Raw genomic sequence first — 287769 nt, forward strand, 5'->3', positions numbered from 1 at the left:
TAACGTCTGCAGTGAATAGGTAGCACAGCAAGTTAGCAACATTCTTGTCTGGTGCGGAGCCGAGATGGGAACCTCCGCGGTACATTGACGGACTTTGCCATCTGGGATCGGCACTGCGTAGGAGTGGATGCTATCTTCCTGCTCGCTGTGGGGTCATTTTCTCACAAGCCCAATTCTTAACAAGCCCGTTGGCTTTTGGACTACAATGCATCAGATATGTTCGAACTTGTACATAACAATTTCTTCTTTCTCTTTCCTTTATTTACCCATCTCCCAAAAAGCCAGGTAGCGACTTGCCCCTGACTGGAGGCCCACATATCTCCTGGCTCCCCCCTTTCTCTTCACCCCAAAATAAACAACAAACAACAACAAACATACATGCGTCGCCTCTCATTGGTCCTATTTTTCTGGGGTGCAACAGACAGAAATCTCACACGAACCGTTCTCTAGTACGCACTAGAGGTGCCTCCTATAATTATTTTCAGACCGCTACGGGAAGTCCAGATGTCTTAGTATTTCCGCATTTGTGTAAATAGACTTGACAGGGTCGTTTTCGCTATAGATTTATTTTCAATGGGTTCAACCAGATGGCGACACTAGTACCAAATGCCCCAAGCCAGAGCATTTGTTGTTGCTGCTGCTTTCGCGAGCTTGCACGTACGGCAAAGGACTCGTGGCACGAGTCCTTTACTTGACAGCGCCGAGATAAGTTTTTCCGTTTCGCCGGCCGCAAAACGGAAAAACTGATCTCGGCGGTGTCCAGCAAAGGACTCGTGCCACGAGCCCTTTGCCGTACGTGCGAGCTCGCGAAAGCAGCAGCAAGAACAAATGTTCTGGCTTGGGGCATTTGGTACTAGTGTCGCCATCTGGTTGAACCCATTGAAAATAAATCTATAGCGAAAACGACCCTGTCAAATTTATTTACACAAATGCGGAAATACTAAGATATCCGGGCTTCCCGTAGGGGTCTGAAAATTAATATAGGAGACACCTCTAGTGCGTACTACCATTCGTTCTGTCACTTTTGTCATCTTACTGACATAATTTAAAAATTGCCTCAAAAAACGCTCAAAACAGTAAAAATTATTATATTTTTTTGATTTTATTAAAAATCTCCAGCACTCTCAGGGGAAAATCCAAGGATCGTCCTTCATTACATCTTTATAATGAACCTCAAAATTAATCAATACATTCTAGACACGAATGTTTCGGTGACTTATACGGAACGTAAGAAAACGGTGCCGTGTGAACCATCCTTTAGTCTGCGGGGCGACTCATGTCTTTGTTGTAAAAGCGGCACAACATGACCGCCTCAGTACTTTTGAATTACACTAAACAAAGCTGTCAAGATGCCACTTTATCCTTACAGCATTGTGCTGGAGGCCAATCCTTCCAAACCTTGCCGAGAAAAACAAATTCGATTGTACATATGATGTCACAATTAAACGAGACGTCATCACACGACGCAGGTGGTAATTTCTACTTGTTTTCGCCGCAAATAACAAATTTGCTGCTACGAACTGTAGTCGATCGCAAGCAGGGCCTCTGGCCTCCGCCATGTTTGTGCTCGAGCTGGCAAATGCGTGCATTTACAAGCCTGCCAATGCTACGTTCACGCGCACGCTGCACGTGCTTGCACACATGGGACACCAGTGAGGTGCCACGATTGCTGCACGAGATACGTGCTCAGCAGTCTTAGGCAAGAACAAGTATAAATTATCACCATCATGATGCGATGAAGTAACGTGTGGTGCAATAAGTGCTTAAAAACCACACTGAGCACCCGTGTCCTTCTTTTAATCACATACCGGTATATGAATGGGGTACCGAGACTTTGCAGCGGGCAGCTTTCCACAGTTGCATACGTACAACACGATGCAATTGCCTAGATTTGAATGTCTCCATGAGCTACTCCAGGAGACATACGTTTCGCTTTATTATTAACATGTACGCAGTACAACATAAATAACACGGAGCTGGCAGCAACCTGCTGCCGCCGCTACCAACACCATTGACTTTCGCGTTTCACCTGACCCAGAAGGGACAGCTGGTATCTGGGTTCATCCCGGAGCCCCTACGACAGGTGAAGGTGTCATGAAATGCCGGGTCGTTGGACAGAGGTATGACAATGCGTTCTCGAAGCCGACCCTCAAGCGTGGTCGTGGCTAGCCGGGAGTTGGACTTCATGGAACTGCCTTCTGGGCACTGCGCTTGTGCGTACGCGACGTAGAAGAGGTGCGACCACGTGAGGCCACCCAATTTCAGACCGGACCAGAGAGTGCTGGACGATGGCTGCTCGGTTAATTTGGAAGCGTACGCGTCGAAGACTTTCTTGGCTGGGGACAGGGCGCCATTTTCGGCGAGGTATAGCGTGTCTTCCAGCGTCCTCTCGGAGACGGGACTCTCTTCTGCTCTAGAGGACGGCGTGTACTGTCGTTTTAGGCAGGAACTGACGTTCTTCAGAGAATTTAGAGAACTGGAAGATGGAGCTCCAGATTCAGGCTGTGGTGTGACCTGCAGAAGAACCCGGAGGAGGCAGTGGGTCAGCCGTGTTCCGAAGGTGGGCGTTTGGAAGAGCGTCCAGAAGGCACTGCCAGAGTCTCGGATGTCGACTAACGAAGTTTTCAGTAGCAGCGTCTGCATGGTTGAAAGGGTTATGATTATATGGAGGATATATATCGCGATATAATTTATGATACTCCACACTCAGTGCGACTATAGTCGCTGGCAGGCTATGGACCCAGTAGGAGCTCCTCACCTAGCACGCTTCCGTTGCCTTCCGGCGGACTTAAGGCTGAACTCCATGGGACGAATTAGGTGACGAATAACTGGCGAACGCCGCCCGATGGCACGCTCGCTTTGCGCGCGACGTAGCAGCCACTGTGTTGATTATTCCACGCGCAGGGCAAAAGCCGCCGGGCAAAATTCGTCGGTTATTCGCAGCATATTCGTCCCATAGATTTCAGCCTTGAGGCAGAAAGCCCGGCTCAAAGCGTAGCATGTACTGGGTTCTTAAAGGGCTCATGAAACGATGAAACGATGAAACGTAACGTAACGTAAGGAGTTGAGCTCGGTTAAACTTTTCACACAGCACCGTTTTCTTACGCTACGACCAAGTCACCGAAACATTCGCATCTCGAATGTCGCGTGGTAGGCTATCTCCTTGAATTGGTAGCCACGCTGAATGCGAAGCACAGATTTTCTGGTAACTTTTCGTCACATAACGTAAATAAACGGGTCTGTGTGAACGAGCGTTTAAACTGTCACCGATCATAAAGCATTTCCCAAGAACGTGGCGCACTATTACATTAAAATGGTCGTTTTATTTTATAAATGGCGCTGGTGTGCTTTGTCGGTGCGCATGAAACAAAGCTTAGGTAGGTAAATATGATCATAATTAAGTTTGCAAATATTTGCCTTTTAGTGTTAGCACAGAAGTGTTAGCACAGAAGTGTCTATGGGCTGGATTTATGGAAAAGTGTAACGCCCGGCGTGGGACGAAAAAGCGCTGCACGCAGGCCAAGGCAACTTAAAGGGAAGCTACGGAGCTTCTTGGAAAAAATGAGTTAGAAGTGAATTCTAGTGTATTTTTACCCCGTGAACCCGAATACCCAAACCATTTGCTGCGTAAGTATTGTTAAACGCGAGAAAAACGCGAAAGACAGCCGCTGTCCATGACGTCATCGACGGCTCTTTTGGCTGCCCAAGGCTAGGGGGGCGGGGCTTCAGCCCTATTTTGAAATTGCTCTTGTGGCTCTCCGGCGCGTCGCATTGAAATATAATTTTGATATCTGTTATTCTAAAGGCCAAATGAACGCAATTCAAACGTTTTTTCTCAAATGTAGAAGTGCCCCATCTTCCCTTTAAAGATGCATAGCCCGTATCAGTCAATGCATACGTATACCCAACGCATTTTGAAGATAAAATTAGTCGAAACAATTCATGCATGATTATGACTAGACACACACAATCGAAACAAGAGATATTCACCAAAAAGCTCAGCGGGTACAAAACCCCGAAACCCACAGTCTGACATCTTTGCTCTGCGCCACAAGTAGAAGATGAACGAGAGGTCAAGCAACTTAACTAAGTATGACTTGACGCCGACGGTCGCCTGCAGTAAAGACACATTCACACACTTGCCACGGAGTAGCACCGACTGTGGTTTAAAGACCGGTCTTGTCTCAGTCGGTCCTATTCCGTTGCAAGTGTGTGAACGGGCCTAAATCCGCGACTGTCCGCCGCGAGTGATGCTTCCTCCAGCATACTTAGTCCGTAGGCGACAGCCGGCGGCAAATCTTGTATCTATAGACGTTTGCGAGTGCGGCCTCTGGGTGCCGCCATCTTGCTGCTGGTGTGGGTAGATCGTCTGATAGTCAAGCATTGCTGAGGCCGTGGGAACGCTTCAGCTAAGCTTCACTATCAGACAATCCACCCACACAAGAAGCAAGATGGCGGCGCTAAGAGGTCGCGTACTTGCAAACGTCTATAGTCCAACATATTCGGTCCCAAGGCGACCGTTGGCATTGAGTCGTTCTTAGTTTATGATACTCAATTTGCAGGTGATCGCCAGCGACGGTTGGTGCTTAGTTCAACATAAGCATAGTTAAATGCGCGCAGGCAAAACGCTCGTTTTCTTTGTCGGTTTGCCACATGGAGGTAGGAATCTTCCGTAGGCAACAAGACGACACCATAGGTGAAGCCGGGGGAGACTTCCGGTTTGGAGGGACAAGTTCGTCTGCTCCTTGCGCGCTTCGTGCATTTATTTACCCCCTAAACGCACCCGCGTTCCGTTGTTTACCCCCGACCTCAACCAATCACGGTGCGCGCTTGAGTGCCTTGTCATCGCGTGTTCCTTGCACCTTCTCTGCTTTGCCCTTTGGTTGGCCTGCTTCTCATTTCATTCCGACGCACCAAGGGCACATGTTGGAACACTTGCTCGCCGTATTGGACGAATGGGACAACTGGTTTGGCGCCAACGGCTGTTTTGGTCACCCTCGGGGGCACCGAGCGCAACTTCTACTTCCGGCTTCACTTTGGATTGTCTCGTTCGACTGGATTGAGTCGGTATGTCGCCTCCTCTTCTTTCTTCTACCTCCATGGTTTGCCATCACCGGCTAAATTAGGGATTGGCAACCATTTACTGCAGTTGGCTAAATCGCCGCAAAGTGAAGACGGAGCAGGCCAGACGGAGAACCCCAAGGGGGGAGAAGAGGAAGACTAGTCCGTACAAATAAAATATTAAACGAATGTCCCGTGCAAAAAGTGCTATGGAAATATTTTGTCTTGAAACAGGGAACGGTAAAGTAAAATTACTCTAGTCCGTCTCTATAAACTTTGGATCTTTAAAACTTCTTGCAAAGATTGACACTCGTAAAACATTTTGGAGGTGCTCATCTTTCATTTATAAGATCCACGTTTGACTTCACGGTTTTCATCTCGAGGAAGTATATTCACAAATATATGCGTGCCAATAGCAAACGCTTCGACTAAGGCCGATATGAGATTGCATAGATTTGTAACCTTTAATTAATCCAAATATATACGTGCCGATAGCAAACGCTTCGACTAAAGCCGATATGAGATTGCATAGATTTGTAACCTTTAATGTTTGTTCCGCTAGCTATTCTGCACTTCAAGATGAGTAGTTTTGTGCTTTGAAGAGTTGGAAATGAGTAGCGAGTGCCCGTTGTGACTTCCCGTAATCGGCTCCGAAAAGAATATCACCAAGACGTTGCGTGAAGAGCTGCCTTCCTCAGGTTCTGAATCCCAAAGTGGCATTGTGCGGCAGAGTCTGCACAAGTTTCCAAAAGATCAACGGGTTCGGGACCAATGGCTGGCTGCGATTCCTGTAGAACATTTACAGGCACTTCGGAAAGCGGACGCTACCCGATTTATATGCTCCTTACATATTGAGGAAAGTGACTACATTGGAGTTCGCAAGTGTCAAAAAGGAAATTTCATACCAGCGACGTTTCGTCCACATTTGTCTTTTTCTGTGATAATTGTAAAAAAAAAAAAAAAAAAAAAAAGTAAATATCGCAAAATATTTGACACAGATAAAACCAACAAAAAACGATACGCTTACGTTGGGGATTGAACCTGGGTCCGCTGCGTGTGAAGCGGACATCTTTCCGCTGAGCTACTGGGGGAACTCTCGTAGTAATGCAGCCGGTCGACTGTAGGTTGGAAGGTTTGCTGCCGATTTCTCTCCAGCACAAACACTCCCGGGTCGAAGTCGGGCAGCACCACGCCGCATTGGCCACATTCGCACCTATAGTAAAGGAATCGTACGCGTGAATATGCAACTCGAAGTACGCACTTCGTGCTTGACTTTTGCGCGAGCGATGTCTTCAGCCACGAGAAGGGGGCAACGGGTCGGCGACGTCTTCGTGCTTATCGGATTGTTTGTCGGGCGTCTCCTACAGGATGAATACCAATTCTTTTAATCGGTCCAAGATTTCTCTTTCAAAGGAAGACAGAATTCGCCGGTACCTCGAAACGACAGTTCTGATGTAGAGGTTCCACTCCCGTCGCCCGCTGCTATCGCTGTACAGCCCGCGAGTCCCACGATACGCGAAACGACGCCATGTTGAGAATTACGCAGTGACCGCACAGAATGCTTTCGGTTCTCTGTGCAACTTTTTTTTTTCAATCAACTTATTTGCAGCATTTTAGAAGCCACAAAAAATGGGTTTCATATTTTTTTCTATTTTTAATATTGTGTGTGTGCCTTCAATGACCCACGACTTCGATTAAATTTGGTGGTTGTGTCTGCACCCTAGAAAACGGCCCGTGACCACGGAGAAGAGAATGAGCGCGACTCAAACCGGCTAGTTCTCGACCGGTGGTTTTCGGGCGGAAAGAAAGCGAATTTCGAGCCGCAAATGTTGTTCTGGGTAGTTGGGCTCTCATATATCACCTACAACTAAAAACCTCGGCGAGCAATATTACCCCGTCAGTGTCCCTTTAAAAGAACTCTGCAACCACCGAGCCAAACATGAAGGTGCAATGAAAGTCGCATAAAACACACAAATACACTACTGTCGAGACCGGTTATAACGAAGTCAACAGAAATCGGAAATCGCTTCGCTATATCCGCTTTTTTGTTATACATGAACTCATACACATAACACACACACAAAAAAAATAATAACAGCACGAGCTGTCACAGGCACATGTTTATCCAGCCTGCAGAAAGCGGTGGAGGCTTCCCTGCACGCGTTGCCTACTAGGTCGGAGCCGCTTTTCGCCAACTGCGAGAAGCTCCGACCGATAAAAGATCCTGCTACGTACGCTGCGGAGGACGTCGGTGGTGGACGGCATGCTTAATGTTTATGCGCACTCCGTCGAGGATGGCACGCTTTTGATTCAAGGAGATTGCCTTCGTATACCTTAGCGTCCCACCTCATCTGCTCCATATCAGTTAGACTTTGGTCAAACTTTACTTGATGCCTCTCTGCTCTCAAAGGATGCCCAGCCAATATGCCCCTGTTCCCCTTTATTTGGTGTGCTACCGTGTGCCCCCAAAGATAACCTGCCTTCAGTCCTTTGCCTGACCTCTAGGCTTGACTGTACTTCAGATTTCATACACAAGGCTGCATTACCGAAATATCAACTTAACGTTGATATTAAATTTTTTTAGCGAAAACAGGTTTTATGTTTTTTTTTAAACCTAAATGCAACATGCAATGCATATTGACACAGTTATTACTAAATAAGGTGGTGTCATGTTTTGTGTGTTTACTGACAATTTTACAGTGACTTCTTGAAGAAGTGGCGTGACAAGGAAGTTGGGTATACCCAACTTCGTGACTGCGACCGCTATAGCGGTCGCAGTCACGAATCACGCTACGACAGTTTCGGTTTTGAGGCCCCATCAGCGCAAGCCTGCAAGTGTGTGTACATTGTTAAAATAAAGGTAATAACACTGCTTTCTTACTTCCTCAGGGAGTCACCGTTTCGTGCGCGAAAACGAATGCAACGGTTGCTGAGCTTTCACCAGAAGAGATAACAATATTATTGTAAATCTGCATGTTTGACTTGAGTCACTTGATTTCAGCTTTGCATAAAAGCGTGCGGCCCATATTAGCAACATCTCGTTTTTAACCTTCGAAATGCCGGTCTTTGGTGTAAGGACACACACGGACGTTTAGGAAAATGGGAAGAGTTAGCAACGTCGGATGTGCAACGTCGAGCATGATAGTTCTGTGTTTGGTTTTATGCAGATACATGAAAATCGCGAAATAATGCCAATTAAAATACAATATTATTTTGCTTTAGTATAAACTACTTGTGAGCCGAAAAGAGGACTGTTGTGATTGCGAGGAGGGCTTTAGAGTAACTGTCAGTCAATGTTTCAACTACCTCGTTGCATCACTGGAATGGTGAAACGAAAATCGCGTCATCCAGAATGTACCGCATCATTTGTCAGTTGCGCAGTTGACTGCGTAAATTACTGGTCGAGCTTCTGTTTTTGAGGCAGAAAATATTGCAGAAAAACACACCCGCAGAGGCTCACAAACGCTCAGCTACCGTGTTGCCTACTCCACACCTCGCCGTAACCGCTAGTTGTACTACACTGTATGGTGGTAAGGTAATTGAACGACCGCAAGGCATCCATTTGCGACCCACGGCCCCGTCGCGTTCTTGCGCGTGCGCAAAGACCGCCCGAATATTTTACGAATCTTTGCCGAACTTTCCTTCCAAATTTCGCTATGCGCCGAACTTTGCTGAATCTGAAGTTTGCCAGATTCGGTCCATCACTAGTTATAGGTAAGGATAATATGAGCGATATGCGCATACGTGGCAGAGCCGATTCATAATTTATTTCTGTAAAGTTGCGACGTCCTAGCGCTCGGGTTGCCAATAAACGATATCTTATCGGGTTGATTGTCAGGCTTTTGCGCATGCACAGACGACCATGCAATTTCTACGCTTTATGTTAATTTAGAACAGCTGTGTTACCATTTGAAATTCCGAAGTAACGAAAGACGATGATGCCAACGGATACTACATGGATACATGGATACGATACTATCGCATCCATGGAAACACAACCAGAGTAACAAATAACGTTCTGCATGATTGCAGATACTTTCATAACAGCGCGAGGGACGAGTGGTATGCTTTTTCTTACCTTCTGTGTCGCGTCGAGGGAACAGTGCTCGTGAGCTGTGCTGCTGCGGTGATACAGAGCTGCATCCTCTCCCCCATCTTGGAGACGCATCCGGTAGCGAAGTTCCCTCAACTTTTGGTACGTGATCAGACCTTGTGCTGGTAGTGCCGCCGGTGTTCTTGCCTGAACCGCGTTGTTACTTTCCATGTAACGTTCGAAGAAGAAACGCACCTTGAGTTCCTTAAGCCGTGCCAGAGCCTTCTTGCGGGTGGCTTTGTCCAACCACTTAAGGGTGCTGATTTGCGACGCCAGGACCCGTTTGATGTCTGTTGTTATGACTCGCAGGGTATCGAAGTTGACGCTACCCTTCAACGCCGTGTAACGAACATACTCCGCGGCATCTACGGTGAGAGCCTGGTTAAGAATGAGCTGCACGCACTGGTACTCCCTCGAGGCTACGGAAAGCTGGAGGTCATTGTGTCCCTTGGTTGGTGTGAAAAGCTGCACGTGGCGGACAACGCAGAAGCCGAGGTAATTGAGAACCAGGTTAGGTATTGTAGAACGTACGAGAGAGACAAGGGGATCAAGGGACATCGTGGCGGCGGAAGGCTGCTGGAGAATTTCGTCAGTCTTCAAAGCTGGCCATGGAACATCACGCAGTGCGGCACTCAGAAAGGGACGAACCTCGTTCATAGCGTGCTCGCTAGTCTTATCTAGGGTCCTCCAGAGGCTGCGCAACTTGAGCGCAAAAGTGCCTACTTGTGCAGCGAGTTTTCGCTGCCATGATGTGTTTCCCCGAAACCGTAGCATCTCACTGAAGACAGCAGAGGTGGCGTTGCTCGGGACGACTGGGCAGTCGTCTCCACGAGTTGGAGTTAGAATTACAGCTTCTGGGAGTATCTCCAGCTTGAGGAGCGGAGAAAGATAGAGGTGCCGTTGTATGTTTCCCGAAATTTTCCAGACGTCAGCGACTGTGTAAAGGGGATAGACTCCATAAGGCCAGCCAAACAGGCCAGTCAGATTTAGCAGGGCTTCTAAAGGGGAATTTCCCAGCATGTTCGTAGTGCCCACGTCAACACAGTCCTTCCAAAGTCGCCGGGAATCGGTGGCTATCGAAAGTGTCGTGTCTGATCGGCCGATCTCTTTGAACAAGGTAACAACCTGTTTGTTAACGTCACTTTTTGTCGCCATGATCATCCCGGACTTCTGATTCCGTCCCTTAGAGCACACGTAACTGTAGAAATCTTCGCACGGATCAGTGGTCTCATCTAGGAGAGCCTTGAGTCGCTGCGCTTGAGGACTGCATGCAAGACTCAAACACAAAAGACTGCTTTCCCTGGGGGACACAACGTCTTCCTTGAACCATGGTCCGAACATCCAGTGTGGTACATTTTCGCTATCGAGGTCAGTGTCCACTGCTTGCACAGTGTTAGTTTTTAGCTTAAAATAAATAATAATGGACACCATTAAACCAACTAATAAACATAGCGCGAGAGACCCGTAGATCAAAATTTTACTCTTGTTGGGCATTTGTTTCGTCAGACTACCATAGAAGCGCCTGTTTCCAGAGAACATAAGGTCGGTGGATTTGGTCGGAACAGGCTCGGCCTGCCACTCGTCTAAGTACTTTCCGCGCCAAAAAGCGCTTGACAGAAATCGGGAAGCACTCGAGGAAGGTCCATTCGAGTCGGAGTCGGTGTTGCTCGTGCTGTCTTGAATGTGCACCAACGTCGGTGGCTGCCGCACGTCTTCATTCAGGACCAAGAAGTTTTCCATAGCGGTGTCTGTCGCCATGGAAGTAGGCGCAGGAGCTGCGGTAGGAAGTGCGGCAGTGGGACAGGACGTCGTCAGATTGCTTTTCGAAGACAGGGAGCCTTGCGGGAAAGTAGAACTCATCGGTTTCGCGGACAGTACGGAGGGAGACAACGAACTCCTACGTTGCATGGCTTCGTCGAAGTCACGTCGCTGTGCGTACGTGAACGAGGGCGCGTGGCCATCAAACGCCGGAGCAGGCTCAAAGTATCGCTGCAAGAATGCCCCTTGTGGATCCTGTCTAAACTGCGGCCGATGATAGATCAGTCTCCGACGCATCCTGGGCCACCGCGAGTACCAGGGCGGTGGTATGCTCTGGTATCGAAAGCTCTGTACATCGTTGAAAGGTACATGTTGGTTCTGTACTTGCTGCTGGCAACGATGTCCAAAGCTGCGCTGAAATCTCTGTGGTACTTTTAGGGTGGGTATTGCTTTATGCGAACCGTAGAAACGCGATGATGGCAATGTCGAGCATGATGCATACACCTGGGCACCGATAGGCGGCGAATCAGCGGGAAAGACACCAAAGTCCTCAGCTGCAGTTTGCGTTTGTAATGATTGTGCAGGAAATTGCTCTTGGGTGGGGACCATCGGCGACCGGTGTTCCTGAAAGACGCTTGCAGTTGGAACGGTGGAAACGCTGCTTAACGCTCGCCGGGAGTCCGTCGATTGAGACGCTCGTGACTGATGAGGTTCATGCGGCCTGAATGTGGCATTCCTAACCTCTGGCACGTCACTAGTTTCGACGTCAGAGCTCAGCCGTGGCACGTCAATTAGTAACAGAGTTTTCTTTGGAGACTGAACTGAGCTGCCGGGGTCTACTTCTACTTGATGATTCCGACACCTCCTGTCCGTTGATTGTAAGTCTTTAATTTCGCGTATGATGATTGAATTAGATTGAAGGACATGGTGTCTGCTTGGTGGCTTGACATCTAAAACTCGTCGCGAAGCGAAGTGCCGAGAGTGGCGAGCGCACAAAGGCCTGGATACTGAGTCGCCCTTGCCAGAACTAGATGATATTGCATCGATAATGACCTTGCTGTCGCGTGGAGCCGTTTTCTTCAGGACGATATGGTTGACGCCTGAAGAACTTGAGTCTGAGGCGATGTTTCGCGAATCTCCGGCAATGTGACACACATTGGTCAATTGTGTATCACAGGCAGTTTCTTGAACGTCTCCTTCAAGTGTGACCTCCACGTCTGAATCACGGCCGATTTTGCGATTCATTTGAGATCGGCCGTGTAGGAACTCTTCAGTTGCATCTTCCAGTTTTAACCGTGTGTTTCGACCGAGCTTCCATTGAAACACAAGGGGTTCTTCATCAGGGATTTCTACTTCTTCCGTGTCAACAAGAGAGCTTTCATCGTCGTAAACCGATGAGGATAACTCCTCCTTAAACACCATTTTCTGTCCATCCTTACTGATAGATACTTTGCTTTCGTAGCTCATGATTTTTTCATTTTGCCTTTTGTCGGCACTTTCGGAATCGCCATTGGTGTCGCTTTCTTCGTCCAACTCGTTTTTATGTCTAGTTTTTTTTGACCGACGTATCGGAGTTCTCGTCAGAGTCTCGTCTTCCTCGTCCTGGTAATCTTGATCGTCCTCCTGGAGTTCGTTCCTCGTTTGAAAGGGATCAACTGGAATCAATTCCTCTTTAGAGGCAGACCAGATCAACTCGTCTTCAATGTATTCCGAATTCGTGGAGCTTTCCAAACTTCCAGGTCTCTTGGGGAAAAAAACCAAGCTAGTGAAAAATCTAACTTTGCGAGGCTTCTCTGCCTCGCCAGATATATCTGTTGATATCTCTTCTGTCTCAAAGCCCCTCACATCTTTTTTTCTGGTGGCTTTAGTCTTTGAACTTGATTTAAATGCACCTTTCAGTGTGCTGGAAGTTTTATTTCTAGGGGCTTGATAAGAGTTACCCTTCAATTTTGTATAGTTCTCGCTATAATAGCCTTTCTGACTTTTTTTGAGCTTTCTTGACCCGTCGGTATCGCTGTTTTGACGCCTTTCGAATTGATCCATTTCTTCACTATCTTCTTGACACTTGTCGTACTGCCTTGACTGCTGGGCGTCATTTCGACGTCTCGCGGGTTTTTTAAGCTCCTCACTATCCCATTGCTCGCTGTCGTCTGAAAATGTGTTGTACTTATACCCAGTCCTTAAGTTACCTTTGACACTGACTGCAGCCTTCGTTTTAGGCTTCTCTTTGATATTAGACTTGGATTTAATTTTTGCCTTACTCTTCTTGGTTGTTAACCTTTTTGTTTCCGATGTGGACCTCCTCCGAGACTCAGGAGTCACAAAATCCTTGTCGTCGTCGGTCATTTCGTTTCCGACTTGCACGGAAGAAGTCTCGTATTCATTGTCCTGTGGCCGGAATGTCGGGGACTCTATTGTGGGATCATGAAGCTTCGCTTCCGTCGCCAGATCGCCTGTAATACTTTCGAGGAGCGAACAGACGGTCCAGACTTTCTCCAGGTCCTCTTTTTGGGGTCCTTCCCTGCTCGAAGACAGGCTATCTCTGAAATCTGAAGAACTGCTCCTTCTCGTCTTGGAGACTCGTCGCCGAGAGCCGCCTCCCCTGCGTCGCGGACCGCGATCTCGGTTTTCTGATCTAGGTCTCCTGCCTTCCGAAGGGTAGGCGTCGGGTAGAGTAGACCTACTTCGACTGGACGTACCAGATGACTTAAACGTGAACCCTCGTGGCGGTAATGGAGACGGCGGTCCAATGTCACCAGGAGATATCAGACGTCTGCGGGTCGGCACCCTAAACTGGACGACAGGTCGAGCGTCGAACTCCTCGATCAGGTCGTCCATGACCTCATTCACGAAAATCGCGACAGGCTTCTCTCTTCCCCGTTCGTCTCTCGCGTTGGGTGGGGACCGCACTTTCTCACCGTTTGTCCTGTACCTAAGGTCCGTTGACCCTCGATTTCCGCCTTTCGGAGTCTCAGACTTCAGATCTCTGTAGCGATTTCGGTGCGTCTCAATATGAGAGTCACCGCGCCGCCCCTTCCGCCCACGTCGTAATTTATTTTCTGAGCCATCACTATCGAAGCCTGTACGGCCTCTTTTCGGCCGTTGCTCGTAAAGGAAGGTGAGCTGCTTGCGAGGTGAGCCGGTTCGTGTCTTTTTCTGACTAAGAGTTTGGCGCAGTGGTCGAGGCCCGGTGTCCGCATTCTGTAGGTCAAGCGGCAATGAGCTTCGCAATCTGCTCGTTGGGGTCAGTAGTTCTTGGCTGCTACGCTTCTCGGCAAAGAGGTCCAGCCTTCGAATGACGTCACGGCCTTTGTCCGCGTCGTAGTCGGGATTCGTCTCATATACGGGATACGCCAAGATCACCTCTCGACCAGGTGTTTCTCCCCAGCCTCCGATAGTCTGCATTTTCTCTTCCTTCTCAAGTAGCTTTTGCTTTGAACCCACCGTTGCCTCTTTCTGTTCTTTTTCGATGGTGTGGTTTTCGTCACCGCACCAGTCCTTGGAAACACCGTCTCGGAAACATTTGTTGCTTCCGCCATCCCTTCGACTTAAATCTGTCAAAACAACGGAACTATCCGAGCTCCCGGAACTCCAAAATTGAACACTGGCCTTCTGAGTAGAATCACTGTAGCTACCTCGGTACTGAAGAGCTGCCGCAGCTGTTGCTGTTTTTGCTTGAGCTCTTGGAACGTCCAGCACACTTAACCTACTGTAACTGACCATCCCTGCCAGTGTTTGTACTCGAGTCTGGATTGGCAGCTGATTTGGAGTCTCAACCGGTGTCCCAGGAGGGGCAGGTGGAGGCGACCTCCTGCTATAAGGGCTGTTCACTTTTAAAGAGTCCTCTGTGGTGGACATTGAGTATTGTAACTCGTCGGAGAACCCAGAGGGCTGGGACGGCGTGTCCACGACGGAATTATGAACAGCAGCGCATCCTCGCTGTCCCTTGTCTCGCTGTACGTCTGGGTTGGGCTCCTGGATGTCGGTAGAGCCTTCGATGCTGGGATCGCGGTAAGCACACTTGACATTTGTCTCTGGCTGTGGACTAAACCCCAGTACCGAAGGCGGCGCAGGGGCTGCCGAGTCCCCGGTATGTCCAAGGGCCTCGGGCTGGTCAGCCATGCGTTTCTCGTTGGTTTCACAACATGACGTCCAGCAAGTGGCCCTGATGGGACTTGCGCTTATTTCAAGGTGCCAAGAGCCATTCCGGTGCTCGCCGGGGATGCGGAACACACGTTCCCTTGACCTTCTTCTTTTTCCATTTTGATCGGCGCTGTTGTGTTTCGTTTTTTCGCGCGAAGATATAAATCTGTTTGCGGCTGTCTTGCAAGTTAACGTTAGTAGATAAAAAGAAAACAGTTGAAAGACTTTTTACAACGCCTGGCGCCTTTTCGTGACGCGTCCGCTCGGTGGCGCTAAGCTCCCAGAGAGCAGAGCCGTTTATACTGAGAGATCCAAGCCAGAGCCTTCTTAAGAAAATTTTCACAGCCTGGCAACCACAACGGCGTAGTCTGACAACCGGGTAATGAGTATACTTTCGTCCGCCATTTTGTGGCTCCGACTCATAGGAACTCTATGCGATTTCCCAGGAATATGCAAGACAAAGAAGTAACGCCATTTTATGATATCACGAAATTCGCTGGTTCTAGCGAACAACAAGCTCCGCCCATTGGTCAAACTGTCTCAGTATAAACGGCTCCGGCAGGGAGCGGAGTTAGGGGAGTTGCGTGTTCATCCATTTCGAAATCTATGTTATACGAGAAAGCCACTCTTCACGCGTCCAAAAACCATATTAACGGTAGGACGATATAGGCCTTGTCTCCTCGAGTTGGCATGCCGTGGTACACTCATGTTGCCATGGTTCCGCCAGTGTTCACCTTCAGCCTCTGATGTCATACGCGTGATGTCTACGTTTTAGGTTGACAGCATGGTAAAAAATGTACCCAAATGGGCCGCAAACGAGTAAAATCTAGGCCAGAGCCGTTTATAGAGAGAGTTTGGTCAATGGGAGGAGTGGGCAAAGCCAGGGGGTGCACCACGTAGACGCAGAAAGAGGGCTTGACATGCTCTCTTGGCTAATCAGAAGCCAGAAATAATCTCCTAATCTCCTAGTGGTGGTAGCAAGAAACAATTTTAATAAGTGCGTAAGAGTTAAATGTAGTAACTCTTCATGGTTTAAAATATGGTGCACGTGATATTTTATTATGATCGTGCAAAAACATGTAAGAAACGAGTGTGCCGCTCGAGCTCTATTTTTCTCGGACAAAGTCTGACCCCTCGGGTGGCAAATTCCCGGTCCTCGGCACCTCGCGTAGGAATTACGTCGATCGTTCTGTTAGTCGCTCACTCATTTTATATCGTGTATACCTTTACATATCTTCCATGATAATTTTTCATGAGCATAATCGAAACATGACATGCACAATATTTTTAGTCACCAAGAGTCATTCCGATGCACTTAATAATTTTAAATTTCGCGACCACCGCCAGAGTATTCGCGGCTCTGGTTAGTCGCATTCGAATTTCTGAAGACGCCCTGGAATACACCCACCTCGTTTTCGACCAATGGTGCTTTGGCCAAACTCTATCTGATCTAGGCGGATGGTGGACCATTGCCTGTCTTCGTCATTCCTAGATTGGCTCCCCTATGGGGAGTCTATCAAGCCGCCCTATTGACCTCGTAAGTGATGACGTCACAACATGGCGTGTGGGTCCAAACAAACCGTTGCTAGGGGCGTTGCTATGGACTAATGCATGGAGACTCCACATGAGGCTAGATTTTTGCTTACAAGTAAGTAAATAATTTTTTTTGTAAGCAACCTAACTTCTTGATATCTAATTATGAAGATGTTCTTGTCGTTTAGTGTCGTATTGCAACGATAAAAGCTATTTCTGAAGTATCACACCCCGCTTTGCTTTGGTACAGACGACACGATAGATTTGCTGGCCTCTGCTGCAGCGGGCGTCTTCATTGAATTGCGTCGGTAAACAAGCGACAAAAACAAGTGCATTGCCGTGGCCGTAGAGGCCTCCGCAATGTGCGTTTTTTTTTATTATTGTGAAGAACCCAGCTTAGTTCATAGGGGCGAAAATGCCGTAAAATCAAATTACGTCATGCAGATCATTTACGACGACGACCTGAAGTGCATTACCGGCGTAGTGCAGGCCAGTATGAGAAACAAATCGTACGCCGTCAAGGTAATTTGTTTATTATTATTATTGAGGTTGTCAGGTTATTAAAGAATTGCGTGTCTATCGCGATTTTTCAGTAACCATTGCAGCGATGGTTACAACCAGGTACGACGCACCCTCACATAGCGCGAGTCCACAAACAAAATTTGGGATCTCGACCGATCGCCTAAAGTGCTTTCCTCACGGGTCCAATGCGATCTTTTAGTAGACGATGATCTCGATCGACGCCCGGGCTTTCGATAAACCATATTTTGCATCGCACTCCACTATGAATTTGAAACTCATTATATTTCATACAACTGCAATATTAGAATATCGTCCTTATTCACAAGACTCAAACGACGTTGCCGACTTGGCCTGCCGGCGTGTGGCAGACGGCATACTTCTTATATTCGTCGTCTGCTGCAGGCGCATCTTGAGGACCGGAAGTTGCAGTCGTAAATATTTCAGAAACAAGCGATTACTGGCACACTTCTGTCGAAAGATATATGACATTCAAGCTTTCTATATCTGTGATTTTCGGAAGTTTAAATCCTACTCCTGATTTTTGAACGGTCGGGTTTTCGTAGCGAAACCTAGCCACGTGTATTTGTCCATAACAACGACCCTAGCAACGGTTTGTTTGGGCCCATAACGTCACACTTACGGAGTCAATAAAGAGAAGCGGCGAAACCGGTGCAGTGTTGGATGCACATTGCCTCCAGTGTAAAGTGATTCAATTGTGGTTTTTATAATAAACATCAAATTCGCGCAAGATTTTTCTCAAAAATATTGCTCGAAAACGGGTCTTCTTATTGCCCGTGAAGGTGTTGCATGCTGGTGGAGCTGGTATCGCTATCCGCCCGTACCTGCTTACGTGCAGCCGAAAGAGAAGAACCGTTTTGGAACGACGCTTTTTCGCGGAGCTTGTCAACTGATAGGTTTAGGTAGCGCCACTAAATGAGCTACGCTGGGAGTGTCGAAAATAGTGTCACTAAACAGCAAAAACAAAAATATTGGTGTGTGTATGTTTATACAGCCTGAACTTAGTCTGCCTCAACTGACGACTTGTCTCTCAGCTGTAGATGAGCAATTTAGCCAGTGCGGTACAACCACTAGCCTGGGGTCTTTAACGTGCCCCACGCAGTAGTGCGCCACGATGCTCATCCAGATCGAAACCTGCAGGGCTGGAGATTGAGCCCAAGATCCCTGGGTTCTGCAGGGCGAGTTTTCGCTCCACGTGCTCCCAGCTGGCGTGCGCTAGCCCAGTCGGCCACCGATCTCCCCTTTGCCGACAGCAGCCTCACTCTAGCCGCGTATGTTCTGATTTCCTGTGGCAACACTGGACCAACGTTACTGGAGCTTGCTCCAGTAACGTTGCACTGGACGGCAGCAGTCACGTGAGACATGTGCCGTCACCACGACCTAGCCTAATCTTAACCTGTCCACAAAATAGCTCCATATGTGAGATGCTCTCGGCGATGAAGTGCCTCGGTTGGCCGCTGGGGGCGTTCGGCAGAGGCTTTTCTTAAAGCCGTTTATACTGAGAACGTTTGGCCAATTGGCGGAGCTTGTTACCAGCAAGAATCAGCAGATTCGCGAAGACACAAAATGGCGTTATTTCTTTGTCTTGTTTATTCCTGGGAAATCGCATAGAGTTCTTATTAGTCAGAGCCACAAAATGGCGGACGGAAGTAGTCATCCCCCGGTTGTCAGACTGCGCTGCTGTGTTTGTCGCGCTGTCAAAATCTCCTTGAGAAGGCCAAACTCTCAGTATAAACGGCTCTGGCTTTTCTGCGACCCAAACGCGGTTCTAGCGCACGGTCCGCACGGCGCGCGGCTAGTGATATCTATTTCTCAGGAACACCTACTACCTACAGTTGCGTGGTGCTATACTCTGTTTCACCTTATGATGTACCGCAGGAAAGGCTACAAGCGCGAGCTCCTTACTCTGGGGCACATCTCGGAGTCACACGCTCTCGTGAATTTAGAGCAGCTGCCAACGCTATGAGCTCGCGCTTCTAGCCTTCGCTGCGGTACAACATAAGGTGAAACGGAGTATAACAGGCTGCAGTAGCTAAAGCCCCTCGACGTGTTTGCGTTTGTCTTTCAAGTAGCGTCACATGCGCCAGTGCACGAGGCCCGTGTTTCGAGCGGCCCTTAGAAGCAAATGGCGGCGCAGCACTGAAATGTGCGGCCCTTGGAAACGGATGGAGACGGAGCACCCGCTCGTGGCACGTGTCTTGCACGTTTCCATACAAATGGTTGGCAGTACTTGTAGGCGTGAATTTTGTTTAAGAAGTCATGAAACGATTTCTTAAGTTCTTCCTTCTTAGCTTTAATCCTCAACTAAAAGAGCGAGTTGAGAAATCCCGTCGTTGTGATGTGCTTGGGCACGGGTGCGATGACTCCAAGCTACCACCGTCCTTATAGGCACCCCATAGAACATGGAATTCGCGAGTGATGGTAAGTTCCGTCAGGGCACCCAATGGCCACGAAAGCTGATCCAAATAATTGTCTCCAGATTGACTGTTGACGAAAGCAGACATCCGAGGAACGCAGTTCTCTTGTCCATTGCGTAAGTTGGGGTCGGCTGACGTGTTTTGGTTACCGCCAATGTATCATAGTGAAAGGGTGGAGAGGTTTCGAAGAAAAGGAGATACAAAATAGTCCGCTATATTTTGAAATGTTCGTACTGAAATGCTGGCTTTGGACTTCCTGCTCTTTTTTTCCTCCATTAAACGATATGCGGTTAGTAAAGTGGCAATCTAAAATTATTTATCCCAGGACAAAATCCATTCCATGGCCCCTTTAGGGAACTTTAGCTGGAGCTAAATCGCTGGATATCCTGACTTATCCAAGCACCGCCATCGTTCGATCGTGCAGCGGGTGCTCCTATTGGATGCCGGTGACGCGTCGCCATTTTTGGCTGCACGGCGAATGTCACATCCAGACACGCACGCTCCTAGTTTGCTGTGGCTGCCGGTGACGCGCTCCTGTCGGTTTACTGTAGATGCCGTCGCCGCGCCGCCGCGACAAACTAGGTTGGCGGTGACGCTCCGTCATTTTTGACTCAAGTGCGTCCCAGCACGCAGCAGCTTGGCGGTATACTTTGAAACTTTATAAAATTCATCCAGCGCTTTAGCAGTAGCACCGCTGGGAGCCAGGCGTCTCTTCGGCTTGGCACAAAGTTTGGCATCTTCTCCTTGGCCACCAAACACGAGACTAAATAGATGGCTACAGTGCAGGATCAAGTGAGGGCTCTCGAGAGGGACCGCTCGATTATACTGGCATGCGGCCACATACAACCTTGCGTCTTACGCATCGCTGACCATACCGACGCAAGTACGACTCTGGTGTGACGGACACGGCGTGTGGAGCAGACGAAGAAACTATTGAACACTGGCCGCTCGCATGCAAGGCGCTGTTTCCACTGCCTGTTGGGGACTGCGGCATGGAGCGGGTGCTTGGTTTTACTAAAGAACAACCTCATATAGCATGCTCTAAGCAAGGGGTCTTAAACACGCGGCCGGCGGGCCTTATGCGGCTCGCGACTCCCTGGCATGCAGCCCACAAGTATCTCTTGGCTGCGATGTTTCGCTCCTATGCCTCGAGGGCTGCATGTGCCATATGTACATATTGACCTAGCTCTTTTCGTCCATCCACTTAATAATAATAAGCTTTATTTACCACATAAGTGTGGTGGGAGCTGAGGAAAAAAGCTGTTCAAGCAGCTTGACAGGTCCTCAACCCCAATACAGTCGCACAGCAGTTGCAAAGATTACATATACAGGAAATTATATAATACTTAAAATAACGCAATATACATTAAAAAAAATTCAAGAGCGGTAATACAAGTTACCTACCAGTAATGAAGTAATATAGTGATGCATGTACAGAACAAAGAGCAGCTTTATGACTTTATTTTGAAAGAATATAATTCCGAAGTTAACGAGTGCTACATGATCTTATATATCTGAATGCACAAGTGGGTTTAATAAACTTGACAAGGGCCGTTTAATCATTCGAATTTCATACCCTGAACGCGAGGTTTCTACCACCCGGAAGTCTAGGTGACGGTTGGAATATGTTGGAACTTTTGCTCTGCCTGATGCATGTGAACAAAAATCTATTTGTCTCGTGTTGCTGTTTACATAATATACTAAGTCTATGACCATAATGTTCATATATATTTTAATACCTCTAGTTGTTCAAAACGTTTATCGGTATGATAATCATAGGGCATGTTACACGCGATGCTTAGCACTCTTTTCTGTAGTCAAAATATTATGTGATTAGTTTTTATAGTAGCTCCCCAGACTAATTCCTTTGGAAACGTAATTTTACTTTTATGACCAAAGATATTTGGCGGTAATTTGTTTTCTTTTAGTTGGAGAATTATTTCGCTTAACGTACCGTAAACTTATAGGTATTTTCTAATAGTTCTCCTATAAAATCGTCAGGAAAGCAAAAACTACCATATATAAAATATTTTTTTCGAGACCTATTAAACTCGGATAATTCCCGAGTGAATTGAGCGACATAGCAACGATTGTGCTCTCGGTTTCTAATTCTATTAAAAAAATATCAGCCTTTTGGCGGAAGGGGGGTATATTAATAACCCCACCCGGTACAAACCCAAAGTTTAGTTGAGTAGAGATGCTAGGTTGTTATGGTCCCGGACCTGGATTGGTACATTGGAGGGTGTCTACCGTCGGCGACCTGGATGTGAACGTGGAAGATAGGTCCGGATGCTGGCTGGAGTTGAAGAAGACTTATTGCTTCTTCTTGTTGTATCCGACGGCGAAAAAATAACGGACTTGGAGGCGAAGTTGTAATGGATATGGAAAACAAAACTAAACTGTGCTGCTGCGTAAAGCAAGTATACACGAAGACGGCACATTTATTAAAAACTGTAACTAAGTGCCTCACACGGCTTACGTAGTTAAGCAGTAACAAAACGAACGCATCGGCGTCAAGCGTTCCTCCCGCGCATGGTGAGGACGGTGGCTACGCCGCACAGCAGATGCTGTCGCGTACGACAGAAGAACGCGGCGAACCGCGGTAGCCCACTCGGTCCCGTTCAAACTCGACGATTTTCCGTCCGGTCGGGGGTTATGACAGTGCGCCGAAACCTGTCCCATCTAGCCAGGGCCTAGTTAGAATCTTATTGGCTATATACTAATGCCGACGCACTCTCAGCCACTCGGACGGGCAAAATGATCCTCGCCAGGAGGCCAAAAGGTCAGCTCCCAAGGACAGGTCTCACGGCTGGAGCCCAAACTTTGAGACACGAGCTCTGGTTTATTTATGGTCGGAGAAAATAAACTGATTCCGATGATTCCGGCAACAATCCCAAGGACGTGCCTCACGGGGTAGTAGCCGTAGTAAGCGTTGTAAGGGAGTAGAGGCCCTAGGGAAATGTCTCACGGGGGAAGCCGTCCGATGGAGTGCAAGCTTTAGGTACGTTAAAACCACGAGATAAGCGGAGCAGTTGCCAGACACAACATGAGTCTCGCGAACACAAGCGCAGCGAAAGATCACACTGGATTCCAAGAATACGGTGGTGACCACCCCCGGGGAAGAAGGGGGGGGGGGGGGGGGGGGGAGGGGTCATTCGATGCTTTGTCTACGTCTGTGCGTAAACCTCTGTAGCACTCCGGACCCTCGCAGCCAGCCCCCCACAACCACTGGAACGATATCCGGGGAAACGGAACAAATTGTCCCGAAACCAATGGCCCCGGAATAAATGGTCCCGGAACAAATGGTCCCGGAACTAATGGTCCCAAGTACAAGCTAGGAAAAAATTGTCCCAGATAAATATCGCCAATGTGGCTTCTGCGTTTTCGGATAAATCCGATAAAGTCCTATAACACTCGCCGAATTTTGAGGCTGCCGGTTGCGCGAACTCGACCAGTTTTCATACATTTCTGAGCTCAGAAATGTTTTGCGCTATGGAAAACTCACGCACTTATAAAGGCATCGAGATCCGCTTGTTATGTGTGCTATCACCACGCGTCATGACGAGATGGGAGTAATTCGGGTTTCATGGCTTCAACAGGTATGACTGGGGGGGAGGCACTTACTTGATCGAATGACGTTTTAGCGAACGCCCACGTTTCACCGAATGACACTTTAGCGAATAGTCGGCTGCCGCAAAGCGGCGTTTACGGGTGGGCCAAGTGGGTTCATATTTTTGTAAGCGCAGCGCGGCGAATGGGTTAACGCGCGGCCCCGTTATTCGCTAAAACGTCGATTCGCTCAAATTTCGCTGTTCGCTAAAACGTCATTCGCTCTTGTGGTATGAACCCGACTAGGGGTACTCATTTTGCGTTTCAGAAAGCCTACTGATATCATAAATATTCTAAAGCCTCTTGTATAAAAATAGTAATAACTCCTATATTATCGTGTGAGGTAAGTAAATTAACAGTTAGGAGATAACTGTTGGACAGTATTCATTTCGGAAATATTCTGACGATTCTGAATAAAATTAAGTTCAATACCCGACCACTTTCTTTGAAGTACCCGGCCTCAAAATATAGACGAAATCCTTCATTCCACCAGGAAATCACCGATTGCATAACGGATGAAGGATATTGCATGGTATATCTTAGTTTCAAAACAATCTTCTTAAGGGACCATTTTTTCCTACCTTGAACTTGGGACCATTAGTTCCGGAACCAGTCTTTCAGGGACCATTTGTTCCTTTATCCCATGATCCGCGGTCTCCGCCGGTGTGGCCTGCGCTCGAGACTCGCGTCCACGGTACTTCGTCTAGTTTGCGAAACGGCCTGCCCGTTGACAACTAATGCTGGCTGTGTAGGTTTGTGTGTCTGAATACAACAGCTCTCGGATAAACACATCAAAGCTAGAGATGTCACTGGCAAAACGACGATTTTAGAACAAAACAAATAGCATGATATCCTCTCTTTAGGGAGTCTCTGGGTGTTGCTGAAAGAGTCTGCTGCTTTGCAACGTGAAACGCCAGCGCTGTTGTTTTTACACAAAAACTAATATGAGTTGGAGACCCCTGATCTAAGGAAGGTAAGGGAAGGGAGAGCGTACGTAGTTGATCACGTGATCCCTGTTGTCACGTGACTGCGCCCTGACGACGTGCAAAAAGGCGTCCCGGTATGGGTACAGTTATCGTAGAGTGTACTATGCAAGGCTTCGCAATGGCGGCACGAATATGGATGAATTTGTGCGCCGCGGCGCGGAGCTTAGGAGTCTCGATACTCTGGAAACCTGTTCAGTGGCTCTAGTCCGATCTCTGTTCCTCGAATTTCTTGTGGGCGCCTCCTTCTTGCTGCTTAGTGCAAAGCAGACGCCACTATCGATCGTCACAATGAAAGAAAAAAAAAATTCGGGATGAGAACGGCAGAGCATCTTTTTCAGACTCCCGTCCTCCGGATCGCGCGCGTCGCCTTCGACCGTGCGTATTGATGGCTGGATTGGCACGATCGAAGCTCGCGAGACGCTAGCGCTGGAGGTGGGACAACCCACACATCTTCCTGCGAGCCGTTCTAATCCTGTCAGTGAAGCTGCTGTGGACCTGAACGTCGAGACGGACCAAATATGAACGCACGTTCTAGGATGCGTGCAAGCATTTCTGTCGCCATACAAGAAAATCGATTTTTTTTTTTCTGTTCACTTTTTTTTTTTGTGTCATCCACATAGATCAATTAACTCGACATCAGCTCGGAATCTTCTAAGCACATGTAGGTAAACATGCCATTAAAACAAACAAAAAACAACTATCGACTAAAAAAAAAAAACGAGAAAAACACGCAGTAGAACGAAACCAAGTACAATGCGAATACCACGAAATCGCCGTCGCCGCCCGCTCCCGCCGCGGCAGCGGAAATTGGCCTCTTCTCCTTTTTTCGCACTTTCGACTTGGGCGCCGCACTCGTCCGCGCACCTTTATGTTATTTTTTCCTGTACCACAACGTTTTTATTTGTACCTTTAGCAGTGGACGCCGCCGTGAGTGCTGCTGTACCCCGTCTCGCGTTACGACGCTACCGCCAGCCGATGCTACGGGCCATCCCAGCCAATACACTGTAGTGTGAGTGTCACGTGACCTAGAGGAATGGCGCAGAGACGGGCTCAGGCGATGGAGGGGAAGCAGCCGATTGGTTCGGCGAACGCGTAGCTTCCACCCCACTGTCAGCTTATAGAGCAAAACGGAGTCAGGTGCTTTCGTCCGGCGCGTTATTTCTTTGTTCTTTCCCTCCTCGTCTCTCTGACTTTGTCGGCACGTTTGTAAAATCACCACCCAAATACCCCGCGGCTGCATGTCTCCCCGCCTGTCGGTACGCTTTTTTTTCCCCCGAGCGTTCGGGTGGCCCAGCGGCACCGCCGACGCCGCCGCCGAGCCGCTGAGGCACACGCGACGAGGTAGTACGTGTTCATAGGGACGCGCACTCATACCTCCGTTTTTGGGCTGTCATAAACCCCCGTTCGCCTTTGTTCCGGCCAAATGTGTTTTTCCTTCGCGGGACCACCGCCGTCGCGCTTATTTTGTTTTATTTATTTTTTTCTCCCGCAAGTGCGGTCGACGCCCCCAGCGACACGAAGATGGTAGACCTTGTCGTCTGCTCGTCGGCGGCCCGACCGTCTGCGTAGATCAGCGTTGGGTCCGATCACCTGCCCAGCAACGGCGACGACAGCCGTGTTTGTTGTTGGTCGGACGACCATTCATTTGCTGGGCCGACCATTCATCTTCGTTTTGGAAGCTGAGGCTTTTAGTCGTGGCTCCTTTCGAAACGCACAATGCCTCTGCTTGCTTGCTGCTCTTTTGTTGTTTACCTTCAGTTTTATTTTCTTGCCTCAGCGCACACGTAGCAGGTACTATGACAAATATCGAGAGGCTGTTCTTGAAGGTCGCGCCTATAACTAGACTCACATGTCCTCCACAAAGATCTTTGGAAGTCATAATGGGGGCCATCGAAGCTTCCTTACTTTCTCTTTTTGTATTTCTCTTTCACTTTCTCTTTGTCTCTCTCTTTCTACTTTATTTATAAATCCATTACACCAACATTTCCTAGATAACAAGGCCTGAGTGCTCAATGGACCTTTTCCACATACTGACGGCGCCAGGCGGTGGCTGCACGAACTAAAAATCGAGAAAGTGACCTACCTGCGCTACCAATCGATAATGGGAGATACACTACCAGTTTCTTCGCACTCTGAGATGCGGCGCGTGCCCAACGTGACTTTAAAGGGGGCATCCGTGGCGTCCACCCAAACGTCGTGTTTTTCCTTCCGGCCACTTTTTTTTTTTTTTTTTTTTTGTGTAACACAGTTATATATATGCTGCAATTACGTGTTCTACTCGCTGATCCACAGCCTCCTTCCGAATTTCCTCGATTTTTCGTTCCGACTTCCGCCGCTTGGCATCGGGTGCTCGCGCGTGCGCAGAACGCTTCTCGGAAAAGGTTCATTCTCTCCGTCACCTAAAGAAGGCCAACGTGGTGTGTAGTAAGGTGGCGATGCAGCGAGTTGGTTCATGACTTCGGAAATTGGAAACAGCGCGCAAAAAGAGGAAGACGACGAGAGAAGAGCACAGGACAAGCGCTGACTATCAACTGAAGTTTTATTAAAAACGGCTCAAACAAGAAAACACCACGCAGCCAACCAGCGCCGAAACAACCAATGGCGTGTCGCTTACCATGCACCTTGCTGCTCTGGGTGTGTAGGTAGGACACGATGGCTGGCCGTCAGCGTTTAGCTCAAACTTGTACCCACTTTAGTCAGTAGGAACACGAGTCTCAGCTGAACTCCCACACAACACTCGTGTCCAATGTGTGCCTCGCGTTGAACTTCTTTAAATGACGTAGAAAATTGAGCACTAAGGCCCCGTTTTCTAGGAGGTGTTGGATAAACATCCAGTCTCCACAGTACTTTTCTTTTTTTAACGAACTTTGTTGAAAAGATTTCCTGACCGCTTGGTCAAAACATATACGTTGCTACGAGCGCAACTGTTAGCTAGCAGTCTTAGCAGTCATAGAGATCGATCGGCTTTGAGTATATGGCCGAACCGTAATACGAACGCTGGCGGTGGGTAGCGGAGTCATGCGTGTCTGCTTCGAAAGGTTACGTCACTGTGACGTCATTGTGAAGTGTCTGTGACGCGTCCAGGGACCAGCGGAGACTATTAACGGCACCATGTTTTTTGGAGCCTGAACGCACTACTCGACCCAGAGCAGCAAGGTGACCTTTCTCCGAGGCCACGCGTGCACCTGCCTTCGTTGTGCTAAACCGTTTAACGCCCTATACCACATATAGCGCCTTCCCATGCCGTCTCATCGTCACGTTTTTTTCAGATATGGACGAGTATCAGAAGCTTCATTTACGCAATCGGTTCGCATAACGATTAGGCGAATACATGGTAGCGCTCGAAGACAAGGACTTGACGCCGGCAATTCTACTCCTATCTCAGTCTTGGCGGAGCGTATCAAGACATTTTTGCTACGTACACGCATTCAGCACTAACAAGATACATGTCTCGTCTCTTCCAATGCGCAGCATCGCAGAGCTAAATAATAGGAGGTTTTACGTATTTATTTTTATTTATTTGACAAAGGACTTAGAGGGACGCCAGAAGTAACAGAAGATACTGAAGAATTGAAGTTATTTACATGAAAAAACTGAGAGCGATTAGTAAGAAAACACTCAATCCAAGTTAGTATCTGAGGGTCAAGGTTGAGCTCGCTAAGCTTGAAGAGTACTAGTTGGTGAAAAACTTTATCAAATGCTTTGCAGAAATCAAGAAAAATACAGTCAACCTGGGATCCATGATCGAGTAATGAAAATAAATCGTTAGTAAATACGAGAAATTGTGTTTCACAAGAAAGAAATTTACGAAAGCCATGCTGTGAGGACGAGAAAAAAGAGTTGGATTCGAGATATCTAACAAGATGTGAATAAATAATATGCTCTAACATTTTACAAGGAGTACTGGTTATGGTGGTTATGGAAATGGGTTTATAATTGTCAGGGCAGTGTTTGTCGCCTGATTTATGAAGTAGAACCACTTTGCCAGTTTTTCAATCTTCAGGAAGGAAACCAGTAAGAATAGATTGCTCAAAAATCTTAGTAAGAAAAATTGCACTGTACATTTTAGTATTCTTTAGACACTTAGTGTTAATATTATCAATACCACATGATGAAGACACTTTGAGGTTGTCGATCAGCTTAACAATCCCATCAAAATCAAACACAAGCGGGTCCATGGGAAAAAAATCATAATTAGGGTAAGTAACAAGGGAACAGCTTACATCCCTAGAAGACTATTGTACAAACACCTCATTGAGAACTTTTGCAGGGTCATCATTAGACATAACAATGCCATCAAAGTAATAAAGCAAAATAATTTTGTCTTTCTTGCCATTAATAACGCTCCAAAACATTTTGACACTAGTTGATAACAGACGGGGCAAGGTTTGGCTGAAGAAAGTTTGTTTAGCGTCCTCAATTGCATTTCTGTATAAATTTTCTGCGTTGTGGTTGAGCTCGCTAAGCTTGAAGAGTACTAGTTGGTGAAAAACTTTATCAAATGCTTTGCAGAAATCAAGAAAAATACAGTCAACCTGGGATCCATGATCGAGTAATGAAAATAAATCGTTAGTAAATACGAGAAATTGTGTTTCACAAGAAAGAAATTTACGAAAGCCATGCTGTGAGGACGAGAAAAAAGAGTTGGATTCGAGATATTTAACAAGATGTGAATAAATAATATGCTCTAACATTTTACAAGGAGTACTGGTTATGGTGGTTATGGAAATGGGTTTATAATTTTCAGGGCAGTGTTTGTCGCCTGATTTATGAAGTAGAACCACTTTGCCAGTTTTTCAATCTTCAGGAAGGACACCAGTAAGAATAGATTGCTCAAAAATCTTAGTAAGAAAAATTGCACTGTACATTTTAGTATTCTTTAGAAACTTAGTGTTAATATTATCAATACCACATGATGAAGACACTTTGAGGTTGTCGATCAGCTTAACAATCCCATCAAAATCAAACACAAGCGGGTCCATGGGAAAAAAATCATAATTAGGGTAAGTAACAAGGGAACAGCTTACATCCCTAGAAGACGATTGTACAAACACCTCATTGAGAACTTTTGCAGGGTCATCATTAGATATAACAATGCCATCAAAGTAATAAAGCAAAATAACCTTGTCTTTCTTGCCATTAATAACGCTCCAAAACATTTTGACACTAGTTGATAACAGACGGGGCAAGGTTTGGCTGAAGAAAGTTTGTTTAGCGTCCTTAATTGCATTTCTGTATAAATTTTCTGCGTTGTGGTAAACCACCCAGCGCTCAACAGTGTCTGCAGGCTTAGCAGTGCGGAACAGGCGTTGCTTTTTATTTGAAAGTCTTATAAGGCACTATTAAACCATGGGGACGTGGAGCTATTAGTAAGAAAGCGACGTAGGACGTAAGAATCGATAAGGGAATTGACTTTATTTTTGAACATTGCCCAATTAACCTCGACAGAGCGTTCAAAAAAATTGGATAGGAAAAAGTCAAGGAAGAGCGCCAAATCGATGTTTATAGCCTCAAAATCAGCTCTGCCATAATCAAGAAAAGAGTTATTCTTCGCTTTTGTGAAGACAAATACAGGAGCGCTTAGGTGAAAGTGAAGTAAACAGTGATCGCTGATGGCAGGTAAATACGTAAGAGAGGATGCAAGGTCAGGTGCAGTAGAAAGAATAAGGTCCAGTACGTTCTCAGAAGTTGCCGTAACACGAGTCGGCCTAGTAACTATCTGCGTTAACGAAAAATCGGAGCAGAGACTCAAAAACTTGGAACACGCAGCAGAATTTGATGATATGGTAGGATATAGACCAGACCAGTCAATGCCGGGGAGATAAAAATCGCCCAAAGGAAGCAAAGGCAAGGAAGGAAACCTTGTACGAATTGTATTCAGAGCATCGTGTAAATCTATAAAAAAGTTTGCTGCGGCATTGGGAGGACGATAGCACGCGCCCAAAATAACGTGTTTATGGCTAAAACGCAAACGCACGCCAATAAACTCAAGAGATGTAACAATGTTGACAAGACAAGACTCAATGCTATCATTTACCGCGATTATGACACCACCACCACGCCTAGATAGCCTATCGCATCGATAAAAAGAGAAACGTTTCTCGCAACAAAAAATTTCGCTGTCACGTACAACACTAGATAGCCAAGTTTCAGTGAGTACAACAATGTCGAGTGAAGAATCGACGGCTGAAGACAAGTCATCACGATTGCGAAGAACACTTCGAATGTTGGTGAAAAGCACTGAAAGATAAGGACTAGAGTTGTTCCGTATCGCGGACCTCACAAATGGCATCGCTGGCCGCGCAGTAAAAAAAACATTTGTCGTCAAAAATCACTTTGTTGTAGCGTAGACTAAAAGACTGTGTATGAGCCTTAGCGAATTCGAGCAGCTTTCTTCTAGCAAGACGAGTGGCAGGGGAAAAATACTCTGCGACGGAAGTGGCACTACCGCGCAGTTTGTCTCTCGAGGAAAAAAAGCATGGTCTTTCGTTTTTAATAATGAGAATTTCACTAAAACTGGCCGACATTTATTGGGGTAAAAAACACGATCGAGTTTATGTGCACGAATGATACCCTCAGGGGGAACGATGATTTTCATTTCGTTTGCAATGCCGTCACGCACTTTGCTTTCAGATACAGCCCAGGTCTCAGAGTTTGAGTCGGGAACACCGTAAAATATTAGATTATCTCTTCGAGACCTGTCCTCAAATTCATCAAGACGTGATCGCAGACTGGCGTTCTCGCGTGACAGGAAGGTTACAGTTTCTTTCACATCTGTCAACTCACGCTCCAAAATGTCCAAACTGGCTATCTTTTCTTCCACAGTACTAAGTCTCCCTTGAATATCGGTTACCATTAGTTCAATTGACTCTTGTCCAGTCTTAATAGCTTGAATATCCTCCATGATTCGGGTCTGTCCAGCTTCAAAATTTGCCTGACGAGCGTTTAAGCCTCTCAGCAAAACAAGCATCTCACTCATCTCTTTTGTCTGAACTTCTTTCTTATCTGGGCCAGGATTAAGTTCAATATCACCAGACAGGAGAAGCTTCAGATTCTAAATGCATTTGCAAGAACATGAAAACAGCACTTGTGGGCATGGGAACACCAGTAGACGGAGGTTGTTAGACTTTTTACAATGTAAAGAGGGAAACGGACCAACCTTGAGAATAGGGCCCGAACAATTGGGGTCCCCCGAGCAGCTTGGGGCTTCGTACAGAGCGTGCGCAGAACGTCTGCGCTTGCTCTGTGCCACGCCCCAAGCTGCTTGGGGACAGATGGTGCCTCCTTTTCTAAAATTCTCTATTATGCGTAGCTTTCAGTTTCAAACGTGCGTTACCGACGCGATCAGTGTTCTTTCTCGTGACAGCAACTACAGCAACATGGGGCGTGATAATGCTGCTGGACAGTTTCATTTCCTATTTTGAGCAGGTTTCGCGTGAAAGATATTTCCCACCCAGTGGCGTCACTAAAAGGTGTTAGTCTTTAAAGTACTTCCAACATTGCATTCTCTACACTTCGTAGTATCGAGCCATGTGTTGAAGGGGATATTTTGTTGAGTTTTTTTTTTTTCCTTGTTCTTCTTTCAAACAAGGACAGGTGAGTTTTAATTATCTTGTGAACAATTCTACTGACTGAGAAAATTACCAGATATTTGAAATAGGCACCAAAAGCTGAACAAGCTTGTACAGCATGACCCTGGCTTTAAGCCGAGGTCACACTTCGTCTTATACATAATACAAAGGACAGTCTGCAGACAGATTCGAACGCGAGTCACCGAGAAATCCTTCCTTCGAATGCCGCGCAGCAACGACTCCAAGGAGGAAACTTGGGAACGCGGCATTCGAACCCCGAATATTGCGGTGGCTCGCGTTTGTAGACTGTCTTTTGTATGATGGTGTGAGCAGTGTGATACCGGTTTAAGGGTTCGAAAGTTGCGTGACACGTATGTGGCAACCCGGCTATAGGACGGCCGGGGAAGCGGGACTTAGGCACAGGTTCGCCACTAGAGAGAGGGAGAGGTGTTGAAATGAAAGATAGTGTTGAAAATGAAAAGCCGGCGGCGTCAGCATTCGCGTGGGAGTCGTGTGCAATCGGTGAAAACACGAGCCGCAGCCGAACGCTGACGCGGAGTAAATTGGTGTTCCACGTCGACCTCTTTTGGGTGACGCCGAATGTTCGACACCACGACCGTGGACGTGTTGCCAACGGTCGAACCCCTTGCTGTGTTCTCCTGATATCTCTGGATGCCGGGGAAGCTTTTGCTTGCGCACCGATATCTCAATGCGCAGGTTAAGGATGAACGCGAGGCAGCGGTCAATAAGTGAGCGGCGTTTGGCAACTTCCGGTTCCTTAGGACATTTTGTTTAGCTGTTGGAAAACGACGACTTGGATCTATAAACATGTCTAAGCATGGTTGTGAAAACTACAGTGTGGAGGTTTCAGAACCATGCTTGCACGGGCTTGCAGCTCATTGTCGTCGTTTGTCAACAATGTTTGTCAACTCGCGGGTACGTATAGTCGAGTCTTCGGCGTTCGTAATAGTCGCGCCTCGTCTTTTACGACGCCTGGATATTAAAAATGGGCCTTATAACCCCGTGAATGTTATCAGTCACTGACAATGTGAGAAACGCAGGGCGTTCCGAGTCGCGAATATTTGATTATCGCTTCGCACCCCATCAGATTACCGCATTAGCCGATCCCCAAAGACGAATGACGAAGAAACAAGCGCAAACTCAATGGCTCCCCGCCGAAGTTGAATAGGCGCGGGAAAGAGAAGGGGAATTCGACAGGCCGAATTCGACAGGGCTTCGGCCGAATTCGACAGGGCTCGCGCGCGCACGCAGCTTTCCGCGGAGCGGCGCTGAATTTTAAGTTCAGAGTGACGTAACGGTGATCGTTTTTTTTTTTTAATATTGTTTTGTTGTATATTTAGCAAAAAAATTGGTGCTTGCCAGAACATGGTTGACATATAGACAATAAAATAGACGCTAGAATTTCGTTGCAGTATCCATTTTAGCTGTAAGTAACCATATACGTGACAGGAACGATAGCGACTGGGGTATATGATGAGCTTGGTGGCGGATTTATTTTCTGGTTTTCACGCAACGAAGTATATTATAGCAACGACAAAATTTTGTCCTGCAGGAGTGTAAAAATATAAAAAGAGTAAACATACGAGTATCTTTAGGATTGCGAAACAAGTGGTAATCATAGGGTTGTATTGTCAACATATCAAGCCTCACAACATTTAACCTGAATACCGTATCTTATGGATAATGGCCCGCCGTCGATGCACCTTTTAATAAAAAAAATTTACGCGGTGCGGTCTATCTACAAGTGAGGACAGCAATGGGATATTATTTTTTTTCCTAGCTGGTTTATTTCTACGAGACGTGATATACTTTGTGAATGGCAGAGTATGTTAATAACGATGTATATGTCGTAAAAGCTTCTCTGTGAGCTAAAAAAGCAGGCCTTTACTAAAGTATGCAAAGTATCAACAATTGTTTACGTGGCTCCAAGTGGCCTGGCTCCAAGTGCAGAATATCCACATGATGCAAACTATCTGAGGAAAACCTGCTATATTTTTCTATACAACCAAAATTCGCTTTTGTGGACAGCCGATGAGGACTATAGTTGATTAAATACGGTAATGTTGTCTCCCTTTTACATCGACGTCCTTTCATTCCAATCAGATTCCTTGCCCTCGCTGGACGTAGGCTTCGACCAGACTGCTCGGTAGTCCCTCTGGAGTTTCGAAGATGAGGTCCCTGTGCGTGTCCGGGTTCTGAGACGCTCTTTGCTGGAGGCACTGCTTCGTCCAGGAGCCTATCATCGGCCAAAGCGATTACACCCTGTGTGGGGTGGTGTCCCAGAAGGCTGTGAGACTGTCCTGTACCCACACGCTCTGCTCGGTATGTCACGAAAAGTGCGTCAAGAGAGACAGCACCTGTCCGCTTGTTGGGGAGTCTTTTGCCGACAACAGTTTTGTGCGGCTGGATATTTCGGATAGCTACCTAGGAAGGCGCACGGTGAGTGTAACTCAAAATTAAACGTTTAAGTAATTATTAAAAAAGACAAATATAAAAAAATTAAAAAAATATATTGTGGGAAGCTTGGCAGCGTTAGAAGCAAGATATAGTTGAATGACCTTGCATATAAACCCTCTACTACTACAATCATGTTCAACTTAAAGCGCTGGATATCCGGATTTGCCCAAGTACCGCCATCGTTTGATCGTGCCGCGGTTGCTCCTATTTGATGCCGGCGACGCGTCGCCATTTTCGGCTCACGGAGCATTCAACATCCAGACGCGCACGTTCTATGTTGGCCTGCTGTGGCAGCCGGTGACGCGCCGCCGTTTGCGAGCACGCTTCAATGCGGAGAGCAAGTCGTCTGCTTCTAGCGCAAGGGTTGCGGTGACGTCAGAACGACGCTGAGCTGTGATTAGCTTTGATTGGAAGGATAGTGGGTAGACCTCAATGCTAGATGCCTTGAGGTCTACTCGCTATTTCTTTCGATCAGCCAATGAGAGCTCGGTTTTCTGACATCATCGCAACCCCTGTGCAGGTAGCAGACGAGCTTGCGCTGCGCATTGGTCTCTTTGTAGATGCCGGCGCCGCGCCGCCGCGACAAACTAGATTGTCGGCGACGCTCGGCCATTTTTGACTCAAGTGCACCCTAGCATGCATGGCGGTAAGTTGTTTATAAAATTCATCCAGTGCTTTAGTTCAACCTGCTCTGAGCACAATCCTGCTTCAAATAAAAAAAACCATACATGTTCAATATTTGACTCATTTTTCAGTATAAAGACTATGCTAGATGTCTCATTCTTCACTCTCGTAAGATGTTCTGGCCAGGGTGCCATTCTAAATGTATAGTTATATGATTTTCCATGTCCTCCAATATATCAATGATGTTTAAGCAACTGTGAATAGGACCTTCTCTGCCTCAATAAAATTGCAATGGTTGTTATACTACGTGTTGCACTTTTCTTTGGTAATTTGTTGTAGTAACGCTTAAGGCCTGTTCCCGCACTTCCGACCGCTTACGACCGGATAGGCTGAAAACCGGTTTTTATGCCTTCCGTGGCTGCCTATGACCGGCTCCGCAGAAGCGCAGCAGGTAGTAAGCCGTCACGAGAGGCTTAAAAACCGACCTTGTCGCAGTCGATCGTAGTCAAACGCAAGTTGGTCAGCGAGACAGCGGAAAGCTAGTAGGCTGCACCAAAAGACGTCTTGTGTCTCCTCTGCTAATTAGAAATTGAGATAGAGCGGAACGAGTGCTAGCCTTGGGTCTTTCTTGAACATTTACCACGCAGTACTGAACCACGAACATACGCCGACACGAACTAACCTAGTTGGAAAACGGTCAAGGGCGGGGATTAAGCCCGGTATCCCTGGGTTTTGAAGCACGAGTTTTCCCTCTACGTGCTCCGAGCTCTTACAACACTAGGACACCAGGGCCGGCTTGCTCGAAGCAGAGTCTCAGTTGAGACTGCTCAGAGAAAGCGCTGTCTAGGCTAGCGCTCGAGCTTAAGCCGAGTCTCAGACGCTCGCGCGCCCGAGCCTTGGCAGCGCTTTCTTTGAGCAGTCTCAACTGAGACACTTCTTCTAGCAAGCCGGCCCAGGCCCCTTACTTTTTTCTCTGGAACTGATAAATTATACATGACTGGCGCGTGGCGTCGTCGCAGCGTGCTAGTGGTCAGTCCTTCCTGTCCGTGAACCAAATTCGGTTTTGCAATATGTATGTTACAGAAGGTACGGGCTCAGAAGCAAGGGCATCACAATGGCAGCTTATGTGACGTCAGTGCAAGCCATGTGTATGTATCAAAGTATTCCCAAAGCAACCTGCCTCGTCTTACTTTCCAAAAATAGCCTCTTGTTGCTTTACTTCTTGGCTCAACTTATTTGGACATCTTTGGTCGTTTTCTTTCTCAAGGTGGCATGCTGGAATGCAACCAGTGGTTGCGACTTCATCGGTCCGACGTCCAGTCTCCTGGACCACTAGCGGCAATGCGCCTTCCACGTCGTCCCTTGTCCCAGGAGCAAGTCATGCGTGCTGAGGAGCGAAATTGTTGCTCACTACAAAGACAGCTGCAGCGTTTCACCCACTACACCCGCACCTGATAAGGGCCCTGCCAACCGGAATTATGGCCACAGAAAAGACAAGTAAAAAACTACGCGAAGCAATGCTCCAGATCTCTGAAGATGTTTACTGCTTGCACACAAGCCTTAACCAGCGCCGCGAGGATGCCAGAGCTGCGGACCGGAGGATCAAACAGAATTTTGAAGCGCAGTCTTCAACGCTACCGGAGGAGTTTGCAGAGCCAAGCACATGGTTCTCTGAAGGTTTCCAAGTAGCGGGGAGCGGGTTGAGCGAGGTCGCGTTCGACATCGGCAACAAGGTGAAGGCGCACATGACCAAGGAGTTGTATTCACAAAGCGAAAAACTGACGAATGTCACAAAGAGCGTATTTGAAAGCGCGCTTCTCAGACCTGAGGAGCTTCACTGGTACCTTGAAGACTGGGAATTCCGGAAGATAAAAGTATTAGAGACAGGGCTGGTGTCTTTAGGTAGCACCCTTCGCTATGCCTTGTGGGTACAGGGTGACCCAACAGATAGAACTCATTAAGAAAGGCGAGCAGTTGAACCTTGACTGTTTTTTAGTAGTCTTTGACGGGGACAAAGATTCACAGCTTGAAAGGCCCTTTAGCAATACCTTCACGGTCGATGGCATTTATTTGAAAACAAATTTCGAACTATTCACAATCTAGATGCTAGTAATCATGCTGACGACCCGTGCTTTCACAAGCCAAATGGAGAGACCAGACGCCGTGGCAATGGATTTGTTTTAGAGCAACCAACTTACCAGCTCGAAAGCTATGGATATATTAAAGACGACGCAATCCACTTGTTCTTTCAGGATGAGCCATAGTTGACTTCGCGGCACTGTGTTATCAAAAGCATACGAGTAGAAAGAAACAACGACATCTATGTACCGTGCCATCAATTATGCAATTAAAAAAAGAACATTCTTCTTTTTTTCGTATCTCATCAAAGACCAGGTTCTATGAACGCTTTTTCGTTAAGCGTTGCGGGATGTATTTCAGAGCACAGGGATACTACAACGAAATTTCGGCGCTTATTTTTCGGTCTATATGGTGTTCAAAGGAGCAGTATCACATCGAACACACCAATATCTCGTAAAAAATGTCACGAAAAGGAATTTTAAAACGAATTAAACGATTAGCAAAGAGCACCTGGTGGATGCCGCTAACGTCTCGTTTGTAATACCCGTCTAGGAACCTTGAGAGGTAGTGACGGTAACTGTCTCGTTTCCGGCCACGATAAGAGAAGAGGGGAAGGAGGAACTCCCCTCTTCCCAAGAATCCCTTTTGTATGTCCCAGAAGTCGCTATTGTCCCTCTACAAGATTATAGAAGATTAACACTTCACTCAAAATTTGTACAAAAGCAGCCACTTCGGTGGCTGGAACGACTAGGCCATCCCCTCGACGTCAGTCTCGCCGTAACTTTGCTCGTCCCGAGACGAACTACGTCAAGGTTGCGTTGGATGTCACGTGTCCTCCGCTGGCTGTTCTCCGAACGCCTGCCAGAGTGGGCCGTTTATAACGAAAAATACAGCAGGCTCAAAATACAAACGTGCGATTGTCATTTACGGATATTGTGGCTCATATTCAACCTATTTTTAAACACGACAGGTATATTTCAAATTTCGTTGAAGTATCCCTTTGGGGAGCATTCAGACCGGCAATAAAAGCAGTCGCGCGATGCGACTAGTTCGCGTCGCAAAAAAAAAATAGATGGTCACACCTGCGTGCGCGATGAGCGAGTACAACGCCTTTGTTGGCTAGTCGTTTCTCGAAAACTGTCGTTCCGAACGCCGTTGATTGGCTCAGCCACTCCGCAACTAGATGACATTGCAAAAAGTCGGGTCAGCAAGCCGACTGCTCAAATCGCGTCGCTTTTTGCCCATGAGGTCGCTTTTGCGATAGAAGTCATTGCGCGACTAGATCGCATGACCGGTGTGAACGCGCCTTTAGGCGCCCGTTTTTAGGTTGAGCGGTGTCGGCGTCGCTGTCGCCGTTGTCGTCGGCGTCGACGTAACCACGCTAAATTTAGCGGGGAAATTAACGCCACGTGACCTCAGCACCAATTCGATTCCCCACTTAGCGGGGAAATGAATTGGTTTTGAGGTCACGTGACGTCAATTTTCCCGCTAAATCTAGCGGAGGAACCGAAGTTGTCCATAGGTAACGTGACACCCAGTCATGTGACGTCATTTTCCCCGCTAAATTGAGCGGGGAAACTAAATTGGAGAAGGAGGGGAGAGTAAGGAATGGAGGAGGAGGAGGTGAGGAGGAGGGGCATACCCTCTCTTCCGTTCTCTTCCCTGATCCTCTTCAAGATCTGGGCTCTAATTTCGCATTACAGAAAATTGTAAACGTCTTTCAGTTTTTTTTTTTTTTTTAAACTTTGCGTTATGGACAATACAAAATATTTAACATTAAATGGAACATTTTTCTTTTTTAGTGGGAGGGTTAGATTAGGTCTGTCTTGACCACGTATTTATCCGACTCGGCGGAAATTAGATGACGCGATATTCGTCATGCTAAGTTGACTCATTATAAAAATCCATTGTCCCTGCGCTAATTTTACCTAGATGTATAGCCAACTAGTCCACCACATGAAGAATTTTTTAATTAAATTTTAATTATTGGTTTTAGGGGTCATATTGAAATAGGTCTATTGATGACAGATACTATCAGAGGTCAGACCAATCTTTTTTTTTTTTTTAACTGCCAGAAGGCGAGGTATTTTTAGATCTTAATCAATCAAATTTTGCGTTTTTTCACCCGGTTTAAAAAGTGCGCTCTAAAATAGCATTGCAAGCCCTGCCCCCTGTGAGGCCTATGAAAGTGACATAGTCGTTTCAGTCCCGTCATCACTTCTGTCGTCCGTGCATCCACCAGGGACACGCTGTGGAAACAGTGACGACATGATTGAAACGACTAGTCACTCTTTCAAGCGTCATAGTGGGCAGGGTTTACGACACTTCTTTTAAGTGCAGTCTTTAAGTAGAGCGATAAACGCAAAAATGTGTCGATGAATATCTCAAAATCCCTTAGCTCTTCGCAGATTATTCTAATCGGTCAAGCCCCCAATAGTGATTGTCGTCGATACTACAATTGCAACATGACCCTTAGAACCAATAATTAAATAAATTACGCAACGATTACACGACGTGATGCGCTGAGACAGCGACAGGTGTTCTGCTTATTCGACGATATGACGATGACGATCGATTGACATTACGCCGATTGTGCGTCATACGGTGATCTGATATTGAATTGACGTTGCGTTGATCTAGCGTCGATACACTCTTGATGAATAAAGGATTTTAAAGTCGTGATGTGTTTTCCCGCTAAACTTAGCGTGGAAACTGAATTAGTACATAGGTCACGTGACATCCATATTTTTGCTAAATCTACCGGGAACCTCAATTTTTCTCTAGGTCCCATGACGTCAGGTCAGGTTACATCGATTTTCCCGCCAAATTTAGCGAGGAAACTAAATTGATGTTTTAAATGTCACGTGGCGTCAATTTTGCCGCAAACGTTCGCGGAGAAACTGACAGCATTTACGTTCACGCCGTCACGAAATCGGGGAAGAGGCCCTTAACAGCTGTTGCTGTCAAAGTGAACATATTTTAGCTAATTAGTGAACGTACCGTGATCATTATCATTTAGTTTAATGACCGCCGAGCCTAATGAATACATGGTGAAGACAAAACTGGTCTAAGCCTCATCCCGAATTTAAAAAAAAGAAAAAATATTATTAGTTTTAATTAAAATTAAACACCTTGTACATATATTTTAGGTTAGGCTTAGGAGCAGAACTTCTGTAACAAATGTACCACATACGTTATAAACGCAGCTTTTTTAAAAGTTAGCTCCAAGCTCCATTTTACACTTATGGAGATGACTAATTTAAGAAAGTTTAGTAATACTTTTTTTTCTAAGGAAGTAAATGATCCTTAGGTATAATTTTTATAACCTTAACTCTCATATAATTCAGGTTCTTTTTTTTTTTTTTGTAATTAAGGTTTATTTTTACTGACGTACGGAACTTTCGGCCCTTGGAACGCTTAAAGTAGGATACTGTAATGGGAGTATGGGAGTCATGTCTAAATGTTTGAAATTTTCTCACTAAGCGGCATAAACGTTTCAGAGTTGAGCAATCGTGAAAACGATGAAGGTTACCACAGCCGCCCTCATTGTGTATTTCATTTACTAATACCGCACGCTTCATCGAGCTTGAAGTGGGAAAGATACACGCGTAGGGCACAAGAAAAATTAAGAAGTGTTATCCCTCAAAACTAAATATTTAAACAGCGTTCTGCTACATCGAAGCAGACAAACTAATTTGAGTGTAGTCAGGATGCAGGGTCATCAATTAACGATCAAAGCAAACAAAATCAGTCATAACATCGACATAAAAAAAATTGAACACACAATAAAACTTTCTATTTTGTCATGTACGGTGAAAAGCCCCAAGACGTCGTGGTTCAGCGCATGAAGAGCAAGAAGGTTACGCTTAGGGAGGCGATTATTCACTGAAGTGGGAATAAAGGGGCAAAGCCCTTCGAGTCAGGCAACAAGACACAGCACGTGTTATACTTTCATATAGCTATAATAAACTCACAAATACATGAATCACCCGTGCCACAGCCGCAATTTCCAGACGTACCCAGTTCGAATTCATTTATATACGAACGTAAGCACGAGTGATTCCCTGTGAAAAGTGACATTAACTGAAATACTTACATCGGGAGGGAAATATGGGAAAGACTCAAACCACTTTGAATGTCCAGCGCACTTTAGATTCATCGAGAAGTTGTGCATTAAGACAAGGTGTAGGTAACTATTAAATTAGTTTTCGATGTACTCAATTGTATATATCAAAAGACAGAAATTGTGACTAGTCACTAGTGAGTGACTTCAGGGTTTTCCTGGAACTCAACGTTATTTTGCACTGACTCTATTGACCAAACACTCCATTAGCCGAATGACCTTGGGTCTCCCGAACGACTTTCAGTTCCAGCAAACTTCTTCTTGTCCATTGCGTGCACTCTCGCCACAACGCTCCGACTCACAGTTTTGCCAGAGAACTTCCGAGAGCTTCAAATTCGCTGTTTTTTATCCTAAAAAAAAAAAAAAGGAGCGAGTGAGAAGACACTTAACGAGGACTTTTGAAGAAGATTGTTTTGTAAGGTGGATAACGAACATTTCCACTTTCAAGGTTTGTGCGCATCTTGTCAGGTTCTATTGCTTTACAAAGTTATTACTGTGTACAAGGAGCTGTGCAGATTGCACGCTAAAACAGTGCATTTTAGAAGCAGCGAATAATGCGGTGTTTGTAGATGCCTTACTGCACCCGACAAAGCAGCGAATATGCAACTCGTCCCTGTGCAATCAACCGACAACGTAAACTGATCTTGCACTAAAGTCAATGACGTGAACAAAAAGAACAGCCAAAGTGCAGGCGGGAATATAAAAGTTCATCCTGATGGTAAGACCTCAGACTAAAAAGAAAAGTACTAAGTGGAAGACACAAGAAGGGAGACAATTTGCGTCGATAAGACAATGGCTTATTGAGACATTTTCCTGTTTTTTTTCCTGTGTGTGCTGTGCTTATGTGCGTGTTTTCATGTTTTTGTTTGTCAGTGCGTGCCTGCGTGCGTGTGCGCGTGCGTATGTGCGTGTGTGCGTGCCTGCGCGTGTGTGTGTGCGTGTGTGTGTGCGTGTGTGTGTGCGTGTGTGCGCCTTAATTGGGTTAACTTCAATCGTTAGTTGATGATCACGATCCATCCAGTCCCCACATAGAATACTTTTGAAGCATAATAACCCGTTGAACCGAACAGAACGACTAATGGAGCGAAGCACGCGTCCCTGCATTCTTGCCCTTTCGTAGAAGTCAGCCGTCGGCCGTACATGCGTAAAATACAGTTCGCTGACTCAACTGTTCCCCTCCGAACGACTGACCGAGTGAAAGGGCGGAGGCTGGTGGAAGGGTCTCGGATGGTCCCTCACTGCCGGAAACCCGCGCGGAGCTTGGCCTCGACACGCCGTTCCATGTCGACCGGAAGCGCGTGTGCGTGTGTGAGTGCCTCGCACCGAGCACACGTGGGCGTGTCCCGATCTTCCCTTTAATGCAAGAAACTGCTCCTTCACACTGGCGTCACAAAGAGGAGAAGGCAAGTGCGACGGTACATAATGACGATGAAGAGCACGATAATAGTAGGGGACGCCGGTCAGCTGCATACTGCCAAACACCCTCTACGCACGCGCCTGCTATATTCGCAGTGTTCTATAACAACAGAAACAATTGAAAAATTAAAAAAAAGAGATCGAAAGGCACGTGAGTGTCTGCGTTTGGTGACTCAAACCAAAGTCAAAGACATCAAGACAGCTGCCGGACATACGCGCGTCTCCTATGATTAATATATGCTCTAACATTAAATAACCCCTCCCCCACCAAAAAAAAAGATTTAAAAAATGATATCACAGTTATTTGTAGGCAGTTAGCCTTGGTCATCAAGCCGCTCACTCAGACAAGTATATACTTATTTATTTTAATAAGGTAAGACAGTGCGCGAAGTTCGTTAGCCTTGAAATGACGCACGGCGCCTCAGGAGCAATTTATCCAGTGTGGAGCGACTACGAACCTGAGGCCTTAAACCTCTGTCACACTTCTAATACCGTCGTACAAAAGACAGTCTGGATACACCGTCTGAGGTGTGTTTGTTTTGTCTTTTTAGACTTAGGCTAGGTGGCGCAAGCTACTGCCCTTTACAAAGGGCATAGCCATTAACATTCATCCATCTACCTTTCTTTTATGATGGTCCTGTTACTGGTCATACAGAATGACATGTTCGAAGGATACGCATGTACGAAACAAACATGTCGCGGTCATGCTCGAGCCGCAGCAACAGTACGAGCAGTGTTAGAGTGCGGCTTAAAGATGTATCGCAAAGTTTGTGCGTGGTTACACGACTGCCACGGTGGTGTACGATACTCCCACAGACTGGGAAGGGCAGCAGCGATGGAAAGCCCTCGTACCCTCATCCAGCGGGGGTCATGCAAGCAGCGCGGACGAGGTTGCATGCTTTGCTACTAGAATAAATGGCGACCAGTCTATGGGATAAGCAGCAGTCAAAGTTCGTCAGCAGGACGAGGTTTCGCACGACACGATATATGAACACACAAAGCGTGAGGCTAAGACATATAAATATTTTGGGAGTAATGCTGCAATACGGTGAGCTGGTGCACATCTAAACACTAATTTTGGGGCGAACACGGACAAAAAAAAAGTGGAGAAACACTGAACATTAGTTGAGACGTTTAAGCTACTGCTTTGCTCACGAACATGGCGACTATCAATCGCATGCTTTTGCACCGCTTCCCCTGCCACTCGGTAGTCTCAGTGTTGCTAGAAATCTCTGCTGTATATTATAATCTGCTATTAGCCAGTTTGCTGTCTTTTCCGTCGTCCATCTGTGATGCGAACAAATCTATTAATATTTTTGTACGGTTTATTATCGTGTTTATCCTGGCACACAAAAGCGAAGACAAACTAAATTTTCGCAGTTGACAAATGCCCGAATGTCAAAGAAGTCTTGCTCGTACCCAGTTTAATCTTCAAAGGATGAATGATTTGTTGGACCGTCTTTATCGACTTGTATGTAGTACTTAAGTACACAGTCATTTCTCATGGTGAAAATCAAACAGATAAGGCAACAAAAAAACATCGACAAAAAGGCCACTGTGTTTTCAGAAAAAAAGAAAAGAGAAAAAAAGAAACGGTTTCTTTCTTTCGGTTCGAAGCAGAGAGGCCACCATTGACAAAAGCAACGTTCCAGCTCCGCGGAACGGGTTTAGTTTCGGTTCGACTCCAACGCGACAATCCCCGCTATGGTTCCCTTCACCCCTAAGCTGACAGTGCGGTGGAAGCTTTGGCCCTCGTTGAATCAGTCTCTGTCTTTCGCCACGTGATGACGCCCACCCCGTCGCCCAGACAGCCAAGGCAGGTGACGAAAGGGAGGCGGTTGATTGGGCCAGCGAGGGCGTAGTTTCCACCACACTGTCAGCTCAAGAGTGATCGGAACATAGCTCTGTCCCCCTCCAGTCAAAGCGACCATAAGCCTTTCTTCTGACAAGCCAAGGCGGCAGCCAAAGCGTCGCCGCCGCGGCAGAAGGTCAGCGGAAGCTCGGCGTTGAACCACCTTTGGCGAATCCACGGCCCCGCGAAACCGCGGCATGCGTGCGACTACTCCCCTTGTACAAACATGTACCGACGTCTTGCTCGCAGCTAACTTCATACTCGCAGCCACAGCGCCTGCAGTCATTCCTTGGGCGCCATCGCCTCTCCATTTCTTGTTTTGTGTTATGGAAGGATATCGCTGCTTTTTGCTCGCTATACTACCGCCGCTGTCACGAACCACGGTTAAAAGCGCTAAAAAGACAAACACAAGAGAGAAGACAGCTTGTGTTCGTCTTTTTAGCGCTTTTAACCATGGTTCAAAACAGTGATCACCGACTAGCCCAACAACAAGTACTTTTACAGTTATACTACCGCCACTTCTGTCATGCAGGATGAGTGCACCATAAGAACAACACTCGAAGGCTGTTCCTCCGACCCTCTCATTCGTATGCGCCTTACAGAGATTCTGACTCCCCGCGTTATAACAAATGAGATTTTATTTTTATCGAAAGACAGCTTCAGTTGAAGTCAGAGTTATAACTCCGTTTGCTCTCAATAAACTAAAAAGCATTTTTTTGTAATAATAAAAAAAAGAAACTGACACGTATTTTTATATTTTACCGACAAAAACAGGTCCTCCCGAATTCCCAGATGTATATCAATTTAGTCATAACGCAGTTATGCAATCTTTTCTAAAAAAATGTATAGAACGACTAAAACGTTGGGTGTAATGAGACTGATACGTCTTCCATTGACGTCACGTCAGCTGCCATAGCGGTCGTTTTGCTGCTGAGCACGTACCTCCTGCGACATACATTTCGCACCTCCAAATGTGCTTTTGTCATAAAAAAAAACTAACGGGAATGAACACTAGCTCGGTGCAATGACGGCACGTGCAAGCCGTGTTTTAGACACAACTCAAAAATATGCGCAGTTCATATTCTTCCGCATCTTTCATCTCGAAACAGCCGAGACAGTCTGGTAAAAGACAACCAACGAGAACCGCGGAGAAATCACGCATCTCGGCAACGTAGCGGCATATAAGGCCAAAACTCCGCCCAGCAGCGGAAGAAGCAGCGAGCCGGCGGCAGCCGACGCCCCGCCGATCTCGCTAAACTTTATAAGCTGCTGCTCTCTCTTGGTTCCTGCGCCGAAGATTCACCAGGAGCCAGCAGAGGAGAGGAAGCCGTCAAGAGAGGGGGGAAATCCGCGTAGCGAAGACCCAATGGCATCCTTCCAACGGGGCGGTGCCGGCCCGTCCTCAAAGTGCACCAGGGCCTATGCTCGATGCACGCGCTATTCTCCGTTCACCTTTACGCTGGCGGTGCGGTGGAGAGCTACGCGCTCGCCGGATCAATCAGCCGCCCCCCCCTTTCATCACCTGACCACGCTCCCTGCAAGGGGGAAGGGGTGGGAGCCTGGTCACGTGGCGAAAGGCAGACCTATGACTGGTCCGACGAGCATGTAGCTTGCACCGCAATGTGCGCTAAGGGGCGAACTGAGTACAGAAAAGACCGCAGCATCGTTCGTACGTGTGTGCTCCTCGCGCCTCCGAGGCGGCAAGGAACACCGGCGGGCCCGACCACCCACGGCCTGCAAATTAGCCTTTCCTCCTCCCACACCGCTTTACGTCCCTCAGGTTTGCTTGGGGAGTGAGAAAGAAAAAAGTGGAGAGAGAACCGTTACCCCCCCCCCCCCCCCCCCCTTCTCGTTTACGACACCTTTGCTGGTCGCCTCGTTTAGTTTGGCTGGTGGCAAAAGGTGCAAGTGCCACGTCTTTTCGCCTACCAGGTCAGGATATCTCCTGGTGTCCATGGTTTTGGCCGCGTGTCTGAGGATACTGTTCATCCAGACACGTCAGAGAACGCACCCTGTCGAGAGGAAGGTCCGGCGGGATTATATCCTCAGCATCGCGTGGTCCTGTTGGGGCATGTGTTGTCTCCAGCATGTCGTCCGGAGACATTCGACTTCTCAAAGTGCGTCCTCCTTAGTGTCCTCTTGAAGTTCTTTGAGATAGATTTCCGGATGTGGTACTAACTGTAACACGCGCCGTTTTTCAATATTTTAGCGTACTTTATTGTAACTTGAGGGCAAGTTATTTCGTTTATATCATCCCGACTTTTTTTTTTCAATTTGTGTGTTGGAGTGGGCACATAGATGATCAATCTGGAGAATTGTACGACACACGTCTAGGAAAATCACCAGGACACGTTTGACCCGGAAGACTGCAAGTCCATCAGGGTACGAGAAGTAAAGAAAGTATAGTGACTTCAAGAACTTCGTGTGACCGCCCGTGAAGTGCAGTTTTCAGTAACCTTAACGCCTTGAGGTACACCGATCTCAAGCCCGTGGTGCAGGAACTCATAAAAACGGTAAGGGTTTCCGATTATATATGCTGCGCATGATCTTTATCATTTTCTTTTATTGATATGACAACGCGACCTTGTAATACATTGTGATACTTTTGTGCTGCTGTCGATGCCGTGAAGTTTAGAGTTCGGCATCTAGTGGATTATATTATCGCGAGGCAAAATGACAATACTTCGACTTGAAATGTTTGCGAGCAAGTGTATATGGGTGATTTCATCTCAACTCAAACACAAACTTGGGGTCGAATTTTTAATTTTGACGAAAAAATATTTATGTTTTGGGGCGATTCCTATTATAAACGGAGACGCAAACAGCAATTTTTGTCGGATTTTTTGTTCTCAAGTTATGGACCGTTGAAGCGGCCAAGGTGGAAACTGACGCTTTTCCAGCTTATCGGAGGTGCCATATTTAACTCCACCCCTTTTCCTTACTTTTTACGCTACATAAATATAACATTTTGAGAACACTCTAGACATAGGCTTTTTTGTGCTAATTGAGCTTCTAGGTCATAACATTCTTAATGTTTTTTTTTTTTTCATTTGTCAAATTACCTTTCTGCGACGATATTTTACGAAGTTCAGCAAGCTGTGCTGTGTGACCTAATCAACATATCTTTATGATATTTATATCACCGTAAAGCTCTAATTACGTTCTTTCTTTTGAATATGAATTCAATATTTTCCAATAAGTATATAATGCGCTACACGTGCCTCAAAAACGACAATATCGAAGAACTGGCAAGTTTGGAGTTGATTTTCTGAAAAACCCCACTTTTTATTCCTTTTATTTTTTATTCACAGTTAGTTAATATAGTAGTCTATCAAAAAATACCAACAGAAGTTGTAATATTTTTTTTTTTTTTTGTATGGCCGCTATTAAGACTCGAACCTCGTGCTATGAGCGTTTTGAACGGGACTTCGCACAGGCGCTCTGCTGGGCAGAATTTTGGCCTATGTAAGGTTTTCGATTTATCGTTAGCAGTTACCTCAATATCCAACCATAAACATTAATAAAATTTGGAGTAGTGTACTTAAAAAAAATTTACTTCGAAATCAGTATTCACAAGTGCGGGCACCGGCGCTTCCTCTCAATACGGGGGAAATGCAGATCGTTAGAGAACTCCTCTGGGGCCTTTTGCTTTCGGCTTTGAGTTTGAAATACCGAACTTGACATGTAATTGTCATATTTTCTTATTTCAAACAGATATGCAGTGCATATACATATGTACGATTTAGTACCAGACGCTTAGGAAGTACGGTTTATTTCGTGAGCGTACAGACTCTTTCGTAAAACAACAAGCATTTCGTAGCTTGTAAGGCTTCCAACGTGTTAGTCATGTGTTTAGGTTTCATATCTATTTTCAGTGATTCATGCCGGGTTACTTAGACTTTTTCCTCTTGACTAAAGTTTGTCCGGGAGTCTAGGTGTTACGTATCTTCTCCGTCAATACACAGGGCGAAGCTCACACACCTTGCAAATCACGCCAGTGCCAAGTAAATAAGTATTCTTCGGATAAATATTGTTGGCTCACTGGCTTTTACGCTCAGATATTGAGGTAAGTACCAACATTAAATAGAAAACCTTACATAGGTCAAAATTCTGCTAAGCTGAGCGTCTATGCCAAGTCCCGTTCAAAACTCTCACAGCACGAGATTCGAGTCCTAAAAGCCGCCATACAAACAATATATTACAATTTCTGTTGGTAGGTCCTGACAGATAACTATATTACCTAACTGTAATTAAAAAATGAAAGAAATAAAAGGCGTTTTGTTTTAGAAAATCGACTTCAAACTTGCATGTTTTTCTAAAGAAGGGCTTGCAAGTTTGAAGTCCGATTTTGTAAAAAAAAAAAATCTCAGAAGACCTGCAGCTTGCCTGATCTCTGCGTGTTATCCGGTGGCCTTGATTCTACTACCGTTTGGTTGTGTTCATTGGCAGCCATATAGTTGTCCCTGTTGCGCAATGGAGCGCGGGCTGGCAGTGAGCTCACGCTTGATACCCTTATAGCTCTTGAGAGAATGTAAGAGCTCACGCTAGCTTACTTTTACAAGCTGCGTGCAGCGCTCTAGCAAAGACGCGTGTAAAAAGAAAGTGTCCGTACAAGATTAAAAAAAAAAAAAGACATTGTCTAAAGCTATGGCATCGTGCCTCTCTTAACTTTTTTTGCGCTGTAGAAAACTGTTTGAAACCCGATATATGTGTACGTGCTTTATACCCCTGTTTTACGTGCACGTTAATGACCTTTAGAGCGAACTCCTTTCAGGAATCGGTGAACCTGCGCACTTCGATAAGCACACAAAGCTTACAAGCGTGCTTCGAACTTGAGTTAGGTTCGTTCGAGAGCGACGAGCTTGATGTTCTGGAGGCCATCGTGAAATATCTTTTTTCACGTGTAGAACAAAATTCCCTCAGAGAAAACAAAACGGCCTACGGGAGTCGCGAACAGAAAATATTTTGGACTCCGTGTAAGCTTGGGGATCAGTATTTCCCTCGGTAAATGCAAGCGGTTCCAACGTCCTTTCAAGCGAAGTGCTCAAGTTCGCTCGTGACGCGCTCACGCTCAGTTCCTGCCAAGACCTCCCGAACCGCTGACAAGACAAGAAGTGCAGAGCACCTCCTTTGGATGCCGAGCATCCGGCGCCCCAAACTCGTCAAACACAAAATTCAACCCAAAGGTTCGCGCAGTGCGCCGATTGGACGTCGGTGAAAAAAGCGCGAAGTCATCGTCATGATAAACCAATCGGCGCCCTCCGTCAACTTCGGCCCCAACTTCGTGCTTGACGAGTTGCCTACTGTCGCGCTTTGAATGCGCGTGCATGTTGGAAGCTCAGAAGACGCGGAAGTGCTATCGATTTGGTAGAAAGCTCGCGCTGGAGGCGGGAGAACTGAGATACCTCCCAGTCGTTTTAGGGGCTAATCTCCTTAGGGTCTTGCCTTGTCCGTCCGGTGTCCGTGCTCACATCAACTGCCATCCCATCTGTCTTCTTAAAGGAAGAAACAAAAATGTTTGCGCAGTCGACAGGATGCGAACCTGTGCGGGGAGACTCCAATGGATTTCTAGTCCATCGCCTTAACCACTCGGCCACGACTGCGGGACGAGTAGGGGGCTCTGAGATGTGGCAGTAACTGAAGGGCTAGGGATGTCATGGATGAAACGTTGCATGCATGAAAGCGTTGCTGAAAAAAATCAGCACCATGATCACTACCTATGAACAAAATCGGTATCATCAGCACCACCAGAGCTTCGCCAAAATCAACATCATTCACCACGTGGAGATGCGGTCATTTTTTTTATGCTGTCAGTGATTCGCATCCCAATACGTGTAGAAAGTAAACAGATAGATTGATAGAGCGTTGCGAAAATGGAGGGTCTTGAATCGTTAAAACCAAAGAAGAAAGATAAGCTGGAACATGTTAGAATGAAGAAAGCACTGCCGTTTTATTACGATAATTGTTTTTCCCTTTCTTCCTTATGCCAATAAAGGAGTCTATGCTCAAGCACGAGCCTTGCACGCGAGGGTATCTTCGGCAGGCTCGCAATCACTCCAACGAACGACTAAACGCCTGCCAGAGGTACCATCGCGAGCGTGCTGCATGGGTTTGAGGTTTGTCGCCGTCGTTTTTGTTTCTGTTTGTCGCTCTAGTGGGACACAGGCATTGACAAATATAAGATGTCCAAGTCCACCATGGATAGTCGACTAGTACAATCGCGACCATACTTAAATGGAAGAAATGCAAAGCCTGCTCTTTTACGTTTTGGTCTGTTTCTATGCGTTGGAACGAGAATTTCGCGTTGTAGTCACTGACAAGCCGAGAACGGTAGGGAGAAGCTTCAATTGTCCCGCGTCTCCAGCGCGGGCTTCCTACTTTCGACAACGTTTCGGCGTCTAGTGCACGGTGGAAGGCACGGAGCACGGTGGAAGGCATGGAACGCGTGTTGGAGGCCGGACTATCGACAGATACGCCCTGCCATTCTCATCATGTCAGTGATTACACTGGCGAGTTATTTGGCTTTATGTCCCCGTGCATCTTTCTGTTTTATCTTCAATTCGCATAAATATGTTCAAATACTAATATAGGCTCCCATTTTATTAAATTAGAGCTCGCTCCGGTATTCCAGTTAGGTCAGGGGCTGTATACACCGTGCGTGTGCCCCTAAAGGAACCTTTGTACGGAACGTCATCGTACCTAAACGTCCAGTCACATCTAAACAACGTGTCGGACAATCAAGAGTTGTCCTTGACAACAGTAGCATTTCTGGCACAACAAAAGAAGCGAACTTGAGCTGCCTGTCAACTTCTGGAGAGGAGTACCTTAGCCGGATGCTGGTAAACCAGAGAACTGTGTTTGTTTGTTGTTGTATAGTTACTCGCATATGCACTCGAGTTTAAACATAGATCACTTACTATAAAGCAGAAAGTTCCTTTCTATGCTATGTACAAATTGATAACGGAATATTTAGGGCGATCTATACATACGTCTTTCGCAATGTTTATTTTCTTTTCTTTTTTTTTTAGTTTCTGTTTCAATTTGAGGATTCATGCTTGTCAATTGATTAATGATTTGGATTGCGTTGTGCTTGAACATCTGTAGTAACTGACGGCTTAAACGCAGGCTGCGGCTCATAATGTTCACGCTCATTGATTCATGAATTGTGCTTGGGCGCTCTTCTTGGTAAATGTCGCAACTAAATTAACTGCGGACCGATAAGAAGATACTTGATATACTTCTGACGCGCTGCGTTTCCTAAACTGTAAGCCACCATATCTGCGCCATTGTCCAGGTCAAAAGACCTGAACAATGGCTCGTCGATCACCGACTGCTACAAAGGGAACATGCAGTCAGTAGCCACCGTCGTGTAGCGAACGTCATTTTCAGGTCATTTCGCTATATATCCCCGCCTGGAATAGAACGCGCCAGTGACATTCGGGGCGAATCTCATTGGTCGAAAATGACATTAACTGATTTTTTTTTTTAACAGAGTGTTAAACTAAACATTGCGATGACGTCACCCCAGGTAATAAAACTTCCCATGCACGTCACACCAACGTTAAGTGTGTTAACTTCAGTTCAGCATATTTATGCCAATTAATTCGTTAATAGTATAGGGGCAAAGTGCAAAAACAGAAAGCAAATATACATCGACTTTTTGAAAAACGTCTGCCGCTCTAACTACTATAATGCACGATGTAAACAGTTCAAGAACTGCCAGCTATCACTGCACTCAACCAATAATGAACTTAACGTGGTGTTTGCGCTCTCACAAATGCTGTAGTACAAATAGGTCTACCGTGTTTATATCTACTACTATGCAATATAGGGTGTTTCGAAGAAAAGCGAACCCTGTTTCTACGAACGCAAAAAATAAACTTCGCACCGTCGAACAGCAAAGTTTCCGCCCAACTGTACAGTTCTAGCGGCGTGGCTAGATGCCAAAGTTTCGGGACTTGCCCTTATCGAACTAAAAAGTTGTATAAGAGATTTCTGAGAATTTTCAGTTAGCAAAGCAGCTCCTTCCCTGATCAGAAACCTTCACCTATATGTATACGGCGACTTCGTTGGCTGCCATTTTCTCGTTAAATATTTACTGAAAATCGCTCATATCCTTTGAGTCAGACAACGGTAGAAGTCCTAAACTTCTGCTCATGAAACTTCGTTTCATTTATAGCCTAGACGCAGCCGACGCAACGAGCCAATCAGAGAGCGTCAAAAGAGCACCATCATGGTGTTCCTTATGTTTCTGTAGGTGTTCTATCACCCCTGAACCAATTACACAAAAAAAATGAAACAGAGAGGCCTAGTGATTCGTGCTTTTGACGTTGCTTGATTGGCCGCAGTTTATTCTCGAGGTAAGAAAAGCACGATTGTCTTTTTGCTCTCAAATTCTTGGTATATTAACGACCTCCCATTGCGTATCACCTCTGTTATTCGCCTATTTGCTGACGATTGCGTTGTTTACCGTAAGATGACTACTCAAGATGACCTTCTAATTTTGCAAGCTGACCTTCTCAAAATAACCGACTGGTGCCAGAATTGGAAAATGTCTCTCAATACTAACAAATGTAAGTGCATGCGTTTTTCTAATTCATTAGCAGAAACTAATCCTACGCTACTTTTGGATGGGACTATACTCGAATATACAGACCACTATAAATACCTCGGCGTGCATCTTTCACCTAACCTCTCTTGGAATACTCATATTAACAACATTGTACAATCTGCTAATCGAAGTTTAGGCTACATCCGTCGAAATTTTAGATCTGTTCCCAATAGCCTTAAGCGCCTCCTGTACGTTGTTCTTGTCCGTCCCAAATTAGAATATGCGTCATCAATTTGGCATCCTCATCAATCAACGCTAACTGATTTAATTGAATCTGTTCAGAGCCGTGCTGCACGCTTCATTTTTTTCTGATTATTCCCGTTTTTCGAGTGTCTCGTTAATGAAAGCTCACCTTGACCTTCAGCTATTATCTTCACGTCGTAGGATCTCTCGCCTTTGTCTTCTTCACAAGGTATTTTATACGCCCATCCTTAGACGATCTCTCTTCAACCCCCCATCATACATCTCGGCTAGAATTGACCATCCTTGTAAGATCGCCCGCCCACAAGGCTTCACCCTCGCACACCAGAAGGCGCTCTTACCATCTGCGATTGTGGACTGGAATGACCTCCCCGAGAACCTCATCGGCATCACCGACAGTGGAAGATTTCGGGACGCCATCACCAACTACTTCATGTAAACCCACTCCCCTCTGTAACGCCGCGTGTGGCCCTGAGGGTATTATAAATAAATAAATGAAGAAATAAATATTATGCCTTCACGTTGATATCTACTACCTGATCTCTCCCAGGTCCAACCCGTGCCCCGGACTTCCCGGAGACGACGATGGCGCCTCAGCACCGATCGACGCAACGTTGAAGGCGCCAGCGAGGCTGAGAGGTTGCTCTCAGCTTGACACTCATGGGTCGCTGTATGTGGAGGGCCCTAGCCGCCTTCTTCGCATTTCTGCTGGTTCGACAAGCCCGTGGCATCGAGTGGCTGTGAGTAGAGCGTGTCGAATACCATCTTTGTTATTGACGAGGAGATGGAACTATAGAGGGCGCAGTTTCATTATCATCATCATCACAAGCAATCGCTGGGTGGCAAACAACTCCGACGCCAGCATTCGCTTAGCGCATGCATCGTTTCCGTGATCGCTGGTTATTTGTTTGTAGCGATATGGTGCGCACTCACAGCGTACCATAGTGCTCGAAGCATCCTTTTAAGCCGGGTATATGCCACGCGGAGGGCCCACTCGAGTATTCGGGGAAACGAATGGGCCCATGCGAGACGCGTGCAGCACTAAGCAAACCTTCCGCGCCAATCGTACCCACCAGCTACAGCGGGCCCCATTTCGATCCTTCGCAACCTCGACGAGGCGACGACACTCAACCGGACCTCACTGAAAGAGCCGCGCTCGCCAAGTTTGAGCGAAAGAAAATACTCCACAACGTGAGGACTGCGGCCTTTCTTTTCAACAGGCTCAATAGAATGATGCCCTCTATGCCAGCAGGAGTGAGCCAGAAGCCCCAGACTCTCGTCCGCCGTACCGCCACTAACACCCTTAAAGGAGCTGTGCAACGATATTCAGCTGGAATGTTTTTCACTATACACGAGCTTATACTGGCACTAGTGGGCGTAGAGGATACTCGCACGCAACTCCGCTGGCCAAGAAACTCCTTTGTTGCGGTGTAATTTCAAGGACAAAAGCGATCATTTACATTCAATCTCTCCTTTGCCAAATTTCATGACGTAACGTGGGGATCGCAGTACACCCATATGACGATATTTGAATGCTGTTCATGGATTGGACCCGAGCATGGCGTGGGCCCTCGATTTGGGCTCGTGATAATTACTAGCTCGAGAAGTATTCGGGTAGTGGCCCGTGTCCAATCGCTGCAACGACGACAATAGCCGAGCCATAACAATGTCTGGAACTCAGCGCGTGCCCTGTGCTTTGCCAACCTCAGCGCGTGGCTATGATCTACGTTGGCGACATATAATCGGCTTCAGTTCACGTGGCCGCTTGTTCTGGCTGCGAGTTGAGGGGGTGAACGCCGCTCGTTTTTCTTTAATTTTTTCCTGGGACTTCTATTGCGTGGGGTGAAAAACGAACGCGTGTTTCATAGGTCAGCGATCCGTTCTAAGTGGTATTTGCGCAAAGTACAAAAATTGTTGCATCGCCCCTTTAACCGCTCATTCACACTGGAAGCGGATCCGCGTTCGCAAAGCGGTTGCGAATGCGAACGCGGTTGTATGAAGATCCAGTACAATTTCGCGCGCACTTAATGTCATCGAGTGCGCGTGCAATTGTACTAGATCTTTATACAATCGCGTTCGCAACCGCTTTCCGTACGCGGATCCGCTTCCAGTGTGAATGAGCGGTAAGGCCGGTTCAGACACTTGCGATTAAGTACGTTTGACTGCATTGCGTCGAGAACCAAAAGTGGGTCACCGGCACATCTGTGCTTCGTATGAAGCGTGGAATCCAATTCAAGGAATCATCTTGGCACGCGATACAAGCAGCAGGAATGTCCTGGTTTCTCGCAGCCGCAACGCAGTCAAACGCAACTGTCTGAACCAGGCTTTATGCTGCCGGCCCTGTACCGAGCACGCTGCGGCTCGCTTCGAGACCTTGTCTGACATTCCTGTAGTAGACCCACCTAAAACCTTTGAGGGCTGGGTGATCTCACCGGATAAGCCGCCGCGGCAGTGCGGCTCCCGTGAACCAGCTCTGCAGCTTCTTCTACGCGGACGGCGGACCAGCGGGGCTCATGTCCCGATGGCTATCGGTGACTGCGAAGTCCCTTTGATAGTCCCATTGCACGGTCGCGGTTTGGAGCGTTTGGCGATGTTTGGGAGCGTTGCATGGTGAAACGGCCGTCTGACGCTCTCAAACGCTGCTGTGTACGTTTTTTTGTTTCTTGTTTTTTGTTTTTTTCCTTTTTGCCATCAATGCAAGAGGAGCCATGCATGGCATTAAATAAAGACATTTTCTCAACTCAACTGCAGCCCGACGATGCGGACACTGTCCGCCATCGGCTCTGGTGCAACGCTGCACTCGATGACATGATCGCAACTGAGCACGTCCTCTCCTTCAACGAGACACCGCTTGCTTTCGCTGATGTCGTCCATGATTGTAGCAAGAGACAGGGTAACTGTTGGCAATCAGATCAGCTGAACACGGAAGAGGGTAACTGACAAGTGAAGTGCGTGTCTTCTGAAGCATTCAGAAAAACACGGACGCAGCGCCGGCCACGCACGAACCATGCGTGCACGGCTGACACGTCGCGGCTAGCACTGCGCGCACGCGCGTAACACACATGCGCTTGTTTTGCCTTCCGAGAGGACTTCGATGACATGAACGCAAGAAATGACTGAATTACGTCTGTCTAGATGCGTTTAGGAAAAAATAATAGTGTTACATATTTTTCACGAGACTTGCGTCGTCGTCCTCAATGGCAGCGAATGCACTAGTGACTGTCGTCGGAGGGTTTGTTTGCCACACCATGGCCACACAGCGTTAGTTCCCGAGGTGGCCGCTAGGGAGCGCCACTTTCTCAATCTCCTTTCCAATACAGGGATTTCCTAAATGTTCTTCAAGCGCAAACAAGAAAATTGTATAAAAAATCATGAGCCATTCCACTTTGTTTAGGTGGATGACCAGCGAAGCTGTTTAGCTCACGACACAGACGTGACAGCATAGTTTGGACAAAGGTGCGAACTACCGCCGCCCCAAAAGGCGGAGTAAACTGGGCACGCGCGACGGGACCCCCGCCCCCCCGGAGAGCGGAAAGAAACTAGGCAATCAAGCGCTTGGATCGATCTCAGAATCTCAGGTGCTGTTCTGTACATATATATATAGATATATATATACACTCCAGTTCATTGCTACCCATATAGTATCCACTTCTGATCTATGCTCGTCCTCTCCCAACCTCTCTCCACCTTTCACACACATGCAACCGAGTACGACCGAGAGAGAAAAGACCTGTTTTTAATCCTCTTGCGACGTCTTAAGACCGGGTGCGCTGCTGCGGAGCTGGTCCTAAGACGTCGTAACGTGATTAAAAACCGGTCTTGTCTCTCTCGGTCGTACTCGGTTGCAAGCAACGGTTGCAAGAGTGTGAACGAGCCTTTAGGACCAGCTTCGCAGCATCGCATCCGGCCCTAAGACGTCCCAGAGTCTTAAAACCGGTCTTTTCTCTCTCGGTCGCACTCGGTTGCAAATAAATGAACGGCGCTTAAGACGTTGCAATTGACTTAAAAACCGGTCTTGTCTCGGTCAATCGTGCAAGTGTATGGAGCGCCGTTCACACAAGGCACGTGTCTCGTGCATCAACGCACCTTGCGCTACTTTTGAAACATGAAGGGGCTTTACCAAGGGCCGCTCAAAACACGGGACTCGTGCACTGACGCCTTTAACATGCTTCGACGCTACTTGAAAGACAAACGCAAGCACATCGAGGGGCTTTAGGCTGACAGCGTAGCGAGCGCCACCGAGCGGACGCACCACGAAAAGGCGCCAGTCGTTCTGGGAAGCTTAAGTTGTCAACTAACTTTGATCTATACTAACGTGGTGTGCGAGCCAAAGTTGGTGCGAGCTCACCGCTTTCGATTGCGCCTCGGCTGCACGAGCATTCGTGCAAGGGAGCAAGGGTCAAAGCTTCCCTCTCGCGCTACTTGAACGTTCCGCGGTGTCGATTGTTCTGCCACCATAGGTCATTTTTTTTTTTAAGCCACGTGACTTTTAACAAGGTCTATTGGCAACGTGCGCGACCAAAAGCGTTGCTGCGGTCGGTCTTCCGGGATTGGCCAAGCGCTCACTATCGGACTGCAAACTTTGATGGTATTGGTTTAAAAATAAGATGACTCCAAGCTTGCAACGAGCGTTTTACACACACATACCATGCCCGTTTCGATCTGGATGAATCTGCGTGCGGTCATGTTTCATTACTGCGCGATGCACCTTAAAGACCTACCAGTTAGCTGTCGTACTGCACTGGCATAGCCTCCCCTATACTCACAAAGCCGGAGGGGGGGGATCGGTGGCCGAATGGCTAGCGCACACCAGCTCGGTGCACGTGGAGCGAAAGCTCGCGCTGCAGAGCCCAGGATGCTGGGCTCAATCCCCAAACCCTGCCCGTTTCGATCTAGATGAGCATCATACCGGCGTGCGGTCGTGTATCACTACTGCGTGGTGCACGTTAAAAACCCCAGGCTAGCGATTGTACCGCACTGGCCAAATTGCTCATCTACAGCTGGGAGGCTCGTCGCCCGTTGAGGCAGACAAAGTTCTAGGCTGTATAAACACACGCACAACCCAATTATATTATACTCACAAAGCCTAGCACTTCGATGAGGAAGCCATAGAGTGCCCGGTCGCAGATTTGGAGCGCAAGGATCTGGTAGCAGAGAGTATTTCTGGTATTCAGCGCACAGCTTTTGCAGCGGCGAGGACGCGAAACATGGTTTTCAAACCCGACGAGAAAAAAAGCGGTAGCGCGAGGAACGCAAAAAGCACAAACGGACATTCCATCGCTCGGGAGAAGTGTGTTTCGGCGTCTCGCCGCAGCGGTGTGCCCGTCACGTGGCTCTCCTCTTATCCGTTGTCTGCCGCTCTACCTTTTCACCTTCAACGGTCGCTTCTCGTGGCGAACTGCCAGGCTTTGTCAGAATAGAGGAGGCTATGACACTGCCTACAATTCTCCCCTAAACCGTGTCGCTGCACCTCAAAGGCAGACCAACCTTACGCTGTCCAAACACAAACGTCATTTTTGTTAAGGAAAAGGGGGGGGGGGGGGGGGGGGGAAGATATGATTATTACTGTGGGTTGCGTACTGATAAACATAGCGTCCCTTCAACAGTTTTCTTTGAAAACTTTTGGACTCCCGTCTGAATAAGTATAATTAACTAACATCTTGTTTACGAATAAAAACACATTTTGACTTGACTTGATCGTGTCCCACTCCGCCTTCCCGCAGAGCCCTGTCGTCGTGTCGACTGTCCTGGAACGTGAGCCTGGACTGCCAGCACGCCCGGCAGCTGCACGGACTACACGCGCGACAAGTGCGCTTGTGCCGGGCCCGTCTGGGCGCCATGCCTCACGTGGTCGAGGCGTCGCAGCTGGCCGTCGACGCCTGCCAAGAGACCTTCCGGGACCGCCGATGGAACTGCTCCTCCGTGCTCCGGGCACCGGACCTCATGGCAGACCTCACCGCGGGTGAGCGAGGCTTCGTCACGTGGGCACACACTACATATAGTCACAGCGGTAGTCACTGACGGCCTAAAGCCCTGGCCATGCTGCTGACACATCAGACAAAATACAGCCTGCAGAACGTCTTGTTCAGTTTACCTGCACCACGCCTTCACCAGTGCAAGAGAGTGTAGCGCGGTGCAGCAAAGTGCAGGGAAACGTTCCGGTTGTGTTTTCAAATAGGATGATCTGGTACAGCAAATATAGTATATACGGCGGTGTGCACCGAGTGCAGCTGGTGCAGGAGGTGTAGGTAAATCGGCTAAGCCCACTGTCTGGGACGCATCATTTTCCCTGTATGTCAGTTCTGCCACATTGGTCACACAGACAGAACTGTCCGCAGACATGATCGAAGCACGCACGTATGTGCGAAGCGAACGTGCCATCGAACACGCTTCATTTGTGTCTGCCGATAATTCTCTAGGGAACCGTTTTCGCACATCCGATATCGGTATACGAACTGCGCGTGCGCGAGTCTTCTGCGGTATCATAACACAACTTCTGCGGTATCATAGTTGGAGTACGGCCGGCGGAGTCCCACAGGTGTGGGACGCCGCCGGCCGTACTCCAACTCCTCAATAAGCATAGCCAGGACTAGCGTCACTAAATAAGCTACGCCTCAGAGTAACGACACTTACCCATCCTGTGGCTTAAAATCATGGTCACAGGTCATTAACGTATAAGGAATTCGTTTTAAGCGGTATTTGCGTAAAGTACAAAATCGTTGCATTGCCCCTTCAAGTCCAGACGCAGCCGATACCACGAACGCGAGCATGTGGCCCTGAACATTGCTTGCACTGCACGAGCGCGCGTGCTTGGCAGGGACGCTGAAAACCCGGAGCTCGCGCTTGCAGCATCGGCTGCGTCTGGACTTAAGCTGAAACGAAGTATAGGGGGTATTCACTGGGCGCCATATTTGTGGGTGCTGTTTAGAGCGCATGCTGAGAACGAGCTCACATTAATAGGCTGCTAAGACCGGCACTCTTGATGGTGCGGAATGCACGTTGCAAAAGAACTGTGGAAGCTCGCCATCAGCACGCGCTCAGCATTCGCGCACACAGCTATGCCCGCCAGTGAATACTATAGCGCAACGGTGGCCAGGCTGACCCGGCCTAAGAGCCGCATACAAAACCACTAAACTTCCAAGAGCCACGGGGGGGGTGGGGGGGGGGGAGGGGGGGGGGGGTCGCAAACTTTTGTTCAGAGCAATAACCGAAACTCGAACTACTTTCAATCTATCCGAGTCAAAAGCAGTCCAACCGTACGTAAGGTAGCAGTAGCACAAGACTAAAGAACGGCAACCTGTCTTTCGATTTAAAACGCGTTCCATTTCTCTTTTTGGGGAAGTGCTCGTGTGACCGGGAGGGAGGGAGTGTGTGTGTGTGTGTGTGTGTGTTGGGGGGGGGGGGGGTAGGGGCAGGGGTAGGGGTAGGGGAGGTAGCCGCGAGCCGCACTTTAACACACGAAGAGCCGCATGCGGCTCGCGAGCCGCAGCTTGGCCACCCCTGCTATAGCGTCTCAGCTGAGACTGAGTGAAAAAAAGCACTGGAAAGGATGGGGCGCGCGGGCGTCTTGAGACACGGTTTGAGTCAGCTGGTGCGCTGGCTCGAAGCTTTAGCGCAATAGGCCTATATGCTGCCGCAGCGTTCGGTACATCAGCCCAGAGCTGCGTCAAAAACGCCAAAATGGGCGAATAGTGCTTCAAATCGAATAGCGCAAAGTCATCCCTAGCTTCAACTCTGCAAAGCGCGAGCCGGCATTCGTGCATCCTTCTAGCATTCTGAATGCTATGATTGACCAAACATATCGCAACGCTAGTTCCTATCAAAATGGTTGTCTTATGGATGATCGCCATGGAACTGCAGTACGAGGTTGGGTCTGCAACGCGCAAGTAATTCTAATTTTAAAATACGAGCAACATAAGAGTCGTACGTAGCTGATATTTCCACGTCAGGAAGGGGTAAGCAAATACCTTCATTCGGAAGCCGATCATTCAGGAGCTAGAGTGCGCGATCCCCACACCGTGGTACCACCATCGTTGAAAGTGGCGAATTCCCATAACCCTACAAATAGTCCATGTTGCCATCCCCACGGCTTTAGTTCTAAACTTAGCCACTAGGGGCGCGACGTTTGAATCTCGTTCAAAAACAAATGTTGAAAGACAGACAAAATGAAGACGGCACACTCGAAAAACGTGTCCGCAGTTCAACGAATCACAGGAGTGGATTTCTATAGTGTCTGCATAGGAACGTGCAGAGGGGGGAGGGGGGTCCCGCCGGTCGGTTTTTTTTTTTGGCCGCTCGGCTGTTGCGGCCGCCACCGGCAGTCCCAGGTGACTTTCTGAGCCCCGCAATCGATTCGACACGGTCCGCGATAAATCAGCGGAGGGCGAGACACGGTGGAGAGAAGGACGAGGAGGATGACGGGAAAGGACGCCATACTTCCGCGGTTAAGCCTAAACATCCTCAAACAACAAAGGCCTGCAACAAGACTCGGAAGAAAGAGACCAAATAAGAAAAATAAAAAAGTACGCTGGTCCGGTCGTTCTTCGACAGCGTACCACGACGCAATGCCGTGGTTTCCCTCCTCCGCGCGTCCGTCTGTGGATCTCTGTACCAGGACAAGACCAAAAAAAGAGCATAGCAGCAAAAGAATGCGCTGGTTGTATGCACGCCTCGAAATTACTGTGGCTATTTCAATAGGTGTGTTCCCGTACTTTTTGCCTTCTTTTTTTTTTTTTTTTTCTTTCTTCTTTTTGACGATGCATTTCGCGTGTGTCCCTCTTCTTCTCCAACTTTTTGTTGGTGGTATTGTTTGTTCCGCTGGTATGCCGCTTACGTTGGCTGACCTTTAATGCGACGAGGAATGTTGGGAGTAGGCAGCCGTTCTCTCCAAAGAACACCTAGGTCCGAGAAAAAATGTTCTGGAAATAACATTGCCGTTCGACGACTCGGCCAATTTCTCGCAGCGTTCGCACGTACAGACCTTCCGTAATTCGGAGAGGAGGTGAGTGATTAGTCGACCAGTCGTCCTTCTGACGCGTACAAACTGATGGGGTGGCACCCCTGAAACGTTTTACAGAATGGACGGATTAGCCGATGCCCACATTTCCATTCATTACGTTGAGCAATTGCGGCGGCAGAGAGGCGTCGTATGGGCTGGGGCAGATCCATCAACATTAGTGTCGTGCTTGGGTCCGCGTGCGTGGGCAACTGGATGCCTCGATGGTGGTTCATTCTCCCTGTAGTCTCCGCAGGGTGATGACAAGTGGTTATTTTATAAAACCTAATGATTTCTTTTTGGTCTCTTGTGAGCTTCACGCGCGTTCATGCCTCCAGGTGCGAGTGCGGTTCGGTACAGCTAAAGTCATCGGATCTTGCGAAAGAAGCGCCAGTGCCTTTTCTGCCTGCTGGCCGGACACAAACAGATACCAACATACAGATGACCAAACCTCGCAACATGATTGACTGATCGATCTCACTTACTATGGCAATCGCCATTTCGGTCCATTCAAATCTTCGAAGCTTCGAAAGGGTCGTTCTGAACCATGATCGCTATGGAGCATCATCGTACTGAAAGCTAATCCTGGTCAATATGAGCGTATTTGGTACTGCGCATGCAATCAAGTTATCAATCATGATCATCTTCGCAAAACTCTTACAATTTTAATGTTGTTCTTGCGCATTCCAAGCAGCGTTGTAAACGTTCCCCAAAAAGAGGAGCGGAAGCTCCTTCCTTGTTCCTTTTGATTTTTTGGAACGCGTTCCTGTTACAAGTTCTATCTGTGAGAAAGGAACTCGTTCCAGTTACAGTAAAAAAAAAGGAGCGTTTAGTAGCATGTACGTTACATTTGTATTTTGCTAATTACCATAATTAATTAGATCAAACGAAGTTCTCTTTATATTATCTATCCCATCAAATGGGAACATACATATTTGAATGTCGTGATGGAAGGATACCAGGAGAAGAAAACAAGCGGAAGCAAGGTTTCATTTGTTATTCACTTTTGAAAATCTCAGCGTTTTGTCATATTTATGCTTATGGTGGGCGATGCAGACAAGCCTGTTACCCCACATTGTACGAGACTTTTACAACCTCACAAGATTCAATTTAACAAAGTCCTCTCTTCGAACTTAACAACAGTTGTTTCTCAATGTTGCTGTCCGCGATACGAGCAAGCTGAAAAGAGGGTACGACTTTTGAATTTGGAAGGTCAGTCTTGAAAACTACCAGTTCTTCGTGAAGGTTTGATTCGTTGTTCAGTTTGAAGGTGGGGAAAGAGGAAAAGGAATGAAGGTTAATTTTTGTGCATCTGGCTAATGTTTGAGATGAAAGGGTGCGTTTGATGTCTGGCAACCTGTATTTTTGTTGTAACTGTAGGTCTCTTTGTGGAAGTTCAGTGACGGCTGTAGTCAGCCTTTGATTTCTGGGTGTATGAGGATTTGTCGAAGCAAAGAAAGTAGCTCAATTTGACATGACCTCTTTCTGTATTTTCCTTCGACTACATGTTTTCATTTCTGTACCGCAGTTTTGGGCACTGAAGAGAGAATCAATGCCCACCATCTCTCCTGCAGCCGACTGTTACCAAGCGAGGACTCCACAAAATAAACCCTAAGTAACAAAAAAGTTTAAAAGATCCTGCTCTAAGTTGACATATATTTTTAACTCTTTTTAGAATTCCCCTCTTAGAAATAAAATAAAAATTACCCCTCTAGAAGAATAAAAAGGACCGCCTTTCCTTCTTCTGTTCCCGTAAAAATGTAACGAGTTCCCGTTCCATTCCCACCGATGCAAAATGGAACGGCGGCGTTCTTTCGTTTCTCCTATAAGGAACTCGCTCCAGAAACGTCGTTCCTTGGAACGCCGTTCGGTACAACACTGATTCCAAGACACGAAATATAGATATATATATATATGTTTGATGTCGCCAAGCACCGACGCCGCATCTGGTCGCGATGCAAAGATGTGCGCTTGTTTGGCCGGTATGTGGATCACAAAATCTCGGAATTCAAGGAATGTCTTCATGAAGCAATTTGCCGTCGTGAATCTGGATCGGCTCACCAAGAATAGAGGGGTCAAGAAGAAACTGCTCACTCCATGAACCAAAGTTTGGCGAGCATACCGGGAGCTTGGCTCTGTACTTTCCCAGATTTAGTGACTTTAGTGGGGACCAGCCCGAAGAGTATGGGCCCTCCCACTCCCCGATTATCTTGCCGGCGCCGCCATTTCGGTGTTTAGTGCAGAGTTGACGCATCTAGCGGTCGTTACGACTCGAAAATGCGACTTCCTGGACTTCAGATGCGCCGTGAGAATGAGCTCGGGCAATATCGCTTTTTTTTTTTTCTTTTTTTGCATTAGTCAGTGCATCTAATAGACAAGGAATTGGAATTCTTGCTTCAGAAGCCCGATTGGGTGTATAAATAGTGTGTTGTTTCAATAAACATTCAGTTGAAAGTAGCGCTTCGTGTTGCCTTACTTATTCTGTCTTGGTTCATGCGGCGCATTTTGTCAAAGTTAGTCATGCACCAACTGGCCCGTCTGTCACTATTGATATCGCTTTGCCGCGTACTGTTTAAACATTTCCGGTGGACGGAGTATTGTATCTTCAGATTTTAGATAAATATTCGGATAATTGGCAACTATAATTGTAAGCATCGAGATGGTAGTAGTGTTACTACTCCGAAGCGTGCCTTGTTTTGTAGATCTAGGGCTCGGCGGGCTTTTATATGTATATAAATTTTTTTTTACAAAATCGTGTATTTATTTATACAGGTTCCCATTCCAGTTACCTTCAAAGTACTGTGCGCCTGATGCAATGCACTTGTCGGGGCGTTTCTTCCAATGCTCAAAACATCCCTCAATTTCTATTCCTTTCCATTCTTCTAACGTAAACCAGAAGTAGATTGCACCTCTTCCCATCCCTCGGACTATGGGGCCAATCGCCGTTGGTTTGTCATGCTGTTTTTGTTCAAAAACTACCGAACACTCAGCGCAGTGTGGCCAGGCGCGTTGTCATGGTGGACGAACCATGTCCTCTCTTTGTTACATCTCGGGTTGTCATTCCGCCCACACGGCGCTGAGGGTTCAGCAGTCTTTTTTTAACAACATCCCACCCTCGCCCGTCTGAATATATATATATATTTTTTTTTTGTTTTTCTAGTTGAAAAACAATTCTCGTGCAATTTACTAATGTGAAAAATCATTAAAAAAAAACAAGCACTGCAAGGCACTACAATTGACGAGTTTAAAGGCTATTTTGAGAATTGAAAGAAACGTCTTGACAAGCGTATTGCCCAAGGCGGAGAGTACTTCAAAGCTAACAGAAATTTTAACTGTGCAAAAATAAATACACGATCATTAAAAAAAACGGGTTCTTTTGGGCCCATCGGGCCTCCCCCCTCGCACTTGGTAACGTTTCGTCGCAACGAAAACAGGGTGCCCATGTGCAATCGCGCAGCATACGAGCGCCGATTAGAGCTGCGAGTGCGCACTCTTCACTTCTTTTGGAATGTCACAGAAAGCTATTCTTATTCCCTAGTATGTAAGAATCTATTATTGCAGATTTTCTTCGTTTTTGTTTTGTATTTTGTGATTGGCTCATGCGTTAACTTTGGCACAACTTTCTTTTTTTTTTCAATGGAAACTAAACTTATTTCATTCAGCGTAATCAAAGGCTCTGTTTTCTAGAGCTAAATTCACACTAGGCGTTTGTTTGTTTTCGTTCTGAACTACTGCCAATTTCTGTTGTGGGAACGAGCAAGACACGTGCCACGAGCGAGTGTTCCGCCGCCACTCGCATCCAACGGCCGCGGGACCAGCCTCGTGCACTGGCGCATTGGGGATGCTGATGCATTCTAGAGTAATTTTATTCTGTGAATCTGAATATCACGTTCATTTTCACCCGAAGATGTAAGCAAACGCGAAAAAACACGACAAATAAATAAATAATAACCTCCGACCGGTCGGTATGACAAGACCGAGAAAATGCTATCTGCGCTACGGTTTCACGTGCCAATAGGGAGTTTTCGTAGACCGCGTTTCCCTCTCCGCTAAGCCCTCCGCAACGAAGAAGCCGCTACCGCGCTTGCGCGCCGATAGCCTTGGCTGTACAGTTCCGGGCATCGTAGCGGGTTGCGGAGAGCGTTGCGGGTCGGCGAAAACGATCTACGAAAACTCCCTAATAGAGCACTGCATATCGCGGCGATGAAACCTTCCTAAGCCACGGCGCTCGATGGCGCTCCAATAATGTACAGTGTTTAATGATTAGCCACACGCGTGTCCTTGAGCGAGACAGGCGGTGGAAATTGTTCATAATTGGTACGCAAATACGGCGCGCAAGCTCGCTTGCTCCGTGCACACCTTGTGCGTTTGTTCACGCTTTGAAATGTTTGGTAGCGGCTTTGGGGGTATATACTGTAGAAGGGTTGCCTTGCTGCATGCCCAACCCAGAGGGACTTTGTGTCCAGTGTCCACCTTGGGAGGTCGGGCGCGGTGGCTGACACTCGCCTCCGCAATACCATAGGTTTGCGAATTTTCTGTAGGAAATTCTGAGAAAAGGGGGGGGGGGGGGGGGGGGGCTTGTTGGTGCTCATTTGGAGGGTGCGTTAATGGTGTGTTATAGGAGAGGGGGGCGGTTTTATAAGTCCCTGGTCAAGCACAGCTGTGTAAATGAGTCTGTGCACAACCGCCGGCGTCGCAGGCACCCGCGAGCAGGCGTTCGTGTACGCGCTGTCCTCAGCCAGCCTGACGCAGACCTGGGCCAGGGCGTGCGGCCAGGGCCGGCTAACAGGCTGCGGCTGCGGCCGGGCGCCCCGAGAGCCTCCGCAGGGGGATTTCAAGTGGGGCGGCTGCGCGGACAACGTTCGTTTCGGGGCCCGCCTTGCGAGGGCCTTCACGGACGCCCCTTGGAAGAGGGCCCCACCGGACACGGCCTTCAGGGCGCTCCTCAACCGCCACAACTACAAGGCCGGCAGGCAGGTGAGCCACGCTGGATGCGGTAGGTCTTTGGCAGAACGTGCATCACCCTCCACGGTGCCGTAAGATTTGCTGAGAACATCTTGTATAGAGCTGGCTGTAGCAGACTGCGGACGCAACCTTATAGGCGACGGGGGAAACGCAACCGAGAAAGCGAGGACCAGTGCGTAACCAGCTATAATCGGTGAGAGGATAAGAGGTCATGGGAAGCTCCTCCTACCTTTTTCCCTTAAAGGCCGACCAACAAACAGAAACGGGGAAGTTCTTTCTTAATTGCTCGGTTCCATTCGAGAAAAAGAAATACCCTCTCCCATCTGCGGGGGGAAGCTCAGAGACTCGCTCTTGCGGGGAGAGGATGGGAGAAGTAGGCGAGATGGAATGGAGAGGAGGAAACTAGGAACCGGTTTTCTTCCCGGCAGAAGCGACCTCCTTTCCTGCGTTCGCTCTGCTGAAGTGGAAAGAGGTGGGAGGAGCTTTCCCTGAACTCTTAAAGCTGTCACCGACTTTAGATTGAAAGCCATAGTACTGAATTTTATACGTCACCCACCGAAAGCCAGGGTGGGTCACATATGTAAACCGAGTGCTGTGTCAGCGTTCGAACGGGATTTGTGTTCTGACAGATTCAATGTGAGTTCCAGTCGAACGCTGTCCTAGCATTTCTGTCCAATATCTGCCCCGCGTTGGCCCTCGGTAAGAAAATTTAGCAACGGCTTTCTATCCCTCGTCTTTAGACACTTCGCCTCGATGTACGTCTGTCAATAAAAATACGTCCGCCTACACTTTATGAACCTATAGCAACCTCATAACTCTAAAACCACAAAGAGCGAAAACAAGCACCCACAAGTATTATATAAAAAAAAATCGCCGAGGACAGATTGATTACGCGTAGGAATGCGAAAGCATTCCTACTACACGCAGCGCATTCCTACAAGCAGCGCGCCACGTCTTCCTTTCGCACACGGCGCTCCGCCGGTGACATCACGTTCCCCCACCGCTCAGGCGCGGCGAACCCCGCTGGCCTCACGACGGCTTCCGCGACAAAACATCTGCGTTACTGTGCTTTTCTTTGTGTTTTATTTCTGAGGCGCGTGCTTGATGACGTAGTTTTATGACCATCTTTCGGGGACAACGTCGACGGCTTTCCTCGTAATGGGACCAAGTAAGGCTTTCTTTCTCAGTAGTGCTCTAAAAGTGACACGCTTTAGCGGCGTTGGAACCAGAGTCAAGTCAAAGTTTGCTGCCTTCGACTGCTGCACGGGAACTACCCTGACTGACGTATTTATCCATATGTAAGCCCGCGCTTCTTTTTTTTTTTTTTTAATTGCGATAACAATTAGTGGTACACTTCGCGGGTTTCGCGCCGTCGATCGCGCTTCATATCGACGCGGGCCATTTCCGGCACTCCGCCAAAAGATTCCCCATTGACGTCGCACCGCTGACGTCACACCGCTCCACACGACCCTGACGTCAAGCCGCGCATCACGTCACCTGGCGTCAGCTGACACTATGACGTGACCTTGTCATGTCACGTTGCACAGTGACGCCACGCGACTTAATGGCGTCAGGTGACACCGTGAGTCACGTGATGTCATGACGTCACGTGACACCCTGACTGCACGTTAAACCATAAACATGAGACAGATGATAATGAAAACAATAAAAGCAAAGCGTTTTCGCTTATTATGCCAGAAAGGTTCTCGGGTAATAAAACCAATAAAGCTAGGTGGGTGTTTAGTCGGCGAAACCACGCGCCTAAAATGAGGTGGATCTACACGACTGAAACTTGAGTGCTCGATTTTGGAAGTGTTCTTCGGAGACCACAAAGCGGTGTTAGGTTGTGTGCAATGACATCACATAAGACATTCAGGCAGCCACGCCAACGACGGGGAACGGTTCTCGCATACACATGAAGTTTCGTCGTTCCCTCCCCTTGATTTCGAACTTGGGCGCGCGAGTTTTGAAGTGTCCTTCTGTTACCACAAGGCAGTCCTATAGTTTGTGACCAATAAAATAGTTCGGCAGGTTCTCGAGATGCTCTCTACTTAATACACCCTTATTGGTTCCAAAAACGCTATGGAATTTTCGTCCGATGTGTTACCCAGTTTAATACAAAACTCCTATGCGTGGTGCGCGCCCGCACCTTTACCGTTCATTATGTCCATCTGGTTCGAAATGACACCTTAGCGGCTTTGACGACAAGCAACAGCTGTCGCAGTGTCTCACCTTTCGGGGTGCGTAAGTGTCTCAACTTCACCCTCCCCCCCCCCCCTTTTTTTTTTTCTTGGCAAATTTCTTTTAATAGTTTTTACTTAATATTAAATAAGTTGGGCCTGTAATAGTATCGAATGCAATTTGCGAGGCAGTCGCGCTAACCCAGGCGGTCCCCCGTGTCAATCGCTGCTCCTAGCACTCCGGTGTAAAGAGGTGAAGTTCGACTCGCGCGTCCAGGCGCGAGGAAGTGAAGGTTGGCGCGGGCGGCACGAGTGCCACGGTCACTGATCTCTACTGTAGTAGGCTGGATCGCGGATCGCGGCCTCGGCAGCTGGGGCCGAGTGTCGCCACCGGCGGCCATTGATTGACACCAGCCAATGCATGGGACTCTATAGGAAGAACGAGAAAAAGTGCCGTTTTTTCCGGCTTCTAAGCTGTTCTCGGCACTGAAACTTTTTGGGTGCTTTTCGATAAGCCCGTCAAATAGCTTGCTTACAAACATTAAAACCGACAGCCCTCTCAATTCTTATAAATAAATATTTTGTGGTCGAGAGTGACTCCGCAGTAGTGCAGCTCAATGATGCGAGTTACCTAGAGTTACCGCGGAGTCGGTGGCGGTTTCGTTGAGTTGGGTTTAGCAGACGACAAGCTCGAAGGCTTTGCAACGCGGAATTCGCTGACTCCGGGAAAGCCGCTGTCGAGATGGAACTTCTTTGTCATTCATCAACTTCTGGGCTTCCCTGAGGACGGTCTAATTGACGGCAAGTTCCTTTGTTTACTTCATTACGAGAGCAAGCTTCCCTGCTCAGCCGTAGGTGCTCTGGTACGTTTGATTTTTTTATTCGGCGACCGGACGTTTGACAAATCCCGATTCGATCTCCAAACACCCGACATAAGGATCGCAGCGCACAATAAAATACTCGCCTCCGAGCACAGCGTACATGCTTCAATATGTTTAGTTCTGTGCGTTTCTCCCATAGACTTGCGTGTATTGCCTGGTGTCAAGCAATGGCCGCCGGTGGCGACACCGACGGGCTCCCGATCCGCGATCCAGCCTACTAAAATAGAGATCAGTGGCCACGGTACACTGTGACTGTAGCCACGGCATGGAGACATGTGGCAGGCACGATAATCAAGTGATCCCATCGGGAGTGAAAGTCCCTCGTCCCGTATTATCATAGTAGTCGTCAGCCCACTATTTCGGAAAATTTTCTCGCGGCCTTTAGCGCCTGACATCGCTGACATCGTTTGGAATTCGATGACGGGCCAGCGCGGCTGACAAGCAATCTCCATACTTGATTTTAAGTCCACGCGCAACCGACGCTACGAGCCAATGGGACTAAAGTCTCTTGATACTCGTTTTTACAAGTAACAATAACCGATACAAATGACAAAGCACATTCCGCTTGGACAAAATGGAGTCATTCAGTTCAGTATCCTGCTGTGCGCCGCCATTCACTTCCTAAAACCTGCACTGTCATGCAGTCGGCGCTTCAAAGAATGTAGGTACTTTAGGAAGCTCTTATCTATGAACTGTCAATCAAGCGTAGCGAATGACCCGTGACTTGCACTTTTAGTGTGTTTGTGTGTACGTGGTTGTATGTGTTCGAGCCTTCGACTGTGCTCTGACTTAAAGGGATACTGACAGGGTATTTATGTTCGCCAAGGTTTCTATTTGTGCATGACATGTGAGAGTCCAACTCTTCAGAACAAAACTGCGGCTCGATTCGAAATTCATTTTCTTTCCGCCCGAAAACCGTCGATCAAGAACTGGCCGGTCTGAGTTGCGCTCACTCTCTTCTCCGTGGTCACGTGCCGTTTTCTACGGTTTAGACAAACCACCAAGGATAATCAAAGTCGTGGGTCATCGAAAGCACACAACCAACATTCAAAATAGGAACAAATAGGATAACTCTTCTTGTGGCTTCTAAAAAGCTGGAAATACGTTGATTGACAAATAAAAATAAAAAAATTGTTGCACAGCCGCGTGACCTTTGTCAGCGGCTGTGCAACCCTCGACTACATTTCTTCTTCCTCCCCAGTTCAGTTTCGGTTTCGAACAGTTGCGTTTTTTTCTTTAATATTTAAAAAAATGTATGTGACGCTGTAGCAAAATATTGATTGGGTACTCTTCTGACACCATAATGGATCGCCCAACAAGAAATAAAAAGTAAATTTTAGGGGGTGTCATTGTCTCTTTAAAGATAAAACAAACTATACGGCCAGTAGACTTGCTGTCAAATTCATATTTTTACCATTTTCCTTTCCTTCTACTCCTCTGAATATTAGGATCGACCAATAATCAAATAATTTTATTGTTTGGTTTTTGCCCATTTCAACGCAGGTGTGGAGCAATTGTTAGTGAAAATGGCGAAGCCTTCATACACAACAAAACTTACGAAGTTAATTTCAAGTGGCTTCTTCGGCGCGCTGGCGGAGTTCGTAGGTTACGATGCATCGGCAAGCAGATTCGATTGTAGAAAGTCTAGCAGCGAGTGCAGAGTGCGGTTCTTCCTCGTAGAGTTACCCTTCGCGGCGTAGAATCGATTCCTCGAGCGTTTGCGACCCTTCGCTCGGTTCCATGTCGGCCCAGACTTGTGTGCGGTGGGAGTCAAGAGGTCCAGGGCACAGATTTGCACGGTGCTCCCATCAAAGGTATAGACTGGGGAGGGCACCCTCGACGTTTGCAGTGCTGGCAGCGGGGGTCCTTCTTTTTCGTTCGTCTCACTTCTACGACTTCCGTAGGTATACGGAGGAGTGACCGCGCCCGCGGTGAGTATTCTCCTCAGCAGGACGGTCTGTCTTCGGCCGGTGGTCGGTGGGCAAGGGGTCAGGCTTGGGGGAGGGGGTGACAGGAATCTCAGATCCTGCACTACCACTGCCTCGCGTGGAGTCTCGCGTCCGATCTCGCGCTGACCTCCGGGGTAATGAAGTAGCCAACCGAGGGCCTCGTTGTACCCTTCTCCACTGACCGATCCTGCCGAAACTGCCGCAGGCCGTGCACGAGAGCCTGACGACGCTTTGCAAGTGCCACGGCGTGTCGGGCGCGTGCAACATCAAGACCTGCTGGCGCGGCCTGTCCTCTCTGCGTCACGTGAGCCAGCGCCTGCGGCGGCGCTACCAGGTGGCCGTGGAGGTGGCGCGCCACGCGCCCGCGGGCGTCGGCGGGAGCCCGCACAAGATCGTGCCGGTCAGCGAACACGTGGGCAGGCTCCAGAAGGCCGACCTGGTCTACCGGACAAAGTCGCCCGACTACTGCTCCTGGGACACCCGAGTCGGGTCCCTGGGCACCGAGGGACGGTGAGTCGGCGCCTTTTTTAAGGCTTTATGGATCAACGTGCGACTCCGACGTCACGCTGCTGTAAGGCCACGCGCGGACTCTTTACCTCACGTGAATTCAGTTTCGCAGTGCCCAACCCTGGGAAAACGCGAGTTAATTGATTTGTAAACAACGCGCTCGCGTACGCCGGATACCTCCAGGGACCTCGCTTGCTCGTGTTGGTGTCAATCGCAGCGTACAAGGCTATGGATGTCAGCAACGAAACGCAGCTGTTGGTTTAACGTCATAGCGTGTGCAACCAACGACGTAGCGTCGCCGCAGAGAGAGAGAGAGAGTGTGTGTGTGTGTGTGGGGGGGGGGGGGGGGGGGCGAGGAACTGCGTATTTGTAGAATAATGTGATAAGAGCGCCGCGGAAGCATTCTACGGTCCGATTGTATGGGCTTTTAAGAGAATACCGACGCTATGCTCCATTCCATTCATAATTCCATCGCCGCGCGTCACACTGCACGTGCTTAAAATCACGGTTGCCAGCTATCTTAAGCTTTATCTTAAATCGCGGGAGACGCTCTTTCCATGCTCCAGAAACGTTCAAAGGGATCACGACAGAGAAAAACACGATATCGCCTTAGCATCCTGACACCGTACCTATCGGGGGGTCCGAGTGTTTCGTATACCGCAACTATCGCCAACAGTGCTCCCGCTCAGCACCAATCACTAACGAGAAAGAGAAAACTCGACATGAACTACGGGGTCCCAAGATGGTCGCCGTCGCCGCGGTTACCTCACGATTCCGCGTGAGAAGACGACGGAAGATTCTTTCGGGAAAAAGGAGTAAAAAAAGAAAAAACCGAAGCACGCAGTTTTCCCTCCCTCCCACAAGGGGGGTATGCAATCGATTAAGGCTCATTGCTACCTCTGTCCGCGACTGGATCTTGCCGCTCGGGGCTTTGTTGTTCGTCGGCGGCTGCCCTACCATCGTGTGTGGTTCTCGGACCCGCCAGCCTGCATGGGAGGTCCGTCGTGCTGAGCGCGCTCCCGGAGAAGACGAAAATTACAGAGTTGCCCGACGACTCTCACGCTTTCCGCTTGTCTCAGCTGCGGACGGCGGCACCTCTCTCTTTCTTCCTCACCCCCCCCCCTCTCTTTTCATTTTACTATTTTTATTTTACTTCCTCGTTGTTGTTGTTGTTGTAATTGTTGCCGCTGTGTTTACGGTGCGTGTTTTGTTTGTGCTTAAATTCTTCACCGCCGGAACGCTGTTTCCAGCGCTAATTTACTCTTTCCACGGGAGGAAAAAAAAACATAAATAAATAAAGACACACATAAAAAGGGAAGCCGAGATGTCTTCATTAGGGAAGGGAGAAAAACGGAAACCACGGTGCCTTCGGTCTGCTCGGAATTGGGAGGGAGGCTACGATTTTTTATCTCTCTTTTACTTGTCAGCCGTGGATGTTTAAACACGGCTTTTGCCACGTATAGGTGTTATTTTCCTTCACGCGGTCTTTCCGAGGCTTCCTCCCCTCTCCTGTATTCACTCCAAGGGGGCGGTGTTTCGCACGGGAGATAGATAGAGATAGCTGCTCCAAGCCGCGGATTGTCTTTCTCGCCTCAAGTGGCATTTTTGGCACTGGGCGGATGGTTACAGCACGCGTGTGTACGGGCTCGTTTTTTGTTTGTCTGCTTGCCCGCTATTTATTTATTTCGGCGCTCTATCCCCAGTAAAAGGACTGCCGGTGTGTGTAAGTACGAGATAAAGTTGCCGAATATAACCTCCTTAAGGTGCAGCATTCCATAGGATTTGCTGGAGCGGCGTTCGTGTCTTCGCAATAAATTCTGCATTTTGACACCAGCCAAATGTGTTTTGAGCATTTGCAAAGGCTTTTGTCGTTGTGCGCCTGTGTATGTGGTGAGCGGGAGCAGACGGGTCAAATGTTATTTTTCATTCACGTACCCTTACATCAAAATATGTCTATGCGGTGAGGCAGATGCACGATTATGTGCCTTGCACCAGAAAGAAAGTAAAGCGGGTAATCATAACTAATTTCAATTATTTCATCTCCTTTTGTTTTGTTTTTTGTTGTTGTTTTTTTCGACATGACTTTTCCACGCTATTCAAGATTCACCAGCATGCGAGTAGAGCAAAGGGTGGTGGCTTCCGTGTAATAAAACGGTGCGTCTGATCGGTTGGTGGGTGTGGAGTAGTTTTCGGAACGTATTTTCTTTCTTGGTATCCAAGCGCGTATGCAAGTGCGAGTTAGAGCTCACTATCCCAAAGGCACAAGTAGGGGGCTATTTCGAATTGTAAGGATAGTTTCGAGCGGAACTTTTCACCAATTTTCTTCGAAATTTCAGCCTCATTATTACAGTCGGTCAAAAATGTGTTATATATCGAAGACATTTCAAATGAAAATCAGCGAGGTTTACCAAGTGGTGCAACTGGACTCGAAACCCGGACCGTACGATCCCCACCTTGGAACCTTTGCTCGGTACCACGAGAGGCAGGTGAAAATGAGCGCGCGCAGCTGGCTCCCGATATGTGGCTCACGAAACTCTGTGGTACACTCTGTTTCACCTTATGATGTACCGCAGGAAAGGCTACAAGCGCGAGCTCCTTGCTCTGGGGCACATCCCGGCGGCACAAGCTCTCGTGACTTAAGTGCAGCTGCCAACGCTATGAGCTCGCGCTTCTAGCCTTCGCTGCGGTACAACATAAGGTGAAACGAAGTGTAGTTGGCTCCCGAGTGAGAAAGTGTAGCTCCCCGCGTGAGCCTGCGGCGCCACGGTTCCTCAATAAGCCTAATTTTTTATTATTATTATACTGATAAGCCCGGGCAGCACATGAATGTGTCAAAAGTGTAACGCCTTCCAAAACACCTACAGGAAGCTTCCCTATTTTGACTGCACGCAGGCCACATTCTGTGTTCCCCGGGTTTATCAATATTGTCACAAAATTAAATGTTTCAAAAGCATTCGGTGAGGTGTCTAAAAACACACTTCTACTAAAACTTAGTGAACTGGATATTGATTCTAGTGTGGTCACTTGGATGCATTCCTACTTGACTAACCGCCGACATGGTTACATCTAAAGGTTTTAGTTCAAATCTAGAGTCTATCACTTTAGAAGCCTCAAAAAGTTCAGTTTTAGGTCAGGCATTATTTATATAAGCCACACAAATTACTTAGCACCTCTTATATATATATATAATATTTATAACGTGTGCTGACGACTGTGCTTTATATCGACAAGTAACCAGGTGATCTGATTCAAACAAAATGACATCACCATAGTTTCTCTCTGGTGTAAATCTTGCTCAATGGAACTAAATTCAACTAAATGTAAATATATGCGCGTACCACGACGCACAACAAAGTCGGACCGCTATTTTCAGGTCCTTTCATTGTAATCGGCTTTCAAATACAAGTATCGTATGGAGTGCATACGTTTGACTTTGCAAGGGAAACACACACAGATTACAAAACTAACAATGCTAATCGCATGGTAGGATATTTTAAAATAAAATTTTCATTAGCCCCACAATTACTGAACCTAATCTTGCGTAAAACTCCAATACAACCTAAAAAAGGGATAATCAATTTGAGACCCTTATCTGAGCTAATTGCGTCAGTTGACGGCGTACAACACAGATCGGTCCGTTTCACTCGTGCGAATTATAATAGGACTGCAAGTGTTTCCATGACGGGTTATCTTTCAATCCCAGACCAGTAGTCCGCAGAAAAATCGCTTAGCTTATTTCGTTATAGGTATTACAGCATATTACACTTCATAAACAGCTCGCTTCACTCCCATTTTTTCACTCCTCACGTGTCAGTTCTAATTTGCTTTATACGCTTTTTATACCACCCAACACACTTTAAAAAAAAAGGGTATAATCTTACACTTATTGCCCCAAATCCGACACCTCAAAACTTCAGCTGGACGTACAGCGCGCTGGCGTCGAACCGATGTTTCCGACTTTTACGGGCGAATTGATAGTCGAGTGGTACAACTTGTTAAAATAGCTAGTATACGTGTTATTGACTGCAAAAAAAGTAATCGGTGTTTTCTTGGCATTACTGCAAAACCTCAGTGTTTTCTTGCTGGAGTCTTTGAGGCGTATATTAGCTGTTTAATGAAGTATATTTCACCGTTCTCAAGCACCATGTAAACGTTGAGGCCGCCTGTTCGACGTCAGCGCTTTGTACGTCGAACTGAAGTTTTGGGGTGTCTTATATGAGAAAAGGGGTGTAAGAATACACCCCCTTGTTTTCTGTCTGTGTGTGCCTTAATTGAAACCACCTCCCAGTCTGAATGCTTTCGATTGTTGATTGTTGTCTATTCAGGAAAGCGTTTACCTGTAAACCTGACTTTTTTTAAGTATTTCTTTTTTCCAACAGATGTATTTATTCACTATACTTCGTTTCACTTTCTTTAAGTCCAGACGCAGCCGACGCTGCGAGTTGATGGGACCAATCAAACAGCGTGAAAAGTGCCAGTCACTGGGCCTCTCCTGTACACGATTCTTTCAGCGACGGTAGAATACGTGCAGACGTACAGACAACTGACAAACACCATCGCGTTGCGATTTTGACGCTATATTTATTAGTCGCACCGAATTGTAGCGTCGGTCTTCAATCTCCTTCTGTAATGTGCTATATGTTTTTAGAGCAAGAAAATAAAAGGAAATAAAATAAAAAGTCTTTCGCGTCAAAGTGAAAAAAATTGTTGCTCTGGGACGCTAAAGCTACTAGACAAACCAGAAGCAAAAAAAATAGATAAGTAAAAGTTTCCTCTTTGCCTTCCGTTCTTTTCTTTTTCTTTCTTTTTTTTTAATGACACGTTTTAGAAGATACAACCTTTTTTTGTTTAATTTAAGCATTAAGAGGCTAAACTCAATGTTCGCCCGCATTGAAAGCATCAATTTTTTTGTGACCTTTTAGTTGATACAATTTTTTTTCTTCGATACTGAAGTTCAATATTGAAATGCATCGCCTAACTGCGCCCACCCACGCAGTAAATTAAATCGTCATAGCATGCGAACCTGATATTTGCGATTCATTTGGAGTGGATTCAATCCATTCGACTTACCCCGTATAGATCGAAAAAACACCCCCGACAACGTCCTCTTATACATGTTTGGCGATTGCGCCGAGGAGTTTGCGGAAGCTTGTTCTTTACGATCGCTGCAAGATTCGATATCGCGCTGTTCTTCTGTCGAGAAAGGCCGATTCACGTCAACGTGTGCCGACTAACTCGTGTCGAGCCCCCGTCTCGTCTTTTCTCCCGCTGTCCTCGCGAAAAGACGTGGGTGGACGGCACACCGATGCACACGTCGCTTGGCCCCGGTAGACAAAGGGCAAGAAAAGTGGCCCTGGAACGACGACGGAGGTCCGTGCGAGTTATGTCTGGACATGCCATTTTTTCCGGACTTGTTTATGGACGCGAGTCTTCGGAGTTTTCGCATTGTTGGGGTCTTGTCGTTAGTATACGATTGTATTGTTTTCTTTCCCTCTTTCTTTCTTTCTCTCTCGCTTCCCTATTAATCCAACACATTTTAGATTACAAGGCCTATAGTGCTGACGTTCCTACGTCGTTGACTGGAGTCCCACAAGGGACGCGTTCGGCTGGTACCCGTAGTCAGTCAGTGAGAAAGTCCAGCACTACGGACTTGCAATCACTGATCAAGGAGGTGTTGATTCAGCCGTGTGAACAGCGAAGCGAGTAAGAAGGAGATTCCTTCTAGCCATGCCCCTGCGTTTGTCGGGCGGAAGGAACCGTAGCAGTTAAGGGTGGTGCTTCAGGATACCGCCAAACATTCGTTCGCCTCATTTGACCATCACCGTCCGGACCACAACACCTCTCCAAAGCAGGACAGCAAGCAGACCGTACTTCCACCATGCAACCGCCTCATTGCCACCTACCCAACAAGCGCATTTGCCCAGAAGGGGAATCGACGCAAAGCGCGCGCAGAAGCCAATTTTCGGAAGAGTGTAGCACCTACACATGCTCTAGTAAACGGCCAATGCTGGCGCCATCTTGGCGTTACGTCAGGGACATGAGTTCGTCGAAGGTGCGACGCTCCCGTCTTGCTTCGGTACCTAAAATTGCATTTTGTTGACAATTCAGGTTCAGGATGTCCACTAATTAAATGGCGACTGACCTTGTTTTTTTGATGCGCACAAAGCAACGCCTCACAAATCACAGCCAGTGCAAACGAAAATGTTTACCCCATTCCTCTCTGATGAGGTGTACTGTGTGTCCGGCCGGCACATTTGGCGATGTCTGAATAGCAGTCTGAACACGGCCCCTCAATCCTGGTTTTAAATACCATTCCAACGATATGTGTACACCAGCGATCCACTCTCTGCAACAAGAAGTGCCCAGTGGTGTCCCCAAACTTGACTCGTGGTGATCTTGGCGAAACAAGCTAGGATTGGGAACACCACCTCTGCAGAGACGTGAGGTCACCGTAGTCAGTGGCGTGGTCAGCTCCGTGTCAGATACGCATATATCGCAACCCTTTCGATCGCATTGACCCAAAAGGAGATACAATTTCTTCATCCCTAGTTTGGACGACAAGCTGTAAGCGATTAAAATAAGGGTCGTTGTCTTTCTGCGACAACAGAAATAGACGTTGATATTTCCACATTGCGGATTGTCTCCATTACGAAGTTTTCCCAATTGCGGAGGTTAGGGCTATTAGGTCCTTGAATTGTTGTCCTTCTTCATTTCCGTATTATTATTACTATTATAATTTCGGCCTAGTAGTAGGTACTTTCTCAACACGCTCACGGGTCTAGGTCAAATATGCTCATCCCCAATATTCACCGAACCTGAGTAGCCCTAGTTTAGGCGGTGAATGCTTCGTCACCCACTAAAAGGGATCCTATGCAACAACCAAAAATCGCAACAACACTTCGTTTCATGTGGCCGAGCGCAATCCAAAGTACGAACACGCATACTAAAAGCGCAGTTCACTGGGCCTTTAATGTGCATGACTGGTTTAGCAATGATATTACACGCACAGAAACTTGACAAACCCCATGTCGTTCCGCTTTTTACGCTGATCACTCTCGTTCGTGACGTAGCTACTCGGGGATTAAAGAGACTCTAATGCTGCGTTGTAAATACCGGTACATATAATTATACTTATTTTTATCATATCACGAGCCGACCAATCAAGAGGCGCCGACAGTGCAACGTCAAGGCGTTCGTTGCCTTTCTGTGCGGGTGTTATCGCCATGGCTAATCCAATCGAACGCAGGGAATGCGCCGCAACATTCTGCATTCAGTCGGAAAGCGTACGTCTTCTGAGTTTTGACTGTGTACTACTTGCGATTAACTCAGTTGATTCTCGAAACTGTTATCCTGTCCTCGTTATCCGTGTCTTGGATTTCTGTAAAGCTGGCTTTCCCGCACACACAGAAGACCGCGGAGAAAGCTGCTTTACAGGGCAGAGCAGCTGTTGCGCGAGTCCACCCGCAACCTTGTCGTGATCTAAGCGTCTCTACACGCGGTCCTCTTCTCGACCGGGGGCAAGCGGTTCAACGAACTACATTTCATTAACAGATTGTTTAATCGACAAATCGTTTCATCAACAACCCAAATTGATTTTATTTATTTATTTTATTTTTTTTTTGTAATAGGCGGCATTAGACTTTCTGCGAAGCGGCGTGTACGGATGGGTCAGGCGGGTCACCATTTTTGTAATGAGCCGCCCGCAGACTCGTAAACGGGGCGGCAGGATGGGTTAACACACACCCCAGTGATACGCGCGCGACGAAATGTCCCTACAGCGTGCAATTCGGGTAACGAGTGTCGGTGAAACGTTCGTGTCGACGAAACGTGTGTCCATAAAAAGTTTTCCACAAAACATAATTACATGAAACGAGTTTCGACGAAACGGTAGGGACCCCTTCCCGAGATAGTAGTTCTCGCCATTTAATAGTGACAGACTAAAATAACAGAAAAAATAAAACATAGAGAGGACGGAACACCAGGCGATTATATTCTTTCAACTCACAACAAAGTTTATTCCCTGGAGTGCGACCGCCCGTTCCCCCGCTCATAAAGGAAAAAAAAAAGAAAAGGGCAGAGGCGGTAAGTCAGAAGAAGGAAGGACGGGTGGGAAGAGCGGAGGCGTGCGTCTACCCTTTGGGGATGGGCCGCTCACCAAGGTCGTCTAGTCACCCCGGAAAATCCATCTCTCTATCAGAGAAGGCTAGCTTAGGAGAGGAAACATTGAAGCCGGAGTTTCTTATCGTAAATTATTCGATTACTTTCCTCTCGAATCTCTGAAGATGGCGCCCGAGAACGCGCGTTTTCCTGAACCTAGGCGCACATCCTCCGCATGTGCGGCGATGTGCTGCTATTGGGTGCACCGACTCCCCGCTGGGATCGGCAACCTCTCGGAAGCGCTCTTTCAGGCGTGGGTTACAATTTCTGTACCGAGCCGTCGGTGCGTGTAAAATGGTAATCCACCTGATGCTTTCGGGTACCAACATGCTCCGTTATGAATATATACTAAAATATATTTTACCCTGTTTTTTTTTTTTTTTTTTTGTTTTTTCTTAGAGGAAAACACGTTTGATCCAGGAACACATGGTCCCGCATCCTTGAAGCGGTTATATATATGTATATATATATATATATATATATATATTCTACCAGTAGAGGAGGTTCACAAAAAGATAGATATTTTCGGCAACAACCTGCCAGTCACGGCGGAGCACGACGGCGACTGTTATAGATTTCAGACAACTCAATTGTGCTTGGTGTTATTCATTAACAAATTTAGGCTGCTGAGAGCGCGCACTGAAGGCTCTGTTATACTCCGACGTTGAGCCATAGCCCCCTCCATACTCACATAGCCTAGCAGTTCGACGACGGAGCCATAGAGTGCCCGGTCGCAGATTGGGAGCGCGAGGATCTGGTAGAACAGAGCATTTCTCGGGGAACCTAAAGTCCCCAGGTAAGAGCTTCCTGCAAGAAGTGACACTCTTTGAAGCGCCAACTGCGTGACGGTGCAGGTTTTTAGAAGCGAATGGCGGCGCACAGCAGAAGACTGAACTGAATGCCACCATTTTCTTCCAGCAGAATGTGCTTTGTCATTTGAGGTGGTTGTCGTTATCTGTAAAATAAGTATCAAGGGACTTTAGGAGAACCTAAAGCCCCCTATGTTCTGGGAAAAGTGGCGCCATTCATTGTTGTGGAAATGCTCGAGATACGTGCCGCGCGCCCATTTTGGGAAAAACATGGTGTCTGAAATCCAGCTCAGTGCTGCGCTGTGCCGCCATGATCTTCCCAGGGGTTCGACGGGCTGCACGTTGCACGTGCCTCTTGCATCGACGCACCTTGCGCTACTTTTGAAACATGAAGGGGCTTTAGGGGACCCTGGACATCAGAGCACAGTTCTTGCAGCGGCGAGGACGCGAAAGATGGTTTTTTAACCCGACGTGAAAAGAAGCGGTGGCGCGAGGAACGCGAGGAGCACGAGAGGACATTCCATCGCTAGGGAGAAGTCTTTCGGCGTCTCGCCGCAGCGGGGCGCTTATTCATGGTCACGTGCTAGGTGGCGTAAGCTACCGCCCGATCCAAAGGGCTCAGCCGTATTCATCCATCCGTGCTGGGGTCGGCAAAGTAGAAAACGCGTGCTTTGTTAGAGTTCGGCTACACTCTAAGCCCGGTCCCACTTAGTAAGAGGGACATTTCTTCGATTTTTTCCCACTTAACTTTAAGGGGGGCGACAGACCTCTTAATATTACATGGAGATGCTCCCTCTTAATTAAGTGAGACACCACCCCTCTTAAAGTAAGCGAGGCGGCGTCTCCCTTAAATTTGAGGTCAGAGTCCCTTAATTAAGAGGGACAGTCTTTAGATATTTTCTTCCTTAAATTCGGAGGGACGGTGGCCCGCTTAAAATGCAGGGGCATAGTCCCCCTTAAGTCGGGGTCACGCTGCTTATACTTCATACAAAATACATTCTGCAGACATGTTCCGAAACGAGTCGCCTCGACATCCGCGCTTCGTACGCCACGAGGTAACCAATCAAGAGGTTACTTTGTCACGTGGCATACAAAGCACGGATGTCGCGGTGACTCGCATTGGAACATGTCTGCAGAATGTATTTTGTATGATGTATAAGCAGCGTGACCCCGGCTTTAAGTTACCTCTGTTATTGTATCGTACAATTTCTGCTCCTTCGTGTTTTTAGTGTAAGCTGACATGCTGCACTGCACTTCTCGCACTTTTGCTGATATGGTTTAACCAAAGTTATTTTGTGCTGCGTAGCAGAATTGAAATTTGATCTGTATATCTTGTTTGATAAACGGAATCAATGTGTTAAAGAAAACAGTAACAATCTTTAAGAGTAAACACTGTTTTATTTGCCATGACACAAGAAAATATTTTGATATGTCTTCATCAAAATAATAATTCTATAGCGATGTTCTGGTAGCTTTTACGAATAAAAAAAGACTTAGAACGACGCCAGAAATCGGCGTTTCTTGGAAGCTATCACACAAAAAATTTCGTGCTGCAGAGTGACTCATTTTGCCTATCATAAACAACAACAATACAATCGTGCTGGAAAAAAAAAAACTTTTTTTAGCGGATAACACAAAAAGAAAAGTGAATTCTAAAGAAAGCCCGTGCGTCTACTTTCCCGCACAACACTTGGAAAGACAATCACCATAACTCTCGGAGGCAGCTCAGCGAATGCAGATGCCGAAACATATGATTATACCAAAAAAATGAGTTGCGACATTAAGCACAACAAGCGTGATGTTTTGCATTGGTTAATGTCACAACTCGGACTGGCTTTTTTGGTCTAATCTTATGTTTCAGCATCGTGATTCGCTTAGCTGCTTCCGTGAGTTACGGTGATTGACTTTTCAAGTGCTGGCTCGGGAAAGTAGATTCCTGTGCTTTTTTTAGAGCGTAGTTACCTACTTAATAGCATTAAAAACTAATTGTTCGGCGTCTCTTGCCATCAGCAGAAGCTCAGAATTTCTGTTGTTTTTGAACGGCCATAAGCGATTTTATGAGCTTCTCCGACATAAACTGAATCGAAACACTTTATTTTCAACGAGCAGACCCTAGAGGAGTCCAAGGGTTTGTCCACATGCCACGGGGTAGGAGAGTCCCGTTATGTAATACACCCATAAGCGCATGACTAGTGCCCCCTCCATAGTCGTGCTAGCGGTGAGTTTCACTGACCAGTTCCCAGAAACGATCCCTTTCTTCGAACCGAAGAAAGTCTTGGGATTTGGAACTTTTTCGTCAGGGGTAAAATCGTCCTGCAAACAACAATTCTTAAAAAAAAAAAAATTGCGTCAGCGTCAAACTTAGATTTCTATTTTTGCATTCGCTTTTTCACATACCATAGGTGATGAAAGAACTTCTGGCCAATCGAGACCGGAGGATGGTCTTAATGTTCAAGAATGTTGTTGGGTTGTCTCCGCAGAAGGCCCCTTTTACCTCCTCCAGGTTTCCCAGCATGGTGACGATCGTGTTATGGAACCGAAGTTGTGCATCCACCTTTAGCTGAATGAAAGACCATATTGTTTTCCTTTAGATACAGAGGGTGGGAATTAGAATAAAGGTAATGAAGCGCTTTCACCTGTTATCAAGCAGGCGATAGGAAACAAATGCGAAAATAAAGTGCAAACAGTTCAAAGATTCGGAACCCAATCTGTATGCGATGAAATAGCGAGTGACATTAGCTTATGACGCAACTTCTGCTACTATTAATTTTTGGTACGAGAATAGACTGCAGTTTTAATTAATTTACGAGAATCATTTGTTTCTGTATTACCAAGAGAAAACGAAAACGCATTTAGTAGTACACTCTAAGCCCGGTCCCACTTAGTAAGAGGGACATTTCTTCGATTTTTTCCCACTTAAGTTTAAGGGGGGCGACAGACCTCTTAATATTACATGGAGATGCTCCCTCTTAATTAAGTGAGACACCACCCCTCTTAAAGTAAGCGAGGCGGCGTCTCCCTTAAATTTGAGGTCAGAGTCCCTTAATTAAGAGGGACAGTTTTTAGATATTTTCTTCCTTAAATTCGGAGGGACGGTGGCCCGCTTAAAATGCAGGGGCATAGTCCCCCTTAAGTCGGGGTCACGCTGCTTATACTTCATACAAAATACATTCTGCAGACATGTTCTGAAACCAGTCGCCTCGACATCCGCGCTTCGTACGCCACGAGGTAACCGATCAAGAGGTTACTTTGTCACGTGGCATACAAAGCACGGATGTCGCGGTGACTCGCATTGGAACATGTCTGCAGAATGTATTTTGTATAATGTATAAGCAGCGTGACCCCGGCTTTAAGTTACCTCTGTTATTGTATCGTAGAATTTCTGCTCCTTCGTGTTTTGAGTGTAAGCTGACATGCTGCACTGCACTTCTCGCACTTTTACTGATATGGTTTAACCAAAGTTATTTTGTGCTGCGTAGCAGAATTGAAATTTGATCTGTATATCTTGTTTGATAAACGGAATCAATGTGTTAAAGAAAACAGTAACAATCTTTAAGAGTAAACACTGTTTTATTTGCCATGACACAAGAAAATATTTTGATATGTCTTCATCAAAATAATAATTCTATAACGATGTTCTTGTAGCTTTTACGAATAAAAAAAGACTTAGAACGACGCCAGAAATCGGCGTTTCTTGGAAGCTATCACACAAAAAATTTCGTGCTGCAGAGTGACTCATTTTGACTATCATAAACAACAACAATAAAATCGTGCTGAAAAAAAAAAAAACTTTTTTTAGCGGATAACACAAAAAGAAAAGTGCATTCTAAAAAAAAAAGCCCGTGCGTCTACTTTCCCGCACAACACTTGGAAAGACAATCACCATAACTCTCGGAGGCAGCTCAGCGAATGTAGAAGCCGAAACATATGATTATACCAAAAAAATGAGTTGCGACATTAAGCACAACAAGCGTGATGTTTTGCATTGGTTAATGTCACAACTCGGACTGGTTTTTTTGGTCTAATTTTATGTTTCGGCATCGTGATTCGCTGAGCTGCTTCCGTGAGTTACGGTGATTGACTTTCCAAGTGCTGGCTCGAGAGAGTAGATTCCTGTGCTTTTTTTTAGAGCGTAGTTACCTACTTCATAGCATTAAAAACTAATTATTCGGCGTCTCTTGCCATCAGCAGAAGCTCAGAATTTCTGTTGTTTTTGAACGGCCATAAGCGATTTTATGAGCTTCTCCGACATAAACTGAATCGAAACACTTTATTTTCAACGAGCAGACCCTAGAGGAGTCCATGGGTTTGTCCACATGCCACGGGGTAGGAAAGTCCCGTTATGTAATACACCCATAAGCACATGACTAGTGCCCCCTCCATAGTGGTGCTAGCGGTGAGTTTCACTGACCAGTTCCCAGAAACGATCCCTTTCTCCGAACCGAAGAAAGTCTTGTTTCTTGGAACTTTTTCGTCAGGGGTAAAATCGTCCTGCAAGCAGCAATTCTTTAAAAAAAAAAATCATTGCGTCAGCGTCAAACTCAGATTTCTGTTTTTGCATTCGCTTTTTCACATACCATAGGTGATGAAAGAACTTCTGGCCAATCGAGACCGGAGGATGGTCTTAATGTTCAAGAATGTTGTTGGGTTGTCTCCGCAGAAGGCCCCTTTTACCTCCTCCAGGTTTCCCAGCATGGTGACGATCGTGTTATGGAACCGAAGTTGTGCATCCACCTTTAGCTGAATGAAAGACCATATTGTATTCCTTTAGATACAGAGGGTGGGAATTAGAATAAAGGTAATGAAGCGCTTTCACCTGTTATCAAGCAGGCGATAGGAAACAAATGCGAAAATAAAGTGCAAGCAGTTCAAAGATTCGGAACCCAATCTGTATGCGACGAAATAGCGAGTGACATTAGCTTATGACGCAACTTCTACTACTATTCATTTTTACTACGAGAATAGACTGCAGTTTTGATTAATTTACGAGAATCAATAGTTTCTGTATTACCAAGACAAAACGAAAACGCATTTAGTAGTAGATGAACTTTAGGAGCCCCATGTGCTTTGGAAAGCATGGATTGCATTTGCGGCTCGAAGCTGCAGAAGTGATCTAGCGCATGTTTTAGAAAGCAACATAATCAAATAAAAAAATTACATTTCTGTAAATATTTCGCCGCAAGCCATTCATTTTTTTTTTTTTTTTTTTTTTTTTTCAGAAGCAGTGCATATGCCAGCAGAACGTAAATAGAGCCTACCTACATATCGGAATACAAAAAAGTTAATAATTACCGAGTTCGTTGTGAACCGTGTGCCGCAGTAGGCTCACCACTCAGGGTGGTGCGTTCTACCGTGCAGAGGGTCCCGGTAGAGCTCTTTACACGAGCAATCCGAGCGGAACCCCCGCCTGATTCCCTTCATGCCAACGTTCGTTGCCATTGCCTCACTCTGAAAACAAGATTGTTAATAACGGTCAGTCATTTAACGCCCACAGTCAACGCACTAGCCCTAAAGCGCATAAGAAAGAAAAGAAAAAAAAAAAGCCGGTAGCTGTGCCGGCACGACCGTCAAAATATAACGAACAAAACAGTACGCCAAAGATATACAAAAAAAAAATGTACTCCCTGGCCGCCGCTACACCCTTCCCCCAGACGCCGCGACGCCGACGCACCGCGAACACGCGAAGAAAAAAAATCCTTTATTTCTTCTTTTTGTTTGTGCTCGTCCAATCCCCCTGCCTTTTTCACAAACATACACACACATTATGGGTTTTTACTCGCCGCCCACTTGAGAAAAAAATGTTCATAATCACTGCAACGCTAACGATGTCTACAACATAACGTTGCAGTGTAAATTGCTGTAATGAATTGTGAAGGCAAACAAACGCAAAATCGCCAACATTGTTTCTGTCAATCAACGCTCTCGGGCGGTCAACCTCAAGCATTTAGAGTGCACACCGAGAAAGAAATCGGCGAGCCAAGCTTACAAACACTGACTGCCCCAGCTAGGGTGCCTTTATGTTGGCTTTGCCTTAGGGAGGGTGATTCGATCCTTTGTAGTACTCGATGCCGACAGTGTACGCTCACGGATAAAATACCAGGAAATTGCCGGTAATAAAATGCCGGCGTAGCACTGCCAAAGTTAGCAGCTCGAGCTGGGAGAAGAACGATCGCGCGTTCGAAATTGAAAAGTAGACAAAAGCGTCGGACAGAAAATGGTCTGATATCGCCAGCTTAAGACAGACGCGTACACATTGGGACACCCTAACCCGCTAAAAGTGTTTTGTGCGAAAGACAGCCCTGCGGCTCACGGCAGGGCAAACGATTAGCGACGCTTTGTCCTAGCTGAACGAGCAGATCCAGGAAGCGACCGCGTCCGCGGACTACAGCTGAACACGCTCACTCTACATGCAAAGCTCGTGCATCTCACAGCCAGCGTGAAAATATTGATGGCTCGTTATTCCCACCCGCAATGCACCCAAAACAAAAGCGCCAATATGACAGGATTACTCACCCGAAGGAAGTCAAACGAGCAGCATGACGCTTGCGACTCTCCGGCAACGACCGTTTCCAGCTCTCCGTGAATTGGCGCGAAGCCTTAGCACCGTCCGAACTCTTTGCCGTGGATTAGTGCGCCTGCCCCCCTCCTCCTGACCGAACTACATTGGTCCAGTTAAGAGGGACCGGTCCCCTCTTAATATGAAGGGACACGCGTGAATCTTTTTGTCTGTCTTTCCTGTTCAGAGGGACTAACGAAACGGTTTCCTTGGTCTCTCTTAATATGTTGGTGTCCCTCTAGATGTTGCTATTTTATTTTTCAATTTCCCTCTTAAAAAGGGCTGTCCCCCTGAAAGCATTGTTGTCCCCTCTAAAATCAGAGGGACAGCGTTTTTTATGAGGGACCGGTTTTAGAGTGTATTCTCATCACCGCAGTGGCTGGACACGAGCCACTACCCGAGTGTCCGCCGGGGCATTGATTGTTACGAGCCGAAGTCGAGTGCTCACGCAGTTCTCGCGTCCAGTCCATGAGCCGCGCTCGATTGCCGTAGGCGGATGGTTTCGATCCCACAACTCTACTTATCGAGCTCTGCGAAGGCAAGACTGAAAGAAATGGTTCTTTTTTTATCCTGGCAATTTCACCGCGACAAAGATGCTTCTGAATCAGAGGCCATACATGAAGAGCCAAACTAGGAACCACTACACCTCTGTAAAGTCAGAAGCATTTCTCCACTTTCGGAAAAACTGGTACCCCCGGTCGGATACTTAGGATTTTTTCGTAGGAAACTCGAGAAAAGAAAGGGCGCCATTCAAAAGGAGGATGCTGAAACGGAATAAAGATTTTGATAAATAAGGCCGCAGAAGCGTTGAACGAGACGCTACGAACTCCAAAACATCACTCATACATCGATATCTAAAACAAATTGCCATATTTTTGAAGAAAAAAAGCAAAGAAAGGCGCGATCAAGTGGACATTGAGACGTCACGATCCTCCTTGAACAGCTGAGAATGAGGGGAAGCGGCCTTAGTTCTCTCCTCCTAATTTCGGTTCACAGCTCGACGGGACGTAGCGAGGAGAGGGAATCTGAATCGTGACGTGACAACGTCAGCCTCGCCGGCCGCGTTTAATCGCGCGCTTCTTTTCCGAAAATAGGCTAACTTTTAGAGATATCGCTAGATAAGTGATATTTTTGAGTTTTGAAGCGTCCCGCCTATCGCTCCAGCCTTTCGTGAGCTGCGAATTTCGCTTCAGCATCCCTTGGTGTAAAAAAGGCGTTCCAGATTTACACCCATGACTACACCCTTTCAGCACCTTTATTTCGAACAATACACCCTTTTTAATCGTCAAATAGGGCACGGTACGCACGGAGCGCTCTTCATTTTTGAAGGGTGTAAGAATGGCGTGAAAAGGGTTGATACGGTGAGATGGGAACACCCGTCCCATTTGAAGGGCGTTTACTGCATTGACACCTACTTCAAACAGCTTGTTTTAGAGACCATGTCAAATGATTATTTTCTGTACCAATGCTTTTCGCTTCAAGATACATTCCTTGAACTTAGATATAGCATAAAGTTCTATGCCATCATCGCCGTTTCTATTTTATTCATTTGTACAATACCATCCATCGTCCTTGTACGTTGCGCCGCGGGCCTTAATTTAACGGTATGGGTTACTTGCCTTTCAGCGTCGCCACGGCTCTCCTGAGCCGAAATAAATATATATCTATCTATCCAAAATATTGACAAAAAAAAAAAAAAGAGCAACATACGTGCAACCTTTGTAATTGCGGATACGGGCACCTGCGAATGAACGTCTTTGAATTGTTGAGCACATAAGGCGGTGCAGAAGTCAATATGGTCATGATTCCTATGTCGTGCGTGATGCATTGCGTACGTATTTGCGGTTTCTTCACACGTGAGAACTGCATGTGGTGCTGGTTGCTTGTAAGCGCGTAGCTCGGTGATTAATATCCCTAGAATGCTGCTAAAATCGCTAACATCTTATATTAGGGTGCTGCTGAACACCCTTAGGGCTACAACATCCTCGGTGTTAGCCCTGGGAAAGACTGAGGTGTTATCCAGGTCTATAACACTCTGGGTGTTAGCCCTGGGACGAAATGAGTTACACTCTTGAGGGTGTAAAATCTTTTAGGGTGTACGAACTTAGGGCAAAAAATAAGCACCAATGGGCACAAAATCTATGTTTTTGGGAGCTCAGTCTAGGTTGCCGTCGTCCAGGGGCGCAACAGGATCTAGCTTCGTTGTTCGAAGGAATGTTAGCACTCGGATTGCGCCACTTTCACGCAACTTCAACCGAAAAAACTCTCAAACCGGTAATTCGGAAAAGGGTGGATTACAGCAATCCGGTGTACGGTTCACAATCTTCGTTCGTGTTGTCGCCTAATATTAAAGGGGGAAAAAAAGGTGCATATTTCAAATAAAATTGGTGCACGCAATATAAAAAGAAAAATATAACTACACGAATAGCACCCGCGCTCTCGTTAAACCTGTTTTTGTTTGTATGAAGTTAGTACGAAGGACATTTCAGTATAAATTATGTTATTTTCACAGCCTTACAGGTCTGTTCAGATCACCTAAAAACTTGGCAGCTACAAAATTTCCAAACGATCTAAAGCACTCACCTTAGATTGAACTCAACAACTATCTACAAGCAATTTTTATTTCTTGGCGCATCATAGCCTAAGTTGCTTTTGCGCCATTAAACCTCAATCTACTACTACTATCTACAAGCAATGAAACTTTAATAAGAATAAGACTATGGTACGATTCTCCGCATGTGTGTGCAGGACGTGCAACAGCACGGAATCCGGAACTCTGGGCTGCGACTCCATGTGCTGCGGCCGCGGCTACATCACGCTCCGCAAGCAGGTCTCCGAGCGCTGCCACTGCCGATACCACTGGTGCTGTTTCGTCGAGTGCAAGACCTGCAGCGACTGGACACTTGTGGACGTGTGCAAGTGAAGAGGGCCCAGGCGAGGAAGCCTCGTGGACACAGTCGCCATTACGGGGCCGTGTAGAACACAACAACAGCACAAACGGCAAAGGAGACAGGATCCGCGCTGTGATCGCGGGGATAACAAGCTGCTCGTCACGTCACTGGAGAGTTGCAATCGGACTGTGTGGTCCTACCAACAGGGTCAATGGCTTGTCGCTGGATATTCACCTTTCCAGCGCTTATCACCCAGGCAAAACATGCCGAGTCACATGCATGGCACCTGATATTCTCCAGAAGAGGGCTACAGTGCATGCCCAGAACAAGTTCCACAGCCTAGTTGACAATGATGGCAGTGCATGGAAGGCAGTTATCAAAATGTTCTATAGCCACCAACAGTCATGCGGAGTGCATAGACTGCATCACATTGTTTGCCAGTTCAAGCCGTGTGTCGTGTGAAAATTGGGCAAAGTTCTAGGAGAGTGATGTGTGTGAAGCTGTGGAAGAGGGTTAATAATAAGATCGCCTGGAGGTGTTCTGAAGACCAACATTGTAAAGTCAGTTGTAAGTAGGGTTCTGTGTAATCAGATAAATCTGATTAAAAAAAAAAAAAAAAACAGTCGCCGGTAAAATTTATGGCAATTTGGATTTATCCAGAAAAACTCAGAAGTGTAAGGTCACGATGGCAAAACGAAAAGCAAAAAAAAAAAAAAAAAACGGTGTTTTACAAATAAATTTTACAAGAGCACAGCACCAGTGGTCCTGAGGAAAGGCAACTTCAGTTTCCTTTGAAATGTCGGACTACTGACGAAAGGAGGTTCACCTTTTAGCTTGGCAAGGTCCATTCAGGACAATGGGTCATGGTACCTCTGGGTCACATTTAAAGCCATTGTTTAGGATTCTAGTTTGGACCATACTATTTGTGCTTCTTAGAGTAAGGAGGGATAGTGTTTCTACAACAGTGAAAGCTATGAGCCCGTAGATTTCAATGGAAGAGGAATGCAACTGAAGCTTCCATTTTTCCCAGTGAGTGTCTAGGAGTTTAGTTATCTGAAAGTATTGACATCGATTGAGGCAACACTTTGCAATTTTTGTCATGGGATAGATAGCCAATGGCAAGGGTGCTGCAGAAATATCTTTCGGGACACCTTAATATCCCGGGAGATAGCCCACCTAAAATCGAGAGCTAATTGGATGAAAATAAGGAGTGGGCTAAATTATGGTGTGCAACTAAGAAAAGTTTTAAAAAATTTTATTTTTAGATTACGTGTCCCTGCCAAACTTATAGCGGTGAGGGGCAATGAAGCAAAAATGACCAATTCCCAGTCAGCATTGTTAGATTAAATCCCGCCATAGCTAACAGACGCATTTACACTGACGTCATCATTGATCCTAACAGTATGATTACCAGGAGTGGGCCATTTTTCGGTGTTTAAAATAAAATAGCAAATCAAGCCCAAAGTTACCTTTTGGGGGTTGGAATATCAGGATTTTACAGAAGGTGAATACTAATGAATTTAGGCTATGTTTATGTGTCCTTCATTTTGTTTTTGAATTTTGAAAATTAGGAACACTTTAAAATATACTAAATTTCAGAGAATTGGAAATCCAACAAAAATAAACTTTGATAAGCCCTGAATTTCTAGCAGAAAAATAAATTCAGAAAAACATCCTCTGAATTTTACTGGAAATAAACTCCAAAAACACGGAATCCTAGTTATAAGTAGGGTTCCACGTTTTCGGTAAATCCGAAAAAATCTAGAAAACATTCGCCGATAAAATTTTTGTCAATTTAGAATTGTTCGAAGAACTCCAAATTTTAATGTCACGGCGGCAAAAAAGAAAGTAAGACAGTATTTTACAAATAAGCTTGGTCAGAGCACAGGGTCGGCGGTCCTGAGGAGAGGTCTCTCCAGTTTCCTTTCGAATCTCAGATTATTGACAAAAGGGGGTTCACCGTTTATCTCCTCAAGTTTTATTCAGAACAACGAGCCATTTGTAATTTCTGGGCCACGACAAAAGTCACTGTCCTAGTTTTCATATAAACTTCTTGGGGGAAGGCGGGATAGTGTTTTTATAGACCGACACATGGCTCCAACGTCACGCCATTGCGGGGCGCTGCTGTTGGCACGGCGCACGTGCAGATGCTTCACCTCGTGCAATTGTGGTTTCTGCACACGTGCAGTGTTCATGCCCGGTGTGCGCCAACGCCGCTTTGTTTGTAAACAGCGCGCTGGTCTCTAATAGGGAAAGCCATGATCATATGAGGGAGGGGGCAGCTAAACGTTCTATCTGTGTGGTGAAATGGGATGGGAAGAAAAGGAGCTTTCCAGAGACTACATCGAGGGTTTCAGCGATGTTAAAGTATATATGTTCACTAAAGCAATGCTTCATCGCAAGTTTTGTTGTGGAACAGTTAGTATTACCAATAGCAAAGGCATGAATGCCCCACCTAGCTGAAGAAAGATAATTCGATACAAGCGAGTTTGTATTCGTGTACGGGTAATGTTTTGTTTTATGTAGTTATATTCAAACGACGTAATGATAGTTGATGGAGGGAGGTTGCAAGTACGATAACCACAAGACCTCCATTGTTAGCACTGCAATGGAGCTGAGTGTGTGGCTTCAAAACTACTTTGCTTGAGCGTGTGCCGACGCCAATGCGGCATATTTCAGAGCGACACTTTTGCACCTGCGAGAGGCGATCTTTAAAGTGATCAGACTGTCCCCGTACATTAGCGGTGCTTCAGCGAGTGCGATTGCAACATCCTAACCCGGAAAGAGGGCAATGCATCGACCACGCATGACGTTGGTGCTGGCAGATCCTCAAGTCATTGCTGTGTGTTTTGCAAGACACTGCCCTGAAACAAAACCACAATAGCTGCTTTGTGTACTACTGCATAGTGCAATGATTAACGAAGTGCAACGAACGATGGCACGTAAAAAGTGATGTGCAGCAACTAGACTCAGGCAATCGTACTGCACATGTGCCACCTTCCAGCCCGTGTGCCGACTTCTCCCTCGCAGCTACCATTATGTATCGCAAGCTATGGCCACAGTTCAGATCTGGTTGCTCATGCTTCGATCAACCGAGTGGAAGAGTGATCCACCTAATCAAAGAAAAAAGAATGCTTGAGAAACCATGCATAATCACTAGAGATGTACACCAGTTTGCTTTTCTATTCATGTGAGGCTACCAACCTTCCAGAGATGGGTGTGGACTGTAGGTAGGATCTATGCTTTTTTTTTTTGTCATACACACAACTCTGCATATTCAACAATCTGTGCTGAATAGCCAAAAAAAACACCAAAACTCTTGCAAAAAAAAAAGGAATGTTGAAGATGTGTTAATGTATTGTCTTTCCTTTCCATGTTTCAGTCTCAAGGCACTACCGTGAATTATTGCAATTTTCATTGAATGTACCTACAGTGTGTAGTTCTGAAAACATACAACCATAACTCGCCACACATTCTGCACACATTATGCGACACCAAATGTAACCCTAAAACTTTCCCAATTGTCTCGCTCGAGTGCTGTCCTCAGGAACTCTGTCTTGCTCCCAAACAAAATGTTGTACAGGACAATGACAACAACAATGAATGCTTGCAACAATGCATAACAAGAATCCTATTATATTTATTTATGGTCATTTCACCTTGTTAACAATGCTGCAAAATGTCCAAAACCGACCCCCAATGCTGCTGGCGGTAAGTCAAGGCGCCTGCAGGACTTCCTACCCAAGGGGTATGCCTCTGCGCATGCTTACAAATAAGGCACTTGGTTCCGACATACTTCATGCAAAGACGGTTGGTACGCACATCTGAGATGAGCCCCGGGGCAATTCACATTCTTGCACCGCGTTCCAGCCTTCGGAGTTGTACAAGCAAAATCCTATAAGTTGCCCTCAAAGAGTCATTACTTGCAATGCTGAGTCGCCGTTAATCGGCTCGATGTAACTTGTTTGACGACACGATGTGAGCATACATACCTAGAAGCAATCGATTATCGAAGTCATGCCCGTTTCTGCACAATGTTTCTCTGCACGGAGTATCGAAACGCGCAAACGCATGCATTTAAGTATTGACACCAGTATTAAACTAGTTTGCTGCAGTTGGTCCGTTTGCCCAATGTTACCAGCTAGCATTCAAAAAGACCAAGTTATTTCGTTAATCACCTCAAAATAGTAGCTGCAAGCACAACCTCGAGATCCTTTGGCCCCTTGCAGGTTCCTTCAAAGAGGCAACGTCGATCTGTCGCCGTGACCCGCACAGATACTGCAGTGCTGCCGAGATGATAGCTCGAGTATGGCGAAATCGAGAGTGGTAACTCAGCGGATAACATCCGCCACTGGCTGCCATAAGGTGTACTCACTACCAGAATTACTGCCTTGTCCACATTCCTTGGGAAGAGGGCAAAATTATGCTAGCTTTGTAGAGCAAGTGCTAGCTTTTAAAGAAGTTCTCAGAACGGCAGTGACGGTCAAATAAAGAGGTTAATATATGTGGCAATGTGACACCTGCAAATCTCCATAGTCACGTTCACTTGTCGGAGAGTTCACTGTGCAACATGCAAGGCCTGAGAAGTCCTTCGACGAGTCTAAACAAGTATGAAATCCATGCACAAAGCGTGAATGAATCCCTGACACATCTTCCATTGTGCAAACTCTGAGTGGAATTAATAAAAGAGAAAGAAAAGCGAGTAAGAACACAACAATCCTTCCATTTCATCACACTTTTTTGAGACCACTGGTTTGGCTTCAAAGCCAAAGAGTTTTTCTCCAATGGGCAGATTGATGCAGACGGTACTAATGCTGCCCCAACATGCACCCCTTCAATTTTGCGCTCGAAACCAAAAATGGGACTGCACACAAAACTTTCATCGCAGTGAAATGCTGGTCGTCGATTTGTCCATTATCGTAGCTTACACATGACTGAAGTCTGTCACTGTACATATGTACAATGTTAAGTAACACATGTGGAAACCACAGAGAGGCAGATGTGTGAGGCTAGAAACAAACGGCAGGAAAAGCAAACGAGAGGAAAAGCAAACAGCTGGAGAGCGACGACATAAAAATTTCATCAGTAACCTACGAAGCTCCCTGGCGCAAGCTTGCTTCACGTTGCCTTGTAGGTCCCTTTCACTGCGGTTAGAGTCTTCGAGCAAATGTCGTTCCTGTTTCACGAAAGGCCGCACAGGCTTTTCGTGTGACGAGTGTTTTAGGCGTGGGACGCACACTTGGCCAACATCTTTAAAAATCGAAGCGGCGGACGAGAGGAGCCGCCGTCAGACCTCCTCGAGGTGACCCGAACAGTGCCTGCAGCAGGCAAGCGTCGTGGCACATTCGTGGGTCGTTTTACCGTTGACGTGGTGACACTTCTCCAAAGTCATACCGGGAGAGAGAGAGGTGTTTGAAGTCGACACCGGCGAGAAGGAGCGCTTCAGAGTCTGCAAGATCGACATCAAACGATGTGGGGCTCAGTGACCGTTCATTTCAGACCAAGCCTCCCGGAATGCTCAGACTTAAATTAAAATTAACTGTTGGGCTAGTTGTAGTTGGTTAAACATCTTGATTACAAAAGCGCAAAGGACAAGGACAGAACAAAGAATGAACAGGACAAGCACTTGTCCTGTTCATTCTTTGTTCTGTCCTTGTCCTTTGCACTTTTGTAATTAAGAGGCTCAGACTTGCAGCTGACGTTTCGCTAAGGGGCTAAGTCTTATAGCGAAATGTCTGCTGCCACTCTGAGGTTCCCAGTTTCGAGTTCACACCCGGTTCGATTATATTCATGTTTTGTTTGGTACCATCAAGTTTGCTACGAGGATTGCCATGTGTAAATGTCACTCCACTTATCTGGAGCTAATTTAATACAGATACATACTCTATTGGAGGGCTACATGTCAGATGGTGTATCTCGAAATCACAAAAATTGAAAGTAGATGACATTATTCTATGCAAAGAAAAAGACAAATCTGCTACATGGATATTTAAAGACTGGGAAGTTAGTCTGCCTTAAAAAGGACATGGGTCTTTGGTGACAAAAAATCTTTGTGGAAGAATCTTTTTTTTTTTAATGGTGATTTTGAAATCTACTGCTATCTTGCTAGATGCTTAATTCTATTGATTGATGTTGGTGCCATAATATTAATTTATAATATCTATGCAGGTTGAATTTGCACTGAAGTTTATGCTAAAACAGTATTTCTCAAAGATTTAATTTTGGGCAGAGATGGCAAAATTACTTTCAAGAACTAATTAAGTTATATTTCTATACCCATTTTGACCTCAAGAACCATAGTAAAAAAAGTCTGGCTTCTCGCGGAGCATTACTGATTTTCCCCTTCATGTAGAGAATTAAGATTGTAGACGAGATATATGTTATGTTATCAAGACGTACACATTCCAAATGCCAAAAGCATCGCTTTTTTCCTCCGGCAACCAAATCTCGTAAGAACCACTTCAAGCCGCATATGAACAATGTGCAAAACATGCTTTTTTTCTTGTGGTGAAAAAGGGCATAATTACTTTTCTGAACTGCAAAAACATAAATAAATGACATCAAAGTAATGAAATTAATTTGACATTACTTTTTATTAGTTTGAGGCAGTAATCTTTGCTCATTTTATTTATGGTACATGTATCAAAACTCAAATCTTCCTGTTTACACCGCAACAGTCCTATGCGCCTCAAAGTGAACTATAGTGAACAGCCGTTTCGCTGGCGCACATGACATAAGTGTTAAACGTGATAAGTAGCTTCTCCTTTATATGTGACTCCCAAGACAGTCGACTTGCCGGTTTCACTGTTCATTCAACAGTGAAGGTCCTTCGTTAAAGGTGATATGTTTCAGTCTTTCTGATTTAGAAGTTATAGTTTGTGTCAGTATGTTAAGTCGGGCCATAGGAGCTCGTTCTTACAAGGACTCTTCACATGAAACGTTTACCTCCCACCTCCAGACGCAATCTAATCCTATTCTCTAAAGAGCACAAGTCAACGTGTTTCCAGTCATTCCTCTCAAGGAAAGAGCAAGAAGGCTCAGGTTCTGTTTGTCCTGTCCTCTCAGGTTTTAAAATGTGTTGACTTCACTGGCGATGCGCCCTTCGCCTTGGAAGCTACGTGCTCGTTGGAATAGTCACACGTCTGCCTTTCACCCCATAACCATGCTCTCATTCATACCCTCGTGCAGAGAAAGGGACGGGTTAGGTGATAGAAGGAAGGTGGTTGATTGGTTCTGGTGAGCTCCCAGCTCCCACTGCACTGTCAGCTAAAGGATGAACTACGTCTGGCATCGTCGTGATGACATGACGGCTAGAGTCTGTCTTGCCTGGAGTTTGTGAGCAATGGACTTGCAACTTTGTCTTTTCACGTAAGCTTTTCTCCTTTGCCTTTCCAGCTTGCCTTTGTGCGTTTGTAAAGTTCTTCGCACGAGGCTTTGGGCTTAGATGGCCATCGTTTATTTGCTCTGATGTCTCTTTCACAATATTTGGCCTTGCAAACTAATTTTTCTCTTTTTTTTTTAAAGCTCGCAAAGGAAGCTTTTTATTTGGGACAAAAGTAATTTCAAAAGTAGAGTAATTTTCTCCCAATTACTGCCTGAAAGTAATTTATTACATTAATAAATGACCCACCTAGGAAAAGTAGTTCATTATATTACTCATTACCACAAAAAGTAATTTAATTACAGTAATGTCATTATTGTTGTCACCGATTTAGGGCTCCTTGGAGATTCACAGGAGGGGTATCTCAACATCTAGGGCAGATAGAAAAGCAACTTTTACTTGCAATATGAAACTTAATTTGCAAGGCATGCATTGTTGAGGGCAGATTCTTTCCTGCAAACCTAGAAAACTTTTCAACTGATCTATGGTTTTATTACTTAATCCCCCAACATTGAACGCTGACCTTCAATCTGCTTTAAAATCACTAATAATGGTTCAACCACAAAAGTACTTCCAACATTGTATTCTGTATATTTTGTAGTACCTAACCACGCATTAAACATAATTTTTTTGTGGAGTAGATGATTTACTATAGCTCCTGAAACCAAAGGCAGGTGAGTTTTAATTATTTTCAAGACTGATAATGTACTGACTGAAAAGGTGACCAGATATTTGCACTCAACAAGAAAAACTGAACAAGCTTGTGCACTTGCAATGAATTTGGTTGAACAATAAGGAGAAAACCACCAAGACCAGTGCCTTTGAGATGGCATCAGGTATCTCATTGTCCAAGCACGACTTGGCCAGAGCAGTATGACCTCTAACCTGGGGCCTTTACCATACATCACGTGGTAGTGACCACATGACGGCACGTCAATATGACGCTCATCTGGATTGAAATGGGAACTAAATAGTCACAACTCTACAGAAAATTCCAAGCGCAACAGAATGCAAAGAGGCTAAATTTGATTGATACATGAAGATACGTGCTGTATGCCACTCGGGCAGCGGGGGATCGGTAACCGAGTGTGCTAGCTCGGTGCAGCTCGGAGCCTGTGGAGCGAAAACTCGTGCTGCAGAACCGAGTGATCTTGAGCTCGATTCCTACCCCCGCCCGTTTCAATCTGGACGAGCATCGTACCGGCGTGCAATCGTGTACCACTACTGCAAGGTGCACGTTAAAGACACCAGTCCACTGGTGGTACTGCACTGGCTAAATTTCTCGTCCACAACGGAGACACCAGATGCCCACTGTGGCTGACCAACTTCCCTCTGCCTAAACATATGCACAACACACTGGACTTTTTTCAAGTAAATGCGTCGTCTGGGGAGTCGTCAGCAAGCTATGAACGAAGGGCAGCCCAATGTGCCTCTGCCCGCGGGACCACATTTGCTTCGTGCCGCAGTGTCGCCTTTCATCGCTTGTTATGTCCCACACTATCGACACCACTCAAAAAAAGGAATCGTCAGAAAAGACGAAATATGTGCAAAGATAGGCGACGGCAGGTAGCAAGGTCGGGGGAGGGGGTCTACTCATGCGCAGAAGCTTACTAAAAGGAGGTCCGTCACTTCACTGAGGCAGGCGCTCACCTCAAAGGTTCCCTCCGCCTTCTGGGCAAAACGCTCGGCCGGCGTCGGAACTACGCTCGGAGCTGGCAGGAGCCTCAGGTTGGCACTGCCGTGCACCGCCTGGCAGGCGGCTCTCGCCAGCTGCTGGGTGGCGGCACAGAGCTGGAGCAGGTCATGGGGCGGGGCCTCGGCCGGCGGCTTGAACGCCGGTCCGTCTCCGCTCTTCATCGGCTCGGTCGTCGCCAGCACCTCGTGCAGTTTCGACAGCAGTCTGCCAAAAGAGGCCGGTTCAGTGACTCCTCACAGACATTTGGGTTTTCAACCTAAAACATTCTTAAAAGTGAGCTCTGACGAAATTTCGATAGTCGCCGATTTGCCTTAAAAAATTGGCCGAACACATTAATTGACACATCTAAACTATTAACCCAAATTATGAGTCGCATAACCTTTTCCCGACGTCATTAAATTGTCGAGTTTGGTCCGAGATGCTGAGATGCTCTACTGGCAATGCTAAAAATGTGATGTAAAATGTTGGAACACAGCAGAGCTCGTTTCTGACGAGTTACAAGATGTTTGATGGTGTGAGATGAATGCTGGCGAAGCTCACGCCAGCAAAATGACAATAAAACAATTAAAATACCATATGTCTTTAGAGAGCCTGCTCGACTTGCAAGTTCTACGACATGCAACATGACCTCTCCCCCCCCAGAGTGCTGGAAGATTTCAACGTGGTTTTTGGGAAAATGCTATTTATTGCTTCGTTGATTTTGGCATAACCTTCGTTTGCCATTTTCTCAGTGCATACTTTAAATTTAGAGATAATGAATAGTATCCCGGGAAAGGTAATGCTATGGTATTTAGAAAATCTGTTTAGATTGTGTAGCTCAAAAAACTGCCAGTTAAAGCTGCTTTTCAAGGTGAAATTATGGCGGCGCAATACATGAAACTGTACGTGAAACTGCGGTGCAGTACATGAAATTTCCCCAAATTCCTCCCAATTGTCTGTGCTCTGGAAAGCGAGCAGACGACGAAGTTGCAGTGTGTCACGGTCTACCGGTCGCAAAAGGAAGGTGCATTCGACTGAGGGTCACATGCATGATTAACAAAAGGCCATCAGATACATTAGAACTGCCTAACTGTTTCACCTTTTTGGAAGAAAACTGGCCAGGTGACGGCACGAAAGAAGGAAGGCATATACCGTAAAATACCGAGCATGCACCCGCTTCACAATGAGCACCCACCCGCTATTTTTGGAATGCTAGAAAACTAAACAAAGGACGTATCAAGCACCCATGCCAGACTTCCGAGCCCATCTAGATTACCGAGATGCTCCTCTGCATCAGCCGCTTCTCTGAGCACGCTAGTGAGAAGCCAGCCCCATCAAGTGCCCCCTTCTGCACTTTTACGCTCGGATTTAACAAGCGCTTATCCCCCAGTTTTTCATTACAGTACTCGATTACAGTACTTGTAATCATTACAGTAGATTACAGTACTTCTTTCATCACAATTTTTAACAGGGAAGCAATGCATTCGTGGTAGTATTTTATGGTTCTATAAAAATTCTTCGCTCACAAATTAGTGACCTGAAATGTGGAAGTGGCAAGCCCCTTCAATGTGCCTTTAATTATTTGCTTTCCAATGTAAGAAAGTTTTTGAAGCACAGGTGCACCACACAAATTTGACTAAGAGTGTGACTTCCTAATAGTAGTACATAAAATAAAAAATAAAAAAAAACCTAACTTTTGACGATGCCCCCACATGGAAAAAATCGTCTGACTTAGACATTCCGTCAGATGCAAGGAGGGCACTTAATGGGGTTTCTATTGAGCAGCACTTGCTGTCGGCATGATGTGCACTGTGACATGTGGCAAAGTAATAAACTCGTGTAAGGGCCGCACTATTTTTTCCCGATTTGAGGGCAAATTTTCAAAATGCGGCCCATACACGGATAAAAAAAAACAACCTGTATCCACATTTTGAAATGAACTTACATTAGCGCGCTAGGTGCACTGGTCGAAAACGCCTTCACTCCGGAATCTGGACTGAATCGTCAGTCGGATTTAATTAGTTTACATACTGCGCAGTACGCATCTTTTTTTGTACTTGATAGCATGCGCGGCAACTTTTGACTTGAATCCCGTATGACTGTTGAAGTGGTACTTGCCCATAGCACTGATTGCGCGAAAAGGCAGACAAATCACGACGCTTTGACACGAAAAGAAGAACAAAAGAAAACCTCCCCAGAGTGTACAGTGGCGTTCAGAAACCTGAGTGCACGCGTGCGAGCCGAGCCTGCTGAATTCTCATTCCTCGCGCTTGCCACGGAAGCTGACATATTCTTTATCTTTTCTCAATGTATTCCGGCCGAAACATTAACGCATCCTGACGGTGCGGCCGACCACGATCGAGGTCGGCAGCCATTGTGCCATACGGTGATACGGATGAGTGGAGAGCAAATATCGGAGACGCAGAGACATGCCGCTACGTGCTCGGGCGGTGGCTAGCGCCACCTAGCAATATATATTCATAGAAACTTTCATGCATTACAGTTGGCGCGCCTCAAAAACAAGGGGGTGCGGTGCATACACGAATAATTTCTCCAATTCTTTTTTTTTTGCAATATTTTGTCCTAAATAGGAGGGTGCGGCCCTTACACGGGTGCAGCCCTTACACGCCATTATACGGTAGTTGTGAATGTGCAAAAGACCTCTTCTTCTTCATCCGTGCACCTCATCTTTGGGGGCATTGCGTCGTTTTCTCCAAAATTCCCCGCCCACACAACCTGACCATGAATTGCCTCCATGCCTACTAGATAGCACGCAGTTCCTACCCTACTTGGCAACCCTCGCTTCTACACACCAGAGTCGAGGGAGGGAGGGAGGGGATGCCATTGGTTGCGCCCATTACGACAACAAACCGTGGGAGGGAGCGAGAGTCGAATAAGCTGTATAAGAGAGTGTTAGTCATGGGAGAGTGTCAAACTATCGGAGTGTCAGCAACGGGAAAGCGACGGACGACTGGAAAGAGCGTTGGTTCCTAAGCCGACACTCTATCCATAGCTTTGCTCGCCGTCATTGGACCAGGGCAAGCTAGCAAGGTCTTTGGATGGTTTCCACATAAAGCTGTTGCTTTGGGACCGAGTTCGGCCCTTGTTTTCTGATGACCCACCTGTATGTGGCGACCACGTTGGTCTCAAGGTGCTGGTGCTCGCTGGCGATCCACTGCAGCGACTCCTGGAAGTCCTCGCACTGGTGCATCAGGCGTGCCTTCCAGCCAGCCAGCTCGTCAATCATCAGGCTGCGAGGCGCATTGATGCAGTCAAGCTCCCACAAATAAAAAATGAATGTACGAAAATCTGTTGTAGGTTAATAAGCGGGACAAGTGCCTCCCACAAAGCTCCCTGCATGCCATGATCGATGCTTCCCTCCTCTCCACTCGCCTTCTCTCCAGTATTCACTCTGCTAAAGTGGAAAGAGTGGAGGGCTTTGTGGGAGGGAGGAGCTTTTCTACCTATTCTTACCCTGCAACAAATTATAGGCCTGCTTTTCTTTTAAGCTTTTAGCTAACTAAGTAAAAAAAAAAGAAAGCCGTTTACAACTCCCTGTAACGCCGAATTAGAGTGCAGCTCTTGAGGAGAAGGGAAGCGTACAGCGGGGAAAGTATACTCCTCCTCCCTCCTCCTCACGTCCTCATCCTGTCTGCTACTCCTCCCTCTGAGCGGCGTCGCCATCGCCTCACGAGGGTCACGTGACCTCACGGGGGTTCATGACCCCTAGAGGTCTCGTGAAGATGTCATCAGTGACGTCACTGATGACGTCATCATCACTAGTGACGTCATCAGTGACGATGACGATGCAAATGCCGGTGACGTCATCAGTGACGATGACGATGCAGATGCCGATGACGTCATCAGTGACGACGACGAAGACGATGTGGATGACGTCACCAGTGACGTCACTGATGACGTCATCAGTGACGTCGCATGTCCCATAATGCATTGCACGGTTACACCCACAGCGACGCTGCTCAAGCCGGCAACAGGTGCCTAAGAGCTGCGCTTTAAAAAAGGAAAACGAGTGACGAAAAATGTTTTAATTAGCACAAAATTTGGACACATAGTGTAGCTACTTCACCCCGTATTCACCGCGTAGATTGAGGCACTTGTCACGACGTGGCCCGAGCATTTGGACGGCCTCCTCGAGGAAGGTTGCCACCTGGGTTCTCGGACCTTCCACGATGCGTTCGACCAGACCGTAGTTTGGTACGCCGGAAAGGGAAGGCCCGTCCGTCCTCACCTGCTGGCGAGGAACTTGCTGCGCCAGACGTCCGACTGGATGGACAGGCGGTCCACCTCCTCCATGCCTTCTTGCAGCTTGGCTGAGTAGAAGCTGATGTCCTCGGCCAGCTTGGCCTTGTCCTCACTGAGGAACTGCACCCGGGCCTGCATGTCCTCACCGAGGGATGCCACCAGCAGCTTCTTCAGCTCCGTGTTCACCTGCGGGGAGAGGAAGTTACAAGGATGGCGGCGTCCATGCCGAAAGGGTGGCGCCTAGAACGTGTCTCCGGTTGGCGTGTTTGGCATCCCGTCCTACCTAAGCATCAAAAGAGGCCCCTGAAGTGGCAATGAACAATGTCACAAAAGCCGGAGTGTCACGCCGTCGCATAGTGCGATCCTAGCAGTGCATTATGGGACGTGCGAAGGTGAGAAGATGCAAGAGTCGCCGTCAATGCGGCTTCCCGACTCATTGCTGCAGTAGATTTCGTAGACTGTTTAGCTTCAGAGCAACCTAGAACGGAACATCCGTCTCCAGCATCTACCTCTGCTGTCATGCCACCGCCAGGATTGTGGCGTGCAACAGTGCGACGCTTTTATGACGCCATCGAGCAGAAATCCAAGGACCACATTTGAGGATACATTTGTGTCCACATTTGAGGACGCAAGTCAGAGAAGCGCTCCAGGCACCATACCACAAGTATGGTACCTAGAGCTCCCAGCATGGCATTTCTACCGAACCAACTTCAACACCGCTGTACCAGCTCATGGTAATTTTCTGTTTTGCACGTTAGTTCAGACAGCAGGAAGTTAGTCGGCCCCAAAGGGCATCTAGCGTCTTCACTGTACTAGATGAGAAGTCTAGCCAGAGCAGTACCACCGTTATCCTAGGATAACGGCAGCATAGTAGTGACACATGACTACAGTCAAACCTCATTATATCGAACACGGATATAGAGAATTATTGCTTATATCGAATAGTTGTCGAACGACCATAAGAATTACATGCATTTTAAACTTTTTATAGCAAACTCGGTCGGTTAAAAAATGAATATATCGAACTTTGCAGCGCCGGAAAGCAGCGCTATGGAGACAGGCGGCAGGCTTTCCCGCAGCACGTTGGAGGATATGGCGGGCTTTCCCGCAACACATCGTAGGATAGCGGTGCCGCAGCAGGCGTTTGCTACTTTTATTCAAACGTGTGCCCGCATAAAGCTTTATGCCTTTGGTGATGGGAACGCCATCCAGATTCAGCGGCATACGGGCTCAGTCAGCTCAATCGTATCGCCAGCATCACTTACTCATGCCCTGTGGCCCTGTGCGTGGCTCCCGCAGTTTCGTTCCTCCGACGCTGCGTCAACTGTATGTGTCGTACTGATGGCAACAAACGTAAAGTTGCTGACGTTTGCTGCAAAGCTTAAAATCATCCGCTGTGTTGAAAAAGGAGAAAAGAAGTCCAGTGTTGCCGAAGCGTACAACATACCGTGAAGCACTTTGAGCACGCTGCTGAAGACGAAAAACGACATCAAATTAAAGGCTGAGCGAAGCACGCGCTCCGTGCTCGCACACCGGCCTTCGAAAAGGTGGAAAGATCACTTCACATGTGCTTTATGGACACAAGGGCTTGGAACATTTTGGCGTCGGGGCCGATGCTTCAACAGAAAGCAAAGGACTTCGCGTTCATCCACCAAGCACAAAACGTTGCCGCAAGTATAGCGGGTGGCTACAACGTTTCAAAGCCTGTTACAACATTGTCGGGAAGACGGTCTCGCTTTTACGCCGCTACTGCAGTGCAATTGACAGTAGTGGTCTGGCGCTGGTGGACCGCTTGGAGACAGTGGAGCGGATCGTAATAAGGCATGCGGTCAACTCCATGAAGCAATCTACGCTGCGGCAGTTTTTTTCACCAGAATAAATAGTTAACCTTAGCGTTTCCAGTGAGTAGCCATTTTTGCCGCTTGCCCTTTAGTGATTAAATTGCGCAGTACTTTGACGCTTTTTTGGTGTGATTTTGTATATCGAATTTTGATTATACCGAACTATTTCATGGTCCTCGCACTGTTCGATATAACGAGGTTTGACTGTACACGTCGGCACGATGCTTGTCCAGATTAAAACGGGCAGTGAACCAGGGATCTCTGGGTTTTGCAGTGCAAGCTTTCGATCCACCTGCATGGTGCTGCTGTGCGCTAACGCATGTAGTGCCGCACCCTGTACACGTCTACGCATTTGAGCTGGCCTTGGCCTCTGCTCACCTGCAGCTGCACCCTCAGCTGGTCCTCCACATCCCTCTTCTGTTCCGTCAGCACCTCCAGCTGCTTCTGGAGCGAGGCCAGGCGGGCCGCAGTCTCCCCTTCCGGGACCGAACCCTCCGCGGCCGTGCCCTCTGGGACCTCGCGCACCACCGATATCACCGGGGATGGCTGGCTTCCTCTTTTCCCGGCTGAGCCGTCCCTCAACAGCGGAAAGGGAATCTCGAGCGCAGCCAGCTTTGTTCTGAAAATGGGTCGACATATGTGACGGCAAAGCCTAAACGGGTACTACGGTGGTTTTTGAGATTGCCTTTTTATGGTGCAAACTCAATCCGGCACCCCAGACGTCCTAAGAAAAAAAGAAAATCACAAACATCCATGGCTTTTTTCCCTGTTAGAAACACGACCAAACATTGCAAGGCACACTTTTTTCAGAGATAAACCTGAAAGAAAAGCATTCTGAGATATACTGAAAAAAGGGCATGCCGCAATGTTTCGTAGCCTTTCTAAGAGGAAAAAATGATGCATATGTTTGTAATTCCAGGTTTTCTAGGATGCCTGGAGAGCGTAGCTTTGAAATGCACTAAAATATTAAGGTGGGATAGTTGGCTCAACATACTAAATATCTAAAGCACAAGGGACAGACAAGGACATGAGGAAGACAGGATTGAACTGTCCAATCTTTTTGATGTCTTTGTTTGTCTTTCGTGTTTTGCATATTTATTTAACATAATTTAAGTTTGTGCCACAAAAAAAAAAAAATCTCAGAATCTCTTTTTGTTTTGTTCTAGAACCCAGTCATCCATAGAACGCCGGAGCTCTCAAGCTTCTGCAACCTGTGCCAAAGTGGCGGGAGTGGCACTACTACATTGTGGATCTGTTACAAAGGACATCTGTTGAAAATGAGCAGTGGGGTTGTTTCAGCATGCAGAACTCGTACTGGTAAGGCTTGTGACAGACAAACAAACCTGTGATTCATCTCAGCTGGTTATGGTCACCAATACCTTTGCATCCTCCAATTGAAGCTGTTTCCAACATGAGGATACAGTACATACTTGTCCGAAAATGACTACACAGCAAAACATTTCTGAGTATCCAAAAAAAATATTAACAATCTGTTAAAATGTTTCAAGGGATCTTGCAGGCTACCGAAATGGTGTTCGGCAACTTATGGAACAAAAAAGATTGTTGTGTTGGGCAGGAGTGCAAGGTCTGGTAAAATCAGAGTACTACTCCGCTAGTCAGTTTCATTCATCAAACAAACATACTGACATACGAGGCAACTGTGACACTGCAATTTCCGTCACCACGAAGTGAAGGCATATGAAACAAGTCAAGCACACCCCAATGAGAAAATGATGCGCAGTCTTTTTAGTAACTACTTAACCCCTCCGAACGGGTGCGGGTAAAAAGCAGAATAAGAACAACACCGTCTCCAAGATGGGATAAATTGTTAGCATGTTTCACCGGCCAGTCTGCGCCTGTACTCATCTCAACATTCTTCGGTAACCCTTTCCCCTCCAAACACTGCGATCCCAGAGGTCACTCACCTGTGGCCTTTCTTTGCGGTTGACGGAGGCACAATGGGTGTGACGGCCGCCTTGTAAGGCTCGTACGGTACGAACTTGGGCTCCCTCCGCTTGACCGGGACCGGGATGTCCTTGGGAAACGACGACAACGGGGGCGGAGAGTACGGGGGGCACAGCGGGGCCAAACTCGTGGTCGTACCGCCGTCTTCCATTCCGTCGCCTTCTGACCTCAAAGCAGACTGGAGCTGTGCCTTTCCTGCCAGAACAAAGTTTCCCATGTGACAGAAGGCGTGACGAGCAATTATCGTCGAAATCCCTTCTTCTAATCCATTTCTAATGCATGAAATACATTATCACTACCGTAATATTCTGAGAGATAGCCCACTCAAAATCAAAAGCAAATCGGTTGAAAATAAAGAGTGAGCTAACTTTCGGTATGCAATCGAAAAAAGTTGAAAAAATGTTATGTTAGTTTGAGATTTTGTGATTGCAGGGAGGGGTGATGAACCAAAGACGGGTGTCTTTCCCAGTGAGCAATGTTCGCTTATCTCCGGTCCCAGCTAAGTGACACCATTTCTGCCGAAGTCACCATTGGCCAGGGCCCTGCAATTCCTAAAAAAATTGCCTATCTTTGGGCTTTTCGAAAAAGAAAAAAAAATAGCAAATCGTGCCAAAAACATGGATGGGTTATCTTTCGGGGGTGAAGCACCTCTAGGTATATTATGGTAGGCCGTAGATTTTTCTGGTGTCCATTTATTTATCAAAACTCAGTGTATTTCAGCGATTTGTTTCACACATACTCTAGAAACGCTGATTATCGGTGAAAAGAAACTCATGAAAAACCACGAGTTCAAATATAATTTAAAATTTGTATGCACCCCCCTAATGCCTCGCACTTCCCACAGTGCAACAGTACTCGCAAATCATGAACAACAAGCCAGAACACAGGCCAAAAATCAAGTACTCTAACATAGTCAACTGGAGCTTTTCGTTTCCTTTGTGTCCTGGTCCCTCTCTGCTCCGTGTGATGACAAAAATTTCAATGTTTGCAAGAAAATGTTTTTGCCATGAGGAAGGCCAAGTTTCTCTTGCTTCTTTCGCAAAACTCAACCGACAACAACCGCTTGTGTAGTCTTGGACATCATCATCCAGCTCCGACTTGAATGCAATAGGGACATTCTGTCAAATCCGTGGTGACCAACTAACTGACGTTACTTTCGTGCCATTGTCCTCCAAGGTCTGTGATTTCATTGACTGATAGCAGGCTTGGTTCTGGGTAAAAAAAATATGCACCCAACAAGCATCTAAAAAAGGAGGGTTTCGACAAAAACAGCCCTCTCTTAGAAAAAAACATTTTCAGAAATGGGTGTTTTCTTGGTTTTAACCGGTTTTGTGTTTTCGATACTGGCAGACGTTTATCGGTGTTTTTTTTTGGTTAAAACCAGAAATTCTTCAACCTAACTTTAGCAGAACCCCCTACTCCCAGAATTTTGTCCACTAGTCTGTCCATCTATGCACCCACGCATACCCCCCACAGCAAAACCAGTTAAGTTATCAAGGCAATATAAGCAAAATGATGCACACAAGCACTTACTCATAATTAAATCAACATACTCATCCCCCACCAAAAAACAAACCCAGAACCTTAAACTTGCACTCATCACTGCGACCGAAAATGCGAGTGTTCAAAATCAGAACTAGGAGGAGGGCCACAGCTTCTGAGTGCTTGTGCAGCTTTCAATCTTACAAGAGTTATCACGCATTACTTTTGGGGAGGAATTGGTTCTCCTGTTTTACTGTTATAAAGCCAGTGTTTTTCACTGCCCCCGTGGCATCAGTAATGATGACCTTCTTTGGCAACTGTGCTGACTAATATACCATATTTTCCGGACTACAGTCTGCAAACTATACACACTTAAAAGTTTAAATTTAATGCGTTGCAAACTATTTGAATGACAGTATATCAATGATGATTTATGTATAATACAAGCGTCTTTGAGACATAATATAACTTGCATTTCTTAAGGTGGGCTACACAAAAGAATTTTTTATGTGTGGACCAGGCACCAGGTGTAAGCTATGCACTGGGTATGGACTATTTACAGAAAAACATTTTTCTTTCAACCACAGTTTGCCGATGCAGATAGTCCAGATAAATATGGTAAATCTACACGTTTGCAAGTCCGGCTTCAGGGCGCCGCCATCTTGCTCAGTTGGGCCGTGCTTGGGCGCGGCCATAATCTGATTAAGACGCCTTAGCAAGGCTTCGTAATCGGATTTTGACGCATCCAAGCGTACCCCAGCCGAGCAAGATGGCAGTGCCCTGAAGCCAGACTTGCAAACGTGTATAGACAAGTTTATTTTTGCAAGCCCAATATTTTTCAAATTTTGCAAGTGTGAGCTTTGGGGAGTACTTTGCAGGCACAGAAATTTTTAAACTGGGAGTTGTATGCTATGTATTCATTATCATTGCATGATAAATTTTCTGCTATATTTCTCAAATAGCAAGATTGAAGACTAACAATACTTGGATTTTGGGCAAGTTGGTTTGACATTATGAGGTACGCTACACTGCAAAGTTACATTGAACAAACACGTAAACTGTAAGAAGCTATGGTAGACAATTTGACAAGATGGACATATTTTAGCTGAATTTTAGCTCTGAATAGCTATACCACAAGGAGCATGTCACATACTCAAAGTCGTAAAAAATTGGGCGGAACTCAGAAGCATCAAAACACATTAAAAAAAAGCCTTGAGGTTCTAAATAAAAAATAAATAAGTTAGTTTCTATCTTTTCTTTTTATCATAACTTGTCAAAGGGAGAGCCGATTGAAGCGTTGAAGTGAAACATGTGACAATGTATCGTCGGAATTTATTCCTATGAAGAGAGCTGTCACAAGCTTCCATCTGTCACTCCAATAGGGTCACAAGGGTCATTGCATTTGCTTTTTGCCAAGTTATGCCGAAATGGGGCAAAGTAGAATTATTTTTTTATTTTAAAACTTGATGTCATCCCTTAGGAGTCGCTGTGTCACACTGAGGTTACTTAAAAGTCCTTTTAAAAGTTGTTAACTTATTTTTTTTTTCTTCTTCATTTGTGGTGTCTTTTAATGTAACATTAGTTACTCCAGTCAGAGGATGGGAAACCTCACAATAATTATATAACAAATATGGTAAATAATTTTTTATAGTAATTTTTTTAATTTTTTTTTTTGTGAAAAATTTTGTTGCAGTAAAAGGGAAATGTAACAGGACAATGGTGAATGACCAGGGAACTGTCATGCAATGCTGTTTAATTGACATTAATTCCATCGCAATTAGACATGAAGAGTAGACCTGCTGAACTTTGTGCAAATAAAAACAGACAGAATAAATCAGTGCATGACAATACTGAGGAAAATGCAGCAATATGAAAAAATAGCTGCCATTCCCACAAAATGTTACCTGAATTACTAATGGATGTTGCACTGCAGAATGTTTTACCCGTGGTACAGAAAGAGATGAACAATGCTGTCAGTGAACTAGTCTGACAAATATTTTTGTAAAACTGTACCATGCACCTACTTTGTCCTTCAAGTTAAAAGAATATCCTATATCACAAGTTTGTGCATACAATCAGATTAACTTATTCTATGTTATCAGATTAACTTACTATCTAGTTGACTAACATTGATCATAATGGCATTTTATTCGCATTAACCAATACATAGCTTGCACGTGATGTTGTTCGTGGCCATGCTGGTATTTTATGTTCCACGAGCGTTCTGTTCACCATGCTAGTCTCACACCGCAGGAGTCGTAGTTCGAAGGAACCAGTAAGTAGATATAACTGCAAGTCAATCCCCAGCAATGGCAGCACTTGCGAAATGCCATCCGATGGGAATCAAGAATAGACACAGAATAGTCTTAAAAAAAAAAAAAAACAAGAAAAGTGCCTTTAAAGTTACAAAGAGAGAGAGGGGGCTTTGTTCTGTAAGGTAATAAGCGCTTCTAAACCAAACAGGTGACCGGTTACGAACGCTCGAGTTCCACCTGCCGATGCAGTTCGGCCAACTCGAGCAAACGTGTCATCTCAGTGGCAGCACACACCTTTCGCGAGAATTTCGGTCTGCATCACGGCTTGTTGACTCCGCTCGATTCGGATGAGGCGCTTCCTGTCACCGAGCCGACATCAGAATCCCTGCATCTGTAACATATTTGCCGCAGCGACATACATACACACACGTCCCCGCATACTGATGTACCATTCGACCATCAACAAACGGTCGGAGAACGCGCAGAAAAACAAGACCGCTCCAACGAGCAAGCGACTGCCCTACTTCGAAGTCATTCCATGCGTGCAATGAAGGAAATGATCTACAAACAATGCAACGCGCCATACGGTAGTAGACGCGGCGACTTGAACGGCACACAGACATCACAGGAACAGCTCGGTAAGTTTCTAGCAAATACTCCTCGTTAACGGCACAGCCCAGAGCAGGCGGCTCTTTGATTATGAACCGTAATTAAAAGGGGAATTTACCACGGTCGCCGCTGCCCTGGTGACTGGATGACGTTGACAAGACGGTGATTCGATCAGCATTACGATTCAATGAGGAAAAATGTCTCGAGACGGAGGAGGAGGGATAGTGTCTCTGGACTTACGGTTGCTTAATTTGAGTGACCTAGATTTAAAAGATTTGTTTCTTGTTTGTTCCCGCGTATAGCGAAACTCTGCGGGTGTCAAAGCGACCCGTATTTTTTCGTGTAGACCAAAGTTGATCGTACTACTGCCCGTGTTAACCCCGTTCTTGAACCCATTCCGCTGATTCCCCACCGTCACCACCGTGCTGATTCAGCTGACGACTAGGAGCCACAATTTAGTAACTTAGTTAGCTTATGTTGGCATACTTTATCAACACACATTTTAAATCTCAACTACTAAATATACATATTTTATAAAATGTTAGTTTTATACTTATTTTATTTATACTTGACTCTAGATTCGAAACCATCACTCTTAATCGGTCGATGACTAGTGTAACGTCATTCGGAGCTGTTTACGTCAGTCATGAACTCCGGTGTGAAGTCGTGTGTTTGAGCCGCAATTTATCTGGATTTAACCACCCCACGAAACAGGTTTTTACCTGTCGTCCACTTCGAAACAAGAGGTAAGATATTTCCATGATCTTAGTTGCTTTGTCGAAAGAAGCCCCAGTACACGAAGTTGCCTGGTACCGCGAGGTAGACCCGTACTGTTGGTAAATAATTTTAGGCTTAGCCTCAAAGACGACTCAACTAGGCCTCCTCGTCTTCGTTGGAACGCGCCAGTAAAGTTTCTCGTCGCCGTTTCGCGCAGATGTCGTCCACTTGACTTGGAATGAGTCGTCGGCGACGTTCAAGCCAGTTCTTTGGCCGCCATCGGACTGCCAGTTCTTGTTGGCCGGTGTCGCGAAAACTATCAGTGATATACTCCCGGTCCGATGATGCTACTCCTTCGATTCTCTCGATGTGTGTGAACACAATTTTCTCCGAGACAAAAAAGGCATAAAAAGGAAAAAAAAAACAAAAAAAACATTAGATTGTAAGGACATGGTTTTTCTTCTGTTTTGGCGAGCGTTTTTGCGGCGCCAGATCCAATTGTAGTCGTGCAGTTGTTTCTTTCGGTCCCGTACGTCGCGTCGATGGTAGTTCTTTAGCGCTTCGGTGTCGCCCCAAGAATAAAAAAAAAAGTTTCAGGGAATTTGTCGTGTTGGCAGCAAGGTCAAACAATATCTCGCATGAAAAAACAAAAAAAAAAAAAAAAACCCATAAAACTAAAACTTCTAACCAAACCCAGGCGAGAGACACGACTTTACTATCCATCGTGCGTTTCGCTTCACGAGCGATTAGTCAACCCAACTGAAGGACGACCAACTGTTTTTGTTAGCTTTTTCTTGTTTGTAAGGAACGCAAGAAAAAAGCCGAGGAGATACACAAAACGGTGCTCAAAGCAGTGGTTTTGTCAACTTTGAATGCGAGTGTTTAAAACTGTTTGCCCCTTCCTAAACTTCGTCCATTGCGAGAACTTTCGTAAAGGTTGGGGAGGGGACCAGAGAGGGTAAAGTGGTATTGGACCGAAGTCAACATTATTCTGCGCTCACCGGCCGGCGGGGAAGGGAGGGGAGAGGAGGAATTGCACGATGACGAAGTGTAGGTGTACCTAGCTCTTGGAGAAAATGAGGAGCCACGCGCTTGTCTCTCCTTGCCAGAGGTAGGCGCGAACCGGAGAAAATTGAGCGTTCGAGTTGCCAAAAGGCCTGTACTGTCTCTTTACAAAACTTCATAATAATGTAGTAGCGATAATGTCATATTTATTCGCTCTCCGAAACGCTGGTGACATCAGGAAGACCAAAAGTCCATGCAAAAGACTTGGAAAAAAATGTAAAAAAGAAAAACGAAAAATTTAGAATTACGCGTGTCATTTTTCAGAGGTCGTTTTCTACACTAGCAGAAACGCAGTGTCGAATCTTGTGTAGGGTAGTACCTCTTTTTATTGGTGTGCACCACCTGTTCTGGAAGGTACCACAGAAACCAAGAAAGATCAGGTGTCTCCCTTGGGAGAGACTTAATACTACGCTCCGGGTCTCTACATGCGAGCATAGCACAAGTTACAAGAGCGAGTTTCTGGCCTTCAGCGTCCCTGTCAAGCATGTGCAACGCAAGCATCGTCCAGGACAACATGCTCGTGCTTATAGCTTCAACTGTGCACAGGGACCATGCGATGAATTCTCAAAACGTTGAGACATACCATGTTCCCTTCCAAATAAAATTCTACATTCCCTGCCGAATCGTTGTGCAGCATCCAGTTCAGTCATTTCGTGCTAAGTATTGTTCAAAGTTTTTTTTATTGTTTTTTAAACCAGTTACGTTGAATAGCAGCTGACAGTGGTGCTTCATTTCCACTGGTCTGGGGCTATAATATGCTGACCAGGCCAAAAAGCTGTTCTCTCCACCCACGCATTGTCTTCTGTAGATTAAAGAGTACAAGAAAAAACACTTCCCATCATTTATTCTGATATGTATTAGTTGGAGTAGCATAAACACTAAGGGTTTTGCTTTTCAATATTCCAATAATAGACTTGGAACAGTTGTCAGAGGGCATCACCATCAGACCACCCAGTTGGCTGGTGCTAACACATTTCTCACGTTCGTGATGGACAGCAGGCAGTTTTGAAGTTTGCACTTACGGGATTTATGGGATGTTTAAAAAGCTGATCTTGTTGCTCACTGAACAAAATGGAAAGCAGATCTGATTCATTTTGTATTACTCATGTACTTGCAAAACAAACTGGTTCATCTGTATTAAGACGTATTTTGCCCAAATCCGTGAATAGGCTTATGTAATCACCTGTCTGTCTTCTTTCTACAACTTTTAATTATGGCCTGTGTCGCTGCTGAGGCTTTTCTCTCCTTCAGTCTGTTCTTCCCTTGCAAAATTGTGTATAAAAGTGCTCCAACTTTTTTCTTCAAATGTTTTGTGCCAGGTAACACTGCTTTCTTTTTTTGCCACACTCTGTTGAAATGACCATTGATTATATATACCTAATATTTTTATAAAGAATCAAGAGGAGTTTATTTGTAGCTGACAAAATAGGGGCTCCAAACAAAATGTGATAAACAGCTATTTGTTGTTACCTATTGTTACTTCTATGTCAGCTTGACAGTGATCTGCCATTATTTCATCTTGACAGGTCAGTGACAATGGAGGGTTTTGATGTTATTCGATGCAAAACCTTGAATGATAAAGTGCCAGGATGTCTTTTTTTTTTTTTTTTTTTTTATTTACGATATAGCTTTCATTGTCCTTCAGTATTTTCAAGCATTCTGCATTCCAGATGGGTTGTGTGCTAGGCTTAGGAACCTGCCTTAGATTTTCACACGCCCTTGTAACATTGTGTAAGGCACAAAGTGAGATTCATTCATTCATTTATCTTAGGTGCTCATGAACAAAGTATTGATAACGATGCACATCAGGTGCATTAGTGAAGAACGACTTAAATGCAACAAAAAGATTTTTTTTAAATATCAAACTCTGCTACACGAAGCTTATTATACATGTGTTAAACGTGAGACATGGAGCTAGTTTGGATAACTTGATGCACATCAAACATTGGAGAGGTTTGCAAAGTTTGCCTCGGAACATGAATGTTGGTAGATGATGTCAGATCAGGGTCAATTATCCCATGCAGACATTTATAAAAAGAAAAGAAAAATCTCGGTTACAGTGTTTAGAGGTTGTGTAACTTTTTTTTTTTTATCTAAGATTCTTTGATATTCATAGTAAAATTTATAACCAACATACCAATTGTTAAAAATATAAAAGGAGCACTTTTGAACATTTTCTATTCTGTCTTGGCTCGTACACCCAGTGCTACTCCAGACAACGGAGGAAAATTCCACCTTGGTTCGTATTAGCAAAGAATATAACCAAAATTGTGCAGGAAGACGTACGGAAAGTTTGCATAATCCTAGAGGTGATGCCCAACGTATGGAAGGAGGCATTGAGAATGTTATTAACATGTAGATTGAAAGACAATGCAGAGTCCATATATACCAACGTTACTAAACTACTCATTTGGGAGACTGCCATAGAAACTGCTCGGAAAAAGTGGCCCCAATCTGACCTCGAGAATCGAGCTAATGGCGAACACAACGCCGCCATTTCTCCCGCAGTGGCCGCTCGAGGAACTGCACGTGACTTCTGTTTTGGCTTTAATCGGCCATTTTGGCGCCGAAACAGAGACAGCGGAAGTGGTTACAGGAACGCCACCCCCGTCTCCCCTTGCGGACGCGGCGCGACCTACTACCGAAATTAAAATGCACCTAGGTCGGGACGCGCTACCTGAAAGCACTGCTGAGGCGTGATTTTAAAAAAACAATAATAAATGTGCCGCAAGACCCTGCAAACTAAGGATTTTAAAAACATCACGCGCCCATTTTTTTTGTACTAAACTCTAATAAATTTCATGCAAAAGGAGTCTTTTTCGTTTGTTTTTACACAAAAGCATGCTTTGTAAAAGTTCAAGGTGACCACAGTACAGACAAGTGATAAAGAGTGGCGCTGTTGTCATATTTAGCTCGGTCTCGGTGGACGCCAGCGGCCCAGGTTTCGGCGGCGAGTTTTGCAACTGAGTGTTTTAGTAACGTTGATATTTACACACCAAAGTCATGCATGCTCTCGACTCTTCACAAGGCAACATTGTCAAGCTGATAACAAAAAAAGTGTGTTCTACTCTCCTAGACAAAGACAGGGCAATAGTTTTAGAAGGATTGAGTTTCAACATGTTAACACCAATTACACACAATCAACATCATTCACACACTTTACACAGTCCTCTAAAGAGATCTGCCTAAACAGCTTAATATTGCCTGCTCTGCATATTGCAGGATGACTGAATTTTGAACACAGGATGTTAAATAATTTATGAAGGTGTTAAAAAAAAACTGGTCCAAGTTTCATCACCCTGCAGCACACTTGAAGTATAGGAGAGTGATGTCGAAGAACTCGTACGAAATTATTTGTTAGATAAGTAATCGAGATACAAGATGGAAACTGCAGTACTCATGCCGTAAGATTAATTTATGTTAAAGTACTGAATGATTGACTAAATCAAAGGCTTTGGAAGGGTTGAAATACAAGATGTCTACTTGTTCATGTTGACATACATTAGGTGAAGCAGAATTTAAAAATGATATTAAATTAGTCTCAACAGACCTACTACATACAAATCCACGTTTTGAAGGATTCATTTTTTGCTTTAAAAAGCTTAAACTATGTTCCTACAAAATAGTTTCATAGAACTGGAGCTGTAAAGTAACTCATGAAAAAAAATTATTTGCTATAGTTAATTACAATTTTAGTAAATATAAACTTTAAAAAATCTCACCCAAATCTCACTAGCTGTAATTTTAACTGTTACATTCCTTAAAAGCTTGGTAAGTTAATGTAGTCATAGTTATTTTCAAATTTATATTGGCAAATGTGCCAATTCATGTTGATTTAGGCTCATGTCAGCACCATGTGTTATCACTGCCTTAACCTTACATTTTTTAACTAATTAATGGCCAATCCGTGCTTCACTGCACTGAGGGCTCTGTTGTCTCTGAGTCAAGAAACATACTTTTAGTGACACACAAATCTTTTTGGACGAGCCTGGCTTGTCCACCTAGAGCCGTCTTCAAACTCTTTAGGACAAGCGTAGCTAGTCTGTGCACACCACCTCGCGCCTTGGCTGTTTTGAACAACCCAGGCTCGTTCAGAGCTTAGTTTGCGGCGTTGCTCAGAGATGGCAGCACATTTTTTATTGTGCACGTTTCTAAGGATGGCGACCGGTTGTGGAAACACGTGCAACCCAAGAAGAAAATAAAACAATTAAAAACAAAATGAAAAAAAAAAACTGTTAAGGGGTTAAGTTTAGTGGGCATATTTGGAGTATATATGTGTGTACTTCGAGACTTTTTCGTCAGACCATGCAATTTAATTACAGTAGGCCACTAGAGCCATACCGCAGCAAACACAACATTTTTAAGAACTCGCTTTTTCCAAGAACAAAAACCAAGTTGAGTAGACCCTTTCCGGAATTCGGTCTGGCCACTTTGGTCACTATTATCATCATCTGAAAGTGGCATATGTGCTATACTAATGGCGGCCTTCTGTTTACCGATGAAGGAAGAAGTTGAAGATGCTGTTAAGCAGATGATTCGAGGCCTATACATTCTAGATGTTAGCGCAAAGTGAACCAGGAATTGGGCGCAAGAGCTGCGTAAGGGTTAATTTCTAACTCAGTTTCAGTCAACCTGTTAGTAGCACTCACTCGGCTTCAAAGCCCCTTGATGTATAGAACTCTATCAAGGCGTCTATGTGGGTTGGCGCTTCGTTCCGACTGACTGGATAGGGTAGCGGTCGGGGACTGTAGCCACGTTTAAGCTGCGATAGTCGCCGCAGGGCCATCAGTCGCCTGTTTTCTTCGGGATTAAGTGGAGGGCAGAGGACCAACTACTCGAGGATGGACGAGCAATGCCGATCTCAACCATGTGTTGGAACTTTTGCTGAGCGACGCGAAGCTTTTCAGGAGCTAGCCGACGAGACCTCGCGTGTGTAGGTTGACTGCTGCTGATGATGCAATGGACAGCATCATGCCTGACCGGTTTGTTCCAGTCGGGAGCTGCTGTTAACGATGGAATTACACACAATCTTCTTTTCCCAGTGGCTATCGCCACATACAGGGATGGGCAAAATACATGCAAATATGTATCGAAATACAAATACAAAATACTTCGTCAAAAAAGTATTTAATTACAAATCTAATTACATTTCCAAAAAAGCATTTAAATACAAGATACAAATACAACCAAATGTATTTGGTCTCCTCCAAATACTTTTCCAAATACATTCCTCAAAATTTGCGTCAGCGACTTCAGGGCACCTACAACGGGTTTCTGGGTATCTTGTTTTACTTTTGCATCGCACACTCGGGAGTTAGTGTGCGAGGCTCTAGTACCGTAATAGAAATATAATCACAAAAAACAAATGTAATCAGCTTGGACGTAATAGGTGAAAAAAAAGTACAGAACTTCAAGCAGCTTTTTTTGTCGATTACATTTTGGTATAGACCAACAAAGAATCGAGACGACCAAGACGCGCAGCACTAGCTAGAGAATTTTGTATTGTTGCAACTCGCACCAGTTACAAAAATCTGGATGACCCGCGCACTTAGAATGGTCCAGGCAAAAATATGGATGGAAATCAGGCTGGAAAGCATCACAAGTTGTCACAGGCACTTGTTTAGCCAGTCTGCCTGTGAGCGTCGATTTCGTCACTATTCTTGCCCTAAAATAGCACCGTAATCACAAAGTCACTATACGCTTGTGCTTGATTGAGAGACACTACATTCGGTGCAGAACATGGTTTTCTTCCTGCTCTGGACAGTGACAATAAATTTGAGAATGTATTTTCGCCCACAAAATTGTATTTAATTACAATTGTATTTGAAATACCCACGTTTTAGTATTTAAATACACATGTCAAATACATTACCCAATTTGTAATTAAATACAAATGCAAAATACACAAAGTATTTTAAATACGTATTTCAAATACTTGTATTTTAAATACTGCCCACCCCTATCCACATATTAATGTCGGATAAACGCGCACGAACACCACTGCGCCGCTCGACAAGAAACATTTTTTTCACGTCGATACCAGATATTTTCTCACGTAGTTGCGCCATGGCCTTCCTTCTCCGACATTGTGGCGTAACCCCACGGAGCGTTACGGCCTTATTTTTAGGTGGTGTGGGTATGACCATCTCGTTGAGGGGGTAAGAGAGTGTGATCATTCCATGACGTTATAGACTTTGTGCGCAGAATTTAAAATAAATCTCGTGCCTTCACTATTGCTCAAAGAAGAAAAAAAATTGCGTAAAATTGATTTTTTGACACGTGTGTCCCAACCAAACTGTTAAAAAAAAACAAAAAAAAAACATCTCTTTTCTTTTTATGGCCCTTTAAAGGAATCTGGACGCTAAATTAAACAAATGACTACTCGAGGTTACTTAGTATACACACCAAGTTTTGCGATTTTTAGAGCTCTAATAATTACAAAGACTAACTTCTTAATGTCAATCACTTGCATCTGGTGATCAGGCAATTCTGACAATGCCAACCGTAACTTGGCCAGAGTACTCGCATCACGGGGTCCCTGCACCACATGATTGTAATCCTTTATAGTTTGTGACAGGTTAAGAGTTTAGGGGAAGCTCCTGCCACCTCTTCTGTCACTAACTATAGTTAAATGCTCTCTTAGTTATGCTAGCATACTTATGCTTGCATGCTACACGCTATGCGGCTACTCTCATTCCCTTGCCCCCTAGTATGCTCCTTGCTCCGAGGCTGCCGAGACAAAAGACTCGGATGACATGAGCAATGACGTAGGGTGATCGGCTTGAGATGCGGGAAAGAAATGAGGAAGCTGAAGGCTGAAGCAGCTCAAACACTCAGGGAGCCAAGTCTGCGAGTACATGCAAGAAAGTGGTCGGTCAAAGTTGCACCACTGCGCCACTTGGGGCACTGGCAGATATATGCGTGATAAATGGAGAGACGAGGCAGATTGTGGCATTGACATTTCGCACACGGCGGCCTTCCTGAATGGGCGGATCCTAGGGCCTTGCAGTTAAATTAAATTCATCCACAACTATCTCGTTGTTTACAGAAGAAATTTGGCGAAGATGTAACATGTCATGGGTTCTAGCCATGGAGGTAGGAAGCTTCTGGAGGTGACATGATGCGCCAGGTACTCGAGGATGACTGAGACAGCTGTGATTTTGGTCATCGTTGGGGGCGTGTCCCTCCACACTTCTGACATCACGTCAGATGGTGTCACGTCACCTCCAGAAGTTTCCTACCTCCACGGTTCTAGCGATGTAGTTACCTCAGATTTTATTTTTGTTGTGTCCCGACTCCGTTGAAGTAAGTTGGTGAAAGCCAACAGTAGCGCCTCGCCGACTCTACTTTTTGCTTACTTTACTTTGGTTGTGTCTTTTGGGGAAGGGGACTCTCGACACGCTTTTTGGTGCCCGCAGTGATCCGGCCGCCGAGACGGGGACGCAGTCCGGGGGGCCGCAGCTGCTATGCCGCTGTTCGGGAAGTCGCAAAAGAGCCCCGGTGAACTGGTCAAGGCCCTGCGGGAGGCAGTGCTGGCACTCGAGCGGGGCGACAAAAAGGCGGAAAAGGTAAGCATGGAGATCAGCTCGCCTTCCAAAAACAAATCCCCGGTCATTCGCCCTAGATTACTCGTTTGTTTGTACGCCACCAGTCAAAGCGGTGGATGGGTTGCATTGTGTAGCAGCATGACCCTACCAATACTGCAGATGTGGCAAAGGAAACCCCGCTATCGATAATGGAGCCGCCATTGTGAGGTCTTCGTTGTCCGTGCACGTTGGAACCCGTGAATTTCGGCTCACCACTTTTGAATATCAGTAAACGGACGACCTTTTGTTGTGCCAGGGGTAGTTCAAAACCTGTCTCGTTCTGGCATGGTTTCTTGCGTTGGTTAGTGTGGGTAGCTAGCCTGTGTAAGAAAGCTGTTGTTGAAGCAAAAGTTTGAAGGGGACTGCAGGATGGGGGACAAGATTGTGAGCATGTCACTTCCCATGTCCTTCTTTTTTACACATTTTATTTTTTGTATTTTGAGGTTGAAGTATGAATCATTAGGATAGCAGCAAACAAGATTTACTAGAAAGATTTTTTTTATATGCCTCGCGCTCGGTTATTTGCCTGGTTGGGAACGCTTTTGTTACAGAGTTTTTGTCTCTGGAACTTGCATCCGAAGCATCTTTCAATCCAGCCCCAATGTTCGTGAGATCATACCGCATACGCATACGTTCAAAGGCAGTGGTTGAGTGATATGGGCAAAGCATGAAGTAAACCTTGAGGTGTGTCACCGTTCCGCCACCTTTAGATATTGCGCATTGTCATGGCTATTGTAGTGCAAATATTTTTTTTTTTTTACGTTTTATTTGGAATTTGGGGCTTGGGCTTGGAGATAAATGCCTTATAATTAGGGTTCTATGTTTTTGGAATCTTTCTCCGATGGGAGGGAGGGAGGGAAAGGGAGGGGAGGGGAGGGGAGGGGAGGGGAGGGGAGGGAGGGAGGGAGGGAGGGAGGGAGGGAGGGAGGGAGAGAGAGAGAGAGAGAGAGAGAGAGAGGAGGAGGAGGAGGAGGAGGAGGAGGAAAGGGGGGGGTTGGGGTTGGGTGGCTTTTCGGGGTTTATTTTTTCCCCACAGATTCAATCTGGGTGGGGGGGGGGGGTTCGGGATTAATTTTTGGTATGACGGGAAATTGGGGTTTATTGGGGCTAATGTCAAAGAAAATAGGCCATGGGCACAAAGTTCCTCAACCTCCGGGGAACATACGCATGACCTGAATACTTTGAAAACAACCCCGCACCAATAAGACAAAGGAATGAGATCAGATGGGCGGTTCCGGAGCAAATAGGAGCCTCGGGGACAGTTCATTGGGGGTTGCGTTTCGAGTCAGCACAAGATAGGGCGTAAACATAGGTAAAAATCGGTATTCCTCAATTTGGATCAAACCGCCTTGGGGGTTCATTTTTTGGATTTATCATTATTTACCAAAAACTTGGAGCCCTACTTATAATGATTCAAGCAGGGGTGTCCTCACTGGCTGTGTACCCAGTCTCTGTGTCCCCGATTTGATGTTTATTTGTTGCGGAGAACTGAGATTTCGGCTGCACGTCAAAAGATTTCTGGGTGGTCTAAATCAGTCCCAGTCCTTCGCTGGGGGCGTGCCAAGATGCCCAAGGGCTGGTTTGGCACTTAAACCCCCATAACTTACTTAATCTTACACTGGCTGTTTGAACCTGTCTTTGCTGCCTCTACGAAATTGAGTCCATCTAGTGGTCCAAACATAAACCTCCGAGCGTAGGCAGGAGTACAAAGTAGAACTATGTAGTCTTTTTTTTATTTAATATGATCTTCCTGTCTGACACGTGACCATCCTCGACAATAGTGCTGCTTCCTCAGATAGTTCACGGTTTCCGTCTGGTAACTGTCATTCCACTGAGTTTTTCATTCGTTTATGCAAGCTGCCTACCACGTTGGGGAAAGCACTACGCGTAAGTAGAGTCTGCCACACCACGCTCATGCTTCATGCCTCTTTGTTTCTTTAGATTTTATGTTGTTGCCTCTCTCTATTCTATAGTCGGTTACAAGTCAAGAAGGTAGGAGAAGCTCCTCCCACCAGGCTGATGCGCCCGTTTCAAATCTCTCCGCAGTCGAAAGAAGCGTTCACTGGAAACGCTCCTTGTTCCGCTTCAATGGATTCCAACTTGTCTCCGATCCCACTTTTTAAGAAAGCGACCTTTGTATTTATTGGAGAGGGAACCAAGCCCCTGAAAGCAGCCTTAGTATCCATCGGAGGTGGAAGCTAATCCCCGAAAGTCGTATTTGTTTCCATCGGAGGGGGAAAACTCTAATCTCCCTCTCGTAGCTTCCACAATCCTAAGTCAAATTCGAGAGATAAAGCAAATATGTACAGAAAGGCAAGACCCTCCTCACGCATTGGCCGCGACGTCTCGGAAACGATGGGACGCTATTGGATGTGGAGGTGGCGGAGGGATATATGATTCCCTTTGAGGGGCATTTGCCGCTAGCTTCTTAACCTGTAACCGACTATAGTTCCTTTTCTCAATTTCCTTTTGCATGTGTTAGGTCTTATTTATACTAGTCTTTACCTTGCAGTTAGTTAATTACCTAGCTAGCTCACGCAACATGCTTAGTTCTTCGAGCATGCTCACAACCTAAGCTAGTTTTTTTTTTTTTTTTTTTTTTTAAATTTGTATTTCAAGTTGCATTTGGAAGGGGGGAAATAAACTTTTTTTTTTTTTTTTTTTTTTTGGAGGGAGGGAGGGAGGGAGGGAGGGAGGGACTGGAGTGCTTGTCGCTTGTTGCCTGGAACTTGAATATTTTTTAACCTCGGTTTCCATCCAAGAAGGTATATGATATTGGTTCACAATTTACATTTCTTGTTGCTTATTTAAATTAAGTGACTCTGTACCTCCCACTATCAAAAGTCTAGATGTCCTGACCCCATACTCCCAATTCATGTTCATAGCTTTATCTCATTGTCAGCTACTACCATTCTCTGCTCTACTTAACCCATGTCTTGCAATAGTTCAAGCACTTGTTGCATTAGAGTATCATGTTCTCTTGTGCCATTAAGCTCTAATAAATTTTTCAATCAATCTGACGCTCTATGTACTATACTACTCACTCTCCACCCATGCATATGCCCTTTTTGCAATAGCTGTTCTCTACAAACTTCGGAGCTGAAACGACTGTTGTAAAGTGGAGGGTTAAGAAAAGTAAAACAAAACAAAAATTGTAATAAATAAATTAGGTCAAAAGTAGCATGGGATTCATTCCACGGTGGGCGGAGTGTTGTCCCGATTAGGTGATTGCACCTGATAATTGCAGGGAAGAGAGTAGATCCATTTTGCTTAAGTTTACGGGAGTTTAGCTTCTTATACTTCAATGCCATAAAATGCTTAGCTATATAGGTGTTTCATAGATGATTAACTCCCAACTTCCCAAAAATTTTATGTTCATTCTGAAATTTTTAAACTCCTTTGCCACTCAAGCAAGGCGTACACACACACTGTGATGATGATGTAAAGGAACTTCCCTGAAATGACAAAATTTCAGTGCAGCACATTAGGATGTCAGGAAATTCTCTAACCTGTTCAAAACCAGACTGTTTCACTCCCATTACTAATTTTTGCCTCCTTTTGTGTTTGGTCCGTCACTCATTCTGTTGCATTATGCATTTTAGAATTGCTCCATCCTTGGCGCTTCTCTTGTGACCCTCTTATTTACTCCACTCTTCTCCAACTAAATTGGGAGCATAGAATATTTTTGCCTTTTCTATTTTCTTTTTTCTTTGAAGTGTGCTTGTCACAATTTAGAGGGATGGGGCAAGAGGTTGGATAAAATCTTAGCCTTTATTTCACTCTTTTTTTTTTTTATCATTTTTTATGGCCGTGCGCGGCGTGACAGTGTCGCGCGCTGTTGTACGTGGCTCATTGGTGCTGACTTTAGTCTTGGCTAGGCCTTGAGCTTATTGCTTGTTCTTCCCCTGAGGAAGATTGATGGGTTTCGAGGGTACTGCCGGCCTGCCTGTGGCTTCCTTTGTTTCTTGCAACTGGGGAGGTGAGGAGGTTGTCCTTCATTAGGGGGAGGGCTGGGGGTGTGCCTGCCTTTGGCCCTGTTCTCTCCATCTTACCTCTGCAATTTCTTCTTTTTTTTTTTTTTTACCCCGCTACCTTGTTTAGTTTGGCTCCTTTTAATGACTCCTTTTTTTCCTTGTCTTTCTGGAAGTTGTAATGGAACGGTAAAGGTGGAACCGATGGTTAGCTCGGGGTAGTTAAGCCACTATATAATCAATAGCTTTTTCTTTTCTTTCTTTTTTTGGTTTGTCAGTTATGTCATGGTCTGTTGCAGGTTAACAAAATCAGGACACAAAGCTCTATTTGCCACGATTGGTGCTTTCCTCCTGCTAAAGTGGAGAGAGGGGAGGTCTTTATGGGAGGATATTGTCCTGGTTTTCTTAACCTGCAACAGACTACTGTAAAATTGTGGGGCACGCCCCCTTCCTGCAGGTCAGCAAGGATGTGGTTGGCACAATGCAAATAAAATTTAGTTGCAGATCGGCATGATTTTTGTGTGACGTCGACCCCATTCCGACTGGTTTTGATCCCACTCGCTGCCGACGACGAGCGGTGATGACAAGCGTCTGTCGGATTTTTCGCTCGCTTTTTTTTTTCGCTATGGGCTCTTTGTCGCATGCACTTCTCTTCTCGCAAATGGCTTTGTATGTGGCATGGAGGATGGGTTTAGAAGGATGAAAAAAGGGAGGCTGGGTACCTCTTTGGTTGCTTTTATTCCATTGCGCCTGTGATTACGGGGTGTGCTGCGGCCGTCATGTTGTGTCTGCATGCTCCCATTTTTCTTTTCTGTTTTATAAATGGCTTTGGTTGAGCGAGGATGTGTGCTTTGTATACACTCCAATACTGGAGAATGACCAGACATGGCATTTGCTTTTGGACGTGTTTCCTAGATATTAAAGAACAGCCTTTGTAGTTAATTGTTAAGTTGAAGAGCAAGATATGCATTGTTCCCTAATAACAAGCTTTTTTTCTCAATGGAAACAAAAACATGAGAGATGAGCTGGAAAGGGCATTTTAATGGAGCTGGAAAGGGCATATTAATTATTTTATTTCCCGTTCACTGGGAGCTTTTGATTGCTAGTCGGTCTAAACTTAGGGCGGAAATTTCGGCCAATTAGAATGATCGGCCATGGAGAAATTTCTTTTTATGCTGTTGAACTTACCATAGACAGAGATTTGTCTTCTTGCGGATGATGGAAGGAATGTTTCACTCCTGCTTGACCAAGTGTCTTGCATTACTGTTAGCAATTTATATAAAAAAAGATTTAATCTTTTTTTTTTTTTTTTTTTGGTTTGGGGGGGGGGGGGGGGCTTAGGTTTGGTTTGGCTTTTTGGTTTGGGGGGGGGGGGGGGGGGGGCCTTGCTTGATTTTGATGTGAAGATGTAATCACCTATGGCTTTGCATTGGCGTTGAACTTGGCTTGTTTTGAGGTACATTACTATTACAGAGGCAAGCACTTCATGCCATGAGCATGCATGGCAGGCAGTATGTGCATGTGCGATACATAAACTGAAGGAATTTCTTTGCACAGATCATGGCTGTGTACCTTAGCATATAGCTTGTTTTCACATCATATGAGAGCTAGGTTCTGGGTTCATAATCTGCTTTTTCAGGTCATTCGTAATTGCAAATCTAAGGCAGCTCCAGCTGGAAAACTGATGGATTTATGCAGCTACATTTCCAATAGTTTGTTTCTAAAAAAGCTTTATGCTGAACTGATTTTCTTCAAGGGAATTCCTCAAGCCAACCATCATGACACTTTGATGCTTTTTTGTTTGCTGTTCTTATATCACAAACGCTTTTAACTGTAACCCCGTCGATAAATAAAAGCACTGAACAGCCACCACCTTAAAAGAAACTTGGGCTCTGTTTCGGTTTTCATAGGGCAGGGTACAGGGTTCAAACTGTGGATTGGTCTCTTTGTCAAAGAACTTGTGGGACATTACTCAAAGGCTTAGTTACTTTCAGCATAAAACACCTCTTTTTTTTCTTGCCTGAGGCAGTTCACATGAGATCCCTGGTGGTACTCCAGCAGGACCCTAGAAGTCCTAGACACCCTCCAAGGTCCTCCTGGTCTTCCAGGAGGACCATGACAGATCCTCTAGTGGGGCCTCTGAAACAGAGACCCCACTGGAGAGTGGAGAATAAATCTTTTAGTGGGGTTAAGCGAGGTACCCACTAGACTTCGGGGGAACCCTGATGGAACTTCTAGTGGGGTTTACCACAGTCCTCCTGGAGTTCTAAAAGGACCCTTTTAGACCCTCTGGTTTGGTCTCCTGGAAGATGGACTCCACTAGTTGAATCCTCTAGTATGGTTCGACAAGGTCCTCTTAGACTTCTTGAAGGACCCTAATGGACCCTCTGGGGGGGTCCCTTAAAAGATTAACCCCACTAGAAGATCCATCCAGTAGTGGGGTTCCTCACTCATGGCCACCAAGATCTTCTTGGTGGACCCCACAATAGTCCGTTGCGACTCAAGAAGGTAGGGCGAGAGAAAGAAAGGCCGGGACGGGGAAGCAGACAGAATGCTGGAGGAAAGGGGGGAACCTCCTCCTCTCTCTAGTGTTCTGTCTGCTTCCACCTCCCCGGCTTTCCTTCGCTTTCCTTTCCCTTGCCCTACCTTCTTGAGTGGCAACGGGCTATAGAGGAAGGATAAATTATGCTCCGTTTTACGATAACTTGGTGAACGGTGGAGGCTTCGACCCAGTAAGGGCGCCGGAGCAATGCATGCGATATTACTCCATGGTCTAGGCCACCTGGGCCTTATTACCGCCACAGCAACAGAGGCCGGATTCTCAAAGCGAACTTACGACGGAAAAAATGCGTATGACAAATTTGAGAGAAAATCCGTATTCTCGAAACGGAATTGTCGTAACTTTTGCGCAGGTTACGACAAAATCCTACGACAGCTCCGAAGCTGTCTTACGCACTTTCTACGATCAAATTAACATGGCCGACAACGTCGCTCAGTTCCTCGGTCGCGACGACCCAACGGACATTTATTTTTCTACCTGCTCTTCTTGCGCGTACCGACTTCAAGCAGCAAGAAAAAAATGAAGAAGTACTTGAAACCGACCACAACGAACATGAGCGCTGGATCCACAGACCCCCGGAAAAGGCAACAAAGGCGACGATCCCACCGACCAAGCGAGCTCGGCAGAATATATAGGCCTAGCAGGCACTCCGACCCGTTCCGGCGCAGCATTGCTCAGACGGTCCTTGGCCAAGACCGTCTGCCCACGACCGGCTGGCTTGCTGAGTGGAACATACCCGCGCGACCCTTGTGGACCCTCCCCGTATGAATAGTTTGATAGCTAAACTAAATTTCAGAGGTCAACCGATTCTCCTTATCATCTCGATCACCTTGTTTTCCGAGGCAGCGGTGACGAATGCAGTCTTTGAAAAGGGACTCCTCGATTCTATCTCCTTGTTTTGTGTGATATGGAGCTCAAATAAACGCCGTATGGATTACCTTCGCAACACGGTATGTACACTTTGTTATTAGTATGCCATTTTTAACTGTCGAGCTGTATCAGTTTGTGGGAGCTACGTGATGCCGGTCCAACCTTTCTTTGCCGAGTGTCACGTCAGTATCGAGTTGCAATCGTAGAAGATCGTTCCCGAAGCGCTTACCGAAACGCAGTCTGAATCCAGCACTTCGATCAAACGCACGCGTCCGCTCCGAGTGTGAACAGGTATTTGCGTGACTCTTGCTGACACTCTCGTAGTTCAAACGTATATTTTTTAACGTCGGCTCACTCCTGCATTTCCGAGGCCGCGAGAAACGCCGCGGCGGTTTGTTTCCTTCTACGTCGCTTTGCAAACGACTGGCACGGGGCTTTTACCAACGATGACAGTTGTGTTGACTTCGTAGCGATCGAGTTTGTAGCAGTCAACGAAGCGTTTAAATCGTGTTAGCGTCGACATACCACTGCAGGGGACACGAACCCCAGACAAGCGGTGGTGGAAAGGTCGCCTGTGTTTATGATAATCAGCTTGAACACTACATATTTACACACAGACAGGACAGGACATACACAGAGCTGTCTATCAACGAGTGGTTAGCCTGTGTTTGTTATTAAAAATCCACGTGCTCCGAACTATGCCTAGCTCTCTAATTGGTTGTTCGTTTTGCCGAAGACGCCGTTGCCATAGCAACAGCACCGGAAGTCATCGTTTCTCCGTAAGAGGTCGTAACTTTCCTCCTCTCACTTAAGAACGCGTTTGTGAATACCGTTCTCGCCTCATCTTACGATGATCGTAACTTTACGAACTTCGTAGCTAAGTTGTCGTAGGTAAGAGGTTTTTTATGAATCTGGGCCCAGAGCCCTCCACGGCAAAAAATAGTTCTAGGCTTCTTTTTCTTTTAACGGCAATTGAACTCGCGAGATTCCATCTATAACGAGAAGATATAAAATATAAATAATCATAAATTTACGAGATTTAATTATATTTAAACCAAATAAGAGACGCCACCTTCGTACCCGCTTGATTTTTTTCGCCTTGTAGCACCTTGGCCGTTTGCGATCGCAGCCGTGTAATAAGCCATTTCCGCTCAAAACATTGCACTGTGCCCTGGCATTAACACCCAACACATATTCACGGCTAAATTGAGCGTATGGTTGCATCATACGCTTTTATTGAAGTGCTCACTAGTCTAGCAGATAGAAATGTTGCTGCGGTGGACGTTCATCCAAAGTTGGTTGGTTTCGGAGCAGGCGACTCTTGGCTAGCAGGCAACAGCCGCACCCTTCGGGCCTCGCGCTTCGCATTTGCTGTGGTGACAGAAATGCTCCCGTGACATTGGGTCACGTGCCTCACTCCGACGCTGTTATTGGGTCGCGGGTTCTTAGCCTCCACAGTTTGCCAAGTTGTCGCGAAACAGAGCATAGTGGGGTCCACCAAGGTTCTCCTGGACTTCTAGGGGGACTTGATGGATCTTTGGAGAAGCACTTTCGGTTGTCCTCCTGGGTAACTCTAGAAGATGTTAAAAGACTCTAAGGAACCCATTCCAAGAACCAATTATTTCATCAAAACCCGCTTTCAACACACTGAGGAGCTGAGACTCCCACCATAGTTTTGTAGGATACCAATACTGTAAGCCTTGATTCCGAGAGTAGTGCAGACATGGAAGCTTTCCCAGCTGGAGTTGCCAGAAGGATCTTTCTTTTAGTAAGATGTGTGCCTACGAATGTGTGATCCCCACGGGTGTCTCTGGTCAGGCCCAGGAGGATGTCTCGAAGCACCTGGTGATGATGAAGAACATGCTTTATGGGACGAGCGACACGGAGCCCCAGACGGACATTGTGGTGGCCCAGCTGGCCCAGGAGTTGTACAACTCCAACCTTCTGCTGCTGCTCATACAGAACCTGTCCAAGATCGACTTCGAGGTGGGCAAGCGCTTTTTCCGCTTGATTAGAACCAATAAATAAGCCAGGTGTAGAATATTCACGGTTCATTTCTTGATTTTATCATAGGCTTTGGTGCTTAGTGCAGGGCGGGTGCAATCGGCGATCGTCACGATTCAGGAATACAACTTCCTGAGATTTAGAGGCAGTGTTAGGGTAGCTTGAGTGATATCATGTTGCTCTGTGGTGCAAGATGTTTCTTGCACATTTAGAACCAACTATTACGAGTGTCTTCAAAAATTTCCAGGACTATTTTCAAAATTTTGTTTTCACATTTAAAAACAATAGACCAATGTATGAAATGGTAATCAAGAAATCTTAAAAACTTGCTTGTAGGAGTTTTATTTATTTATTTTTTTTCATGTATGTTTACTGCATTTTTTGGTACATTGCAATTGTAGTAAAGTAAAATATGCTTGAACCTGTTAAAGGGACACTGACAGGGTATTTATGCTCGCCGAGGTTTTTAGTTGTACGTGACATATGAGAGCTCAACTACCCAGAACAGAATTTGCGGCTCGAAATTCGGTTTCTTTCCGCCCGAAAACCGCCGATCAAGAACTGGCCGGTTCGAGTCTCGCTCACTCTCTTTTCCGCGGTCACGGGCCGTTTTCTAAGGTATCGATGCGACCACCAAATTTAATCAAAGTCGTGGGTCACTGAAAGCACACACTCAATATTAAAAATAGAAAAAAATATAAAACCCATTTTTTGTGGCTTCTAAAAAGCTGCAAATACGTTGATTGAAAAAAAAGTTCCACAGACAACCGGAAGCATTCTGTGCGTGCGTCGTTTCGCGTATCGTGGGACTCGCAGGGACGGCGATGGCAGCGGACGACGGGCGTGGGACCTCTTTTTCAGAACTGTCGTTCGCGGTACCGGCGAATTTTGTCTGCCTTTAAAAGAGAAATTTGGGACTGGTCAAAAGAATTGGTATTCATCCCGTACGACACGCCCGACCACCAAGCCGATTTGCACGAAGACGTCGCCGAGCCGTCGCTCCCTTCTTGTGGCTGAAGACATCGCTCGCGCAAACGTCAAGCGCGACGTGTCTACTTCGAGTGGAATATGCACGCGTACGATTTCTTTACTAGGTGAGAATGTCGCCAATGCGTGGTGCATCCCGACTTCGACCCGGGAGTGCTTTTGCTAGAGGAAAATCGGCAGCAAACGTTCCAACTTACAGTTTATCGGCTGAATTATTACCAAGGAAAAAATTACCCCACTTTCGATATGCCCCAGTAGCTCAGTGGGAAAGACGTCGCCTTCGCACCTGGTAGAGCTGGGTTCGATCCCCCGTGAAACTTTTTTTTTTTTTTTTTTTAATATTTTTTGATGTCTACATTTTTTTCTTTTTTTTACAATTATTACTGAAGAAACAAAAAAAAAAATAAGAAACAAATGTTGTGGACGACACGTCGCTGAATTAGATGGTATGGGATATCCTTTTTGACACCTGCGAACTCAATGTAATCACTTTCCACAAAATACAAGGAGCATATAAATCAGGTAGCGTCCGCTTTCCGAGGTGCCCGTAAATGGTTTACAGGAATTGCAGCCAGCCATTGGTCCCGATCCCGTTGATCTTTCGGAAACTCTGTCGCACAACGCCACTTCTGTTTCGGACGCGGGACATGTGAGCCAGCTCTTCACGCAACATCTTGGGTGTATTCTTTTCGGAGCCGATCATGGAAATTTACCACGGGCACTCACTACTCATCTCCAACTCCTCAATGTACAAAACAACTCATCTTGGAGTAGAGAACAACGAGCGGAACATACATAACTGCAAAAGAATCCCACGGCGAGCAGTTCCCAAACGCCGCATGTCGTCTGCTACCAAGAAGGAGAAAAAAAAAAAAAAAAAAAAACACACGGTCGGGTGTAGCCACGTGACTTCCGCCACTCACTCTCTTCTCTCCACTCCTCCGACCTCCGTCGGGTTTCGGTTTCGGTTTCGAGCAGTTGCGCCTTTTGACTTTATTAAAAAAATACGCTACTCTGTTGCAAAATATTAATTGGGTAGTCCTCCGACACCATAATGAAGCGCCTGGCAAAAAATTAAAAAAAAAATTTGGGGGGTGTCAGTGTCCCTTTAAGGTGCAATCAGCATCTCCCTCTAACCTTCAGAGCCCCAGCACCTTCTCCTTTAACCGGCAGCATTTCAACTGGGAGGTTGGCCCTATGGACATTGCATGAATTTGATGGGGTGAGCGACGTCTCCATAGTTTTAGGTTGACAGATAGCTGAAAAAGCAGGATGGAAATTGTTCGGGGAGGGAAGTTCGTTCGGGATTTTCCCCATGAGCTGCTCTCAGGTTGTTTGTTTCTGTCATCGTCTCCTTTAGGGCAAGAAGGATGTGGCGCAGATCTTCAACAACATCCTGCGGCGGCAGATTGGGACGAGGTCTCCCACGGTGGACTACATCTGCACCAAGCCAGAGATCCTCTTCACCCTCATCCAAGGGTGAGTCAAGAGGGAAAATATTAAGGCTTGAGAGATTGCCGTGCGAAGCGGCATGTGTTTTGGTGCGCAGCTCAATATTTTGGGATAAAACAAAACATTCTCGCATGCGTTTTTTATTTTTCCCAAGAATGTAAGGGTTAAGGGGAGACACCCCCTGGGAGGGTCAACTTTGAACCCTTTGCTTAAAATTAATGAAATTTACAGGGTAGGCTGGTGGTCATGCTAGAGGGTGCATAACAAAGTTTTAGGTCTGTTGGTTGAGTGGGAAGGAAATTAGGGCAGCTTCTATCAGAAACACCCCTACACTGTTTAGTTAATCTATCGTCAGAAAACTGTCACAATATTAAAGATTTTTATTCGCTAGATATGTAGCAGAATGCCTAGGAGGTGCGCCTATGGAAAGGCTTTTGTAAAAAGTAATTGATTTCTATCAATTTTCTCTTCTGCGAAATTGGTCAACTTTTTGGTCTTCTGTGTCTCCAACAAAATGTCAACATTTTTTATAAAAGACATCCGTAAAGTGACAAACAAACTCCATAGACGCATTCCTTATTAAATTTCAGTCAGGAAAAGTGAAGAACGAGCCTTCTCTGTATTTCCATTCTCAAACGATAGATTGACTAAAATGGAATTTATACCAAAAAGTGGAACGGAGAAAAATGTGTTCAAAGTGCTTCAAACCCTACCTTTCCTTTAGCTTTGGTGGACAGAAAATAATTTATAAAAAATTAACTATGCAGTGTAAACTAGTGAAAATTTCTGGGAATACTCTCTGGATGTAGATGGATGTAAATATGTAATTTTACAAAATCAATGTTTTTTGAAGAATCTTTTTTTCTCCGGGTAGTGTCCCCCCTTAACAATCAAATCGTGTGGTGCTAATCGAGACTATGCACTGTAGCTTAACAGGAGAATCTGTCTGATTTTGGAATATTCAGAGCCAGCTACCTTCACCCGAACATGGCATTACACAATGTGACCAGAGTACTCCATGGGGCTCAATAAAGACGTCAAAATTGCATGCTTATAAAAGCAAGGTGGTGAACTGGACACCGAGCACACATTTAGATGCAGAGTGCAAACTGTATGTCTAGTGTCCCTTGAAGCAAAAGAAAAAGCAAAACAAAAGGTTTATACTTTTCATTTATTTTTTCACAAAAAAGAATAGATGGGGCATGGTATAATTTGTTTTAATGTGCTGTCATTATTGCACTGCCGCTTTTATGATCCAATCGAGAGTGTTTTGTATAGGCTGCAGGGGAAAACAAGGCAGTAATCAGTCATTCAGTATGCGTGTGACTAGTACCGAGTGCCAAGAGTTAACAGAGGCTATGAAATCATCTTTTGAAGAAATAGCAAGGAAAATAGCACAATGTTAAAATGGTGTTTGTGGCTTTTTATAGCTTTAAATAAAAGTTAACCAGGATAAGAGTTTGTAATAGATTAGTACAGGAGCGGGCCTCTTTAGTCTGACGTGTGTTGGTATGCGCTTTTCTATCTGCCTCCAGGTATGAGAAGCAGGACATAGCACTCAATTGTGGCACAATGCTGAGGGAGTGCGCACGCTACGAAGCACTGGCCAAAATCATCTTGTATTCCGACGAGTTCTACAAGTTCTTCAACTATGTCGAAGTGTCGACCTTTGACATCGCCTCTGATGCCTTCTCCACTTTCAAGGTGCGTCTCCTCTTCTCCGCCATTCGCTGAACTCTTGTCACCCGTGTTTATGAGCCTGGTTTGGGGGCTTGGCTGTGCTGTTTAAGCACTTGTCAGAGCCAAGCCCATCCTCAAACATTGCTTAATGTGCCTCATGAAAACAAGTAGTTGAAGCCCTGTGTGTTCGTGAAATTCAAGGCGAGATGTTTTACAGTGAGGAAAAATGTGGGAAATCCACGATTTTAACTAAAATTACTGTAAATGGCTTTATTTTTGCGAGAACTTAATTTTCACGGCTTGAAAAATATTGTAAAAATTAGATCATGTGTGTATGTTACTTTATGGTAATTAATACATAGCATGCCCCTACCATTTGCGAAATTTTGTGTCTGTAAAATATGCTCTAAACCCACTTTTCCCAAAATTCACGAAATATGGGGCCCACGGAAACCAGGTCGTTCACACATTATTTTGGGCACAGTGATACTTCAAGGGGCATACTGTCCCACTCTATTAATTGAATATGTCCAGACCACTTTCAACTAGTTGCACAAGTTGTGTGCATATTGACGCATTGTGTCCATTTATATTATATGCCAGGTCCATATGGCATGCCTTCAAAGATCCCCCGAGATTCAACCGTGGACTTAGAACATTGGGATCAAACTGCAGACTGATTAACTGTTCAGGCTAAATGGCTAACTTCCATACCATATAGGACTGAGCAGCTGGAACACCCAAGAGGGGGTCGCAGTAGAGCCTCATTGATTATGATCGGTGACGTCTGAGCCCCTCTATTTAAGGGGGGGGGGGGGGGGGGGTATGATTTGCTTGAATAGTCTCTAGAATTGTCAATCATCAACCACCTCTTAACATTCACAACAAGGGGCAATAGTTGTGGCGGTACAACTCGGTTTAAGGGTGATGGGAGTGCCTGACGCCAGCTGTCTCTGTGCAGGAACTCTTGACGCGCCACAAGATGGTGTGTGCAGATTTCCTGGAGCAACAATACGACAAGGTGTTCTTCCACTATCAAAACCTGCTCATCTCCGAGAACTACGTCACCAAGCGGCAGTCGCTCAAGGTCAGTGTCCCCTGCCCGTCACTTGGAAGAAAGATATACTATTAATATGTCGTAGACTCCTAATAATGCAGTTATGGAAGAATGCTATACTATTAGTATGTCGTAGACTCCTAATAATGCAGTTATGCTGATTAAAGTTGTTTCAAACTTCACAATTTTTTTTTTTTTTTTTTTTTTTTTTTTTTTTTTAGGATTTGGTTGTTGTACAAAAGCTGGTAAATGTGTAGGCACAGTGTCCAACTTCCGCAGTTTATGGTGAATTTTTAGTGTGTCTCATGTGTGTAGTCTCAAGCACCACATTAGATAGATACTGGCATTGTTTTGTTTCTGATGTCTCGCGCACACTGCCAAAGTCTAAAACACCCTTCTTTCCCTGTGCAGTCGTAGCAGGGTTGCCAGGTCTTCGAGAGAAAAACAAGCCACACAATTGCCAACTTGAGCCAAGGGTTCTTTTTAGTAGCCAACACGGGCAAACCACGCAAAAACATCTGTTATTATTTTTGATTGGTATGTGCAAAAAAGAAAGCAACATTGCTTTCACTTTTCTTGCTGCAATAACAACAATTTGAAAAAAAGAAAGAAGTAGTATATTACAGCAAGTTGTATGTAAAATATTGGCCTCAAGATCGATCTAGAGGTGGCACTACGGTCGCGCTATCATCATCATCAAAGCAGGGATAGGAGAACGGCCGCCCCATAGGCTCTCCACGTTCGCGCGCGAGATGGCTTAGATTCTTGCGTTTATTTTGTCGCATAATATCGGTGGTAAAACAATTCTAGCGGAAAAAGATGCGGTACTGTTCAGTGCTTCAGTGAAGATTGAATCGTGTTGCCAGCGTGAGGCCTAAATTTATATAATCGCTTCTGTGGGCGCGTCGTCTGCTCTAGGCAGACGTTGGAAAGCATGGATCACCACGACTGATGCCTGTTTCCAGCTGAACTGGAATATTTATGTTAAATATTTGTTGTTTCTTTTAAAATGGGTGTATCAATTCATTAACGTGGTAATTAAAAAAAAAAAAACAATAAATTCCAACCCAGATTACATAATAATCTGGGTTGGAATTACTGTGGGCTGTGAAATCGCAGCTTCGAGGCTTTTTTTTAACTTCTAGCTTTTCCAGTAATATAATTATTTAAAATGAAGATAAGTTAGTGCTGTATTGGAAATTACTATGCTATTCAGTTCCTCTGCCTTTTTACTGTGCCATAGTGTGGGTGAGTTTTTTGGAGTCTGAACAAATCTACTGCGTTGCGATGAGGACGGTGTGTCTCTTCTAGTTAAGATCTGGGGGGATATATGTTCGACAAATGTTTCGTTTCTCCTAAAAAGAAACGGAAGTGAAAGAAGTGACGATATCACGTCTGATTGGTTAGAAGCTCAAATGACGAAAGTTCCCTCTTTCGTCATTTGAGCTTCTAACTAAAACAAACTGTTCTAATATATATCTGCCGGAGATTATGGAGATTATCTTGCCTGGAAGTATTACTGATTTATACAGGTTGTTCCACATTGAGGGGTTTAAAAAAAAAAGATTAAGAACTGCTTTTTAATTTTATCTTAGGTGTAGGGAGTTGACGAAGTATAAGATTTTCTGGCTTTTTTTTTCTTACAATTACACAGCTTCTAGGGGAGCTGCTGCTGGATAGGCACAACTTTAGCATCATGACGCGCTACATCAGCAACCCGGAGAACCTGAAGCTGATGATGAACATGCTCAAGGAGAAGAGTCGCAACATCCAGTTTGAAGCCTTCCACGTGTTCAAGGTGGGTCTTTGCTGGTGCATTTTCCACTGCCCGTTCCTTGTCTTGCTTCAAACCTGTGGCATATTTCCACCTAGTATTGAGAGACACCAGATTGCTATCATGAAATATTGAGCTTGCAAAAACTGGGAGATACATTTGCTCACTTTCCCCAGTTCACATATTACCTGAAAATAAATGGGAGTAAGGCTCCGACAAATGTCTCTTTGGAAATGTAAGTAAGGCTCCGACAAATGTCTCTTTGGTGATTGGCAAGTAAGGCTCAGAAAAATGTCTCTTTGGTGATTGTTACACCGAGTTTACCAACTGAAACGGCATAGGATATTTCTCTCGATGGGCAATTCTGTAGGAAGAATCTGACCTAGTGAAATATTTGGGCACACTTTCTTGCAGCCTTAATATATTTAATTTAATCAGCTCTAGCTATTAGAATGACCTTTCAATATGCAGCCTCTCTAGTAGACAATGCCATTTCCCACTTTTTATGCACGAGTGATGGCGTTCAAGGCCGCAGAAGGAAAGCATCCAAATATGGGCCAGGGGGATGAAATGGACCAGTACAGTTGAGAGTTAGTGCCTACGGCTGAGTTACATATTATGTGTGAGAAGTTCTCGTAGTTTGGGTCAGGCTCCTTGCCCGTTATCCTCGGTAGACCTTTGCAAAGCGTGCAGGGCTGTCCGCGGTGCCGCAAGGAACGTCGAGAATGGCCCGTACAGAACCAGCGGTAGCAGACAACGTAGAATATGCGGGCGAGGGTAGGCGAGCAACTACACTACCTTCTGTTTCTTGTTGCTCTCTTCCGTGTCACGTGGTTAACGCTGCGGTGGAGCGTACCAGATGCTCCCGTAATCCCTTGCCCCCCTTTGAGATTTCTGTAAAAGGTCTACAGACCATTCCGGAAACATGCAGCGCTTATGCCGTCTTCTCGACGTGTTACGGCAATCCATGTACGGCGTGTGAACGAGTCCCACGAATAAAAGCTGTTCAGCTTTGTGTAGCACTTTGCGATCTTAGAAGGCAGGAAGACAGCAAAACGGGGCACCCATCGGCTTTATCATGTGTTAGCTCTGTTATCTTTGTGTTTCGAAACTCGTAGTGGTAAGAAAGAAGGAATTGCGCCGCTTCTAGGAGGTACGGAGTATACGAGTCGGCCCGAGCGTACGTCGTAGGATCCCCGCAGTTCTTTGCGCCATGCGATGCGATGTGGGGTAGCCGGGAGGCCTCGTGGGATTCTTCGAATCTGCGTGTGACAGACCGTTGCGTCCTGTGTTGCCGCAGGTTTTTGTGGCCAACCCCAACAAGCCCAAGCCGATCCTGGACATCCTGCTGCGGAACAAGGACAAGCTGGTGGAGTTCCTGACCAAGTTCCACACAGACCGGTCGGACGACGAGCAGTTCAACGACGAGAAGGCCTACCTCATCAAGCAGATCCGCGAGCTCAAGGCCATCGACGGGGACGGGCTCGCGGCCCCGGCCTCCGGCGGAGGGGGCAATGCCCAGAGCCCCCTGGCGGCTGCCCCCCTCACCACGGCAGCAATGCAGCACTGAAGGCGGCACGAGCGGCCGAGCAGAAGAAAAAGATAGAGAGGGACGCGGAGTGCCGCCCGGAGGATTGAAAGACCATTCCACAAGGAAGGAGAGGCCGGGCGCCATCACTCACCAACGCAGCAGCTCGCCCTCCCCCCGGCGCCGCTCGTTTTCCCCCGTCGTCGCATGCGCCACGTCGCCGTAGCCTAGGCGCTTGTTTTCGCGACACATTCGGTTCATTCTCCCGCCCGCCAGCCACGGCTGCCCTCTCGGCCGCCGGCGCGCCACCTGGGAGAGGAGGAAGGAACTGTGGTGGCGTCGTTTCTCTCGCCGGAGTCTGGCACTCGGGAGAGACCGTTCTGTCGTCGCCGCCGCATTGTCTTTTCTAGGGTTGGTGGGGATCAGTTTAGGGAGAGAGAAAAAAAAAAGTAGGGGGAGGGCGGATTGGGGCAGCCGTGACGGCTCACTGCGTTCTTTCCGCTTTTCCCTCCCCTTTTTTTTTTCTTCTAAGGGAAAAGAGGGCAGTCTGTTCTCTCTACAGGGTGACTACACTATTACCTTCTCTCCCTCTCTCGAAGGTGTGCGGGAAAGATTAGCCATTCATTTTTCGTTACACTGTCTGCGGAGGGTGTTGTTTTTCGGTCCCAAAGCATGCTTGGCGGTTTCTGTTTTTAAACTTTTATTGACCTGTAAAAAAAAAATTGTTTCTTTTTTTTTTTTTTTTTATTTACAAAGAGCTTTAGGTGTTGTTAATTAGTGCGAGAACTTCGCTACTTTTCCGTCGCTGGCGTTACGGCTTGAGGGCATTGATTTCCGTAACCGATAGCGAGCGCAGACACTCGTACACTAGCCGCTAAGGTCGTTTTTTTTAATCTTAGACGTAAGTGTAATTTTTCTAACGTTTGCATTCCACCTTCCCCACCCCGTTCTTTTCGTCTTTTAAAACGTGTTTGCTACGAGAGCACGGGAAACAGGTCAGCGCAACAAGGGGCTCGCATCCGCCCGTGCCTCCTCCGTCACTATCGGGTGGCATCGGTTTCCCTGCGGTTTCTTAGGCTACAGGCTGGCGCGTGTGTGTGGGCGTGAATGTGTAGGCCTCAAAACTGACCGACTGGACTTGCTGCCTCCGTGTACCGCAAGACACATGAAGAAAAGTGCAATGGAAGTCCTACGGCTCTCGGTTCCGCATTTTCCTTAGATGCATGGACGTTGCTTTCTGGAGTAGACGAGCTGCCACTGTTTCATTGTCTTTTTTTTTTTTTTTTTTAGAGAGTGTCGCTTTCAGTTTGTGTGGAACGAAGGCAAAGGGTGAAGCAAATGCACCGTGCAGTCCCGTACACACGTAACGACGTCCGATCCAGGAATCCTTTTCGCTGAGCCTTTTAGACGCTTTTTTTTTTTCAGCATTCGGTGACCCGCTGCGAACAAGTCTTAAAAGACGACCCGTCTTTCGTGAATTTTACGGATCAGAAATGGGGGCACAAGTTTGTCCGCTTCTTTTCTAGGGGCTGTGGTGACATCGGAACAACGAGCTCCGGTTGGCTCCGATTGAAAGATAGTGGGTAAAGCAAGCTGCCATGAGGTCTACCCACTATCCTTCAATCTCGGCCAATCGGAGCTTGGCATTCAGACATCGCCATAACCCCTGCAAAAGAAGCAGACAAACTTGCGCTCCACATTACAAAAAATTTATCGCACCACTATAGTGCCTACGGTAATAAACCTGTGGTTTGCGAAGCAGCTTAACCCTGGTTGCTAAGGGCTTGAAGATATGTTACGGTGTTTGAATTGTGGATAGCACAGAGGGCAAATAGGAGCAGGCAGGACGAGTCTTCTAATGAGCTATAGTTGCCGATGGAATGAAAATGGCAGAGCATGTCTTTCGAACACTCGGCCTCCTGCATGCTCCCCATGCCTTTCGACGTGCTTTGGTTGGAAGCTTGCGCTAGAGGGGGAACAACTGAAGCTCCTCCCTACCGTTTTCACCTTGTCGGTGACAATAGTTGTCCTGCCAAGGTAGCAAATGTGTGCCACTTCTGCTTGCAGAGACGAGAAAAGCACTCCACAGCATCCAGTCGTACCTTTGCAATACTGCTTCAAGACAAACTGCATTGCGAAAGTTATTTTTGCATGAATATGGTCGGTCAACGAAGTGTGAACAGCCTTCATACCATCTACAAGCAGAATTGGTCGACTGTCTGCCAGTGGGACCAGATGGTGCGATTCTGGATCGCTTGTCTGAACAACGTGCATGCAGTATGGTGTTGCTGCTCTACCCAGGACGGTGCCGTTAGGTTTGGGCGGGACTGAACCTTGCGGTTATCCGAGTGGGTTTGGAACTACTTTTATGCTTCCTCTAGATTGCTTGATATTCCTCCCATGTTTTTTCCCTTTTTTTTTTTTTTTTTTTCCGCATATATACGCGTTTCTTTTGAATTACACTTTCCTTGATCTTCCCAGGAGGCGAGACTAGTGAGCGACCGTGTTGCTCTGGTTTCGGTCTCTGTCGTGCCTATGCATTTGTAGTCGTACCGTTTGAACCCGTAGTCCACCCTCCAAACTGGATTGATGCCGTGCTCCTAGTAATAACAAAATGGCCTTTTTTTTCTTTTTTTTTTTTTTGTAATTTGACCTTTTTTTTTTTAAAGATCTTTGCAGCTGTATAGGGTAGTTTTTTTTTTTTAGATGCAAAAAGCTAAGTTTACTACTGTTTTCATTACTATGGATAGGCCTTTAAATTTAAAATGAGTGAGCTGACGTGTATAGCCTTAAAAAGTTTGAATGCATCAGTTTTGTGTTCAGGCTGCGTGTTAATATCTAAACCTTGGTTTGTGTTCATTTGTTCCGGATCAATGACGGGAATGGTTAGCTTTGTCCCAGCACTACTCGCATGGTGTGGCATTTTGTCTGGGTGGGCACCAAAATATGGTATATAAGAATTGGCACTGGAAGTTTAAGTTGGCAAATGCCTGCCCTCCCCCCTTTCTGTTTCGATTTCAGGCAGTTGTAATCTATGGCTACACTTTAGGTAAAACCACGAATTGTTTGATAGATCGAAAGCCCCCTCCCCTTCCTTATGAAGACTGTCTTGTTGAAGAAAAAAAAAAAAAGAAATTTGTTGCTGGACATCAACCGTTCTTGGATTTTTTTTCCCCCTAGGAGGCACTACTCTGGCATCTATTTTTGTTTACAGAAAAGGACAAGATGTAAATGATTGTGGCGGTGCAGATTTTAAAACGTAATATTTATATTGCTCATAGTTCCGTTCTTAAAATAAAAAGAAACAAGCAAACAAATCAATGGAGGCGGTCTATACTTCTTCGCTTGTCTAATCCAACATTTTTTTGTACTTTGCGAACCACTGTATTTGCTTATCACTAGGAGACCCAAGCTGTAAGGTGTTCTAGCATGCTCATCTTTTTAAAATTGGACAAAAAAAAAAATTCTATTGAGCCTGGTCAACGAAGTTGTGCCCTGTTACTGTACTGCACTTGGATGTTGAGACCGGAGCGCAAGCTCGTCTGCTTCCTTTGCAGGGGTTGTGGTGACGTTACAACGCCGAGCTCTGACAACGCAGCTTGCTTTGAGGTCTACCCACTATCCTTTAATTGGAGCTCGGCGTCCCAAAGTCACCTCAACCCCTGCAAAACTTTGAAGCAGACGAACTTGCCTTTTGCATAGGAGCATCTTCAGTTATAGGCCATGAATGGTAAGTTTATGAAACTAAAATGCCGCGAAGCCGAATCGCGAGTATGGTGCGGTGTCGTTATCGTAGGTTCATTTTACCCTGGTCGACATACGGTAAACCCAAACGGTGTCAATGCCAGTCCCTTGAGTGAAATCTGGCTTCAACGACGGCAAGGGAAATCTGCAAGCGATCACCCAAGCGTCAGAACTGAGTTCGTCCGCCAACTTCTGCTCGAGAGCAGGCATCATCTCCTGGACTCCGAAGACAACCACGTTGTCGAAACCGGACAACTCGAATTTCCACAAGTCCATCCGCAGAAAGGAAGTTTTCGGCGACTTGGTGGCGAGCGCTCGGATCTTCGAATAAGCGACCAGCCAAGGGTTCAGTTCGACCCCCACCGCGGGCACAAACCCGAGTTTGGCAGCCTCGAAGACAATTCTACCGTCCCCGCTGCCGAGGTCGACTAGTCCGGAACGCTTCGTTCGTTTCCCAAGAGCGGACATCACGTTACGGTGTTGCGCGTCCGTCGCCGGTACGTACGGCAGGCAGATCCGTCGAAACGCCGGTGACAGGAACGGTAGGGTGACTGCGATGATGCCGAAGGCTCCGATTCCCGAAGCTGCCAGGGCGATCTTGCCGAGCAGAGGACTTCGCTGCTTCGTCGGAGAAGTTTTGAGCGAAGCTTCGAGTTTGTCCATGATGCTTTGGTTCTCGTCCTAGCTATGCCAGATCCTTGGGTAAACGAGCTGTGCATTTCATGTTCCGGAGGACTGCTAAATTACAACAATCGCTCGATAAAGCGTAACGAAAAATGGCAAATTTATAGCCAATCGCAGCACTAACAACGGCAGCGTGACCTTCTTGCGGGCGCTGCCATCTTGTATTTGTGAATGGATAGACGACGAAGTCGCTGCAGTCGCTGCACCAACTGGCACCAACTGTTACTGCACTTTCGGTGGATAGATAGATACACTATACACGTTTGCAAGTCCGGCTTCAGGGCGCTGCCATCTTGTCTGTTTGGGGTGCGCTTGGACCAGTCATAATCCGATTACGAAGCCTTGCTAAGGCGTCGTAATCGGATTATGGCCACTCCCGAGAGCGCATTCCACTGAGGAAGATGGCGGCGCCCTGAGACCGGACTTGCAAACGTGTATAGACGCTTTCAGCGAGTCAGTTACTCAAACTGCCACCAGTCGGCGCGCCCTTCGTGCTCTCTCCGGGCCGCCATAGCCGACCTTCAGTTTCTCGCCGGTGCTCCGCGTTGTGTGCTGCACAGGCCACTACCGGAGCTTCGTTTTCGTGTTCTTTTACGTTCCACATTGAAATATTGTATTTTCTTTAGGTCTTTTCGATATTTAGGACTTTCATTTAATCATTTGATATTTATATTTCGACATAGCTCTTGCATTTTCTTATTTATGGAATGGAATTGGACAGCGAATGGGTCGACGATACAAGATTATGAGGCTTCAATGACCACTTAACTTTATCCCATTCTTACGTTTTTGTCGCTAATAAAGGGCAGTCAACACTATTTCGACATATGTAAATTTCAACTGACGCAGTAAGGCTATCCCAGTCCGTAAAGCCGACCCACATGTAAGCGATTTAGCGTGCGACTAGACGAGCGACGGATATTTCTCACTGTTGCCCGTCGCATCGCTCGGTTTTGGGATTTCTAGAAAACGTCGCTCACTGTCTTGGTCGCTTGCTCCGTCGCTTCCATGCGCTTCGCCTCGTCGCGCGACTGACTGCGACAGCGAAGCGGGTCGCCGTCGCTTATCTGGTCGCTCGCTAAATCGCTTACATGCGGTTTATGCTCAATTAATTTCCATGCACACACCCTTGAACCATTGGCGCCTCGATATTAAGTATAAACCGCATGCAAGCGATTCGGCGAGCAACGAGACAAGCGACGGTGACCCGCTTCGCTGTCGCTCGGGCAGTCGCGCGACGAGGCAAACCGCATGGAAGCGACGGGAGCAGGCGACCAAGACGGTGAGCGACGTTTTCTAGAAATCCAAAAAACCGAGCGATGCAACAGGCGACAGTGAGAAATCTTCATTGCTGACTCTCGTCGTTGTCGCCGTCGCTCGTCTCGTCGAACGCTATATCGCTTACATGCGGGTCGGCTTTACGGAAACAGCGCGCACATGCAGCGAGAAGCACGACTGTGAGAGCCTAATTGCTGCCTCAGTTGAAATTCGCTAATGTCGCAATGGTGTTGACTGCCATTTATTAGCGAGAAAAACGTTAGAATGGGATGAACTTACATGGTCTCTGCAGCCATAATCTTGTATCGTCGAACCATTCGCTGTCCGATTCCATTTTATAAATAAGAAAATGCAAGAGCTATGTTGAAATATAGATATCAAATGATTAAATGAAAGCCCGAAATATCTAAAATACCTAAAGAAAACACACTATTTCAACGCGGAACGTAAAAGAACGCGAAAACAACGCTCCGGTAGTGGCCGGTGCAGCACACAACGCGGAGGAACGGCGAGTAACTGAAGGGCGGCTATGGCGGCAGGGTCACGTGACGTCAAGATGGCGGCGCCCATAGAGATCATACATACTAACTCTAGAGGAAAAGGTCCGCCATTTTCCCATACATTCTGGCTGCCGCAAGCGGCGGATCATGCAGGCAGACCCTCGGGGTCCCAAACACGGTTGCATCATCTGAGCAGTTTCGTGAACTTCAACAATCCACGAGCTTACCGGTGGAAAGATATTCGCGTTCCTTTCGAAGCTTTCTTTTTGCATAGCGCGCAGATGTACGGCCTCGCGTTAACGCTAAACTAAACCATATACCCGGCTTCGCCGGTGGGGGGTGGGGCGCGGCTGGGCGCGGTTGAGGAATACGAAACTGCGCAACCACCAGATTTCCGAGATTTCGACAGAAGGGAAGTTAATGCAGCGTAATAACTTTATTGCTTTTTATAAGCGTTAGAATAGCTCAAAATCTAGTTTACAACGTTAAATTATCACTGTTTATATTGCTGAGAGTTTTCACTCTTCCGTTTACCATGGCAACGTTGCTTTCTTTCTCTCGTGTTCTGTCGCTCTCTTTTGCGATCGCTCACTCGGGACCCCGGGTGTCGGCGCACGGGATTTGCCACTCCTCCTCACCCACCTTTACCCCCTGCTTTTTACTGCTTTTACCACTTTCGCCGGGCTTGCCAGGGGTTTTTACTCATTTTATTTAGTTATATCTGGCTTTTATGTTACTCCCTGTTGTCTTTTTTTTTTTTTCGCTCTGCATAGCGATTTCTGCTGCGCCTTTGTTAGTTTTGCCACTAGGATTGTCATGGAGATCAGTGACTACGCGGTTAATTTAAATCAGCTTTAGTGGGCGATTGTTCAAACCATGTGCGTACAAATGAAATAAAGCACCGGTGAGAAATAAAACGGCGAAAGTGGGAAGCGTAATGCGAAAAATGTCAAAGAACTAAATTTTTTTCTACGGACGCTATTTGCACAGCGGAGAGACAGTTTTTCATTTTCGACCCTCGTCACCATACATAGTAAATTTGTTAAGGCTAACAAAGCCCAAACAGGAAGTCACCGCAGCGCTCCCTTATTTTTTTTATAGATTGAAGACTGGCAGACAACAGCGCTGTTGTCTGCCAGTCTTCTTTTACTCTGTCCGTTTCGCTCTGATATAATTTGGCATCCACTACAGGCTCAACTGGTACATCCTGTCGCACAATTCTAATAACCGCCTTCTGCGCACTGCCATATTTGTCCTCTGGGCTGTGGAACGAATCCTGAGCATGCGCAGTGGCTCTTCTCTGTGGAATGTCAGAAGTGGCGCATTCGTCCACAGCCCAGTGATGCGGCATTTTTCGTCTGGATGAAGAGCGCCGAAAATGTGTATAACATACTTCGGTTTAATACTTTCGCCTTCCCTTCTTTTTCGCAATGTCTAGTTCCTCGTAGATGGCTTCTTCCTCTGGTTCTTGCTTCAGGTTCAGCGAACTTCTTTTCTTATTCAGTGGGTAGCCTGTAGAATCCGTGGGTGGAACTGCGACATCGTCGTAGACAGGGCTCTCGGTCCCAGGGAAATCCGTGGGCAGGTCCGGCAGACGCCTCCCGGTCGGTGGTTTGGGAGGAACAGCCACGTCATCGTAGGTCTCGTCTTCGGACGGTGGCTTTCCGGTAGGTCTGTTGGGTGCAAGAGCCACGTCATCGTAGATGTTGTCCGCCGACGGGCTTGATGGCGAGACTGAGCGTTGCGGCTGTGGCGCTTCGGGCGGTAGCCGTTCACAGAAGGGTTTTCTCTCTGGGGCCTTCCGACATGGCTGCATGAGGTTACAATACTGGTTTACGTTCGTGTCTGTCGCTTGCACGGCACGTCTTTTGGGCTACAGGAAACCGGGAGCTCAACACCGAGGAAGGTAAGCTATTTCAAGAATGGCTCAACATTTTATAATTTTGTTGCACAGCCCTAACCACCGTCTGCTTCAACCGTAGCTGTCATTTCAAGATCGCGGAAAACATTCTCGCCGCAGGTTCAAACAAATGTCAAGCGAGTTCCGCTGATTTGGCGCAAAGGGTGATGAGAAAGCTTACAATTACTGCAGTGTTGCTCTCGCGCCCCGTATTTCGGCATTCATTTGTTGGAGGAGTACTAAAGCAAAAAACGTCACAAAGAAAGCCTGAACGTGTGTGAGCTCACCCAGAAACAGCAGAAGCCAACATCTCTGTCCACGAAGTTATCCCTAGACAAACAAAATAAATTTTCAAAAGCAAGGTTGATATGAAATGCGAAAGCTCGTTAAAACAGCTGTGCACGCTGTACAAGTTTGCCTGCATTGCTGTGATTCCTTTTTTAGTTTGACAGGTTCCTATTTCGCGGGTTGGGATTGGAGTGGTACTAAAATATTAAGGGTGGGCTAGTTGGTTTGAAATGAGGGCTAGGGAACTTAATATTCACTAACGTAGATACCGATAGACATACCAGAAGCCAAGGTGCGTCACCAAAATTTGGGTCCACATTGTCCTTTGCGGACACTGGTAGCAGTTCCTTATCTGTCCGTCCGAACATGACTACCACGATTTCGTTATCGTCCTTTTCTACACTAACCATAGAGGCGGGTGAACAGGGAGAACAATGTTGGTGGTCAATTAGAGAACATGTAAAGCTGCTCAGTTTTCGTTGTCTTTTCGACCCATCTCCATAGCTCGCGCGCTGGAGACTGGCCTGGAGACTGTCGGTCGGTGACCGCAACAACCTATTCGTGATGAAGGACGAAAGCGCATATTACTTTTGGGAAGGAGTAACATCGACGTCTTTAGTCCAAGGCACAAGAACCTAAAAATCAGGCCGCATACCGTCAAAGTTTGTGGAGTTCTCTTCCGATTCTCCAGTCTCCTGTCTCCAGATAAGCCTGACACAGCAATGCATAGCTCTCGGAAAAAGGGTTCATTGCACTCACATTCTGCTTGGGGGTTTCGGGATCTGGAAGGGATCAATCCTTGGGGAGGTGCGCCTCCACCGCTGCAGCTGCTGCCGATAGTCCCAACGGAGCTTGTCATAGGGACGTCGCCGTCGAGGGTCGGATCCAGGGTGAAACAGATCATGTCACCGGGCCGTGTCCCGTCGTCGTGGTCGCTACCACCGCGCACGTCCGTCGTCTTTCGTTCATTCCGCGAAAGTCGTCTCACAATGCCCCGAGGGTCGGGCCCGGGTGAAGTCCTGATCATGTAACCAGCCCGACGTCGTGGTCGCCCGTTCCTTTCGCGAGAGTCTCTTCCCAGTTCCCAATGCCTGGTGCCCGTCCTCCCCTCGAGGATTCCGAATCAAGAGGTCCAACGAATCAAAAGATCCAACGCGTAAAAAAGATCCATTATCGGAATTTATGGCTTTTTGGACCTTTTGACCCGTTGAACCTCTTGACTCGCCGTGTATATTTTGACTCGTTGGACCTCTTGACCTATAGGTTGTTTGCACATGACGCCAATTCGCCATTTTGTTGTTAGTTTGTTTTTTCAAACAAATTTACTACATTGAAGGATTACATCGTAACCGATTGAGATGATGTCAGCGGTGCTCTGCGCATTTGAGGGGACTTCTAAATCCTTGGAATGCTCGAGTTTGGCACACCCAGACAGCGCACAACAACAAAATGGTGGACGAAATTACGACTCGTGTTTGGCGAGTCATAAGACCCATTATTGGACCTTGTGACTCGTTGGACCTTTTGACTTCCAGTCCGGGGTATGGGGGTAGGGGGGTAGGGGGGCTTCAAAGAAAGTTGGAACAAGGGCAAGAAAATTAAGAAAAGCAAAACAAGGATGAATGACGGCTTTCGGGTGGCAAGGAAGTGTGTGACTAGTGTCACTAAATAAGCTACGCTTCAGAGTAACGACACGTGGCCATATTGTGGCTGAAAATCATGGGCAAGTTATCTGAAGATTTATCTGAAATCATAGGAAACGCTTTTCTGCCCTCCACAAATGTTTAAACAGTTCGCGACATTGATCAATGCGCGCAAATCGATTTACTCAGAAAACGAAACCGAAATCTGTCTTCGGTTTCGGATTGTGCACCAGCTCCATCCAAAGGGACGACGTCCTCATCGCCTCATTCTCATCGCGGAAACCATCAATGTTTCGCTTTTAGCAATGGCCGATGTTTTTAACGGTAGGTTGTGCCCTTTTTTGCCTAGCGCTGTAGTTACGCCCTGTTTCCAATTATTCGAAAAGTTTTGTGCTGTCGATTCTGTTCTGAAGTCATTTTCGGGCTCCTTGGGCTATTTTTTATCGCATGACCTCGGTGAACGGAATCCTTGTGTATCGCTATTATGAGGTGCTCGGCGGTAGTTAAAAGCTATGTGTCATCGCACAAACACTGACTTCATTTGAGCTACTCGTTTCAAAGATAACCTTTCGTTAACGCGCAGGCAACTTCGAGCAGAGGAAACCGATTTGCTGCGAATTTTGAGTGATCGGCCCTCGAGCTATGACATCACCGTCAGCTCTTTGTTTACATTTTTTGGGCCTGCCCATTTTTTGACATGTCATTGTTGCTATGCTCGATAGTCACAGCTGGCGTCCTCGTAAAAAAAGAAAGAAAAAGTGAGCTTGTATGGGAAATGTTCTATTGCACGAATAACCCGCGATGCGCATTGTATGGCTTTTCGTATCAGCTACCCTTGACACCGTTTCAAAGTTCGTTACCTCGATAGTAACATGCCAGAAAGCTGAGGCACAAACACGGATGTGATTTGTACTTCTGTTTAAAGGGCATCTCTTCCCACCTAGCGGACAGACGACATACATTGTTGGCAAACATGTCGAATGGGCATTTGTTAGCGACATTTTACTTTGAACATCACACAATAAACAACATTTTATTTTTTTATCTTTTTTTCTTCTGTGGATGGGGTATTAAGGTCGGCTGCTTGGGGAGTCTTTTTGTTATATTGCCTAGCGAATTTCGATGTTTGTCGCGCTGGTGGGGATTCCTTTGGCTCGCTTGCTACTATCGGGAATAGAAGAATAATTGCCAAGTGAATTGGGTGCAGAAGGATGCATTTCTTATCACATTCCACAGACACATGCTCAAAGCCAGGCCCAAGGCAAAAATTCATGTCGTAAAGCGGCTGCAACGGCAGCTTGACGGGGGCAACGGGGGGGAAAGAAACGCCGAGAGGCCTTCCTAATGAAAGCATTGCTGAGGCACCACACTTTATTTCAAGAAATGTGGCACTCTTATGTAAAACGTGAGTCTTTATTATGTTTGCTTTAATCCCTGCACTTCCGGAGGCACTGGCATGCAGACAAGCTTTCTCTCTCTACAACCCCATGGCATGGAGCTAGTAACAGCACAATTAAGAAGCTTGTAGGGTGTCTTTGCAGGCATAATTTCCTCCACCTTATGCTTCTTATGTGAGCTTTGCTTATACAGTAATGAGCACAATCGTGCGGTATTAATATCCATGGGCGTACCAAGCCGGGGGGCAAGGGGGCCACTTGCCACTCCAGTTCTCAGAGTGGGGGGGGCAAGGCATGTGTTTTGCCCCCCCTGAAACAGCCGCACTGGGCAGGACAAACACTGGCCAGCAGCGCCCAAGGGATACCAAGGGCACCGCCCCCCGGCCCTGAGGGGGGGGGGTCTGGTTTCCCCCCCACTCAAACTCAAATTGGTACGCCACTGCCAATACCACACGATTGAGCTTGCTTCTTTCGATATGCGTACATAGCACACATGTCGGACCACAGTATGAACTAAGGTTGTGAGAAAACACTGTTCCAGTCCACGGTAACATACCATACACCCTGTGCTATATTAATCACAGCTAACGGAAGCATAGGCGTAAACTAAGGGGGGCATCGGGGCTCGTGCCCCTCCTGGTGAGATCCGGGGGGGGGGCTCTGCACCCCCCCGGGCCATGATCCTTGCCAACACGCTGTTTACGTGCCATGTAACGAGCTTCTAGTAGTGGCATGTAAACATAACGAACACAGCGCCGGACACATGGCGATATACATACGCTGTAAAATGTACCCCCTAAAATGAACTACTGATAATTGCCGGTGTAAAAAAATTGCTTGGAAAAGCACCCCCGCTTCCCCCCTCAGAAAACTTCTCAGCCTGCCCCCCTCCCCCCCAGAAAAATGCAAAGTGTACGCCGCTAAATGGAAGCACGTGGTATCGATTACTATCAAAGCGCTCTAACGGTCTAGGGCGCAGTTGCAGCGAAGTGAATGCGCTACAGTTGTGTGCCGAGCTTTTATAATGCCTTGACAGTATCCGTCGCCACATGTTCCCTTGTTCTAGCTCAGCATGATTAAGATAGTACCTTGTTTTTGCACCAGCCTATGATATTTGATTAGGAGTGGAGATTTGTATAACTGGATGCTCACAGGTAGCATACAACAATGCTTGTATGTTGTCTCGTGGATGTTGTCTTAGGATGAATATGGTTGCCTTAAAAGTTGGTTTACACTGCAGCCTGTCTAACATACGAGGTTGGAGCAGTAGAGTATGATGACTTCAAACCTTCCGAAGCCCCTGTCTACATCCTGGGAACGAAGTACAGCACATTGCATGGTGAGCCAATGCCACCGCCTCTTTTTTGGGTGTTTCTTGTCATTTTTGTCATTTATTTGTTAAGCAGAGACTTCAGCGGCTTTTCAACCTTTCAGAGCTGGATGATCTCAGGTCCGATGTGACCTCAAAGATATGGCTGACCTACCGGAAGAATTTTCCGGCCATTGGTAAGGTTTGCCGACATGCCGTAAAGTACCAGCGTCTGCATGTCCCAGAATAAGTGCCCACCCATCAATTTTGTAACATTTGGGAAATTTACAAAGGACATTGCTTTACACATAGTAGACCTAAGGGGCACCCATCTCTTAGTTTTACATGATTATCTCCCAACTTTGAGTGGGTGCTTGCTCGGGATTTTATGGTAAGCTGATGTTTTGGTATGTGCACACGTAATGTGCCATCTGGACCTTGACAAAAGTACTAGTACAGTCCTCTAAGGCTAGCATGTACCTCCTGGTGTATGTAACTTCACAAGAAGGCATGTATTGATGTTAAGCATACTGTACTAAAATTTTGGAAGTAGGTTGGTATTGCCACATCTGACATTTTGAAACACAAGTTCGATATCGATGTAGCTCACATGTGATGTGCAAGTTCAATCTAGTTTACAGGGTTTGCAAGCTGTTCTTTATTAAGAAATATTAGTTTAAAAGTTCTGAAAATGATTGAGCAGCTTATTGAACTATTGAGTCCCCCAGAAAGCAAGAAACATAATTTTTTAAAAGCAAGAAGTAGAATCATTTTTTTTATATTCAATGCTGGGCGATAATTGGGGTGAAAATCGTTTTCGAAATTTGTTTCCAAAATATGGGCATTATGTCATTATGTCAACATGGCGAAAGCAGTACTACAAATCTTTGTAAAAAAAAAAGAAAAAAAAAATCTTATCTTTTGAGAAATTGGATTTTGCACAATGTCAAACGTGGCATCATCCAGCCTGTGGTCTGCGTCTCTTGCCGTCAGTACGGTTCCTGGAACGAGTCTTCATACTGGTGCGTTCAGCCCATCCTCAAAAGTGGTCCCCCGATTTCTGCTCCCGACGACGCCACAAAAGCTTCGTGCTGTGGCCCTCCGCAATCCGAGCAGTGGCACGTAAGCGGAGGCGGATGGAGCAGATGCCCGTTCCGCCCCAGGTCGTTCTGCAGCTGGACGGTACGCTGGAGCTTTAGCAGGCAGCAGTTGGGATGCTGCAGTGACAACGACATTCACGTCCGCTGATACTGTTTGCGGGAACTTTTCCGACCAAGCGCCACGATCGCGACATCCGAGAACATGATGCGCTGGCCTCTACGACGCGATCCGTCGACACTTCGGGATGGTGCTCGATGCGTGGGCGACGTGGGACGCCCGATGCACCAGTCAAAGACACGTTCGTGGCACCGTACTGTTGGTGCGGGAAGAACTTGGGAAAGGTTCTAGGTGCTTCAATTTGCTTCCCTCGTGCATTCAGGTGGCACGGGACCCACGAGCGACTCGGGATGGGGCTGCATGCTGCGCTGCGGCCAGATGGTACTTGCACAGGCGCTGATGAGGAGACACCTTGGAAGAGGTATGCCCGTCTTGTCGACATTGTCGACTTCGTTTCGGGTGGGAGCTTTGCCGCAAAGTTTTTGGCAGATGCGCGTCCTCAAATGTGTTGCTGTGTGAACATGTGAAACCTTTAATAAATTTCTCAACAGATGGCAGACTTTGTCCGTATGCATCATTGTGGAGCTTTTTATTAATGCTCTATTAGTAATGTTGGTGTCCACTAAAAGCTCTAATAAACAGGACCGACAAAGGAAGTTTAATGCTTCTACTCATTTTCAGCTATATCTGAGGGGGATAGCTATATTTGAGGGGGATAGCTTTTTTTTGGCCATATGTTTTGTTGCTGTTCATTCTACTGACTTTCTCAACACTCTCAGTACCTATACGCTCTCGAGTCTGGGTGTCAAGTTGAGTTTACATAGAAGCTCACATTGTTTCATCTCGTCAGTTGTAGTAGTTTTTTTGCGAGTTTTGTGCACGACTTAAAGGCAACAAAACGTTGGCATTGCCGAATTCAACGACAGATGAACATGTTAACAGCTGAAAGTCATGGTCATCTGATCATGAGGATGCGCAATCATCTGACCTAACACCGGGAAAGCGTTACAGCTGTGAGGTGTGATTAACCCTTTGTGGTCATGTGTCGGGCCACGCCTGACATTGGAGAAACGATGCCCAACTTCGATCAGGAGTTGGGCATCGCCCGATACGCATTCCCGCATCCTTTTAAACATGCTCCTTTGTTCTTTCTTGCTGGATTGGTGGTGCCATCTCTTGAAACATTCCTTTAAAGGGTAACTGCAAAGAAAAAAAGTGTATTTTTAAAGAGCCTAATTGAGACAAGCATGTCACAAAACAATTTTCCCGCCAAAAACAAAATTTTTTACAGCAATATTTATTGCGCGAGACTCATTTTAGTTTGCGGCTATTAAGTCCGCTTTAAATCGCGTGCCACAAAGTTGGTATTATACGTCACGTAGTGGCTGTTGTACGTCACGGAGTCACGTATACCAGCCACTCTGCACGCGTCGAAAGGGCGGGAGTTTTAAATGTGGAGAAGTTGTGACTACGGCTAAATTACGTCCTGCGGCGTAAATATTGCTAGAAAAAATTTGTTTTTTCGCGGAAGATTTGTTTTGTGACATGCTTGTCCGATATAGGCTGTTTAAAAAACACTTTTTTTTCTTTGCAGTTACCCCTTAACATTTCAATCACTTCACTCTTGAAAGGGTTTGAGTTTTTTCTGATAGAGGTCAGAACTAATCCTAAACAGTCTAAACAACGGACGAGCTCGCAAATTTCAACTTTGTTTGTACGAATGATGGCCACGTTCCAGCCACATTCATTTTACGGTACCTCTTGACTTGATATAATTGAAAGTGACAATGATTTCAGTGAAGAGGATGACTGTATCCCTCCGTCAATTGATGATGAGACGTCCTCTGCGACTTGAGTGAAAGTAGTGATGAAGGTGAAATGACTGCGCAAGACAGTGGCCACGGAGCCGCTCCGCCGCAAACATTGTCCTGGAGTTTGTACACTAACAATCTCCCGGACTTCCCTGTACCTGCATTCAGTTTGAGATGTTACCTTTGTTTGCCGAAATTATTTTACTTTTTCGTGACTCATCCGTCCAAAATAGTTTCTGACCGGAATGACCATCAAGTTGGTCAGAGTATCTGACCGCAAGGGTCAAAAGCTCATGCAGGCCCTCTCTTTGCGTACCCCCAGAATGGCGGTGGGAGCCAGGGACGAAGAACAAGGACTACCTCTACATCCTGCGCATGTTCCAGGACAAGAAGAACTGCACCTTCTCCATCCACCAAATAGGTGAGGGGCTCACAAAATGCCCCCTCCGTACAGGTCTCCTTTCGCGAGCAAACTTTGGGTAGGAAGAAAGAAAAATTTGGCGTAGTTATGTTCCTACATGCTTATTTACTCAAACAATTGTCTTTACAAGTCCACTTTTCTGCAAGAATACATGAGATCAATTATTGTGGCCTATCAGAATGTGACCAATCATAGTGGCACATTGAAAGAGCTTGTCAAATGGCAACCCTTAAAAAGTGCTCGTTGCCAAAGACGCAGCCTGCTCTGGAGCCCGGGCATCTTAATTATGGTAACAGTTTGTGTCATAGCATCGGTAGCTTTTCCACGTGAGAATGTTGCCCCCGCCTTGTCATATCCTGCACTACTTTCATGTATCACAATGATTTGTTGTATATGTGCTCTGGAATGGTGGAATGGTGACTTCATTTATAATCATAGCTAGGGATGTCGCGAACCACCCTAGGTTCGATTTCGAAAGGTTTCGATATTTGCGAAGCGAACTGAGGTTCGATTTCGAAAAATTTCGATATTTTCGTACCGACCGAGGTTCGATTTCGAAAAATTCGCAACTTTTGTCCACAGCGGAGTTTCGAATTCGAAAATTTCGAAGCTTTCACGGTTTCTAAAATTTCGAATTCGAATATTTCCAATATTTTTTTACTTCAGGTTCGATAAATTCGAAGATTTCGAAATTCTTTGTAAAAAAAATTCGAAAACTTCGAACGCTTCGAATTTTTATAGACATGAAGTTCGAACAATTCGAAGATTTCAAATTTCTTTTGGCATAAAGTTCGAAAAGTTCGAAAGTTTCGATTCACTTTTAACGCTAAATTAAAAAAAAAAAAAAAAAAACTTTGAAGATTTTGAATTTTTTTTAATCCAAGTTTTCAAAGTTTGAAGTCCGATTTTCAAGTTTTTCTACAGTTTCAGTTTCAAATAACGTTTTCACGACTCGCTTGTTTTCACAAAATCAAGTTTAGAAAAGTTAGGGTGTGATATCTAGATTCTGCGAAGTTGGTAAGGCAATTAAATGAGACGACGAGTGTCCCGGACGTGCTAGAATTTGCCAGTGCAGAATTGTGACCGCCAGCCCCCGGGGGGGGGGGGGGGGGGGGTCGGGTTTTTATCATGCAGTAGTGATTGCACGAACACACTGTTTTACGAGACTCATCCAGTTCGAAACGGCCAGGGGCAAGCAGGAGGTTGAGGCTCAGAGAAACCTTGAAGCGACCTGGAAAACTAGCTCGCCACCCCTTGCACGCTGGTAGTAATCCGATCCGGTGAAGTTTATAATTGTACTGGAGGTTTATTTTCTGGGACGGAGGAATCGCCTCGCAAAAAGCACAAAAGCCGACACAACTCGAGGTCGAGGAGCGTTCTACCATACAAGTGGCGTCGGAAGAGGAAAAACGGGGGGAAAGACGGTAGCGGGGGGGGGGGGGGGGGGGGGGGGGGGGGGCTTCAGCCTCCTTCTCTTCCTTGCAGGTATTTCGAACTGTTAAAGAAAACAATACGGGGAAAGAGGGCGTGGTCGAGCTTATTTTAATCTGAAATTATTTATGCATATGTATAGCTACTGTCGCTCTTCACTGCATAAAAGGTTGCGTAGATGGTCATTGTTAGAAACTCGTTGTCAGAAGGCACTGCTCGTCACATGCTTAGTGGTTCGGAAGTTCAAAGCTGTCTTTTCGACCTAAACACCTGTGCCGATAGTAAAAAAAAAAAAAAAAAAAAAAAAAAAAGAATAAATGCGGGAATAAAAAGCAGGAGAAAAAAAAAAAAAAAAAAACTATCAAGAATTTGTCGGAAGTGTTCTATCCTTGCATATTCCGAGGTTCAGAACTTCAAAACAAGTTTCTTTTACCAAAATGTGTACAGGCTAAAAGAAACACGTCCGAGGAACGTGAAGCGAAAAAAAAAGAAAGTTTTCTTTTAATGACGTGCTGAACTTGAACACTACTAGAAATCTTCTGCCATGAGTTAATTTATTCCTTAACGTTAAAAAACAATAAATATATTATTTTGTATTCTGCAGATGGCAATGATATGTACTGTCTGTGGTGTTAATTTAAATGCGATACCTCAAACAACTTAGACGAAAATAAATATCAAGTTTAGGTCATAATTGCATGCAGATACATGTTTGGACATTTCTTCGAAACTCACGTTGAATAACAATAATCACATCTTAAGACGGCACTTACCTACGCTATACATAGATCATTCTTAAAAAAAAGTATAACATATCTACCATAAATTGCTCCGGCTGCAGCGTGCTTCAAATCTGGCACAAACGATAATCGTCAAAAACCCGTCGTCCGTCCTCGCCCCTTCGGGGATTTATTTCTTTAAACCTAAGCATGCCAGAACATTGAAATAAATGACATTGTCTTTCGTAAGGAACGCAGCACCGCGTGTAAAAGTTCGAGAAAAAAAATTACGAATGTACCCCACTACTTGAAATCAAATGAAAGCGTCCGCCGGTCTTTCGAAGTTCGACGAACGTCGAACTTTTACCCTATAAGTTCGAGTTCGTCGAACTTCTGACTTTTCAGAATTCGAAAGTTCGAAACTTTTCGAATTTTCTTGATAAATAAGTTCGAAAGTTCGAAATTTATCGAATTTTTTGGTCAGTCAAGTTCGAAAGTTCGACAAGCATCGAACCTTGCAGCGCAATAAGTTCGAAAGTTCGAAAAAGATCGAATTTTTTAGCGTAATAAGTTCGACGGTTCGAAAAGCGTCGAACTTCTTAGCTTAACAAGTTCGAAAATTCGACCTCCGTCGAATTTTACGATATAGACAATTCGAAAAATCGAAATCTTTCGAACCTTTCGAACCGCTTGATTCGATCATCGAAACTTCGATTCGAAAAAAGTTCGCGGCATCCCTAATCATAGCTTATTCCAATAAATGGGGCAGTTTGAGTCGGAGGCATGTGGTTTAGAGAGGCTCGTTTCAGCAAACACCATTTAACCGACCCCAGTTTATCGAATGCCTTTATAGAGAAACCCAGTTTAGAGAAAATTTCGATGAGCCTCCTTTTAACGAATTCGGCCGCTGCGAAGTGGCATGTACGGATGGGTCAGGTGAGTTAACATTTTTGTAATGAGCCGCTGCAGACTTTTGCTGCGAAGCGGCGTGAACGCAGCGGGGGGGGGATGGGTTAACACGCACCCCACTGATACATGCGCAAAGTAGGAAAGCCTTTTTTAAACAGCGTAATTTTTTCGATAAACGGCGTTTCTCTAAACTGAGGCTACGCTTTCTCTAAACCATGCTTCGCTAAAACGTGCCAGTTCTCTTAAACGTGTTGTGATGAAATGGCGTTTGATCAACCATAGTAAACCCGTTTGAGTGCCCTTGCCACGACATCCAGTTTTAGCCTGGCCAATTAAGAGAATTTGCAGCATGCCGATCGAAGGTCCTCTTCCACCTGTCTCACTGTGACAGAGGGCTGGTCAACTTAAAAATGGCAAACTTGTAACAATTGACTTCTCCCATCTGAATGGCTGCTTTTTTTCTGTCAACTTCATTGTTAATCTTGGTAAAACTGCTTAGCATCGAGTATCCACGGTACTCTGAAGGACCGATGCATGCTTTCCGAGTGTCTGCATGGCTGGCTTGTTGTAGGCTGGGCCTTTGACCTTTTCTGACTGTCTTCAGCACAGATGGGAGTCTCGGAAGGCAAGACGGTGGGAGAGTGGTTCGGACCCAACACGGTGGCCCACGTCCTTAGGTGTGTGCGTCCAAAATTATTATTGCATGTGGCCTTTTTCCTCATTAAAACACGACCAAACATTGCCACACACTTCCTTTTTTTTTTTTTTTAGATATATTTCACAATTTGACCAAACATTGTGATGTTTGGTCAAATTCTTAATCCGGAAAAAAAGCCACGCATGGTTGTAATTTTGTATTTTTTTAGTGCTTAGGGAGATTTGAATTACATACTGCCATAGAAAGACAAGTTTAAAATCTACTTTAGTGCTTCATTAGTGAACAAAACAGGTGGTTGTTTTGCTAAAGGATGTGCTCAGAGGATGCAGTTTTTGAATTGACGAAGTGACAACCGTAAGTGACAATCTTCGACGTTGAAGAAAATAATTTTACTGAACCGGAGTGATGCATCTTACTTAGTGGTTGCACAAAATTTTGATATTAATGATAACTTCACTGAAAAATGCTTAAGTGTATGGAAAGAAGTATAGCAATTATCCACGTGAATGCCAACAATAAATATGCTATGCTTTGTGAGAAAAAAAAAAATTTGGAGGCATTCTTACTTTCAAAGTAACCCTCAAAGCAAAAATTTTTTTTTTTCTAACCTGACTATTAAAAAATAAATATTTTTCTGCTCAGGAAATTGGCCATATTTGACAAGTGGAGCTCTCTCGCCATTCATGTTGCGATGGACAACACCGTGATAATCAATGAAATCAGTAAGTTTCGTTGCCATATTTGTTTTTTCAGAAATATTGGAGGCGTTTTGTAGCTGTGGCGTGTGGCTATGGTAACTTTGAATCTCTTCGAGCGTTGACAGTAGAGGAATGTGTCCTGTGTCTTGATATACAGTTGCCGACCAATTTTTCGGACTTCGGAAGGACCGTAAAAACGTCCAAATATAATAAAGCAGTCCGAAAAATCAGCAGATGAAAAAACTTGCCTTTATCATGTCTAAGTGGGCTTTAAAAAGCCATAAATAGTGCCTCGCTTCTGGTTGTGCCTGCGCTCCTTGTTTTACCTTACGCCTCTGTTTGCATTCGGCAACTTTCTGTTAGGTTGAGAATCGCTGCCTTCTTTTCTAGCGTTATAGTCGTGTACTTTCTGACGATGACATTCAAGCCAGCGTAGTCCGAAAACACAATTCATTGAGTCGAGATGAGAGACGCAAATCCATGCCTGCATTGGCGAATGAACAAAGCAAAATGGAAACAACAATGATAATAATAATGACATGCAGCTAGAGAAAAAAAAAAAAGAAAAGCTGTACAGCATCAGGTAGCAGTAGGACTTAGCAGTATTAAAGTAGAGTTGCCAAATTAAGCCAGTCTATGTGCAACCAACATAAAATCCAAAATGTCCATTTCTCGGTGGTGTTTCCCGCTGATCGCTCGCGACGATTTTGTCCGAAAAATCAAACTTTCAGACTTCAAGCTGTTCGAAACAATGGTCGTAAATATGCACTATTTCTATGGGGTAGGTCATGGTTTCTCCTTTAGGCCTTAAATATCGAACAAATCCGAATTATTAGCGTCCGAAAAATCGTTTGGCGACTGTATACTGAAAACCAAAGCACTGATAAATGTGCGGTGAATTTCTTGACAGGTCAATGATAAAAGAACTAATAACCAAACATTTTATCAGCCATTTGGCTTTTGTGAATGCTTTATTCTAAATATATTGATAAGCTTTCTGCCATTGTTGATTGGAAAGCAGAGACAGGTCATAATAATAGTGCCATTTCGAGGGTTACTCAATCAAAAAACTTTACCTTAGAATTTTTTTTTTTTTTTAAATTCATATTGTTACACATTTATTTTCATTTGCATCATGTCTCTGGGTGTTTTTTTAACTAATTTTATACACTGGAGGTGTCAATGTAGAATAAACACCCAAAAGCATAGATTTCATGCTGGGGATACGATTACCTCATTATTTCACCGAATTGTGTTAGAAACAAACATCGAAGACAGGGACCCCGTCAATAACATGTCTCAGTAGTAGCATTGTAGGCTTCTTGCAGGTCTTACTGTCCCCCATTTCTGCCTCTTTCAATTAGGATGAGCATCATACTACCGTGTAGTTGTGTATCACCACTTTGTGATGCATGTTAAAAAGACACTGACACTCCCCAAAAATTTTTTTTTATTTTTTGCCAGGCGCTTTATTATGGTGTCGGAGGACTACCCAATTGATATTTTGCAACAGAGTAGCGTATTTCTTTAATAAAGCCAAAAGACGCAACTGCTCGAAACCGAAACCCGACGGAGGTCGGAGAAGTGGAGAGAAGAGAGTGACTGGCGGAAGTCACGTGGCTACACCCGACTGTGCGTTTTTTTTTTCTCCTCTCCGGTAGCAGACGACACGACATGCGGCGTGCGATGCGGCGTGCGGGAACTGCTTGCTGTGCGATTCTTTTGCAGTTATGTTTGTTCCGCTCGTTGTTCTGCACTCCAAGATGAGTTGTTTTGTACATTGAGGAGTTGGAGATGAGTAGTGAGTGCCCGTGGTGAATTTCCATGATCGGCTCCGAAAATAATAAACCCAAGATGTTGCGTGAAGAGCTGGCTCACATGTCCTGCGTCCGAAAAAAAAGTGGCATTGTGCGACAGAGTTTCCGAAAGATCAACGGGATCGGGACCAATGGCTGGCTGCAATTCCTGTAGAACATATACGGGCACCTCGGAAAGCGGACGCTACCTGATTTATATGCTCCTTGCATTTTGTGGAAAGTGACTACATTGAGTTCGCAGGTGTCAAAACGGAAATCCCATACCGTTTAATTCAGCGAAGTATCGTCCACAACATTTGTTTGTTATTTTTTTGTTTGTTTCTTCAGTGATGATTGTAAAAAAAAGAAAGATATGTAAACATCAAAAAATGTCTGAAAAAAAAAAAAAAAAAAATTCACGGGGGTTGAATTTGGTCCTACTGCGTGTGAAGCGGACGTCTTTCCCACTGAGCTACTAGGGCATCTCGTTTCTGGTGGATCTCTTTCCTTAGTAATAATTCAGCCGGTAAACTGTAAGTTGGAAAGTTTGCTGTCGATTTTTCTCAAGCAAAAGCACTCCCGGGTCGAAGTCGGGAAGCACCACGCTTTGGGGACATTCGCACGTAGTAAAAAAATCGTACGCGTGCATATTCAACTCGAAGTAGACACGTCGTGCTTGACGTTTGCGCGAGCGTTGTCTTCAGCCACGAGAAGGGAGCGACGGCTCGGCGACGTCTTCGTGCAAGTCGGCTTGGTGGCCGAGCGTGTCGTACGGGATGAATACCAGTTCTTTTGATCAGTCCCAAATTTCTCTTTTAACGGTAGACAGAATTCGCCGGTACCGCGAACGACAGTTCTGAAATAGAGGTCCCACGCCCGTCGTCCGCTGCCATCGCCGTCCCCGCGAGTCCCACGATACGCGAAACGACGAACGCACAGAATGCTTCCGGTTGTCTGTGGAAATTTTTTTTTCAATCAACGTATTTACAGCTTTTTAGAAGCCACAAAAAATAGGTTTCATATTTTTTTCTATTTTTAATATTGAGTGTGGGCCTTCAGTGACCCACGACTTTGATTAAATTTGGTGGTCGCATCGACACCTTAGAAAACGGCCCGTGACCGCGAAAAAGAGAGTGAGCGAGACTCGAACCGGCCAATTCTTGATCGGCAGTTTTCGGGCGGAAAGAAACCGAATTTTGAGCCGCATATTCTGTTCTGGGTAGTTGAGCTCTCATATGTCACGTACAACTAAAAACCTCGGCGAGCATAAATACCCTGTCAGTGTCCCTTTAAGTTGGACTGCACTGACTAAATGTCTCATCCACAACGGAGACATCCGACACCTACTCAGGATGACTAACTTCACGCTGTCTAAACATAAACACGACACAATTACTTTTACTTCGTTGCCTCTTGAAAACAGTGCTTTTCCGGATGCACTAACAGATTTAACAGCTCTTTTTTTCATCTTGCCACCTCGGAATGGAATGTCCTACCAGAGAGTGTCAGTACTTGCCTATACTCCGCGTCACTAGTTGCGTGCAGTGGAGGCGAAGGCAACGGCCAGGCGAAGAGAGAAAGGGTGAGCACTGGGAAGGCGGAGTGGGAGAGGAGGGCAATGGAGGGTGAGGGGAGAAAGGGAGAGCACTAGGAACGTTAGAAAAGAGAGGAGGCTTCTCTCCTCCTCAGCCTTCCTAGTGCTTGCCCTTTCTCCCCTCGCCTGGCATTGCCTTCGCCTATACTGTATGCAACTAGTGACACACAGTATAGATACATTCCACTCTTAATAATAATAATAATAATATTAATGATATCTTTATTTGGCTCTGGAGATCTTTGGAGAGCCCACGCCATGCAGGCTCGCGGTGCCGCATGTAATGAACATGATAATGTGATGAGTATATACGGTACACGCAAGAGGACGACGAGGTAGACTGCTGTTATTGCGGAGGATGGCAGTTTGATTTGCAGATGTCCAGACTTTGTTGAGGCAGGTTAGCAGCGAGCCAAGAGGATCTGGCAAGCTGTTCAATCGGTGTACGTAGTGCGAAGGAGCCCCAGGAGCTTGGTGGTGCTGTTGCTCACTGGGGTCGAAGCATCGGGCTCCAAGGGGGTAGCCCAGTCAAAGTAGAAAGCTGCCGCCTCTGAGGTACTGAGGCCCAGGGCTTAGATTGAGGCACCGCTATCTTCTTTTATTTGTCGGCAATTAAAATTGTCTGCATACTTAAATTTATTAATTTTTGATTTACGTGCATAAGAGTGCCTTTTTTGCTCCTATGCATTGTTTCTCTTTTGTCCTTTCTTTGTTTGCATATTTGAATATATTATTTTTACTCTATATAGCAATATGCGAGTGCCTCTTGTTGCTAAAATGCATCAATGTTTTGTGTTGTTTTTTGTTCCTTCCATGTTAGAATTAAAATGTTGCACTGACCCCCCCTCCCCCTGATGTACTTACGTAATTTATCTCCAAGAAGGACCTTTAAGGATGAATGGATGAGGGTATGAATTATGGAAATAATGATTACAGCAAGGGCTCTCAATTTTTTTATCTCGAACGCCTGTCGCTCCTAATTGATATACGACGAACCTGTCCCGACCTTGGTAGTGGTGCAGTAAAGCGGTTGAGAAGCCTACAGGCCTTGCGAGCAATAACGCACGCAGCGGGAGTATTTTGAACAGATTTTTGCATGAATGGGTTGCTCAGACTGAAAAAGCACTTCCTTTGGGGGTTAAGGAAATCTGGGACTAGAGAGTCTAGATTGAAACCATGGGGGGAGCGTTTCCAGTTTAATGGCGGGCGCCTCCTGCGCAGATTGGTTGCGAGCGTGTATGTGCCGCTTCGTCGCGCGGCGAGGGGAAAGTGGGCGGAAAGGCGGAAGCGTTGGCAGTACAATCGACGCTTTTGGCCCCTCCTCCCTACTCGGCCCACAACGCGGCCCACAAACCACATGACCCCTATCGGGCACTTGGAAACTCTCTCTAACACAGGCTCTCTATTTGGGACCTCGGGGAACCCATAAGGGGTTCTTTGAGGAACCCCGGATTCCTAGGAACCTAGTAGCTCGAGAACTCGTGCATTTCAGAAAGGGCCTGCAAGACGGACAATTCGGGACCTCCGCAAGGGGCGGCGGCAGACGGCCTCGTCCGCAACCGCACCAACTCCGAGCCTTCTCGGCCGGCCAACTCGGAAGGAAGCTGGAAGCCCCTGCTCCTCTTCATCCCGCTCCGGCTGGGCCTCAGCGAGATCAACCGGATCTACGCTTTCGGCCTCAAGGTGATGTTGCTATCCAAGTACGAGGCCTGGAACACATCCTCAACTGGCGTGTCTAGTTTCTTATATCACCCCATGCTTTCGAATGGTTTCGAAGTGGCAGCAAATTACCGTATTTACATGAATGTAGGTCTACCCATTTTTCAGTTTTTGGAAATCTGAAGTGGGGGAGGGGTCGACTTATAATTCACCCGAAGCATTCCACCGCCGACAAAAACAAAACAATGGCGATGTCAAGAACACCTTGACTTGATATAAGTTTATCCGGCTGTACCTGTAGCATTGAGCTCCTTGTGTGCGGCCTGTGTAAACACGGAGAGACGTCGGAGAGGCACCTTGACAAATGCCGACGACTGTGGAGACGTGAAGCACCCTATGGCTGCTTTGAAACAAAGTGGAGTGCAGTGTCGGTGACAGTGTTCTTGCGATGCCTGGAGCAGTTCAGGGAAAACTGATACCCGGATAAAATATTGGCAAACTCTACTTAATTGTTTTTTTACTCGGTAAAGCTGCTGCGGGATGTACATAACCAGGGTTTGTTTAATTAAATACATGATCGGAGCGTTCTGCATTGTTCCCGTCCACCTTCAAGGCTGCTGGCACTTTTTTCAGCTCTACCGCTTTTATCGAATTACCGCTTATATCAAATTTTTTTGTTGTATTATTGACTTCGTTATGATGAGGGATTACTGTACTCTTATACTTTGTTTTGAATGTTTTTAACGCCTCACAAAGGTGGAACAACGGGGTCATTTTTATATAGTGACAGGACAGTCATATTAGCAATATATAGGGTAAGTGCCACCAGAATGCTGGCAAACCTTGAACACCCTCTTCATTCCTTTCGATTGTTGTTTTGCTTGAAATTGTCACTTGTTTTTACACACCTTCGATGGAACAGGGGTTTGGGCCTTAAATATAGAGAAGTTTAGCATCATTCTTTGGGGAAGAAAAATACTGTCTCTAAAGCAGTTACACTTTTAAAATTTCAATAAAAGGACCTAGCATCTGCTACGACTCAAGGGACAAAGCTGATTTCTGTTCTCGTCCAGCAAAAAGTCAAAATACATGTGCAATTTCCCATAGAAATGCAGAGGACCGCCACAGAAGTAGACTGGTTGCTGGCTGTTTCAATTTGCATCCCTAAAGTCACATACACAGTATACTCCATCTCATTTGACTATGGACTAAACACCCATGCTACAGTCCACCATGTCCGATCACGAGCCTTTTAGAAACCACGTGGGACATTTGCTCCATCATACGTATCAGTGCGCCAAGACGCGTCATGCGGAGGAGTTTTTTGTCTGCTTATTGCACCCTTGCGGTGGCTCCGTCTGCTTTTCACTACTGAAGACTACTGAAGGGATTAAATACCGTCTGGAAGCAATGTGGCAGAGAGAACCCAAGATCAGAACTAGTGGCCATTAAGAAATGAAGATGAGTCAAATCAAGTGTTCGAAACGGAAACGCATGTATGGATCACGTGCAGTAGGAAAATACGGGTCCGGGTACGTTTTACGTACATAAATATTGGAATGGATTAGATTGTTATGGGCTAAGGCGAAAAGACTTTGTCAGTGTTGCCTGCACACCCTCCAACTTCTCCAAATAGTTGACATGTTTATGAAATATGGCATGAATGTTCATTCATGCCATACTAAATACCATGTACCTTTACTTTACCAATATAAAATAGCCCGCTCTCACATCAAAGAACCACATGCGTAAGATCAGAATTTCTCTCGCGCTCTCTTTCGCAATGCGGATGCAAGCTTTTCTGAGGTAGTGCTCTGCCCGCCAGCTTTCGGGCCCTAGTCCATCAAAGGGTGAGACGGAGTATAGCGCCAGTCGAACCTCTAGTGTACAATATAATAACTCTATTATGCAAATGTTGCGTGATAAAAATACCAGTGAATTAGTGAAGCAAAAAAAATATAAAAATTTTTATTCATTTGTGTTCCTCCAGAAATACACTACTGGCATTTATAAGTTGACTGAAACTTTTATTTACTATATTTTTGCCTCACTATGGTTCAGATTTAGAACTTCTCTATACGCCTCGCAAGTGGGCTCATTTTCGTCTTCTGCGCATGAGAAAGGAAGTAGCGGTGACGTCAGAATGCCGAGCCCTGATTGGCTGATCGCGACCCCCTATCTGAGCGTCGTCTGCTCCTTTGCAACGTCGTCTGCTCGCAACGTCGTCTGCGTCTGTCTTACCTTTCCTGCGACTTTCGGAAGTCGAGCGAGCTCGACTTCGCCTTTCAGAGAGGGCAGACGAAATAACTCGAGCGGTACGTTGTTTTTGTCTAACAACTAGCAGACGCGCATCACGGAGGGAAGTCAAAGGACTCACTGGCGAGGTCCCGAGGCGCCGAGGTTTGTTTGCTAAGAACCGAGAGGTGAGCGTGTTAGTGTCCGCAAGTTCCCTCCCAAATACTTTTTCCCTCCTTTCGTGTGCGGCGAGACACCTCATTCTTTAACGGCGTCAGCGGGTTGGCGCAGTTAACGTCGTCTGCTTTACGTAGCCATGGCTGCTTTACCTTTCCTGCGTCTGTCGGAGATTCACCGCTTTTTCACCGGCGAGAGTCACCGTTGCCTCGGGAAACAAAGAGATAACAAGAGGAAGAAATTGACCTCTTAATATAAAATTGAGGTCAGCGATCAAGGTATAATACGGGAAGGGTTCACAAGGGTCGTCCGGGCATATTCCATTCAGCACGTTTGCCGGTCGTGGGCCGGTCGTGGGTCGCCGAGTCGCGGAGTGCCTGCTAGGCCTAACTGCCGTACTCCCTTGGTCGCGTTCGGTGGAATCGTGGCCGTTGGAGCTTTTCCTGGGTGTTTCTGGATCCAGCGTTCTTGTTCGTCGTGGTCTGTTTCAAGTGCTTTTTACTTTTTTCTTGCTGCTTGAAGTCGGTACACGTGAGAAGCGCACGTATAGAAAAATAAACGTCCGTGGGCCGTCGCGACCGCGACGCTGTCGGCCATGCTGATTTGATCGTAAGAAGTGCGTAAGACAGCTTCGGAGCTGTCGTAGGATTTCGTCGTAACCTGCGCAAAACTTACGAAAATTTCGTTTCGTGAATACGAATTTGTTCTTAAGTTTTGTCTTACGGACATTTTTGGCGTAAGATCGTTCCGTGGCCTCTGCACTTCCGAAAGTCGCAGGAAATTCAAGAGAGACGCAGACGACGTTGCGAAGGAGCAGACGACGCTCAGATAGGGGGTCGCGATCAGCCAATCAGGGCTCGGCGTTCTGACGTCACCGCTACCCCCTGCGCCAGAAGCAGACGAACTTGCCCTCCGCATAGCAAAGTCAGTTTTAAAAATGTGTTTGCTCTAGGAGTATTTTTAGAAACTGAGTTTTTCTAACTCTAGCAGCTCAATAACTTTTTCTTGCAATAAGGTTATGGTAAGCTTGCATAATGCCTTACAAGCTGCCCACTCGCACTGGTGATTGAGAATATTCCTAGCCTCCTAATGGCACAGTACTGTCCTAGCACTGCTGAGCTGGAAGTCTTTATGCCAAACAGGGCAAGGTCAGTAATGTTGGCCTCATCCTTATCGTCACTGGGATTAAACAGTAGTATTAAAGAAAATTAGAACCGGAGAATTCGAAATAAGAGTCACTGTGCAGGTAAGCTGATTAAGCATGGGATTATACTGAAAAATCCCGGAGACTATACTCTGTTTCACCTTACGTTGGACCACAACACATGCTACTAACCAGTCCAGTTTTGTGAATGTATCATGTGACTGCAAACCCGTGTGGGTGCGCTTTTGAAGGTCACATGACACTCACACGTCGTAGGATTGGATTCGACGGCTTGTAGCCTCCGCTGCAGTCCAACGTAACACGAAACGGAGACTAGGTGTACACAGAGGTATTGTCACGAATGACGATTGATGAGGTGATAATAACTGAAGAAACTAAACGTTGAATGGGGCGAACTTGTGCTCAAAACAAAAAGAGGAAGATTAGCGTCGCGAACGTCACCGTCAGCGTGATAGCTGGATTGAACGCTGGGGCGAAACTGACAGAGAGTCGCCATGCGGAGCCCCTTATGTACATACGTTGGCTTCTGGAACAATCGGCCTAAAAGGTTCGGCGACGAGAACATTTGCATCTCGAACAAGCAACAGGATTCTCGAATTTACTAGAGCACTAAATTGCAAGGATAAACAAGAGACGTGTCGCTCCCAGGAATCGAACCGTGGCACTTTGCATGGGAGGCAGGCACAATAACTGTTGGGCCACGACCGCGCTGCCCACTTGGCTAGCTGCATGCGTGGCAGTATTGCATGTCCTCTTTGTGTTTCACCGAGTTTCTTGACTATCACCTAGAGAACTCGTTGTCGTGACTCTACCGTTAAAACAACAACAACATCTCCGTTGCTTGAAAAGCAACAACTCTGTGCGCTTCTGGGTCCCGCCAGCCCTTTCGTACTTGCTCTAGAACGTACAACCTCTTTTCTGATTTCGCAGAGGACGTTTGCGCTGAAACAGTCCTTGGGCATGATAGGCGGAAAACCGAACCACGCACTCTACTTCATTGGCGTCGTCGGTGAGTGTGCGTTGCCGCGAAACGAAGGGTACCCCCCATGAGAGACGGGGAAGTCGAAACTGACGTCGTCTCGGGGTTATTTTTCAGAGGACGAGCTGATCTTCCTGGACCCTCACACGACGCAGCTGGCATGCGACCTAGACGTCGACTCTCCGGATGACCAGAGTTACCACTGTGCCCATGCCAGCAGGATGAACATCAGCGAGCTGGACCCCTCAGTTGCCCTGGTCAGTGTCTTCCGTTTACTCTTTACCAGCTTTTTTAAAGCGACAGCCTTATGCCGGAACCTTGCATTAACCTCGCCCGCTCGACGCTCGTGTTGGTAGCACTGTAGCGAGGCCATGGGAGAGAGTGTCGGCAACAGAGTGCAGATGTTGGTTTGACGTCATAGTGTACGTGACCAATGGTGTTGCATCGCGTGGAAGGGAAAGGGGGGTAAGTGGTGCTGTAACACGTCCTCTCCCTCTCCCTCCCTTCTCGCTGCATAGTAAGGTTGGAACTGCTTATTGGTGCTATTACACCTTCATTGTATTTGACAAATGTCGAAACAAGGCAATATATATAGGTTGTTTTTTTTTTCCATACAGAATCCATTTTGGTGGAAGTGACTTCCGGATTTGTTTAGCTGTCACTTCACCATGGCCCTACCGTGCCATGCCGTCATCAGCTAAACTTGACGGGCTAATGTCCGGCTAAATTTAGTGGAACGGCGCTATGGGTAGGGTGACTATGATCCTCGAGAGTTGATAAAGGGACATCGGAGGGGTGCAGGCAGACGGAAAGCTCTGCCACCATTTAATGTAAAAATACACATCTCTTCCAAGTTTTTCGTTGAGAACACAAGTGCCTTTCTTTCCCATTTTTAAATAATGGGGAAGATAGACTGGCAACTGAAGCGTACCAGATTTGCTGATACAGAAGTCTCCCAAACAGGTGCCTACGTGAACAAAATGTTTTTTTCAGGTGTTATCGCAGAAAGAGCTTGAAATTGTATTCCATGGAAGGTAACACTTTCATAGTATTTTTTATAAACATACGTCTTGAACATGTGTTCACATTTTTTGGTTTTCTCCCACTTGCCTAATACTGATTTTGCAGCTGTTGGTAAACATGCTCCCACAAAAACAGGCCACTAGCCTTCAATAAGACAAAACGACAAGACGGCAGAAATAGACCTGTAATACAGGACTGCCCCGGCCAGAACGAAATGTCTAGTCACCCTAACTATGGGCCACATGGTTTTCTCTTTTCAAGGTTTCACGAGTGTTTTCCTCGCTCGTCATTACAGTGTTTCTACATGGCAACTGAATCAGACTTCGACGTATGGTGCAACTTGGTACAAAAGGTAAGGACTGCTTCTGTCCTTACACCTTTCGTGAGAGAGGTTCGGGGCTGAACTGGAGCTCTACCTCTTGTCTCCCAGCACCTGATTAGCCGAATGCAGCAGCCGCTGTTCGAGATAACGCAAGACCGTCCCGTCGGCTGGCCCCTCCCAGACTCTGAACTCGGCACAGAAGCGGAGCCACAAAGCGTAGGTGAGTAACATGGGGGGTGCTTTGCATTTGAGTGAAAGTCGCAGACTTTCACCCAGTATAACAGTTTTCAAGTTCCGGCTTTCTGCTTCACAAACAGAAGTACAGTGTGCTGGTCCCTAGCAAGAGGACGTGCACTTTGGTATTCTAGTGTTCTTACGACACAGCATCGATCCTATGACGCTGGCAGATGCCAGAAATGCACTGTGACCCACTTGTGATTCACCCACTAAAACTGCTTCCCTACGCCGTCATGAAATAGCACAAGTGGTCTTGCAGTTGGAGCAGTGCGCCAATTCTTTGGAACTTTCCAAGCAATCCTAGGACCTCATCGCGTGATCCACCGGTCACCCACTTCGCACTGGGTTCTAAACCGACAAATATCGATGAAGGCTTTGGTCTCTTGCCTTGAAATATTGAAGCTTTTATTTATATTCTTTTTCCGACGAGAAGATGAAGATTTTGGTTCAGTGAATGCCTGAATACAGCTAACAAATGCTCAACAGCGACATGTTTTGTATAACACATTTTGTTGAAAAAAAATAAAATTGGGTTGTGCGTATGTTTATACAGCCTAGAATTTAGTCTGCCTCAAGGTGGGACTTGTCCCCCAGCTGTAGATGAGCAATTTAGCCAGTGCAGTACAACCACTAGCCTGGGGTCTTTTTAACGTGCACCACGGCTTGGTGATACACGACTGCACGCCGGTTCGATGCTAATACAGATCGAAACGGCAGGGGTGGGGATTGAACCCAGGATCCCTGGGTTCTGCAGCTCGAGCTTTTGCTTCACATGCTCCGAGCTGCTGTGCGCAAGCCCACTGGGCCAGCGATCGCCCCACATTTTGTTGAAAGCGTCCTCAGTGCGCTTCGGTGGAAATAAGTTGAGGGGAGACTTTGGAACCGGAAAATCCCTAAAAACAATTTTTTGGAAAATGGCATTTTTGAAATTTACTGCTATTTTCGTTTTGATCTGATGGGTATCTTATTTTGAAGATTAATATTTGAGCCATAATATCACTTTATAATATTGATGCGGGCTAAAAGCGCTAAAGTTCATGGGTGTCTATGACCGGGAAATTCGGGAATTGTCAGGGAAATTTTAGCTACCGGGAAGAATCAGGGAATTGTGATTGATATTGTCAAAAAGCGAGCCCAGTCAGGGAAAATGAGCATTAAACGCCATCGAGTGCCCTGAGCAAAGACTGGAGGATTTGAAGGCAGAAAAATAGGCAATAAATTCTGCTTAGCGGAGCGCGAGCTTTGCTCACCCAATGTAGAGTGCCACCCTATGCTAAGGGAACAGCCGACAAATCCAGTCCAAGCCTTGGATTGGATTGGATTGGATTGAGGGCATGACAGTAGGCTAGATCCAATTAGAGCTACTAGATTTAGTAAGAAATGGAAAAGCCGCAGACCCCAATCCAATTCAAGCTTTAAGCCGAAAGTATCCGAAAGTGTGTATCTGGCGGCCGTGCTGCCATTCAGTTATTGACGTGTGTGGTTGAGCGTTGTGTTTTTATTGTGTTTCTGGAAGTGGCTTCTTCACTGAAGATGTCGGCGGCAAGAAAGTGCTCATTTAATCCGGACTGGACAAATCCGAATATTTCGTAATATGCAAGTTGGATTAAGCCCGTGCAAAATGATCCTCACAGTGCTCAAGGCTCAATGCTTTGTGTTGTAATTGTGGTCTGGGCCTTTTTTCCAGAAATTGTCAGGGAAAACCTGAAAAAGTCAGGAAATTTCAAAATAATAATTTGCTAGACAGGTGGGTCAAGGTTTCGTCGATGTTAAAACGGCACTTCCTTAAAACACAAATTTTGGACTCTGCAAATATTTAGGAGGGATATTTCAGCATCTAGGGCAGACAGAAATGTAATAAGGGGTGGAACGGCTGCGCCATTTGCGCCATACGCATTTTTCTGCGCCATCCTGCGCCATTTTGCGGAAACTGTGCCACAGCCAATACCTCGCGCCATTGTGCTCCAAATCGCACAACGTGTGCCAAATAAATTATATTTTGTCTTGGTTTCAGTTTTTATCGACTTGATTGGCAACAATGAGCGCGTTTAGCTTGGTCGGCCTTGCAATTTTTGTTCCGTTTATTTTCCCTGTGTATCCCGAGTCGCAAGCGCACAAACAACTCGGGAGTCTGATTCCAAGCGCTGTATCACCTGCGACTGGATTCTTATTCTTCAACCATAAGCGGTTCAGCAAGTCGGCTGAGGTGAGGTCGAGTCGTTAAGCGTCAGATTGCCTGAGGCTCTGCGGCTCGGGTTCCGGACGTCAACCAGTCAAAAACACATTAGCGAGAGATTCCTTTTAGTGCTTCATCGTTACAAGTTGGAACCGCATTCCTGCAGGATAAATCATGATTTGATTGAACTGAAACGCTGTCCGATCCGAAACCTTGCCGGCCAGCAGCTCTCACCCGAGCGGTAGATCTGCTCGGCGTACTTTAATCTTGCTCTGGCTCATCGCTTCGAATACGATAACTCCACTAATCGTAGTCTGCTGCTTCGATACTGAGTTGTACAATAGGATAAGCTCAAAATTTGTTGCCCTGTTCCTCTGCGCAACTGCACGTTTGTTGCTTACGCATGTCATGTGGTTTGCGCATATAATTACTATGTCGAGCATGTTGGGGTTGTGCTATAAACAGTGTTGGTTCGCATTTTGAGCAGCTGAAAGCCACACAGAAAATATCAAGGACACTATCTTCAGAAACATATCTTACTTGCTTTTTGGTTCTCACTAAGGCCAAGTTTTCGCATCTGTTACACTGTTATCCCATCTATACCTAGGTTCCGAACCACTCATGTTGATCTGTGCATGATTAAAATTGCTCCCGTGCTTGTCTAAGGCACAAGCTGAAGTGCAATGAAAACAGATCTGAGTTTCTCCTAGCCTGCTCCAGAATGTAGTTTTAGCTGCTCCCAACCTGCTCCAAAACAGCTGTTTCAGCTGCTCCCGTGGCTGCTCCCAAGTACATTTCATGAGTTCCACCCATGGTAATGTTTTTAGCAACATGTAGCTAAATGTGCAAAGCATACAATCTTGGAAGCAGATAAATCAATATAGGTCTACGAAAATTTTCAACTGAATTATTGTTTTATTGTTTGGTAGTTACACTTCGAGCACTTGAACTTCAATGTGTAGTAAAGTAAATAATAATGATTTTCTAAAAAGTGCTTCCAACATTGTATCTTTTCATAATTTGTAGTATATGACCACCATGTTAAACCATTAATTTAAAAAAATGTTTTTCACTATTGTGCTTAGAAAAGAAAGGCAAGTTAATTATAATTATCCTAAAAACTAACCTACTAATAAAATTAAAAAGATATTTCAGATCAGCACAAAATTCTGAACAAGCCTGTGCTGTTTCATTAAATTTGGTAAAAAAAAGAAAAAAAAAAAAATAAGGAAGAAAAGCTCCAAGACCAGGTGTTCCTCCTTAGAATTGCTGTAATTTCGAGGTTTTCTCAAACAAAACTTTTCATGTCATCATCTTTAGGATGGCTTCGAGACATTTATTAATGTTCAAGGGCTTCCATTTGTGCCAATTGCTGAAATATGTCACAGGCATAAATGGGTTCTCCATATAGTCTCCACAGAATGTGACAACTTTCTTCGCCGTCACTCTGGCCTTGTTAGGATTGGTGCTTGTACTGATCGACGCATAGCAACCCATGCACCATCTTTGGATCTTCCAAGCAGGTCCATCAGCTTTCTTAGGCGTGGGGGCAAGCTTTTTTTTTCCGCATGGTGCAATGTGTTTCAAAAAGGGAATGTGCCACTTTCGCTCGGAATCGAAAGTATGGCTCCTAGTTGCGCAAGCATATTGCTAATTGTGTTTCTCCATTTACGGGGGCAGCGCCGTCTAGGCGCTTTAGTAGAACAATTAGGTGAGGCGCACAGGGTACCCATGACTGGTGCCTCACTGAATGTTATTTCTTCTCTTGTGCATCATGGGTCGCTGGTGGGTCGAGGGAACTCTACCCAGCACAGAGGCTGGTTATGGCTAGTGGAATTGGATGCAAAAAATGTTTTTCCATGCGTTAATTTCTTTCAAAGATATCGCTCTCGCTGTGCACAAAAGGATTGAATGTTTTAGGCAGCACGGTTGACATATGCAACATGACCCTCCGCTGATCAATGATGCTGTGAACATGTTAGAAGGGATAAAGTAGTATGTTTAATTGAGAAGAAGTGTTGTGCTATGGGCTTCAGTAGAAGCAATGAGTGTTCCCTTACATTTTTAGACAGTATCTCGTTGTAGCTTATTCTGACTGGCTCGTCTAGTGCTAATGGTCACAGGCAGTGCAACCAATAAGTGGGCTTTGTTTTTTCTATCATTCAATATCCTCACCAAATGGAACATTAAGAGAGAATTGTTTGGCAGGCACCATTTAATTTGCTGAAATAACCAAACTATGTAGGTATTTGCTTAGGTAATATTGACGACTCCAGCAAAATCGACGCCGCATAGTGGCAACGCGGAGAAGCTCAAGAGAGGAGACCGTTTCGACTCTGTCGTCTGCTATTGCTGCTTGATTCTCGTAGGCAGCATAGAAACATTGTTTCCAGTAATTATTTTTATGCTTCCGCCGTGTCATTCCTACACTCCAACTAAAAAAAGGTCTCTACCGTCGAAAGATCGCTTTTCTTTCATAGGTAACACCGATTTTACGCTGCAGTGCAAGAAATTTATGGTGGCCCGCCTGCTGAACAACGAGAACAACCTCCTTTCGTCCGCCATTTTGCCTGACCAGCGCCCTGCCCCCCCCCCCTATAGTTTGCTGGAGTCGCGAATAGCCAGTTTTCTCTTATTAGTTTGCACGAATCTTCCTGATCTTTCGATCTACTTTACTTTTATTCCCAAGATCAAAGGCTTGCAAAAAGCAGTGACTACTGGTTTTAATACTATACAGCTGCGGTTATTGAATAGGGATTGAAACTGATGTGTCATTTCTTATGACCAGAATTCACGCTCTTGGACCAGGAGAGGAAATACGACACCTCTGACGACGAGTTCGAGATACTCTGAGCTCAACGAGGGGATGCCACGATGAAACCGATGTCGTGACGGAACAGCTTGTATCAAAGCTAGCTTATAATGTAAATGATTTGCGAGCAGCGTTTTTTTCTACGGAGGACAAGTTTTACATTAAATTTGTTTTACCTTGTACGGTCGTCTCGATTTCACTTGTCACATACCCAGTGTCGCTTTTCGTCACGAAAAGAGTGTGGAGAACAAACACAGTAGATTGTCATTGTTTCTTTCTTTGAATCATTTACACGTTGGTGCTTTTTTCATAAAAGTTTTTAGAGCGCAGCTCTTAGGCGCTCGTTTCCGTGTTTCGCGACGTCGGCGTCTGCATAACCGTGCTAAGTTTAGCGGGGTAATTAACGTCATGTGACCTCAACACCAATTTGATTCCCTGCTAAATTTAGCGGGGAAATTTCGATTCTTCGCTGGATTTAGCCCCGCAAAATCCAGCGGAGAAACTGAATTTGTTCATAGGTGACGTGACCCTAAGTCACGTGACGTTGTTCTCCTCGCTATATTTAGCGGGGAAACTGAATTGGGGGAGTAGAGGGTACGGAGGAGTAGGAGGGGCATACCCTCCCCTCCGTACCTTCCCTCCTCCTCCTCAAGAACTGCGCTCTAATTTCGCATTACGGAGATTTGTGAACATCTTCCTTTTTTTGCCTATTCAGACTAATTAACGAATAAATCCTGTTAGTAGACTCGGTTCAGCAGAGCATTGAGCAAGTTTGTGCGTTATTAGTTTAAACAAATTATGAAGCTATTTTGGCACTTTCTTTTAGAGCTTAATCCCTGCTAAGCAATTTTCGGTGATGTGATCGCTGTGCCATTTGCGCCAATGTACATGCCATGCTAATGTGACGAATTTGTACCAGCTTTGCGCTAATAGGTACATTTATTTTGCTCAACACCGAAACGAATAACTAGAGGCCCTGCTACACTGCCGGGTTGTCACGGTAGGTACGTGTGAATTTATTAACTTTCAATTTTTTTTTTTCAAATAATGTTTGATTTTTTTTTTTTTTTTTTTGACGTGCTTGCGTGACACTCAGGGTACTGGTAAGTATTACATTGCTTGACAATGTTCGATGTCTGTCTGAACGGGTTAATTTGCACCGTTAAGTGCGCTTCTTATCAGTCACCAATGCAGTGTGGAAGAGCAACAGCTTCGGGGTAGACATCGCGAGATTTGCGCAGGCCGCTCTAATTTCACCAGTCCTAGCATGTGCTTGGTATACACTGTGTGCCGTGTCATCGACGAACCACGCAAACAAACTCCGGGAGTGCCTAATTGCGACAACCGTCGTCTCCTCACCACTGCATTCACCCCTGTGAAGGTGGCATCATTAGCATCAAAGAAAATTCTGTACTGTGAGATTTGTACTTGACCGAGACTGCTGTTTTGTAAATGGAAAACTTGCGCGGTCTTGCGTCGCTTCGCAGCAGCTCAGCATTACGTTGGGGTTGTGAGCGCACGTGCAGGCGTACACATTTGTTTTTGTGCGTATGTTGATTGAAAGTTTAAACCTAGCGGTTAAAATTTCATAAATAGAATGGCATGTATTATTTAAGTACAGGGTGCTACAAAAAAAAGTTACAGGGTTTTTTTTACCGCAAAAATAAACTAGGCATCGCCGAACGCTCATTCTCCGCCCAAAGGTAGCGCAAGAGATCAACCAGATGCCAAAGTTCCAGCTCGATCCGATAGCTTATTCAAAAGTTATGTGATTTTCCGAAAATTTCAGTGGGAAAATGAGGCCATTTTTGCCCACTTTCGGTTTCTGGTGCCCATAGAGCCCCATGTATTCGAAAACTCCGTCGGCCGCCATTTTAGTTTTGAAATTTCCGGAAGATCACTGATCACTCTTGATTAAGATATTGGATCGGGCTGAAGCTTTGGCATCTGGTTGTGACCTCTAGCGTCACCTTTGGGCGGAGAATCGGCGTTCGGCAATGCCTAGTTTATTTTTGCGAAAAAAACAACAACAACTTAGTTTTTTTTTTTTTTTTTTGTGCAACACCGTCTTCTAGTACACCATACCCTGTATATGGGACAGGCTCCGATGCCTTCACAAGTGGCGCTTTTGATTTAGATGCTGTACGTTTTGACGAAATTGCACACGTCTGTCGGTGGTGGTGGCAGTCAGTTCGCCGAATGACGGTTCATCGACATATCGCTCCGTCGACACTGCGACGCTTCATCGAAAGGTTCCCACGCTCGTTTCATCGACACACTTTGCGGCGTTTCGTCGTCGAAAGCGTCTTTCCACACGCATCGCCTCGGTCGCCATCGTGGGAATGGTAGCCTAGCTTGGGAGTTCCCGGTGTCCGCGCCTAGCGCGGATCGTTTAAAAGCCTCTGATTAGGGCTCGCGTATTGTTTTTTTTTTTCCCTATCAGAGCCGCCTGGGAGCAGTCAGTATGCTTCCAGCGAATGAAATACAACCAATAATATAAAAAAAAGGCAATGTGTACGAAACGTTAACGAAACATCGCAGTGTCGACGAAACGTATGTTCATGAAACATATGCTTCCATGAAAAGTTATCTATGAAACGTGCTTCCATGAAGCGTGGTTCAACGAGGGAGGCACTCACTTCATCGAATGACGTTTTAGCGAACGCCCACGTTTCATCGAACGACACTTTAGCGAATAGTCGGACGCCGCGAAGCGGCGTTTTCGGGTGGGCCAAGTGAGTTCATATTTTTGTAATGGGTTGCCGCAGACTGTCGCCGCCAAGCGGCGTAAAGCGCAGCGCGACGGATGGGTTAACGCGCGCCCCCGTTATTCGCTAAAACGACCATTCGCTCAAATGTCGCCGTTCGCTAAAATGTCATTCGCTCTTGTGATATGGACCCTTTTTTTTTTTGTCCTGCGACTGACGTGAGGGTAGTTTTTTTTTTTTTTTTCGTTTCTTTTTTTCGTAGCGGTGTAAAAGAATGTTGCTCTGGGTCCCTGGGCTCTTGTTGTGTGTGGACCAGGGACAGCGTTTCTCCACTAGCTTTGACGTGTGGAAGTCAAACTCTATGCACTACCGTAGAAAATAGCTTTTGAGTGAAGCAATTTATTTAGCCTTGCAGAAATCGGATGCTCTACCTAGCTGCTCCTACTTGATAAATGACGGCGTCGTGGCTTGCGAAACTAATTTTTGCTATTTATTTATTTAAATTGAGTTCGATCAATTTGGCTCACACTGTATTTTCTCGATTCGTCACACAAACTAAGACGAAAATAGAAAAAAAGATAACGAAAAAATAAAAATAGAACTAATGCGCGGTTCGTGTTTATTGCAGATTGAAGTGTGATTCCGAACGTTATTCTGCATCTAGAGGTCTAAAAATAATGTCCCTGTAATGAGTGTCAGACAAGTCAGTCAATTTGCGGGACACAGGTGTACTCCCCTCCTTCAAGATACAGTCCTTCCAGTGTCCAGAGACCCTTGGAACTCCTAAAAGGTTCCAAAAACGGACTCAAAAGAAAAGTGCAAAGACAGAGACTATAACTCGCACAACTTCTTCAAGTTGCCCACCCCTGCCCGTTTCGATCTGGATGAGCATCGTACCGGCGTGCGGTCGTGTACCACTACTGCGTGATGCACGTTAAAGACCCCAGGCTAGCGGCTGTACCGCACTGGCTAAATTTCTCATCTACAGCTGGGAGACTCGTCGCCCCTGTGAGGCAGACCAAGTTCTAGGCTGTATAAACACACACACAACCCAATTATTATTCTTCAAGTTGCAAAGCCAGACTCCAAAGAAGAGTCTAGAGACAACAGACCCCAAAACACGCGGCAAAAGCGTGCAGCGGGATGCTACAAACATCATAACATCACTCATACAGCGATATCTCGAACAGATGACCGTATTTAAAGAAAAAAGAAAAAAGGCGCATTTGGTAGGGATGTTGACGTCATGTTTCTCCGAGAAGGAGAGGGAACGACCTCGCGTCTTCTCCGCCTCGTGACCTCGAGGGAGCGAAGCGAAGAGAGGAGGATTACTAGGTATCTTGACGTCACGCGCCTCGTCGTCCTGGTTCAATCTCGACTTTTTTTTCCAAAAATACGGCTGTCCATTTGAGATATCGCCTTACGAGTAGTATTGCAGGGATTGTAACGTCCCGCTTACATCTCCAGCATTGTTTTTTTGAAATCCAAATTTCGGCTCACCATCCCTTTAAAGGTACCAAGGACACCGAAGAAGCTAGGACACGCCATCCGTCAAACTCGCGTCGAGTTTAATCCAACGTGAGTCGCCACATCATCCACCGGCGCGTTCCCGCTCAGAAGAAGGACACCGTCTTGGGATTCGTCTGCACCATGGGCACCGTGGCCTGGTTGCGCCAGAAAGGAGGCATCTGCTGCTGAGGGCCGCGTTGGCCGTTCGTCTGCTGGCCCAGAAATGCCGCCCTTGTCTGGCGTTTTGCCCGCCACGCGTGCAGTGCCGAGATCACAGACCTGGCGATGATCTCGAAGATCTCGAAGATGACCAGGAAGGAGAAGCTCACGTACATCCCCAGGATGCCACCCATATTGCTCACCAGGTTGGACGTCTGCGTAGGGAGCGGCCGCGGACCCCGTTGCTTAGTTTGCAAGGGTAACTTTCCAGCGCTATCCCCTATAGTTGAGAAGTGCCTATTCGCTGGGCTACGGACGCGCGCGTGGTGTTTAATATTCAGCTGAATAGAGCTATTGCACATGCTCTGGACGCTCTCCACAGACCACCACACGAAGATGACAGCAAACAGAAAGCGATTATTGAGATGTTTTAACTACCGCCAGAAATCTCGAAATCCCGTTTTCAGAAGGTTCGTTATAAGGATGATGCTCCCGAATTTGGTATTCTCCTGGCCCTTTGATGCGGAGTAACCTAGCTATGCCAACACCCAGTGCCAAATCAGTTCTCACTCTGAATTAGGCGACCCTCTAGAGCAGTGGCTCTCGAACAGGGAAGCCCTCGCCTCAGTCTCTTTTCCTCCCCCCCCTCCCTATTTTTCTTAATTTTTTTTTGTTGTGGATTTTGATTATAGTTAGTGACATGTCAAGAACGAAGCGGAAGGTTTTCCCACCTCTTTCCACTTTAGCGGAGCGAACACCGAAGACGAGGCTACTTCCTTCCCAACGTTCTCTCTGCCGAAGGGGGGAGAGGTGGGAGGAGCTTCCGCTTCATTCTTGACCTGTCTCCGATCATAGAGAGCCGTTACCATCAATCCATCCATTCATCCTTTTACTTGATGCTTCTCACTTCTGTCTATGTAAAAGATGCGCTTTTCACACTGCAATTTGTCCTATCTTATACCCCCCCCCCCCCCCCCCCCCCCTTCCCCTTCTCCCACTGGCGTGGGGTCCGCCATCGCCTTTGTGGGTCCCTAGGTGTCTCCGACATATCCATGCATGAGAACCACTGCTCTGGAGTAGTCTTCTGGAAGGCTCAATATTCATAGGGTCAGCTGCATCCTGGGGGAGGGGGGGGGGGGGGGGGGGGCTTTCGATTTTTCCCGCGAATTCGTCTGACAAAACGTTTGGACAATGAATAATACTCACACTGTACTGAGCCACTTGACGAATATTCTGAGCTGTGAGGCTCTGGAAGTAGATCACTACTTTGGCACGAACGCTGTTGACGGAAAAAATAAAGTAAAAAAAAAATTGCGTATTGTAACGGCAAATTAAAGGGCCCCTGACATTTTTTTTTACAAGGTCTGGTTGGGACATGCGTGTCAAAAAATAAGTTTTACGCGAAAGAAATAATTTTGCAGCGATATTGACGGCGAGAGATTTATTTGAAATTTTGCGGGCCAAGTCCTTGACGTCACGGGACATTTCGGAATGACCATCTAGGTCGTGAAGGCGAAGCCGATCCATCTAATTTAATATTGCTCTAAATTTTTTTTTCTCGCGAAAATAATTTTTTGACACTCGTGTCCCAGTTAGACTGTTCAATTTTTTTTCTTTCCATGTTATTTTTTTTAAAGCAATATTGGTGCTTTTCCGTCTTTTACTTCGAAAGAGTGTTGACGGGCGTTAAATTTTACCGCTTATAGCTGTAGTGCCCCAAATAATCACTTTCTACCGCACTAGTCTCGATGACAGCTTCTCGACTGTAAAAGAAAAATAAAAACGGCGATGGTGCGTTTGCGCTAACGGTGTCCCGCTACGTATGAATTACGCATCTTTATCTCATTTGCCTATATAATCGACCTAGAAGTTTTTTCTAGCCATAAAATAAGTCGCGCGTGCTTAAACACATTGCCATGCCCGAGTGCTTTTTTTATATTCTTTTTTAGATGGACCAGGTCATAATCTTAACCGTATATTTTCTACATTATTGCGATGGGCACTCGAGGTGCAGACATACCTGTAGCTTTAAGGGGTATTCACACGAGGGAGAAATCCCGGGGATTTCTCCCCGGCACGCGCATCCCACGACGAAAACGTCAAGCTTTGCGATGTGCAAAAGCCTCGCGTTTTTGTCTCGTGATGCGCGCGTGCCGGGGAGAAATCCCCGGGATTTCTCCCTCGTGTGAATACCGAGTTTAATATTGCCAATGAGCTCCGGTCGGCAATAGCTGCTTGCAACTCAAACAATCCTGTACTTCTTCCCCCCACCCCCTCCCCCCTTATAGGCGGTACACGGAAATTAGGCTATTTCACTAAAACAGCTTCTGGCCCATTCGGGGTATACTTACGAAAGGGACTTCTTCCGTCGTTTGCCAAACCTAGCAGAGTTGCTCTGTAGGAAAAAGAAATTAAAGGGGCGATGCAGCCATTTTCGTACTTTCATTAAATAGCGCGTGTAATTATTCCTTGACATTTATAACACATAAAAGACGCACTCGTTTTTTTTTCTCTCCGTGCAATTGCAGTCGTAGAAAAACAAATTGAGAAAAACGAGCAGCGTTCGCACCCTCAACTCGCAGCCAGAAGAAGTGGACACGTGATCTGGAGCCGATTCTACGCATGCCGCCCATGTTTCTCCTAGCCACGCGCTGGGGTCTGCTATGCGGGCAGAAACCGGGGGAGAGGAGGCTCTGAGGGGAATGATTAGCGGGTAGAAGCAAAGCTAGAGAGCTCTGCCTTTGTCTCTCTCTGCTCACCGGCGTTCGAACGCCGAACTCCGGTGATCGAAGTCCGCGTTCGAGCGCCTTCGAGCAGTGAGGAGAGAGTACTCTAGAAACAAAGCCAGCTAGCTTAAACGTCTACCCAGATCGAGTGCTCACGCGGTACTCGTGACCACTATATGAGCCGCATTTCGATTTCGTCACCGCGGGAATCGTAAAACTTGATGACGATACACCGGGGATCGCATTGTGAACAATGCGTCAAGTTTTGCGAAGGAGAGATTGCGAGAAAACGTCCTCTTTTATCCTCGAAATTACGCGGCGACGAAGATGCTTCTTGGTCAGTTGCCTTGCGTGCGAGTGTACTTGGGTCTCACTAGTGCCTGTAAGCTTGTGTAAGGCGAGAAACATTCCTACCAAATATCGTTGCACGGCCCGTTTAAAAGCGAGGAGTTGTCACGTGTATACTTGCTCATTTGCGGAAAAACGTGGGCCTCATTTGTTAGAACGTTTACCAAATTTCGATGACGTATAACAGTTCCGTGTTTTGGGATAGTTTTTCTTCGAATTTGGGAATGTTCTTTCGGGGTTTATCTTCCCCACGTATGCGGTATTTTTTGGCGTCTATTTTAGGTGTCGCACAAAAAATCGGCACATAGCGGGGCTTCTGTTGAAGCAAACAGGACGTGGGATTGTTTAACCTGCAGATAACACGAGCGTGACCCCAAGACTTGGAAAACGTTCTGATACCGATACTTGAAGGAAACGGGAGGATAGAAAGTTTCAGTAGATCGTTCCGATATTTCAGATACCCCCCGATAGCGATACGATGCACGCGTAGAGCAGGCGGCAGGATATCGGGTATCGTTATTGGCGAAACGATCCACCTAAACTCTGGAGTTTTAGTGAATCGTGGTAGCTACTATGATCTACTGAAACTCTAAAGTTTCAGTAGATCGTTCTGAGGACTCTAAAGGCCGGTTCACACAAACAGCGGAGCGCTAAGTTAGCGCTACGTGAGCGCTCCAAGGAGCGCTCATGTGGCGCTTCCTAGCGCGTGATGTAGCGCTGCGTTAGCGCTTCAGAAGCGTTGTGTTAGCGCTTCCGAAGCGCTCTGTTAGCGCTACAGAAGCGCTACAGAAACGCTCTGTTAGCGCTCTCACGCTCCTTGTACCGTGCTTGCTGCCGCGGAACAGCGCGTGCACGTCGATTCCGTTGTTGTTGTTTTGTCTTTGGCATTGAAAGAAGAGAAAGTAAAAGAGCCGCTCTCCAAGCAAAGGGTCGGGCAGACAATCTGGACTCATGGACTCTGAGCGACTAATTGATAGGGTACGACCTCATCGCTTTCTATTCGATATGCGTGACCCTAGTTTCAAAGACACGCAGTTAAAAATAACCGCCTTCGAAAGAGCTCTGTGTCTCGGTCCCTCAGCCTAGGAACAAGGTTCGCCGGATACCCGTCGGTATCTCGGTGGCGAAAGATTTCGCGCACCCAGAAGGCTCCCTTCTGGGCGTTAAATCGTCCACACACACATGCACTGAATGCGTATGTTATAGGATTTGTCGCATTTCTGTTTCAGCATCCCACATGTCCGCCATGGTGCTGCTGATGCAGACCCAAGTACAGGAACCGGAACCGCAGTGCTCGCGCTAATCCGCAGCACCGCGGTACAAGAAGCGCTTCTGAAGCGCTAACAGAGCGCTACTGAAGCGCTAACAAGGCGCTACAGGAGCGCTAACAAGGCGCTACAGGAGCGCTAACAAGGCGCTACAGGAGCGCTAACAAGGCGCTACAGAAGCGCTAATCGCGCGCTATGTTAGAACTAAGTCACACGCTAGGAAGCGCCACATGAGCGCTCCATGGAGCGCTCACGTAGCGCTAACTAAGCGCTCCGCTGTATGTGTGAACAGGCCTTAATAACGATACCCGATACTCCGTCGCCGCCTTTGCACATGCATCGTATCGTTATCGGGGGTATCGGAGATATCGGAACGATCTACTAAAACTTTCCTATGGGCGTAGTTCCCGAAGACAACAGCAGCCTCACGGACAGTTCGCTTGGAGCTGTGTTCCGGATCAACACAAAAAAAAAACTAAAAAAAAAAAAAAAAAAAGTTAAGAATTTTTTTTTATTATTATTTTTTAGGGGCAATGCTATTTTGGGGAATTTCAGTTTTTTTTCGATAGTAGAGAGTTTTATTAGATCGTTCCCGTGACTCCGACAACGATACCCGATACTCCGCCACCGCCTCTTTTGCGCATGCATAGTATCGTTATCGGGGCTATCGGAGGTATCGGAACGATCTACTAAAACGTTATTGACTAAACCAATTAGGGGGTTACTTTTCGGGATTTCCTATGAACCGAAAGCACGAAAACATACGTATAAGTAGAATACAGGCCGTCAGGAGAGGAGGAAAAAATTTTTGTATTACCTAAAATCGGTAGAAGCGTGCTTTTCACTTTAGACGTGCATTTTTGTGGTCGCCACACGCACTAAACTGACAACAATCCAAGCACTTTAACGCCTAAGGATCCATCAGTATTGATATTTCGTCTGTATCGACGTTTTTTTTCTGAATAAATATTAATAAACAATTGACGATGCTGCCATAGCTAACAGGCCAAGCGAAGTATTATTTAATAGTTTTCACTCAGTTCAGGCACGCCTGTAATATTTGATGCCAGTACCAGTCCCACGGTCAAATCGCACTGCCCGCGGAAGAGACGTTTTGCTAAACCACCCAAGCACCAAGGAGCATATGCTGCGAGTTGTGCACGTGCTGACAGTAAGAACTGTTCTAAAGCAAAAACCTAAAACGAATTTCCTCTTGCACGCACGTTCGTCAAAGCCTTATTTTGGTTATTTGCTTCGAATATTTTATACAGGTAGAGAGCGCGTGCGGCGCGTAGAATTACATTCCCAGCATTCTCCTCGATGCTTGGGTAATTTAGCAATGTCTATTGCGACCGGTTCCGCACAATTAGAACTTTTTTTATTTCTTCTTTTTAAAAGGAGAGTTAGGATTGTATGATTTAAAACACAGATTGATCTGGTGTATCTTTACTTTCCGCCGCATCAATGCGTGATTATTTTGACGATGACCTCACGTACTCACCACATCTCTTGCCCAGGAAGCGACGGAGATGGACCTCAAGAATAGCGTCTCACTGAAAAACCGAGATAAGCTTAAAACAGCTCGAACAGTAGCGATACAAGTGACCTCTGGTACCAATAGCGCTACATGTGTCCGGTGTAATTCCTACCGAATCGAACACACCTCGGATAGCTATAGACGGGATCAGGGAGCACCGACACATGACATTTCCCATGATGATCCCGTATCGAAATCGAGCACCTTCCATCCCAAATACCTACGTCCCGGTGGTACCTATAACATGGGTTTAAAGAACCCAGGTTAGTGGTCGCACCGTAGACGTTTTTACTGTTTACAGAAATCGCAGTCCAGGCGTGCTAAATCACAGTCCAGCCAGCGCTCGCTCGCAGTTGCGGCCAACGTTAGTGGCGGCCAACGAGAAAGTGCGCGTGCAGAACATACAAACAGCAATGAACCGCCCTCATACGTCTTTATGGAAAGGTGCCGAATTGCCCATATACCTGTCCCACCGTCCAAATACTGAAGTTGGCTGAATTGACGAATGAGCTCGCGGTCCTCTGCGCGTGGCGTGTGCACTTGACTCGGGGCGTAGTCTACTGTACACGGGGAGATGACCAGCAGCACTTGTCGAATCGTCGGTCATATATAGCACACATTTATTAAGGTGAATAACAGCACGCGAGGTCCCCTCCACACTTTTTTTCGTATTTCAATGAATGCCCCTTTTATGGGTATTTTCAGGCTGGCAGTGTGACACAATCTAACTATCTAACCGTGCTCCAGGAATGTCTACGCTCGGATACAAGTTAATAATAAGCCAAACAGACATTACCATGTATACCCGCCACAAAGCCACCAGGAAAGGCAGTAGTAGCATGAAGAGTTATGGGACGTCAGCGGAACGTATTAATACATTGTAGCTTCGGTAGGGGACTATTCGCGACTACCACCAAACAAACATGGCGGCTGGGAACAGGTCGCGTCCGCTTGGCCGGGCCGCCTGAACGGGCGGCGCAAATTTTCTTTGCTTTAATGTCCTATTTTATAGGTATTTGAACTGCGACGGTTAAGTGTAGCCGGTGCACATAAACTTGCAGGGCATAGTTTTATTTTCCCGGTGCTTTTTGTTCTTTTCATGTCAAACTTTTGTTTCGGAGATTTCGTTCAAAACCGAAACTATGGGCTCCGAAGGGACGGTAATATACTGTAATCAGTTTTGATGAGCTAAGGAAAGCGGCGATGACTACAGAATTGTTCCACCGAAAGTAATTTTCAGCTAACTCGCATGTCTCGACCAGGCGACTTATCTGTACGCGAAATCGAGCTTTTTTGTGCATCAGCGTTTCTCCAGTCGGGCTCGGTCAACAACACAGGCTGTAGGCAAATTACGGAAACAAGCGCTTCTTGAGCCAAGGAGCATGTTAACCCGCTGGCGCCCCACTGAGCAGCTAATACTCGTATTTCAAATCAGGTTTTAGTAGCAACTGGGAAGTCGTTTTGACGAATATGCGGGCTATGTATTATATTACGTACTATGTCCCACTAAAGCGATATTAGTATATTCTTCGGGTTGAAATATGAGCTTAGTTGAGTAGCTATTAGGTGAACTGCTGAATAGAAGTATATTTGGCCGACAGAGATACTACTAAAATTCAGCCAAATGGTTTTACCCGGCAGCACGGAGACGAATGCGGACAAACTGAAGAGAGTCTTCATCGGAAATTCGCGCAGAACCTTCCTGCATTGAACTTGACTTTGAATTCTGAACGAAAAAAAAAAAAAAAAGAGTATTTTTTGGGGCCGGACAACCAGAGCAATGTAGACGTATATTGCTGCTGGCTTCGACGGGGGTATAATATACATATTGGAGGCGCGAAAGATCATAATGTTGTGACAGCTTCTAACTTTGCGAGACGCGTCCCCCACCTTTTGAAAGCAGGCAATTTCCCTCATTAATCGTATGCAGCGAGCAGGATTTTCGGAATCAAAACCCTGCAAAATCAGCCCAACTCCTTCGGTGTGGTCCAGAAGCTTTTTCGGCGAAAAGCAGCCAAGATGAATAGTCAACGCACCGACCGGCGTGGGTGGCTCAATCTTGAAGCTAATCGAACACAACCAAACTCAAGAAAAGCAGCTATAGAACCTTCCCATTCACTTGTCTGCCACATTGGTGTTCCCTCCAGTGAAACACCTCGTCTGTCGTCCTCAGTCCACTGTTCTACATCCTGATAAAGAAACCACTTATTAGCTACCAAGCAGTCGTCACTTTGATTGTGAATAGACGAGACAGACAAGAAATCAAAACGTTTTTCCGTGATTCCTCCTCATCCAAAAAATCGAAAGCACGCGACCGTGTGTTGTGGAGTAAACGGGCTTTCAAACACGCGATGGAAGGGAACAATCTACTGAGGCTTCACCACACTAATGAACACTCAGGCAAACTTAAGAAATATTCAGACATTCGTCAAACTACATTGTTCGCCACCGCGCCGACAACACGTGTTCGCGAAAGCCGCCAGAGACTCGGAGAGGCGCAAAGCAACCCGCTTGGTGGCGTCCGTTTTGCTGAGTCGCGAATTTGATCATCGCGGAGGAACAGTAGATGGCGGCAAGGAGGGTGCGGGAGCAGCTTCTTGCGCATTCTTAGCTTTTATCTGATTATTGCTGTACGCTTGATGCTTAACTGAGCGTAACGTACGTGGGAAGTTTTTCGACTGCCGCTAATTTCGTGAGACCTCTGGCGTTTTGGAACAGAGTACTATTACCGTAGCTCCTACTTTGAAGCGCAGCGTTGTGTGGTGTACTATACAGTACGGTAACGAAATGCATTTCTGTTTTGTTGTTGTTATTTCTACAACTGAGCAATTTTTCGGCAGTCACATGCGAATCGGCCAGACTTGTGCCTGGTTTCCCCACTCTCGTCCTTCATTCTTCGTAGCACTTCCCATACAGTTTCCGCAACTTATACGGAAATCAGCAGGGAGATTTTGTATATCGTGTTCGCCGTCTCGCAACGCCCTCCCCGGACGCCCGCAACCCCCTCCCCGCAACGCCCGGAACTCAACAGTTAAGGCCGTCGACGCGCAGGCGCAGTAGCGGCTTCTTCTTTGCGGAGAGCTTAGCGGAGGGCGAAACGCGGTCTACGAAAACGCCCTAGTCATACTGCACTCGCCGAGCGGATACATCCCATCTCAAGCGGGGACTTTAGGCCACCATCTCATGTTTCTGCCGTCTCACCAAAGTGGTGCTGCTGACTGCGGAACGAGGGTCTTGCGCATGTGCACTGCCCACAAGTCCCGTGTGCAAACGCGCTTGATTTTTTATCATAACAATATGTTTGGTCTTTAAACATTTCCGTACGACAAATTTCACTTTTAGCCCCGCAGTGTGTCGACATTGCACAGATTCCGTGGTCGTGGTAAGTGCATCAGGGGTTGTACTCACTGGCAAGCTTGTGGACAGTTGCACTCAAGTTGGCCCTGTTCGTAGAGTCGCCTTACTCGATCCACGCAAAGCATGGTCTCTGCGGGAAGTTGGGACAATCTTTTAGTGTCCCGTTATCTCCAGCGTCTACCACACGACTGACAGCGCACCATTGTTGCCTAGCACGTCGCAGACGTTGTAGGTATTGTAGCTTGGCGCGGGCATGAAGCTGGACTCGCAGCTGCAGTTCTTCAGCACCTCTCCCTGCTGGCAGAGCTTGAGACACAGCTGCGGAAAAAAAAAAAAACAAAAAAAAAACACCCACTAAGTTACAAGCTTGGAATGCGCAGTCTCCCTCAATGTGAAAGTCCCATTCGCCTAGGCTGTTTAAGTGGTGGTGCCACTTTGGCCACAGGCACTTTATTTTAAGAGAGAAAATAGGTTCCTTTAGTTCTTTTCCCCAAGCCATATAGTATCCCTACCGCTATCTGAATTATGGAACTAGAAATTATCTGGATTCTGTCTGGAGTGCAGGTTTTCAGAAATTATTTCTTTGTCTGCAATATGGGTTTCAGGTTTCCAGGAACAGATTTCCAGTTCCATAATCCAGACAGTGAAATGTTATACTGGGTTTTTGGGTAGGAATGGGCCTGGCCAGTGTGAATCCAGCACAGCCGCCAAGAACTGCTTCGTTAAATGGGCCTTTCATATTGTTAGAGACTGTACATGGCCATCGCGTCACCGACTTACGGTAGAATCGGAGATTGACGCCATTGGTTACGCTCGTAAATATAGACGCTTTCAGGCGGCATGAACGTCGTCTTAGCCGAGCTTCAGTTTTTGTTTTCTTTCATTCCATTCGATTCACTTCATCATTACCCCAGGACGGTATGTTATTGCCACTTTAGGTGCTACTGTGTCATTCTTCCCTAGCATAGGCCGTTGTGGAGACTCGTCGACACCCGCTTAGTGGCTCGGCATTTCGGTATGACAAGAGAAGGTCGGCAATGGCGGCTCAATCTGGCACGTGTTTAAAGCGTCTATAACACGTTATTATGTGTAAACCGCAGTAAAAATGGGACATTCGTTTGCGGTGCATGCTGCGACCAAGCTGCAGAAGAAAGCTTAGTCGAAACGGATAGACGCGTACAAAACGCTTATAAGTCGCACTGTTGTATATAGCGTACCGGCGAAATTTTTTGGGAAGACAATTTCTGCATCTGGAAATACTGTACTTCAGATATTAAAAGTATAATGCCGTATACTAACAATGTTGCTTAAGTGCACTTCTTTTTTTTACATCAAAGCTGTTTATGGCTAGGGTTCCATGGATTTTTCGTGTACGTCAACAAAAACTCAGCAAGGGCTCGCACCGCCCTCTCTTTGACGTCGTTCCAGGCCGCTTGCGTGCTTAGTTTCATTTCCTTCCGCCGGGTGGCGGTCCTGTCGCGCGTGTCTAGTTTCCTCCGGCTCCTCGGGGCGGCGGTAGTCCTCGACATGTTTGTGCGTACCTTTTTTTTTATAGAAGTATAAAATTAGTTACACTCTTGGTTTACTGCTTTTCGCCGAGAGTGTGCATGCTCGTATCCTTGGTGGGCCTTACGTCTCTGCTGTAGACCTTTCCCATGGATGCGTTTGGCTGGAGGCTGTGGGGTGGCCAGCTTTGCACGCAATTGGACGGATAGGGAGCCTTGAGCCGGTATATGCCGTTCTGGAAAGGGGGATGGTGACCTTAGTTAACGGCCGGTTGGGACCGGCCTCTAATCAGAACGACGACACGGGTCGCCATTTTGGCAGACGATATATTAGCAATTTCAGAGGTAGAAAACCTATATTTGAGATAGGGAGCAACTCAAACCACGGATAACACTTGCGATTTCATGGCGGACGCCACCTGCGCAGACTGGGTGCACGTGCGCGTGCGTGCGTTTTCGCATGGCGAGGAGGTAACGGAGACGCTTGCAGATGAGCAACACTTTCGCGTCTTCGCAGTTTGTATTGCAAACGCAGCCCATAAACCACGTGACCCCGAACGATGACTTGGCAGCAGTCAAATTCAGGCACACTACGAGCAAGCGACGCCACGGGCGCCATCCAGCAGGAAAGACGTGAAGGAGATAAGCGGAGAGCGTACCACCCATCCAAGTGCGCAGCGAAAACTGCCGCAGCCTCGCGGCCGAAATGTGAAACAGGAAAGAGGATTGCATGCACGAAGTTGACGCTACTTTCACAGCCTAGTAATACTTATCTCTGACCGCAGCGCATGTACGGGGGCTGCCAAGGAAGGAACGGTTACATGTGCTGGAATGTATAGTTAGGGGGGCTCAATGAAAAGTTGACCGACCTCCAAAGATCAATAAGGGGTTCGGGCAATAGTAGCCTCTTGAGCTAAGCTTTGCAAGCCGTTACTTTAGTCTGGACTGAGTAACGTTAAGCTCATAACCACTCAATTTGTTTATCTGTCCGGACTAGCACGTTCAGAAACATTTTGAAGGGTAAAATAAACTTTTCACCTGGCGACCAACTACCGCACTTTGGTGGGAAATTAATATTTTTGTCTCGTATCTCCCCACCAGCGAAGATACCTCGCAAGGTTACCCCATTTGCATAAACTCTATCACAGTTCCTCAGATTTCCGTCAAAACGAAATTCTCTTACCGGCTCACATTTCCCCTCGTCATGATCATTGCTACAAAGTTCATATTCCACTTGCTAGAACTAATTTGTTCAGGTATCCCTGTTCGTACAAGCGGCGACCGAATGCAATGAGTTGGCAAGCGAAATTGCGACGGTCACTGATCATGATTATGATGTTACTGCGTGAATCTTTAGGGTGAATGAATTATATCTTCCCCTGTATGTTTACTCGCTAGCTGGCATGTCTATTGCTCTATTGTAGGTTCTAGCACGTCGACTGCCCTCCAATGATGTGAGTGGGTCTGTGGCTTTTTGTTATGCAATGTCTTCCCTTCATGGTTCTGTTTAGCGTGACACATTGTTTTCAGTTTTTTATTTTTTCTTGTGAAATCTTGTATGATGATGTAAAAGTTTATAAGACACCCCCTCTTTGTAATGCTGTTTCGGAGCCTTTAGAGGCATGTAAATAAATAAATACATTCACACCGGGACGTGCGCAGTGACCCTGTCCTGCGACGGCCTTGCACTATGGTGCCTGGAACCTTGGTGTTTGTACCGCGTCCAAAAAAGTGGTCCCTCGATCTCCGCCTGATGACCTAATACAAGTGTCATGCTGTCTCCGGCCGCTACCCTGGCGATGTTCCAGCAGCGGTGGTGGATGTGATAGACGCCTGTTCTGCTGCAACAGGTCGCTCTCCCGTTTGGCAGCCCACGGAAGCTTCTGCAGCCAGAAGTTGGGACGCCGCGGCGACAGCAACAAGCGCTCGCTCATGCTTTCCGCCGGCATTTCTACGAGCAACCGCCAGGATCGCGACATCCAACAGCAGGACACTTCGGCTTCTGTGACGTCATTTGTTGCCACTTCTGGACGAATTTTCATGCGTGGGTGGGAAGGACGCTAAACACACCAGTGGGCGACGCGCTCCAGGCACCATACCTTGCACGAGCCAGATAATCTCATGTCGGCTTGTTGTGGGGGTCTTCGAACACGTGAAGTCACGTGACGTCATTAGGTCACGTGACCTGTGTATCGGTCGAACGCGTCGCTTCTTTAATGAAACCCCGCACTATATAGGACAGATTCTGTGTAAAACGTTATTGGAACACTAGTTCAGAAGTGTTTCATGCACTGGCCGCTGGGTGACGTCCTTACACACGGAGAGAGGCATATTACTAGAACTGGTGGAAAAACATGACTTAGTTTTATGTAATACCAGTCAGAAGTGTGACGGGCACATAACTTGGGAAACTGGCAATCTGCATTCAACTATAGATTACGTACTCATGTCACACAAAATATATGGTAAGTTACAAGTAATGAAAATAGATGAAGAAGGTTCCAAAAGTCTTGGTAGTGATCACAAACGTATTAAGCTGAATTTTGCCAGAGAAGTAAATGCTGAAACTAGACAACATAATTCAAAGCAAACTTTCTGCAGCGACAAAGAGTGGGAAATAGTTGTTGAAAGAATAGAGGCAGCAGTTTCAGGGCAACGGTATACAGATTGGACCTATGAGAGCCTAACTAGGCTTTTTGCTCTAGAACTAGACAAAGTTAAGAGTAAACGAAAGGGGAAGCAAGGACATAGACCAAAAAGCTGGTGGGACAAAGAAGTGAAGCAAGCGATACAAAAACGTCAGGAAGCCTCTAGAGAACACAGGTATTCCAAGCGTAGTGGGGAGTCCGAAACGGAAGTAAAAAGAAAATGGGACAATTTTATAACATGTCGCCGAGAAGCATCCAGTTTGATCAATGCGAAAATTCAGAGAAAGGGTGAGGAATGGATGAGTAATGTAGGTAAGAAAGATAGAAACACTGCCAAGAAGTTTTGGGAGCACTTGAACTCACTCGGTGAAACAACGCAAGCTAGACAGAGGTTCATACTCTCGCATCAGGGAGATCAATTAGAGGAGATGATGCGATACAATATATAGGAGCAGTGATGGAGGAGAAATTTCGGGAACGGGTACATGTGGAAGATAGGAGAACCGAAGGAAGTAGCAGTCCAGTTTGTGACATCGCGGATTTTGGACAGAGAATGGGAAAAGGCGGAACGAAGAGTGGCACGTCGACAGGCACAGATGGTATCCCTATCAAGCTGGTGAAGAATTTGGGTCCTAAATCTAAGGCAAAACTAAGGGAGGTAGTGAGTACCATGATAACAAAAGGAAATATTCCAGATGAATGGAGGCTTAGTAGGATGAGTATGATATATAAGGGAAAGGGAGATAAGTCTGATATTAGGAATTATCGCCCTATAACCGTGACACCGGTTATTTACAGGTTGGTAATGCAGATTATAAAGAACAGACTGGAGGAATGGGTAGATTGCGAGGGCATACTGGGCGAGTTACAGAACGGGTTTCGGAAACAAAGAAGGTTGGAGGACAATTTATTTTCTCTAACACAGTGTATAGAAATAGCGCAAAAAGAAAACAGACAGCTCTGGCTGGCATTTCTGGATATCAAGGGTGCCTATGACAATGTGAACCAAAGAAACCTGTGGGACATAATGGAGAACTTAAACCTAGATGAAGGACTAACAGCACTATAAAGGAACATTTACAAATATAACAATGTGATTATAACATGGGAAGGAAAGGCGACAGGGAAAATAGAGATAAGACGAGGCCTGAGGCAGGGGTGCCCGTTATCGCCTTTGCTGTTTATGTTGTATCTGAGAGGATTGGAGGATAGACTAGAGAAGAGTGGGCTTGGATTCAACCTTTCTTACAGTAAGCTAGGCCAAAAACTTCAGCAATCCTTACCAAGATTAATGTATGCGGATGATATTGTACTAATGGCTAACAACAGGACAGAGTTGCAGGAACTAATGAGCATCTGTGGTAGGGAAGGAGAGGAATTAGGTTTAGAATTCAGTAGCGAAAAATCAGCAGTCATGATTTTTAATGAGGATGAAGTTGAGAGGCTGAAGATACAGAATATTACAGTTGAGAGAGCTAGTAAATACAAGTATCTAGGAGTATGGATATGTGATGGTGCAGAATATCTCAGAGAGCATGAAAAGTATATAATAGGTAAGGGCAACAGAAATGCAGCTGTAATGAAAAATAGAGCACTTTGGAATTACAACAGGTACGAGGTGGTGAGAGAGATTTGAAAAGGGGTCATGGTGCCTGGCTTGACTTTTGGAAACGCAGTGCTATGCATGAAATCCGAAGTGCATGCGAGACTAGAAATAAAACAGCGCGGAGTAGGTAGACTGGCTTTGGGGGCACATTGCAAAACGCCAAACCAGGGAGTACAAGGAGACATGGGATGGGTATCATTTGAGAGCAGGGAAGCGGTGAGCAAGATAGAATTTGAGGATAGGTTGAGGCAAATGGATGGGGAGCAATGGGCACGAAAGGTTTTCAGCTATTTATACATGAGGAGTGTAGACACAAAGTGGAGACAGCGCACTAGGAAATTAAGAGGAAAGTTTTTGGGCTATAGCGAAGATACGGAAGAGCAAGTCTCAGTTAAGAAGAAAGTTAAGGCCACAGAAACAGATCGGTGGTTAGAGGGAATGCAGACAAAGACGGCTCTGGAAAGCTATAGATTAAACAAAAAAGTTATTGCCAAAGAAAGCATTTATGACAATTCTAGGGGAAGCTCATTGCTGTTTGAGGCGAGGACGGGTGTTCTGCGAACCAGAACATACAGAGTGAAGTACCAGGAAATTGATACAGTGTGCACTGCTTGTGGAGAGGAGGACGAGACGGCTGAGCACTTGATACTCTACTGTAAAGGGCTTCACCCTATGCCTACCGAAGACAACATAGATTTAATAAAGTCATTGGGTTTTAGAGACAGCGAAGGGAGAGTGGATTTCAAGACTGTAGAGATTACCAAGCAAAGATTAAGTGAATGGTGGCAGAAATCGAGAGAAAACTAGGTATTTTCTTATTCACTGATGGCAAGGGGGTTTCATAGCCCCACATTATTTTCAGTGAGGAGTGAATATAGTTTTCACATTTAAATATTCTAAGCTTAAATGGTAAAACAAAATGGCTAGGTGGCGCAAGCTACCGCCCGATCCAAAGGGCTCAGCCGTATTCATCCATCCATCCAGAGAACGTCCACATCCTCACCACGGTGACCCCGACGTAGGTGGTCTGTCCCGGTGACACGTAGATGCCGTCGGTGGCCTCGTCTGGATCGTGTCCCTGCTTATGGATCATGACCAGGTAGCCGGCCTCCGGGGTGATGGGAAGGTATTCGTGCTGCTCCACCTGGATCAGCAGCTCCAGCCCTGTGGGTGAATACACGCGCACAGCCATGTCTTCGTCGTTGCTGCAAGTGAATCGTATGATGCCCGCAGCGCGTCTCCGACAGGCATGCTTATTGCGTTCTCAAAAGTGGTACCTCGATTTCTGCCTGATGACGTCATAAAAGTGCCATGCTACCGCCTGCCGTGATCCTGACGGTGGTGCAGCAGTAGTGGTGGACGCGACAGACGCCTGTCCTGCAGTAGGTCGCTCTGCAGCTCAGACCGCTAGTCGACGGAAACCAGAGCAGACGCGCGGTGGAACGCCGCGACGACAGCGATCCTTGGGTCCGTTCGTCTTTTTCGTCAGCATTTCTACGACGAACCGCAAGGATCGTGGCATCCGACAGCATGACACGCCGGCTTGTATGACGCAGTTTGTTGACACTTTTGGACCGCTTTCGATGCATGGGCGGTATAGGACGGTAAACACACCGGGCGAAGACGCGTTCTAGCCCCTTTTAAATAGACCCCTTTCAAAAGTGTGCGCCCTTTGTAGTAGCTCCTGCTTCGATTATCCGAGGCCGGCATAGTTTAGGAAAGCACCTCGAGCTTACATTAGACGTGAGCTTTGCGTCCAGCGCTCGGATTCCATCACATCCGTGGCACAGGAAGCGATGCTCAAAATAAAGTTGCCGCCAGTGTTGCTCGATGGGTTTTTGGGAAGCTCAAGCGCCTCTTTAGGGCTGCATGCGGTTGCTTGGAAACACTGGAAGCACGATGTTTACAAACTTTTTTTTTTTCTGGTTATGGTGATTAGCGACTGTCCTTCATTAAAGGAGCTATGCAACAATTTTTGTACTTTGCGCAAATACCGCTTAAAACGGATCCCTAACGTTAATGACCTATGAAACACGCGTTCGTTTTTCACCCCACGCAATAGAAGTCCCAGAAAAAAATTAAAGAAAAACGAGCAGCGTTCACCCCCTCAACTCGCAGCCAGAACAAGCGGCCACGTGATCTGGAGCCGATTATATGCCGCCAGTGTTGATCATAGCCACGCGCTGGGGTTGGCAAAGCGCAGGACACGCGCTGAGTTCCAGACATTGTTATGGCTCGGCTGTTGTCGTCGTTGCAGCGATTGGACACGGGTCACAACCCGAATGCTTCTCGAGCTAGCAATTGTCACGAGCCTAAGTCGAGTGCCCACGCAATGCTCGGGTCCAATCTATGAACCGCATTCAGATATCGTCACTTGGGTGTACTGCGATCCCCGGGTTACGTCATCAAATTTTGCAAAGGAGAGATTGAATGAAAATGATCGCTTTTGTCCTTGAAATTACACCGCAACAAAGGAGTTTCTTGGCCAATGGCGTTGCGTGTGAGTATCCTTGAGTCCCAGGTGTGCCAGTAAGCTCGTGTAGAGAGAAAAACATTCGAATTGAATATCGTTGCACAGCTCCTTTAAACAGCTTCACATTTTGAACGTATGATTTTCTAACTTTCTTTTCCTGGTTGGAGTTTAGGATACGTATCGTCGGCGTCTTATCCATTCTTCGTAAAGGTGACTGATGATATGTGCAAAAAAACTCAGTTAAAGCACGTTGGCGCTGCGGTCAGAAATGCGAGAGCTCAGGGACACGGCATATACTCGACGGCTCCAGATCATCGTCGTGGCCAAGCGCACAGCACTGCATTGTTTCAGATGGCTCATACCCAGTTCACTCTAGTCTAGCTTACAGTAAAATAAAACATATTCGGTATTCTTGTTTCTTATTTTTGTTATTAGAGCTCGACAAAAACAAGACAGTTTACCTTGTTCCGGCCTTCCCAGTCTTCGGTATCTGAACGCCGACTCGTTGCTGCTCTGACAGTGGAAGCAGAAGCAGTTGCCATACCTTGAACTGAATGATAGCGTGAACATCCTGCATTAGGACCCATAGAAAATGATTAACATCTAATTAATTGTAAATGGTGACTATAACGTAAAATATTGTGAAATCATATAACGCACAAATGGAGCTCATTTTGTTCAGTACCCGTGTGTAGAGAAGGAGAGGAATTTGATAATCATCTTCCACTCCAGTGACGTGCAATCGAACTTGAGTTAAGGTGGCCTCAGTGGAAGATGGAGTATTCTGATAGACATAAGATTAATGAGGGTGTGGAAAAGACGTCCGCGCTCCACGGTGTTCTGGCTCGAACTTTTCTTTTTTATTTCTCGCGCACCAGGAAGCTCGCGCAGCGAGCTTAGAAAAAGAAGACAAATTTAATCTCTCGGAGCTAGCTAGCTCTTACAGGGTCCCTGGCAGAATGAATCACGGAAATATAAATAAAATTGTAGTTGACCCAATGGTGGCAATAAGAAGAGAAAAGGGTGTGGGGTGAGGGGGGGGAGGGGTTATATGGTCTATGTCACGTTAGGATAAGAAAAAAAAAATTGATTTAATCAGAAGGTGTTACGAATCGTTCGGTATCGTCCGTGCTCGTGCATCCGAATCCCCTCGTCCCTCTTCGTTTTCTTTTTCTTACTCGCACTGCTAACAAGACCCACTACAAAGTTTGAATTGTCCTCAATTCAAGTCTGTACGTCACTTCTATTTGTGACACAATCTCGGAGGCATGCTGGAGGCCTTCGTTGCTTTGGCACACATGCTAATTTTGCATTCTGACTTTGAATTCTGCAATTTCGTACGATCCTTCCAGTAAAGAGTCCAGGGTTCCACGCAGAGATGCTTCGATGCAGTATACGAAGTCACCGACGTTAAAATAAGGTGCCCTCTTGTCGGCTTCGTACCGGGTTTTCACCAGCGTCTGGCTACCTTCCAAATTGAGCTTTACAGCACATCGGTTTCTGGCAAGGTTGAGCAATCTTTTGGTTTCGGTGAAGTCATCATCAACGCTGCCAATGTTTAGTTCGCCTGGAAGTTAGGGATCACACCCGTGCATTAGCCAGAAAAGGGCTGTATCGCGTTGAGCTCTGTCTCGTGACATTAACGGCAGTTACTGCATCTTGCAATGCGATAAGCCAGTCGAGATGATTGTTTACAAGTTTTTGTAAAACTTGTTTGATCGTTCTTACCATTCTTTCGATAAGACCGTTTGCTTTCGACTAATGTGGTGAAGATGTGGTGTGTGTCACAACGAGACGTAGATTAATTCTTTCCGTGTTTCGGCTCACAAATCCTCTTGCTTGGTCTTTGATGATTATTTCCGGTAACCCAAATGTGGGGATCGCTCTTTTCGTCAGGAAGTTGATGTAACAGATGGAAGCTGTGCTGGAGACAGCTGATGCGTCGACGTGGCATGTATCGTGGTCATAGCATACCAAACTATTTTCTTCTTTCTCTACTATTGGTCCAAAATGATCAGGCGAGATCACTTTGTTTGGTTCGTCAGGGATGTCTCTTAGGTTAAGGCATCCTTCCTTGGCCGTTGTGCGTCGATTTATTTTCCTACATATGTCACGATCGAACATACCGTGCGACGTCTTTGGTCATGGACGGCCACCAGTAGCACTTCGAAACCTGAACTGCAGTTTTTCTTGTGTCCATATGTCCGACCTTATCATGGCACAAACACATTACGATGTCGTGCAGTGCGAGATGTACTACGATTCGCGTGCTTTGTCGTCCATTGCGGATCAGTTCCTGTCGGCTGCGCCATGTTAGGATAAGAAAAAAAAAACTGATTTAATCAGAAAGCGTTACGAATCGTTCGGTATCGTCCGTGCTCGTGCATCCGAATCCCCTCGTCTCTCTTCGTTTTTCTTTTTCTTACTCACACTGCTAACACATGAAACATTTCTTGGTTTTTTTGTTTTCTGGAGTGTTGAAAGTTTCTCTACGTATGAAAGATGACAATTCGAGACTTTGTCCCAATTGAGCTTTCTTTGTAATAAATGCGAAGGTATAAAACTGTTTTCTTTTATTTCTCGCGCATCAGGAGGCTCGCGCAGTGAGCTAAGAAAAAGTAGAAAATTTTTTTTCATCTCTTGGAGCTGGCTTTTACAGAAGCTAAATTTAACTTCGGCTCCAATTACTTGGGTCAGTTGTCTTTAGCGTTCAATGCAGCCTGAAGTAAACAGTTGAGATGAAGTTTCCGGCGTGACTTACTGCAGCATTTCAAACTGGGACCTTGAAGTAACTTTCAGAAAACTGGACGATAGAATGATATATAGGGTGGGCAAGGCCTGTGCCTACTCACAAAGGTTGTCCCCAAGTGAAAATCTGATCAGGACGCTAGCGTCCAAAAGCAATTAACGGGCTAGAGATTTTTTAATTATTGGCCAATAATCTAAGGCGCAAGAGTGTTACTACGTGTTACTACCATGAAATTGTACAATGCTACTCTTTGCCTGTCTTACTGTACACTTCGTTCAGCCCTAGGCCGACAATGTGGTGCGATCTACGTACTCGCCGGTCTTATCGACCGTCTTTCTTCCATCACCTGACCCCGCTCTCTGCGCGTGTGTGTGGGCAGGAGGGTGATCACGTGGCGAAAGATAGGTGTGTGGCTGGTCCAACGGGCACGTAGCTTCCAATGCACTGTCGGCTTTGGGGCCAATAGAGCATAACAGGTGGACCAGGAGAATGAACACTCTTTTTAGATTCTATGCCACGTCCCTGTCAAGGCGAGTCTCTCACGACGCATCTGAGGCACGAAGAGATTAGGGGATAGGGGAAAATCCAGGGTTTGGAAATTGGCTGTAAGAGCGACCTATAGTTCGTCTGAGCTTGAAGGGCAACTCCTGCCGATTACGAAACCAAAACAAATCACTAGTATCGCTTTAGTGGCACGAAATATGATCGCAGCCGAAATATTACATCAAAGTGAAGCCGCGGGCTCCACTAAAACCTATTTTAAAGATGGGACCAGCTGCTCTTTAGCAGGTGGCAAGCGGGTTAGCTTTTTGGTCAAACAACACTGGGCGACGCGTAACGCAGCACCACCGCGACCTCACGTCGCGGCCGTACAGCTGATGATCAGTGTTGCCATCCTTGTTAAGCAGATAGTTTTGGTTTTGAATTTGACGGCCGGAATCAATCTTTAAGAGGTGGCATTTACAAAACTACACACAATATCGGGGGGGAAATATATATAGTCAAGTCAAGTCAAGTCAAAATGTGTTTTTATTTGTACACAAGATGTTAGATAATTACACTTATTCAGACGGGGGTCCCAAAGTTTTCAAAAGAAAACTGTTGAAGGGACCCCTTGGTAATAAAGGGTTAGTCAGCGATCAAGTTAACACCATTATATATATAAAATAAAAGAAACAAGAAAAAAAAAAGAAACACAATTGTGGTATCTACATAATCAAAATATTAAACCAAGTGAAAAGAGAGAGCAGAAAAGCTAGAAAATCGAGAAAAAAGGACAATATCAGTGTGTTTGTGTGTGTGTGTGTGATCGTGTGAAAGGTGTTCCTAGGCGAGAAGAATGACTCGGGGGGGGGGGGGGGGGGGAGGAGGGAGGGGCATAGAAATGGTTGATGAATCATGAAGATAGTATGTGTGCACGTATGGCTTGTTTAAAGATATAGAATGATGACATGCCAGTTAGGCAGGGTGGTAGAGAGTTCCACGTTTTAGTAGCAATGTAAATGAAGGTGAACGCACCATAATTAGTTCGTATGCATGGTACAAACAGTGACGCTTGTGAATGTGAACGCAGAGGATACATGACATCTTGATGAGTAAAACTAATTGAAGAGCATGTTATCTGATTGGTGATGAACTTAAATGTTAATAATGCTACACGATAATCGAGGCATTGATGAACTGTTAAAATGTTGAGGAAGCGGTATGCAAATTGAGCACTTTCGCGCCTATTCACAAACAGCATTGCTCGTAGTGCCGTATTCTGGGCGATTTCTATGGGTTTTAGTGTTGTTTTATATGTCAATCCATAAATGGATAACCCGTACGAAATGTGAGTATGAATGAAGCTATGATAAAGCATTTGGAGAGTTCGTAAGGAAAATATATGCCGTAGTTTATATAGAATTGGTATATTTCGATATATCTTATTAGTTGTGTCTTTTACGTGTTGGTGCCATGTTAACTGATGGTCAAGTGTTAGCCCTAAAAATTTAGTATGGTACACTCGAGTTAGGTTAATACTTGCAAACGAAAGCTGAGGTGTGTTTAAAATTAGTTTGTTTTTCGGGGCAAAAATTATGTAGTTTGTTTTCGCAATATTGGGAACTAATTTGTTATGGGTTAGCCATTTAGCTAGCTTTTCTAAAGTGTTATTAGCTTCCATGTATAGTTCTGTCACGCTTGCATTAGATATAAAAATATTTGTATCGTCGGCATAAAGAACACAATCTTTTTGTAAATAGGCTGCCAGGTCATTAATATATATTAAGAAAAGAAAGGGACCTAATATTGAGCCTTGCGGAACACCGATGGTAATAGGTTTAGTTGTTGAAATTGTGCCATCTAAAGTGACAAATTGGCATCTGTTTGATAGATAACTTTCGATTAGATTGAGAGCAACACCACGAACCCCGTAAGCACTTAATTTCTGTAGTAAAAGTTCATGGTTAATTAGGTCAAACGCTTTTGTTAGGTCTACAAAGATTCCCATTGTTAATAACTTCATTTCAATATTTTGCTTTGTTTTCTCTACCATATTTAATAACGCGAGTTCTGTTGATTTCCCTTTAAGAAATCCATATTGTGACGGAGTGATCAAATTATTTTCAGAGAAGAACAGGTTCAGTCGCTTTAGTAGAAGTTTTTCAATCACTTTTGTAATGACAGGAAGTAAGGCGATTGGTCGATAGTTCTCTGGTTTTAGTTTGTCTCCTTTTTTAAATATTGGAATCACTTTTGCTATTTTGAGCAAGTCAGGGTAAGAGCTAGTTGTGAAGATTTTGTTGATAATATCAGCCAAAGGGTGCGCAATGATGGAACCACATTTTTTTAGTATTATTGTCTGTATTCCGGCGAACAAGGAAACTTCAATGGCGAACAAGGAAACTTTTCCAGAAAGTGGATCGGGAATCACTTTGATACAACAAGGCGCCCAGGAAAATAATTCCAGAAGGCGTACGATCTATTCTATATATATATATACGCTTTGTATATATATATATATATATACGCTTTGTAATTCAGGAACACTGACTTAGCTGAAAACAGTCGTAATCCCAAATTCAAAAAAACATTGACCCTTTAAGTCTGGACGCAACCGACGCTGTGAGGCAATGGGACCAATCGAGCAACGTCAAAAGCGCAAGTCACGGCCTTTTTTTGTTTATGAATGGCTCAGTGTTGATGAAACACGTACAGACATGACGAACAGAATTGTGGTGCGTTTTTGACGCTGTCTGATTCTTCCCCTCAGCTCGTAACCTCGGACGCGTCTAGACGTACAAAACAACAACAACAACAACAACAACAACAACATAGTTTAACGATATTTGAACGGAAGTATTACAAGTGATTGTGGCAAAACAAAATATGTAATGGCTGTCGAGAACTGGCGTCCTCCTGGTCACTTGTTTGGAGAAGAGCGCTTTTCCCAACGCACGCGCGTTTTAGGAGAAGCTATAGCGGGGGGGGGGGGGGGGGGGGGGGGGGGGGGGTGAGGGGTGAGTGTGCCTGCATTGATTTAGACGTCTGCGCCGCAGTAAAAGCAGACTTGTGCCCCTTGCTCGGAAAATGTAATGGATTACAATTACAAATTACTGAGCCTTAAATGTAATGGATTACCGTTACAAATTACTTTCGCTGAAAAAGTAACAGATTACTTTACTGGTTACGTTACAAATTACTTCCACGTTACTTTTCCGGTAAGCTTATCAAGAGAACAATAGGAATAATTTCGATGTTTTCAAAAATGCTCTGCAACTCTACTTTCCCTTTCTCGTACGCCCCCATTATGGTAGTCTTTGCGAAAATAAAATATTGCATTTAAGAGAAAGAATGTAGGTGCACTCCGTTCACTTGCGAGCTGACAAGGCAGCGAAAGCAACAACCACACCCGCCATTTCGACAGCTTACTGCGACCGGAAATGATACCTGGGATTCTGCAGACAAAGCGAGTGATGCGCATACTCAGAGCAGCGTCTACCTCTGCTGGGAGATTCGTAGGTAAGCAACCGATCTGCGAAAGCTCCATTTTGAATTAAGCCTTTCAAGCGTGAGCGCAACGTCTCAAAGCTGCGGTCTCGTGGCTCTAGCTTTGACGCACTGTCAGCTTATGCAAAAACATATGGTATAGTTGCATGCAGTACGGAAAAATGCATCGACCGAGCGCTCCTTTTTGGGCTTTGGTCGAACGGATGGTCGCACATTCAAATTGCACCGGTTTCTGTATTACTTTAATAATTCCTAAAAAGTAACGGGTAATTAAAGTAATCCGTTACCAATATTCTGTAACGAAGTTACATTACTGCCGCAAAACAGTAACGTGGCAATTACAAAATTACTTGAAAAAGTAATGGATTACTTCCCATGTCTGTGTTAAAGTAACAGCTTTAAAACGCCATGAAGGTTTTCAGTCGTTCAGCTTCAGCACTAGCCCGCGGACCTTTGTAGTTTCTTGACGGCGCATACACGCCAGGAGCTCGTGCGGCATCCGCATATTATCTAAGGTAGAAATCGCGCGCTCCCAGAAAAACAACTTAAAAAAAAAAGTGCATTTTATAGTAACTGACAGGATTCGAGCTACAGAAAGGTTCCGAGTAACGATTAAGAGTTGAGCCTTTTGGTACACACTTATAAATAGATCAGCTTGAACTTTAGGACTACGCTTGGACACGGAGAAAGAAAGAACAGGAGAGGACAAGGTCTTTCAACGCGGAGCGCGAGTTCGTCTGCTTGTTTTGCAGGGATTGTGGTGTCGTTAGAAAGACGTCGTTCTATGATTGACTCTGAATGAGGGATAGTCGGTAGACGTCAAAATAAGCTGCCTTAAAGGGGTCATGAAACGCTTTTCCAACTTTTTCCTGTTTCGCTTTCCTCCTCAACTCATAAATCGCGCATTCCACCAAACAGTTAAAGAAGACGAAAAGGGGGAGTCCCCTCTTGCTCGCACTCTCGTTTGCGTAATCCCGGACACATCCATTCTCCCCCTAGAAGATTAGCCCGTCGCTCAAAATTCAGACAACAGTTGCTTTCCCCACCCCGTTCATTCCGAAGCTGACAGTGCTGTTGAAGCTACGTGCTCGTTGGGCCAGCCACACTTGCCACGAGAGCGTGGCAAATGTGGCTGCAGAGAATGAAGTCAGGTGATGAAAGGGAGGCGGCTGATTGGTCCGGCAAGCGCGTAGCTTCCACCACAATGTCAGCTTAGGGGTGAAGGGAATAAGTGAGGTCCGGTCGTGTGACGTCAGTTTGGACCCGATAACGCGCTTTTGGGACCGCGGATGTATCACAGTGAAAAGGCAGAGAGGTTGCGAAGGGGAGGAGGTACGAAATAGTCCGCTCTGTTTTTAAATTTTCGCACTGAAAGTCAGGCTTTTGACTTTCTACCTTTTTTCTTTTGGTCCACTGAACGATGTGCTATTAGTAAAATCCCAATCTAAAATGATTTATCCCAACCCAAAAATCGTTTCATGGGCCCTTTAAGGTCTACCCAATATCCTTCAATGAGAGCCAATCAGAGCTCGGGGTCTTTCTGACGTCACCACAACCTCTACAAATGAGGCAGACGAACTCGCGCTCGGCATTGCTCTGCGTCCAACTAAGCTCCCTACCTTCGATGATGCTTCGGCGTCTCGTAACCCCCTAGAGAGCGTGAGCAGCGATAGCACAACGAAAGGCAACGAGCGTGACTGAAGGCGAAGCATTGGAAAGAGACGCCCTGCCCTCCTCAACCTGTCACGTGGCTATAGCTTTGGCTTGGCTGGGCTATTTGGTACTCGTGAGGGATATCTAAAGTAGAAGCTCGTGACGAAATGGGACTTCAGCTTAGTTTAGAAACTTAGTTTTATGCTTCCAGAGAACACCGGCGAAGAGCTCGCGAAAAGATTAGTTTTAATTCGACGAAAATAAAACGCAGGTGTATCATTCCTGCATGCGTCTATGCGTCTTCTCCCTCGGTGCTCATTTGTGACGTCACGTGATGAGCTTGCCGCCTCCTCACTTCTTGCGTTTCGTTCCTAGTTCCGACTAGGGTACCTTGACGGAAAGCGTAAGAGGCCTAAGCTAACGTCGCTGAGATATTGAGAACGCACACAGAAAAAAGTGTGATGCCACGAGGTCGCTCCATACGATGACGTCAACAAATCTGTGAGATGGCGAAACGTGTTCGGCAGTATAAAAGTTCGGACATTTCTCAAATAATTTCTGGGCGATTACATCGTTAATCGCGTGAACATCTGGAAGCATAACAACGATAAAAAAAAAACGCGTGTATTTTTTTTTTTTTTTTGAAAACGGAAGCACATGTATGGTGAACATTGACCTTTCTAGGTCGCACTTCAATCCCCCGATGTTGCAGGTCTTCAGTAAATCTTGAAGTTGATGGCCCAAGATCCTTGCAAGTTCGGGTTCTGTCCTCTGTTTTGTCGCCAGCCACAGCACAAACTGTTCCAACTGACCGTCGTCTTCGCCTCGCGTCTACATGAATCGGAAAGAGAACGCCCTTCTGTACTCAAATATCTTTTATTAGCCAGACTAACTTCCGTATGTTCCCGTTCTGTTTTTTCCTTACTGAATATAGAGCAATTTTATTTGTGACTTGCTCAATACATGTATCGGACGTTAAATAAATTATATATTTAGACATATAGGAGTTCTTAGATGATCATGTATGTTCTCATTAGTTTACTGGACACATTCATATAACTTTTTGTTATAGGGAATTTTTTATTGTTTGCCTTTGTTTTCCTCATAATAATATTAATAATAATAATAGTTCGTTTTTCATTACACGTAATGATGAAGCCATGAAAAGAAGCCGCGCTACGCGGCTTGACGAGTTTTCGGCCCCAGTACATAATCGCAGTGAAAACGAAAAAGAAAACTACAAAAGAGAAAAAGGCGCTGAGCACCATGTTAGTCCACATTCGTAAATCAACACAAACATAAGTTTAAACTGAAAAAGAAAACCGATCACATTAAATGTACCTCTGCAAAACCATGCATGACAGAGCGCAATTCATTCAGAGTTAATTTATCTATAAATACACCTTCAGAATGCAATACATTTAGAAGCTTTGGGATTCGGTATGCTAACATTTCTTTTCCAGTATTTAGATGGCACGTTGGTACGTGCCAGTAATCTTGATTACGAATCTTGTATGGTATGATATGTTGTTGTAACCCAAACAATTCTACCAGGGACGAAGTGTTATAAAGAAATTCTGTTCTAAGCTTTGTGGATAGCCTATAGTTATAAAGATTGCAAATACTCACTATGTTATAAGTTTTAAACAGGTTTTCCGTGTGCGAAAGTTAAGGTACGTTTGCAATTACTCGCAACATTTTTTCTTGAAGCAGGTGCACTTTCGCAAGATTGGTTACAGTGGTGATACCCCGAACCAACGAACAATAATTTAAGTGGGATAGTGATTTGTATAAAAATATTGTAACAGATTTAGGAAGTATATACCGATGCCGATATATAATTTCCACAGTTCTCGACAATTTTCTATATAAATATTCAATATGGTTATCCCAGGACATACTCTGAGAAAACACCACTTCAAGTGTTTTGAAGTTATAAGTTAATTCTAGACTTACCGAGTTTTAGGTAATTGTGTTTAGTGGAGGAACAATTTTATGCTTAGATCGAAATAGTGCGACCTTAGTTTTACTTGTATTTATTTTTAAAGCGTTCTTTTTTGTCCATAGAGATATCTGGCCTAACAATTAGTTTACGTTTGACACGAGCTCCTCAGGATCGTCCGCAGCATACAGAAGTGTTGTATCGTCAGCATATATTATCAATTTAGTTGTTTGGTCAATATTCACAACGTCATTTACATATACGTTAAAAAGAAAACGGCCTGAGATACTTCCTTGTGGTACTCCAGAGACTATGGGTTTTATACTGGATGAAAAATTACTACAGCACAGATATAGTTTACAATTTCCGAGATATGATTGCAATAAAAGCAGGGCTTGCCCGCGTACTCCATAACATTCAAGTTTTTGTAATAAGAGTTTGTGGTTCAAATAATCAAAAGCTTTCGTAAAGTCAATATAAACTCCCAAAACTAGTTTTCTGTCTTCTCGATTACGTAATAAAGAGTCGATGACCACCATAGGATCTAGATATAAAAGTGTACTTGAATGAAAACGCATTGTGACGTGAGCCAGATTCCCGCGAGAATGTTTGAAACTTCGCGCGTGAGAAGTAAATTTATATCACTGTCGTCAGTTTGTATGTGGAACCCGTTATATCGGTGTGCGCGTCACGCTTCTCGATCGGCATATACACAAAAGCGGTTTCACGAGATGGCGATCTAATTCTACATGCTAGTTGCACGTCAGAAATGCGTAATAAACTCTTTCTTAGTGCTCCACTGTGCGCCGATATCTGTGATATAATTTCCGAAAGCCTGTTTCACACGCTCGCTGATGATAGCGTAACTGTCGTTTTTGCATGTGACAAGTCTACACAAAACACTTTAGCGAGCAATAGGTACTTATAACATTCCGTTTATCCTAGTACATCGTACTGAATTAAAACATCCCGAACGCGCGTGACGATGACGTGATTCAAGCGGCTTAGCCGGTTCAACAGCCTGACGAAAGAAGAAAGGCCAGGGACGGCTTGTAAGTGTCGAGTTTTTACAGTCTAGCTCTTCGTAGTGCCAAAAGCAAAACTGCAACATGATTGAGCTCGTGAGATATATGAGGGGCTTGTCCCCTTCTTGAGAGGCGACGCCATTTTGAGCAATTGAGGAGCTCTCCATTTAATGTCAAACACAAGTTTAATTTTAAGACATCGCGTAGTCGGGCGTGAGATTATCGTGTGGTAAGTACTTGAGTTAAGAAGACTATATTCTCTCTTTTCACAGCAACATCATGCCACAGAAGAGGAAAAAAACAATGGCGAACAAGGAAACTTTTCCAGAAAGTGGATCGGGAATCACTTTGATACAACAAGGCGCCCAGGAAAATAATTCCAGAAGGCGTACGATCTATTCTCTGACCGAAGTTACTTTGGTACCCTACACGCACACGACTTTCAATTGCAGTTTTATGAAATCGGTTAACGCGCTATTACGGCTAGCATTCTACGGTACTTTTAGATGAGTCAGTTCTAAGCTAACTTGGACGCCTGAAATAAGGCTTACGACATACGAGACCACCAGCGAATGCAATCGCCTACCCGGGACTCCAGAAACACACACACTCACCACAGTAGCAACGGCCGATTTGTTGCAGAGAAATTCCTGCAGCTCGTAAGACAGGTCCGTGTCCCTCCCGCACAGCAGGCTCTTGCGCACGGGGTTGAGGTTGCAGAAGGTGACGGCCGGGAACTCCACGTTGGTCATGTCCTCCAGGCGGATGCTGACCGTGAGCGGGTACTGAAAGTACTCTTCGAGAAGGTCGTATAGGTTCCCCAACGCCACAGAACCGAGACCCACAAAGGCTATGAACCAGAGGATGATTCGGAGCGGATGTTTTGATTGCGCCATCTGCGAGAAGCCCGGTACGGTCGAGAGAGCGTACATGTTTCTCGCGCTGAAGCAGCAGTTGGCATGGTCCTCACTGGACGCCTCGTCGGAGGTTGTAGATGTCTTGGTCTGAATCGAGGGTCTCTTTCGTTGATGCTGGTAGTACCTCGGCGCTGGCCTTAGCCTATTCAAGTCAATGAAAGATGGCGGCGCGAGCCTGTACTGCTGGAACATGCGCCTATTGTTGCTGAACAAGTCCATGCCGCGATGCCATAGATGGGACTGCGAGGCTGGTGGACCGTAATTCATGTTGGTGCGTTTTGAGGATGTTAGTGCCTGTAGCTTGGATGTTCATCCATCGCCCGCAAAGCTGCGATCACCAAAGACGTTAGTCCTCCTTTCACGTCCCGAAGACATAATGAGCTTCTTTTATACCGGAAACGGCTGTCTTCTTGTTTGATTTACTTATAGATCTTTAAAATTCGGTCACTCACTACGCAAGAAACCAACTTTGCCAACTTAGCAGACATTACCTTAACGTTTCTTTCTGGCCAAGATAATTGCCAAACCATCTCAAAGAATATCGTTCTACAGTTTAAAAGACGTCTAATGAATCTCTATAAAAAAAACATCAACGGGGCTCAAAGATGGAAAGGCGTAAAATGCTCCCTTTCCAAATACACATGAAGAAGCTTCAGTCTGGTGTCTGGTCGCAGGCTGCCTGGTTGCAAAAGCAAAAGGCCTGAAATAAAGCAGTACATATTGGGGTTATACTAGGGTCTGGTTTAGAATAGCAGAAACTCACAGCAATTTGGTGAAATGGCACGTTTCGATCGCGCACGTAGTATCGTAGCTCTTTAGTGGTAGTCTTGATCAATGCTTCACGATCTCAGTCCAAAGACACATACTGGTAAGATGGCAACCGTGGCGCATTGATTCTACGCAACAATCGACGTCACTCTCAGTAGGTCACAGAACTAAAAGCTTTCTGGCATCCTTCACGGTCATTTCCGATCGGACCCTTTTCCTTCCTGCACTCGGTGCACTTGCGTTCACTGATCGGGAAGGTTAATCAAGACCGAGCTTTCTGAATACATATACAGGCGCTCGCTTTCGTGCAGTTGGCTCATTAGAGTTGAGTGGTTCCATGATTGTTGTTCACGAGGTAGATGCTGCAGATCGTTTACGATGATTTTCTCTTTTTTTTTATGGTACGTTGCTGTAAAGGTTCTTCTTTGCAAAATAAAGAGTTCATATGACGTCAGTTTGCAATATATGAACCACTGCTAGACAAGTGTTGATGGGAAAAGAAAAACAAAACAGTTAACATATCAGTAAGAAGCTTGAAGGGGGGGGGGGGTAGCCATGTTTTCCGGCGTATCACCCACTCCCACCGTGCAACGACGAGAGTTTGAAACACTAGTTTGGTTGGCCTGGCGATGCTGCGCCTCCTTAATATAGTTATTTTAATACTAGAAGCGCCTCATCGCGGCGTAATACCTCGCTATGCATTGTGGGAATCCGTGGGAAGCAGACTCCATACGCGCTTCGAGTCCAAGCCCCCAGGTTTCCAGACTGCAACGCGCGCGGTTGCGGATTTATGAAAATACAGGGTGTCACAAAAGAAAATTTACACGGTCTTTTTTACCGCAAAACTAAACTAGGCATCGCCGAACGCTCATTCTCCGCCGAAAGGTAGAGCTAGAGGTCACAACCAGATGCCAAAGTTTCAACCCGATCCGATAACTTAATCAAAAGTTATAAGTGATTTTCTGAAAAGTTCAATGGGAAAATGGAGCCCATTTTTGCCTGTTTTCGGTTTCTGGTGCCATAGAGCCCCATATGTTTGAAAACTCCGTCGGCCGCCATTTTCCCATTGAAATTTTCAGAAAACCACTTATAACTTTTGATTGAGTTATCGGATCGGGCTGAAACTTTGGCATCTGGTTGTGACCTCTAGCTCTACCTTTCGGCGGAGAATGAGCGTTCGGCGATGCCTAGTTTAGTTTTGCGGTAAAAAAGACCGTGTAAATTTTCTTTTGTGACACCCTGTAGATAATCTATTCGTTTCGGTTTGCGGGTCTCTTCCACCGGATCGTGAACATAATACGGTTGCATCCTGGCTGTATGCCCGTTTCCACTGTTTACATAAATCAGTCCAGCCAGCGCTCGAAATTGCGGCCAGCCAGAAAGTGCGCGTGCATAAGACACAAACACAGCAATGAAAGCGCCCTTAAACTCCTTTATAGAAAGGTGTATAATAAGTTTTGAGTGCGCGACTGCTGAGCGCGTGCTGATGGCGAGCTTCCAGTCACCTTGGAGCGTGCATCCGCACCATCAAGTTTACCGGTCTTAGTATCCTATTAATGTGAACTCGTTCCGAGCATACGCTGTAAACATCGCCCTCAAATATGGCGTCGAGTGAATGCCACGGTAATCAAATGTGTTGCTGCATAGCCCACTTCAATTTTTAATATCCGGTATTGGCGCCGTCTTCCCATGTCGCGCCGATATCGCATGCCGAAGCAATAGACCATTTTCTATATTGCCCAAGCATCAAGGAGGATGCAGGGATTGGTGTTCCACACGCCCACACGCGCACGCCTTCCCCGTGTAAAAAATTCGAAGTAAATAACCGAAATAAAGCGTTGAAGAACGCGCGTGCAAGATAGTTTGTTTTAGGTTTTTGCTTTACAAACTTTACTACTGCTGAGGCCAGCAGGTGCCGCGCGTGGAACACCAATCCCTGCATTCTCCTTGATGTTTGGGTAATATAGCAATAGGTCTATAGGATGGACCGCGAATCATTCATCCATTCATCTATCGACTACTGTGCGCATTCGTGCTGTCTGCTACTTGAATAGTGCTGGTACAAAAAGCCAAAAGAAGACCCCTGCTTTGTCTCTAAATAATCCTTCCGCAAAGCTAACTTTAAAATAAAATTCCGTAAGGAACTCGGTGTTTTTAGTAGCTCCGAAGTTGTATTGCGTCAATTCTTGATTTGCTCCCTATTTACCGATAGCTCGCCTCTACACAGAGAAGCCGTCCGAGGCAAATACCCAAGCAAGCTTCAGCCTTTTGTAGTTCCATCGAAGAACACAGTACACGTTGCGACATGGCATAACTTTGCATTGTTTAAAAACTTCACAATAAGGTCTTTCGAACAAATTGAAGACAGTAAGATCATGTACACTCGAACACCCGTAAAAATATCGCTGTTTTACACACTTACACGTGCATTTAAACGGACTAAAATAAAAATCAATAGGTAGTTCAATGTCTAATATGTGAAAGTTATGAACACGAACTTTATTAGTATAAAGAATCAAATGCTTAGTAAACAAAACTATATTAAAAACAAACAAAGCTTAAGGTGAAAAATAGGTCCCAGAGTGTCCAGACGCGCCAGCTCCGCTGTCCTCTGCGTCAGTTTCGTCCGACGCAGCAGCCTGTAGACCCACTTGCGTTCCCATGTCCTGCCTCGTCTGTTGCCGTTCTTGCTGTTGCTGCTGATGAAGGAGCTGAAGCTGCTGAAGATGCTGGAGCTGCAGCTGAGACTGGCTCTGATCCACGACTGGTCTGGCAAGGTTGCTCCTGGCCAGTGCCACCCAGTGAAGGTAGTTGCTGGGCACAACGTCGTAGTTGACCCTCAGCATGGGCGGAACTGCTGAACCGCGGCTCGACCAGTCAGCTTCTTGCGGCTGGGACGCGAATGGCGGCACCGACGGTCTGGTTTCGCCTGGTATGACAATGCTGCGGCTGGGGAAACATGGCTCCGGGAGCGGTCTGGCTGCCGAGTTTTGCAGCCTCTGGAACAGGGCACTCAGCTCCAGATGACCGCTCGTAGGCATGCAGCTGGGTCTTGGCGCCCCCTGAGGCTGCCATAGTGGACGCGGAATGGGCGGCTGAACTGACTGCTGACTAGACTGCTGAACAGTCGGCTGAACCGTCGCCGGAGCGGTTGGCATCGACTTCCAGGGGCCGCCAGAGAAGACGTCGGTCGGTGGTTTGCCGAAAGCGTGGAGTCGAACGTGCGAGCCGGGGATCGGAATGGTGTCAGGATACCCGGTTCGCAAGACTCCCGACGCTGCCAGGTTCTGGGTGCGGTAGTCTCTGTGGCTGGAGCGTCGTTGTTCCCCGTATTGTTGGGGGATCGCCTGCCCGACCGTGACTCTGGAGAACTGGTCGAGGAGGTTTCTGGATGGTGGGCTGCGGTAAAACTGGGGGGAGAACTTGCCCCTGCACGAGAAAAGTTTGATCCAAGCTATTTCCTCCTAAAACACGGAGAATTATAACTCGCCAGAACACATACAAAAAATTATATTCAGACTTACGGCACAAAAACTATGGACGCCATATTGTGCCATACTGAACAAGGCAATCAGGGTATCGCAATGTTGCAAAAAGTGACTTTTAAACCAGCCAAGAGTAGATCTGTTTTTTAAGGCCAGTGTTAATAATAAAAGGCCAGGAATCTTCCGAACGGGGCTAGAGGATGCCTTCCTTGTAAAAGAGTAGGATGTAATGGGATGTGGTAGCAAAAGAGTCCCGAAAAAGGAGTACGACCGATTCTGTCCTAGACAGAATTCGTCGTGCTCCTTTTCCTTCCTAGCCAGAGGCATAAGATATGCAGAATGCTAAGCGACTCCACAGTGATCACAAACAAAGCACCTACAGAAAGACGTGAACTCCGAATGCTCTATACCTCGATCGTTTCACCTTAAGTCCAGACGCAGCCGACACTACGAGCTGATGGGAACAATCAGACAGCGGTAAAGGGTCAGCATCATGGTGTTCCCCGTGTTCTTTGTACGTGTTCCTTCGTACGTGTTCTATCATTGCTGAACCCATCAAACAAAACAAAAAGCCTAGTGACTCGCACTTTTGACGCTACTTGATTGATTCCATCACCTCGCCGCGTCAGCAGCGTCTGGACTTACGCTGAAACAAAGTACAAGAAAGGAACATTTATATCATACCTGGTCATCTCAGACTTGCGCACAAGCAGAAACTCCCTCGACAACGCGTCCTTATTGACACGAACCTGGAAGTCAAGACATCGGTTAGCCTCTCAGGATAGTTCCTTGGCAGAAACCTCCTACATCTTTCCCCTTCTTTAGAAACTATTATCGTACCTCTCTCACCTGGTAGGACGTAGAAACTGCCCCTCTTCTAGGATTCTAACATCACATCCACATTTTTAATGTGATAGTATTCTTTAGCCAGCGTTCTACCTGACTAGCATTCCATCTCACATCTAACACCGTAGCGTTCCATCTGACATGACAGTCAGTCGTCGTAGTCTTCTCTCACGTGGCACGCACCACATGCAAAGCTGCCCAACGAGGAACCGAGTCGACATCCATGACAGTTTGAAATTCTTGAAATATTAATCAAGCACCACAATCTTTAGCGGGAGTATTTTTAAACAGTAATCTTTCAGACTACTTCTCGTAGTAGCGTCGCTTCACGGACGGGATTAGAGGCGTATCTGGGCCGCGAACCGGCCGGGCTTTCCGCTCTTTCCCTTGTATATATTGCTCTATGGCTGATGCGTGAATGAGAATGACATATCACAAGGAGCTGCGACGAAGAAAACGGTTCATAACGTACCTCACTCGTGAGGGAAACCACCAAGAACTCGCTTCCCTTCAGGGTGAAGCGAATGGCCGACGTGCCCGAGAGTAAGTGGTCGTCCCTCTGTTCGAGGATGCGCAGCGTCGGCTCGTATTCGCAGTTCACTTTCAGGGTCATCTGGAGCAGAAACAGTCATTATCATGGAGCCGTTTACTTTCCGTGAAATCTATACTAGCCCCTCAATAGCACAGGTGCGAGAGTCTGGCTTTATGAGGGTCATTCCGAGCGCTCGTGCAAACCGTGCTAGTGTCCTCAGCTTATGAGGCCGGAATAGCTGAACGAGCGAACGGCGCAATTTATCGAAAACAAAAAGAGGGAAATTGTCACTTGGGGAAACTTGTGGGAAATAGCCAACACGTGACGCGACGTCAATTTCCCCGCTAAATTTAGTGGGGGGAAGTAACGACACGCGATATTATGTCACGCCGTATCACGCAACGTGGTTACATGACTTGGCGTCACGGTGTGATGTCGTGGTGTCACGCCTTACCATAATGTCACGTGACGTCAACTTCCAAGCTTATAGCGGGAAAATGAACGGACAAACAGACGGACACGTTTCTTGATTTAGGGAGGGGGGCTTCCTTAAAAGAAATAATTTTACGCTTTAATAATTAAAGAGAAATGCAGGCTTTGTTTGAACCGAATAAACGCTATACGTGAGGTGTTCACCTAGGTGAGTTAAGTCAGCCCGGCGGAACCACGATATACACGAGGGGTTCAGCTCTAACACAACCGACAGTCCAGCTTCCGCAGGTTCTGCGTACAACCTGGCAACAAATCTGCATTGCTTACAATACGTCGTACAAGTCCGCCTGCTACTTGCGCAGTTTGTGCGTTTGTTTGCTCTCCAAATGATCCAAAGTGCTTTAGTTTCCCCCCGACCTAAACAGATGAGGGCGCGCGCTTGGCAGCCTCGTCATCGCACGCTCCCTGGGCGATCTCTACGTTGCCCTTTGATTGGCGTGAACTGGCTTCCATTTCGATGCGCCAAAGACGCACTTTGTAGCGCTTGCTGGGCGTATGCACCGGGAAACTAAGGAAGAAGAGGAGACGAAAACGCGCGGGGACGTCAGAATGCCACGCTCTGATTGGAATGAATAGTGGGTAGACCTAAAGCTATGCGGAGCGCAAGTTTCGTCTGCTTCTTTCGTAGAGGTTGTGGTGACGTCGGAACGCCGAGCTCTGATTGAAGGATAGTGGGTAGACCTCATGCTAGTTGCCTTGAGGTCTACCCGCTATCCTTCAATCAGAGCCAATCAGAGCTCGGCGTTCAGGCGTCAGCACAACGCTCGCGAAAGAAGCAAACGAACTTTCACTCCCCATAGGGAGTATTTATTCACTGACAGCGGCCATAGCTGTGTTCGCGATTGACGGCATTCGGCTCTCGCATTCGACGAGTGCAGGGGGGACAGAGGCAGCTAGATTTAGGCCTACCAACTAATCGTTCGAAACCGAGCCCGACGTTCCGACGTCCCCGCGCTCTCCCGTCTCCTCCCCTCCCTCAGTTTCTCGGTGCATAGACCTTTCCAATAATTGCCTTCTTTGGACCGCGATCTTTGTATCCTGGTCTGTAGAACGCGTTCAGAGCGTGCGCAGTAGCTCTTTCACAAAATACGAGACGCCGCCTACGCATCCACAGCCCATTGGCTCAACATTGTTTTGCCTTGGTGATTAGCGCTGGAGATGTCTCTACATGTGCCTAAATTTGAGTTCCCAGCTGCTCCATCGGAATTGCCTTGTTGATGAATTCCGCGCTTGCAAGTCAATGTGCGAGAAGGAGGCGAGAGCGTCCCCAAGGCTTGGCTCAGCCTCTCCACCTTCTATCCTCCTCGCCGCATGGCAACGTGCGCCTACCAATCTGCGTCGGAGGTGTTCGCCATTGAATTGCAAGCGCTCTGTATACGGTTTTACAACTCCTACACACACAGGCTGTATACGGTTTTAGTTGCTCCTCTTAAATCTAAATCCGGGTTCTCGAGCTTACAATGCTGCAGATATTCCGAACTTCGCACATCAACTCACGGCGCTTTCTTGAAGGCCCCCGTTGGCGATGGACGTGAGGTTGAAGTAGAGAACGCCGTCCATCCACTGCCGTCCCTCGAGGTGGTTTGGCCGGGGCATGTAGTACGGCTCTGAGGAGACAAAACCGACACGAACTCGTTATCGGGCATTCGAGTAGGTTTGTCATAAATCTAAAGGCATTCGAAAGAATTTCGTTATCGCCCAGCTTACCGGTGAACTCCAGAAACCGTAGGTCCACGTCGCTGGCGATCTGACAGAAGTCGAGGGCGAGCAGGTATCTCCTGTTCTGCCGAAGTCCGCTGACTCCGATGTGAAGACACGGGAATCTACAGTGCGGATGTTATACATCAAAAGGACAGATACCCCCAAAATATTCTCTATCCAATTCGTCAATTAAAAAAAAGCGTTATTGATTTTGTATTTGTATTACTAACAAAACCGCGAGAAGAAAAAAAAAATATCAGTCTCTTTGGAGTTTTCCAAAGCAGTTTAAAATGCACAACATCGAGGACGCCCTTGGCGAGTACTCAGATCCGTCCAAAACCGTAGTCTGTCACGTATACAGTATATTACACGCCGCATTGAACGAATAGTCCGTGAACTAATGCCTGAACTGCCGGTTAACCCCAGTGCAATAGCAACTGGCTTCCTGTCGCTGCACGGACCTTGCGATCTCGTGATCATCCCCGTTCACCTTGCTGCGCTCGCCTTTGTCGCTGCTGTTCCGCTTTAGTGGTACAGCCTCCAGATAATTTAACAATATCGCGTGCAAGGTCTAACAGCCGGTAGCTCAGCGCCTAATCGCGGTGTAAAAGAGCAGGTCAGCGAGACTACGCGCGTGTAGCAGAAGGCCCACGCCTAGCGTCGCTGACTTATTAAGGCGCTGACCTATCATCCGGTCGGCGCTCGCGCGACATTGTTAAAAATTCTGGAGGCTGTACACAAAGCCCGCAAGCAAGAACCTTCATAGTGCGCGTAGTCCACCGCGCTGCCGCCGCGCGTAATCTGGTGAAAATCTTCGCTCCTAGAGCAGTCGGCGATCGTACACAGATAATGAAATTGGCGACTGTACGCTCACGCTCTATCGTGGTTACATCTGAGGCTCGATCATAGTAGCGCTAAGAGTTGGCCCTTTAAGACTATGCATTTAAAATATTTGGACAGGTCATCAATACTAACGAGTCACGACTTTGTACACTGTTCTACTATAGTCACAGGTCTAATAAGCACCCACCGTCCTCCTGTTGCCACAAGGACACCACTGGTTTCATCCCGCAGTGCGTCTCGCATGTTGAAACCCCTGCGGTCACCGCAGCAGCACCTCTGTGGTGCTCCACGTAGCACGGCCGCGTCCGCTTCGACGCCTTGGACACCATCGTCCGGTGTTCCGTCATCCAGTGCAATGACGCTTTCCAGCGAATCGTCTCCGTGTCCAGCGCCCGTCGCCGATGGTTTGGACTCTAGACTGACTCGCCGGAAGTCTTCAATTTCTTCATCGTCCTGAAGAAGTCCCTCCAGGAACGAATGGCACTGGAACTTGGCGTTGGCGATGTCGTCTTCTGCCATGACTGTCTTCGAGTGACTAGTCAAAGGTCTAACCTCGGAGCTCGATGCCGCGTACCGTGAGATGTGTGATGAAGTTCTTTCAGCAGCTATTCTTAAAGCGGGTGATGACGGAAGCCGAAAGCTGGTTCGAAGTTTGCTTTTGCTGAACGTCGCAGTGGCCTAGCTCGACAGAGTTCTTGAAAGCAGCAACTGAGTACTGCGCTCAGCGCATAGGCCCGAGCTACTTTGAGGTTCGTGATAGCTGAGTACGTCCCACGTAAAAGTCACGAGTTTTGTAAGACACTCCCCTTTTGATGGTTGCGCCCTCGGCTCGCCTCGGCGCGGTGTCGGCGACACGTTTGCATTGACGCTTCATCACGCTGCAGTTTGCTGGTCACGTAGGAGTTGCTGTCTAAGTTTCACTTGTCGGCTGGTGCTTCGGAAGTGCCGATCGTCAAAATAGATATAGGTAAATAGATATAGGACTTGCCTAGTCATACGTATGAATGATTTTGGATGCAAGGCTCATGGTCAGTTGACCATGAGCCCCAAAGCATAGTCTTGTTGTTTGTAAGTCGGCCTAACGGTTGAATTAATTATATAATTAATTCAACCGTTAGGCCGACTTATACTCACAATTGGCAGACCAAGTTCGGAAAAAAAGTTGGCAAAAAATAATAGTTTTTTTCTTTATTTTTTTTTAAACGGTAGCTTTATAGGTTTAGTTACGCTCAAGGCAATGTCCTCGTCCTTAAGGCCATGTCTTCATGGTAATGTCCTGGAGGTCGCGTAATCAAGGTAACGTAATGCCCGTGCAAGGTCGCGCAATCAAGGTCAGATAAGCGCTGGTTGCGTAAGCTCCGTTCGCGCAAGCGCCGGTCGCGTAAGCTCGTAAGCGTCAGTAGCTGAGGATGACGTGCCTGACGTCATTGACACCGTCCTCAACGTCGCCCTAGGGGTCGTCCTTGAGGTCTTCCTAGACGTCATCTTTGAGGTCATCCGAGAGGTCATTCTTGACGTTGTCCTAAACGCCGTCTTCGACGTCGTCCTAGACGGCGTCCTTGCAGGTCGTCCTAGACGTCATACTCGACGTCGTCCGAGGCGTCGTTCTTGAGGTCGGCGTCCGTGGGACCAAAAAATCGCATAATGCAACGCGCGCAGCCACGTGTGACGCCACACATGGCTGTGACGCCATGACCCTATCGACCCGCTAAGTTTGGCGGGAAAATTTAGCAGAACATTTTTCCGCAAAATTTAGCGGGAAATAGTACCGCCGAATTTCGCGGGAAAATTAAAAAAAAACAAAAAACACGTGGCGTCATGTAACGTGACGTTGCACGTGACGCTACCGACTAGACCACGCGCATACGCTTACACGCCTTGGGAACGAATGCGGGTTTAATGAGAAGACTGGGAACGGAGCCCGATAACGCTATCGCATTCCACTCTTAAAGGCGAAGCGTAAGCGCCCCCCAAGTTTTTTACAACCATTTCATCATTGTACCATGTTCTTTCCTAATTGTTTTCACTAACGACGTTCTTGTAAAGCTACCGCATTTTATCGCGTTTGGATGAATGAACATGCCTGTAAATTTTCTTGAACGTGGTCTGCCTGCTGTAAGTAATTAAGAGATCCTATAATTTAAGTACTTAGTAAAGGTCCTTTACTGGCCCATGTTGCATGTGATTCCCCACTTTTTGTTTTTGCCAAGCATGGAGTTGCAAATACTGCGTATTCGGGTTAGTGACGTGTGCTCGTTGAATGATCGCGTAGGGCGTTTCAGTTGTCTAGGCCTAACTTGCTGGCGTAAGACCGTGCTTCTTTCGCCAGATTCTTTCCCTCGGTAAAGTCCTTGCGTTTTCTGGATGTTCTGTACTTGTCAATGACTTGCTTTCTGTGTTCATTTCATTTCATTCATTTCATTTATTGATACTGTCAGCCCTTGCCCAGGGCTATTACAGGGGTGGAAAAAAAGGACAATAATAAACAAACATGTACGCTTACACGCAAGCATACACAAAGGTTATAGACATATTGAGATGCTTCGTTATTTCGGCAGTTTACGAAACGAATATCACTTCGTAGTTGTGAAACTTTTCTTTATACAAGCTGTAGGGGCTTTAATTTGTAGCACATACAATAATATCAGTGATACGCTCCAGAAATTCATTTAGCGACATAGATGACACAGCGGAATCAGGTAATATATTCCAATCTTTAATAGCCCTCGGAAAAAAACTGTACTTAAAGCAATCGTTTTTAACAGATGGATTCGGAATGTACATGCTATGACGATGTCTTGAGGATTCAGTGGAGGAAATTTCAAAGTACTCAGATTTCCTTATCTTTACGCAATTATGAATAATCTGAAAAAGAAACTTTAACCTTTCATACTTCGTTCTTGATTCAAATGTAGGAAGATTGGCAAGTTCACATAATTTTGTGGGGGAACGAACGTGGCTGTATTTATTAAAAATAAACCTGGGTGCGAGTCGCTGAATTTTCTCCAGCTTATTGCAATTTGTAACGGTATATGGGTCCGATACAATTTTAGAATACTCGATGACGGGTTTTACGAGTGTCTTATAAGCCAGACTTTTTATTTCAGGAGTTGCAATAGCGAGGTTTCGTCGAAGGCACCACCGTGCTTTATTAGCTTTGACGCATACGTTATGAATGTGAGTGTTCCATTTTAGATCAGAAGTAAATATTAAGCCTAAGTATTTATGTTCTTTTACTCTCTCAAGCTCAGCACTCCCAATACAATAATTATAAGCCAAAACATTTTTTTCTCTCGTAATAGACATGAAGACTGATTTTTCAGGGTTTAGCACCATTTGCCAATTGTTACACCACTCTTTAATTTTTTCTAAGTTATAGTTTAATTCGATTTTATCAGCTGATGTCTCAATTTTATTATAAATCACACGATCGTCGGCGAATAGTCTGATTGGAACTGAGATGTCATTGCCGCAGATCGTTAATATAAATAAAGAATAAAAGAGGACCCAAGACGCTGCCCTAGGGTACGCCTGAAACAACTGGGGACATAGTGGATTTGCTACCCCCAACTTTAACATACTGATTCCGTGATGAAAGATAAGAGGAAAACCACTTCGTTATGGCTGGATTCTTAAAGACAGCACTGATTTTCAATAACAATTTGGGGTGAGATACTTTGTCAAACGCCTTTGCGAAATCTAGGAGTATTATATCAGTTTGACCACGACAGTTTATCTTTTGAGAGAGATCATGAACAGTTTCTATGAGCTGGGTAGTCGTGCAAAGACCTCTGCGGAAACCATGTTGTGATTTAAATAATATATCATATTTTTCAAGGTAAGCCAGTAGATGTTCAGATATGATATGCTCAAGACGTTTAGAGCATGTATTAGTAAGGGAAATGGGGCGAAAGTTACAGACGTCATTAATTCTACCGCTCTTGTGGACGGGTATAATTTTTGCTATTTTCCACGAGCTGGGAAAAGAACTGCTATTCATAGACAATCTAAAGATGATAGTAAGGTATTTAGAAACCCACTCAGCATACCTTTTTAAAAATTCATTTAGAATTTCGTCTTGACCCGGGCTCTTTTTTGAGTCGATGTTAAGTAGAAGTTTAAAAACTCCTTGCTCACTTATATCTAAATCATTGATGGGAGGATTGTTGAAAGAATCACTAAAGCTTGGCAAATTTCCATCATCGTTGGTAAAAACGGATGAAAAAAAAGTGCTAAAATTTTCAACTCTTTGCTTTTCATTTTTTGGGTCAGAGGCACGCTGCTGGAACTTAGCCGAAGGGTTGACGTACCGCCAGAACCTCTCAGGTGCCTCACTAAGAAATTGTTTAAGTGTTATATTATAAAACCTTTCTTTAGACTCTCTAACTAGACGCCTCAGCTCCCGACTCAATCGCTGAATGCAAGTTTTTTTTTCTACACCTGTACCATGTGAACTCGCTCGTTTCCTCTTCAGTTGTCGTTTTGCATGGATTATTTCCCTTGTAATTTAAGGATTTTTGTTCGCGATTTTTTTAGGGCGCTTTGGTATAAATCGCTCAATACACCGTAAAGTCAAGCTTGAAAAATAGTCCCATAACGTGTCTGGGCTAGCATTTCATTGGTAAAGAAACACAAAAATCATCAAACGATTGTTCAAGGCAATCAAGTACGCTTACATCATCAGCACTTCTAAAATCCAAAAACATCTTTCGTGAATGACTGTGCGATTTTTCTGGGGTAACATTCAATGAGACAAGTACCATCCTATGATCGGATAGGCCTTCTTCGGTTTCACATTTCGAAAAAGATGGTTTTAAACTCTCGGAAACAAAAACTAGATCTAAAATTGTTGACGTTGTTGAACATACTCTAGTGTAATCTGTTACCACCTGGGATAAGTTATAGCAAAATGCAAACTCTAATAATTGATCGCAACTGGCTACTTCCGCCGTTCCATGAGAATATGATGACCAGTCAATCCCAGGTAAATTAAGATCTCCCAGTAACAATATGTTGTCTCCGTAACGTAAATTGGAATCCATGCAGCCCCTTAGTTTTAACAGCATTTCAACTGGCGAATTTGGGGCTCTGTACGCGCCACCAATATAAACTGTACGGTTATTCAATTTTGTCTTGATCCATAATGCTTTCACATCCCGCACTTTGTCATTACGATGGAACGTGTGTGTCCGGGTTTGGGCCGCCGCGTTTACTGTTTTCTGGACTGCCGCCTTTACGGATGCTTCTCTCATGGGACACGTTAGTTCGTCAATGGCAACGTTACTAAACCACTCAGTTGGGAAACTGCCATAGAGACTGCTCTGAAAAAGCGGCCGCGATCTGTCCTCGAGAACCGAGCTAATGGTGAACACAACGCCGCCATTTCTCCCCCAGCGGCCACTGGAGGAACTGTTCGTGACTTGTATTTTGGCGGCCGAAACAGATACAGCGGAAGAGGTTACAGGGATGCCACCCCCGTCTCCCCAGCGGACACGCCGCGTCTTACTACGGAAGTTAAAATGCACCTAGGTCGGGACGCGCTACCTGAAAGCACCGCTGAGGCATGGTTGTATAAAAACAATATTAATTGTGCCGCAAAACCTTGCAAACTAAAGATTTTAAAAACCTCACGCGCCCTTCATTTTGTATTAAACTCCAATAAATTTCATACAAAAAGAGTCTTTTCCGTTTGTTTTTTACGCAAAAACATGAATCCTAAAAGCTTAATTTGACCACAGTACAGACAAAGGATAAAAAGTGGCGCTGTTGTCGTATTTAGCTCGGTCTCGGTGGACCCCAGTGGCCCAGGTTTTGATGGCGAGTTTCCCAACTCAGTGTTTTAGTAACGTTGGTCAATGGTTATGTGTAGGATGCCGCGTTTTTGGAGCTTATTTTTCGTCGAATTCGGAGGGTGTTTTTCGAATTTTATTTTTTGCTGAAAATTCAGAGTTTATCGGAGCTTATTTTTGTTTGATTTCCAATTCTTCGAAATTCGGAGTTTAATTTTCGCAGTGTTTCCCATTAAAAATAAATAAATAGTATCCGGGTGTAAACGTATGCTAAATAAAAAAAATAATAAAATAAAACGCGCTTGTACAGATTAAAATTTCTTCAGCTGGATTTGGTGTTGGTGGCATTGCCATTAGCAATACTAATTTGTTCCACGACAAAAGTTGCACACAAGTGTTGCTTTGATAAACGTCGATATCTAAAAATAATTAAACACCTGGAGGTATTTGCTGGGAAGCTCGTATCCATCCCATCCTATCCCATCAACGTACCCCAGAGCCGTGCAAGGTGGAGTGGTAAGTTTCAAGTGCCCTCTTTTCCACTTTATGCTGTTACAAAAGCAGAAACTCTCTTCTAAAGCACAAATAATGACCCAAAGTGGAAACCGAAACAGTGGCTTTTGTCGTGACGCGAAAGTACAACGACCTGTTGTCCTAAATGAACCTTGACTAGATAAGCAGTAATACCCCTTTTGTCAATGATCCGAGAGTGGAAATATAACTGTGGTGGCACTTTCCCAGGACCTATGACCCTGTGCGCTGATCAAACTTAATTGTAAAATACGATTATTTCTTCTTTCTTTTTTTTTTTTTTTTTACGGGGGGGGGGGGGGGGGGGTTGTATTGGCACATACAAATTCAGAGTTTATCAGATAAATCAGAATTGACAAATATTTTACCGGTAAGTGTTTTCGGAGTTTTTCGGATTTCTCCGAAAATACGGAATTCTAGTTATGTGGTATTTTTGATTTATGATGCTTCTATTATCGTCGTAAATGATGATTTTGGTCTCTCTTTTCTAATTTCTTTTGCCTCCAAGTTGTATTTTTATATGTATTGGGAAATTACCGCTGCCCGATGGGTCGTTACCACCGCATTTTTATGTTATTACCGACTTTTGCGATGCAAGGGTTATGTCGAATGTTGTGTCCTTCTGCTTGGGATCTTGTCCGAGTCTGGATTTAATTTCATGTTGTAACAAGTTAGTGGCGCCCCCCTCCAGTCCGCCCGTCTGCGGCCGACTGGCTCGGCGGGCAACATTGTTCACGACACCAATAAACGCCGTTGAGCGCACGTGCTCCGGCCAGACATCGTCCACCCTCACAACCAGGCTGCGTGTCGTCTCTCCTCGGCGGGTGCTTCGGCCCCTTCGTCCACGTTCCAGAAAGATCCTGACACTGGCGACGAGGAACCGTGGCACTGGAGGCCACCAACGTGCACGGTTCGGCCCACGCCGCCGAGAGAGTCGCAACACCGCCGCCCGCTCCTGTCGCCATGCCGCTGTACGGGAGGCTCGAGCCGTTCGAGGGAGATGGGTCCGCCTGGCCGGTCTACGAAGAACAAGTCCACGTGTTCTTCCGGGCGAACGACACGCCCGAGGCGAAACAACGGGACATCTTCTTGGCCAGCTGCGGGACCCGCGTCTTCAGCCTCCTGCTCGACCTCCTCAAGCCGGCCACGCCGCACGTCAAAACGCTGGGTGTGCTGCTCGCCACGCTGCGCTCGCACTTCAGCCCGGCGCCGTCCACGCTTATGGAGCGGTTCCGCTTCAATAGGGAGCTTTCGTAGATCGTTTTCGCCGTTCCGCAACGCTCTCCGCAACCCGCTACGTTACCCGGAACTGTACAGTCAAGGCCATCGGCGCGCAGGCGCAGTAGCGGTTTCTTCGTAGCGGAGGGTTTAGCGGAGGGGGAAACGCGGTCTACGAAAACTCCCTAATAACCGGAGCCGCCAGGACGGGGAGACCCTCGGGCAGTTCGTCGCTGCGCTACGAGGGTTAGCGAGCACCTGCGCCTTCGGCGACCAGTTGGACTCGCTACTCCGGGACCGGTTCGTCTGCGGCATCAACAACTCCGCCATGCAGACGAGACTCCTGGAGTTCCCCGACCCCTCGCTGGACGACGCAGTGAAGGCAGCGCTGGCAATGGAAGCAGCAGCGAAGGACGCCAGCGAGATAGCGCGTGCGGCCGGCTCACCGTCGACGGAAGCGGCGGTGAACAAGATGGCGACAAGGAGCGGTGCCTGCAGCCGCTGCGGTGCTGCCCACTCCCCCTCACAGTGCCAGTTCGTCCAAGCACAGTGCTTCACGTGCGGGAGAACTGGGCACCTCGCACGTGTCTGCCGAGGGGGGAGGACGAGTGGCGGCCAGCAGCAGCAGCAGCCTGGTTCAAGCCCGGGTTCCAGTCAAGCCCGCGGCCAGGGTGGTCGTCGCAAGAGAACGCGGCGGGGACGAGCGGCACCAGGCCCGGGTTCGTCAGCCAGGGTCCACGTCGTGGCCGAGGACCCGCAGATTTTCGACGTGTGGCACACCAGGGGAATTTCATCGTCTGTGCCACCAAACATGGTGTCTGTCGAAATCTGCGGCCACCCCATCACCATGGAGCTGGACACAGGGGCCAGCGTGTCGGTCATGCCCGGGAAGCTGTTCAAGCGGACCTTTCCCGGCGTGTCCATCGAGGCGTCTGACGTCATGCTGCGCAGCTACTCCGGGCAGCTTTCCCAGGTCCAGGGTCGGGCCCAAGTCAGCGTTTGCCTTGGCGACAGGGAGGCAATCCTTCCCCTTTACTTAACCAAGGGGTCGTCGCCGACGCTGCTGGGCCGGAACTGGATTCACTCGCTGGGTGTTCGGCTGCCGGAGTACCAAGAAGCTGCGCTGCACGTGGTGAAGGACGTCCCGAGCCTCCTGACCGACTTCCAGTCCCTGTTCCAGCCAGGGGTGGGCACCTTCGCCGGCACGACGGTCGGCATCCACGTACCCGAGGGAACCCGGCCTCGATTCTTCAAGCCGCGTCCGCTGCCGTTTGCCCTGAAGGACGGGGTCACTCAGGAGCTGCAACGGCTGCAGCGAGAGGGTATCCTGGTGCCCGTCAAGACTTCCGAGTGGGCTGCACCAATTGTCCCAGTCCTCAAGCGAGACGGCCGCGTCAGGATCTGCGGGGACTTCAAGGTCACCATCAACCCCGTCGCTACCGTCGAAAAGTACCCGCTGCCTCGGGTAGAAGATCTCTGGTCGGCTCTGTCCGGGGGACAGAAGTTCTCCAAGCTCGACCTTCGAGATGCCTACCAGCAGCTGGTGCTCCAGGATGCCGCCCGGAAGTATGTCACCATTTCGACAACCATGGGACTCTTCCAGTACACGCGCCTACCGTTCGGCGTGACCTCAGCCCCAGCCATCTTCCAGAGAGAGATGGGCAACCTCTTCAGGGGCATGAGGCACGTGGCGGTGTACTTGGACGACATCCTGGTTACCGGTACCGACGACGGGGACCACCTGCAGAACCTGCGCAAAGTCCTGACACTACTACAGGACGCCGGTCTTAAGCTGAGGCTGGACAAGTGCGTGTTCCTGACCCCCAGCGTGGAGTACCTGGGACACATCATCTCCCAGGCTGGCCTGGCCCCGGCACCTCGCAAGATTGAGGCCGTGCTCAAGGCGCCGAAGCCCAAGAGCAAGAAGGAGCTTCAGAGCTACCTCGGCCTCATCAACTTCTACAGGAGGTTCCTGCCCAACCTGTCGACGCATCTGGAGCCGCTGCATCGCCTGCTTCGTGACGGGCAGCAGTGGGCCTGGAAGAAGGAGCAGGACTTGGCCTTCCAGCGCAGCAAGGAGCTCGTTGTTAAGGCTCCAGTGCTGGCGCACTTCGATCCGCCCAAGCCTGTAGTCCTCACCGTGGATGCGTCGCCGTACGGGGTAGGAGCCGTCCTGTCGCACCGGGGTCAGGATGGTCAGGAACGCCCTGTGGCGTTTGCTTCTCGTCGACTACATGCGGCGGAGCAACGCTACAGCCAGCTCGACAAGGAAGGCTTGGCCCTCCTCTTCGGGGTCCAGCGCTTCCATCAGTACCTGTGGGGCCGGCAGTTCGAGGCAGTCACGGACCACAAGCCGCTGCTGGGGCTGCTGGGACCTGACAAGGCGGTCCCAGTGCAAGCATCGCCTCGTGTGGTACGCTGGGCCTTGACGCTGGCAGCCTACAGGTACAAGCTGGTCTACCGCCCTGGGAAGGACCTGGGACCTGCTGACGCCCTGAGCCGCCTGCCCCTGCCGGAGGTGCCTGCTGCCGTTCCAGAGCCAGCTGACGTTTTCCTGCTGGAGCGGGCCTACCCGGGGGTGCTCACCAGGACTGCGGTGGCGCAGGCGACCAGCCGGGACCCGGTCCTGTCTCGGGTGGTCAAGGCGGTTGCCCGAGGGGAGGAGCTGCGTCACCAGGCGTACAGCCACAAGACCGCCGAGCTGAGCTTGGAGCAAGGCTGCCTGCTGTGGGGTTCCAGGGTGGTGATTCCACAAAGTCTCCGGGCCAAGGTGCTGCAGTTACTGCACGCGGGGCACCCTGGCATCGAAAAGACCAAGATGGTGGCACGGTCGCACGTTTGGTGGCCTGGCTTGGACCAGGACATCGTGCACCAGGTGCAAGGCTGCCAGGTCTGTCAGGAGAACCAGCGAGCCTCGCTCCATGTGGAAATCACCCCCTGGCCGTTCCCACAGAGGCCGTGGTCCCGCTTGCACGTCGACTATGCGGGACCCTTCAAGGGCCACTACTTCCTGGTGGTAGTGGACGCCTTCTCCAAGTAAGTGGAGGCACTGCCAGTCACCAGTCCCTCGGCAAGCGCGACCATTGCGGCGCTGCGGCAGGTCTTCGCGGCGCAGGGATTGCCGGACATCATCGTGTCCGACAATGGTACCGCTTTCGCTAGCGCCGAGTACCTGGACTGGCTGCAGAGGAATGGGATCCGCCGGATGCTGGTTCCGCCGTACCATCCTGCTTCCAATGGTGCGGCCGAGCGAGTGGTCCAGACCATCAAGGACAAGCTCAAGAAGAGCCAGCCCGGGGATTTCCGAACGCAGGTGGCCCGGGTACTGTTCCAGTACAGGACCACACCCCATGAGGTCACTGGCCGTGCCCCCTGCGAGCTTCTGCTGGGCCGGATGGTCAAGACCCCCCTGGACGTCTTGTATCCAGACCTCCGGTCCACGGCGCTCCTAAAGCAGCTGAAGCAGAAGCTGGCTGCTGACCGAGGGTGCCGTCCCGGGCCTTTGCCGGAGCCGGGAGCGTCGGTGTACGCCAGGAACTTCCGTCCTGGCCCACCCTGGTCTGCCGGACATGTGGTTTCACCAGCGAGCGCCTCATCGCTGCTCGTCCGCATGCCCGACGGGACCACCTGGCACCGGCACGCCGACCATGTCAGGCCTCGCCTCGGAACCTGGCTTCCACCCTCGGCCGTCGCTTCAGAGGACCAGCCTGCAGGGGGCCCAACAACAGCACCGATAGCGGCCGGCGGAGCGCCATCCACCCCGGAGGCGACAAGCGTCGACACTCCTGTGGCACCAGTTGGACCGGTGCCACTCCCAAATCCGGTCACTGCAGCTCCACCGGGTGGAGCGCAACCAAGTCAGGCAGCGCCCGGCGTTGCCACACCTGGCCCGTCGACACCAGTGCCCAGGCGGAGTGCACGGCAGCGGAGGCCACCTGACCGCTACTCGCCTGGGTGATCTTCATCATCGACCGGCCAGGACTTTGCACGACCAGACGCCGAGTTGGTGTCGGCCGTGCGTGTCGTGTATTTAGTTTTTTTGTTTTTAGGAAAAACAAACTGGGGGGGAGGAGTGTAACAAGTTAGTGGCGCCCCCCTCCAGTCCGCCCGTCTGCGGCCGCCTGGCTCGGCGGGCAACATTGTTCACGACACCAATAAACGCCGTTGAGCGCACGTGCTCCGGCCAGACATCGTCCACCCTCACAACCAGGCTGCGTGTCGTCTCTCCTCGGCGGGTGCTTCGGCCCCTTCGTCCACGTTCCAGAAAGATCCTGACACATGTTTGTTTTGTATTTTAAGTCCTGGCCTTGTCGTATTCTGCTTAAATTTTGACACCTCTCTGGTGTTGTTGGTCTTGTCCCCAGTCCTCGTGCTGACGATGTGCCGACGATGTGGTGCTGGGGGTACGTGTTAACAAGGCGTGCTAGCCTGCTCTGCTCGTTGTCTTTGAATAGTACTGGTCTGTAATATACCGATACGAGGATGGGCTTCATGTGGTTAGGGACTTTTAGCAAACCGTTATCGTGTTCCGCGTACTGCACTACTGGAGCCTTTAAAACATGCGTTTAAGCGGGCGCCCGGGGGATACCGTGATCGAAGGGCTCGCTTAAAAGCATGCTTCAAAGGCTCCGGTAGTGCGGTACGCGGAACACTGTAGCGGTTTGGTAAAAGCCCCGGTAATCTGTTGTGCGGACTGCCACTGCTTCTTGGGTTCGGCTGAACCAGTTAGTAGTGTCTAATTGTTGGTGCGGTAGATGTTTTCTGAGGTACACCGCTGCTTGTGCTTGTGAGGAAGAAAGAGCCGAGGTATCCGACCGGCTCGAGTTCTCAAGCGTTCTCTGTCTCGAGGCGTGCGTATTTCGCAACGAAAATAATCCCTGGAGAAGGGGAACAAAGGGGACAAAGGACAAACACAATTTTGGAGATTTGTGTTTGACCTTTGTCCCCTTTGTTCCCCTTCTCCAGGGATTATTTTCGTCATTCTTGTCCAGCTCGCTTGCACCTTTGCAATTAATTGCATTATAATCGTTTTTCGCGCGCTCCAAAAGTCTCGTCTTGTATTTCTTTTTATTGAGGTTTCTGTTAAGACCGGTGTCACCACAGATATGCCCTCTAGGCCTAGGACGTCTGCGGGGTCCGGATGTCTTGCGCCGTGTTGGATGCGTCAACTGCCGATTGCGTTGTTGCGTCGGAGGCTGTGATGACAAAGAACGCTTGAGAACAGCTCATCGCGACCTGGCAGATATATACAAGTTAGTAAAAAAAAAGTAATTAAGTTACGTTACTGAGTATTGGCCTCAAAAATAATTCGAGTAGACTAGAAATTAATCAAATGTTAATTGAGTAAATTACTAACTACCATAAAGAAAGTAACAAATTACTTTTGAAGTTGCTTCTATATTTTTTTTATAATAACAAGGAAGTACAGAGGTTTCGATCCGTTTGTAAAATTATGTTAGACAAATATAAAGCGTCTGGTGTTTTCACAGAAATGCTTTAATAGCTGGTTCTGCTTCTGCGTGTCTAATTGTTTTTGTGCTTTTTTGGGGGTCAATGACTTACTACGGATGCATCATTTCTACCTTGAGGTTTAGCGCTGCCTCAGCTTGATTTTGGAGACAGTTTGCTTGTTAACAGTGTTGCGTAAAGTACAATCAGCACGGAATGAAACCCGAACGCCGGAACGCGTGGCCATCGCATAGAGTTATTATAATGTACGCTAGAGGTTCAACTGGCGCTAGTGTCTACGCGACTTCCGGGAGGCAAATTGAAGCAGACAGCAACCAGTCTACTTTTGCGGTGCTCCTGTGCATTCCTATGGGAAAACGCACGTGCATTTTGTCTCTTCGCCGGAAAACAACATGAATAAGTTTTGTTATTTCTGTCGTACCGAATAGTATGTACCTTTATTGGTATTGTGAAAGTGTAATTGCTTTAGTTACAGCATTTTTCTTTACCGCTGAACGATGTTAAACTTCGCTGTATTTCAGGCGCAAACCTCTGTTCCGCGGCAGGTATGAAAAAACGAGCGACGATTCTAAGTAAAATAACGATCGAAAGGAATGCAGAGTGTGTTCAAGCTTCGCTAGCATTCCGGTGGCGCTTATGTATTGCTAATATGCCCGTCCTATCATTATATGAAAATGACTCCGTCGTGCGCATTTTTACGATCGGTTAAAAAACATTTGAACATAAAAAATAAAGTACGTTGGCCACAAAAGGTGTGTCTTTTTATTATTTCCTATGACGGGCAGCTTTTATCGGGCACCTGTTCTCTGGCTTCTCCCTATCTGGAAAGATTTGGAGCGTGCGGGTGATGCTTTGAACCCAGAACAAGCATCTTCGCACATGAGTAGAAAGAATAAAGCAGTACTTATTTAATGGAAATCGGACTATATTACGTGGCTTTCAATTTCTTTTGATCGTCTGCATGCACAAGGAGTTAGTTATCCAGTGTTACTGCAAAGTTCTTGCCGTCTATTTTGGTTTTCCAGATGTCCTTCGTTCGTTTGGCATGTATACCCCCATGCTGGAAAGCGCCGACGCCGTGTTCGCGCTAACAGTGTCCGACAGTGCGCATAAATACACGTACGAAGCGGTTTTAGCACCGTTTTTCAGGCCACGAATTTAAAATAAAAACGCCGTAAGTGACCAATTATTTTGTCTGCGTGACTGAGAAATGTTCCAATGTGCCTAGTACGTACGAATTATTCGTGATATTTGCCCTTCTAATCGAGCGCAGAGAGAAAATGTACTCGCTTTTTCCCATAGAAATGCAATACCGGAAGTCAATTTCGAACTGGTTGCTGTCTGCTTCAATTTGCAGCAGCACACTAGCGCCAGTTGAACCTCTAGCGTACATTATAATAACTCTATGGGCCATCGATACAGGCTGCTCCACCTGGAGGGCCCCTGAGAACTAATGAAAATGAACCTGGGAGCGAGGGCGCGGGTCCTACTAAGATGTCCTCAAACCTCGCGCGGGGCGTCTGGGACTTCCGTGTTTCGCCGGTGGTGCGTTATAAGCGCCGTCACTCGGGGTGCTTTTCTGTCGCCGCACTGTCGCCCCGCTGTCGCCCGGTTGACACCGGGCGGCCGCTTAACATGGATATAGCCCTCTGCGATAGGCCCTGCTCAGACATGGTGATGCATTTATTCCGCTCCAGAATTGATACGCCTGGCATATCGGTGGTTACCAAAGAGAGCGTCAGCGAGCAATTCCTCGCTTTCTAAGAATCGACTGATAACCCAGCTCGCACGAAAACATGCGCATTGCTCATAAAAACCGAGGCATGCGCGTCGGTCTGTTGCAGCATTCTTTTTTTTTCATGAAGAGTATGGTCGTTTGAACAAACGAATTTTATTTTGCGTTTATGACGTTTCACTATTTCTCAGAAACCGCGCGTGGCACGTTGTTCACCGGAGCCCCAGTGTGGTTCCGGTGACACGTCATCAAGCACTACAGGTCTTCTGTGCACGACATGTTTCAACTTTTATTTCGCCCTTGCGATACACAAAGCGATAACGAATGACAGCGCTGAAGAGATATCGCTGGGAATCCGATACACAAAGCGAGTAACAGTGCTCTTTGTATCGGATGTGACGGCACTTACAGCGCCCCACCGGCGAAACGTGGAACTCCCAGACGCGCCTCGGGAGGGTCGAGCTCATAGGGCCCGCACCCTCGCACCCCGGCGCATTTTCATTAGTTCTCAGGGGCCCTCCAGGTGGAGCAGCCTGTATCAACGGCCACGCATTCCGGCATTCGGGTTTCATTTCGTGCTGACTGTACATCTAAAGTACTTAAAGTACAAAATAAATTAGATGTTATGTTCATCAAGTGCACAACCTCACGTACACCGTGTGTAATGTATTTGAAGTGCTATAAATGCAATGTACTTTCAAAGTAAAATACAAGTAATTTGTAACACAATCTTTTATAATGCCCTTTCGTCCCCTATACAGTAAATATTTTTAACTGGTATGCATCGCTGAAGGGTAATCGGAGGTGCATCAATTTTGTTTTAGGAAATGGCGGCAAATATTGGATAAAGTCAAGTCGCCACAGAGTATTTGTTCAACTTTTGCTGACGAGCTATTTAAGACAATCAACTTATAAAGCACCTATTTGTATCGGTCTTATAGCCCTCATACTCAGACAAATGACCATATGACGTCTGGAAAGCGATAGCGCGTTTTCACATAACGATACGCTATTTTTTGTTTGTTTCGAAAGCTGGGAAATGTAGTTGGAAGTCGGGAGTTGTACTTTCCTCTGGAAGTACCAGAAAAAATATGTTATTAAAGTACAACAACATGCTCAGGGTATGTACCTTAAGTAAAGTACAAGTTTTCCAAACCTACCTCAAGTATACTCCGTTTCATACTTAATATGCAACGTTGTCAAAGGTAGTGGCGCGAGCGCGTGGCTTTGTCTATGGTTTCGTTCGCGGAAGCACGCGTGCAAATGATCAACGATAGCAAGCCTCATGCTCATGCCAGTTGCTTTGACAGCGTTGTACACTAAGTGTGAAACAGAGTATAGTGCCTTAAGTATCATGTACTTAAAGTACTCCCCAACACTGCTTGTTTATTATTATTTTTTACGTAAACAAGTTGAAAGATTGGTTTCTCGAACAACCTTAGAATCATGGAAGACCTGCATATTTTGAGTCTTCGGAGGAAAGGCAACGCAAAGAGGTCACATTCGCGTTGCCCTTTTCCACGCTGTTCTTCAAGTACATCACAAACTACGGGATCACCACATGAGTTTCAGAGTGGGTCAATTTTGTTGCCTCCTTTGAGTGAGCATGCAGTGTGTACACCTCCTGTAGTGGGCGAGAGTTTCTACGTTGGAGAGAAGCGATAACATGCCCTTTCTTCAAATGCGTCAAGCCTCCTTGATCTTCGGGACACGTCTTTGGCGCTAATCCCGCAGTTACTCGACCTCACTCGCGACGTGTCCGCTCCCCGCGCCTCGTAGCAGGGTTGTTGAAGTGGGGCGCTCATGATAATTGCAGGGGGTTTCGAACCATCCAACCATTACCCCTCCCCCTTTACCTTGCTTACGCCACATGCTTTGTCCTTGTCTTGTCGCGCTGTTTTAGAACAAGGTGATCATTAACCGGCTAACCCAAACATACGTTTTAGCATGCTGGCCCCCCTTTCCCCCTTTGCAATTATCAGCTGATCTTCCAATATCGTATCTCTTTTTGTGCAGAAAGTTTTTGTTGATATGCAATCCTTCCACAGAAATTCGAAAGAAATTTGTAATTTGAGTAGAAGTTACTCGGAAATATAATTAAACTACCAATTACCGGAATAAAGATGTAAGTGAAAGTTACTAAACTACTGAGAAAAATAGTTAAACTACAGTAACTTGAGTAGAGTAGTTGAACTACGTACAAGTCTGCGTCCGGGCCACCACTTGTGGGGAATAAAAAGCCAAGGTGTCCGACCGGTTCGAGTTCTCAAGCGTTCTCTGTCTCGAGGCGTGAGAATTTCGCGCGCCCCGAGAACCTCGTCTTTTATTTCTTTTTATTGAGGTTTCTGTTTAGATCTGTGTCACCACATGCTCGTCATTTTTGGTGGATCGGTGGCCGAGGGGGAGAAAGAAGAAGACGCCGTTTCGAACGGACGTGTTTTCATGATCTCCAAGGAAAATCATCAATCGGCCTCAGGCCGAGGAAACCCCAGTACTTCAAGTTTAAATGGCAATAACGATCTTCGAATGATGCACCCGGAGAATACTGTGGCGACACCCGTAGGCCCAGGAAATGCCCAGGCTCAGGCGGTAAGCCAAGAGGAGTACCGAATTCTGCTTCTACGATTTCCGCCGGCGGCTTTGTGCCTTAACTCCGTGTTTCTTCATGCTGACCTCACTGGTCGTCCTTACCGTGCGATGGACTTTCGCGACGGCCTGAAAGATGTGATAGATCTGAGTGAGGTGCTGTCCCTCGGGCAGTTCCAAATGAGCCACTTCTGGATGGCAACGATGGCAAATCCTGCAGCCGCGGAAAAGCTAAAGGCGGTGAAAGAACTCAAGGTAAAAGGGAAAAAGTGCCTCATTATTGATCCCAATTCGAAAGATGTCAAGATCAAACTGCTCTGGCTACCGTTGCACTTGGACGAGAAAAAGGTCGCTGAAGCCTTGGCGCCTTTTGGAACGGTGCGGAGTGTCGCGAGAGAGAAGTGGCGCGTTCCCGGGATGGAGAACATGGAGACAATGAACAGAGAGGTCTGCATGACTCTTCACGACACCGCGACTTCAGAAAGCATTCCTCATCTGTTAAAAGTTGCCGGATCGCAGACCCTTGTCGTCATGTCCGGACGGCCGCCCTTGTGTCTGAGATGCAAGAGAGTTGGCCACATTCGACGACAATGTCGTACTCCAAAATGTGCCCTATGCAACAGATACGGACACCAAAGCGATGAGTGCTATTCCAGCTACGCAAGCATACTTCGAGGCCCCGGCGCTGAAGCAGATTCCAACTCCGAGCTGTTGATGGACATCTCAGAGGTTGTGGATGCCAGTGGAGACATCCTTCCCACCCAAGGGGTAACGGCAGAACACTCGCCCTCAAGTCCCAATGAGTGTCAGGCGTCGGCTGAGAAGAACATCGAACCGCCTCAAATCGGCGTAGCGACGGAAGGTGAAGCTCCATCTACACAGGAGTGTAACGACGGAAGAACTCCACCACCATCGGAAGCACCGAGGCAGTCGGCGGACCCCGCAGGCAAGCCCACGGATTACGACAACGAAGATGACCCTGAAGCCACCATGGACACAACCCTCAGCACATCAAAGGACACTAATGAGAGCAAACGAAAAAAAGAAGTACCGCCAGACACCATCGCGAGTAAGCGGAAAACATCACTTGCGCGCTAGATGATAATATAACCCCTCCTCCCCACCCCCCCCCCTCACCCCCATACCTCCCCTACCTCCTCCCCCTCCTCCTTCTCACGAGGGCATTCGTTTTATGACCTTGAATGTTAGAGGCTTCAATTCCCGCAAAAAGCAGTATCATTTAAAGCGCCTCCTTGACGAAAAGGATTTTGACTTTGTGGCACTGCAAGAAACAAAATTGTCAACAGAGGAACAAGTAGAAAATGCCTTGAATATTTTCCTCCATCAGTATGAAATATGTGTTAGCCATGCTGTTGGTTTCTCTGGCGGTGTCATGTTGTTTATTAAGAAGTCTTTTCAGTTATCTGAATTAATGGTCACGACAGATCTTTGCGGGCGCTTCATCATGTACGACTTTCGAGTTACTGACGTATATTGGCGTGTAATATGTGTTTACGCACCAAATGACGTTAATCAAAGAGTAGCGTTCTTTCATCATCTACGACCCTATTTAATTTGTAACAAATTGGTAGTTCTTCTAGGAGATTTCAACTGTGTTTGTGAGGAAGCAGACAGGACGCCTACTAAATCGCGCATTGACAAAAGTGCACAAATACTGCTAAATATGGTTGACGAGAGCAATATTTTTGACGCAGCTTCATTTCAACAAGGAGGAAAGCAACTGCAGTTTACGCATTTTCAAAACTCCTCTCACGCACGCTTAGATAGAATTTATTGTTCCGTAGACCTTATCAACTGTCTAGGGAGTTATACGGTGGATCCAGTATTTTTCACTGATCACTGTGTGGTCTCGTTAACAGTAGGGAAGAAGATAAGAAAAAAGGAAATAAACTGGAAGCTATGGAAACTCAACTGCCAACTACTAAAAGACGAACATTTTTTGGCCACTTCGAAAGATCTCTTAAAACAAGTAGGAGAAATCACTGAGCACATTTTTGTTAAGTGGGAACTATATAAGCAAGATTTAAAACAGTTAGCAATTGAGAGGAGCAGTATTCTGAAATTTGAGAAGTCAGAAACAGAAAAAGCACTGCTACGTAATTTACGCGTCTTGGTCGAACTTGAATGCACAAACCCCGGACAGGGATTTGAAGACATAACTCGCATTAAAGCCGAATTAGATACATTGTACCAGGATCGTTACCAAGGAGCTGTTGTGCGCACGCGCACAGAAAAGTATCTTATGGGAGAACAGCCTACAAAAAGAGCAATGGAGGAGGAGAAGAGGTATGCCATAACTAAAGAAATTACGGAAATAGAAGATAATAACTTGATAATCACAGATAAGGAAACCATAGCCCACGTCTTTGTTAAACATTACCGAAAGATGTTTGGGAAAAGTGCTTCATCGATAGATAACGACTACCTTAAGGAACTGGTAGCTTTACTGCCCCAATTAGATGAGGAGTGCAGAAAGGGGCTTGAGGAACCCATCAGCTTACAAGAAATAGAAAAAGCCATTGATGACCTTCCGAAAGGAAAAACTCCTGGTCCAGATGGTATCACAGGGGAATTTTATAAACTGCGTAAAGATGCTTTAGCTCCCATTTTGTTAGAAATCTTTCAAGAGGCTTACAAGGCAAACACGTTACCCCCCTCTTTTTTGCATACTCATACTATTCTCATACCAAAGACTGACAACAAAACCAAACTTCTGCACGTGAGTGGTTATCGGCCCATCACGTTATGCAATGTAGATTATAAGGTCTTCGCAAAAGTTTTGACTAACAGATTACAACATGTTATTTGTGATTTAGTCGGGGATCACCAGACTTGTGGGATTCGTGGGAGGGCTATACAGACCAATGTTCACATTGCGAGAAGTGTACTAGAGTGCGTCACCAGTAATAACGACCAAATTGCGATGCTCCAAGTTGATCTAGCGAAGGCATTCGACCGTGTTTGTCATACCGTTCTGTTCATGATTTTGTCGCACGTTGGTATTGGAGATATTGTTTTTCAGGGTGTTCAAATGTCTTACCGCAACTGTTCCACAAGTTTAATCATAAATAACAGTGTCACAGAGAGCATCCCAGTGCGTTCTTCAGTTCGCCAGGGCTGCCCCCTTTCTCCTTTACTGTTTACTTTGTATTTGGAACCCCTATGCCAAAGTATAATTAGAAGTAAAGACGTCTACGGTTTCACTCTATGCAAAACCGAAATTAAGGTCCTGGCTTATGCAGACGATATTGCCTACTTTTGCAAAGACAAGAAAAGTGTGACCAAGGCAGTTGAACTCACACGTAACTTTTGTGAGGTTACTGGGGCTTCAGTGAATTTAGAAAAGTGCAAAGGATTCTGGCATGGAGCGTGGGCCACGACGCCTGAACATTACGAAGACATACAGTGGAGTTGCATTCCCTGTGACTATCTCGGAGTGCCCTTAAAGGAGCTGTGCAACGATATTCAATTGGAATGTTTTTCACTTGAGACGAGCTTACTGGCACACCTGGGACTCAAGGATACTCACACGCAACGCCACTGGCCAAGAAACTCCTTTGTTGCGGTGTAATTTCAAGGACAAAAGCGATCATTTTCATTTAATCTCTCCTTTGCAAAATTTGATGACGTAACGTGGGGATCGCAGTACACCCAAGTGACGATATTTGAATGCGGTTCATAGATTGGACCCGAGCATTGCGTGGGCACTCGACTTGGGCTCGTGGTAACTGCTAGCTCGAGAAGCATTCGGGTAGTGACCCGTGTCCAATCGCTGCAACGACGACAACAGCCGAGCCATAACAATGTCTGGAACTCAGCGCGTGTCCTGTGCTTTGCCAACCTCAGCGCGTGGCTATGATCAACATTGGCGGCATATAATCGGCTCCAGATCACGTGGCCGCTTGCTCTGGCTGCGAGTTGAGTGGGTGAACGCTGCTCGTTTTTCTTTAATTTTTTTCTGGGTCTTCTATTGCGTGGGGTGAAAAACGAGCGCGTGTTTCATGGGTCATTAACGTTAGGGATCCGTTTTAAGCGGTATTTGCGCAAAGCACAAAAATAGTTGCATCGCTCCTTTAAGACACTTCCGGAACAGCAGGACCTACTGGTCTGGAGTGGCGAACGATTTAGAAAAGCGAACGAAAGGCTGGTCCCACAGGAATTTGTCAATTTTTGCCCGTTCCACAGTCTGTAAAGTATTTTTGGCGGCTAAACTGTGGTACGTTCTACAGGTACTGCATTGTGCCCGGACAAATATACAAAGACTGCATAGGGTGTTCGCCGTTTTTGTATGGAAATCTGTTTGGGAACCAATGCGTCGAGATAACTTGTTTCGCCGGGTACCTGACGGAGGGATCGGGCTTCCGCATATGTTTGTTCGCCAATTGGTTTCCCGCTTTCTTTTTCTAAGAGACCAAGAACATCCCTTTCTTCGAGAAATAGTACAGGATAGACTGGCAAGCTCTCTTACTGACTATATTGTATCTTCGGGTGCATACCAAGAAACTGTACTGGTCGGATATTTAAAAGAGGTGGTCGAGGCATTTCAGTTTTTATCGGTAAGATTTACTAGAGACTACCTAACGAGTGTAACGCGGAAGAAGTTGGCAAGAGATCTTTTAAGCATTTTGTTTCCTCTACCAATTTACCGAACGATGGCTGACGGAGGATCCAGTTGCGATGTCCTAAGCCGAGTCAAAAAGATGTGCATCCCACCCGCAGCAAAAACTTTCTTTTTTAAACTACATTGTTTAGTATTACCTACAAAATCATGGCTCAGAGAAAAGGGTTTATTTGTTCCATGGTCAGAAAATTGTACGCTATGTAAATCGCCAGAAACAGTTGAGCACGTTTTCATCCACTGCTGGGATGCTGTATTTTTCTGGGATGTTCTGCAACGCACTTTAAAAAAGATATCGATATCACTTTGTTAACCATTCGTTTTCTACCTGTGTGCTCTAGAGACGCCTTTCCTTATGACCTTGTAATGCTGCTTTCATTATACAGCATGTGGAAGTCCCGTATGGACATTAGAAACGAGAACTTACACCCTAAGACTGTAAGACTTCATTTCATTGAGCTTGTTACCCGCATCAAAAGTGTTTATGAAACCCAAACTGTTGTACCTGAATGGGTATCTTTATTTAATACTCTTCAACATATAAAAGATTTTTGATGTAAAAAGAATGATGTTAATAAGATATTGACCTAAAAAGGTATTCTGTATACTCATCGTACTTACTTCCATGCAATAAAGAAAAAAAAAAAAAAGATCGGTGGCCGAGTGGGCTAAAGCGCACATCCAGCTCGACGCGCGTGGAGCGAAAGCTCGCGCTGCAAAACCCAGGGATCCTGGGTTCGAGCCCCACCCCTGCCCGTTTCGATCTGGATGAGCATCGTACCGGCGTGCGGTCGTGTATCACTAGTGCGCGGTGCACGTTAAAGACCCCAGGCTAGCGGTTGTACCGCACTGGCTAAATTGCTCATCTACAGTGGGTAACAATGTCGCCGTGTTCTGGCAGACTAAACTCCTGCTGTATAAACGACTAATTTGTTTGTTTTTTTTTTGCTCGTGATTTCTTTTTTTTTACCTTTTTTGTGGATAATTGAGGGTGATGTGAAGCTTCTTTATCCTTTAAGACTGATGTTGTCCCCATTGATCTCTTGTTATAGGAGTGGATATTTAGGTTCTTGCTGCAATCGTATATTAAGTTCCGCCCTCCGGACTCCAAGGCCCCGGCAGTTCCATTTGAGGAAATCGAGGGCCTTAGTTTTGCGTGAATCCCTATACTCCGTCTCACCTTAGCATAGACTAACTGCGAAGGCTCTGCGAGAACGAGCAGCTGGCCTTGACTGCTTCGACTGGAGCACTCGTTGCACGAGCGCCGGTGCAGCCACCGAAGCTTCATCCAAAGCAACAGCTCGCTCTTTTAGCATGCGCGGCTAACAATAGTCCACGCTAAGGTGAGACGAAGTATAGATGGTTTGCCCTGCATGCTGGGTGGGGACGAGGGCGTCCTTTAGGTTACATTGTTGTACTTGTGAGTTCCGTAACTGCATAAATATGGCTTGAAATTGCTGCATCCTCTGCTGCATTTGTTGCTGCTGCTGTATTTGTTGTTGCAGTATTTGTTGCGTTTGCTCTGCTTGTGTTTCCACGATGCGTTGCACTTCCTCTTCCCAAATCTCGTTTTGGGTAGCTTGGGTAATCGTGGAGATCTGTGGGCTTTCGGATGGTGTTGGGTTTCTTGTGAAGGTAGGAATTAGCACCTTCATTTTTTTCAGCATTCTTCCTGGCTGCTTCTTGTTCACTTTTTCCAGTTCTGTTTTTCGGCGTTGCTTCGCAAGTTCTTGCTTGCCTTTCTTAACTTCAGGCTTTCAGCGGGGCCAAATGCCGTTCAAGGCCTTTTAGTTGATTTTCGTTGGCTTCAATTGACGTCTTTTACGGCGCTCTGGGGGCCGTGTATGCGTCGGTGCTCTGTGAAGCCTGTTTGTATGTCGTGCTATTGGTGGCAGCAGCAGAAAGGGTCCCATGGGAGCCTTCCTGCTGCTGCCGGTGTTTTCCAGCGGCGGGAACTCGTCGAGGTTTTGTAGGGGCGAGAAGCGATTTTGGCTAAAAGGAAGTTCCTCCTCTAGGTGTCTGGTGCGCACTCGCCTTCGCCTTCCGCGTAGACGCAGTTGCCGCAGTTGTTGATTTTCTTTTCGTGTATGTGCCATAACTGGTGCCTGTGCTCTTCTTCGTAGCTTGGCGTCCGCCCTTTTTCCGGTCGGGAAGTTGGGGTCGTTGGCTGTACGTCCCTACGCATGAAAGTTAGAGCAATACGTATCTTCGCAATGTTCTTCTCCTGGGTGTGGTTCGCTGCAACTCCAACATCTTCGCGTTCTTGTATTGACTGCCGCCTTATGCCCGATGCCGTGACATTTAAGGCATATGACGGCTCTTGGTTTGTACGTGTATTAGCGGCGAGATGTTTGGGTGGCGCCCATCCTATGGTTACCTCTCGTTACGTCATTACCTTGTGAACAACAAGTTCGATGGTGTTTCTAGTTAGCATGGTGACAGCTGGAAATCATTGCGCTTTTAAACCAATACTGCCAACACCGTCAAAAATGAAGTTCTTCCATTATTCTTATTTCCGTCAATGAGGAATCCTTTGCTGACGTCAAAGTCAGCCTTCGGCCAATCGTGGAAGGCCGACCACCGCGACACTTTCGATCGGTCACGTCGCCAATACTCTGAGCTGTCTGCCACGATATGGTGGCTATGCGGAGGGCAAGTTCGTCTGCTCCTTGCGCAGGGGGTAGCGGTGACGTCAGAACGCCGAGCCCTGATTGGCTGATCGCGACCTCCTATCTGAGCGTCGTCTGCTCATTTGCAACGTCGTCTGCTCGCAACGTCATCTGCGTCTGTCTTACCTTTCCTGCGACTTTCGGAAGCGAAGAGGCCAGATTCACGAAACGATCTTACGCCAAAAATATGCGTAAGGCAAAACTTAAGAACAAATTCGTATTCACGAAATGAAATTTTCGTAAGTTTTACGCAGGTTACGACGAAATCCTACGACAGCTCCGAAGCTGTCTTACCCACTTCTTACGATCAGATCAGCATGGCCGACAGCGTCGCGGTTGCGACGACCAACGGACGTTTATTTTTCTACGTGCGCTTTTCACGCGTCCCGACTTCAAGCAGCACGAAAAAAGTAAAAGGTACTTGAAACCGACAACGACGAACAAGAACGCTGGATCCACAAATACCCGGGAAAAGCTCCAAAGGCCACGATTCCACCGACAACGACCAAGCGAGCACGGCAGATAGGCCTAGCAGGCACTCCGACTCGGCGACCGTCTTCCTACGACCGGCTGGCGTGCTGAATGGAATATGCCCGCGCGACACTTGTGAACCCTTCCCGTCTTAAACTTTGATGGCTGACCTCAATTTTAGATTAAGAGGTCAATCTCTTCCTCTTGTAATCTCCTTGTTTTCCGAGGCAAGGGTGACTCTCGCCGGTAAAAAAGCGGTGATCTCCGACAGACGCAGGAAAGGTAAAGCAGCCATCGCTTTGACTAGCATACGTAAAGCAGACGACGTTAACTGCGCCAACCCGCCGACGCCGGAGGGAAAAGGTATTTGGGAATGAACTTGCGGACACTAACCACCCTCACCTCTCGGTTCTTAGCAAACAAACCTCGGCGCCTCGGGACACCTCGCCAGTGAGTCCTTTGACTTCCCTCCTTGATGCGCGTCTGCTTTTTGCTAGACAAAAACAACGTACCGCTCGAGTTATTTCGTCTGCCCTCTCTAAAAGGCGAAGTCGAGCTCGCCCGACTTCCAAAAGTCGCAGGAAAGGTAAGGCAGACGCAGACGACGTTGCGAGCAGACGAGGTTGAAAAAGAGCAGACGACGCTCAGATAGGGGCTCGCGATCAGCCAATCAGGGCTCGGCGTTCTGACGTCACCTCTACTTCCTTTCTCATGCGCAGAAGACGAAAATGAGCCCACTTGCGAGGCGTATTAGCGGCGAGATGTTCTGATGGCACCCTCGTATGGTTACCTTTCGTGACGTCATTACCTTGGGAACAACAAGTTCGATGGTGTTTGCAATTAGCATGGTGGGAGCTTGAAATAATTGCACTCTGAAACCAACACTGCCAGCACCGTCAAAATAAAAGTTCTTCCATTATTCTTATATCCGTCGATGAGAAATCCCTTGCTGACGTCATAGTTAGCACTTGGCTTATCGTTGAAGGCCAAGCGACGCTTTCGATCGCGCACGTCGCCAATAGTACCTAGCGTTCTGCACTCTTGGGTAGTTCCACGTGCCGCCGCTTCACGACGAAAAAGTGGCGATGTAGCCAGGATACCGGTGCATTTCAGTTTGAAAGGGCGTGGCGTGAAGCTTCTCAAGTGTTGTGCGCAAGCCCGCGGGCTCGAGAGCGTCTCGAGAGCGCACAATGGCACCACGCGTAGAAGTGCAGGACGCACTTCTATGCGTGGTGCCATTGTGCGCCGCCCGATGGCACCAGACGCGGGGTACCGGTGAAGCCCCTTCATGTTCTAGAAGTAGCGCAATGTGCGTCGATGCACGCCCTTGGAAAGATCATGGCGGCACAGCACAGCACTGAGCTACAAGTGGCGCGCGGCACGTGTCTCGAGCATTTCCGCAACAATGAATGGCGCAACCTTTTCCAGGATAGATGGTCTTTAGTACCGGCGCCACCAACGTTGGTGCCTCCGGGTCATGAACAAGTGGCATACTATCTATTTTCTCTTCGGCAGACTTCCCTTATAGCCACCATAGCCACAATACGTGACCTTACGAGGAACTCAATTCCCATCGAACGTCAGAAGAAATTTGCCTCTCTTCTCAATCAGTCTTGAGTGTATGACATTGCAGTAGTCAGAGTCTGAGTTGTCGACCATGTCTTGTAATGTCAACTATGCATCCACGTCGTGTATTACTCATCTGGGCATGCGGCCCACGGCGGGTCTGCATGTTTGGACCTGTACTTCCGTGTCGTCTTCCAGCTTCTCACGCGTGCGCCTCATCGTAGACAGTGATGATTATGGTGCTGTTCTTCTGGATGGAATCGTAGCTGAGTCGGTCTTTTTTGCAAGGAATTGTATAAATATCTGTTTCAATTGATCCACAAAGATCCTCGATGAGATGTTCGATATTGTAGTTTGGATCTTGGGTTTTATAGTGTCTCAATCTCCTGCTCGTCGAAGCGCTGAAGGTGGGTTCCTTATTATGGTTTTTTGTTCCTGTATGTAACTCTCGTCCAACTGTTTGTCGCTTTAGGAGGAAAACCAGCGTTGATGTAATCGTCGTTCTCGTTATTCACGCTGCTTATCTCGTCACCGTGGATCTCGAAACTGTCGTCCTCATTGTCATTGCTCGAAAAATTACTCCGCAATCTTTTCGCTGGATTCAGCCCTTCCTTCTGCTGTTCTTGTTGGTCTCTATCTTCATTCGCTAGCTTTTGGCGTTCTCGGTGAGCCTTTCAAGGCTCTGTAAAGGCTCTGTTATACTCCGACGTAACGCGTGCGCGCGTGCGAGCGCGTCACAGCGACGTCACGTCGGCGAAAACCCGACGTAACCGACGCGACCGGCGGCGTTCGACGCAGCCTGACCGCCTCGACGCCAAAATGGAGCATGCCGTATTCCGCGCCGGCCGCGCCGGCGACGCCGGACCAGGATGCATCACGCGCTGGCTCCCAGCAGGCGTCGCAGACGACAGGAGCACCACTCCGTGTGGCGTCATGTTTGAAGAATCGGACTCGGTCGGTCGAGAAGCTCATCGAGGGAATTCGTCCTCACCCGAGTGTCTACGACTCGAGGAAGCTTGAGTACCGTAGACCGTGCGCTTGTCAAAGATGTACCGCATGTACATTGACCGCCTACGCTTGCGGCGCAGGCGGTGCACCAACAGTGCAAGCCCGAGTTTTCGTCGTGCAAGGTACGTCCACGCCATCGCTCGAACTCTGCGCTCAAGAAGCAAGAAGCGCGAGAATTCTCATCTGCTATACGAAACGAAAAGAAACCGGAAATGTCGCACTCGCAGGAAACGCGCCCTCGTAGCCAGATCCTGCGCATGCGTCGCGCTGGCGACCCACCGACGCGCGCCGCGGGAGTCGCCAGGGCCGCCGGAGTATAGAGAGGGCGAATTTTTGACGCGCGCGGCGTGACCGACGTGACGTAGCCGACTTCGGCCAGCGTTCGCTTGCGCGCGCGTTACGTCGGAGTATAACAGAGCCTTCAGTCGGCGCGGCTGCCGTGCTCGCCATGTTCGGAACCGCCATTTTGCTAAATTTCCAAACACGAAGGAGCATGCTGAGAGTGTAGTTACACGCACTGCACTTGTTATTTGGGAGGAGATCGAACAGCCACGTTTCTAGCAGTGCGCTTCAGCTGTGGGGACAACAAACCGTCTTCTCTTGTTTGTTTTTCATCTGAGAAATCGAAGATGACGACTCGAAGGCCGCTCCTCGTGCAACTTTGAGACGTGTTCGCTCTGTTAAAAAGGACCTCGACTTGGCTCTGCTGAGCTCAACTTTGCTCTCTCACAGCGCTGCTGCAATTATATGTGTGTGTGTGTTGGCGATGTAGAAGAGAAAGGAGGCAATCATGGGTGTGGGCTCACAGGCCCGTCTGTCAGACGTGCTTTGGCCAGAATAGACCGATCTCACCAGCTAGTTCGAGTACGCCACCGCTGCCGACATACATCGTGGGAGCTGTAGTCTTTCTGCACGCGCGACAACCCTGCTGGAGGTCTGCACGAGCAGAGCACGAGGCGGCATGAGCTGTCTCGTGAACTGGCGTCTGCCTCCTACGAACTACAGTTATGGCGGCGTCACGCATGCGTGGAACGCTTGGTGGGATCGGTCTAAAAGCTCTGCCTCCTGTGCCAGTAAGTTGAGCTCAAGTTTGTGCCTAAGTGTAATTTCCAAGCCTGCATGTGCTCATGGACATGAAAGAAAATATTCCTGGTGGCGGACTAACCACGACTGTACGGAGATTCCTGTCGGCGTATAACAGACAGTTCCATTAGTCAGAGTTAAAAAAAAGTAAGACAAACTATACTCCGTTTCACCTTAGGTTGTACCGCAGAGAAGGCTAGGAGCGCGAGCTCATAGCGTTGAGAGCTGCTTTTAACGCACGAGAGCTTGTGCCGCCGAGATGTGCCCTAGAACAAGAAGCTCGCGCTTGTAGCCTTTCCTGCGGTACATCATAAGGTGAAACGGAGTATAAAAGTCGCATTCAGTGAAAATGTTTTTAGGAAATTAGCTACTGCCTATTAGACAAAACCACACAGCTGAGACTTCCCAGCTTCCTGCTTCTGCTTCGAGTATGGTGAGTTGTGTCTGAATGTGCGTCAAGAGTTTGTCAAGTCTTTGCTCAGTCGGGAGAAATGCCTGCTTCAGATAGTCACTCCTATCAGCGTTACGGCAATTCCCGATGAACTCCCCAAGCACCAAAATACCTGCTGTGAAAAAGAACAAAACTGCAGACTGACTTTGGTGCCTGAAAATTGGGGCATTTTTACCGTACAGGTAGGGCTAGCGTTGAAGTACTGGGCAAGGACGATCGTCGTTGTTTTATTCAGATTACAAATACGAAACATGCATTGAAAGTAAGCGGGGATTGCAAGAAGAAAGAAGTAATCGGAATATACATGATGAGGTCTATTTGGGAGACCTATGGTTCTGAAAGTGAAACCAGATATAGCAACATTTTTATCACTCCGTCCAAAGTGATTGAAGAATAACAACAATAATGAAAAGCAAACGGTATGTGCCTAATGTCCTGTACCAATTTCTGTTTTTGATTTTGTACTTGCTCAAAGATGAATTTACAAAACGAAAACTGATCTTCATGAGCCTTTTACAAAACTGACTTTAGCAGATCCTTGTTGAGGTGTTTCATAAGGGGAACACGTTCATTATGATATATCTTCTTTCTATGTCGGTCATGATACTCCCTGTCATGACCTACATAGAAAGGTGACTCGACTAAATCTGTGAATCTTATGCATTGTTAAAACTTGGCACAAGTAAGCTCAAGTATAAAAAAACAGGAGCAGCTATAGTGGACTGGAATGCAAGCGACACCACCAGGTCTACCGTTTGCAGGTATCATTTGGTTTTGCCAACAGTTAGGATTGAGTCGGTGAACTCTTGTGGTGGAATCTATGATGACAAATCGAAGGACACAAACAAAATGAGGGATGAAAAATATTATTTATACTGTCACGAATGAACAGGCGAGGAAACAAAGAATAACTGGGGAAATTAAACGTTTAATGGGGCGAACTTGTCCCCCCCCCCCCCCCAAAAAAAAAAAAAAAAGAAAAATGACCGCATTTTTACGTGGTGAATGATGTTTGTTGGAAAACAAGCTGCGATGTGAACTTGAATTCGCCCCCTACCATTGCGTGTTTGTGTGTGCGTGTGTGTGCGTGTGTCGCAGATCCTGCGGCGCCCAGAGAACTGCCAGCTGAGGCGCGTGCCGTAGCCGCGCGGGAATCGAAGCCTGGGCAACGAAGTTATGTGCGTCCGTTCCCAGACGCGGCGACATTTGGCGACTCCCTCCACCAAGCGGAGAGAAGATCGGGGGAGAAGAAGAGCGTCGGCTTTCCGGTGCTTCAGAAATACCGAGGCAGTCTAATAAACCATCATCACGAGAGAGCTGGTCGCCTCCTGTCTATCTAAAACGGGCGCCGTTAAGGCGCAACAATGTTGATACTGGTACTGATTTTTTGTTCATAGGTAGTGCTGATGGTGTTGATTTTTTTATTGCTCATAGGTAGTGCTGAGTTCCGGGTTGCGTTTTGACTTCATTATTACTGCTTTATGGTCGGTAAAATGCACGACCAGTGGTTCTTCTAGCGGATCAGCTTGGATCCGCTAGAAGCCGTGGGAACGCATCTCCACCGCTTAAGTCAACGGTCCATGTCAGAAAGAGAATTTGTGGTATGGAACGTTGTTATATACGCATTTGAACATTTGACCGCAGCGCCCTCTCGTCTATAAACATTGAGCCAATGCATGCAAAGTTTAACGCGATTATATACGCATTTGACCGCAGCGCCCTCTCCTGTATAGACGTTGAGCGGCTACATGCAACGTTTCATCCATTACAGAAACCCCAGCTCTTGAGTTACTACCACATCTCAGAGGCCCCTACTCGTTCCGCAGTCGTGGCCGCTTGGTTAAGGCGACGGACTAGAAATCCATTAGGGTATCCCCGCACAGGTTCGAATCCTGTCGACTGCACAAACATTATTTTTTTTCTTTTTTATGTGAGCACGGACGGACGGACGGACGGACAAGGCTAGACCCTAAGGAGCTTCGCCCCTAAAAAGAAGAAGATAACAACACAGCGTCGCGGGCGTCAAAGTCGGCGAGACAGCAGAATCGAACGCTGAGGCGAAACTGACTCGACTAGGTCGCGGGCAGAGAGTGAGTCACTATCTCGAAGATTCGGCGAAGAAGGCTCGAGCGTCGCGCGCTCGGGGCGAGAATGAACACGCACTTTCTAGAACAACAAAAGCAGGAATAATTCAAACAAGTTATGTCCGGAGCAAGAATAAACGAGAACCTTCTAGAAGACCATGACCTTACGCGCGGCTATACTAAACTGCTATAAACAATAATATGCACCCGACTCAAAGGTCGTAACATTAACAATAATAATAATATATATAAAAAAACATACTTTGCCAGTAACTTAGGAACACCGGAGGGGTACGGGCAGACATTTGGGGCCACGTCGCACCCGTCCACCATCATTTTCATAAAGATGACAGACCCAGGACGCTAGACGAGTGGAGCCGAGCCAGGGGCTCATGAGAACGCATGAAATTCATCATCGGTTTGCTGGAGGATTACATAAGAAGATCCGATACCCACCACCTCATCTAGTCTTGTTGTATATCTCTAGGGTGCGGAGTTTTCGGTTTAAACCGATAAAAACCAATAAATGTACGCCGAATTCATTTTCGGAAATTCGGTTCTAACCGAAAACGGTCAGTTTGTAGGTACGGTGTTTCCGGTTTAAACCGATTGAAGTATGTCCAATCGGTCTTCTAAAACTCGATTTTAACCGAAAAAGGTCAGTTTTTTGGGGCCGCGTCGAAGTGGGTGGCGGAAAAGAGGGGGGGGGGGGGGGGGGGGGGGGGGGGGGGCGAGGGTTTTGCAAGGTTTGAGTTGACATTGTGTGACGTTTTCGTGATTGCCTTCTTCCAAGTTTCAATATGCAACAAAAGAGATCTTGGATTGGCCTTCGCGGGACATCTGTGTCCTTTCTGTGATCGGGCTCAGTGTGTCAAGTGCCGGTCCTAAAAAAAAAAAAAAGAAAGTTCGGATGTGGGCTAATATCCGCCAACTCATGTTTACAAACAAACCAGAGCACCCCTGGCGGACGCCACCGGCGCCGCGCATGCGCGATGGAGTGTGGGCAAGAAGCTCGCCGCCGCCCATAAACAAACCATTGAAATGCGATGTTGTCGGCGTCGGTGTGAGTCTCCCTGAACCTTTTCGCGTTCGAATTGTTGATTCTACGTCTTCCTAACAATGCCTGACTAGTTGAGCGACCTTAGCGAAATTACTGAGGCTCGTTACGCCGCAAAGCTTCGCGTGAATGATGTGACATGCGGCGATTCATTCCGCATGAATGCCACAAAATGTACGCCAAAGCCTGATTCGCATGATAAGATTTCGCTCGCAATTTTCAGTCGCTACGTCACTCGGGCTGCAAAAGCGTGGACCGTAGCTGAGATGGTCAACGTCGATACTAAAAATTGCAAGCAGAGTCGGACCAAGTGAATCAGGCATAACACGTCGGCGATGGCCACTGGTAACAATGATCAAGACATCCTTGTATCTACTGTTTACATCAAGCCTGCTTACCAACCTTCAAATTTAAGTCTTTTGAGGCCTGCACTTACTTCTTATCGCAAGTACCGGACTAACATTCTACACTCTAAAAAAAGCCCGTGCATCCACTTTTCCGCACAACACTCGGAGAACCAATCACAGCAACTTACGGAGGCAGCTCAGCGAATGACGATGCCGAAACATACGTTTAGAACAGAAAACGCAGTCTGAGTTGTGACATTGAGCAATGCAAGCGTGACGTTTTACATTGCTTAATGTTACAACTCAGACTGCGTTTTTTGGTCTAAACATATGTTTCGGCATCGTCATTCGCTGAGCTACCTCTGTAAATTACGGTGATTGGCTCTCCGAGTGTTTTGCGGGAATGTGGACGCACGGGATTTTTTTAGAGTGATACGGGCCGGTGTCGTCCAAAAGAGCAGACGACAAGGAGAAGTGCTTGAAAGAGCAGACGACAGTTCGAACGATCAGGCAGCCGTTTGAACTTGAAGACGCACTGAACGTAGTCCACAGGTGGTCCGTACAACTTGACAGTTTTCTGGTGTTCATGCTGGAACGAAACAAATAAATGTGATGACCACAAGTATCCGTGAATTTAACCCAAAGTGCTTCCCGCCCAAGCAATCGTGGTTCGACTGCGTCTGGATTACCATTTTTACGGCACATATCCACGTTCTCGGACGAACCGAGCGCATGAAAACTAATCTTCAAACTTTTCTCGACTCTTTTGGTACAGCCTCAGTCGCGGCGGTTTGACGAAAAGGCAGATTTTCGTCAGGTTCCTTTCAAAACAACATAGGAATACACGTCTCACAAGGGGCCTTCCGCCCACAGCCCGACCGGAAGTGCGCCCGACGCGCCACCACCGCGCCGTGACGTAACTGAGATGAGTTCGTGTATAAGGTTTTTCGCTTCATGCACTTCAGAGGACATCGAGGAAAGCCGTTAATACCTTTTTTAACAGGCTCTCTCAAACTAACATAAATACAATGGATTTTTTTTTGTCATTCCGCGGGTTTCTGTACTGTCATCATCAGAAGGAAAAAGAAGCGCGCTGAAGACCATGCCCGCGAATTCTGCGATTTTGAGGTGTGTCCTGACGGAAGCTGTAGCGAAGACCATGCATGTTTATATGCCGTTACTGTTTGAGTGATCACAAATATCACAGCTACAAGGATCCTCTGATCCGGAGTCCGATGGTGTTTCTTTCATATTCACCGAATAAAAACGGTAAACTTTTTTGAGAAAAAATATACATCGAAAAAAAAAAAAAAAAAAACGAAAATTGGGTTTTAAAATAAACACCGAAAAAACTATGTCGACCGTTGAAAAAATAAAAAAACACCGAAAACGCGGAACCCTATATATCACCTAGCCCAACCCCTGTAGTCCTTGAAGCCTCAGGATAACTTGGCCAAGACAGCCAATTTTGGATAAAAATAAATGCATGCTTTAACTCACTCACTCCGTTGTCCTTTCATCTCCCAAACGGGTCTGACCCGCTTCTGCCCTCAGCATTTTATGGCTAAAAAAATTTTGCTGTACAGCCAACTTGCGAAACTACAGATTTGCCGATTCGGGTGCATGTATGTGTGTTTAAGCACTTCTGCAGAAAATGCAACAATAAAGGAGGAACTTTTATTATGAGCAAAGAAAGTTAACACTATAGGAACATAAATTAAAAAATATATATAAATAAAGATAGCATCATTTTGGTAATGCGGGCTCAAATTATGCCTAAATTTACCTTTTGATGAAATATATGAATTTTTTCGTGAAACTAAATCAAACAAAAGTTGCACCAGTCAATAGCACATGCATAGGCCCACAGGAATATAGAATGTAATAAGCAAAATGTTGAAGCTTAAGATACACGACTCCACGAATCTCACAAAAACGTCAAAGATGGGAATATTGGATGTTTGGCATTTTTTTAATTCTAGCATTTAATATGCCAATACGGTTTAGTTTAAAGGAAATGTTGGCCATAAGTCATACATTTACAAGAAAAATTACGGTCAGCGTTTTTAGTTTTACCTATTTATAACGATTACCAGAGCTTTGTACAAATATTAAGCAGCCTAAATACAGCACTTTTCCACTTAAAACTTTTTGTGAAAAAAAAATTGTAACAAAAATGTAAAAAGTGTTTTTCCCCCTTGCGGTATATATTTTTTTAGACAAATCAAAATACCTTCACCGACACGTGTGCTTGATTTCAAATAAAACCACCCTGCTCTTTTTTGTGTATCGTAAACCTAGAAAAGTAAACGATGTAGCTTACCTGTCTACCCTCCAATGTTATTTTGTGAACACCTGCGTGCACATATCACAAAAGCGCTGTTTTTTATTGGAAACAGATTGGGTTTCAAAAAGACCCGAAACTTGCAGCTGTCATATTCAGCCTCCTTGTCGTATTTTTGTTACGGTACGACTACAGGCTCTGGTACAGTACCATGATGCATTAATCAGTAAAAAAAAAAAAAAAAAAAAAAAAAAAAAAAAAAACAGCAGTTGGATGTTAAACAGCTGCTCCCACGATCGACGAATAAAGTTACTCTTTGACGCCTGTGGCAGAGAACCAATAGTTGTTTCTTCATCCGGAATCATGGCTCCAAGTCCCGAGCCCACAGCCACCAAGCTCCAGCCGGAATTCTACATCTCCGCTCACGGCATGCAGCTAGGGCAAAACATCCGCGCCTTGGAGCTGCTCCAAAGGACAAGTCCAGGCGAAGCGCACCACGAGCGACAGTTTCTGGACTTGGGCTGCGGAACCGGAGACTTCACGCGTGACCATCTTCTTCCCCGCTACAGTCCATGCCGACGGATAGTCGCCGCGGACGTCTCGTTGGAGATGATAGAGTTCGCGCGGAAGCATTTCCCCCACCCCAAGATCTGCTACGACCTGCTGGACATTTCGGCGAGCGACGTGACCGACTTCGTTCAGAAACACGGCCAGTTCGACCGCGTGTTCTCTTTCTTCTGCTTGCACTGGACGAGGGACCAGAAAACGGCCCTGAAGAACGTCGCCGCGTTGACGAAACCCGGCGCAGACTGCTTGCTTCTCTTCAACGCTTACAGCCACACCACGCGACTGCGAAGAAAGCTGGCGAGGATGGATCGTTGGAAGAAATACGCCGAGGTGAGATTGTTATGGGAGAGCTTTAGGGGGAACCGTTTCTGCACATCCGCACGACGGGCCCTCCGGTGCGAACTGCGCATCAGCGAGTCTTCTGCTCGCTCGCGACGGGCCTTCGGGTACGAACTGCACATGCGCAGTTCGTACCCGAGGGCCCGTCGTACCGTATCGGATGTGGAAAGATGGTTCCTAAAACACTCTATTGCCCTAACCACTACATACGGTGCCGTAACCTGCACGCTCTATAGTAAATCAAGTACGTTCACAATTGGGCCAACTTTGAGCGGGTCGTATTCAATTGCTCACTTAACGAGGAGTGCATGATGGTGCAACTTGGTTGTCTGTACAGTTACTGAAGGTCTAAGAAACGCGAGACGTGGCTCATTATGTATCTTCTTGCTTCCTGATTATTAATTGGCCTACTTATCTACTAATTGCGCAATTTCATTGGCTGCCATAATAAGGTCCGGACTGGACACGCCTTTACGTTTCTTAAGCTGTCAATCACGGGTCCAGGCCAACTCGTCGAAAGGCAGTTTGTCAAAAGGCCAACTCGTTGAAAGGCAACTCGTCGAAAGACAACTCGTCGAAGGCCAACTCGTCGAACAGGCCAACTCGTAACGGGGCAACTTGTCCACGGGCAGCTTGTCGAAGAGGACATCTGGTCGCGTCTTCTTTTTTTTTTTTTAACATCGCGCTTAAGTTCTGCATTAGAGCTATATATTGTTTGACCGATTCGTGTGGATCGCAGTTTGCATAATTATACGGTGCGTTTCGCTCAATGTTTCTTGTTTCATCGTTTATCGGTGGATGAATTAATACATTTTTTATATTACTAAGTATTGCTCTACGATAAGGATTTAGGAGCGATGTAGGTACCGTGTAAAAACAAACACTAACTCGAGCCGATACATTAAAACAAAAGGAAGACAGTGCTGCGCAGCGTGAGCGACCATATCAATAGCGCATTAGTTTTCTATCATTATATGCACACGCTTAGTCTGTAACAGGCATGGCTAGGCCGGCTCCCATGGAGCCACACGGGCGCAGATTGCTTGGACTCCGTCGCCTCAGAAATTTGTCTCCGATTACAGAGCCTCAAATCTAACAGGTAAATCCGCCAGGAGAATTAGTCAACCTAAAGTTTATCTCTTTTGTTTGTCACAGGAGTGCGAGAGGTCTTTGCCACCGACCGTCGACCTCGTGGGGAAGGGCAAAGAAGCTCTCGTATCATACATGCAAGAACTCCTGAAGACTGCCGATCTTATGCCAATCATTTGCGACGTCTGGCCATTACCGTCCGAAAACAACACCCTAGACAAGATGATAGGTAATCAAAACCAAATGTATGAAACTTACACATCAGATCAATGAAGGAAATCTGCCCAACACAATAAATTAAAAATTTACCCTATACAAAAAAAAAAAAAAAAAAAAATGTTGGTTTCTGTTTTTTTTTGTATACGCAAAAATAAATTACGTATCGCCGTACGCTCAGTCTGCGCGCAAATGTAGCGCTAGTGGTCAGGACCAGATGAAGAAGTTTCAGAAAAAACCGTTATCTTCTTCGATCGGTATAAGCGATTAAAAAACGTTTAAATGGGAAAATGGTGGTCGACGAAGGCCAGAAGTACATGGGGCTGAATTACGCGAGCTACAGGAAACGGGCCCCATTTCCCGCTAGCACTACATTTGGGCGGAAACGAGGGGTTCGACAATGCGTAGCATATTTCTGCGGTGAACGAAGCGCTGTAATCTGTTTTCGGAGACACTCTGTATTCCATCTCACAAGGAGGCTTCAGATATCAGTTGCACGGGAGCGAGCGTGTGGCTCTGGCGTTGGTTTGCGTACGTACTCGCGCATAGAAACTTCGAAAGTCCGGTCGAAAATCACTAGCTTTCGCCCATGTCTTTACCACCGAAGACAACTCGTGAAATGGAGCAGAACGCCACGCCTCCACCTGTCCTCCTCTGGCGTCATCACGATATGGTCATTGACAAGATGAGAACGACATGGAGGTGCCTCACTTTTCCCAGCTCCAGCGCTAGCCTCCTGCCTTTGATAACAATTAGGCCGTCACACTCAATCAAGCGTCATTATAACTAGGAAAGATGACCAGTAACAATGATTAACCAGGCGGCACAATATGAACCGGACCCCCGACCGTGCAATCCGCAGCCCGACAAGTGAACTTGTTGGGTTCCACGAATTTGGTGGAGCTAAATGCTAACCTACACTGATACTTATTTTTGGCATGTAAGTTTGCAAGTTAATGGATATTCGAAATATCATTCATCTAGCCACAACAGGGACCCTAGCCACAACATGTCGCCAATTCGGCGCTTTGTTTTCGAGTAAAGTTTTCTTCTAAACTTAATTTAAAGCATTACACAAGAAACAACAGTACTTCTTTTGCAACGCCTCGAAAGCAACTGCCTTCTAACCACCCTTCTTATTTATTCGTGTGTTTTGTTTCAGAAAAGGAGATGGGCTACTGCCACCTTTCAACCCTTGTCACGGAAGAAGAGAGACCCGTTCTCCTGCAGGATGTCACCGAATACGTAAAGGAAGCTGTGGCCCAAAAAGAAGCGGGATGCCCGACACCCGAAGGCGAGACATTTTTTGTGCACGCCTGCAAACTCTGAATATGCAGGAGGTGTACTATAACACCTCCTCACCACAGGAAATCCGCATATTCGGCATTTGAATAAAATTGAGGAAAAGTATATATGTCACAATACTTTTTTTAATTTATTTATCTTTATTTGCTTATTCATTTTTCTGGCCAGTATGTTTTGTTGATGTTGTATATTTCTAATAAGAAAAACCGTTTTTAATATGACACTGAAGAAGACAAAAAGCGATTCCATCAGAATAAAGTCAATGACGAAATTTTACCCTCATGCGGTGAACGTCAGGGTAAAAGTGCAAAGTGAAAATTTGTAAATTAGTTACCTACGATCCACTCACTGGCTGTTGCAAATGTAATTTGTGTTAGCATATTCAAATTATAGATGTGTTGCTCGTCGTCAAAATATGCCGTAACCGTAGCAAAATATGCTCCGCGCTATATTCTGGCAAAGTTTAGCCGTGAGCAACCAAGCCCTTGCAGGCTTGGTCGCCCTCCCCATAAAAAGGTCCTTAATTTTGATGCAGCAGATGACGGCCCCCTGTCTCTCTACTTCTTCTTTTGCCCATCTGCTACCAATAAAAATAGTAAAATATCTATTCGGTGCGCTACGGTCGCAGCCATGTAAATGCAGCCATAGAAAGCAAGCCGGATTGGAGCACTGGGCCGCCCTGCTGGGATAGCTCGCTGCCGTTGCGCGCTGCGTCGGTTTTGAAAGTGAAAGGGAAGCGCGCGGCGTCACTACGTCGTACATGCATCGTCTCATCTAGTGCCACTAAATAAGCTACGCTTCAGAGTAGCGACACTTACAAATATTGTGACATAAAATCATGGTTGCCAGTTATCTGAAGTTTTATCTATAATCACAGGACACATTTTTCCGTTCTCCACAAATGTTTCAACAGTTCGCGACAGAGCAAATCAATATTAAGTGAGTTATCTAACACCGAATGTAATGTTGAAGAAGTCGCATTTTTGAATCATGACAACCGGCAGTTGTGTCTGCTCTGCGCAATCACCAAGATGGCGGCGCCCATAACAATATACCGGGGAACAGAGTGCCGATACTCTAGGCGTTCGTGCGTCATCACACACGAACGGCGCCCACTCACTAATTTGGTCCGAGCCCGACAAAGAGTCTTTCGACGCGTTGGCTGCATGGACACGACTTCCAGCCGAGCGTTGACGCTGCACTCATGTCCCATTTGTGTTTACGTTCGATCTCACTGTGGTAACATCAAAATTTTAATGCACAGGCTTTGATTGTCTTAGATGGGTTTATTCAGACCCATTCTCTAGACGGCAAGAAAATCATGCAGTTACCCGGCAAAATCGATCTCGCCCGCGTCCGGTGTCGAGGTATACGACGAGCGCCGTGCACGCTTGGCACAAATGTAGCACAACTTTCCCTGGCTATGACGAAAAGGCTACAGTCGCCCGCGCAGTCACGCAGCTTTGAGTGTCGCTCAAAGCTCCGTGCTCTTCACTTCAGAGAAGAAGACGATGAAGTTGGTAGAGTGTAGACGTGCTCGCATCCCACTCTCAAGTCTTGTTTGAATTTTCACGATTTTCTAGGGGGTGATCCCCCCAAAGCTGATCCACAGAGTCCGGTAACCAAAGCGAAACCGGACACGACAGGAATTTTGGCAAGTGGACAACCCTTCGAGGAACCATGGCCGAAAATCTGACCCAGGCGAGCGATGCCTCGCCGTCGACAATGCAAGGCATACCGACGGTGGCGGCGACGGCGACGGACAAGTCGGCTACTAGCCAGCTCTTCACTTTCGGCAGTGCTCCTCAGGTGCCGACAGCGCCTACCACAAGTTCCCGGGGCACCAAAGGAACCAGCCGGGCCACTGAGAAGAGCAAGCCTGACCCGAAATCTGCCGACACCGTTCGGCGCCATCTAGACCTAACCGCCGCCACAACGGCGACTCCACAGCCCGAGGACGAAAAGATGGACGACGAGGGGCTTCAATCTACCTCGGACCTTATTAACGCAAGTGAACATTTGTTTGGACCCACTCTCCCTTCCAAACGGGAGAAATTTGGGGGACCTTCGGAAACTGAAACCGTTGGCCACGCTGGAACGCTGGGGCCTCACAAGGCGGCTCCCACCCCGCCAGAGGTGGCAAGGATGAGTCACCTGCAGGCGGAATGGAGCGCGCGTGACCCGTCGAGCGATCGCGACAATGATCAAGGCACATGGTCGGCCGTTGTTTCTCGAGGAGCACGGAGGAAGGCCATCGCGCCAGCACCACTCGCTAAACAGGCAGGAAAAGCAAATATTAAAATAACGACTGTGATCCTAAGACCCCGGGAGCGCATTAAAGTCTCGGATATCTGACCGAGAGAACTGAAATCCGGGATTGCCAAGACAACTGGCGACTTCACATACGAGAGAGGATATCAAATCAGGGTACAAAACTTTTCTAACACCGTGGCCGTGGATATTTGGCAACCACACCTAGTGGACCATTTCCTCAACCTAACGTCCATTAACACGCCGACCAAGGACATTCCGATCCAGGCGTTCCACGCCGTGGGCGGAGATCAAGTCCGGGGTGTTATATAGGGCATTGACCCGAACGAGGACCCGGAACAATTGCTCCCGAACCTTGCCAGCACCACACACTGGATCCTAGCGTCGAGGCCCATGGGTAAGAACAGTAAGACGGCCCTGGTTACCTTTGAGGGCAATAAAATTCCACGGCGCGTCTGGTACCACAACATTGAAAGGCGGGTCTTCCCGTACCGGTTCAAAGTGGTTGTTTGTACCCACTGTCATAGAATCGGCCACAAATTTGACATCTGCCCCAACGCACAAGAGCAGCGATGCCCGGATTGCGGACGCGAACATATACTTACCGATGGTGGTTGTGAAGAGACTACCTCACAATGCCGAAACTGCGGGAGAGCTCACTTGGCCACCGATTCCTCCTGTCAAAAACGGAGAGATGCAAACAAGCAACTTCGAATCAAGGCTAAGCCAAAGCGCAAGTCCACGAATACCAAGGCACCAGCAGGGCAGACGAGACAATCGTAGACTACCCCGACACCGAAGGAGAATACTGCGGTACAAAGTCGGCCCAAAGCAACAACCAAGAGGAAGGCGACAAACTTGGGCCCTCCGCCACCACCTCTAACGGACGAACAGTTCCCAGCGCTGCCACAGCACGTAGGAAGTGAATCAAAACCAAGCAAAGGCCAGGGGGATCATCGGGTAGACCAACTGGCCGACGAGATGAGGAAGGCCCTTAAGGCACCAAAAAAGCAGACGCCGCCTCAGCATCAAGATAAGCCGGCACCAGGGCGACAACCGGGCCGAACCACACACACTGATTAACAACAGGAGTGACACCAGAGCCCAGCCAAACAGATCACGAAGAACCAAAACAAAGCCGTAGCATTCACCTCGCAATCATGGCCAGGCAGATATCAGACCTAACTTCACCCTGGACGACATCAGGGACATCATACGACAGGAGATCAAAGAAATTCTTCGGAAAGAACTCCCGAACATGATCAACCCTATTGTACAGGAGGTTGTCCATGCCTTACTGCAAAGGCAGACGACTAGCCTAAAAACAACCAACATTAATCCACCAAGCAATACTAATCAACATGGGCACCGCTAAGCCCAAGATGGGGATCCGGGGTCCCGCTCCACTGCCCCCTTCTGTTGTACAGTGGAACTGCCATGGACTCGCTGGCAAAGTGAGTGAGTTAAACAAAAGATTCCTAACTATCGAAAAACCCGCGGCGCTGCTACTGCAGGAAGTGGGGGGGATGGACAGGACTATCACGGGGTATAAAGCATATATGACACCTACCATTAAGCATGCTGTGCGAGGGAAAGTTAATCGTTTAGCGGGCACTTCGGTGGCCACAGGTCAGGCGGCAGTACTCGTGGACTCTAACTTACCACAGGCGGAGGTAGACATGTCTCACTGGTGTAACAATTATCATTAAATAGTTGCGGTACTGATAACGATCGGTACACGAAGACTGGTGGTAGCATCCGTGTATGAGCGTCAGGCTACCAGGTGCGAGGCAATGTAGCAGCATGGGTACCATACCTCAAACTTGCGGCGGGATCAATTCCTATCATAATCGGAGGAGATTTTAACGCTCCACACAGAATGTGGGGTTACGATCGAGACACTCCGAAAGGTGATGAGATAGCTGCTGCGATGAAATTGAACGGCTTTCGTCTCGCGAACGATGTCAACAAGCCCACGCGCATTGGTATGCATGCGCGGCAAAGAAACTACACCGGATTTGACCTGGACTACCCGAAATGTGGACCTTCAATGGCAGCTTGGTAACGACAGTATGGGCAGCGACCACCTCCCGATAACTCTCACGTTCACGCAATTCGTGGGAGTACGCAAGCGTGTGTACAAAAGAGTAAAATGGGATGACTTCAGGAGGGCCCTCCAGGAAAGCTCATTGAGAAGTTTCAAGCAGCTCTTAGGGGTGCAACCCAGGACATTAAGGTCAAGGAAGGGACCCGAACCCGGATTCCAACCTTCTTAACTTATGGGCCTCCAGAGTCGATGCCTTGGAGAAGTACAAGAAAGGAGGAAAGACCCCTACGCTGCGAGCCAAGCTTAATCGGGCATCGGCAAAAGCAAAACTTTACACGAATACCCTAGCAAGACAGAAGTGGCAGGACTATACAAGCTCCTTCGACGGCAAGACTGGCCTGGACAAGGTATGGCGAACTTTGCAAGCCATGCAGGGCAGAAAGAAGACACGGACGGCGGCGCAGAACATCGCGCTGGCGCTACAGGTGTCCGAAGACAAGGTGGCAGCCGACGCCGGTGAGCTCTTCTTCCCACCCCCAGCGAACCCAACACCCGCCGAGTGCTACGAGATTCTAGATTACGATCCTGCGGATCCAGCTAGTTCTCCTTTTACCATGGGGGAGTTGATCTCAGCACTCAGCAAATGCAAGACCCGAAGTGCTCCCGGCCCAGACGGCATTACATATTCGTTACTGAGGAACCTTCCCGACAAACACACAACAGAACTTCTAGACTGGATAAATCAAATCTGGAGTACGAGTCAGATCCCAGAAGACTGGAAAACATCATGGGTGATCCCCATTCCCAAACCAGGCAAACCCATGACAACCCTCGCCAACATGCGGCCTATTTCGCTTACGTCACACATCTGCCAACTGACGGAACGAATGGCACTGCACAGAATCCAAACCACCCTTGAGAATAACGGGACCTTTCACTACACACAGACGGGATTTCGGCGGCACCTCGTTACCCAGGACAGCCTCTTAATGCTCTACAACGACGTGCTGGAGACACCTTCACGAGTCGATCCACGAGTCATCGTCGCTGTGGACGTAAAAAAGGCGTTCGACTCTGCGTCGCACAAATCTATCATCGAAAGTGCAGCGTCTCATGGCATCCGGGTTGCACCATTGAACTTCATCAAATCTTTCCTCCGAGAAAGGAAATTCACCGTCAAAGTCGGGAAGACCGAAGGCCCCAAGTCGCCATGCGGCGTCGGGGTCCCGCAAGGGGCAGTGCTTTCCCCAACACTGTTCAATCTCGTCATGGCTGACCTACCGCGCCACCTAGCCGAGATCGAAGGTCTCGGCTTTACCATCTATGCAGATGATATTACCATCTGGACAAAAGGTGGAGCGGTGGGAAGGCAAGAGGAGGTACTACAAAAAGCTCTTGATACCATCACCAACTACCTCGACTCCGTGGGGATGGCTGCGGCGACCGAAAAAACACAATATATCGTTGTAGGGAACTGGCGGATACAGGCTCAGTCAGAGACCCAGACTATCCGAGTGACGATGAAGGGTGATTGAGGAAATCCAGAGGGTCAAGAACATTCGTATTCTGGGCTTGTTCATTGATGAAAACGGAAAGGCGTCGACTTGGATGAAAAGGACAGTCTAAACCTGGAAAAACACACTCCACCTCATTCACCGGGTAGCCACCAAGAGATGGGGAGCCACAGAGAGAGTGACACGTGCCCTAACTCTGGCACTCCTTGCCTCAAAGGTGCTATACGCCTATAACTACAACCGACTTACGCAGACTCAAGAACTCCGGCTAGAGCGACTTAACCGAGAAGCAATGCGCGTAGTCAGTGGGCTTCCGAAATTCACAAAAATTGAAGACTTACATATTCACCCCAGACTTAACACCCTTATTAAAGAACGAGCGGAAATGCTGAAAATGGCCCAACTCGATCGTCTTAGATCCACGGAACCGGTAAGGGCTATCCTCCGCCACGTCGGCTACGACACGGACAGCCTCCCTCAGATTCCGCTTCTCAGCCTAGAAAAAACAACAATCCAGCTCACTACCCTCGCCCCGCTGCCCCGGAACATGGGCAAGAATTACGAAGCGCGGCGAAAACATCGGGCTAGGAAACATGAAGTCTTTGTCAAAGACTGTACAGTCGACACGACTAACTTGTTCGTCTACACGGACGCAGCAATTGGCAAAGACGACCAAGCGAGCATTGGAATACATATATTACATACCATGACCACATCAAGCCGCCGAATCAATGAAAAACGGAGTACGAAGGAAGCGGAACTACAGGCAATCCTTGAGGTTGCACGTGAGGCCGTGTGTCAACAGAATGCATACACGGATCCGTTCAATTTTATATGGGTCTTCACCGATTCCAGAGACGCCTACGCTGAGTGCCAGGACGTCAGCTCATACAACACGGCGGTCCGCCAGCTGAGGACACTCGCTCAGCTCCTCGCACTCGATGGGCGAACACTTCAGGTTGGGTGGGTGCCGGGTCATTCCGGCATCCACGGAAACGAAGAGGCCCACAACGCGGCCAAAGCAGCGCTAGAATCTGCGCCGGTGCTTCCAAATCAGGACCAACAGGGTGTCAGTCGTGAAGGAGAAAATAATGTCCTTCCCTTCAACCCAGACGCATTTCTGTCCCTGAAAAGGAAGCATCGAAGGGAAACCCTCGCTTCCCAAATACCACCAGACCCTCAAGGAACCCTACCGACACGCTTCAGTCGGGCCGATAGGGTAATCCTGCGGCGTATTAGAACCCGCACCGCCATGACTCCGGCTCTTCAGTATAAGTTTGGCCTCACAAGACGACAAGGACTCCCAGACGACCCGCCACCCGTTGTCGCAGGGGAGTGCGACCGGTGTAAGTCCGGACAGCAAGCTACGCTGGGGGGGGGGGGGGGGGGGAGCACTTTGTCTGAGGATGCGCAGCGACAAAGCGTATTCGCCGAAGTGTCATCCGCAGACTACCACATCAGCTTCGTCCTACAAACTTCCAAGAATGGACGAGTCCCGACGGCGAACAAGCAGACAGAGAGGCAGTGCTTCAGTCCCTCCTGAAATTCATTCGGGAGGCAGGCATTCGCTATCTATTTTAACATATTTTCATCCGACATCATCCCCATCGCTCATCTCCTCCCACAAATGATCTGAGATCAAGGTGGTGAGGGCATTAATAAAAACAAAACGTGAACAACAACAACTTCACTTCAGAAATGCCCAGCGCCTCATTAGGCTAGGTCACGTCGCACGCGAAAAATAAATGTGAAATAAAAATAAGAATGACAAAAAAGCCAAAAGGAAACATTTGTTAGCGTTTTGCTAAAACGCTAAATGCGGTGCTCTGTTTCTTTTTTTACCTATTATTAGCGCTGATGAGCAGATGTTGAAAGACGCTTTTAACCCGTTTCTATGTTTACAAAATCACAGCCGAGACTACCATGATTTTTCGTTGTTTCGAAAAACGAGCAAAACACCCGCCCTACACAGGAATGCTAAGAATGGCACAGGTCAGAAGCTTTTTTTTTTTTACAAAATGCCGAGCTGTGAAAATCGCACTTCTCTGCATGCGATCTTCACAGATTAGCACGCACGTGTTCGTTGATTCCGAAAGCGAGCAAAGCACGCTCCGGACGTACAAGCGCCGAAAATGATACCACGGTCAGAAGCTTTTTTACCTACGACCGTGACTCATGCATAATCTGACGCTAATCATTACAGGCTCGCATCTAAAGGCTGAACTCAGTTAAGCAAAAATTAACAGCAAAATTCGCGCTGAAAAACTCTATTACAACACGCCGCCGCGCATTCGTCGGAAACCGAATTCCATGCGACAAACATGCGATGAACGCCTCCAAAGACAATACATGATGTCAGAGGGTCAGTTGCGCGAGGGACTTCACCTGCACACAAATGACGCACTAGCAAACGCTGAAAACTCGACTGCGAACCAACGGACAACAGCATCATAACATATGGTATTCACAAAATACATCTGAAAGGTTCGAACTTGGTTCCAACTTCGGAGCCAGTCGAATATATCGGACTCATTTATTTACTAAACTATACGTGCTCCGCGCCGGCCGTTGGCCCCTGCCGGTACCGGTGGACGCCGGGCAAACAAAATCTCGCCTAGATCGGCGGCGAACAGCCCGTGGCCCGAAACTCACCCCGAGTCCCCAGTGACCTGCATGAGTTGCTGCGAGCATGCAACTCGTTTGCTCTGGAAAAATGCTGCGCCATCTACGGGGAAAAGGTTACAAATAAATGGGGGAGAATCCCCCTTAAAGGGGACACCGACAGGGTATTTATGCTCGCCGAGGTTTTTGGTTGTACGTGATATATGAGAACCCAACTACCCAGAACAGAGTTTGCGGCTCGAAATTAGGTTTCTTTCCGCCCGAAAACCGCCGATCGAGAACTGGCAGGTTTGAGGCGCGCTCACTCTCTTTTCCGTGGTCACGGGCCATTTTCTAAGGTTTAGACGCGACCATTAAATTTAATCAAAGTCGTGGGTCATCGAACGCACACAGTCAATACTAGAAATAGAAAAAAATATGGAACCCATTTTTTGTGGCTTCCAAAAAAATGGAAATACGTTGATTGAAAAAAAAAAAAAAAAAAAAAAAAAAAAAAGGTTGCACAGACAACCGGAAGCATTCTGTGAGTTCACAGAGTTCACTGTATAATTCTCAACATGGCGTCGTTTCGCGTATCGTGAGACTAGCGGATGGCAGCGGACGACGGGCGTGGGACCTCTACTTCAGAACTGTCGTTCACGGTACCGGCGAATTCTGTCTTCCTTCGCAAGAGAAATTTTGGACCGATCAAAAGAGTCCATATTCATTCCGTACGACACACCCGACCAGCAAACCGATTGCACGAAGACGTCGCCGAGCCGTAGTTCCTTCTCGTGGCTGAAGACATCGCTCGCTCAAACGTCAAGCCCGAAGTGCGTACATCGAGTTGAATACGCTCGCGTGAGGTTTCTTTACTAGGTGCGAATGTGACCAATGCGTGGTGCTGCCCGACTTCAAGCCAGGAATGCACGTACTGCAGGGAAATCGGCAGCAAACTTTCCGACATACAGTCGACCGGCTACATTACTACGAACGGAAGAGTTCGGAAAGACGTCCGCTTCACAGGCAGCGGGAACGGGTTCGATCCCCAGTGTGGGCGTTTCTTTTTTTTTTGCTCAAACATTTTGCGATGTTTTTTTTTTTTTTTATAATTACCGCTGAAACGAAAACAATTGTTGTGGACGATACGTCTAGACGGTGGATTTGAAAGCGCAAAAGACTGAGAAGAGAAGGAGGGGACAGGACAGAGCGCTCTGTCCTGTCCCCTCCTTCTCTTCTCAGTCTTTTGCGCTTTCAAATCCACCGTCTAGATGTTCAACCAACTAGCCCCCCAATTAATTCAGACGATACGTCGCTAAATTAAATGGTATGGGATTCCAGTTTTGACACCTCTGCCGCACAATGCCACTTTCAGATGCAGGACATGTGAGGCAGCTCTTCACGCAACATCTTGGGAGTATTCTTTTCGAAGCCAATCACGGGAATTCACGACGGCGCTCACGCACTCACTACTAATTGCCAACATTTAAATGTACAAAACAAGTTATCTTGCAGTAAAGAACAGCGAGCGGAACAAACATAAAGCGCGAAACACATGTACCACGAAACCTTCGGACTGCCGGAAGGACCTTGAAGGGGGGGGGGGGGGGGGGGGGGGGGAGGGTTTTGGTAGCATCGGAGAGCGTTGAAAACCCTCGCCTCCGACCGTCGTATTGCGCGGTTTCGTCGTACATGTGTTTCGCGTTTAACTGCAAAGGAATCGCACGGCGAACGGATCCCGCAAAGCGTTTCGTCTGCTGCACCCAAAAAAAGAAAAAAAAAAATCGCACGGTCGGGCATAGCCACGTGACTTCCGCCACTCACTCTCTCCTCTCCACTTCTTCGTGCGGAGCGGGGGTTTCAGTTTCAGTTTCGAGCACTTGCGTTTGTTGGCTTAAAAAAAACAAAACAACACAACTTTGTAGCAAAATATTAATTGGGTAGTATTCCTACGGCCATAATAAATCGCCTGGCAAAAAATGAAAAAAAAAAAAAGATTTGGGGGGTGTCAGTGTTCCTTTAAGCCGCAGTCTGCTATTATGAAAAAAGACATGAACTTTCTCCGCAGACATGGTGACAGAATTATCTGCGGAAACGCATCGAGAATGTTCCAAGAATGTTTGCTCCATACATGCGTATTCTTCGAACATGTTTGCAGACAGTTTTTGTACGAACAGTGTTAGAGGACTATCGTATAAGGAAGAAACACCCCTGAGACAGTTTCTGCAGGCTGCCCTTTGTGTAAATGTACTAGAAATGCCGCCGCGGTTGTAATAATTTTTGAACCGGATAACGGCAAGCTCCGAAGCTTTGAAATCTATATGGTCCGGATCGCTATTAGTTGGAGGCTGAGCGATGGACAATGTGTATAGTCTACATGTGTGGTAAAAAAAACGCTATGAATTGTGTTTTGTCTTCTGTTTGTTCAGGGACACCCTGTACTGCTAAAAGTGACGGCGACGAATGAGAACACAGAGCGGTGTATACAGATCATAAGACGACGGGAGGCAAGCTTGTCAACGGCAAGCACGGAAACCCGCTGAGCAAACAATAAAACTGCGACGCCATGAAAGCGAGCAGAGTCATAATAAATCACCAGCTGCTTTATTGTTCTGCCCTCCCTGGAGTGTCCAGCGGAACTTTCTGCTATACCTTAAGCTTGTGCTCGATGGCTGCAGCCAAGTTCCTCGTGGTAATAACTCTAGCCGTGTATATGGTCATGATGCTTCAAGAAAGAACGGTGTTGGCGATGGCGAAGGACTATTGTTCCGGTAACACGGGTAACATATATGTTTCTTCTTTTTTTATGATAGACATCAACCTTTGTGCGTCGTCTGAGTCACGTGACAAGACCGCAATGGGCTAGCCGAAAATCTGCCTCAGTGACAGACCTGTGCGTGTTTCTTGAAAAATGTAATGGATTACCATTACAAATTATCGAGCCTCAAATGTAATGGATTACCGCTACAAATTACTTTCACTGAAAAGTTACGGATTACTTTACTCGTTAGGTTACGAATTTTTTTCACGGTTTACCGTACACTTATCAAGAAAACAATAGGAACAATTTTTGTTTTCAAACATTCTGCAACACTACTTTCTATTTGCCGTTCGCCCGCCGTTATGGTAGTCCTTTTAAAACTGAAATATTGTATTTAAGAGAAAGAATGTAGGTGCACTCCGTTCATCTGTGAGCTGACACTGCAGCGAAAGCTACAACCACACCCGCCATCCCGCTAACTTTCGGCGACCGTAAATGATCCATGGAATTCTTCAAATAAAGCTAGCGGTGCGCATGCTCAGTGGCAGCGTCTATCTCCGCTAGGAGATTCGGGGGTAAGGAACCATTCTACGAAAGCTTCCTTCTGAGAAGGGCCTTTGAAGCGTGAATGCAACGTCTCAAAGCTGCGGTCTCGCGCCTTTAGCTTTGACGCACTGAGAGCTTATGCATGAACGTGATTGCATGCAGTACTGAAAAAAAAAAGCATGGACTAAAAAATGTTTTTGCATGCGTTGTCTTCTTGATGTTTGGTTTTCGCCTATTTGTATATGCCTTGCGCGTTTTTCAAACGGTTCCAGTGACCGGTCATACAAAAAATCATGTTTTCCTTTTGGTTATTCTCCTCTTGACGATGTTTTCTATTTGGTTGAAGTTTCTATCTTTATGCTGCTGAATTGCCTTCTCATATTGCTCCAGTTTCTGTACTACGCTAATATTTTTAAATTATAACGAATGATTAAAGTAATTCGTTACCGATATTTCTAAAAAAAATACATTACAAATTACTGCCACAAAAAGTAGCGTGGCAATTACAAAATTACTTTAAAAAAGTAACAGACTACAAGTAATCCTTTACTTGTAAGGAATTACTTCACAAGTCTGCCAGTGCCCTTTTCCGTCTGACTGCATTATCGTCTAAGACCAGCACCTGGAGTCGGTTTCGACATGAAACGAGTATTCGATATCTCGAAAGTTGACATCGTCACAAATAAAAAAAAATTGTAGTCGAATTTAGAGACTGAAAGTGAACGTATAATAAGGCAAACTCGGACGTCGGAGACGGAGGGGCGACTGATGGTGCTTATAGCGTATTTCTTGAGCAGATTCTTAAAGTATATAAGCATCACTTCCCATATAAAATTAAGAATATATCAAAAAAGATCCGTGAACCGTGGGTCACCTTCGATTTAGTTCGTAATATTCCTAAGAAAGACTTACATTTTTAAACGCTTCCTTAAAACACGTGACCCCGATGCACTTAAAACATTCAAAACCTATCGTAACTGCTTAGCTAAAGAGCCAAGAAATGCAAAAAAAGGTTACTACTCCTCTCTTTTTTCTTCCGCGAATGGACGCACTGATGTAATGTGGAAACACATCGGTTCTTTGGTGAAAGGTGCTCCTTCGTCAACTGCCATTGAAACGCTAGTGTATAACGGAGTTACATTAACCGGCGAACAGCTTTCCAATCTGTTTAACGACCATTTTGTAAATATAGCCGTCCATACCGATGGTAACGACGCTTGCAGATACTTGTGCCATAGAAACTGTAGCTCAATTTTTTTAGCACCAACTACTGCCTCAGAAATAATTAACGTGATTATGCACTTAAAAAATAGTAGTAGCTGCGACGCTGATGATATGCAGATACGTCCAATTAAGTATGTTGTTGATATAATTGCCCCCTTTTTAAATCATATTTTTAATCTCTCCTTAGCGTCTGGTGTATTTCCGAGAAGGATGCAAGTAGCGAAAGTAATCGCTCTGTACAAAAAAGGTGATAAAAAGGGGTGGGGGACTACAGGCCCATTTCTATACTACCCGTTTTTTCTAAAGCGTTAGAAAAAATAATTCATCGCCGTTTGGTAGACTTTTCAAATAAACATGACCTTATTACTTCCTCGCAGTTTAATTTTAGAAATAATTGCTCAACTGAAACAGCCTTACTTAGTCAAAAAGAATTTATATTAAAAAAACTTTGAAAAGAAAAACTTGGTTCTCAGGATGTTTTTAGACTTTACCAAGGCGTTCGATTGTATTAGTCATAAGGTCCTATTTAAAAAGCTTGAAGTTTACGGTATCCGTGGGCAGGCGCTATTACTTCTGCAGTCTTATCTAGAGCATCGACAACAATATGTATCTATCAATGGTAATTCCTCCACTATTAAGCCTATTGCGTCAGGCGTTCCACAGGGTAGTGTACTAGGGCCATTCCTTTTTAACATGTACATAAATGATATAATTAAAGTCAATAAGGAGGCAAAATTTTAATGTATGCTGATGATGCAAGCATATTTTTTCCTCCGAAACCGCTGATGAGCTAATCGATATGGCTAACTTAACTTTGTCTAGAATTAAATCTTGGGGTGATAGTAACTCGTTGACAGTAAACAGTAGTAAAACAAAAGCTATTATTTTTCGTCCAAAAAATAAACCTGTGGCGGTGTCTAAGCTTCTCCGTTTTGATTCGTCTCGAATTGAAATAGTCAGTTGTTTTAAAACTCTCGGAGTATTTTTGAGTGAAAATATGTCCTGGGATAGCCATATAAACTATATTATTCCAAAACTAGCTCGCGTGGTAGGGATTGTGAGTCGCTACCGTTACATATTGCCAACAAATGTGAAACTCTTGATCTATAACTCTTTGTTTTACTCCCACTTAGCCTACTGCTACCTCGTTTGGGGTACATCAACGTTAACAAATATTGAAAAACCGTTCATACTACAAAAGAAAATACTCAAAGGTATATGTAATGTACCTTTTGATTTTCATACTGCTGAATTATTTAAAACCTTTAGGGTAATTGATGTTCAAAAATTGTATTCATATCGACTTTGTACCAGTTTTAAGAGTAAACGAATAAAGGGCACATGTTTCTTACAAAATCTTGCATTGTTGGAGGAAAATTTACTAGTGTATTCTACTCGTCACGCGGAGAAGTGGAAGATGGTTACTCAGCGAACGAACTATGGCTCTCAAATTCTTCAATTTACTCTTCCAAATTTGTTAAATACTTTGTGCAGTAGTAATGTTTTCCTTGAAAACTTGACTTTCAAAGACTTGCGTGAATATTTTTGTACATGATGCATTATTTTCATAAAACGTTATTTGTTCTGTTTTCTTTTTTTGTTAACAATACCTTCAGCTGCTACTGAATGTGATTTTCATCTTTGTTTCTCGATGCTTGCCGTTGACCACTGTAAGGGGCCCGAGGACCAGTCAAGCTGCATATCGCAGCTTTTTTCCTCGGGCTCCCCCATCAAGATTGATGGAAATAAAGATATTATTATTATTATTATTATTATTATTATTATTATTATTATCCGAAGAAGCGATCATTACCGCTACTGTTTTACACGCGCGCGGTGCGTTCAAGTATGTTCCGAACCAGAACACTGAATGGCAGACGAAAATAAGCTAAAACCTAAAACAACAACGACAACAACAACAACAACGGGCCGAGTAGGATTTGTTAAAGTAGCACTCAAGTGAATTCTGAGATCGTCTATTTATTGTGCACTCAATCTACGGGCTCTAAGCATCCTAAATAAAAAGTGATAGTCGTTTACAACTCCCTGTAACGCCGAATTGGAGCGCAGCTCTTGAGGAGGAGGAGGGAAGGGTACTGAGGGGAGGGTAGACCCCCCTCCTCCTCCTCCTCCTCCTTCTCCTCCTCCTCCCCTCATTCTTTAATATGCTCCGGGAGGGTCATGTGACCTCGGGGAGGGGGCCACTTGACCTCGGGGTGTGGTGCGCGAGAATGGTGCAGCGGTGGTGGTAGAGAAGAAAGAAGAAGAGAAAAAGAGGGAAGAAGAAGAGCGAAAAGAGGCCGGTTGCGCTAAAGCCCCCTGATAAAAGCGTTTTTACAAGTACCGCCAACCATTGTTGTGGAAGTGCGCGAGACATGTGCCATGAGCGGGTGCTCCGCCGCCATTCGCTTCCAAGGCCCGCTCATTTCAGTGCTGCGCCGCCATTTGCTTCCAAAGGCCGCTCGAGACATGGGCCTCGTGCACTCGCGCATTTGACGCTACTTGCAAGACAAACGCAAACACATCGAGGGGCTTTAGGTTGGGCAGGCGGTGGAAGCCGACCTTCGGAACGGAAGTCTGAATTGACGCCGTCATCGAATCTGGGACTTGGCGAAGGGGTCCCGATCGACGTCGATCTCCATTCTTCCCCACGACGAGCACAGACAGCAGGAACACGGCTGACTTTGAGTGATGCAGACGAACACTGACTGAGTCACATACGTTGAAGTCTTGATATCTACGGACTATGACATTTACTCTTGCTTCGTGCAGATAGTTTTCCTTCTTCATTTATTCCAGTTTACTTTCTTATTTTTCCTACGTTTTCTTCCCGATTTCTTAATTTTATTCTAATTCCCAAAGTAAAACTATTTCATATTCACAAGGTCTCCTAATTTGAAACGACCCTCTATAACATATACACACTTCAGTGTTGTGACGGCTAGCAACGTCACAGGGCGGTCACATGACCGGGGGGCCACGTGACCTTGGGGCTCACGTGACCTTGAAGTGACCTTGAGAGGGGTCACGTGACCTCGGGGAGGTGGCCACTTGACCTTGGGGGGTCACGTGACCTTGGGGTGATTTTGGTTACGCCGCCGGCAACGGCGACGGCGACGCCGACGCCGCTCAAGCCGGAAACGGGCGCCTAAGAGCTGCGTTTTAAAAACGAAATTACACTCATAGGCGTCCGATTTCCCTGTTCAAAGCCATTTTAGGCCGTATACTCTACGGTGTTTATTTATGCCTAAAATCGGCGGATGTTTTTTGGTGATTATTCATGGTAAAAATCGACAGATGTTTTTCGGTATTGAATTATTTCCAAGATATCGGTGCATTTTGGTGAAGTGTCTCTTGCAGACGCTTAAAACGGCTTTTGTCGACGAGTGAAAAATCGCGAAAAGAAACGAACAATCAAGACGAGAAACGGTTCAGATTTCATTTACATTCGATACACTACGTTCTTCACGCTTCATTATTGCGATATATGCATGCGTACATCCCAAGGCTCGCGTCTGTCATTCCCGCCCGCTCCTTCGCGTAGTCGTCCGGAGCTCTGCGCTTTGTTCCCATCCTGGTGGTTTCGATCTTCTCCGTGTGATGCGAAGCTTGAAGCTCTGAAGCAATTTTTGTAACGAGAAAAGAAGGCTTTGTCTTTCTTTCCCTGCAGCCAACCAGTACCCTGTCCTCATATTCTGACCTAAATAGAACAAGGACATTAGGACCACCTCAAGATAACGAAAGACATGGCAAGGTGCATGATTTTAGGCAACAAAAAAGAGGAGAACAACGACCTTGTATACGAAACCCACACAAAAACAACTCCAAAGGAACCTATAAAAAAAAAAAACGATGTCATAAGATTGTCATAAACTTTGTTTTCCATATAAGACTTCGGCGAATATAGTTGCGCCTCACTGAGGAAGAATACTTCTATCCAGAGACAAATCCTGAATTTTAGATGACCTAAAGTCACTTCACCAAGTACGGTTGCCTAAAGTCGCAACCTAATAATTTCCCCCAACGAACAATAAGGGCCTTTTTGTCTTTAACATCTGGACATCACATCAAGTCAGATTTTGCCTCTTATTACTAAGGGTTTTGGTATGTGACATGAATTACACGCAGGCGTTGTGACGACCACTCGGAGTGCTTCTCTCGCATCCAGAATGCTCACCAAATGCTGGTCGCGCCTCCTAGTTCGGATCAACTTGAAACCAGCGTCGTTTGCTCAGGTAAAACTATATCTTGCACATATGTTTTTCATCTTTCAAGGATCACATCATCGAGTGTAAAAAGCGTATTTGGAAAGCGATCAAAACAATCGAAACAATTACCTCCCTTTGACTCTCCTGTCTTCTTGGGCTTGCAACGGACCGATTGCCAGGACATCACTATACTCTGTTCGCCCATAAGCTTACGGTACTGTGGGAGCTACGAGTTCGCAGGACCAATCAACCGCCTCCCTTTCGACACCTGACTCCCCTCTCTGAGCGTAAGTATGGGTGAGAGCATAATCACGTGGCAAAGAGATAGAGGTGATTGGTTCAACGAGGGCAAACCTCCCCCCATACTGTCAGCTTAGCGGTGAATATGATATAGGTGCTACACCCAGTCACTGCCCCTCTGACGACAACAACCGCCACCATAAAAATGCGTTCCATGCACACGGTTGTTCCTGCTATTGTGCAAGCGCATAGTCGGTGATAGGTTAAAAGAGACGCCTAAAGATATTCGAGCTTCTCCGTTTTTGTGTTATTACCTCGTTAGTAGATCGGGCTATTCATGGAACAAATAGTAGCCACTAAACATCAGCGCATCACATTTGAATTCGAACATGCAAAAATAGCGCAACGTCTGGTGGCGCCCTCTGTCTTTTCAAAACATGCAGTCTGTGACGTTTAACCAGAGGGACGCTTATTTCTGCGATTTGAATCTGCTGTTCTTGCCGTGTTTTGTGTGCTAGCTGTTTTCACCGGTCAGTTTGGTGTCTTTCTTTTTTTTGTGTGTGTTGGTTTCCACATCGGTGACCTCAATTGAACGAGTACGTGCGTGCTACTGACGTTACCCCGAGAAGCTTCGTAGGCCTAACGAGCCGAAGGCGCTTGCCCGGAATGCAGGCAAAGGCGTGAAGCCGCATTACCCGCCAAAGGTAGAGTTAGTTAGAATTCAGGACGATTTTATGTACAAGCTATGCATGATCATGTGCTAGCCGCACGCGCCGGCAGCCGTTCCAGCTCAAGACAAGGAATGCCAAGTGTTGATTCGTCCAAACAAAAGCAGGCCGACGGATTCGTGCCGAGCGACTTCGACGGGCGCGGTATTGTAATCTTTTTCCGCCGGCATTTGGGTGACATTCGGGAGAAAATAAGTGCTTATTTTAACTAGTTATCGCCATCATTTTGATATTTTAGAGCGCAGCTCTCTTCGGTTGCTTTTTCCGGCTTGAGCAGCGCCGCCGTCGCCGTCGGCGTAACCGCGCGTTGCATTATGGGAACCGTCTCATAACGCAACTCGCGGTTCTTACTCGTGACCCGCGCGTTGCATTACGGGACGTCTCCCATACTGACGTCACACGGGATGTTACAAGTGACGTCACGGTCACTCGGGAAAATCACGACCTTCACAGTGATGGTCACGTAAAGGTCACGATCTTCACGTGACCTTCACTTCACGAGGTCTCCACGAGTGACATCAAGAAGGTCACGAGGGGAAGGACGAGAGGGAAGAGGAAGAGGGCCATACCCTCCTCTCCGTCCCCTCCCCTCCTCGTCCTCAAGAACTGCGCTCTAATTGGGCATTACAGAGAGTTGTAAACGTCTTCTTTGTTTTTAGCCTAACCCCGACTCGAATCACTGCTTCGATTACACCGCTCGCGTTGGTACCGACCAGTGGAAACGGGAAAAAAATGTGGAGCAGAACGCGCTAGACTGCCCTGGACTCAGTTTCGTCGCGCTCTTTCTCAGCGCGGCAAAGTCAGCGGGGCGCGGCTTATAGTGGACGACGTCCGCACGATCGCTTTCGGATCCTGAATTTAGGACGATGCAGCGGGCCATGGCGCCGATGCCTATACTCGTCCCCGGCGCGGCAGCCATGAACCCAATTCGCACACAATTGGCCAGCCGCTTCGCTCCAACCCTCCAAGCAATGAATTGGCCATAATGCGCTACGGAGCTAAAATGTTTTACTTGTTTTTGGAACATTAATTTGCTTGAAACTTCCCAAAAAATCGCATTTCCAGAAAAACACAAAAACAAGAACAACCTAAGGAGGTTTAGAATAGTTTACTTGAAGTACTTTCTCCGGGTATGAACTTCTACTTTACTTGGTGTATTATTTTTTCTGGTACTTTCCGGATCGAGGTACAACCCCGACTTCAAAGTACATTCCCCCTTTGATCATGCTAAATTTGTATCACAAAATTATTCTTCGTCAATCCTGAAGCCTGTTGACTTTTATCCAATATTCGCCGCCATTTCCGAAAATAATTGATGCACCCCCGATTACTCTTAAGGCAATGCATACCAGTTACACACAAACACACACACATACATACACACACACGCACGCGCACACAGGCACGCGCGCGCGCACAGACGCACGCGCACACGCGCAGGCGCACACACGCGCGCGACACGCGCACACACGCACACGCACACGCACGCGCACACGCACACGCACAGGGCAGGGGTGGCCATTGTATACTAAGTACTTTAGAGTTAACGTACTTTTCAACATTGATTCCAACCTCGACGTTCTGACGTCCTCGCGCGCTCTCGTCGCCTCCTCTCTATCTCACTTTCTGTCCACCTAGCGACTGGCTCTTCAAGAAAGACTGCCAACTTGGTCTATTCATCGTCTAACCATAGCCTCCTCTATTCTCACAAATCCTGGCAGTTCGACGACGTAGCCATAGAGTGCCCTGTCGCAGATTTGGACCGCGAGAATCCGGTAGCACAGAGCATCGAAGAGCCATTTCTAGGTGAACCTGGACGTCAGCGCACACCTTTTGCAGCGGCGAGGACCCGAAACACATTTGTTCGCTCGGCAGAAGTGTGTTTCGGTGTTTCGCCGCAGCGGGGCGCTAGTCACGTGGTTCTTCTCTCATCCGTTGTCTGCCGCTCCGCCTTTTCCATTTCGGTGGACGCTTCTCGTGGCCATCTGCCAGGCTTTGTCAATATATAGGAGGCTATATCGTAGTATTCTACGATAGTTTACTAAAAGGGGAGGGTTTGACTTTAATACGTTACACACAAAAAAAAAGGTTGTACCCTCATAATGTTTGCAGATGCAGTGTACAACTATTTTCATAATGCAGGTTGCATTTGCTAATGAGGAGGACATTATAGTCACTGACAGCTTAATGGGCGTGACTTATTACGTTTACGCGCATTGTGATAGGTTCTTTCTTCGTTCTTATCGGCTCATTCTGCAATCTGGTTGGCGGAGGAAGGATAATTAGATGCTCAGGACATTTTCAGTGTTCGTCAAAGCAAACCTCTTCTCACAACGTCCCAAATCTAACAACGGAGCAATTGTTGTTTCCCCAAATATTTGCTCTCTATGTGCGTTTATTTTGCGTTTAAATCATACAATCGTCAAGCAAGAAACATTTATAGCAAGCTGAGCACGAATAAAAATTGGCGCTCTTCTGACCAAATCATAGCGAGCTTTCTTTCTGCTTTACACGTCGTTCGTCAGCTACGCAATTTTCTTATTAAAAAAATCAAAATGTAAAAAAAAAAAAAAAAAAATTAAGGTCCTATTGCGAGCGCGAAGAAAGCAAAACGAATAAAACATTTTTACTAACTAAAAAGAACATCGGATATTATATGCAGTGTTTAAATTACCATACGCTTTTATTATTAAACGGTACCTTGAATTTTAAATTTGCAATAGTTCTGTGTTTCGCGTTGTTTTCAGTGATCGGACAGATTTATCAATAAATCCTTCGTGTCTAACAATACATCGCGCGATGAAGAATGGTTTCTTCTAGTTACAATGATTTTAGTAAAGAGGGCAACGCTCAGCGATAGTTGAGGTGTGACGTCGAAGCAGCTAAGGTATCCTTTCGGAGCAGATGGACCGAATGAACGGAAAAGGTGCGAGCGCGCAGCATAGAGTGCGCATAAGCGTTTCGTGTTCAACCGAGTGACACACCGGACGAAAATTCCATAGCGTTTGGAACCAATGAGGATGAATTAAGTAGCGAACATTTAAGCTGTCTGCGTGAGAGGGGAGCGTGTTTTCTTACGTCACCTTGGCACAAATAGCCACACGGGCTAAACGAAAAGCGCCGAATAAAGGCCCGTTCACACGATGCATTTTTCTCGCGCATCTAGTGTCGCGAAACCTAGTTTCGCGAAATGGTTGCGCCGTCTGAACGAGCCCGAAAAGGACGCGCGCATCTAAAAAAAGTTGCGCGCACACCTCGCTTCTGGAGCGAGCTTTTGCTGAAACTTTGCCGAGTCCTGTCAATCACTCTGAGGGCGCCGCCAATGGCCGCTCAGAAACGCTCTCACGTGGCCTTTGAGGGGGGAGCGAGCTGTTTGAGAAGACCACTTCACTGCCGGTGTTGTAGCGGAGCCAAATCCGAAAAAAACCGAAACCACGAACGACGGATACTGCCGGCACTTCCGCAAGCACGTCAAGGAAAAAAATCCAGCGATGGACGAAGACGTAATTGGTGATGATGATAATTCACGTCTATTTTTGGTTATAATTAAGAAATAAACCCTTGAGACAAGGAAACAAAAAGGGACGTACACAGTACCGTCTCAAAACCAGCACAGCGTACAGCTCTCATTTACTTCCACAACAGTCTTCTTCTTTGTCAACCTCCATCCAAATTATACGTATTCAACAGTAAATAAAGTAAATGGCAGTAAATGACAATTCAACCACTAGTAAACGAAAATTTAAGAGTAAATTAAGTAAATGGAAGTAAATGACACGACGCTGAATGGCTAATGGTGATGATGATGATGTTGGCTTTCAACTGAAGCACCACTTTATGGTCAGCACCCAAACTATTTTCGCGAGTCTAAACGTCATCGTTGTTGCACGTGAAGCGGTACGTGTGAACGAGCACATTTCGCGAAACTTGAGTGTCACGAAACTGTTGCGCGCCTAAAAGATGCATCGTGTGAACAGACCTTAAGGAGGGACAATGAAGCAAGACCAGGTGCACTCTCAAATTAAGTTTATTGAAACACACACACATGACTAATACTATATTTCTGGGTATTTGCTAAGAAAAAAGAACTGTATCTGGCAGTTTGCATTGACGGGGCATGAACGCACTTGCTTTTTCTTTGCTTTTTGATACGGAAAGCATCTAAGGCAGCTTTATATGCGTTTCCTCCGAGAATAGTTCGTGCTAATTCCGGGTCACATGAGCGCCTATCCCGGGAGTGCACCGCCAGATTGTCAGGCGGGGCTGTTTTACTGACCACGCACGTTATCTTACTACCATGTATGACCATGCAAGCTATCTTGCTTGCTCGTTATCTTTTTATTAGCGGCCCGTGGAATGTTTTGCGTGAGTGTCGAAAGTGGCGCGCGTCGATATCTATAGAGCGCGGTTGACGGCGCGAAACCCCGAAGTGTCCCACTAACAGCATTCACTGTAATATCGCTGTAATGATTATGATTTAAATGAAGTAAATCGCATTTATTTGATATTTTATGATTTTTTCCCACCCTGGTTTCAGGTGGCGCGCCTAAAACCATAAGAAAATAAAAAAAAATCATTAAAAAGTCAAATAAATCAGATTGACTTAACTTAAGTAATATTTAATAGAGCGATATTACAGCGATTGCTAAAATAAACAAAATAAGAAGGGAATCAGTATGACGAAGTTCGTTGCAAGTTAATGACTCGTAATTGAATAATTAGCTCATCAGTACACGAGAGAGCAATAAAACTTTACGTCAAAGTAAGTTGTAGGTGGTTAACTTCAATATTATTAAAAGCTGTGCCCATGCTCGTGAAATCGATACAAAGAGTGGTCATTGACGCGTACGCTGCACCCGAAGCACCCTTTTGACATTAATCCTGGGTAGCATAACTTCTGTGCGAGCTTGAGTCTTATTCTTTCGTAGCTCATCAAGAATTCCTGCGTCATAACTCACCTGTGCTACGCATACCATAACGTGACGAAGCATGCGAAGGTAAGTGTGGGAAAAATATATACTCTTTCGGTAATAAGGAGTTCTACTTCTAATTGTTTCGGTGGCCGTTCAGGTTTTCTGTTCTCTCCGTAATACTATTTATATAATAATATTATAATAACCTTATTATTATTATTAGTAGTAGAAGTAGTAGTATCAGCAGTAGTAGTGGTATTATTAGCCGTACTAGTTTTTGTAGTAGTAATCGTTGCAGTGCACTCGAAGTAAAATGGCACTTAAGTAAAAAAAAGCAGTAGGGAGTTTTCGTAGATCGTTTTGGCCTTTCCGCAACGCTATCCGCTACCCGCTACGAGACCCGCTAACAGAAGCATAGCGGAGACTCAAAAAAGGGCTTTCGTAGACCGTTCTCTGCGGGCTACGGTACTGCGATTATGAAAACGCCACTAGCGGTCGTAGAAAGCACTATATAAAACATTAAACGCGTACTATTACTGCAACCACATATTTGTTTTATCAGAGTGCCTCTTTTCGAACACAACACATGGTTAATTTACGATTATGAATGTTAATCTTTTTTCTAAATAAATTCTTTGTAGCATATCTTGCCAGCTTGCGGTTATCGCGCTTTGCCTAAAGCCAGATTCAGTTCGGCAAAGCTAGTGCCACTAAATAAGCTACGCTTCAGAGTAACGACACTTGGCCATATTGTGTCGTAAAATTAAGGTTGCCAGTTATTTGAAGCTTTATCTGAAATCACAGGAAATGCTTTTCCGCCCTCCACAAATGTTTAAACCGTTCGCGACAGAGCAAAGCAATATTACATGACCTTCCTAACACCGAATCTAATGCTGAGGAAGTCGCACTTTTGAATCATGACGATCGGCCGTTGCGTCTGTTCTGCATACGAGCCAAAATGGCAGCGCCCACAACAATGTCGGGGTACGGAGTGCCGATACTCTAAGCGCAGCTTATTTAGTGGCTCTAGGCAAAGCCAATCCTCTCTTTGCCATCTCGCGCTCTTTTATGTTCGTGGACGCGTTCTCCACCAATTCCCGAAGATGCAGCGGCTCAGCGTTCTTGGGGACCAACTTTTATTGTCCAGTTTAAGTTGGAGTGAAATAGAGGATGTGTATTTGATGTTTTCGGAGCCGCCAAAGCGGTGTTATGTTACTTCACTAATGTGCGCCACTGGTATGGTGTAGCTTTGGAAGTTGTATTCTATAAGCGGAAAAACACTTTTTTTTTTTTTTTTTTTTTTTTTAAGGCGGTACTGACTGTCAGCAAAGATTTTTGTCTTTAGTCTTTAGACTTTATTTATTTGGCTCTGGACAGCCGCGGCTCCGCGGAAAGGCACCAGCTTGTACCATGGAGGACCACGGTGCCGCGTCTAGTGAACATGATAATGCGACGACATGGATTGTTGGTTTGGGGAGGAGGGCAGTCCGATTCGCAGAAGTCCAGATTTCGTGGAGGCGGGTTGGGGGTGTGAGAAGCGAGCTGGGGGATCTGGCGCGCCGTTCGATCGGTGCATGAAGGAGCCTCCGGAAGAGTATGGCGCTATTGCTCACTGGAGTCCACTGCAGTCGAAGCATCAGGCTTCAAGGAGGTAGCTCAGTCAAAAGTAGAAGCTGCCGCCTCCGAGGCACCAGCGCTCAGATTGAGGCACCGCCATCGCCCGGGGTGTCATCCTCTCAACGTCGTCATCGTTGTGCTCTTTATTTATACGCGTATATATGTATTAATGAAATAAGATAGATAAAAAGACACACAATCAAAGGGCCAGTGTATCTCGAGATCCGCTATTTCGTAAGGCGCCTCCGCAACCACGTCCGCAACTCCGCAAGGTCTGCGCTAGATTGGCGCATGGGCAGTAGTTGCGGAAACGTAGCGGACAACGTAGCGGAGGCGTAGCGGAGACATCAAAACGATCTACGAAAACTCCCTAATATACGGCCTTTCCGTTTCCGTTGTTTAAAACGCTCAATATAAGTGACCAGATGGAGTTGTTGTTTCTTTCTCCCGGTTGTACGTGGACAAAAAAGAAAGACGTTTTGCTTATTTTAAGCGGCTTTTTTTCAACAAACAAGGGAAAACAAGTAAAGCAGTTTTGTTTTTCTTGTGTATACAACTCATGCTCTCCTTTTATTCTGCGAAGCGAGAAACAAAAGACACAATAAAAATGAGTAAAACATTATCACCGCAGCGAGTTCGTGATGTCTTTCACTCTATCTCTAATCACTCTCGTCCTTTTGTAGACGGTCTGCTTGCACGCTCGGGTCTCGTCAATAACTCGCTCGGGGGATTAGTCGTTGTAGTGTAGTACACTCTAAGAAAAAGTGAGCATTCCCCCTCGTCATCGTGCGTTTTGACGGCTGTAACTACCCCACAGGCTTACCTAACTACCCACTGGGCTCGAGCCATTGAGAGTTAGCACCCTGTTGGAAGGTGACAAGCATAGGGTAGTCACGTTTTATAAACTCTTGAATTGAACATTCAAGTGCACGCAGTCGTTTAATAGTAAAAGTCACTTCACAAATCTCAAAAAGTACTTAAAACTTGTTTTCTTTGTGCGTTGGTTATTATTTATTCAAATTTAAACCGCTCGAAACAAGCGTGTGGCTTATTTCGCCTAAACTGGCAGAAAACAAACAAGTACAGGCAACATTGGTACGCACCTACTAAAACCCGAGGCAGATAAAAAGTATCGCGGTTTTCCTTTTTGGTTCCGTCGCGGGTTTTACGATGTACAACAGTAAACAACAGCTGGCAGCTGGCGTCGTGCTCGAGGAATTTAACCAAATCTCTAGAAAAGCACAGAAAGCTACGCACAGGCGTGAGTTTACTTGAATGTTCGTCCGACGAGATACTCTTGTCGTCTTTTATTGTGCGGTTCAGTAAAGAGCATGCTCTCAATAAAGGTGTGATCGGTCAGTTCTGCGTGCAGTTCAGTTGCAAGTGGCCTCCTCGGTTCCGCCGAACTTGCGCTCCTGTCGTACCCAATTTTTTTGCTTGCAAGTGCAGTGAAGTATGAAGATTTGCACACCACGACTCAGGCCGGACGGGACGAACCTACACAGATATCTGCGATCATGTTCGTGTATTTCACTATTTCTCTGTCTCGGGATACATGATTCGCCTTCACTGGCTCATTTGGCACATTTCATCGAGCATACTCGATAAAAAAAAATGCTCAAACAAGTATGTGTCATCCAAGGCGGAGTACTTCGAGAGGGACTAGGATTTCAGGCCTTCCAGCACGCGTTCCTTTTATCTATATAAAAGATTCCAAGTAAATTTCCAAAAATAATGCATTGGCAAACATATACGTGCTATTTGTTTTAGATTTTTTTTTTTTTTTTTAGAAAATGTATTGCTGGAGATGACAGCAGGTGCAGCGCAGAGAACTATGTTCTCGGCGTTCTTTGATGCTCAACAGCTCATTCATACTGGAAGCGGATCCGCATTCGCAAAGCGGTTGTGAGCGCCGTTGTATAAAGATCCAGTCCAATTGCACGCGCACTTGATGTCATGGAGTGCGCGTGCAATCGTACTGGATATTTATACAACCGCGTTCGCAACCGCTTTGCAAACGCGGATCCGCTTCCAGTGTGAATGAGCGGTAAGGCCGGTTCAGACACTTGCGTTTGAATGAGTTTGACAGCTTTGCGTCGAGAACCGAAAGCGACTCACCGGCACGACTGTGCTTCGTATGAAGCGTGGAATCCAATTCAAGGAATCATCTTCGCACGCGATGTAAGCAGCAGGGATGCCCTGGTTTCTCGCTGCCGCAACGCAGTCAGACGCAGTCAAACGCCACTGTCTGAACCAGGCTTTACATAATTTAGCATACGTATTTCGCGTTCGTTGCAGGTGAAGGCACGGGCCCGAAAGCGGCAATTCTGCACTGTCCTCTTGGCGCGAGCGCGAGCGCATAGAACGCATATTTGAAAGACACACGCTTGAGCAGAAACAATTGTAGCGAAAAGAAGAAAACTGAAACAACGCTTCGGGGAGGACCGGCGGACGGGCTTCGCTAGAATCACCTGCGCGCGCTCAGTGTACTCAACATTTACTCAACCGCCGCTGAAGTCATTCGGATATGTAAAAAGAGAAAAGAAAATGCATCAGCGTGTTCAGAAAGTTGTGATTGCAGAAATTGTTTTCGATAATTAATACAATTAATTAAGCAGGCTTCTGTATACTTAAAGTGTAGGCTAGCGAGAAAGCGAAACTGATCAAAACGTGACGTGTAGCAACTATTCAAATTTATTCATAACCTGCAGTTCACTTTTGCAATGGATTACATTAGAGATACGAGCGCTTTCCTAAGGGCAGTAGAGGAAAATAATATATACGCGTAAACCTTGCACAGTCTTTTCGTATTTATGCAAAATATGACAGTGGTCACCATCCTAATCGGTCACAGAAAATACAGCAGTATATAAGGTGGCGGTGTCGACTAGACGTGTGTATAGGAATGTAGAGTGTCAATATCTCATATAGTACCTTGTGCTGTGTCTGAACGCGTTCCTGTGTAGAATGATATGGTGTCTGTATGTCGGGTATGTGTGAAGTGTGTAGTAGAATATGTACGTACGTGAATGTCTGGCGAAGCGCTGAACGCAAAGACTGTTGGTACCGTTTTTTTTCTAGTTTGAGCCCTGTCCGTTAGGTGGCGCGTGGCGCCGCCCAATTCAAGGAGTCGCGCGCTTATATGTCTACTTATTTGAGTGAAAAACATGGAGGCGTTCCATGGCTCTACTATGGTGCCTGGAACGCGTCTCCGACTGGTGTGTTTACCGCGGCCAAAAAAGTGGTCCCTCGATTTCCGCCTGATGACGTCATAGAAGTGTCATGCTGTCGCCGGTCGCGACCCTGGCAGCGTCTCAACAGCTGTGGTGTATGTAGCAGATGCCTGTTCTGCTGCAGGTCGCTTTCCACTGTGACAGTTCACGGTAGCTCTAGCAGCCGGATTTGGGACGTCTAAAGGGACGCCGTGACGACAGCGACACTCGCGTTCGCTCGTGCTTTTCGCCAGCATTTCTACGGCCAACCGCCAGGATCGCGACAGGCAACAGCATGACACTCGCGTCATTTGTTGCCACATCGGGACCACTTTTGATGTATGGGCGGGATAGGACGCTAAACACACCAGTCAAAGACGCGATCCAGGCACCATAGCTCTACGGAGCTGACGGAGCAGCCCCAAAGGGTTCGGTTCTCAGCCTCTCGTCCCAGTGGGATCAGTCTCATAGCCAGTTGAATGGGTGTTCCGTGCGGTGAATAGCGCGAAGTGCGTGCACAAACGCGGTGAGGATTACCAGGGACTTGGAAGTGGATAACGAATGCTAACAGGTGAGCAGGAGCATTGAACGATCGGAACCGACGCCGCTTAAATCGGTGATGCTTCGCCTCGCCGCTGTCAACCGAAACCGCCGGATCACTTGCGGCAAGCACAGCAAGGAGACGCTCTGTTCAATAAAGATATCATTTCATTTGTCGCTATACGATTCCTTTCTTGAATGCTTTCTGGTCGCGAAGTAAATGCAGCCGGCCGCGTGAAAGCAGTCGCGGACAACCCCCTTAAATGCCCCCCCCCCCCCCCCCCCCCTCCCCTTTCTTTCACATCGTCGCCTCTACTCGTAATACGTGCGGTGTCCGTGGTTCGAGGCGCGTTTTGGAGTGCTTCAGTGCGCACGGAAGGCCGCGAACGGGCGCACGCACTTGAGAATCGTATTTTAGCAAAAAGCAGTCCAGCTCGCTAGGCCTTACTCGTACTGCTCCACTGTCGCTTGCCAGCCGCCATGTTGCTTTTGGGGGTGCTCACTTTGGCAACCTGTTGATTGCGTGCCGTGTGATTACCCGCGGGGTTGTCAGTATAACGAAGGTGGGGTACCGATATCTGTGACGGCTTCTGACTACCCCAAAGCTAGTACCCCACGACAACCCTTTTGTTGAGAGTGTAGTCATTGTAGTGGTAGTAGCAGTAGTAGTAGTAGTGGGATCATTCCGTGCCAGAAAAGACGCCGCTATTTTTTTAAGCCTGGGATATGTACGGAAAAATTAATTTGGATAAAGAAACCTCTGAACTCTACGAATTTGTTTTTTGTGAAGAAAACATTTTATGTTTTGCTGATACGTTTACATTTTTTTTGGAATTTGCATATAACTCGTGTAGTTACGAAAAACATTGTGAAAAAAAAACCGTTGTACACAAACTTAGCTGGGGGCCTAATTAAAAGCCTCTGACACGCCAAAAAAAAATTTTTTTTTTTAATGCTAGGCGTTGAAATGGCATATCAGGACATTGCAAAAAAAATTGTTTTACTATAAGGAGTATTCACTGGGCGCCATATTTGTGGGTGCTGTTTAGAGCGCATGCTCAGAGCGAACCCACATTAATAGGCTGCTAAGACCGGCAATCTCGAGGGTGCGGAATGCACGTTACAAAAGGACTGTGGAAGCTCGCCATCAGCACGCGCTCAGCGGTCGCGCACACAGCTATGGCCGCCAGTGAATACTTCCTAGTTCAGTTCAGAAAGCGTTTATTGGCCATAAAATAAGGGTAAGGGATGGGGGAGTGCGTCGGCGGCTGCGAAATCTGGACGCTGGCAAAAAAAAAAAAAAAAAAAGAAATAATTAAACTAGGCTAAACAAAGATATCCGGGTTCGCCTCGTAGATGAAATCTATGAGACTTCGGAGGATGCTTCTCTTGTTGTCCTCTTCGCCTGGCGGGTGTGTCCAACCTTCCAGAGAGGCGACGTTACTCGGTCGGTGCTTCGACCTGGTGATCTTGTATTTGGGGCATTCCCACAACAAGTGAAAAGTGTCCGCCTTGGCACCCATATTGCACTTGGTGCAGGTGCCGGATCTCTTCCCGCGGCTCCAAGATGCTATGCGCGCTGGTGTTAGTGTTGTGTCTGTTCTGATCCTGGTCAGGAGGACCTTGG

The 287769-nt window shown here is 46.4% G+C and overlaps 9 protein-coding genes and 3 pseudogenes across 11 annotated transcripts; 6 read left to right on the plus strand and 6 right to left on the minus strand.

The window, feature by feature from the left end:
* Window positions 1-45560: 45560 nt before the first annotated feature.
* On the plus strand, window positions 45561-91615 carry LOC8051955 (protein Wnt-11-like). Its single transcript, XM_002434143.4, has 6 exons — window positions 45561-46796; window positions 53646-53835; window positions 58819-59057; window positions 66790-67067; window positions 72271-72575; window positions 90843-91615. Exons 2-6 carry the CDS (start codon window positions 53756-53758, stop codon window positions 91015-91017), a joined length of 1077 nt encoding a protein of 358 aa, XP_002434188.2. The 5' UTR covers window positions 45561-46796; window positions 53646-53755; the 3' UTR covers window positions 91018-91615.
* A 2986-nt stretch (window positions 91616-94601) lies between these two features.
* LOC8051948 (golgin-45) lies at window positions 94602-112899 on the minus strand. 2 transcript variants are annotated; one of them, XM_002434144.4, is made up of 8 exons: window positions 112575-112899; window positions 112142-112238; window positions 108071-108305; window positions 106524-106764; window positions 104291-104490; window positions 103164-103292; window positions 100017-100266; window positions 94602-96434 (listed from the first exon to the last, which is right to left on the minus strand). In XM_002434144.4, exons 2-8 carry the CDS (start codon window positions 112164-112166, stop codon window positions 96273-96275), a joined length of 1242 nt encoding a protein of 413 aa, XP_002434189.3. In that variant the 5' UTR covers window positions 112167-112238; window positions 112575-112899; the 3' UTR covers window positions 94602-96272. The 2 variants fall into 2 exon arrangements, with proteins under 2 accessions (XP_002434189.3, XP_029831440.2); XM_029975580.3 differs by having other exon boundaries at window positions 112697-112878.
* Window positions 112900-113049: 150 nt separating this feature from the next.
* LOC8051954 (protein Mo25) lies at window positions 113050-143025 on the plus strand. The gene is made up of 8 exons (XM_029975579.4): window positions 113050-113202; window positions 121657-121806; window positions 131044-131211; window positions 133577-133695; window positions 135204-135372; window positions 136310-136435; window positions 138060-138203; window positions 139480-143025. Exons 2-8 carry the CDS (start codon window positions 121705-121707, stop codon window positions 139747-139749), a joined length of 1098 nt encoding a protein of 365 aa, XP_029831439.1. The 5' UTR covers window positions 113050-113202; window positions 121657-121704; the 3' UTR covers window positions 139750-143025.
* On the minus strand, window positions 142407-144302 carry LOC8036962 (ATP synthase subunit C lysine N-methyltransferase). The gene has a single exon (XM_040218645.3). The coding sequence runs from the start codon at window positions 144112-144114 to the stop codon at window positions 143506-143508; it is 609 nt and encodes a 202-aa protein (XP_040074579.1). The 5' UTR covers window positions 144115-144302; the 3' UTR covers window positions 142407-143505.
* Window positions 144303-147312: 3010 nt separating this feature from the next.
* LOC8051949 lies at window positions 147313-147729 on the minus strand. Its single transcript, XM_002434146.3, has one exon. It carries the CDS (start codon window positions 147727-147729, stop codon window positions 147313-147315), a length of 417 nt encoding a protein of 138 aa, XP_002434191.3.
* Window positions 147730-149991: 2262 nt separating this feature from the next.
* Window positions 149992-176612, plus strand: LOC8051950 (cysteine protease ATG4B). 2 transcript variants are annotated; one of them, XM_029975576.2, is made up of 14 exons: window positions 149994-150068; window positions 150981-151149; window positions 152382-152480; window positions 152576-152647; window positions 153931-154029; window positions 155742-155840; window positions 159504-159576; window positions 160200-160279; window positions 165138-165328; window positions 169812-169890; window positions 169978-170117; window positions 171179-171235; window positions 171314-171425; window positions 176407-176612. In XM_029975576.2, exons 2-14 carry the CDS (start codon window positions 151089-151091, stop codon window positions 176469-176471), a joined length of 1227 nt encoding a protein of 408 aa, XP_029831436.2. In that variant the 5' UTR covers window positions 149994-150068; window positions 150981-151088; the 3' UTR covers window positions 176472-176612. The 2 variants fall into 2 exon arrangements, with proteins under 2 accessions (XP_029831437.2, XP_029831436.2); XM_029975577.2 differs by lacking the exon at window positions 150981-151149 and having other exon boundaries at window positions 149992-150068.
* A 4055-nt stretch (window positions 176613-180667) lies between these two features.
* LOC8051951 (amiloride-sensitive sodium channel subunit gamma) lies at window positions 180668-210817 on the minus strand. Its single transcript, XM_042294212.1, has 11 exons — window positions 210220-210817; window positions 199616-199841; window positions 198736-198845; window positions 196805-196965; window positions 191676-191783; window positions 190243-190360; window positions 190094-190172; window positions 186650-186701; window positions 183158-183201; window positions 182013-182085; window positions 180668-181021 (listed from the first exon to the last, which is right to left on the minus strand). The coding sequence occupies exons 1-11, from the start codon at window positions 210815-210817 to the stop codon at window positions 180752-180754; spliced, it is 1839 nt and encodes a 612-aa protein (XP_042150146.1). The 3' UTR covers window positions 180668-180751.
* Window positions 210818-213876: 3059 nt separating this feature from the next.
* Window positions 213877-219736, minus strand: LOC8051952. The gene is made up of 6 exons (XM_029975592.2): window positions 219405-219736; window positions 218381-218496; window positions 218171-218280; window positions 216122-216262; window positions 215488-215552; window positions 213877-214747 (listed from the first exon to the last, which is right to left on the minus strand). Exons 1-6 carry the CDS (start codon window positions 219734-219736, stop codon window positions 213877-213879), a joined length of 1635 nt encoding a protein of 544 aa, XP_029831452.2.
* Window positions 219737-254813: 35077 nt separating this feature from the next.
* Window positions 254814-257744, plus strand: LOC115316224 (juvenile hormone acid O-methyltransferase-like). The gene is made up of 3 exons (XM_040218641.1): window positions 254814-255101; window positions 256266-256428; window positions 257578-257744. Exons 1-3 carry the CDS (start codon window positions 254814-254816, stop codon window positions 257742-257744), a joined length of 618 nt encoding a protein of 205 aa, XP_040074575.1.
* A 1656-nt stretch (window positions 257745-259400) lies between these two features.
* LOC121838136 lies at window positions 259401-260774 on the plus strand (annotated as a pseudogene).
* Window positions 260775-261428: 654 nt separating this feature from the next.
* Window positions 261429-264632, plus strand: LOC115332330 (annotated as a pseudogene).
* Window positions 264633-287467: 22835 nt separating this feature from the next.
* Window positions 287468-287769, minus strand: part of LOC120846769 — a 1636-nt pseudogene continuing 1334 nt past the window's right edge.

Source organism: Ixodes scapularis, unplaced genomic scaffold (assembly GCF_016920785.2).
Source record: "Ixodes scapularis isolate PalLabHiFi unplaced genomic scaffold, ASM1692078v2 PGA_scaffold5__190_contigs__length_132052651, whole genome shotgun sequence".
Lineage (NCBI taxonomy): Eukaryota > Metazoa > Arthropoda > Arachnida > Ixodida > Ixodidae > Ixodes > Ixodes scapularis.

Bases quoted from the DNA above. Each gene is read 5' to 3' on its own strand.
- LOC8051951 (XM_042294212.1), bottom strand. From the start codon at position 210,817: ATGAATTACGGTCCACCAGCCTCGCAGTCCCATCTATGGCATCGCGGC. The intron at 183,202-186,649 runs GTGAGTACGTGA...TTTTTCCTACAG, and splicing joins CTTCCTGGGCAAGAGATGTG to AGCAACTCTGCTAGGTTTGG. The intron at 182,086-183,157 runs GTAAGTATACCC...TTCCGTCAACAG, and splicing joins CGACGGAAGAAGTCCCTTTC to CGTTCGTGCCAAAGTAGTGA.
- LOC8051948 (XM_002434144.4), bottom strand. From the start codon at position 112,166: ATGCAGACCGAAATTCTCGCGAAAG. The intron at 106,765-108,070 runs GTGAGTGACCTC...ACCCATTTTCAG, and splicing joins ACCGCAAAGAAAGGCCACAG to AACAAAGCTGGCTGCGCTCG. The intron at 96,435-100,016 runs GTGAGCGCCTGC...TCGATCTTGCAG, and splicing joins AGGCGGAGGGAACCTTTGAG to ACTCTGAAGCGCTCCTTCTC.
- LOC115316224 (XM_040218641.1), top strand. From the start codon at position 254,814: ATGATAGAGTTCGCGCGGAAGCATTTCCCCCACCCCAAGATCTGCTAC. The intron at 255,102-256,265 runs GTGAGATTGTTA...TGTTTGTCACAG, and splicing joins GTTGGAAGAAATACGCCGAG to GAGTGCGAGAGGTCTTTGCC. The intron at 256,429-257,577 runs GTAATCAAAACC...GTTTTGTTTCAG, and splicing joins CACCCTAGACAAGATGATAG to AAAAGGAGATGGGCTACTGC.
- LOC8051955 (XM_002434143.4), top strand. From the start codon at position 53,756: ATGGGTCGCTGTATGTGGAGGGCCCTAGCCGCCTTCTTCGCATTTCTG. The intron at 59,058-66,789 runs GTGAGCGAGGCT...CCGGCGTCGCAG, and splicing joins CATGGCAGACCTCACCGCGG to GCACCCGCGAGCAGGCGTTC. The intron at 67,068-72,270 runs GTGAGCCACGCT...AAACTGCCGCAG, and splicing joins ACTACAAGGCCGGCAGGCAG to GCCGTGCACGAGAGCCTGAC.
- LOC8051952 (XM_029975592.2), bottom strand. From the start codon at position 219,736: ATGGCAGAAGACGACATCGCCAACGCCAAGTTCCAGTGCCATTCGTTC. The intron at 215,553-216,121 runs GTACGTTATGAA...CTTGACTTCCAG, and splicing joins TGGTTTCCCTCACGAGTGAG to GTTCGTGTCAATAAGGACGC. The intron at 214,748-215,487 runs GTATGATATAAA...TTTCTCGTGCAG, and splicing joins CGCAAGTCTGAGATGACCAG to GGGCAAGTTCTCCCCCCAGT.
- LOC8051949 (XM_002434146.3), bottom strand. From the start codon at position 147,729: ATGCAGCCATGTCGGAAGGCCCCAGAGAGAAAACCCTTCTGTGAACGG.
- LOC8051950 (XM_029975576.2), top strand. From the start codon at position 151,089: ATGAAAGCATTGCTGAGGCACCACACTTTATTTCAAGAAATGTGGCAC. The intron at 151,150-152,381 runs GTGAGTCTTTAT...TTTACACTGCAG, and splicing joins GTGGCACTCTTATGTAAAAC to CCTGTCTAACATACGAGGTT. The intron at 154,030-155,741 runs GTATGCCCGTCT...GCGTACCCCCAG, and splicing joins GAGGAGACACCTTGGAAGAG to AATGGCGGTGGGAGCCAGGG.
- LOC8051954 (XM_029975579.4), top strand. From the start codon at position 121,705: ATGCCGCTGTTCGGGAAGTCGCAAAAGAGCCCCGGTGAACTGGTCAAG. The intron at 121,807-131,043 runs GTAAGCATGGAG...GTCTCTGGTCAG, and splicing joins GCGACAAAAAGGCGGAAAAG to GCCCAGGAGGATGTCTCGAA. The intron at 131,212-133,576 runs GTGGGCAAGCGC...CGTCTCCTTTAG, and splicing joins TGTCCAAGATCGACTTCGAG to GGCAAGAAGGATGTGGCGCA.
- LOC8036962 (XM_040218645.3), bottom strand. From the start codon at position 144,114: ATGGACAAACTCGAAGCTTCGCTCAAAACTTCTCCGACGAAGCAGCGA.